Genomic DNA, 277,737 nt, shown 5'->3' with positions numbered 1-277,737 from the left:
GCATCATCCCTTCTCCACAGATAACACCACCACATGTGCTGCTTTTCCAACTCGAATAACATCGCTAAGAGCTTTTTTCTTTCCCCCTTTTTTTTTTCATATGCTAAAAATCCATTCCTCCTCCTCACTGCTAGAATTTATTCTGAAGTTTCTCATCGCATCTTTCCGCTTCCCTGCACAATTTCTGTATTTTCCAGGCTCCGTACTGGATGAAGTGCTGTTGATTTCCAGCTCCCACTTTTCACGTTCTCTGCTCACAGTGGCTGCTCGGGCCAGGACACACGCTCTGGCACTCCCTTCTCTGGCTTTAGACATTCCCCTTGGCCCCACACAGCTTCCAGGAGTCCCGGAAAGATGTAAAAGCGTGTGTGATGCTGTGTTCATGCCTTGCTTTAGCATCCAACCTCCTCTTTTATATATGGACTAGAGCAGGGGTTGCAGCTTTTACTTCAGACTGGCCTGGGTAGCAGCATTTCAGCTGCTTCTTTCCAGGCTGGCAAGCAAGACAGGTAACACACATCTGCAGAGGGGAGATAAGGCAATCGGGCACCTCAAACGCCTGAGATCTTATTAAAGGAGAGCTGGCTGGCACGATCCTATCGCTGCACAGAAATATCTGTGACTCTACCCTCAACTGTAACACAACCAAAACAAATCAAATGAGCAGGGTGGTCAGGTTGGGCTCTCCTACAAGGCAGGATGGGCAGGGAGTGAGGAGAGGCTGCCCCTGCCGTAGCCAGGGCCCTGGAAGAGTAGCCAGGAGATGCAGGTGAGAGGATGCGCCACCACAGAAGACTTGCAAGGGGCAGAGATAGCTCACCCAAAGCAACAAGTGAGCTCCTGGCGCATGGCAAGGTCAGGCTCTTCCAGCAACAGGGCAGGATGCTGCTGCAGGGTGTAAGTGCAGGGACTGAGAGACAGTGTGAAGCCTCCTGTGCTGAAATAGCTCCTGAAAAAGCAAATGCCTGGCAACCAGCTTTAACCTGGCTCACATAAATACCTCTCTCCAGCGACCTTAGTGACCAAGTCACACTGTGCACCCAGGGCTGGCCAGAGCTACTGCTGATGGATAAATCTGTGGCAGCTTGAGCCAATCTGACTGCTAACATGGGCAGCAGAGCCCATCCCTGCTGCCCACCATCCTGGGGAGCACATGGGGAGCCAGAGCAGGGCTGGAATCTATAGAACTGGGTTTTAAAGCCACTGGTCCCACGTTCATTTGGGGACACGGGGAATAGGTACCACCTCCCTGCTCTCTAGCCCGGCTCAGTCCATCCCAGCTCCTCTTGAAGAGCTATCAGTCCAGTGGGTACAGCTGGAGAACTGCACCCAAGCATATTTCCACCCCACACTCTTTTCCCAGGGGCAGCACGGTTGGTTTGCCAAGGCTTGTTCCTACATCTCTGCTCCAGCTCCAGCCACGGCAGAGGGAAGTGGGCACCACAGATGACTGAGAAGCAGCTGCACATGGTCTGATACAGGACTTCTGACCACTCTTTCCAGTATTTGTGGGTGACTATGTGCAGTGGCACAGGTTCCTGAGCTCCCATTGCATTCACCTGAGCTGGCAGCCTGGGAGGAAGACACAGAAAACTCCTGGGAATCATGAATCTTCCTGCACTCAAAGTTACAACTTTAAAAAGCAGTAAATATCCTCCAAGGAGCGTGGTCCCAGAGTGATGCCCAGCAAACCAGACAGAGCAGCTGCACCGAGCCAGGGTTTGCCTTGGCAAAGCCAGGGACAGCACTCAGATTTCCAGCTCATTTCTCTCTGCCCAGGAAGCGTGTCCAGGCACCTGGGACCCCAGCTTATCACAGACGCTATCATGTGCAGCTTGTGGCTCTTGGGAACACACACAAGGCAGGGAGCAGTGCAGGGAGGGACACCTGCCAACAAACCCCGCTCGTACCCGTCACACCTGAGAGGAACCAAGGGGAGAGGACTTGGTGCTGCAGGCTCTTTTCTGCCAGAGCAAAGCTTGCGTTGACCCCACAGTGATTTGGTGGAGGGGTTTCAAGAGGCAGTCAGAGCCCCAGCGAGGCTGGTGTAGCAGGGATAGGTGCAAGCAATATCCCAAGCAGTAATACTGCTCTTCTCATAAGATTAAACTGCACAAAAGCCACAAGAATAATAGCAATAAATTCTCCCCACCCTTCCAAAGGGAGGGCAGCTGTGCAGGAGCCTGCTCCAAGCTCTCCTGGGCAGCAAAAGAGGGTGCAGCCTCTAGGTCTTTTCCATGCCTTCTGCAGAAAGCCGTTCCTCCTCTGCGGCGCATATGATGCTGGCCAACGCTCGGTGAGTGTCACAAGAAAATGCCACAGCCTGGGAACAGCCTGCGGCTCGCAGCCCCGAGCAGCCTTTGCCCGTGTCATCGGGTAGAAGGTGCCTCGGTACCACCTCCTAACCCAGCCACGGGAACAAAAGGGGCCTCATCACCCTCCCTCGCATGGTGTGTGCATGGACGGGGAGGAGGAGAGGTAAGGAGGTGTCTCTGCCCTCCCCTTTGCTCTGGGGGATGGGAGCAAACACATCAAGCCCCCGCAGCCAGGTGTGTGGGCAGAGCGTGACAGCATCGCGCCCGTGGATGGGCTCTGCTCCGAAAGGGAAGCTTTCCAGCAGCACTGGGGAACACGGCTGTGCAGGCTAAGAGAGCAAGGAGAGAGGGCTGCTGGGAGAAGAATAGGCCAAGCACCCCAGCAGAGAGTGGACATGAATGTCAGCAGAAGGACCATCACATCCTGAAACAGCGTGACCAGCAGGGCCAGGGAGGTTATTCTCCCTCTGTACTCGGCACTGGTGAGACCGCTCCTCGAACACTGTGTTCAGTTCTGGGCCCCTCACCACAAGAAGGATGTTGAGGCTCTGGAGCGAGTCCAGAGAAGAGCAATGAAGCTGGTGAAGGGGCTGGAGAACAAGAGGAGCGGCTGAGAGAGCTGGGGGTGTTTAGCCTTGAGAAGAGGAGGCTGAGGGGAGACCTCATTGCTCTCTACAACTACCTGAAAGGAGGTTGTGGAGAGGAGGGAGCTGGGCTCTTCTCCCAAGTGACAGGGGACAAGATGAGAGGGAATGGCCTCAAGCTCCACCAGGGGAGGCTTAGGCTGAACATTAGGAAAAATTTTTTCATGGAAAGGGTTATTAGGCACTGGCAGAGGCTGCCCAGGGAGGGGGTTGAGTCACCTTCCCTGGAGGTGTTTAAGGGATAGGTGGATGAGGTGCTGAGGGACATGGTTTAGTGATTGATGGGAATGGTTGAGCTCGATGATCCGGTGGGTCTTTTCCAACCTGGTGATTCTATGATTCAGGAAAAGAAAGCAGCCAGCACAGGGGGCAAACACACATCTGGGAAAGCATAATGCATTCAAACCAGCCAAAAGTCCACTATGGGTTGGCATTGCAGGAGCTGGTATGTCTGTGTTCCCCCACTGAGTCTGCCAGCACACATACTGCCAGGACAACTCTGAGATAACAAGGTCAATATTGACCAGCCCTGGGAAGAAGCCCTGCAGCCTGAGATAACAGCTTGTGCTTCTCAAGATGGGATGATTACAGAGGGTGAGAGCCTCATTTAAAGCAGCCCTGTGGTTTTCGGACTCCACAACACTTCGTTCAGCTTTAGTTCAGGCATCTTGGCATCCCACCGCAGTGAAAGCAGTGAAGTCTCTTTGGGTAAAGAACATCTTGGAAACCTTCATATGAGGTGGAAGGAGGATGTTACTGCCTATTACCTGCAGCTGAAGATATGCTACCTGACTTATCCAGGGCAAATAATGCTTGTCAAGAACAGCGAACTCATTGAACTGCTGTATTGGTTGGTCAACATTGACAGTGAGCGTATTATGAGAGGGAATCAAAGTGCTGCTGCAGAACTAACATGTAGCAGCTCTGCCCAAACTCTCAGAAGCTGATGGGAAAAGGAAAGAGGTGAAAGTGCTGACAAGCCAGCCTCATCTATAGTAAACAAGAACAAGAGCTGACATATAGCTTAAACAATGTATTAACCAACACAGTGGAGGCATGAAGAAAGCTCAGAGAATCAAGGAAGAAATCTATTTCCCTTAAGATGCATAAACATCCAGAACATGATGTTTTTAGGCTTAATATCACCAGATATGTGACAGGGTTATGAAAGGCAGCAGAATTTGGATGAAATCTTAGAAAGAGGCATACTAAAGGGCCAGGGCTACTTTGTGGAGGACTGGGTCAGGCTATTACCTCAGCAAATCGAGGAGACCATTAAGCTGCACGTACCTCTCAGGCTCTAGTAGACCTGGGGTTCCTCAGACAGGTCCCAGAGCAAGCACCAGCAACCCAGCTGAGTATTTGTATGGGGTTGCTCTGCAAATGTTGGCTCATAATAAATGACCATGCTCTACAAAATCATGTCATTTAAGTGTCCTCAGGAGTCGAAGTGCTTAGCCAGATCAGTGTGAACTTGGCACTAGAAGCTCCTCCTGAAGGCAAGACCCCATGTGACAACACTGACCTTATGAGGAAGAGGAGACATCCAGGCAGGAGCAGCACAGGACCATCACCTCGTGTTGAGATTCTTTCAGCAGTTGCAAGGACACATCAGGAGATTTGGTATCACATGAAGAGACATGGGTCTGGTCTCATAGTCAAAAGGAGAGCAGCATATAGAAGATCCATATTTCAGTGAATTCAGAAGCTGAGGTGGTAACTCTCATTGCATGTCCCTTCTGCCTACCTTCCCATAGTGGTGATTTCTCTTCTTAGGTTAGCAAGTGTCACTAAACATGGAACTCAACCTCTGCAGGCAGATGGCTTTTTGCCTTCTTAGCAGCACGCTAACAGGGAAGTGGTGAGGGACAGATGCTCCTGCCTTCCCACGTTAAGCACAAGCTTCAGCTCCAGGATGGCAGCATCAGCAGCGCTTGCTCACGTCAGCGCTGAAAGCCACTGAAAGCAGCAGGAGGCAATAGTAGAGGTGACCTTGGAGTAGGTGCTGGGAAATGAGCTCCACGTTCATTCCCATGCAGCCACAGCTGACCACTGCTCTCAGCCGTGGCTTTACTGGTGTCAATTCTCCTCTGTGGGTCCGCTGCTGCCCCGATGCCTCAGCCTGTGCCATAAGAGGGGACCAGGGACATTGAGGCATCTAGGAAATGCAGCAGGAGCAGGGAGGCAGGAGAACACGGTTCTGGCTTGGTAATGAGCTTTGCATTGCGCTGCATTAACCCAGACTAAATTATCTTTTACACTGCTATGCTTCAGCTAATAGAATAAATAATATAACCGGCAAGCAGCGGCAGATAACTCCTTTCTTTTGGTAGCTGTCAAGGGAAAACTGACTCTTTTATTTCAGCCCCTATGCAGCTAACATGAGGGCCAGTTTGCAGATAACCCAGGTGCCCCTGGAAGGAAGCTCAGCTGTGTTCATCATGTGTCACAAGCACCAGGACAGCCATCCTGGCTGGGGGGAAAGGAACAGCCCGTGCTCTTAATGGAGCTCATAGCTGGGTAAGGGAAGAAAAGCCTATTTAACGGAGTCCGAGCCTTTTTAACCTACCTTCCTGTGAAAGGAAAAAAAAAAACCCACCTAAATATATCCTAGCAGAATTAGGGCTTTTAACCTGTTTGCTTCCTGCAGCCTATTGTCCAGCACGCCAAGAGCTGTTTCTCTGGAAATGGCAACCATAGTTAATTGCTGTTTGAAGTCTTTCCTCCTACAGAGCAGAGCAGCAGCCTAGGAACGCCTGCTCCCTTCCCTGACAGCTCTCTGCAGAACAGGCTTTCCAAGCCATTAGCAGGCACAGGGCCACATCCTGCTCTCCGGAGCAAACCACAAACGGTTCCTGAGGCAAAGGGAGGGTGCAGCTGAACTTTCCTCATCACTCTCTGCTCACTCACCCTCCCAAACACCACGGGCACAATCTAGAAACAGCCACACCAGCCCAGCCCATGGGGCCAGGGTTGCACCAGCATCCCCCAGCACATCACCAGTGGAGCAGCAAGGGTACCCAGGGCCGTGCATCGCTGTGGAACTGCCTTTTTGCTGCTGTGGAAGGCCAGTTCCCCCAGCTGGAGGGGATCCACGAGGGAAGGCAGTGCAGGGAGCCAGTAAATCCCCCCCTCTCCCAGTGCAGAAGAGCCAGTATGCTGCTTTAACACACAACTCCCAGCATCCTGGGATGCCTACATAACCCTCCCTAAAGAGGGGCAGGGTCTACTCCCCTTCTTACCAGCATGCACGCCAATAAATAGCTATTTCTTCCCAGTTTTCTCCCTAGACAAGCAAGATTTAAACCAGAAGCAGAAAAGTACTTGGGATGGGTGCAAAGGGGAAAGCGCTGGGGACACACGCAGGGACCAGTGCAGCCACAGTGGAGCTCAGGGACCCTCTGGCAGAGGGGCAAGCCAGCAGCACATGCTGCAGATGAGGAGTCAAGACAGCAAGGAAAGAAATGTGAACAGAAGGAAAAACACATCTGATTTAATGGGAAGACGTGTACTTTTGCCTAGGCTAGTGAGAAGCACGGGTTTTCAGAAGGCAGAACAGGCATTTCAGCGACAGCTATTGGTAAAGGTTTCTTTTTTAAGGTAATTGCTACAACTCAAGGAAGGAAAAAAAAAGTCTTATCACCAGGCAAGATGTTTTTCCTTCAAGAAATCCTTGAGGTTTGGCGTTCCCATCAGCTTCCTCACAGGATAGAGCCCTTTATCCAGATAACAGCCAGGGCTGGGGAAACCACTTTCTGGGAAGGCTGGGGAGGAACGTGGCACGGCACTGCCCTCTTTGGGTACAGCCACCCAGGCTCAGCGCTGAGCTGGCTTCAGGTGTGATGTACAGCTGGGTCTTTCCTTTGGGTGCTGCTAAAGAAGAGCAACTTTGTTCCCCACTGCAGCACGGTTGAGGTCGAGATGCCCATGGTAGCAGATACTTGCTCCAGCAGCCTCACCCCTACTACCTGATGGCTGAGCGGTCCTATTCCCTCTCACAACTCCAATCCTATCCAAGTACACAAAGAAGCTGGTGCTTTGCTGAAATGGCTGCTGAAGCTTGGGGCAACTGCACGGGAGCTGCAAAGGACTGGCTCATGTGGTCAAAAGGCTGCCAAGATCAGAAAATCCCAGCACTGCAAGGGGGCAGCAAATTGAGTTCTTGGTATTGCAAGAATTGTGGAAAGCTTTGTGTCCTCTTTCATCTCATTCAAACCGTGGCCACACTCCTGGCATCACGCTTGTCACAGCCACACCCTGGGGCTTCGAGAACACCACATGGTAAGAAGATGAAGGTGCATAAGGTACACCTATATCAACCTCCCCTCCACCCCACATCCTCACAACTCAGCCAGGAGAAGACTTCACATCAGCAAAGGGCAACTTCACAGAAGTGGCACGACTGAGGATCAATGTGCATCCTTCCCCCCCCACCTTGCTCCCACAGGGCTATGGTACACGCTTTGGACTTCTTGTGAGACACAAGGAAACATCACTAAGAGAGTAAGATAAGGACCTTAAAACAAGAGAAGTAGCAGCTGAAAGCCCTGTCCTGCAGGCACATGCACCCTCTGGCTGCTGGGTGAAGACCTGCCAGACCCAGGCTACAATACGAATCATCTGCAAGAGGAGCCATGCTGACCTCCCTGATGGATCCTGCCATGAGATCCTTGCACAAACCACAGGGAAGGCAGAGACCAGGTGTCCAGAGAAGCATCAGAGAGCTAGTGTGTTCAGAAAAGGGACATTTTGAGGAAGCTTTATCAGATCAAGCCAGGTACCTGGAGCCAGAAAACTGGTCACTGATCCAGCTCCTCTGCAGATAACTGTTAACAAAGAACTCTGTTCATTAAATAGTCCTGAGGGACTCTGTGCTAGGATCTACCACAAGGTACAAGAGGTGTGATGCTTCCAGTCAGCTTAGTGAAGCCCAAGCTGGAGAGTAAAGCAGCAGTGGGTCTGAGACACTGGATACTCCAACAACAGCTGGAGCAGAAATACAGCCTCAGCCACAGAGCTGAGCACAGACGGGAAAGGCAAGGTGCTGTAGGTTCACTGTTCCCAGGAGGCAGCGAGAAGGGACTGCATCCAGAAACAGCATCAGAAATACTGCTGAGAGGGAGCAGGAATTTTAGAAACATATGTACCTACAAGCCAGCCTAAAGGCAAGTACAACAAGAGTAAGGAACAGCTTACTGCAGAGCTACAAACTCTGCAGCTATTTTTAGCTCATGTAAAAGACCCCAAATTATAGGCAGGATTGCTGTGAGACTTTGGGAAAGAAATGGATCCAAGCACACTTCCCTCAAGGCCAAGGGAAAGCGCAGTCTCTTTGAAAAAAAATATGAAAGAGGAAATACTCAATTTAGCCAATTTAAGTGGAAAGCAACTCTCCAAACCCCAAATTCACCCCATGGGACACTGTCTCCAACCTCTCGGCTGCCCCAAGCTCTTCACAGCTGCCCAGAGAAGCAGCCCTGTGTTCTCAGATGAGGTTGTCAGCAGGGAGGACAGGCATCTGCCCCTGCTCTGCCAGGAAATTTGCTCAAGAGGCCGTGGGGCTGAAGGCTTGAGTCCTGCTGCCAGCTGCTTGTATCCAGAGTGAATTACAGAGCTATTTTCTTTTTTTTCTCCTGTATGTGGAAAAGACTTGGCAAACTGACTGCAAAAATATAGGGAAGAAAGGACATCCTAAGGCACAGAGGAGACAGGACAGAGAAGAGACCAGTAGGTTGCTTGGTCGCTGAAGATCTTACCATCCTGTGGCCACAAGGAAAGGATGCATTACAGTGGTGGGTGACAGCAATACTGACATGTGCTTTTTCTGAGAGGATAGGGTTTCTCCAGGTAGCTGTGAAGAAGCAAGCAAAAGCTTTCACTGAAAGAATTCCTGTAGGACTGGAGGGAAATGCCCAGGGAGGAAAAAATCCATCCATCTCCCAGCATACCTGTGCACCACCCTGTGGAGCGGCAGATGAGGCAGGTCCACTGCCAGGGCACTACCACCACAGACCAACACCAGGGCTCAGGGATCCAGCCTGGAGAAAACTTATGTGTCTGTATGCAACAACATCCCCACCATTTGAGTTAAACTTCTGGACAGGTAATGCTCCTTCAGCCTTGTTCTACTCTAACCCTTCTCAGCTGCAGGTCAGGTCAGGCTTTCCGAGGCAGAAAGCTGCCTTCCTGTGAGCTGCATTTGGATGGAGACTATTTTTGGGCTCTTTGCTGGCACACACAACACTGCTGTAAGCGATCACCTCCGAGGTTAATTAGATGAGATTCTTCGGCGAGGTCTCTGGAGGAGCAGGATTTCCTTTTCTCTGCATTAAGCCCTTTTATTAACACTCGGATAGATCTCAACATCACGGTGCCCCTGCGACGCTACCCATCACACCGCTGGCAATAACGACGGGTCTATTGCAGGAGATTAGGGGTGAGCTACAGAGAATTGCAAACAGCAGAGAAAGCAATAAGAGCGGAACAAGTTTAGAAATTGTCAGCTAGAGCAGCTACCCCAGAAGTCACAACCGTGCTCGTGCTCACAGCAATCAGCTCAGGGCCACAGGAGCATCACACGATGTTAGAGTCACTGCTGCTGCTCCCAGCAACCTCTCTGGCTTGTACCCCTACAAACTTCACAAGACCAGAGATGCCTCAGACCTCTAAAAGCACCACAAAAAAAAACAAAACCAAAAAAAAAACCAACCAAAACCCAAAAACCAACAGGAAAGTGTTCTCTGTTTAATGCAACATGACTATTTGCTTGCAAAAGTGACTTGGCTTCTCTGTCCCTGAACCTCGCAGGTGTTTGTTTAACAGGCTGCATAAATTGAGGCTAATCACAGCTCCGCCAGCTGCCAAGGAGTCCAACAGCAGGGAGGACGGCCCCGCTTATCTCAAGTGCAAGTTGAGCAAGCTGCTCCCGAGGGTGAGAGCTAATCTATTCAGCCCTAAACGAAGCAGCCGGTCTCTCACGCTTGCAGTCTCACCGGGAAGAAGTGGAGGACAGGGTCTGAATGGGATTAGGCGGGAGGGGAGAGGGGATATTCGAGGTTGTGCCTTGGCTGCTGCCAAGGATATGCCTGGGGAAGGGTCTGCCTTGGCCATCCCTGCGATGCCGAGGGCTGGGCTGGAGGCCAGAAATGTCTTTCTGGGTCTGGTGGGGGAGTGAACGCATCTCCAGCTCTGTATCCCTTCTGATCTCCCAGCACAATGCAGAGGGAGATGGGCACCAGAATTGGCCAGACAGCAAAGCTAACACACTCCCTGCTGCCTTGCCTCCATCTCACTGCAGAGATAATGCCACGGGGAGGGAATGGACAGTGCACGGCATGAGGGAATGAGCTCAACTGATGAATAAACTGTTCGGATCCGGCTCTGTGCACCCTCTGCTCCTCCAAAATGCATAAGGACATGAATTATATATCTAACATGCCAACAAAAGCAATTTATCTAAAATGTGCTTCTGCCACAAACGCAGGCTTCTCCAGCATGCGGGCAGTTTCCAAATAGAGCCATTCCCTAAAAACACAGTGGGGTTTCCTGACTCCACAACACCCTCACTGGCTTCCTTCATCCACAGCTCTTCATGACAGTGGAGGAGAGGGCAGAGACTCAGCATCAGCAGACACCACTGGATGCTTGTGCCTCACCTCAGAGCCCTGGCAGGACAGGACAGGATGGAGTAACATCCATCGCCTGAGGAAGTTCAGATGCCACCTGTAGTCCAGCCACACAGAGCCCGCGACATGGAAAGCAGAGCCATCTGTGCAGTGCACACCTTCCTCTGGAGACAGGGAGGAGAGGGATGTCCTCATTTCCCTCTCCTGTTAAACAAGGAGCAGGAAACCTTGGACATTCTCCTTCCAGTCCACAGTTTGTCCAGCTCCAGTGCTGCACCTGAGGACAAAGATGTGGCTCCAGCATTCACTGCCTCCTGCCACTCTCTGTGCCTGAAGTCAAAGCAGAGTGTTCGGGGACCCTGCCACCTCCTAAAACACTCTCACAGTGAGCCCCAGTGCCTCCAGGCACTGTTCTGGCTCTCTGCAGCATCCCACCCAAGCCAGAACTTAGGCACTGCCTGTGCTGTGCAGCTCCTTCCTCACAACACACACCCCCACAGAAACAAGCTGCTCCCTTTGGACTCGGAAGCCACAGAGAGACCTTCAAGAAAACAAAGAACTTCAGCCCCCTTCCCTCCAGCAAGAAAAGGCTCTTTCCTGCTGCAAAGCCCTTTGCAGCCAGGTTCCCATCACAGGCTGACATGGGCTAACAGCTGTAGCATCGTTTGTTCTCTCTCCTGCTAGCCAGTACCCATGACATCTTCCAGCTCCTCTGCCCTTCCTACAAATGTCCATGAACTGGTGACTCTACTCATTCCCATGCTGTGATTAAAGGCCATTAGCCAGCACAGTATGGGCTTGGGCTTAAATTGCGGGCCTGCACTGGTCAGTGAGCTCTACAGGCATCATCCCTATACTTGAGATTCCCCATGTACCCTCATGTCCAACAGCAGAAAACCAGAAGTGATGGACTTGTACTCTTAGCATGGAGAGCGTCAATGATTCCTGGGCAGCGGCAATCGTCTCTGATCAGACTGACATTCACAACCCCCTGACAAGGCCATGGGGAGGCAGTTGTAAAATAGTAATTGCGTACCCAGCACTCTCTCCTTATCCAAACCCAGACCTCCCACCAGCCTGGTTCCTCAGGGAAGGAGTCCCACCAGGATGGCTCAGCACCATTAGCAAACAGCCCCCTCGCTCCTCTCATTTCAGTTTATTCCACCCTCACACTTGTTATCCTAAGAGCCTGACTCCATTTCAGGGGTTTATTACGCACGTAGCTTAAGCTGCTGAAGAGCACAGTGGTTAGAGGGTTTAAAAGCAACCCTAACAGCGCAGGCACTTATTCCTGCAAAGTGCAATGGTCTTCAAAGGAGCTTTTTCATTAGCTTCCCATGTTTAAAGCTAGGCTCCCTACCTCTGTGTTAAGTAGCAGCAAAACGGTGGCCAGCAATCAGATATTTTACCAGGGAAACTTCATAGAATCACTAGGTTGGAAAGGACACACTGGATCATCGAGTCCAACCATTCCCATCAATCACTAACCCATGTCCCTCAGCACCTCATCCACCTGTCCCTTAAACCCCTCCAGGGAAGGTGACCCAACAACCTCCCTGGGCAGCCTCTGCCAGTGCCCAATGACCTTTCCATGAAATACTTTTTCCCCTCACTTGAACTTGCAGCACATCCCCCTGCCAAGAAACTAGCTCCTGACTAAGGTTACGTCCAGTTTACTCCTGGGTGATTTCAGAGGATCCTGAAGCCTGAAAGCTGCTCTCAGGCCTAGAAGACGTGATAGGGACTGTGGTCAGGGCACGACTGCTCAAGGATCAGGTGAGCCAGGGACTGTGCAGCCCTGCAGAACAGAAATGGCAAAAAGAGGCAAACACCCAGCTCCCCACTCACCTGCGAGACCCTGACATCCAACCTGATCTCCCTGCCAACTCGTCTGCATCGGCAGCCCTTGCTCTTCTGCCACCTGCATGGTCCAGGAGAGTATAGAAAAGCCAAGACCCCTGGCTCTGAGTCATTAAATCCCCTTCCTTGTGGCTGGGTACCCCTTCTTCAGCCCAGCCCACCTGCTGAAGGCAGGGTTATCAAGTTTGTATGACTACAGCACCTCAGCTCCAGGCGGCTTGAGCTGCTCCCTCCTCCCCTTTCGCTTCATGGAAATGCATAATAAGATCTCAGCACGAGCCGAGGAAATTGGCTTCCTTTATCTTGCCAGTGCATTGCCCAGGCTAACCAGGGAAGAATGACAAAAGCAACATCCAGAAAACAATTTTGCTCCAGAGAGGGGAGTTCAGCAGTGAAGAAGTCAGCAGACCCCTTGCCCTTCAGCTTTCCATTTCATTTGCATTTAATTTCTGGAGCCTCTCAGCTCAACATCTGAACACAAGCACTGCAAGGGTCAGACGATGCTCCAGGGCCAGATTCGGGTGCCACAGGTCAGGCATGGAGAGAGATGGCACATTCCTTGGAGGCCCTGCTCACCACATCTCAAGGCATCACCAAATACAGGAGGAAGAGGTCAGGCTTCAGAAACAAAACCACAACCAACTATCCTGGTATGCTCAGCATAGGAAGAAGCAGGTCGTGGTTCTCCGTGGATACCTGGACCAGGATGTTCAAGAGAAACACAAGAGCAGGTGGACATTGATCCAAATTTGCTGGTTTTAGGCACTTGAGAAGCACAGAATCCCCCTCCATTAGCTCACAGAAATTATCCCGGCTCTCCCTACAGCACGGAATTGAGCACAGCATCAGAGGCTCTTCCTGCAAGATCCTCAGTAACAAATGGCCCAGCAGCATGCCAGATGGCTAATAAATCCAGACTTCACACACCACCCGCTCCTGGGAGTGCTGAACACATCCCATGCCTACAAACAGGCATTATAGATCAAGCTCAACTGGAGATGATGGCTGATGGCTAAATCCATTGTGTAGAACAATTGCTTCATTAGCAGCCTGAGCTGGGTACCAGTCAGGGAGATGGGGCCTGCCAGAAGATAAAACAAGGCTATTTTGCAATAATTTGTCCACATCAGGGTCACAGCAGTGCCTCTGGAACTGAATCAAGAAAAGAATCTTACCTTTTAGGGCCCTACACAAACTCACCCTTGGCAGCCCCCAGGTCTGTGCAAACAGCAGGGGATCAGGTCTGTTTTACCCTTTTCAAGTGGTCCTTAGGAAGCATGACAAGGTAAAGCCAGTAGTTTTGACACAGAGAACAAGGTACTTTCATCCATCCCCCAACTTCTTTCCCCAAAGAGCCATCCTTGAGACTCTGCTAAGGATGTTGCTGGTTTAAATGGCAAGAAGCAACCCACTGCTCCAAGGACAGGAGAAAGGGGAGATTCTCCTGCCCCAAAACACAACAGGCTGCTCCTCTCTCCCAGTGCCACAACCTAGCAAAAACAGCCACAGGTTCTCATAAATGGATACAAAATAGGATGGGGGACTAGAGCTCTTGAAGTCTCCCCTGTCTCTGCTTGGACTGTCTCAGAGCACAGTGCTGGAAGGTCAGTTTGCTCCACAGCCCACCTTAACCTGGAAGAGCTGCTGTCTCACAGGTCAATGGCACAGCCTGCTTCAGAAGAATTAGTCACAGGGCTTCAAAGCAAAGCTTTGGTACAGCATCCCTGCAGCTCTGAGCAACAGCCCGTGCTAGAGAGAGAAGAAAGGAAAAACAACCTCGAGCCATCGTGCTGTGAAGATGCCGTCCCCTGTGCTGGCAGTTGGAAGGACGAGCATGCAGTACCTCATTTTCTCTTGACCCCATTGATTTTCTGCAGCTCTACCCCCAGATGTACACAGAGAGGCAGCTCATTCAGCCTTGCAGCAACACTGGTGTGGGATGAGGATACGTGTATCACACTGCAGCAGGAGACCCAAGCCGAAGAGCAGTGATGACAAAAGACAGCGCAGTTGGGTTAATGTAGTCACGAAGACTGGACAGGCATTCCTAGTCCTTAGCCTGTTCCCATGCCCTAGGACAAGAACTGCTTTGAGCAAAAACTAATGTGCCTCGGTCAGTCAAGCTCCTCGATGAGCTCTTGTATCCCTGGGTGGCAGGATCCACCTCAAGCCAGCCCTGCCTGCCTGGCAGCCACGTTCATGGGGTTTTCAAGTTCCCAAATCCTAGGCTGGAAAGCAAACTACAGCAATTAACAGCCCTTGCTGCCATGAATGGGAACACTCTGTAAATGGGTTATAACTGAGAAATAAATAAGTGTTGCATAATCGAGGTTTAGCGTCTTAAATTCCTAAAAATTCTTAGAATTCAACAGAAATAGAAGAAGGAAAGACATTTTCTGGGTTGGAGAGCACTAATCCAGACCTAGCAGTAGGCAGGACACCTGAGGAGACTAGTCCCTGCCTGTTATTAGGTTGCACTGCTCCAGCACCAGGATATGCACATCCTGGGATTAGACTAATTTCTCCAGCCAGCAGAGCAGCAGTACAGCAAATGGCTTTTAAATATCAAACTAGCGCTTGAGTGCTTCTAAGGCAATGTACAACATGCATCAGGGATGGGAAAAAATAATTAGATAGCATTAGTAAAGCCTGGGCCCTAGCACATGAGCCAGAGAACGCTTTGGTGTTCAGCATTTGCAGAGGATGAAGCTCAGTGTTCATCTCCTCCTGATGCCTGCCAGCTCTTTGGCGTGCCCCACCACGATGAGGAGGAGGTACGGACATGCTTTGGTCACCTAAGAGCTCTCAGACCTGCGTGGGGAAATCATTTTGCGGCCAAGCTCCCATAGTGTCACAGATTCCCAGCAGATGATTCCGCTGCCACAGCGCCGGCAGCTCCCTCCCGGCACCAGGCTCTCCCGTGCCAAGTCTGTGCTCCATCCAGCCTCCGAGCAATCTGTCCCCACCGAGGGAGCTATGTGCTGTCCAGATCTTTTCCTTGCCTGGAGCAAGCGTGGACTCATGCCCGATGAGAAGCAAGTCTGAATGCATATTTCTGTGCGATACTGATATTTTGACCTCCTTCAGATCACTCCCATCTGCCCCCCAGACACCCTAGGGTTCCCAGGGGGCTGCATCTCCCAGTCTCATAATGGGAAATCAGGAGACAAGCAGCTGAGACAAGAGTGTTTTCCTCACCTCCAGCTCACAAGAGCTTCTGTCCCCAACAAAAGCATCTTCCACACCTTCAAGTCACTGGAGCTTTACTCCCCAGCCCTCAACTAACACCCCGCAGTGCAGGCTGAGGGGCATGCAGCTCACCTTGTCATCAGTGGCACACAGAACTGGCATTGCTGTGGAGCCAGCGTCCTCCTCCCCACTCCACACACAGGCATCTTGAAGGTTAAACAAGAATCCCCTGTTCCTCTGCCCACATCATTAACACATCCAGGTGAGCAGGCAAACACAGCCCCCTGACACAGAGCATTGTTTTTAATCTCCATTAACTCCTGGGGGGCTGGCATGTAGAAACCTTTAATGAATTTGACATAAATCCTAGCACAGAGCAGCTCCCCTATTTGATGCAAAGCTTAATTTGATTTCTCAGTTGAGTAGCTGAGACATCCTTGATACGCTTCCTTCAGCTCCTTCCAGATAAATCCACCGCATACATTAGCACCAGGAGTCACCTGCCTTTCACTAGCCCTCCCCTCCGCTCCGCTCTAACTTTCACCTGCGCCTCCCATGGCTGCAAAGCAACCCCAGCTCTGGTCTTTGTAAAAGGTTTCTGTATCGTTCACCCTCTTTTAGCAAGGCAAAAGCTGAGGTTAAACAGTGGCAGTAATCAACCCCAGATGATGAAGCAGGCAGAGACCAAGGCAGGCGCTGCCTCCAGGTCTCCCAGCTCAGGTCACCACCAGCCACCTCTGCAGGAGAGCAGGCGGCAGCAACCCCTTCTGCCCCAAGCTGTTGTGTTCCTCCACAGAAACATCTGCATTTCATCAACAAGGCTTGCATTGGCTCTACAGCACTTGAAGAACAGCAGAGCACAATACTTTGAAAACAGGGAGCAAACACTGTGATTGCTATGAAAATATGGGAAGCACAGATGGGAACATGGTGTTTCTTTTCTTTTTTTTTGTTTTTGTTCTTTATTTTTAAAGATCTTCAGACTTTTCTAGCATTCACTGACAGGACATACTGCAACTCTAGTCTATAATCCACAAAGCCTGGGGACCACAGACCTGCCAAACCAGGTTTGCTGTCGGGACAGGAGAAAGACCCACAGCTTCCCAAAGCCTGGTAGACCAATGTCATCCTACACTACAGCTGGGCACAGGCAAAGGTCTTGCCTGACCCTTGAGAGCTCCTATGACCTCTGTCTGGTTTCTGTCTGCTTCAAAACCCACTGGCGAGCCAGCACAAGCAACATCGGCTTGACTGAATTCATTCCCTTCCCAAAGCTCTGAAGCACAACAGTCAATTTCAAAAATCTTACAGCAAACCCTTGGGGATGAAAGATGGATTTGCAGGCATTAAGGCCACAGACCAAGGAGCAGACACCTTTGATTGAGAAATCAATGCTTGGGTTTTATAGCTTTTCACAATAAACAGCAGCAGAGTGGTGCACACACCTCATCCCCCTAGGGCAGGGAAGGAGAAACCAGCAAAGAGCAGAGAAGCGAGACACACTGATGCTTCCCAGAACAGGTTCTGGGGACCTTTAGTCCATGGGGCAAAATATCTTTTCCAGAGAGATTCCTCAGATCATAAACTGATAGGGAAATTGTCCATTTTATGCCTCTTTCAGAGAGGGCTTCATCTCACTGTTCTCCTGCCTCTGCCCTGGGTACATCTTGGGCACCAAGGGGCACCACACGAAGGAGCCCAACACGTCCCACTGCATCCGAAGGGGCTGTGAGGGATGCACATCTCTTTCCCACCAGTCACAACGTGGGCACTAACCTGCTGGTGCTTAGATACTTCGGGGCCAGGCAGAGCTGGGTTGTGTATTGGAAGGTTTATTCCCAGCACACACATCTCTGCCACTGCCCAAGCGCTGGTCACTCCCTGCAAGCTGAGACCTTCAGGGGGCTTGGCCATCTCTCCCACCCAACACAGCGCACGAGAGCTACTGCTGCTCTGCCAAGCAGCCCTAGGAACAAAAGGTTGGCTTAGAAAGGAAAAACAGGAAAAAAAACATCCAGAGGCCGGGATTGATGAAGATGCTGGAGGGAAGGAGCAAGGCATGAAGGGAAGAGGAGGAATGAGCCCTGCACCCAACAGGGGTGTTACAAGCATGAGAGACGTGCTGACAAATTAAGACAGACCGCAAGAACCCCTGATAGTTTTTAAAGCCCTTTCTTTCTCTCAGCTTTCTTCCTTTCCTTTGTATGTTGAAAATTCATCTTCAAAAGCAATCACAATGCCCCCAGAGGGAAAAGTACCACAGCACAACAGAGACTTCTAGGCAGTGTGAATCTGTATTACCCGAGTAGAAAGGCTTTCATCTCAAAATCATTTGTTTCCAGAGCACTTGACCCAAAAGGAAGTCTCCTTTATTTCCATAAAAGTCACTTTCTCCACCAAAGTCCCGCAGCCTCAGAACGGAGCCGTTAGGCAGTGTTCTGTGTTCACCCTGCCTGCTCAGAGCCCTTCTCCCACCTGCAGCTTGGGCAGTGCCCGTGCTGAGCTCCTCAGCAGCCCCTCCTCTGCCCCAGCGAGGGCACAGGCACTGATGGGGCACAGACCAGAGCGGCAGACGATCCCAGAGCTGGGAACTCGAGGAACCTCTGCTCCATGAAGGCTCCTCTGCCCCTGCCAGGCTCCACAAGCCCCTTACGCCTGGAGACGGTGGCAAAGGGAGACCTTTCTCATAGAATAAGGGAATGGTTTGGGTCAGAAGACCTTAAAGACCATCCAGTTCCAACCCCCTGCGACGGGCAGGGACACCTCCCACTGGATCAGGCTGCTCAAAGCCCTGTACACCCTGGCCTTGAACACCTCCAGGGAAGGGGCAGCCACGGCTTCTCTGAGCAACCTTTTCCAGTGCCTCCATTTCTCCCCTTCAGCAAGAACCAAGGCGGCAGTTGGTACCTGACTTGTTTCTCATCAGATGCCCTAAACTAAAAGCAAGCTCCCTTTCACAGAGGGAAGCCACAGACAAGGCTGTACCTGCAGCGCCTGCGTCATTTTGGGCAGCTCAGCTGTGCAAACATTGGAGCCGGAGCTCTGGAAAGCTGCTTCTGCCCAGGGAGCTGTCATGGCTCCATGAGAAGCCAGGTGTGCTCCACACCTCCAGGAGCTCACAGACCACAGGGATGTCCCATTGAGGCACTCACGCCCAAAAGGGAGGGGAAAAGCAGTACTAGCAATTCAGCAGGAGGAAGGAGAAAGGTTGCTTGTTACCAGCAGCATGCAGCTGGTGTGGGCAAGACAAAAGCTCCAGGCTCCCACAGCCCTCTGCACTCTGAGGAAGATGCTACCACGCAGAAGAATCTCTGAACCGAAGTTCCCAACCCAGCTGAGTCCTGCTTATATGCCAGGAGATACTGTCCTGTGGGTGAAAGGATGCGGGACACTGTGTGCTGGAAACACGCATCCCTGCTCTATCCTAAAAGACACTGAATCTTCGATGATCTCGCTTACATGGAACGCAGCCCACTAAAGTTTAGCCCATCAAAGTCACTCTTTCAATGCTGGGGTTTGCAATACTTAATGTATTGCAATACTTAGTGTATTGCAAAGGAGGGCTGGAGAATCTTCCATGCATAGACAGGCTGAGAGAGTTGGGGTTGTTTGGTCTGGAGGAGAGAAGGTTGCAGAGAGACAGCAGCTTCCAGTACTGAAAGGGACTCCAGAAAAGCTGAGGAAGAGCTCTTTGTCAGGGAGTGCAGGGAAAAGATAAGAGGGAATGGTTTTAAACTGAAAGAGGGGAGATTTAGATTAGCTATTAGGAAGAAATATTTTACTGTAAAGGTGGTGAGACTCTGGCACAAGTTGCTCAGAGAAGTCATGGACTCTCCATCCCTGGAGGTGTTCAAGGCCAGGCTGGATGGGACATTGAGCAACCTCATCCAGTGGGAGGTGTCCCTGCCCGTGGCAGCAGGGTTGGAAATAGATAATCTTTAAGGTCCCTTCCAACCCAAACCATTCCATGATTCTACATGCAGCTTAATGGCCCAAACTCAGGTCAGGTAAAGGACAAGAGGACTCTTAGCTCACAAAATTAGACCAAATTTCTACCCCTCCAGCTGGGCAGAAGAATCGAACCCCAGTCCCCAAAGCACTGAAACAGCACGGGGACTCCCAAGGCTGGATGCATGAGTGCACTGATGATTCTGGGGTTTTTAAGCAGCCCTTGGAGCTGTTTTGAGTGCCTATTGTTGAGAACCCTGTTGCTGCTCCTAAGAGCTATTCTGTCCTGAAGAGCAGTGCCCAGCGTACACGTGTACCAGGCTCTGGCTTACTTATTAGGCTCAGCCATCCTGGAGGGAGCATTTTTATCAGGCAGGACTGGCAATAAAGATAACTGCGTCAGTGATGGTTCCTTAAGCTGAATTGCTCACCATGCACTGGGAAGTGATATCCAGCGCAAGATACCTATAAAGCTTTATAGAATAAATACAATATGCTTCAATTTATACAAGCCATCTCTGCAGCAACATTAAAACCCAACAGTACGGCACTAACAGGGAGGAAACAGGAGGAGCAAGGATATCTGAAATGCCTTTCCAGAGATTTCCCATAGCAGGTTCAGAATGAGTCTTTGACTCTGGCCTCATTTTACCCGTGAGGACAGTGCATAGCCCCAGCTCACAACACTGCACAAAGCAGACTAAGTTCAGCTCTTTCAGCTGGCACGGCCATGCAGAAACACAGCTCCCGCTTTCCTTCCTAGTGGGAAGTGGTACAAAGCAGGCAGCTCTGCACCAAGCAACTGGGAACAGATTCCCACTGCATATGAATTAGCAGCAGGTGAAAACGAGCCTGCTGCCTTCCAGGCAGGAGCAGAGACCCTGTGCAGGGTGAGGGAGTTGCACGGGTACAACCCTGTTTTATCTGTCCATCACCAACCCTTTGACTGCAGCTCTAAGCACGATGCTCAGAGAGCGAGGCAATTTCTAAATTTGCTTGCATTGTTACCACCTATTTCAAGTTGGGCTGATTTCTGCATGCCCTTAGCAGCCGTTCTGGGGTAACTATTTTGTGGTTTGAAGCTGTCCATTTCCTTCAGCTGACAATCACCCCCAGCCCCCTTTTCTATACACCCCAAGGAAAAGGCCATGAAAATCTTTAAGAAAAACAACTTTGAAAGCTCTCTGAGATGAAAAGGCAGTTAGACAAATGTTTTTAGGAGAGCACGGGATGCAGGGAGAAGAAAGCTTAAGCTAGACAAACTATAGTGGAAAAATTGATCTATTAAAGTGGTGGATGCTATCAGGGAAGCGAGCAATTTCCTTCAAGCCAGCATAGCCAAATGTATTTCCGCTAAAGCAGATCTGTCTTGACTTCTCCACAGCTTCCCCCTCTACCTGCCTGGCTCCTGGCAGCCCAGCTCGACAGCTCTAATGGTGCGATTCACTTTATTGACCTATTAGCTGCCACCTGCTTGGGATGCAGCCGTGGCAGATTTGCCATTGTGTAAAAGCAGTAGCAGCAAACATAAAACCCTAAATAAATTTTCAGAGGCCGTGGAGCAGTATAATTAATCACAGGGTCTTTCACGAGGCAGCAGGAGGGGGAATGCATAAAGCAAGGCTGGGGGGGGACACAGGACATCAGGGCCCTCTTCTGCTGCTTGTCCTGCCCTACCAGAGATGACGCAGGAGCCAAGTATCAAGAGGTAGGTGCTTGGGGAAAAAAAAGTAGGAGGCCCCAAATTCTACTGAGTTTAGGACATCTTCATGTCAGCATCCGGACAGCAAGGCTCTCCCTTGGCAGCCTGCCCCAAAGCTCATCAGTGGAAACAAATAGGAAAGCTTGGCCCCAAGAGAAACCTCATACCATCTCCAGTTCAGAAAGTCATCAGGGACTCTTGGAGACACTTGGACTCACCCAGATGCCAGAAATGGCAAACTGGGAGCCGGCAGGACCTCTCCAGAGGGAGGGAGGTAAAAGATGCCTTGTTTGAGCCCTCTGCCCCTCCTCTCTTGTATCCTTCCCAATCCAAAGAGAGGGGTCAACATGAAGGTGCCCTCCTGCTTCAGAAAGGCACTACCCTCACCTAGAGAGGCAGAGACAAGAAGTTTTTCTTTCCTATTTTTGAGCAGGAGCCAAACAAGACTAAAGCACAAGACCTAAAGGCTATAGTGGAGCTGAAGTTTCAGCGTTCATCCTGAGCCCTGAGATCAGCCTGACTGAGATGTTCTTCTCTTCTTCCTTCCTTGCTTCAACCTCACTCCCTGCTTTCGGACGGCTGCCATCCCTCCTGCTCTGAGCGGCTGCTGGCTCCGATCAACATCGAAGCACTGCTGAGCAGAAGCCTTCCTCAGAAAGGAAAAAAATATACATATTCCAGCCTTTGAGCTATGCTTTTAGTATTTCATCCTATTGCCAGAAGAAAGTAAATTCTTTATGCCAGCTGGGCTGCAATCTCAACAGCACATCCCTCTGCCTCAGACGGCCCTGGCTGCCAGCCCCTCCAGGCAGATGGTGAATGCAAGGCTCATATCCCCTCCACACGAGCCCTTCTGCTCCTGCATCCCCTCAGCAGCGGTCAGGTGGTGGGTTGGCTGCAGAGGTGGCAGCACGGCAGGGACAAGGCGTTGAGAAGCTGGGCAGCTTGCCTGCAAGCAACAAAATTAAAGATCCAAGATACTGCACAGGAGCTCTGCACTGAGCTCCATGGGGTCACCAAGATGCCTCGACAGACTAACTGTTGTGGAAGAACTTATCTGGTAGAGGTGATAGGCCAACTGATACAGGGTCACACCGAATGACATCTGTCAGTCACCGCCTTCAAGCTCTGTCTCAAAGGCATCCACCACCCCACCCCCATACAAGTTATCCATCAAGCATCATCTTTGTCAAGCCAGTTTTTGTTTTAAATTTAATGCCTGTAAAGTATTTTGGCTTTAAATTATTCTGCAGACTCGCTCAGTTCAGCAGCTCTTCACCGTCTAGACAGAACAATCTTGTTGTCAGTGAAACAGATTCACCCTGACATCCCCGTGGCGTGTAGTGATGCAGTTGCTATTTTGGAGAAAGGAAGAGAGTTAAAAAGCTCTTTCTCTTACAGTTTTGAAATGTGATTCCTGCCCATTCAACATCAAATAAACACCTCAATAAATAATCCCACCGGGTTTGATTTGATCTCTCTCTCTCTGTTAGGAAGAGCATGGATGGAGAAAGGGGAAATGGCTCAGCATCTGTGGGATCTGACATCTCCCAGAGCTGCTTGCCATGTGCCTGCCCTCCAGGAAGGGAGGGAGGGAGGGATTCCCTCTTCTTCTGCTGTGGCTTTTAAACCCACCTGCTTTGTCTTTCTTCTCCAGGCTGCAGATCGAGGGCTGGAATTTGGAGATCTTGTGGTACTCTTCCACAACACCAAGGTCTCTGCTTCCAAACACAGACCTGTCCAACCCCACGTGGTTGCCGATCAAGCCTGGGATGGTTGGCAGGGAGGTGCAGGAGAGTGAGCAATCTGAAAGAGACATTAAAGCAAGCCAAAATAATTTTGCGCATCAGCTTTGCCCCTGTGTCTGCTGGCATGCGAGAGACTACAAATACCTGCTTTGTAACTAAAAAGCACCTCTGCCCCTTGTGAAAAACCTGCACTGAGGCAAAGGTAAAGCAGACTGAGCGTTTGGCAGCACCTCACACCTAGTGGGCCCTGCTGCCTGTGGTACTTGGAGAGGGAAACCAGCCTGACCAAACCCAAAATAATATTCATAGAATCATAGAATCACCAGGTTGGAAAAGACCCACCGGATCATCGAGTCCAACCATTCCTATCAAATACTAAACCAAATACTAAACCAAAGTGACAACTACTACTCAAGGATCTCTTCACATCCCCTCCTGGTAACACAGCCACCTGCCCATCCCCCCTATCCCCCAGCAGGGAGGTGATCTCTGCTTTGTGCGAGGCATCCCTGGCCTGGGCATCACCCCGAGGAAATGCACAGCCCGCAGAACTAAACCCACAAGAAGCTGGCCACGCGCACAATCCTGCAGGAACAGAGTGGCCTCCGTTACATTAATTTGAAAGTCAAAAGCTCAGCCTTCAGGATGCTTCTTGAGGTGGGGATGGAGATTAGTTCAAGGGCACCAACAGGCACATGTACAGGGTGGCAAAGGGCTGTATTACACAGCTGGTTTTATTCCCCAGATGCCTGCAGGCCCCCAGGAGCCGCCCAGCTCAAAGCTGACTGCATCAACACATCTGCATTAACATTTAATGCTAAAGCACCATGCAACAAATCAGCTACCTACATCCCACACAAAGAGAGAGACACTTGCCTCTAAATATTCAAGCAGAAAAGTGCCTCTTTATATTCACACTCAAAAAATGAGATCAGGAAACAAGGAGCTCTTGCTTTTTGCACAGGCACCACTGCCCAGCAGCATAATGGGAAGAGCAATGCAAGAAAGAGTTGCCTCAGGCCACCTCCACAGGCTGCTCTCCCACCCTCCACACCATTAATAACCTCGTGGATTCATGGAGATGTTAACCTGTTCACAGGAGTGATCAGAGATTTCCCCTCGCCCTGGGAACAAGCCGGCTCTGCCTCATCGGAAAATCCTGCCTGCCCACTGGCTGAGCGAGAGCTAGCAAAGCTGCTCCCCCGGGGCAGCCACCACTGTGCCCACCACCATTCAACTAGGAACCATGGTGTGGCAGATGGCCCAGAGAGGCAAAAGCAGTCCAAGATTTCACCATCCAAGAGATGGGCTGTGCAGAATCAGACCAAAGAACTGAGTGCACCAAGGAAAACAGCACGAGGAGACAACAGGAAACAGCATACAGATAGTGGCCCTTCCCTGAGTGCATTTGAGACCATCTCACACAGGATTCTCCATAAGCCTGATGCCCAGAACTGGCTGGAGAGCATCCCACAGCAGCAAGTTCTACTTTGTGTCTCCTTCTTTACCTGATAACGTTACTTTACCAGCCCATTAATTCAGTGAGAAGGGTTCTCTCAGCTCTGAGGGACCAGCATTTGCTCTTTTTGATCAAACCTGTTATCTTGAGCAGCAGTTCTCCATCAATAGAGAACTGAGCCAGCTTCCTTGGAAGGCACCTTCACCCCTCACCCCCTCCACCTGTGCACACACCAGCCCCGTTGATGCCCAGCTGCACAGTAAATGGAGTTACAGCACCAGTGGAGTGCTTTCTGTCCTCCTAGGATGAAGGGTGTTAATGCATGAGCTGAACTGGGGTTGGTGAAGTGCTGAAAAATGATGCATGCAATGCCTCATTATCAAATCCTTAATAGCCCTGAAATTGCTATGGAGGCCTCTGTCAGGTCTCCTGCCCTTGGGTCCTAAGGAGCCATTCCCACCTGCCTCAGCAGCAGGGCCTGGTGTCCTCACCAGAGCTGCTGGCCACCCAAGCAGACAGGGCACCTCTGCGCTTGGAGACACTGTCTCTGCTCTGGATGGTTCCTGAAAGGAACTGCAGTGGGGTGGCTGTGTTGGCTCAGCTCTGCACAGCTCCTCTAAATCAAGTGACGCCAGGATGGACCACTGCCAGCAGCCCTCCAGATTCTACTCCGTTCCTGCCCTCTCCAACAAGAGGCAGGATGTGCCTCAGTTTCCCAGCCTGTATAAAAGAGTTGTAGTACTTCCCAACCTCCTTGGTAAAAATCTTCTGCTCAGAGCTACATTTGGAGGAATAGCTGCCTATACATTTGGGGGAATTCTCAGCCAGTTCAGAGGTGCAGACAGCACTGCCAACTTCACCCAACATCAGGGCTACAGCTCTGCTCAGGCATATTTTCAAGCAGTACAAATCAACACATCATCCTGGATGTCCCTATGCTCTCCCCAGTGGGAGAGGGGTGTGGACACCAGCCACCTGCTCTGGACAGGTCTCCTCCAACAGACACCAAACAGCTCAGTTCTCCATTGATGGAGATGAAGCTCAAGATACAGGTTTGATCAAAGGAGCAGTTGGTGGTTCCCCAGACCTGGGCTAAAACCTTTTCGCTGAATCAATGAACTGGCAAAATACTATTTTGAGGAAAGAAGGAGGCACAAGGCATTAGGAGGCCCTGGGTCAGCACAGAGGCATTTAGCTACCATGGAGCTCATGGCTGCTCCTTTAAGCACTGTGTCTCGGTTCCACTTCTCATGGCATCTGTGCTGAAAGGACTTGATGACTCCCAAGAAACATCAAACCAAGTAGCTTTTAAGAACTACTGAACTGCCTTTTTAAGAGGCAGGGGACATGTGCACCTAATCCAGTCTTAAAACTAATGATTTAATTTACCTTAGGAAAAGCAAGCCAGCATAAATTAATGTCTCCCAGTAGTATAACATAAGCATGTTTTATCTGGAGATTATATTGATTAAATCATCAAGTGCCATAATCTTCCCTTCCTACCTCCGTAAGATGGGGAAAATTAGAAAAAAACAAACCAACTTAAAAATATAGATATAGTCTTGTGAGCCACAGGAGGGAACTGCACATTTATCTCCAAGCACTCTCCTCACTCAGTAAAGCGTGCACATAAGACTCCCCACCCTTGAAGAAGCTGGTGTGGTACTAAGATGTAAAATGAAGCTACGTGTTTAGAATTGAAGAGATGCCAGGAGATGGAGGCTGGAGGCGCTTAGAGGCAGTATGGGAGTTACACTTACAGGGTTTCACTTTGCAAATGTAACTGAAGAAATTAGGTCTGACTTCTTGAGGTTGTATATGTGCTTTCAAGCCATAAGACACCAAGGCCATTAGTCACGAAGGCTGGAAATTCAAGTGGCTTAGATCCACCAAGCAGGGAGACAACGCCTTAGCAGCGGGGGATAACACAGAAGCCCATTTAAAATGTCTTCCTCCCACCTCCCTAATCTCATTTCTCCTTGTTCCTGCCTCTTGTGCTCTACACTGAAACACGGGACTAAACCACCCACCTCGGTGAATCAACAAGACCTGCCTTGACTTTTTCCAACAGAGTTATCACCCGCTGAGAGTGGTTTTTCAGACAAAGCCTATTCCTTTGGGACTCAGCTGCAAACACACTCCTGCAGCTTTCTCCCAGGTAATCATGCATGGGCACTTCACATTTAATGGCTTTGTCTGCTGGCTGCTGGGATTGCGTGTGGAGTGCTCTAGAGCCCTTGGGCAGGGCACTTCAGAAGCACAACACCTTTTATTTAAAGCCAATTCAAAACCACAGTGGTGATTTTGAAAGCTTCCCCAGAGGATGACAAAGGATCTTGTTTAGCTTGTGGCATAAGAGAACAGGTCCAAGACAAAAAAAAACCTATATATTACCTACGACAGCAGAAAGCTCCCTCTGAAAAAGCAAACTCCAAACACTGTTTGTACTGACCCCAACACCAACAAGAGGTCTCCAGCAAGCAATCCATATTTACAAGGCCAAACTTCAACACTGACTCACTCTCCTAGTCCCTTGTTACACAACTTGGCGTTAGTGTTTATGAAATAAGTGGATTTTGTGAAGGAAAGGCGATTAACAGATGTAGTTTCATTTGTTTATTGAAAAGCAGGGGCAAGCAGCAAGCTTCTGCCTGCAGAGCTGAGCATGGGCTGCGGCAACCACAGTCCCGTGCCTCAATTTCCTCCTAAATGGGATAACTATCCACTGTTGTAAAAGCTCAGAAGCCTTCAGAATAGAAACAGCATTATCTAGGAAATTATTTTAATACCGAAATGAAGTTATCGGGAGGAACTCTCACGCAGAAAACCATTTTTCATCTAAACATGCTGTCCCTGCCATGAAAAGATAAACACACGCATGATGTAAAGGAACGCCACTTTCAGGTTCTGTAAGGAGGCATTTTCTCAGCAAAACAGAGGAGAGACTGCATACTGACTTGCAGCCTTGCAGATGTGGAAGCTGCAAGAACTCTCTTGCCTTGCTTTTCATTATCCATCTCCATGCCTTTGTAAACCTGCACGATGATTCACAAAGCAGAGGGTGGTTGTGTTCCTTTCCTTCTACACCTTTCCAATTAAAACTCAGACCCAAGCTCCTTTCTCACCTCGAAGCAAGCCACCTAGTCTCACCATATGAAACGGACTTTCCTAAAACGATTCAGGTAGAGGAATGCGAGTTTGGAACAATTCTTCACATCTTCCTGATGTCATTTTACAGTAGAAATAACTTGTTCTGACCCTTTCCCTCTGCAAGTGTCTCTGCCTTGCCAGGTGTGAACAGCATCTCCCCTCTGGGCTTTGTACCTCTTCAGTTCAATTAACAGGGCCCCCAAAAGGCTGAGAACTTCATTACTTCTAAATGAAACATCTTCAAACACACTAATGCCACTTGTCTTCTGTGGCATCCTTGATCCAGACAAGTCTGACATTTTGACAGCACCTTCACACTCATTTTCCCTGAGCAAACGCACCATTAAACAAAGTTTAATTTTTTGGATAGCTTGAAAATCTCTCTCTCTCTTTAAACAAAGATCTATCCACCGTATGGAACTGCATGTCAAAACACTCAATATAACCAACTTATCTGCCAGAAACAAGCCTGACAATTCCTTGGTACGGATGCTTTTTCTCTCCCCACTGCATCATACACAGAGTCCTCCAAGTCCAGAGGAAGAGGGTCATTTCCACTCATCAATCGATCACCCTCTTCCTGTGAGCACATCTACTCGTGCTTCACCCTCCCTGCTGAGACAGCTGCCTTTAGAAAGGAGGATTTTGAGAATATACATAAAGCATTACAAAAAGACACAGAGGTTACTTTACTTCTCCCCTCACAGCCAGGGCTTGAGGAGTGCAGAGAGAGTGAGTGCTGCCCAGAAACACCACCTTTGCCAGGTCTCCTGCTCTCAAAATAGCAGAGAGCCCTGCAGGCAGTGCTGACCCAAGGAGGATGCTCAGTTCCTCAGCAACATCAGCCATCAGTCATGACATTCTGTTGCTGTTCACTCACAGCAGTGCATCCTTTCCTAAGGAGAAAATTCAGTTGAGGGACTTACTCCTTACTTCAAAACTCTTGCTAGACCAGACCTACAAGTGTCTGTGTGTTTCCAAATACATTTCCCCCTTCCCAAGCTGAGGGCTGATCTTCACAGCAGATCAAAGCCCACAGACATCAGTCAGCTTTTCTTCTTTCCTTTCCCAAACCTTTAGTACTGTGATGCCCTGGAAAGCCCAAGGTGGTGGGCAGAAAGCCCTCAAGTCCTCATCAAGATGGACTGAATTATCTACAGCTAGAGAGTTCCACCTTGGAGAAAGAGATCCTCCTTTTCAGGAAGCTCAGGTCTTCTCTGAGCTGTCTCATACTAATCCCTGCTCTGCCGCTAGCATCTTCACAGACACCATAACGTCATTCCATGCTCAACATCCTGCACGAGCAAATGATTAATTATCCCCAGTGAGCTGCCATCTGTCAGCCGATCACTGACAGATCTGATTAACAGCCCATCCTCGTGTTCTCCACCTACTGCAAAGGAAAACATGCTCCCTTCCAATGGTTTATGCTAACACATTTCTACATCGGATTTGCAACTAGCTTCTCACAGCCAACTACCAAACAGCTGACTAGTGGGAATTCATTATCCAGAAATCATCTGGTCACCAGCTCTGGCTGAGCCTTAGTCCTTCCAGCTGGATGGAGAAGAGACAAGAGGGCAGTATAGAAGATATGTGCAGAGAGGCATAGATGAAGTTCCAACATACTGAAACCCTAAAGCAAAACCTTAAGGAATATTAAATTGCCCTGGAATTCAGAGTAGAAGCTATGCTAAGGAAGGAAATGGGCATTTCTAGCTGAATGACAGCCACAGCTCTCAGTCTCCAGCAGCTCTTTGCAGTCCTGTGCCTCAGCTTCCCTAGCTGAGCAGTCAAGTACATTCTCATTTACTTTTCTCCATAGAAACCTTTGAGATTTACATATCAAAACCACTATAGGGGTAAAACTACTGCCAAGGCAGGCAGCAGCAGGCACCAGATGCCCTTCACGGCACTGACCATGCAGCAAAGCAGGATGCTCCTGCACCGACGCTGGCTTCTCCCACCCATTCTGCTCAGCAGCAGGCAAGATTGCCACAGCAACAAGAGACAGAGAAGAAAAATACTTCTCTGGAACGTATTATGTTTGGTTGCTTTTTAGTGGGTTGAAATAAGAGAGTTCGTTTATAAATATGTCAAGAGCATGTCGGTGTGAAATTGGAAATGAGAGTGGATGGCAGCACTGCGAGCGAAGTACACAGGGCGAGGAGATTCGACACGCAGGTTCACCTGAGTGGGAGACTTGTGGGGCGATGCAGGATGCTCAGTGTCTGAGCAATGGAAACCCTTCCCACTAATGCAAACAGCTTTTTGGTTGCTTGTCTCCACACTGTCACGGGAACTGAGAAGCCCTTGCCTCCAAAACACCCACCAGCACATGCAGGCTCTGCACAGCCAAGCAGCAGCTTTCTGCTTTCCCTCGGGAAGGGCAAGCCCACCATGGGCTGCTCTGCTTCCAGCATTGCCACTGCTCAGTCAGCTAAGCCACCTCATGAGACAGTACATAGGGACAATAAGGTCATACAGGAGACAGAGGTCTTCCTGAAAATTATTTACAAGGCTCATTAAACCAGTGAGCAGTGCAGGAGAAGCACTAACACCAGTAACGACCTCCCAAAAGACCCAAGCATTTAGTTCGAGCGCTAAGTGGACCTCAAGAGCCCAATCGAATGAGCCAGGAGCTGGAGAGGGCAGCTCATCCTGAACAAACACAGGCCACAACAACCCTGCCCTTTGCAGAGCAGCGAGGTTTTCCCCATGCTCCAATGATGATGTCTGGGTTGAGCACCCAGCAAGCGAGCAGGCAGGCACATCTCGCCCTCTCCATCCTTCCCAGCAGCCCATTACAGTCAGCACATCAGCAATTCGATGGACAAACCTCCCCGAGGAAGAACACTGGCAAGCAGGGCAAGAGCTAAATAAGCACTTTCAGATAACAGTATCTGCATTGTTGTGACACTGTTGGTAGCCCCTTTGCTGCACACTCGGCTCACAAGAGCAAATACTGCAACAAGGCACAAATGACAGATGGGGTGACAGGAGCAGGAGATCTCCCTGCCCATCAGAGACACCTTATCTTACAATCCCAGTGATAAACCAAGTACACCGAACCCACCTGGCCACACCCCACATTCTTCATCTGACACACTGAACTGATTCAACAAGGTACTTGGCAATAAAAAGATCCAGAAGCAGTGAAAATGCTTACTATAATAAGTTAATCTTAAAAAAAATGTAGCAATGCCTTGGAATTTAACTAGATCCACAACAATAACATTGGAAGCAGGTGTTGTAACAAGACACAGGTGGTTGGCTGAATGAGAAAGAAGACAACAACCTCTTCTGGGCTCATGCCACTGCTCGGCTGACTGGCTGTGTCCATTAATTAGAGTCCCATTACACAGGTAGGAACCACAAGAAGCACCTTACCGCTCTGTCATTCAGCCCAGGAACATGACAGACAACACCGAGCTGAGGCATAATCGAGATGGAGTACCTGTCAGGCGCTCTGATGGGAAGGGAGAAACCTCTCTGCTCAGAGGTTCTGCAGATTAATACCTTTAGTTACATCAAACAGTAAACAGGAGCTGGCACGTCTTGTGAAGGCTACAGCAGCATTTAAGGTTGCTCACATCCATTACAAGACACGTCTATGGATACATTCCCCAAGGTCTTTAGTGCTCAGGAAGCAGAGGGCAGCCACACGCGGAAGATGCAGTGACAAGCCAGCCCTGGAGCTGCATCCTTCACGCTGCCTTCGGCTCCCAGAGTACTGCAGAGGCAAATTAAACCCTTTGTGGAGAAAGTCAGCCTCACAACAGAGGTGTCAAGCCTTGCTAAGTGCTCCAGAAGGTCCTTCCAGAACAGCTCAGCATTCCCACAAGCAGCACCCCCCTTGCCCAGCCACCCACAGCAGCATTCCCAGGAAATGAAGCTTTGCACCCCAGAATATCTGCTAAACACCCATCTGCACAGTGTCTGGAAGGACCAACGAGCATTCATGGCCCCTCCAAGGGACGAAATCCCCGATGTGGTAGAGCCACTCACTGCATTGCCAGCCCATCATCCCTTCCTGAGGATTTCCATCTTCAGGCCTGGGGACAAACACTATTTTTGTATTTCAGCCAGACTTTCAGAGCTTGCCTCAAAATAGTTGTTTCAATGGAAGAGGAAACCAATCAGTAGTTTTGAGTTCTTCTAGGGGAGAAAGAAGACATCCCTGGGGGCGTTCAAGGCCAGGTTGGACAGGGCTTGGAGCAACCTGATCCAGCGGGAGCTATCCCTGCCCGTGGCAGAGGGGTTTGAACTGGATGGGCTTTAAGGTCCCTTCCAACCCAAACCATTCTATGACTCTATGATGACCAGCAGCCTGAGCATGGGCCAGTAACCATCCCACCAGCTTTGACACGCTATTTCCCTTCCCTGAACTGCAAAGCTTCCTACTTGGTACAAACCAGGACCTAATCAATACTCCAGTGCTGAAGCACCATTACAGAGCACACATCCCTGGGCCCAAGTCTCATTTGTAACTTCTGCTATGTCTTATGGTCTTCAGCAGAGTCATAAAGCAAGGGGTTTAATAATTCGCAATTCCAATGGATGAGATTTTTTCTAATACCACAGAAATCCTTATCAGCATATTTGCCTCCTGTGTTTATACTAATTTTGTACAACTCTATTATATGATTTAGAGCCATTAGCATTCAGTTTCCCCATTACCCGATGCCTCATGATGTATGAGGTTTGGAACGTTGCTTCCTAATCGCATTAGAAACAAATAATCGTGTGACTACTATGCACAGTTAGTAAAATTTAGTTATATGGCCAAAAGAATATTTCTTCCTCATAATGAATAATTCCTCAATATTCTGATGCGATCAGCAGTGACCATCAACTATTTGTTTCAAGAGGAATCAATTATTTGTCAGACATCCATTACCTGCCTGAAAAGAAAACAAACAAAAAATCCTCACCTACCTTTTAATTTGATGAGGCACGCAGACGCGGAGCTACAACCATGTGTCTTGAGCCAACACTCCAAACCCACCAGTGGGTGTGATCTGCTCACTGGGGGACCCTTCAGTCACCCATTCCAAACAGGATTCAAACCATCAAACAGAAATCTGGATTTACCAATGTAAACCTTGATTTGCATCTGTGTATGCTTTCACTAAAAACCATTAGCTTTCCTTAACTGGGATAGCCATTAAAATAGCAGAGATCTGCAGGCAATCATCACCATCAAAAGAATCCTAACCCCATTACAACGAGGAACGTTAGTAAAGGAAAATAAAAAATTGTTCCATCACCATTCTGAGATTTCCTCCTCTCAAGATTTGGAGCAGAACACATGGATGCAAATTTGAACTAAATGAAAAATGACCAAGGTGCCTCAGGCATACGGGGCAACGGGTCTGATGAGATAAATCAGAAGCTGTTTCCAAGGGGTTCGATCTCTCCTTCCAAAGCCCTAGAAATGACTGGCTTTGCTTTAAACATTGCTGCTTCAAATCCAAATGTTCTGCAACTTTCTGTATTGCTGTTCAGCATCTTGTTTCTAGGATGGGAGTTACAACACCCATTCCCAAATTCAGCATATCATTAAAATAGTGGAATTCTTCAATGGAACAAGAACCCAAAACGTGTTTTAATTTAATTTCCTCTGGAAGAGGAAAAGCCTCAGTTATTCACAAGGGGGACAGTGATTTCTTGCAAGGTCTCCAGAAATGTACAAAAAATTGAAAATGATCAGGAATTCTGTTATAAAACCTAATTGTCTCCTTACAAAATTCCAGATAAAGAATATGAGCTATTTCTTTGATTGGCATTCATCCCAGGAAAAATCCTCTCTGAAAGCTTTCAGTGAGTACAATTGCAAAAAGTCACCGGCAGTGGGTTCACTGATCCAGCTTCCCATCTGTCTGAACATCTAATGTGGTGCGGGGGGGGCTTTTTTATCGCCATCAACATAACAGCCCATTTCTCAGGGCAATGAAAAAATGCTTAATGTGAGTCAACAGCCAGCTACAATTCAACTCTCAAAAGAAGTCTATTTTTGGCAGCAACTGGTTCGCTTTTCCTTAAAATCACTATAATCCTTAAGTTTACTTTAAATGCTGTCCAAAACAAGGATTAAATCTTTTCATAACTGCAGCAGAGCCATTTCTGTTCACTGAGGGTTTGAATTCTTCAAAAGACTGACATTAGACACAAACGGCAGACAGAAAACCCAATTTTATCTAAGAATTTAAGCAATTCCGTGTCCATCTCCTTGAGTAAACTTGTCTCTATTTTTCCCAAGCAGTGGTAGAAAATCTTCATTTCTACAGCTGATGTCTATACTCTTGATCTCCACATGCCTCATCCCCCAACAAAACACATTTTGAGCATCCTTTTAGTATCAAAAAGCATACCGCTTCCCTAAGCACACAATAGGACACTGCATTGTCATCATTTCCAGCCTGGTAAATGGCTCAGGTCACTACAGAACAGCCTGCTTGAAAAAAACAGGATACAATATTCATGTGCTTTGTTAGAGGAGACAGATCTATTTTTATGGTGATCAACTAAGGCAATAAAAGCTTCCATTTCATTAAAATATGAACCTAAGGATGAAGTAGCCTTAAAATAAAGTACCTTCAGTGTAGTATTTAAATTGGAGCAAAAAGGGGCTGAGCCCACACTGAGGACTGTCAAAAGCAGGAATTATCGTTCCAAGGCTGACCCAGGAGCACCAGGAAACTGGCAACAGGCAAGGAACTTGGACAAAAGGAAGTTGGACAAACCTCATACATCTGTCTTAAGATCCAAGATTGGTGTGAAAGAGTCAAGCATGAGCTTGAGATCAAATTTCAACAACCTCCACGCTTAAGTGCTGCCCTCAAGTCAGGACCAGTCCACATAAGCCATTGTCCCGGTCAATACAACAGCGCACTCAAGGATCTTCCTTCTCACCCTGCCTGCTCACTGTCCTCGTTTTCTCTTGGTTTGTTTTTCACCACTACACTTGCAGTCCAAGCCTCCCCTCCTGGATCACCTGCACCAACACAAGGTGACTCCTTATAACATTTTCCCAGCACAGCTGTGTCCACAGGGAGGTTACAGGAGAGGGAGATGGTGCAACAGGCCCACAGGTATTTGCTTCCTGAAGACTCTTCAAATTCCAATTACGGTGCAAACTAGAAATGTGTGTCCATCCCACCCCATTCGCCTGCAATAAGACCACAGCTGATGGACAGATAGGCTTTGGCTGCCAGGGCAGCTCCTCCCTCCCTCCTCTGCCAAGAGAGGGGGATGGTGAGCAGATGCGGTTGATTAAGACGTGGTGTTGAAGCTATATAATTGAGCTTATACAATGCACACCTATACCACACCTGGCTCTAGGGAGCTGCTGCATTTCCACACTTTTACCAATACCTTTAAATACCCCAAAGCAGATAGTATCACAGCAACAAAGATCACCTGCTGTTGGCAGGCTGGCAAGGTATCTCCCCAAAACCGAACCAAAGTTCCCAACTATTTCCACAAACAGATATATTGATAAATTATACAGGTAGGAAATAAATCCTGATGTTTATTTAGCACTTTTTATTATAAAAACTATGATGCTCGTTTTCAGGCTCAGTGATAAATCCTGCTTGGTGCATCATCACCTTATTAAAAACCTGTCATACGTGCAGAGAATGCTAAGTCACATTAAGTATGCTGTTAATTTGACAAAATACAGCCTGCTGCTTTCCACCTGACTAACACTGCAGCAACAATGGCACATTTTCAAGGGGTGGGAAACATACACCCTCTGCTTTCCTCACCAAAGCTCCAGATCCAGTTGAAACTCTAAACACAGTAAAAGCAGGCGAGTTTTATCAGCCCCAAAGGCAACACATCAGAAACACAGCCCTAACACTCCACTCCCAATCCATGTACATACATCAGTTACTGGGATGTGACTGCCACCCCACTGCAGTAAGTAAAAGAAACAGAAACAGTCATTTAAAATACTCGATTTATCCAGGTATGAAAGGAAGGCTCGACTGATGCTGAACAAGAAGGCAGTTCAAAAGCAAAAACAAAAAATGCCTCAAGTGACAGATATTGATAAAGGCAGAAATTACAACTTTTTGCCCAGTAATCAAAAGGAGCACAAAGTTCTTCTGCACAGAGGGCAAAGATCTGACAGCATTGCCAGTGCACTGTGAAGTTCATGCCCGTGCAGTCACACGTGGTGTTGGTGGTTTCAGCCATCAGCAAAGGACGGGGAGTAAATAAAGGAATGCCAGAGTCAGATCTTTAAATACCTTGGAAGGGAGTACATCGATATCATTACTTGAGCATTTTCCCTTGTGCTATTGGCAGGCAAGCTTAGAAACATGGTGTTATCTCCAGTAACTAAAATACCCTTCAAAGGGAAACCTTCGCCTGACATTTTAGGGACTGAAGGTTTCGGATGTACCCTAAGAGCATGTCAATACTGCTTCCTACTCTGAGTCAGGCTTCTTTGGAAGATACACCAGATGCAGTATCTTCCATCGGCAGGATTCCAGCACGATCTATTACTCTAAGCACTGGTAAAGAAAGTGAAATTCACCTTTTGCCTCTCTACCTGTATGAACGGTTATACTCACACGTATCACTCACACAGCCTTGCTATCTGCAAAAGTCAGTAAATTAATCTTCTGGTTTACACTCATCCACCTATTTCAGGAAATCGATTTCAGCACACAGATACACTCTTTGCTTGTTCATCGAAAGGTTTTTTTTTAATATCAAGGGAAATGGAAGCTTCTGATTAACCACGTGTGACTGCTTAACTACATTAAAATCAACCGGATTTTTTAAGCTGTTCACACTTCCCTAAAAAAAGGCTCAGTGCTTAAGTCTTTCAACAGTTCATCCAACAAGGCTGATGTTGTGTGCCAGGTATTACAGATACATCTCTTGGCTGCAGCTGAAAGCAGGCAAGGTTAACCTCCTTTTTCCCAAAATCCTGAGCCTTGCACGAAAAACAATCCAAAAAGAATGAATAAAGTCCCATCTTGACAAGCAAAGCTTCTTCCATTGGTCTGATTCAAAATATGTTTGCAACATACGTGTCCCACCTACACACCATGAAACAATGATGAAAAAAGTACGATGTGAAGTCTTCTTAAATAGTCGCTCAAAATGTAAAGAAACCATACAGAAGCTTGATGCAAAATCCAGGAATAGTCCAGGGCAGTGCTTAGGTATCACCAAAGATTTAAGGACTACTGGGGATTATGTGGCCAGCCACAAACTTTCTCAGAAGAGGTCACAACAGCATTCACTGCTGCTAAGAGGAGTGAACAGACTGCCATTCCCCATTAGAGGTTTGTCTATAGGTTAAAAAAAAGAAGGAAAAAGACCAAGGAAGAGCATACAGTCATGCAGCCGATCGTCGGCGGATCACAAAAACACCTCGCTGCAGCTGTCCCAGGTAGATCCTCATCTTTGTGCTGTCACTGGTTTTCCTCACCCAGATCTGCACAAAAGAAAAAAAGGGGCAGGAGAGAAAAGGGAAAATCCACAGTAAGCAACACGCAGACAAGTCACTCCAGGTATTCTTATTGTCAGATCTAATATCTCTGCTACTCAGGGTGTGCAGCTAATTAACCTTAACCCCTCCTCCCTCCTCACAGTGGGCACTGACAACCACAGTAGAAAATGAAATAAGGTTTCTAACTTTAACATCTTAACTTCCTGCTCAAAACAGTCATCAAGAAAAATTACTTGTTCCAAGCATCATCAAGAAAGCAAGTTTCCTTCTGCTAGAGCTCACAAGAGAACTCTAGCCTTAAGCTCTAACTAATCAAGAATAACTCACGCTAGATCCATAGATCATAAAATTATCTACCATGGGATTTGCCCCGACAAGTATTAGTCAAATGAAAAGCTTATTCTGATTTTGTTCAGTGAAGCATTTCTAGCAATGTATTAAAAAAATTGTATCGGAAGATAAAAGGGCCTCTTTTTAAACACCTGCATGGAAGAATTCACTGAATTCGCCAGCATGCAGTAATGTTTCAAAAGACAAATGGCTTCCATGGAGGCAGCACTTGGAATTTAAAAAAATAAAAATCACTTTCAAGAAGTTTAGACCCAAATAGCTGTCCTTTAAAAATAAAATCTGAGCAAAACTCCTCTGCATTTTATCATTCTAATGCATTTAAACATATTCAAATGAATGTTCAGAAAATTAGTTATCCAGCTGTTAGTATGACAGTATTTTAGGACACAATTCTGTTGCCTACTGGTAAGGACTATACAGTTAGCATTAGCATGTGATTGATCTAGAACTGCTTTTACAAATACCATACTAGCTACAGGCCTGGCACAGTAGACTGATTTAACTCCATTACTAGTGGAAGCCTTCAATATAAAATAAATCTAGTATTTGTCTGCATTTGTACTAAAATGTGCCACACAGTTCAGAAAAATGAAAGCATCAAGACACAGACTGAACTTAAAACTGATGTTTTAGACATACAATGGATTTCGCAATCAGAAGATAACATCTATTAATTCTAAAGAACTGAACGAGATGGTGTAAGGGAACAACTAAATCAATCTCTGAATTTCTTTTAGACTTTAAGAGAAAAAAGCTGCTTCCTCTTTTCAACTTCCAACAAACTGAGATTGCTGAATAAACTCATAGGAATAAAATACTTTCCTGCACATATTGAAAAGCTTATTGCTGCCAAAAAGCAAATGATTGCATTGGTTTCATGTGCTTAGCCAATGATTTCCACCGACACAGAATTTCATTGATTTCTAAGGAAATCATATCAAAAGTAATAGAAATATATTCTGTTTAGATCCAAACATATCCCCAGGTGTTGAAGAATTTGGGCCTGGAAAAATATTTTTATTTTTAAGGGGGGGGGTCATCCTAACTCAGACTCTGCATGGGCCTGTAGCCAGTTACAAAATTCAAATCCAGCTCAGGAAAACCAATTTAGACCTTTCCATGAATACAGATGTCTCTGATACACTGTTAAAAGCCAGAAGAAGGCAACTGCATACCACAACATCTCTGATGTTACTTAGCAAAGACTTTTCACTTTGAGCATTAATAGAAATGGTGGTGGCAAGACAAACAAGTCTTGCAAGTATCTTCAGTAAAATTCCTTGGAATGACTTAGCTTCCTTTAGAAATGCCATCAACTTCTGACTCCAGTCTAGAATCAGAGACCTCAGATCTAGGTCTGCCTTCTAGTTTCTAAATCCAAGCAGGACTCAATAAGGTCGCAGTCTGGCAACCACTCTTTTGAATGGGTGCTGAAATCCGAGCTGTGCATGTTGTACTCCTTCTCATTTCAGCATTCTGTTCAGTATTCATCTCCCTTGGCTTTGTCTTATTGCAACAAACCATCACAGGGTAAATGATCATCCTGCCTCCTCCCAGCATCAAAAAAAACCGCAAAAACAAAACCAAAATTCTACAAAACTAAACCTATTTTCTCACTTTAAAGTGGAATCCATGCAATTATAATGAATGGATTGCATTTCCTTCAGGTTTCAGGTAAGATGCTCCCAAAAGATTGAGTTTTAATGTTATAAGTTAACAGTAATAACTTCAGTCAAATTAGCTCTACTACATTTTTTGTGTACGCTACTGTTACTTTATCTAATAACCAACCACTGAGCATAGCAAATGCTTTTCCACAGAGAACAGCTGGGACAGAAAGCACATCCCATATGCAACTCATTTTGTTGAAAACAAAATATTTCCCCTTAGCTGCCAAAACGAGTTAAAGTTACTTTACTGGCTGATTGAAGAGAAGCGCATTCCAGTCCATCATTTCTTTCCTTGAAGCATCTGGAATCTGCAAGCAAGGCACAAACTGCTCCCTTTGTCCAGTTGATGCGCTGCTCAAGCACCAAGCTTATTTGGCAGCAGAATTCCCACTGCTCTTAGGCACGCACCTCTCTTCCCTTGCTTCTTTAAGCCTAAATCACCAGCCACAAGAAACCTCTGAGACAAATGACTTCTACCTCCCAAGCAGGTGACGACTGCTGCCAGCTTACCTCCCAAACCATGGGCTCAGCTTAGCAGGAAGAATTCCCTCCCCTTATAACTACATTTGGTGACAAAGTTTTTCCTCATCCTCTTCTGGATGGAAAAAAAATCCAAGAGGAATTTTTTGTTTAGCATTAATAACTGTACGTTCTTGAAGCGATGGAAGCAGAACCAAAAACTGCAGTGCTAATGAGGTGCAACCTGTCAGTTCTCCCCAGTTTTCCTGCTGCCAAACTATTACTTGCAAAATATAGGGTCATTCTTTAGAAATCCAGAGAGTCTCTTACCACCTCAAGAGATTGCTCAACTCTGACAACTACAGATTTTTTGAAAGTAAAAGATTTTCTCTTAGTCCTTACTCAGCAGCTGTGTCTCTGCCTCTGTTGACCCACAATTTTCCCCACCCCCATGAAAAACAAAGTAGCTCACTACCTCATTGGCACCCACAGAACTGATCACACAGCTGATCTTAGTGTTGTCTTTAGACTCCAGATAAATTGCCTGGCTCTTGTGGTACCTGCAAAAAGAAAAAAGGGAACACATGAAGCCATTAGTTGTCTAAAGACTGAAAAGAAACAGAATAAGCTAGTATTCTGCAAGCATTTAGATAGAGTAAATATGAAGTCTGTCCATCTTTCCACACTATTTTCTCCATCTTCACCCACACAGGAGGTCTGATTCTACACACGCATTTTGCATCTAAATGATGTTTCAGAATGCATGGAGCTCTCTTGATTCACATCCAATTTTGTACGCAGATTACTGAAAACCAGTTTCACATCCGAAAGAGGGAGGGGCAGAGCACCAAGCCATAAAGCAAGAGAACAATGTCAATAAGTCCATATTTCAAGAGTTAATCAAACTAACTTTTCACGCTTCTGACACAGGATGAATTTTAGAAGGCAACTCCATATTCTGCCTGATAAAACGTGGCGGAGCAAATCAGATACACAAAAATCATTCATATTCCCCAACACAAAACTACTAACGCACCAACACGACAAACTGAACTGCAGTCCATATACTGCTTAAAAAGAGACTTCAACTTTCTAATACTGTGTTATTTTGTGAGAGTACCCAAAATGATCAGTGATGGGGATCTGGTTGTGTAAGATCCTGCATTTACCTGCCATAAGGAGGCTGTGTCTAAGTATAACCATTGTTTTCCTCTTTTAGATCACATTTTAGTCATGCCATGTATTTTTCCTAGTTCATTTTGTATAAAACAAAACTAAAAACGTTGAAATTCATAACTGTGAATCGCTTGATTTCACAGTCTTGCCCACTTGTTCTAGTAAGTGCTGTAAAGTGTGCTAAACAAAACTCCCAGTTTGTTTATTCTGCCGAGGAGAGTTCTGTATGTAGAACTAATCATACAGAAACAGATTCTTGGTAATTATCTTAATCAAAAGAATACCAAAATGCTTTAAAGTTATAAAAGCATAGCTGTATTTCCACCTTTACCTTAATCATGACATGCTTCATATTTAACCGAGCAATCCCAAGTTGCAGGTTCCCTCAGCGCCTACTCAGCATGCAACCCCCTGCAGTCTGATTGGCTGACAGCCATTTCTCCAAATACACGGATTTACATAATCTTTACAGTTATTTCTACAATAACCGTACCATAAACATGGAAATCTTCCAATAGTTTATTCCCTAATCTCTTCCTACTACCTCATGTACTTGCAACTCTCACACTGCTTGCCAGTAACAAGAACGATAATGTCAGCTTCCAACCTTCCAACCATCACTAATTACCAAGGGGCTAGGGAAACCCTGATCCCAAAGTCTTTAGATGTTCATGCCCAACCATTTTTCCTCACTAAGGTTAGACAAAAATCTCAGTCCAGCACTGTTCTACCATGCCAGGAGTGCTTAAGCAAGAATTGATGATCGATACAATCAGTGCCCAAGTTTCCAAGTGCAGTAGGTACACTGCAAATAACTAAAGTGATACCTGTGCTTGCACAGAAAATGATATAATTTTTCCACTCAAAGGTGTTTCTTCCACTTTTTAATTAACAGTGAATTCCAAGCAATGACACACACGAAGCTGGTTTCAGCCCTTGGATTTCACATCACAAGTTCCTGTCTGTCAGTAAATGTTACCTGTGCACAGAAAAGGCAAGGTAACACGTTAGGGTCAGCACTTTTTCACTGAAGAGTTGTCTCAGCTGTCTCATACTCCATGCATGTGCACACAGGTCAGGTGAAGGCACGACAGCCTGGTACATCCCAGTTACACAGTCACATCTAAGTCCTTTTCCTGGGTTTATACACCCACAAGAGAACCAAGGGGTAGAACTGAGGAAAACGCTTCTGATGAAAAATGCAATAGAATTCAGGCTGACTTTCAAGTGAAGGAAAGTGCCAAACAATTCTTGCTTTTGCAGTAGGTAAAATACACAATACCGACAAGTGAAGCAAGCAGAAATAATTCCACTTTCTGCTATAAAAACGTTCAGCTAAAAGGCCAAGATGTTCACCTGCATCTCCCTCAGAAGACTGAAAGGAATCACTCTGCAGTATTGCATACAGACAAAGCTAAAAGCAAAAAAGGTTGTTCTACAGTGAACTGTGTTTTGGGATTTGATAGGGGGGCACATGGAGCAAACTGGGAATGAAAAATAAAGCAGTCTAATTCCATATCCATCTGAAACTCCCTAAACAAAATTTCCACTCTGGAGATATGTTTGTGAAATGTCTCTGCAAGACCTTAGGGAGCCCATTATCAGTCTTAAACAATCACTATTTTGAGATAATGGTCCTTCATGGCTGCTGTCAGGAAACAGAGAAAGTAGTCACTCCTGAACTGTCAGTCTTCCTATTTCTGGTGCACACCAGCAGCTACAGCCTTAATACACCTTAGAAAAAAATTACCCACCCACTATAAGGATTTGCTTCATTATTTTAAAATACCAGCTGCTTTGTACAAGTGTGATTACTATCAATCAAAAAACTCTAAGAAGCATTTTTACAGCCAAAAAATGTAAAACACTTATCTTAAAACAGCATAAGAATGAGGATGACAAGAAAGGCATCAGGTGAAATTTCTGACAGTGAGACCCTCATGGCAATCAAATTCAGCAAGATGAAAATATCTATTAGCGTTTTATGACCCAGCTAGACACCTTTCAGAGAGAACTTGTGCTTTTGAAGGATTCATCTGTGCTCCCTCAAGCTCTCCAGGTTTAAATTTGGTGGGAGCTTGGCAGCTTTATTGACAGATTATTCGAAATTCCATCTTTCCCTTCCCTTATGCAAGACTCTACAGCACTCCACATACTTAAAAATTCTTGCAGTTTATTCATCCAAATAGTTCCTAGACAATAACCATTTGGCACACAAAAAAATATGAAAGCAAAAAAACCAACTTCATGAATCTGTTAAATGACAAGCAGCCTGCCCAGTTTGTGTCTGCTTTATGCTTCATGGAAGTTTAAGCTCCAGGCAGCAGCTTTTATCAGAGTTGTATAGACTGAACCCTTGATGAAAGTTCACTGTCAGAATTCTAGCAGAACAAAAAATTGACCAACTCTATAAGATGGCTGTTGGGTAGAAAACAAGCTTCAAATCAAGCATTTTCCATTATAAAATTATGACTTCACCACTTGTTATTTTAAGCCACCAGAACACCAAAGTAGGCTACAAACAAGCACACAACGTGCAAATTGCTTTATGCTCAAGCAGTACTAGATTGCCCCCCTTGATTACTTTTTTGCATGTCTCATGGACCAAGTTGAAGACCTACAAGGATTTCTCTGCAAAACGTAATATTTTCCTTGCTTTTTGTGAGGCTTGCACAGCTGAATGCCCATAAAACTTAACAGAGCTAAACCAAATCAGCGATTCTGAAGTTGCTTCTCCCATGTGGGTTTGATCTTTAAAGGTTATTTGGATTTGTTATTAGAAACATTTTTCATCCTGCTCATCTGGTGAAATGACATTTCTTCTACCACCTTGTGGAACCATAAGCTACAAAACTGAACGTGAGGACTGTGAATATTGCCAACACCAGAGCATCTACAATCACAGAGTCCCAGCTACATCACACTGCATCTGCTGGCGGCTCGCTTATTTAACACGGAGTTTGACAGAAATGGCTCCCAAGTGTCACAATGTGCACAACTGACTGCATGGAAAAGATTGAAGTCTCCCTTTAATTTGAGCCTACAGTTACTCCTGAAAAATCTGTGAGGTCTAAACACTCCAATATTACCTCTGATCCACTGAAGTCACAATGTTTAGCCCTTGGAGGAAGTGGTTAACTTCTGTCCAAAAATGTTCTGTCCCCAAATTCTTTCAAAACTCTCTGCACTCTTGGTCTCTTCACTACACAAGGTCCAGACTAATTAAAACCAGAAATTTACCAGGACTTACCATCTTTTATCATAGTAGAGTTTTCCATCTTCGATACGGGCTTCAAACCGCTGTGCTGGAGACTCTGCTGGTGTAGCTGGGAGGTGTTCAGGAGAGGAAGGAGAGGCTGAGAACAAGAGAGAGACTGTTTAAAGACCAGTATGTGTTCACCAGATAATAGCATAACTGACTGGAGAATTACAATTAATAATGACATATGAAGCAGAAATAATATGCACAGGGTTACAAGCTCAAATTTCCATCAGAAAAATACTTAGGCACATTAGCGCCACCCAGTCTTGAAATAGAGTGCCCAGACACATCTAGAGAACTAAAAGCATAAAACCGTAAGTTCTCAATCCCTCTCTACACCTGACAAGCAGGCAAGCTGCCCAGATCCATCTGAACGTAACAGAAAAACCTCTTTACACAGCCAGATTGTCCCATGCACAAACGTTTCAGCCAAAGATATATACACCTCCCTTCCGACTCCCGTTAAACTTCAGAACAGATGAAAAGACTCCACGTAGCACCCCTTTGCTAGAGTAGCTACAGGAAGAACAGCAATTACACAGACAAAACAATTACACAGTCAAATGACAGTCAGCAATTATACAGTCAAAATGTCTAAAATACAATCCTCTGTTCACAACAGTGTGACCGTTAACAAATACCAATGCAACTGGTAACTCACCTGGTCTCTTGGGTGATTTAAGCTGCATAGAAAGAAAGCAAAGAAGTGTTAGAAATCTAACATGAGCCATTTGAAGTCTGCACTAATAGTTTCAGATAGCCTGCCTTTCCATACTCTAAATGTACCGTTAACTGGCAGAACACATAACCAGAACAGCATGCTATCAACAGCCAATACACAAGATCCACAAACTAAACTTCAAAGCAGTCGGATAATCCCCTAAAACAAATCAAACCATCTAACACACTGTATTTTTGAACATGATCCAATATCTCTCAGGATACACAAAATATAGGAGATAAATCATTAGAGACAGCTTAACAGCTGGCACAAAAACCATGCTCCACTACCATCCCCAAAAGCCTTAATGAGCAGGTTCTATTCTAAGGAGCTAGATAAACGTCAGTGCTTGGCAAGAAGGCAACAGGGTAATCAAATATAAAAAAACTACATATCCACACTGCACCCTACCCAGATTGCTGAAGTATTGTGATAGTGGGGAGGTAAAAAAACCCACAAGATCTAAGCCCACCACCCCACACTAACACCTAAACTAGAGGCAGCTTGTGATCTCGGAAAGACGTGTTAACATCTGTTCAGCAGCGTGGAGGAGGAAAGAAACTCCTAAAGATAGCTCATCGCTTGGTTCAGACAAAAGGTAACATTTTTAGATGACAGTCATTTTAATTAGGTTAATTAAATCTGTTAAAATAAAAGGGAGGAAATATCATCTTGCTAAATCTTTTCTTGTGTTGCTTGCCTGTTGGGATGAAACAGTCCCACACCTCAAAAAGGAACATAAAACAGAGAGCTGTGTTCTCTTCAGAGGAAAGCATTTCCTTTCTGTTTAAAACAAAGAAACACAAATCAAGCAATAATCCCTACCTTATTCAGTGTCCTCAGGTCCTCCATTATTTGCTCATCAGTCAACAAATAATTTAGCTGAGGTATCTAGAATTAAGGTTCACATAAGCTCTTGAAAATCAAGGCTAAAAATTAAAGGTCAATGACATTTCACTTGACTAAATGTAAACCAAAAGGCTTCTGTGAAGTTGCATAAGATTTTAATAAGTGTCACACTTGAGCATTTTTGTCATATGAATTAATAAAAGGCCATCTCCGCAAAGCCTCATACTTAGCAGCAAATAGAGTGCAAAATCATATTAACTTATTCAGACATAAGCATCAATGAGAAACCTTTAGTGCATTGACATTTCCTTCATGGAGGCACCAAGCAGTAGCGTTCACAGTGCGTTTCATCTTCCATTTCTGTAGAGAACAATCTGACAGCTGAAACACAACAGACTTGCTTCAGATTTTGCCCTATGAATCCAAATCCCACCCAAACCTAGGGAAAGGAAACTGCTTTGCAACTCAGTAAGCAGGAACAGAGAGAGGGGGAGGAAGAGGGAAAAGCCCCACAAGAAAACACCTCAGAAAAGAACCAGAAAAGGCACGAAAATGTATCCTTATGTGGATGAGGATAAATAAGAGCCTGTCATTCACCTGAAAACAAACCCAAAATCTCAGAACATAAAAGTGAGTATTTTAGCCTTATTAGAGCTCCGCTGTCATCTTGTGTAGTTTCACAATTGCATCTTCCTACTTCCCTTTCTGACTGCTCTGCTGTCATTTCCACACAAGAAAAACCTCAGTACACAGTGAGAAAATGATATCTGAAGCAGTGGGCCCTGTCTCCAGCTTTAATCTACAGCGTTTCTTCAAAACAGTTGTTAAGTCAGAAGAATTCAAAATATTAAACTAAAGTTAACAATTACTAGGCTGTATTTTAAGGATTTTGTTTCTGATAGACTGTGATCCTCTCCACATTGAGAAAATGCAGGCAGTTTCATACTGTGGCTGCGGTATCACATTCAATTAGGTCACGTTAATAATGAAATTTATTTTGGATGAGATAGGGGCACTAATAAACAGATAAGGTTTTCCCTGAAAAAGTGAACAGAATCTCCAACCAGGAAGAGGTTAATTAAAACTGGAGATGCTTGAGACCATATATGAACTCCAGAAGTTCAAAGTTTGATACTGCCTTCTGAAAATGAATCACTCGGAAGTCATGGGTAAGTTTTTAAAATCTAATTTAAGCAACACAAGTTTGGACTCTAAAATAAGCCTCTACAAAGCAAATATCATCGCCTTCCTTTCCAGGTGAATTTAATAAACACAAAAAAAGTACCTATCATCACAGAGAAGCTAAAAACATATTTCCAGAAGCCAAGGAACATTTTAATTATAAGAAACATGCAACGAGGCAGAAGAGAAGGATTACATATACATGTTTTTCTCTCTCTCATGATACATAAAAACAAGACGGATTTTCATCTTTTCTTATTCAAAGACCAAATCTAGCACTCCTGGATTTTGCTATGCATCTCTCTGAATTAGAGATCTGAAGCCTTTATCAGAAATGGAAAAACTGGTTTGATATGACAATCAATCTTCTGGCAAATGTTTTGTCACACCTTGAAATGAGGAAAGCTTCAGCTCATGTAAAAAGCCATTTATTATCTACGGAATCAAATACTTTGGCATTTATATATAACATTCCTCTTAAGTTTTTCCTTCGTGAAAAAAACTGCCTGAAGAACTCAAACTATTTGCACTGACAAAAAAAAAAAAAAGAAATAAGTTATCTCACAAGATTGTGAAGTTTAAGTTAGGGTACCACATAATCTCCAAAGACTGGTTGTGTTAGCTTGGTTTATCACACATCACACATGATAAACTGTGCTTCAGTATTTCCTAGATTAAAATCTGATCCCAGTACTTCATTTCATTGTCCTTCCTGTACAAAACAACATAGATGAGGGTAGCATACTGGCTTCGAATACAATCACGTCGCAATGACTCTGTAAAAGGATATCAGGGGCAGGTTTCCTCCTCTTGTCTGGGATAGGAACTGGATCATTTGGTCGTCGTCTCAGTTTCCTTGTCATAATGGGCTTCACTTCCATTGAATCTGTAAAGTAATGAAGTTTGAGAGCTGATAAGACCAGAGGGAAAGGAGTAAGAAGCAGCAGCTTTTGACACAAGGCACAAGGAAAATAATCCTTCCTCTTTCATAGAGAAAATTGGATTTCTGTGATAGCTTCCAGCATCCAAGCTGGAATTGCTGACAGTGAATACAGGTTCTCTTTCATACCAGGTCACCACTTGGAAACAGCGTTGCAATGCCATGGCTACAGCTCCCGTGGGCTGGCAGTGGCACAGCTGGCTTGGGGGCGCTTTACAGCTCCTTCAGGTACCAATAACAAACACAAGGATTCAGGGCAAATTTTTTTAATGCTAACACTGTCTGCTTTTGAGCAGATCATTTAAAAGGCAAAGCTCATAGAGCTGTTTCCTAAAAAAACTTGGATAGCTAAGAGCATGTAAAACAACAGCTACAAATCAATTGTTCTCTTTCTTGCTTTCAAGCTAGAAAGAGAGTTTTGTCAAAGGAATACAGATAATTACTATATTCAAGACTGAAGCAAGCTTGCTGGCATAATTTTAAACACAAATAGTATTTAAATTCAGATTACCTAAAAACATTTCAAATTATGATTAATGAAATGAATCTAATAAATAACACCCAGCACAGCAGCAATTGACAGGAAATAAATTGTAGCATATGTACTGGGAAACAGAAAAGTATCTGTTTAAAACTGAAACACTAGTCTCATCACCAAGTAATTATCCAAAATTACAGTTTGTCCAAATGTCTACAGGTAGTCTTAACTGAACTACTTAAGCTCTCACAAATCATTCCCTGATTTATGGAGATATCTTGAATTGGCAAGCAAGAAACCACATCTTAAATGCTAAATACATCATCTCCCCTCTCTATGTGCTGAGAATTATTCACTCATCTTTAAGTACACCTGAATCACATCCTAGGTAGCACTTAAACCTATGAAGCTTCTCGGGCTCCCTCTAGATGCTAAAACCTTGTACAGCTATGCAAGTTCAAAATACACCAAATTACTTCTTTCTTTATCTCAAGGGTGAATAGGATGACTATGATGCATGTCATGGGAGCAAATATTATAAAAGCTTTAAAACAAATATATGAAGTGTTACCCACCAAGTGGTTGCCAAAGGAAACCTTATCTCGAGGATTCACAGCTGAACTTGAAGAAACACTGAACATTAACGGCCCTGCAGACACTAAAACTGTAACTCACTGTGTTGAATGTAGGCCATTTGTCCCATTGGGCAAGACTGATTTACAAGAGCAATAGAGAGAGGTCTGAAGCACTTACTCGGGGCAACATGCAGCCATTTCGAGAAGGCTTTTTCTCCCCTCTAAAAATTAGTTTTAAATGAGTAGTCACAGAACAGGAAACCACAACACTCCCACCACTCACAGACAAGCCTATTCATCAGGTTGCTAACTTGCATCCTTGTATACATGGCACTTCCATAGGTTTTAAAAACCATCCAGTTGACATTGGCTCCAGTATTCTTATTACTGAGCCTCCAGTGCATGTTCTTAACAACAGCCCTTCTAAAGAAATTACTCTGCACTTCCAGCCTGGAAGGAAGGAGAAAAAGGCAGGCTAAGACACACAAAAAAACCAAGAGATCTTTCTCCACAGTTATTTACATGCCTTTTCCTAGAGTTGTATTTGATGAAACAGCTCAATTCCTCAGGGCACGCTACAATGAGAGGGACACATTTCCCTGAAAAGGATTAATCTGGTCCCTAAATTAGACAACTAAATAATTCTTTTTACTCCTCCTCAGGCTCCCTTAACTCCACAAATCCAAATCCTGATGTTAACATCTGTCCCATTGATGGAGAAATTGTATTCCTTCAGACTCCTAGAACACCAGGAAAGGAAAGAACTAGTGGGATCCTGATCCACTAATAAAAATCTGCTTACAAGATCAGTACAGCATTCCAACTTAGTAGTGAACAGACACAGGCATGGGATAACAACAGGAAAGTTAAAGCTAAGGCACAGTTTGTACGATCAGACTAGACTTCATAATTAAAAACCAGCATAGCTCATGCTATACTCCAGACCAGTTTAGCCCTAACATTTCTACCAAGAGCACCAAACAGGTTTTAATTCTCACTTCTTAACGCTAATTAAATTATTAGCTTACATAATTCCTGTGAATACTATGCATGAAAAATATACAAGGTCTAACTCACAGATAGGTCCCAGCGACACAACCAACATTATCTGTTGACAGAGTGAGAGTTCTCTTGAAAAGTGAATTCAATCAGACATTTGGTTCAACATCACAGCAACCCAATCTGTGAAGGAGGCTGGCTACCCCTCTACTTAGCTCCACTGGGTCAAACACTGCAGAGAGCATTGCCCTAGGCACCAAGGGTACCGGCTGGTCTCATGAAAGGTATTTCTCCATTTAATGTCAATTTTCCAGAGTATGGACACTACTGTAGCTCACAAATCTGTTTTTCTGACTTTAAGTAGCACATTTCAAGCTTTGTTTGCATTTCTTGAACTTCTTGACCATCTATTACTTGGAGAAATAAAGGGCACAGTTTACAACCTGGCACCACCAGTCAGGTCAATACGGTGCCATATCTCATTAGGTTTATTGCCATATCATAGGAACTAAAGAAGCCCTTTTCCCTGTAGACAAGGAAGCCTATCCTCTCTGCTGCTTCACTGGTACTATTTTGAATCACCTGTTAGTAATTCAAGTCACTGAATCTTATTATGAACTGCTTTCTCCATTAAAAGACCATCAATTTTTGTTCTACATCTGTTGGCATTTGCAAAGCTTCAAAGCCTTCACACTAGTGGTCGGTACAAACCAGCACTGCTTGATACCTTTTTTTCTATGCAGAAGCAGAGTGGATAAGACAAATGACAGATGCCTATCTTGTTTTACCTCCTGTTAATTCCATGGTCAGCTTTTCATTCTCAATCATTTTCTTTTTCTCTTCCAGTTCTGCAATCAAATTTTCCTTAAGTTCAATCTTCTTATCTTCAAACTCCTTTGCTGCCGCCTTCTTTTCCTTGACATAATTTTTTTCCACCTGATCTGTCTAAGGCAAACCAAAAGAACAAAAAGGTTAAGGAACTAAGGAACCAATGACTCAAGTTAATGATTATACAACAGCTCCTTTGAACTGCTGTATCGATTAGCTTTTCACTTCAAAACTGTAGCCAGTTCTAAACATGACCAATATTCATTATCAACAGAAAAACCATCTAAAAATTACTAAGTAAGCAGTACATATTGGCAAAAGAATTTATTATTTGTTAAAAACATTTTCATGTTGGATACATATCAAGTCTCTAGCAAAAAGCTCTTCAGATTTACAACCAGCACTATCATTTACCACCTTAAATAATGTTTTTAAACAAGCCAAATGCAAACCAGCCCACAGCAGCCCAAGAGCAAACATGCCTTTTAACTCTCTTTTAAGTAGAATGTCCAGAAGCTACTCAAAGTAATACTAACAGCAGACTGTACTACATCTCCAGTGTAATAATGCTAGCTAGAAGAAGAAAATTTTTCTTTAAGCATTCTGGGAAACCAAGCGCAATTCAAGCTGATGAAACAGGAGACTTATACCTCTTCCATCTAGTTAATACATACTTTGATAAATTAAGAGTACTTACTTCCAGCTGAAGGAACAGCTCTGAAAAAAAAGAAAGACTTATTTTATTATCTTCAAAGATGCACTGACTTCTCTAAGTCACTGAGTACTGCAACCAAGAAAGGCAGTGAACTAAACCGTATATGCAGTCATCCAAGCTCTACTCTCACTTCACAGTTTGATGCTAAAAATAAACTAACTGAAAAAATTCCACAAATATACATTGTTAATTGAGGTTTTCTATGGATTGTCAAGCAGACTTACAAAGCTTACACAGCAGTATGCCATATTATTCAACTCAGCTACTATTCCCAGCAGTACTAAGCACTTAGCCCAATATTCTTCCAGTTTAATTACAATCAATTAATACTGGATATATACTTCCCACACAGAAACTTAAAATATGTAGCTGAGTGTACGGCTAGCAAACATTCACAGTTTAAGCCAACTTCATGAATTTCAGCAATGACTGGTTCAGAAATAATCCTGCATCTACTCAACCCTCATGTGTCTCATTTCAGGCTGTTTGTGCCTGAGGAAACAAGCAAGGAAATCGTCATCTATCACTGAAAGTTCAGCTCTAACACACGGCAACAAACAGCTCAAGTCAGACCTATGGATGAGGTGAATGGATTTCTAGGTGTGACACTGCCCTGCTAATGATGTTTGTGCAATTCCTAACAACTTAAGTAGGATGGGCCCTTCTTGTATTTCCTGGAGGACATAAAGCCCAAAACAAAGTTTTGACTCAGGGCAGTAGCAAGAAAAGCAAACCAAGGCACCTGCTCAGCCCTCAAGTCACCATATTTCACCTGCATATTAAGCTTTGGCAATACCTGGAACAGCAAAAACTTCTGTAAAGATCACAGGCTTCAAATAAGTCTCAGAGAAGACTGGAGGAGCAACACTGCACTACTGTGCCTTTTTTAAAAAGCAACAAAATAGAAACCAGAGATGATAATGGCCTAAGAGAAAATAAACCTTTTGTTTGCAATGAGCTCTAGCAATTAAGCATGGAAGCAGCACTACGGGCATAATCAAATACAGGTAAATCTAAACAGTTGCTTTAATATCTACGAATTCTCAAAAAAAAAAAACAAACCCAAACCTCGGCAGGGTAAAGATAAACATGAAAGACCATTCTTCCTGCAGTACTCGGCAGTTGGATTGTTTGTCATAACATTGAAAGTTATCACCATCTGCCCTCCTGTGGAAGAAACACGTTGCTGCAGCACTGGCCACTGCCAGCCAGAAATATCAATTTGCAGTTAGTCTTAATTTTATCAAATCAACCCTGTATTACTAGCTTGAGTGTACAAGAAATTCATCCCGGAAGATGGGATTCCTGTTAACAAGAACGCACTCAAATTCCTCAAGCAAACCCTTTACTATTCCAAGCCCTTTTGAAAGATGCAATTTACACTAGTCAAAGGCAGGAATACATTAGCCACCACACAACTGACACTGCCTCTGCCATATTTCCCAGAAAAATGGCCCAGGCATTATAGGATTCATCCAACTTTTCTAAAGGAAGAACAGCTTCATTTCCTATTTCCACATAACAGCTTCCATAAAAAGCCCTGTTTCGATATCCAAGATAAGAATCTGCTGGAAAGGGAACAAACAAGAAAGAAGGAGGGCAAGCAAATGGGTCTGGTTTCCAATAACACAATGGCTACTCAGAAGAGGTGAGTGCTAGAGATACTTTGAAAATTAACTTGGGTCATTCTTTCTGAAACAGGACACCAGAACAGCACGAACAGACAGCCCACTCAGTGTCACAACGATACAGAACAGCCTCAGCAAGCAAACTCTCTGTATTCCTTGTTCCAGAACACAAAACTGATCTTTGGGAAAGCATGTAGTCCCAACTTTCCATTTGTGCAAACAGAAAGAAGCACCTGGAAGCTTCAGACAAGCTGCACAGAAGAAACCGAAACGGGAGTCTGTAAGTTATGCACAGGGCCAAATACAAACCCATTATTTAACTTGCCTGTTTCTCACCAATGAAGACTAAACCTGCTTACTGATGTTTAGTAAACATCAGCAAACAATGCTGACAAAAAAAAAGGTGAGGGGAAAAAAAAAACAAAAAATCAAGATAGAACATCACACTTCATGCACTCTCAAAAAATCCTGCACCATACCCTTGGAAGCAGAAGAACCCTTTGCTTCAGTAAGTTCCTTTTCTTTAAAGAATTACCATCATTTTTCTTTGACTGTTATGAAAAACATCAATTTAAGTTGTATGCAGCCTACCTGCATTTCGTATCCTTTCTTTGTACTGCTGGTCCAACTTCTTCATTCTTTTCTGATATTCCTGAAGAGTACCTAGTTGAAATAAATTGAGGATTCTCACTGAAATTTTATTTTTTTGAAGTACTTAATTTCCTCAAGAAGCCACACACCACTTGAAACACAAATACCAATATATGAAATCAGAAAACTACAGTTCTAGTTTGTTTATTTTGACAACCACGATCCCCCTTTTTTCCACAAAGCCAACTACTCCTTTTAAGAAATGCTTTAGAACATAGAGACTTAAGTACAAGTGTTTAGAGTGAAAAAGGATGGAAAGTGGCTGACACTTTTCACAGAGCAGCACGGCTAAGAGCCACCATCCTGTGAAGGATGCTACTTGTATCTTTCAAAACCCTCATCCTTCTCCAACCTTTGAAAAGTGTTGAAAATTGTTCACAGAAAAAAACTTCCTCCTTCAAAGCTCACCTTCCTGCAACTGCTGTAATTGCCTCTTCAGAGACGCCAGTTTGTCCTGGTACATCCTTCAAAAACAGAGAGCACATCTTTAGTTTGAGAAAAAAACACCACCTGTTTAGCTAGGTCACAGTGTTTACACAGAACTGAAAACTTCTCAGAACTAAAAATCAAACAAACAACAATCGAAAGAACATTATTCAAGTGAAAGGTCATCATTCTGTCTAAAACTGCTGCCAGCCTGTTGGTTTTACAATGCGCCCAAAACAATTACTTTAGAAACACTTCACCGTAAAGCAGGATTTTATTATTTTTTTTAAATGTCAAAATCAAAAATTACTTCAGATCTACAGATGTCCAAAACTTCACAACAGAATCAATCTGCTACTCTGTCAAGTCTTAGTATTTGTGTATTAGTTCCCTACTTATAAAAGAAGGCATTTCCTCACATAGATCTTGACGTTATTAAAAAACCCAGTGTCTATTTCTGGTGCTGTTGCAAACTTGTGTTTCCTTTCTCACTTATCTGTGGTTTAACACAGGCCAAGTCTTCCTGGATTGTATAAAAAGATGTCTCTCCCAGTAAGCAAGAACACAAAAGACTGCAAATACCCCTAAACATCAAGGGAAACTATGTCAAGGCTCCAAAAATCCTGTTGTCTTGGACAGGACTCGAAACCTATTATTTAATGTATCTTGCATTTTGCTTGGCTTATATAAAACAGATCCTTTACATTATTTGAAGGGTCTGTCCACAGCAAAATTAATTTACAGCAAAACTCAGCTGCTCCCAGAAATTCATACCTATTTCTTTGTTGAAAACTGTTTCGTGTATACTTATAGAACAGACAAAATAGCTGAGGAGAGAAGAAACGTAAGTATATGGACTCATTAGCTGAGTAGGTACTTCAAAACCCCAACCTTGGCCCAAAACACTGTGAAGTTCTATGGAAAAAAAACCCAAATAAACAGAACATTACCTTATTTTTTATTAGAACGGCTTACTTACTGCTCTTTCATTTCTACGAAGTCCTCTTCCTCATGTTTTGCCAGGTCGGTTTCACTGGCATCCTCAGTGTCTAAAGGAAGCAAAAAATGGCTTGTTAAAACTAAAGAATTATTTAAAACAAGCGAGGCATTAAATTATTTTGAAACAAAGAAACTAACAAAACCCCAAACCTCAGGCAACTTAACCTCAAACACCCAAGCAGAGAGGCCTCTGGAGAGCGGAACTCAGAAGGGACATGAACCATCTCATCTCTTTCCTGCCCTGCACCTTAAGCTCTGTGAACCCACTGGTAGTTTGGCAACAGCTCACAAAGTCACATCAAGTTGTTACTTCACCTTAAGGCAGTTGGCAATTTGTTCCCAATTTAAGACAACAGGTTCTATGTTAATGTTCACACATACGAAGGTGGGACAAAAAGAGTCTAAACACTCTCAAAACCAGTTCTCAGACCTCTTCCCATGGATTTGCACATGACCTAATATGCTGTATGGAAAACAATGACTGAAACAGCACCTTAGCCCGAAATGCAAAGAGATAACAAAGGTTCCTGCTGTGATCTGAACTTGACTCTCAATATTTTTACACTTAACAAAGACCAGCACCACCATAAAACCAGCCTCAATTCTAAGAATAGATAATATAAACTATAAACAAATCAAACCAGTATGGAACTACTATTTTTTTTGCTGTGCCTTTTCAGACTTCTATTTATAAGACATGGATAACCAAGAATTAATTACCTTTCCTGCCCAGGGACAGGTGAGTAGCCACAGGCTGGAGCTGCAGTAGGCAGGGTACAGCTGTAAAGCCCAAACCACACTTACATCACCTACATATGGATGGGAGGCACCAGGCTCCTAAATCAAGCCTCGCTTGGATTTTTCTTAACTATGAACAAATGCTTTAAGCTTACATGTATGAAAATAAAATTCACATCAAAGATAAAACGAAATGTTTGAACTGAAACCCTTCAATGCCTAAGTCACCATAAAGGGTTCCACATTCAGTTTGTCTACAGCTACTGAGAGCCCCCCCGGCCAGGACGCTGCCATCCCTTGTAAGGATCTACAGCTTTGGCTTCATGAACGTACCAGATACAACTGAGGACTCTGGCTGACAAACACCCATTCTTCACCTCCCTTATCTGTTATTTTATGGACACAGCACCCCAGAATACTCTGGTTTTACCTCTACTTTCTCTTCTTCATTGCCTTCCTGGTCCTTCTACAATACCCCTCTTTCTTCTTGCATCTTCCTTCACCCCCTCACTTCTGCACACATTTAATTCTACCTTTGCTGCTCCCTTGCCCCCACACACCAAGACTGCCCCACCACCCTTTACACAGCCACCCATCCTCCTCACTGTTCTTCCCTCTCTCCCTGCATCTTCTCCACCTGGGAAACTCCTCAATTCCACTTCTCAATCAGCTTCTCTTTTCTATTTTTCCAGGCAACGCAAGCAAACTAACAGGCTGTTATTTTCTTCCCAATCTCTTGCTGCTCCAGACTGCTTTTCCCAGCCTTTCCTCCACTTCTCCAGCATATCCCTCCCTTCCTCAACCCACCACATTGGCCAGAGCCCCATTAACGCATCCTGAGAGCCCCAGGCATCCCCTCTTCTCCCCACTCTCCCAAGCCAACAAATCCTCCGCCATATCCCTACCCCCTCTCTCCCAGCAAACCAAGTCATCCCCTCACACCCTCCATATCCCAGTCCCTGCTCTCCCAGGCCATCAACCCACCACCACCACCATATCCCAGTCCCTGCTCTCCCAAGGCCACCAAACCCCCCACATCATATCCCAGTCCCTGCTCTCCCAAGGCCACCAAATCCCCCGCATCATATCCTAGTCCCTGCTCTCCCAGGCCATCAACCCACCACCACCACATCCCAGTCCCTGCTCTCCCAGGCCCACCAACCCCCCGCCATCATATCCCAGTCCCTGCTCTCCCAAGGCCACCAACCCCCCCCATCATATCCCAGTCCCTGCTCTCCCAAGGCCACCAAACTCCCCCTGTCATCTCCCAGTCCCTGCTCTCCCAAGGCCACCAAACTCCCCCTGTCATCTCCCAGTCCCTGCTCTCCCAAGGCCACCAAATCCTCCGCATCATAGCCCAGTCCCTGCTCTCCCAGGCCATTAACCCACCACCACCATATCCCAGTCCCTGCTCTCCCAAGGCCACCAAACCCGCCCCCCATCATATCCCAGTCCCTGCTCTCCCAAGGCCACCAAATCCCCCCCATATCCCAGTCCCTGCTCTCCCAAGGCCACCAAACCCCCCCCATAACCCACTCCCCGCTCTCCCAGCACATCAATTCTCCTCCATATCCCACTCCCCGCTCTCCCAGCACACCAAATCCTCCCATATCCCAGTCCCGACTCTTCCAGGCCACCGAAGCCCCCACCCGCCCCGTTTCCTCCCCCTCGCCGCACTACCGACCCTCATCGGAGTCACGGGCCCGAGCGCTGCGCTCGCCGTCCTCTTCCTCGGCACTCTCCAGCTCCTCTTCCTCGTAGTACTCGGGGCCGGGGGCCATGGCGGGGGCGGGCGGCCCGGGCGGCGCGGGGGCCGGCGGCGTGGCGGACACCAGCCCGGCCGCGCTCATAGCGACGGGACGGAGCGGCCCCGGGGCCCGCGCCTCCGCCCGGCAACGGCGCCAGCGGCCACGCTTCCGCTTCCGGTCTCACTTCCGGAGTTCCTCCGGCCGGCAGCGCCGTGGACACCTAAAGCGGTCCTTGAAACGAGAGCGGCGGGTTCGAGTCCTGAAGCCGAGAGCGTCTGAAAGGGTCCTTGCGTGGAGACGGCAGCGCCGTGGACACCTAAAGAGGTCCTTGCGTAGAGACGGCAGCGCGAGGAACCTAAAAGGGTCCTTGGGCAGCGGGTTCGAGTCCTGGCGCTGCCCTCAGCCTGCACCGTGGGTTCGACTCCCGCTGCCCCCCCTCGCCCAGGCTGAGGCTTGTTCTGCGCTCGCTGTGGGCTTTCTCTGGCGAGGCTTACTCTTCAGGGGAAGAGGGGACTCTGCCTTCACCCCTAGAGATTCCTGTTCTCCCTTTTTGCTCAGAGGATGACCCTGTGTGCCATCAAATGCTGGAGGAACAGAGTGCAGGTCTACAGTGATGCAGCTAAGCAGGACCTGGCAGCGGTGGGAATGGGGTTGTTGTGGCATTTGTACTGCTCTTCCCAATTTTATTGTTTGTTCATTAATACAGGAATTGCATCTGGTTCCTCTGTGCTCTCCACAGCAGTTCAGCCATCTCACTTTTGTGCAGGTGAAGCAAGTGCTTCAGCACAGGGACGATGTGGATCTGTTGTAGTGAGCCCAGATAAGGCCACAGAGATGATCCAAGGGCTGGAGCACCCTCTATACAAGGACAGGATGACAAGAGTTGGGGTTGTTCAGCCTGGAGAAGAAAAGGCTGTGGGGAGACCTTCAAGGAGCCTCCCAGTGAAAGGGGCTACAGGAAAACTGTGGAGGAGCCCTTGAACAGGGAGTGCAGGGATAGGACAAAAGAGGAACAGTTTTGAGCTGAAACAGGGGAGATTGAGATGAGTTCTTAGGAAGCAACCTGTTGCTGTGAGGGTGGAGAGGCCCTGGCCCAGGTTGCCCAGGGAAGCTGTGTCTGCACCTTCCCTAGACATGTTCAAGGCCAGGTTGGATGGGGATTGGAGCAACCTGATCCAGTGGGAGGTGTCCCTGCCCACGGCAGTGGGTTTAGAACTGGATGGACTTTAAGATCCCTTCTGAACCAAACTATTCCATGATTCTATGCCAGCAGCACCCACAGAACGAGTGCCCAAATCCGTGGTGAATCCTTCACACCTGCCAGATACAGGCTGTCCTCCTAACTAGACACCTCCACAAAATTAAGGACCAGAACAGAGATCCTGCAGTGAGATTCACATACAGGAAACATTAAACCCAGAATCCCACTCTGTGTAAAACACCTCCCATTGATATTTCAGGCTAAACATCTCATTTAGCCCTTTCCTGCAACTCTAAGTCACCTGGGAAGAACTAATTAGTCTCACTGCCTCCAGCAGAGCCATCCTAAATGCTTACCTTAACAGTTGTGGGGCACATTCCTCAAACGCACAGCTTACTGACTCACTGAGATCCTACAAACATCTCACCACAGGGAGGGAAGCAGAATTGGCTTTATCTGAAGGACCAAACTCAAAGCCACCACAGCGCTTTCCCAAACTCACCAAACCGGGCATTCAGCAGCTGAGAGGAGCACCAGGGCATGCTCTTGGTTCTGAAAAGAATAGTAATAATGCAGCGTATGCATTTTGCTTTCCTGTAGCTCACCCCGGATCTGTTTACCCTGTCAGATGATGTTTAGCTTTGAAGACCCCTGCAAAGTATACTGATGTTTTTTTCCACAAGGAAATATTACCTGTTACAGGAGATAGGGTTGAGACTCGGCTAAAAGTCAATGCTACTGAGAGCTGTTCCCAGGGTTCAGTGTTCCATCTGAGGGCGTTTGGCACACGGAAGGTGTCGTGCCACGGCTGCTTGTCACTGCCACGTAATGCTGGCTGCCAGCGGTTATCAGGATCTGAGAAAACAATCCTTTTGCCTTTCTCCTTACTTGGAGAAGAGGCAGCTGGCAGGGCTGCCTGTGGCCCAGGGTGAACAGGAAAGGGTGTGGTGGCAGCTGCCACATCGCATGAGCTGACCGGGTGCCCAGGCTGCAACCAGTGCCAAGGGGTTTGTCCTCTCCTTGCAGACTTGTACCTGGCTGGAGTTGTTCAAATAACTTTCCCAAAGCTGTACAGTCACAGATTTAGAAGCAGAGGCCTGACTGCCTAAAGCCTTTTCTTGGAACTAACCAGAGCCTAAAGCTAACACCATTTCTCCCTCATAAAGCTTTACAAACACTATTCCCCTGCTTTACTTCCCCATTCCCTGTTTGTATCTCTTCCATCTGCCCACATACTGAGCCCACCAGCTCCCTTGCAAGCCTGGTTCGTGCTGCTATGGTCAGCAAACCAACTGCACGTTTGTCTGAAACACAGCTGCCCTTCCAGGGGGCATTTATCCTGCATTACACCACCTCAGCACCTTCTGTTTGTCTGAAGCCAATTTATGCTTCAGAAGCAGCCCGTCTTTCACACTTCCCACAAAGAATAGGTGCATTTGCTAATAGGAGGGCACACAGGAACCCTTTGAACTGAAGGAGTCGGGTGCAGCTGATGAGTAACTTCACACAGCTGCTGATGCAAAATTTTTTCAGCTCCCTCTGTGCTCACAACTGGAATCTCGCTGCTTGTTCCCTCCATACTAATCCTTCATGTTTAATATTAGCCTTCTGGAGACACCCTCTGCTGTCATCTCTCAGGCATTCAGTGGGAACCCAAGGGAGGAGGTTCAGCTGTAAGGAATGCCATGTTTCCCTTGCAAACGCAGAAACTTAACTGTCTACGCCCCAAAGAGCTATCAGGGAAAGTTTAAACTACACTGTCAATCTATTGTTCTTGGCTTATATTTTCATCAAAGCTGTTTTTCTGGTCACGACTCATTTGTTGTTTTGTATACACTCACTCAGTTTGAAGAGATTTTTGCCTCCTGCTTTGTCCACAGAGCAGCTGACAGAAATCGTGCTCACTACATTTTTCTTTCCGTTTGTAAGAAACAGGGAAAGAAAAAAATAAGGTTACAAAGTTCAGCTTATAAACAGAGATCACAGCAACTCATTTATTGTATGAATTAGATGACTGCAAACAGAAAACCTGTAATATAGTGCCTTGGCCTTTGAAGAACAAAACGCATACAAATACCCTCAGCCTAGAACACATGGCTTTCAGGTTTCCATGCATTTAGTTTCAAAGGGCTGTGTGATGAAGGTCCTAGAAGAAAACCCAGGAGAAGAATAGCTGCCAGAAACAAGTTAGTAGAATGAGGCTGCATAAGGCAGAAGACAAAACTCTGCTCCTTCAGTTTTGTTCAACAGAAAAGTACTATGTAAATATTAAGGGATAAGCCACTGTGGGGCTCTACAGCAATAAAGGAAGGAGCAATTGCCTCCAGATTCAGAGGCTGTAGGGAACCAGAAAGTGAAGCAAAAACAGCATTACAGCACCTTACCCTGCCTCTCTGCTGTGAGCCCTTCCTAATCCAGACCTCTTAACCGCTGCTAAACCTTCTTCCTCTTCTCTGAGGTATTTCCTCCTTCAAGCACATGGCTGTTGAGCCAGACCTTCTCTTTGGTTGGTTAGTAAGAACATCTGCCTGATGTGACCCACCACAGGACACGCAGTTGTTCCCAAGGCTCCCCCACCTCAGCAGGCACTTCCAAGACTCAGAGCTGCCTTTTTACAGAGACTTGGCTCCTAGCACACCTGAGCCCACCGTGAACCCTGACCCATCACCTTGCATCCCTGAATCCACTACAGGCCCTGATCCAGCCCCTCATAACCCTGAGCCCACCATGGGCCCACATCCATCCCTTCGCACTCTGAGTCCACTATGGGCTCCAATCCCAACCCCTAACACCCTGAGCCCACTCTGGGCCCTAATCTATCCCCTTGCACCCCTGAGCCGGCCATGGCCCCGATCCCATCCCCTCGCACCCTGAGTTCAGTATGAGCCCGATCCATCCTGCTGCACTCCTGAGCCTGTCACAGGCCCTGATCCCTCATCCCCTCGCACCCTGAGCTCAGTATGAGCCCGATCCATCCTGTTGCACTCCTGAGCCCGTCACGGGCCCTGATCCCTCATCCCCTCACACCCTGAGCCCACTATGGGCCCGCTAGGGGCCCCGATCCCATCCCCTTGCACACCTGAGCCGGCTACAGGTCCAGACCCATCCCCTTGCACTCCTGAACCCACTACGGCCTCTGATACGTCCCCTTCCACCCTGAGCCCGCTATGGGCCCTGATCCGCCCCCTGAGCCCGCTATAACCCCGTTTCCCCCCCCTCCCCCGGTAACGGCTCCCCCAGCCCCGCTTCCTCCCCTCCCGTCGGGACCGCGCAGGCATCTGAATCAAGCACCGATGCTGCAGGCGGCGCGATCGATGAGGCGCCAGCGCTCTGCTACCAGGCCTGAACCTTTTAGGCTGGGCAGCCGAGCGCCGATGCCCCGCACCCCACCACCCCCACCCTCACTAGCCCCCCTTCCCCCCCCCCCCCCCCGCACCCCCCTCCGCCTCCCCGGCGGCCGCGGCGGGCAGGCCGTGGAGCCGATCACCGAGCGATTGGCCGCGCCTGGCGGGGCAGCCGCAGCGCGGGCGGCGGGGCCGTGGCAGGAAGCGGCGGGGCCGGGCCGGGCTGGCGGGCGCCTCCTGCCCCGCTCCCCTCCCTCCTTCCCTCCCGGGCGCCGCAGACGTGGCCCGCTGCCGCCGGCCGGCACCAGGTGGGCGGCTGCCGCCTCTGACAGGCGGGTCCCGACCCCGGTAGCGGCGGGTCTGGGGCGAAAAAAGCACTTTTTGGTTGCTCTGGCGGGCAGGGGCTCTCGGTGCCGGGAAGGGGAGAGGCAGGGGATGGGGGTGAGTGTGTGTGAGGGCTTGGGGAGAGTAGGGGACGGGGGAGAGGGAGGCTTGGGGACTGGAGGGCGAGGGAAGGGGGAGCAGCTTCCCACCTGCTGGTGTTTTTATGGAGCTGACCCGACTTTTCTCCCCGTGGGAAGTTGGAGCTCCAGGACAGCAGCTGAGGCACCGCACGGGAACCTGTGCGCAGGAGGCGATGCCTCTGTGGGGGTGAGGGGGTGTAGAGAGAGGAGGGAAAGCAGCTGCGTGTCCTTCAGCTGCAAGCTAGAGGCTCAACTCAGATAAACGGTGTTTGTCCACAAAGGTTACCCCTCGGATCTGGTTGTGAGCGAGCGATTTGAGCGGCGTTGGTGTTGGCCTGGTGAAATCGAAGCGAAAAGGGGAGCTCGGTTGCTGTCAGCTTTTTGAAAAGTGTGTCAGGAGTAACTGCGTAGGTCTGGGTTTAGCAGATGTATCTGTCCTTTTAATGACATCAAGAAATGATTTGCTGTAGGTGCTGAATGTCATCTAGCAGTGCTCATACTTGCGTGGGAAGGAGAACGAAGGAGGACACTAGGCAAGTACGAAGCCCTTAGAATTTTGTTTTATAGATATATCTCCTTGTGTCTTGTCTTCCCCTCCTCCCTGAGCATAAGCAGTGTTAATTCCCTAATTCTATGACTGTGATACTTTAGTAGCCACTGAGTAGCCGTGGCAGCTCCCAGGTTTTCCCTGGTCACTTACTCTGGGCAGCACTGAGCAGCTCGGTGCTGGGTTTGCTCTCCGCAGCCAGGGCGTTCTCCTCGGAGCTACGCTCCAGCAGCCGAATGCTGATCGGGTAGGTGTGGGGAGTGCTCGGGCTCTGTGCACGGTCTGGTGGCAGCTGCTGTGTTTGTTTAAAAACAGCCAAACAGGCGATGCTGGTGTGGCCTCTCTGCGTGCTGGAGCCTCCTCGCAGGAGGACGTACCCAGGCCATGGGAGAGCTGTGCTCAGCTCTGCTTTCTGACCAAAAGGATTTCAAATCACATTGCCTACCTCACGGGATAGCAGTTTGGTATTGTGGATTGATGGGGGATGCTCCTCACCTCTCCTGCAGAAGCTCTTCTGCAGCACACAGTGTGATTAAAAGTTAACTGGGGAAGAGCGCAGGACAGGTAGAACGCTGTCGACCGCAATTTACAGTGCTTGTGTTTGGATGAGGGTAAGTGGGCTCTAATTTCTTCTCCAAAGTCTGCTTACATGTTTTCAGCAAATGTTTTCAACAAATGTTTAAAATGCTATAGAGCTTGGAGTGATGAGGCTTGTTTTGCTTGTGGTCATTCGTTCAGTCTATTTTGTACCAGATTTACTAGAGTTCATTTGTTGGTATTTCTAGGTTGATAACGGGTTGCTTGTGGAGAGGAACAGCTCACCATGCTTGTTCCTCTCCGTTTATTCCTTTAAAACTCTGTTACTTCTGGCAGCTATCTAGTTCTGAGTTCTCAGGGAGCAATGTAACAATATTAGGACTGTTTTAAATGCAAATACCTGCTCACAAGCTCTCTTAACACTGAATTTTATACAAATGTCTGACAGCTTGGTTATTTTGTGCGTTTACAGTGAGGCTTCAAACTGTTCATATCTGCGTCAGTGTATCATTTTTTCAAGTTTTGTCAAATCAAGATTTCTTATTTACCCTATAACTCATCATATAACTTCCTTTGGCATCTGATTTGAGGAAAAGTTGAGCTCAGTTGTTTCCATCTTCCCTCCCCAACATGAGGGTTTTCAGATTGCAAACTGATTTGTCTATGTATTACTCATAGTGATTCTTGCATGTACTTCCCATTCACTTTACCTTCATTAATTATCAGTTAGAAAGGCTCTTTGCAAATCAAAACTTTTAAAGACGAGATATTTCTACATATGTGCACTCCAAATATGGATCTTGTATTGACTGGCTTTTGCTGCTGACTTTATTTCTCATCATACACTGCAGGATGAGGTCGTCTTTCAACAGAACTGGGCTCTGTCCCTTCTCAGCTCTCTTCTCTGTAAGAGAAACCTCTGTTTGTGTCTCACTGGCCTGGAGTTAGCAGGGCTGACATGGGAGTTCAGGAAGCCCTGTGGCCAGGGAGCAGAAGGACAGCAGTGGCAGGGAAGTTTGCTGTGCAAAGGGTGGGGTCGGTGAGTTTGGAGCAGAAACACAGGCTGGTAGTTTTCTCCATTTACAGGTTTTTGTTCCAGGTTGTTTGGTAGCCTTGGGAAATGCTTCAGTGTTCAGGTTATGGGAAATGGCAGGAGAGGAGGTGTTCATTAAATACTTTCAATTGTATTTATATGTTGATTTTACTGGGGAAAAACAATGTTAGCATCTGAGCTTAATGCTTTTGAATAGGAAACAGCTCTTCTAAGAGAGAGTTCAGATTCTTTTCATAGAACCTCTCTATGGCTCAGTTGCAGCATTTACAGCAAACTTGAATTTGAATGGAAGTGCAACAATGGTATCAAAAGTGTTCAAGAAGTAAACTTGTACAAAAGTGTATTTCAGCACAGGCCCAGGTGTTTTTATTAGATGTACTTTTACCCAACAGGGAGAAAAATCTAACCAGTAAACCCAAAAGAGTGGTTTATTTTATACTTACTATTTTCAAACTACTTCCTTATTTGAAGGCCATTGATTAAACCGGAATGATTTGATTGCCTTTGGCATAGTGCTGTGTAATAAACATTATGCAATTGCATTGTGCCTGCTTGTTCATTTGTTTTTTCAAGGGTAGCTCAGTGAGCTTTCCGGACAGCAGCTTGTTATCACTCTCTGAAATCATAGTGGTAGGTTTGTTTCAGTGTATCAAGTGAAAGATATTTTAGAAAGCATCAAATGAATAAATCTAGGGTTCCTTAGATAGTTTGAGTAAAAAGAAGGAAATCTGTCTTCCTGTTTTTGCATAGGTAGCACATGTTCTGACTTTTCATTTTGACCTGCTGGCTGTATTGCAGCACACAGAGCATGGTCGTAGCGTGCACCACTTGAAATCATCACTAGTATTACATGCTCGGAACTATAATCTATGTGAACCTCAGCTCCTAATTAATGAGGAGGAAAGTTGAAATAGAAATTAAGGCAAATTAATTGGGTGTGGTCATCTGTCTCCTGTGCTACTGAAGGATGTTGGAAATCTAAGTGCCCTCCTAGGTATTTATGATATTGTGGCAATTCCTGTTCAATCTTTATCAAGTCCCATTTCACTGTGTTAAAAAGCAATGCTTCTAACATGGTGTGTTGTCTTTATTCTGTCAAACTATATTCTGAGTATTTAGATGTTACTTCCTGTTGGAAATGTGTATTTGTAAAGATCGGTAGGTTTTGCTCTCAGATTGAAGAAGCCTGGAGTACTGCTAGCATTTCATTTTCTAAAAGAGGTCATGTAAGTGAATTCAGAGAGATTTTTGAAATTGGGTTGTCTAGGTGGCTTGGGTGAGCTTGTTCTTATTGAGGATGGCAAAGAACAGAAGAATTTGAGCAGTTTGAAAGTTTTCTTGTTTATTTACTCATCCTTGTGTTTGTGTTGTCTTGCAGGACTTTCCCTTTGTGTAAGAAATTGTTAGTTTAATTTGTAAGGGCAGGGAAATTTCAAATTTAATATAGGGAGCTTACAAAACAAGTTTGTCTGAGTTGTTAATGAAGTAAGCACTTATGCCCTTGAACAGGTAATAGCTTGATGTTGATGTAATTACTGTTTTTTCCCCACCCTGAATATTAGGTCAAAATGGACTCTGGTTTATTTCAAATTTAATGAAACCAATAGTTATGTGGGAACATGCGGTTGCATGCCTTCCTGCTTAGCTCCCAAAGACTTTCAAACAGGGACACTCACAGTTTGTTTGACATATTAATTTCAGTCCGTCCTTCTGAACGTAAGTGTAATTAGCCATGGGTGGATATGGGGGTTAGCTGGGCACAGCTAGAGAATATAGCTCGTTTGGGTCAACTGATCTTTGCCTGGTTGTCTTTCAAGTTTTGGAGTGGTGCTTCCTCTCATTTGCACCTCCTCCTGGTGTCACCAATTAAAATACTGGATTACCTGAAAGGCCAGGTAATCCCTCAAAAGAAGGGAAAAAAAACTTGGTGTGTTGTGTTCTCAGGCCTCGGTGACTTTGGTATGGTACAGGCAGCACTCGTACCATGTTACACTGTCTCTGGGGAGAGAGAGGACAGCTGCTTGTACTTCACCTCAGAAGTTCTCACATTAAGAGCAGAGATGTTAACACTAAAGTCTGGATAAAGTCCCATCTAGGAAACTGCATACTGCCTACTACATCTCCCTGTAGTCTGAAATGGGGCTTGTTTTGGGGTTGGTTTGTTGTTTTTTCCCACAAGCTGCTCTCTAGAGTTGCTGGGATGCAGAACGGGACAGGTGTTCTGTTCCTGAGTAACTGCTTTTCAGCACTGGGGGGAATGAATCTTGCATGTAGTGCGTGCATTTTGCGTAGGGTAAGCAGCTTAGGATGAAAGGTGCAATGACTACCAGACCCTATCATCCTTTTATGAGCAGGATGTCTTTATTAGATTGGAATTGATGCACGTGTGCCAAATTCTGTGCTTGGTGAGTCTGCTTCTGGATAGATGTAAGTGGTACGCTCACTTCCTTCATTAACGCGCTTTTGGTTTTCTTTAATTTTAAACAAGCAGTCTGTGATTCCATTGCACAGAATCTGGCATAAGATTGAGCAGATTTATTTAGGGTTGCCCTTGAACATTGCAAGTGTTTAAGCCAGATTTACAAGAATATAGTCACCGATGATTCATGTTGAGATGATGTTTTTCTTCCTTGTAATGGAACATATGGGAATGCGTAGCATATGGTACTGCTGAAAATTGTTAAACGCCGAGCACTGGTTTATTACACAGCAAGAAGAGTTTGGATTTTTAGTCTAACGCTGAGCAGAAAGCTTTGTAAACAGCTCTGGCTGCTGGGTTGTATTGGATGCACCTCTGTGTTGTAGTGGTAAGGTTTCAAAGAATTCCTTTAAATCAAAACAGCGTTCCTTCAAAAGTGGCGTGGAGTGAATGTATGAACTCGCTGGATGTTTCACTGAAGGGGATGGGATTTCTTTCCAAAGGCTGGCTGACGCAGCTGTGCATGCATTGCCTGGCAGCTCGCCCTGACAGCTCACCCAGCCTTTAGCCACCAAGGCAGGTGTTTACCTCTCTGTGGTTCAGGCTCACTCTGTGGGATGACAGCTTAAAAACTGGAGTCCTTTCCGTCTCGTATGGGAAGCAGAGGCACTAAGAATGTGTAAATACATTGTTTTCTTTTTCTTTCAGTCTTACTTGCCCAAAACATCTTCCTGCTGTGTGTTGGGGTTTTCTGTCTCTGCGTGACTCCCAGAGGGTGTTTTTGGCAAGGTGGGTGGAGGAAGAAAGTTACACCTTGGCCCTTCTTGCGCACAGGGGAAAGTGCTGAAGTGCAGTTACAGAGTGCGTAAATTCAGTCATCTGTTTCCTTGTGCTCTCCTGCCTTCCTTAACCATTCTTCTCTGAGGTGATTGTAATCTCTTTAGAGCAGACATCTCTTCTGCTGTGGCTTCACAGGTCTTGCTGCAGTATAACCAAAGGTCACAGGTGCTGTAGGAATGGAGGTAATAATTGGTTCTAAGAGTACATTGATTAAGCTTTTTCAAGAGTGATTTAAGCAATAAGCAGGAACTTTCATTTAAACCTTAGACTGGTGTTTGCATTTGTCTGTTTTTCTAATGAAAAATGACTCAATTTATTTGTACACATTCAAGTTCTGGTTAGAATGGACTTTCGGCCAAATTCAGCACTGCTTTTGCTAGGTCAAAGGAACAGAGTATCTGTAAGAAAGAATATAGCTGCTCTCACAACTTTCCGAATGTTTTGCGTTAAAACCAGATGAGTCTTATTTACTTGTTACTTGGTTTATGACAATCTGCCTGACAGCTCAGGGTTTCTTATGTGTTTCTGCTTATTTTGGCTGGTTCAAATAAAGTTTAAGTATGCCATGTCCTTAAGGGGGAAAAAAGGGAAAAAAAAACCAAAAAACTTTACATCATTAAAACTGATGTTATTTAATAAAAGGAAGTAGTATCTCTCGTTGAGGGAATTAACTAATGACCTCTTGCTGCCATCGCCTTCAGGATCTTAGATCCTCCCTTCGCTTGCCTCATTCTTAGTCATAGATTTGGAAAAGGAAAACAGGCTTTTTTCCCCTCCCAGCTCTTAAGCAATTTCTCAACTTCAGATGAACTGATCATTGACCTAAAGTGTGTGAGTAAACTGAAGTCAAGAAACTACTCCTTTTCCTCTTGCAGAATGTACTACTCTTGTTAAAACTGACCGAGAATGTCAATTAGCTCCAGTTCCTAGTTCTGACCTGCACATAGGATATTTTAAACTAAGTATTAGCCTCAAATGTGCTTTAATTTATAACATTTTTAATCTTAACATTGGTCGTGGTTTCAGTTTTAACTCTAAGCCTCTTTCAAAAGAGAGGAAAAACATTTCTTATCTGTAAAGTATGCAAGTGGCAGAGCAGATAAGATAATTGAGACCTAAATGTGAGCTGGGATGGAAACAGTCTCTGTTAAGAGTCAGGTCTCATCCGCTTTGCCACAGTCAGGCGGTGCTTTAATGCATACTAATGCCATGCGCTTTGTCATCCTGGGGACAGCGAAGGGAATTTTCACTCCACTGCTGCTTTTGCATCAAGAGATGAGAACCTTTAGCTGACGCATTAGAGGCTCGTAGTCAGGAGCCTTATGTTCATTTGGGAACATAGGCAGGAATCTTATATTCATTTGGGGCCCAGACAGCCAAAAATAGGAGGATTTTATGGCTCTCCTGGCTGTAATCATATCTGGCTCCTGGAGTAAAGAGCAGAAATAAAAATCATTCTGACTTGTTCCACTCAGGCAGTTGCTTCTCAAAATTGCTCGTGTACATTTCTGCATGGTGTCTCTCCTCTGTGGAGGATTCCCACGGAAGAGAACAAGCTTTCCTTCTCCAGCTCTTCCTGTAGAGGAAAAGCTCCTGTTATGGTTGTGTTCAGCACTTGGTGGTGGCTCAGGTGAGAGAGGGGTGGTAGTGCAGGTATCTAAAGTCAAAGTGAGTGAGTGACTACTGGCATTACTTCTTACTACACAAATTCTTATCTTTACTTTGTTTATTTTAACTCTGCTTTTGCAGTTTTCAACTGTGTGTTCTAGGGGTGCCTTGCCAGAAAGTATATAATTTCAAATGAAGTTGCACTCTGAGGCAAACATGAGAGGCTTTTTTGTTCAGAAGTCAGTATTGGGCTTAGTTATTTTGCTGCAGGAAATGTAGTCTAGGAATTAGACCTGCTGCAGGTGTTGGAAGCTGTAATCCAGAAGAGGACCTTGTTCTTTGTATGTTCACCACATGGACATGGCATAAGACATACCTGACCTACACATTTAGAGTGGCAGAAATTGCAAGTAAATGTATGATACACAATAGGAGCTGTTCAGATCCTAAAGGCTGGCTGAATATTAACTTGGACAAGTGCTCCAAATTTCAGTTGTTTTGGGGACCTGTTCTGTGTTTTAGGTTCCAGCTCTGTGTTACAAAGCAATTTCTGCCCGTCTGACCATGACCATTTAGTGCCTTATAGTAAAGGAGCAGAAAGTTACTGACTAAGGCTTGTTTATTTTCTTTTTCCTGGCTGCCTTAGTATTTTAGAACAACTTTGTTTATATTTTTGAGCAGTCTTACTGTTTCTTGATATGCTGAGCCCAAAGCAGTGAGAGGTGGTCAGCTGAGATTGTGGCCTGACCTGTTACGTACCTTGTGTTGGATCCAGGCTCTAGGGACATCCTGAGAGGCGGAGGGACAAGAAGCCCGGTGTACTGACATGTGAGCTGGTGACTGGAGCCTCAGGCTACCACTGCAGCTCTGCTAGTGTTTAAGGTCAACTCCTTGCAAATATTTTAGGAAGGCTTATATTCAAATGCTGTTCATAAGACCAGACTAATTTCTTCCTTCATAATGATGGCCTTTTGGCTGATGACAGGGCTGGAATCTGGAAGATCTGGATTCTGTGTGCCACTAGTCAGCTGTGTATCCACAGGGAAGTCGTTTTCTAGCTTTCCGCCTCGGTTTTTTATCTGTATTTAAATGGAGAAAAAAATAGGTGACTAATCCCAGCCTCACAAGGCTCTGAGAGCACAGTTAGTAGCCTCACGCTGTGAGATCTTTGGAAAACACCATAGGAATGTTCAAGGGGGCTTATTATGGCTAAGGCCCTCGCAATGAGAGAACTGGTTAAGCCTGGGTTATTGTTAGACCATTCATTAAGGAGTCCTAATAGCTGAAACTATGATAGGAGCAGTTCCCGGCTTCACCTTCAATTACCCAGGGCAGATAAAGGCTGTGCAGCACTGGAGCGCTGCAGCGATCTGGAGTAGAACTGGAGCATATGCATTAATGTTTGAGTCCGCCTTGAGCGCTTCGTTTCTATTTCACGGCTGGTTTTGCATGCAGGTCATGCTGTAGCCTAAGTGAATTTCGGCAGTTTAACATCATGATGATTACTTATTCTGCCACTACTGAGCCCTTAGCACCTTCTTGCTGGAAGAAATGCTATATATTCAGCTGAATTTTTCCTGTGTATCTGCCTAACTCTTTTAATCTCCCATGTTTTCACTTTGCAAATTGAACAAAACATAAAAAAAGAAGTATTAGGCAACAGAAATTTTAGCACTTAGTGTTACAAGGTGTAAACAAAATATTAAAAGCCTTTTAAGATTTGGCAGTCTTCAAGCTCCGGTGCTGTTTAATTTCTTTATCAATGATATTGACAGCGAGATTGAGTGCACCCTCAGCCAGTTTGCAGATGATACCAAGCAGAGAGGTGTAGTTGCCCCACTGGAAGGGTGGGATGTTATCCAGAGGGACCTGGACAAGCCGGAGAAGTGGGGCTGGGAGAACCTCATGAGGTTCGACAGGGCCAAGTGCAAAGTCCTGCACCTGGGTCAGGGCAATCCCCATTTTTGCTACACAGCGGGGCATGACGTGATTGAGAGCTGCTCTGAGGAGAAGGACTTGGGAGTGCTGGTCAGTGAGAAGCTCAACATGAGCTGGCAGTGTGCACTCACAGCCTGGAAGGCCAACCGTATCCTGGGCTGCATCAAGAGAAGCGTGGCCAGCAGGTTGCGGGAAGTGATTCTGCCTCTCTTTTCCTCTCTTGCGAGACTTCATCTGGAATACTGTGTCCAGTTCTGGAATCCTCAACATGAGAAGGAGATGGAGCTGTTGGAACAGGTCCAGAGGAGGCTACAAGGATGATCCGAGGGCTGGAGCACCTTCCATATGAGGACAGACTGAGAGAATTGGGCTTGCTCAGCCTGGAGAGGAGAAGGCTCCAAGGAGATCTTATAGCGACCTCCCAGTACCTGAAGGGGCTACAAAAAAGCTGGAGAGGGACTATTCGTAAAGGCTTGTGGTGATAGGACAAGGGGGAATGGATATAAACTGGAGAAGGGCAGATTTAGACTAGACATTAGGAAGAATTTCTTCACCACGGAGTGGTGAGGCCCTGGAACCAATTTCCAAGATAACTTGTGGCTGCCCCATCCCTGGAGGTGTTCAAGGCCGGGTTGGATGGTGCCTTGGGCAGCCTGATCTAGTGGGATGTCCCTGCTCATGGCAGGGGGCTTGGAACTAGATGATCTTTAAGGTCCCTCCCAACCCTAACTATTCTATGATTCTATAATTCTAAGCCCAGGGTGTGTTTTGACAGCCTGTGAAACTATTTTTGTGAATGTTTATGTTGTAGTTTCCAAAAATTCATTTGATAGCGTGTTTATAAAGTATCTGCCAGAATTTTATCCCTTCTGGCCATCATTATAATAGGCAAATAAGCAAGAAAAGGAGAACCCCCCTTTTTTTGAAGGACTAAATATCAGATTTTCTCCAAAATAAAATAATCTTGTCAGTCTTTAGCAATGATGTCTTATTAAACTTAATAAAGTCCTTAAAATTCAGCAGTGCCACACTCACATATGTGTAAGTCAAGATACTGCCTTGACAGCCGAGGTCTAAATCCAAACATTTTTTATTTGTTTTTTTGGAGTTTCATCTCTTTGTGATTATATATGTAGGATGTTTTCTGTGTCTTAGCAGATTTGCAGTGTATTGACTGAGAGAAAAATACAAACTGATTGCTGTTGAAACACAGGGCTTGAGGAGGTAGGGATCAGGGGGTTGGGAACAGGAAATTGGTTGTGAGTTTTATGTCACGAGTCTGTAAATTTACATGAATTCTAAGCTGATGTTACTACTGAACTAAACCCAGCTCTTACTCTAGTCTTTCCTCTCTCCCACCAAGGAGTGTTGGCACAAGCGTTTGTGCTACCGGAGTGAGATAGAGCTGCAAAATAAACATATTGGGAAAAAAAATATATCAAACAATCCCCCATATCACTGTTGAGTTTAAGTTAATGATTAAATACTCGAGTTTCACTTTCTGTTTCTTGTGCATTAACTAGGTTTGGCAGCATTTGTGTGGTCTTGGGCTGCGAACTGCAGGAGAATACTTGAATCAGAATTAACACGCCCTCCTTTCACCATGTTTTACCTTATTTATGAAGCGCTTTTTTAGGAAACCCAAATTCAGTGCTTTATATTTATATTCAGTGCTTTGTAAGTGCTGCATTTTTTTAAGAAAGGGGGGTTATGTTCAGATAGGTGATATAAACGAGGAGGGGCTTCTTTGAAAGACTGACTTATTTTGCTGTATGTTAGTTGTTCAGGGGTTTATAGCATATGTAAAAAAGTATCTGTGCCTCAAGAAGTGGGGAACACCTCAAGGAGCACGCTGGCCTTGTCGGCACCGAGAATGTTGCCTGGAAGATGATGATGCATAAGCAAACAGGTGCTGCCAAGCACGAAGTTTTATTTCATACTCAGGTATACGGTGGCTGTTTAAAACGTCAGTTCCTGGCACCTTGTGACGGGAATAATGGGAAAGCAAAAAATTATTTCTTAAGTCCTCTGTGTTTATGAAGCATGAGAAATACTTGCAGTATGTAACCGAGAGCCGAAGATTAGGAAAGGATGTGCCAATACATCTTAATTTTCTTCAAATAAACTCTGTTTCATTGATACAAATCAGAAAATTTTCTGTTCGTTTGCTTTTTTCTTTAGGAAGACCTCTAGTTTAGGTAAGCAGCACAGCACAGGTGAGTGTGTAAAGGGTAAAATGCTTCCATTGAAGGGTTCTGGCAGCACGGACTCCCCATCCAAAGAGCATTTTCAGCTGCTGTCAGTGAAGATGTGGGTAAGAGTCTCAAGGGTGCATGGAGAGGAAGTAGAAGAGCTTTCGTGTTTATGATCTCTACCTTCCCAGTTGTCTTAAAGGAAAAGGACAGCTTAATTTGTGGCATTGTTCATAAATTAAGAACCCCTTCAATGTTGAGCTGAACGCTGAGTGTCTGGCTGGAACTCCCTCTGTATCCCATGCTTTTGTATTCCTGCATCTAGAAAGCTGTGTAGGAGATGGTAAGATTGTGTACATGAAGAGTAATCACTCTCATCTTGGGTGCCTGGCAGAAGGAACTTCCTAGTCAGACTGCTAACATCACAGAACCGCAAGTGTTTGCTGCTGCTATTAGTGGAAGAGGGATGTAGGGCGTCATCGACCTCCCCCAGCTGAGGGCTGAGTTAAGAAAACTGTTGCAGAGCTCTGGTTGTCCTAAGGAAACAGATGTCTGTCCTTCCAGTCACCGGCGCTCTGTCCTGCTTGGGGGCAAGCAGCTAGAAGGAATTTAGGGGCTGGTTTGTCTTGTTTGTTAAAAAATAGGGTATTTTAAAGCAGGCTTTTTGTACTTTAGTGGTTGGTTGCCTGGTGGCTGCAGAGCTGCATGTGCAGGCAATAGGGAAGATTTTGGTTCCTGTTTGGGTCTGTGGCCCGCTCTGCCCAGGCTGCTGTGCCCAAGAAGTCGCATTCCCTCTGGAGCAGGGTTAATATCACCTGGAGCCATCTCCTGGGTTTTCATTGGTTGTCTTGATGTCAGGGCATCGTACCTGTCCTGTGATTTTATTCTGTCTCTTCTCAATGGAAAATCTGTATGCAATGGAGAGGAATTTCCTGCTCATGGATTTGTGTGTGCTGCTTCTGTGAGAGAGGGCAGCTCAGAGAACACACTGTCTTTCTACTGGAAGCTTGCAAGGATTTTGGAAGGTCTTCGCTCTTGTCTGATACTCTGATGCCTAGGACTGCCTTTTGAGTAGGATGTTTGCACAATTGATTTTTACATTATCATAGATGTTCTTTGGGTTTTTTTTTCCCCACTGCCCATTAACGCTATCCTCCATTCTCATGTTATATGTACAAAAAATAATGAAGATCAGACACACTTAAAATGTTGTATTCTCCTTAAAATGTTGCATGTTCGGGGAGGTTGATCCCTGTATTGACGTAGCAGCAAGGTAGATGAATGCGCTGGTGATCTGCAGTGAGATTTGAAACAAAAATTAATAAGACATCTGGGTGGAGGGAGCAAACCGCAGAAATGAAAATTGCTTTTCTATTATATGACCAGTCAAAATATTTTGGCATTAAAAGCAAAATTGAAGTTGAGTAAATTGATTTCTTTTGAACCACATGTGCCAAGAGCTTATTTTATGTAATTACTGGGGCGTGGCTTTAAATTCTGGGCAGGACTTTGTGGCTTGTTACCATCAGGTTTGACTTCTGATGTTGCAATGAAGAAGGAAGTGAGTGTGCGTGTGCTCGGGGCGGGGGAGAGCGAAGCACTTCTGCCTGGCCGCATAAGGTGGGAATTGCAGCTGGCCGGTTATTTTTAGCATCTCTTTCTCTCGTTGTGAATGTGAATCTCTTTTTCTTTTTAATCAGAATATTTGGTAAATGAAGGTGTCAGTTATTGTTCTGAAGAATTTTTTTCATAGCAAAATGTTCTAAAAATAGACCACTTCTTTACCCTAATTTTATTAATGAAAACTTCAAGTCTTTTTAAACCTCCAGAAGTGCAGGACTGGGTGTGATGCATTTCGCAAGTGTCTGTATCTGCTGCTGATTTTTGCAATTGTGCATCCATAGCTGAGCGTATAAGTAGGGCTTGGAAGGAAAGGTGAGACCTTACAGATCAGTACTGAAAGAAGCTACAGGAAAGCTGGGGAGGGGCTCTTGATCAGGGATTGCAGGGATAGGATGAGGGGAAATGGTTTTCAGCTGAAAGAGGGGAGGTTGAGATGAGGTATTAGGAAGAAATGTTTTCCTGTGAGGGTGGTGAGGCCCTGGCCCAGGTTGCCCAGGAAGTCTTGGCTACTCTGTCCCTGGAGGTTTTTCAAGGCCAAGTTGGATGGGGCTTTGAGCAGCCTGATCCATTGTGAGGTGTCCCTGCCTGTGGCAGGGGGTTGGAACTGGCTGGGCTTTAAGGTCCCTTCCAACCCAAACCATTGCATGATCAGGCTCTGTTGCTGGAGAAATACAGAAGACTAATTAAAGGAAAAAAGAGAAAAAAGTAAAAATAGTGGATCTACTTGTGCTCTCTCCTTGTAAAAACATATAACAATGTGGTTGTAAGGACTTTTTCATGGGTAGGAGGGAGAGGCAGAAGATACCATCAATTTCCATCAGTGTGTTTTCCAGTCACTTGCTGTAGTAGTGATTCATTTTTGTTGGGTTGCTCATCCTTGCCTGAAGAGAGACATATAGAATGTTTCCATTTTAAACTCCTCAGCATAATGGATGAATAAACTAACCCTTCCTGTGTTGATTTTTGCCACAGTGGGTGATCTTTCCTTCCTGGGATCATCTGTTCTGCTGCACTTGTCAAAAATATCCCGCATCTGAAAGCTCTTGGTGTGCTATCAGAACACCAGTGGAAGAAAATGTTATAACCGTTTTGCCTTGGGGTTACTGATCTTAAAATGCGCTTGTTAAAAATAACAAGTTTTCTAAACATATACAGCGATGTTTTCCTGGCTCCCTGCCTCTTCTCCCCATACTGGATGCCATTAAAGGCTGCCAAAACTCAGCAGTCCCCGAGTCAAGTGCATAGCCGTGTGCATTTGCTGCAGTATTAATAGTGTTTATTCCAGGCTTTCTTAGAGAAAATTAAAGAAGTTTTTCATAGGTGGAAACCCTTGCCTGCCACAGTAAGTGCCCTGCAAGCAGCAGGAGTAGTGCATACATGCTTCATCTGCACCAGGCAGTATTATTCTTCATCATCCAGTAACAAGGAGAGAGCCTGGGGATCCGGAGTTGTTTCCTCGTCCTTGGCTGGACTGCAGCTGCACACACGGTGGTGTGCCCTGTGTGAGGAGTAGCTGTGAAACGATCAGCTTATCTTGGAAAGGCCAGTAAACAGCACTCAGAGTTTAAGTACAGTCCGTATCTGCTGACCCGTCACAACTGCTCTTCAAACCAACAAGGATCAGAAGAGATGAAGAGCTCTCTGTGTACAAGGGAAGGTAACCTGCTGTAATTTGGGGAGTGAAGGAGCAGAGGTAGGTATGGCTCATGTAGCCTTTAAGTGTGGTGCTGCCACACTGGGGTAACAGGGCATATAGTTTCTGTCCTCATTTACTCTTAAACAATGTGTTTTGAAATTGTTTTGATACTGCTTTAAACTTATTGCTTATTGCTCTCTATAACTACCTGAGAGGAGGTTGTAGAGAGGAGGGTGCTGGCCTCTTCTCCCACGTGACAGGGGACAGGACAAGGGGCAATGGCCTCAAGCTCTGCCAGGGGAGGTTCAGACTGGATATCAGAAAGAAATTTTTTACAGAAAGGGTCATTGGACACTGGCAGAGGCTGCCCAGGGAGGTGGTTGAGTTGCCATCCCTGGAGGTATTTAAGAGATGGGTGGGTGAGGTGCTCAGGGACGTGGTTTAGTGTTTGATAGGAATAGTTGGACTCGATGATCTTGGGGGTCTTTTCCAACCTAGTGATTCTGTAAACTGTCTCATGCAGATTCAGTTTGGCCTTGAGAGTCGGAAGGCTTATAGTCTAGAGCAAGGTTCCATCTGTCAGCAGGACAAGTGTATCCTTGGTTTCAAAACATCTTTCGTGGATCTTGAAGGATCTGGTGCTCTTGCTGTGTTTTTCTTTTCCCAAAGACCATTTCCTTCACGGAATTCCTGTTACGCTCAGTCTGCCTTTGCAAATAGGTTTACAATGGCTCTTCCACATTTTCTGTTTAGGAAGCTGCATTGAAGTCTACAGTGTCTGGTATTAAATAAGAAAGACCTGATGGTGAATGCTTTTAATTACTGGCTGGATAAAGCAGCCCTGGAATGAAGTGTAGGGCTAGGAGGCATCTCCAGGCCAATAGAGGCAGAAGGATATGTGACAGTAGCTAAATCCCTTGTAGCTTTTCCAGAATGTTTATATAGTGATCTGGGCATATTCTGCTGTTTTCAGAACCAGCTTTAAAATTCTATTCGCCTTCTTAAATTGTGTGCCAAATGATGCATTTACTGAATTGAATCAAAGAAGCTCTGGTGGTTAAAATGGCAATCTTGAACCTATCTGTAAGACTGCCAGATTTATCTGCTGAAGGGTGTAGCTTACAGCAGGTAGTTCAGAAGCTCTGCTGTCTGTGTTGGGACTGACCAAAACCCAGATTCCCAACTCCCAAAACTTCCAAAGACAAATGCATGCCAGAGAACAAACGCTATTTTGCAGTGGATTAGGTTTGAATAGTTTCTGAGCATTGGAGCATTTGCTGGCATGTAGGTAATTTTAATTATAATGTATTTTTATTGGTTGGCAAAAATGTGCTTCAGCTGAATTCAGTGCACTTCTCTTTGTGCTGGTCATTCTTATTCCTTGTCCTTAAAGTGCTTGTTCTCTGTGCATTTTGGAAGATAGCACAGCCTTTTGAAGGACACTTTAGTTTCTGTGTAGCCTTTAAAATCTACCAGGTTTGTTTAGTATTTGGTTTGGGTTACCCTTTGAGATTTACAGGGCCTTTTGTGTTTGTTTTGACTGTTAATTTATCTCACTTACTGAGAAAGTCCAGTGTCTTCTGACTGTGGCTTGTAGAATGGGAGGATTAAGATGCTCTCAGAGCCTGTGTTTGAAGTGCTGCAGCGTGAACGTTTAGATTCTTTTTCCCTTAATCTTTGTGTTGAATATATGATTGAAGGGGCTGTAAAATGAGTGCAGGGATAGAAATTAAATAAATGGTTAAATGTCTTAGTCATTCAGACTTGAAATGGCTCTGCTGCTTGTACTTCCCTTGGTACTTCTAGGATATTGGCCCATCTTTGATGACAAAATACTCCTGTAGTTCTGCTCTTGTGTAGCGGTGGAGCTTCCTCTGCTCAGCTCATGTATGAAATTTTAAGCTTGATACTGACCTTTCAGTTACAGATTTGGAAACTGGTTTATGCTCTGCTGACACAAATGGCACTGTTCGTATTTACAGTATAGTCACTGGTTAACAGAGACACATGGCAAGCTGTGGGATGATTGTCAACTGCGTTTTTCTTGACATACCATGGAAATGGTTCTGTCTTCCTGAGTAACACTCATACAGCAATAATGCACGTGAAATGTTTTTTGAAACGCTATTTTAAAATGCCAATGCATATATTCAGCTCATATTCATAACAGAGATAGGAATGATGCGATGCAGAGTTGGTGGTCTTTAAAGTGAAGAAATCGTGCATAGGTACTTCAGGAGTATTTCTAAGAAGCATTTTGGAGCTGTCCATGCTGTACATCTGTATAGCAGGGTTGCTGAATCATACTTGGTGGAAAAGGCCAGTTTAAATCTACTTATTGGCCCAATACCAGCACAAATAAAAATATTTTAATCCTCCCTTTATCCAGACTAGGTGAATGTGGAGCTGCAGTGTAAGATTCCTGATGCCTTTTAGTGTGATTTAGCCTGGAATTATGGGTGTGCACTGTCGTATTGAAAGCAGTTTAATGCTGAACTATTTCTGCATCCTGTAAGGGCACCTCAGAGATGCTCTGCTTCTTGAGCAATGAGCTGAAAATCAGACTGGGGCAACCAGATCACTGCATGGATTCTGCTGGTGTTCTTCAGGTGGACCTTCTGGAGATGCCTGACATTGTGTGCCCAGCAGCCCTTGCTGTTTGGAGATACTGCTGCATCTTCAGCTTTCTTGGGTCTGTAGGCATAGGTTTCCCCATCTAATGCACTTTCCTGTTGCTTCAGGGAACTTGGATTTGTGTTTTTTGGAAAGCAGGAAGGACCTGGAATTTGAATGGATATACATATGTGGAAGTTTTGGTTATAATATTCAGATTCTGCATCTTCATCTCATCTGTGTAGCACTGATTGCAGCTAGAAAGAAGATATTTGGTTTATTTTTTATATTAATGCAGTGAATCTTACTCTGTCAGTGGTTCTCCGTAGCAGCTGTCCTTCCTAGTTCACCCCAATGGGATAAGGTGTTGCTGGTTTGAGGTGGATTAAAGTTCACCCCATCTGTGGGTGAGGATGTAGCATTCAGGTATTCAAAAGTGAGGTGGAATTTCTCTTTTGTCCTACTGGATTTTTATCAAGAGTCCTGGTAACTCAAGAAGGCCATCGTGTACTCTCTGAAGGTGAGACTTCTACTGTTCAGTAATTCTAGGAGCCTGAGGGCTTATCTGGGAGCGTTACTAGTTTGCTGCTCGCACACATATGTTTGAGCTCTCATTATCAGATTAGGAGTCAAAACCAGAAATGTGTCATAGCTGGAAGTACGCAACTGATGCTCCAACATTGTACGAACTGTCATAGAAATCCTGTGTCCTCCCAGCTTCCTTGCAGCTGTATTGATCATGAAATAAAAATGTTGAAATTGGTCAAAACAATATAAAATAGCTTCATGAAAGTTTGACTTGGATCTTGAATTTGTGCCTAGCAAGAAACTCGTCTCTTCATCACCTACTGTAGTAAAAACTAATCCTGGTTTTTTTTCAGGGAAGCTGCATTACTTTGTTGAAAGGTCATATGGTAATTTGACCTGACTTTTAAAAACCATATTGTTCCGACTGACCAACCTCAAACCTGGAACCTGGGTAAATTTACATTTTGCACATCGCAATCCCTCTCTTGTAGAAGGTAGTGATAGACTGTTTGGCGAGTAAGAGGTGAACGTAACCAAGATGCTTTTAAGGTCAAGACTGATTGGGAGTGACTCCTGAGCCCAGTGTAGAGGCAGCTGCTGCTGCTGTAGAAATGTCCTCAGAGAGGTTTTTGTGTGTCAGGCACCTGAGGGGAGGCACAGAATGAACTCTCTCTGCACTGAGGATCTAGCTGCTAGCAGAGTAAGTGCAAAGTGCCTCCATGATAGGGTCTATCTGAGGATGGGGGAATGTTTATAGGGCATCTCTAGTGTCGTATTCTGGAGAGGAGTCAGAAGGTGAGAGGGACTTAGATCTGTCGTAGTTTTAGATAAGACAGAAGATATGGGCAGGAAACTGAGATTCTTTACTGTTTGGAGAGGGACGGATGAGGTAAGAAATGGTACAGTGTATGATGCAGTGCTTGAAAATGCAGGCAACTGCTATGGGGAGTGGAGTTCTGTTGTTTATTTACTTTCCGCCTTCACAATGTCCTTGAATTCATTCAGTTTATTTAAATCGGTTTTTCTTTCTTCCAGTCTCTTCTGTTCTTAATGCGTCTTCACAAAACTTATGCTGCATTCAAATTAAACTGGGGAGTGTTTTCCCAGAACAATTCTTCTAATTGTAATCTCTTATTTGAAATCTGCAGTCACTATGTCAAATAGCATGGGCATTTATTTCTAGGAGTTATTTCTTCTCACTTGCGTGGTGCATACATAGATCACTGCTTCAGTCACTGGCTGCCTTGCTGGTTCCTAGAAAATATACGGGAGTTTCCTACCATGACTCATCTCAGAAGCAGCAGATGCTGCATGCTCTCAAACTGTGTATGGTGGCATCTGCAGCCTCAAAAATACATTGGATGACCTTGGTGATTACCCACTGCTACTGTTTCTTCCTTTTTAATGAGAATACTTAAGTGATATCTTGATAAAGGGTCCTTTCTTCCATTTCTGATCTTTAGCACTACTGTGAAAATCTGTTTCCACTTTGAAACTTCATTTTTACCCTACTGTTACCAAGGAATGGGTCTGGTTTTAGTACTTGGTAGGTCTGGTAGGTCTGAAAGACCTTCCCCATCCCTTTTCCTTCTGTTTTTTGGGGGTTTTTTTGGTTTTTTTTTAACTCTAACCCCAGGGGTTAAAGTAACTGAGCTACCTGCCACTCAAAAGTGATTCAAGCACAAGTCCCTCATCAGAAGTAGATCTGTCACTGGCAGTGGGTCTGTGCTGCTGTGGAGCTTCTGGATAGCTGCAAATATCAGACACAGGACAAGTAAGTCTGGAAGTGATAAGCAATCGCCAGCAGACTTAACTCCAGTGCCTCTGAGGAGTGTGTTATGGCGTAGCTTCACCTTCAGTGTGGTCATGTTGGGTGTGCAGCAGCACAAGGAGGATGGCGTTGAAGATGTCATGGAACTGTGCCCAGCTGAGATCACCACAAGCCTTTATGAATAGTCCCTCTTCAGCTGTCTCGTAGGCTCCTCTCACGTACTGGAAGGTCGCTGTAAGATCTCCTCATTGGCCAGCACCCCCAAGTCCTTCTCCTCAGGACTCCTCATGGTCTTCCCTGCTGAGGCTGACAGGTTGGTAGTTTGCAGGGTCATCTTTTCTGCCCTTTTTATAAATGGGTACAACATTACCCTTCTTCCAGTCACCAGGGACTTCTCCTGACTGCCATGACTTTTCAGATATCATGGAGAGTGGCTTGGCAACCACATCTGCCAATTCCCTCCAGACTCTGGGATGCGTCTGATCTGGTCCCATAGACTTATAAATGTACAGGTTCCTCAGGTGGCCACAGACCTGATCCTCCTCTATAGTTGGAAGGGGTTTATCCCCCTGGTCACTATCTTGCTGTCCCGTGACCCAGGAAGGCTTGCCCTGTCCTGAGGTTTTGGGAGGGTTGGCTTGCTGAGGGTAAAATATAAAGCTTTGGGAAGCAGCTGGGCTGTTAGGATCTAAGGCTCTGTAGTGCTGCCCTTACCCAATTCCTTTGTGCAGTAGAAGCTCTGGTCATCTCATGCTTGGGGAATATTCCCTGAATTTCCTCCCTTGGTTTTCCAGGACACGTGGTATCAGTGATATTCTTGTTCTGTCTTATGAATGCGTTTCAGCGTGGGGCTTGTGTAGTTAGGAGGGTTGCCCATCCTCGTGCTGGAAGCTAGTACGGAGGTGACCAGAAGATCGCTGGATGGCCTTTCTTAGTCATTGGTTCCAGGTGCAGAGTTGTGAGGAGGGCAGCTCTTCTGTTTAAAAACACTAAATGAGCAGTGAGTACTTAATCTTCTTGGGCACACGGTGAAATATCTAAGGAGGGATGGAGTTGCATCATTACATGAGGTTTTCATGGGAAAAGGGCAGGTCCTTTAAGTGTTTTTCCTCCTACCAGTCATGCTGAGTGGTGCCTCCTCGTGATTGCAGAAATGGGCTTTTCCTGTAGTTACGGTAGAGTGAGCAAGTGACAGTTCTCAGTGGAAAACTGCAGTGTTGCATTTGTGACAAGAAGCCAATTTTGCAAAGCGAGACCTAATCAGCGGTTCCCAGCCCATTATCATTGTGGTAAGTGGGGCAGGGAGGGGTGCTTAGTCCCTGCTGGGCCAGGGAAAAGGGGAAGCCTGGAGCTGAACCTCGCTGCTGCATTGCACTTCCTCAGCAGAGCAAGATCAGGAGAAAGCAGTTCCTCTGTTTGGCTTCATGCATGTTTTATAAAGAATTTAAGTACCATGTAGGTTTGCTCTGTAAGGTCTCCATACTCTCTCATGTTCTCTGTGAAAGTTTGTTTCTGACCAAGGAAAGATGCAGTTGTATTCTCTTGACTGTTTCTGCATGCAGCATGATGTCAAATGGTTTGAAGCTTCTGTGTTCAAGTTTGCAAGAGAACTTCTGTGGTTTTTTTTTTTTAGTTCAGCGGAATTTTTTTTTCTCCAAGTTATAGGATGCTGAACTTCCGTTCTTTTAGAAATGCTCACCTCTGGTGTATGTTGTTTGTATACAAATATTTGGTGGTTTTCTCCTGCAGCTGCACTTCTAGAAGTGTTTAATTGTTTCAGTATTGTGAATATTATGGAAAGAAAAATAACAAAATTGTATGTTAATTTGATATGAAAGGGCTGATTGGAAGACTTCAGTGCAGCTTCCCCTGAAGGGTTTCTCTCCTCGGAGGCAACTGCTTTAAAATTGTAAGATAAATGTGTAAAATTCATGTTAGCTCTGGTGATCCTTCTAAGCCCTTCACTCTTGTCGTATTAGATTTAGTTATACATTTCTACTATATATAGATTAGTTAGGAAGACCCAGAAAGGAGTTTTAATTTAGAAGTATCCTCTTCTAATGGGAGGAGTGACTGGAAGCTCCTACGCAGCAGTGACCCTGGTACAGTTGGCTTTCCCAAGTCCCCTGAACTCCTTTAGGTTTCTGTGTTGACGCGACCATCCAGTAAAATACTGAACTGTCATGAATTTATTAGTTAATGCTAGCATCTTTCATTCCTTTAATTAGTGGCAACATGCCCCAGTCTGCAGAAGAGTGTACTTAATTCACAGAGTATCTCAGAAAGCTGTGCTTAACCAGAAGAGAATAATGGGTCATCCAAGCTAACCTGTGAGTGAGAAGCTGTTTGTGATTACCATGTCTAAGCAATGAACATTTGTAATTTGTAGAAAATATAAAATTATCTTTCTGTGTTTCAGTCAGCTTTTAAATTCTTGCCAAATAACTAAATCTGTATAGTAAAAAAGAACTAGAATCATAGAATGGTCTGGGTTGGAGGGGACCTTAAAGATCATCCAGTTCTAACCCCCTTGCTGGGTCAGGTTACTCAGAGCCCCATCCAGCCTTGCCTTGAACACCTCCAGGGATAGAGCATCCATCCATCCACCTTCTGGATAAGGTACAGGATTGGATTCTTTCATAATTTTGCTACTAGTATCCCTTTAGGCTCATTATGCCTGAGATGCTGAATCCATAAAATAGCGCTGTTAATATGTACAAGAGGCAGCAAGAGCTAAAATAGTGCTGGAGCCTCTCAAAAACTGATAATTCCTTGATTTATTCATAAAGCAAGGAGCGTAACTCTTGAAAATTTGATCAGATGCCAGTTCCTTCAGTAGCCACTCGATTCAGAAACCTTTTTATAGCTGTGCTAACATCTCTGAAGACTGTTAGGCTGAATTAATGTTTAAGACTCTTGAACAGAACATGTCATGAAGAGTGGAGCTTTTCTCGGGGAGCGCAGGGAGACTGGCAGGAGTTTTGCTTCAGGGAATGGGAAGGCAGAGGACCTACCAGCAATTGAGTTGAGTAAGTTTGTCTCTTCCCTCACTGAAAAACATCATGTTTGTTTTTTTTAGAGAATTGCTGTTATTTGGTGTGTATTTGACAGGCATTTGTGTAGGATCCTTCAAGTGGACTCTGTTTTAAATATATTAAGGCAGTTCTAGTATAAAAAAAAAACCAGAATGGCCTTGTTCAGAGTATATAACCCCTCAAAAAATTTGTTTCTGTTCTGTGCTGTGGGTATAACTAAGCTGATAAAATGGCCATGGTGGTATACACAGTCCTGCAAAATGTTTAAAATTCTCCCATCTGTAAAATAAAATAATATTTATTGTCTCTCAAAGGTCAAGTGTGGAGACCCTTCCTCTAGGAAAACGAGCATCTTGTACATCAGCCTGTTATGAATCGTGATATGAGTGTTTCCTCATCAACACTGACATTTTCCTACACAAATGCCTTCAGTGCAGTGCAGAACATTATCAAGCAGCAGGAAAGCTTTGTCCTGCGGGCATGTTCAGTGCTTCAGCAGCTGTAGGAAGGTTGGGCGATGCTCTTTATTGCAGGAGATTGTTTTCATGTATAGAGAAGTTGCTGAACAAATGTATCAAAACCCCTCAAACGTCTTTGCTCTGCTTTCTCTCCCCAACATATACTTCCCCAAAGTCTAAATTATTTATAGTATGATATTAAGTGGAAAAGATACTAATCACAAGATAGAAATGGTTGCATAGGTGCTTATGTAAATTTACTTGGGAAAAAAGCATGGGATTATTTCTGAAGAATTTTCCATAATATTGTGAAGGGTGGGCTTTCGTGGTTGTCGTAGTTCCTGGTATCCCATAGGTCCATTTCTTAAGGGAAATTAAACTGTGGATCCATACCCAAACAGGTGAAGATCTGACATCATGAACAGAAAAGAGAATGAACTGTGGGAAAACAGGCATTTTACAATGGGAAAAGGATGTTGGTCTATTTTAATAGAAAGCAGGACTGGAATAGACTGACATAAATGACTGACTTTTTCTGATTTGAGTCCAACAACATTGCCTGCAGGGGACAATACTCTTGGCAAAGGCATTACTAGTGATGAAAGCTTTACTGTAGCAGTTAAGCTTAGTTGTCTCTAGATAAAAACCTCATGTATTATTTAATCTCCATTCAGGCTTTTTTTCTTTGCCTGGTTAAAAAGGTAACAAGTAGGGCATCAAGATCCTATCAGTGAATGAACTTTAGATGTTTTATTCAGCAAAAAGACCATTCTGGTTTCATCAGAGAAGTTCAATGGCTTAATTGCATGCAATTTAAGATTATTTTATGATACTGACATTCCACTGCAGTCTTCAAAGACCGCTTTGTTTATCGTTGCTGCCAAGACAAGGTTTGCAGAAAAACTTAGTGGAGGATTTTGTAATAGAAAATACAGAGTTTAAAGATGCCCAGCTGTACCTGGTGGTCTTCATCTCTTCTTTTATACTTCTTTTTTCCCTGCAAAGACAGCCTTGCTGGAGCAGAGGACAGAAACAAGGGTTGTATAACCAAGTAGTGCTAATTGTAGCTCTTCCAAATAAACAGAGCTGTAAGTGGTCAAGTGCTGGGGTGCTAAATGGCAGTATTTCTATTGGTTTAACTTTAGCCGTGGTCAAATGTAACTGCTTGCCAGTGGGAACCAGTAAATAAGGACCAGTATTGAGCTTTTGCTTGATATTTTGATTAGTGTATTATCCATAATAACCGAGCTTCAGATGATAACTTTCATTCCTAGAACATCCTTGGAATAAGTTTGAGAGCTCCAAGGAGCTTTAGAAAATGTAACTGGAATTTCTCTGCTAGAAGAAAATAAATCTACAAAAGGAAAAAGTGACTTTTCCTTTCCTCGAGTAGTAGAAGCTGTTGTCCTGGGAATTTGCCACAGAAATTATGAAGAAAAAGGCTCTTGATTTATTTCCTATCCTCAGCTTTTAATCAATATCAACATTGTTAGAGTACACTGAAGTAACTTGCCAAATAGAACTATGAAATTTGGCAAGGATACTTTCTTATCAGGGCCAATAAATGTGGCTTAAAGCAGTTTTCATTAGTCATCAAGTTAAGAAGTTTGGAGTCCGATGGTATGAGCAGGTGTACTTTTTTTAAAGGAATTAATTGAGAAGATGATAAAAAGAGGAAGTGTGCTGGATTGCAGTGGGAGTCTGACGGGGATTTATCATCAAAATCTGGACCAAGAAAAGAGAACTCCTGAAGGAATTCTGTAGGGAAATGGTTACAATGTGCTGTAGGAGTGTCTGTGTGATAAACTTCTATCTTATTGCGAAGGTTGCTGAGCTTGATCTTCTCAGAGATGGGGACAAATGCCCACTGAGTGGGCAATAATAAATAATCTGTCTATAAAGGAGATTCTTCTGGTTTTTTTGCTTCAGTGATGGTCTCGGGCAGTCCACGGTTGTCTTCTGACTGGGGTGGAAGCATTCTTCATTTTCCACTGCAATTATCTGAGCTTTTAGTTCCGAGCCTTGCATTTGATACTACAAATGAGTGAATTAATTAACTGGGAAGAGTTGTTTCTATCTTCAGTATAGAAACACATAATGTTTTTGTGTCCATATATATGATTTAGCTGTTGTGTTTTTAAGCTGATATTTGTTACCTTTTGGTAACATTCCTTGCTCTATTCTCGGAGGGGAGAAGAAAGGACAGCCTTGTTCTGTGCCTTTTCCCATTTTCTTTATCCTCTGTGTTAGCTGGCTTTATTTTCACGTTTACATTCATGTTGATGTCTTCCCCTACATCTCATTATTTTGCTTCTCCTTCTGCTTTATTTCTGCTGCCTTTTTCATGTATCTGATGGAGGATGCTATATTTAGGTAACATGATATCTTTGATCCTTAATTTCTGTTGTGATATTAACAGTTCTTCCATGTCCTTCTGTCATTGTATTTATGCATCCCCACACTCCATTTGCCTTTCTGACTGCACGTGTACACTGAGCAGATGTTTTCAGAGAGCTGGCTACAGCAACCCCCAGGTCTTTTTCCTATGTGGTTACAATTAATTTAAAATTCAGGAGTGTGTGAGAGTAGCTGAAAATATTACTACTGCTGTGTGCTACCTTATTTTGTAACAAATGCATATCATCTGCCACTGTTCTACTTCTGACTTCAGTCTGGTCTGAGCCACTCCATCACAGAATCGTACAATCAGAATTGTTAATGTTGGAAAAGACCTTTAAGATCATTGTGTCCAAGCTGGTTGGGTTTGTTTTTAACAGAATTATTTCATCACCTCTGCTATGAATGAAAGTTATCTGCAAGATAAGTGACTGAAACCTATTCCGTGTTGTTAAATTTAATATGTACTAATCTATGTCAGTGCTACTTTTGAGAAGGCATCTAAAGCAAACCACTAATTGCCTATCTTGCTGATGATCCAAAATAGTGAACTATTATTACAGCAAAAATGAAACTCAGTCATATCTTACAGCAGGCTCCAAGTAGTGTCTTTTCCTGTGCAGACTTTACTAAAAAGACTGGAATTTGTTCCTTCTTCACCATTGGATGCACTCCAACATCAGTGCCTCAAGTGTTGTTCTTACAGAAACACAGGTAGTTCTGAATTATTGTGTAGAACATGGTCTTATTTCATTTTCTTTGGTATCCTTTTTATTATATTATCTCATTTCAGTGATGTCTCTGATCTAAGTTTCTCTTATCTATGCCTTCCTGCCCTCAAATGCCTGTGTAGATGTCACTGCAACCCACATCAAGTACCCTATAGCGTTCTCCTAAATTCTGTCACCTTTTACTTTTGTGCAGATGTGCAGTAATCTGTTGTGATGTAGATACTTAGCACGGAAGTTGGGACAGCAGTTAATAACTCTGCCTCAGAATAGCTTTCTTTAATTGGCTAAGTCTTTAGATGTTTCTATCAAGTAGCCTGATGACCAGAGAATTTAATTTAAGCTTTATAATAAGCTTTTTAAATTTAAGCTTGATGGTAATTTGTTACGGATATCCATGATGTCTTTTGCAGCATCAGTTGTAATTTTGAAAATTACAGCAAACAGAAATGCACTCCATGTTGTTGCTAAAAGCTTTTCTCTTTGGTTGGAAGAGCCCTGCTTCTTGCCTTATCCATTATGTTCATAGCACAGCATATTGTACTGCTAATTATCTCATAAAATACTCAGTTGCCGTGGTGATCTACCTTCCCCTTTTCCTGAAAGGACCCAGTAGGTCCTGGGAGACGGAGTCTACTTTCTTTGCCTGCGAGAAGATTAGTCCCATCCCTTATCTTACCCTCATTTCTATCTTGTTTTCCTGAGGACACCAAGTAGGTTTTGTTTGCTGGTAATTTTTTTTCTCTCTGGTTTTAACATTCTGAAATATTAAATTGTAGTACTTCAGAACTCTTCTGAGGATATGCCTGTATGTAAGGATGCAGTATGAAACGTGCATTTTGAATTTCAAGTGGAAAAATTACATCAGAGCATAGATTATTTAAAATGAGAATTAATGTCACTTAAAACTTTATATTGACTCTTGTGACTGCAATGCTACTTAAAAAAAAGAGGGAGTGTGCTCAGGGGATGGGTACCTGCCAGTTTGTGTATTCTAACCCAGGTCACGGTTTCTCTTCTTCACTGCCTCCCTCTGCCAATCTCCCTTTGGGTGGAACCAGAACTGTGTTTGCCTGAAGAAGCCTCCGAGCTGACCTGCAAGCTGGCTCTTCACTGAGCTGAGTTAATCTTCAACATCTGATTTTTATTTTTTTTTTCAGCCTCCAGTTCTAATTTAAAACTGTGTTTAGTTAATGCTGCTAAAAATCTGTATTAAAGTAACATTAAGAGCCTATTCTCACCTGGTAAATCCCAATAAAATAAGTCTTAAGGCTCAAATCACAGACCTGGACCTCTCCATTATCCAGATGTTGAAAGAGTTTAACTCGGGAACTTATAATTTACATGCTTGTCAATGTATTGAGTTTTTTCTCCTTCACCCAAAGTGTGCTCTCTGTTGTGTTTTCCTACCTGGTAAGGAACCATTGCTCATTCCTGATTATACCCTGGCTGCAAACGGATGCCGTTCGCTGCAGGTTTGCTCTCTGTCCTGGCAGCCTGCTCTGCAAGCTGGGGAATACAGGTTTTCTGATATCAGTGATGTCTTTAAGACAATTATTTTATCCTGGTGTCTTATACACTAGCATATTAGCCACGCAGTGATTTTCTTAGCTTGTCAAGTACAGGGAATTAGCAAAAGATGGTAGCGATATATTAATTATAGGCAAACACTGCTGTCTGCTGACAGGGTGACTGCAGTGCTCTGTGAGTGAGCTGCCAAAATCTTCAGTAATTGCCCAGGAACCTCCTCGTGAGCAGAAAATCCATGTGTGTAGGCTTCAGGGTGAGGTACTGAATTCGTTGTGTTTTGATAAACAAGTGGCCTGAAGTTCCTACTTTTCTGGAAGGTCTTAGTGGCTGCAGCTCCAATGGAGATGGTCCGATGGCCTCATTTGAGGGTTTTGCCAGCACAGTCTGGCTGTTAATGCCTGTTTGTGTGGATAGATGTGGAGTGAGGGTGGAGAAAAATGATTTTTAATTTTCACGCGCAGATGATTTTTCAGTGAAATTGCTGCCCCAGCTCTTTCTAATCTGGAAACCCTGATTTTATTTCAGTTGCTGTATTCTTTGGGTGACCTTGAACAAGTTTTGTTTCTCACTTTATCAGCTTCTGTGTTTCGTAAATCATGGACAGTATTGGCCTGAAAAACCTCTGAGGGACAAAGTACAAGGACACTTGTGAAGGGTTCCTGGGTCACAGCAGCCACCCTTGTTTTGTGTCCTCCCTGATGTGTTCTTCTGCCTTGCACAGCTCCATCCCTGCCCTGCACTCCAAGGTTCCACTGGCTGTTCTGAGCCTGCCTGGGACATCAAGTGCATGTGATTGTAAAATGGGATGTTGGACCATTCTATTAAATGTGCTGTGCAAAGCTGGATGCTCTCATGGTGTGTGGTTGTGGATCTTTTACTGTATTTGAGAAGATAAAAAATGTATTTGGTGCTTTCCTGACTCTGTGGCAGCTGCGGCACGTAAACAATGGCTGTAATTGTCAGAAGGATTAAAATAATCCTGAAGAAGAGTTACCATCAAGAGAGGTACCATCATATCTTATATACACTGTGACAGCTGATACAGCATACTTCCAGTTCATAGAATCATAGAATGGTTTGGATTGGAAGGGACCTTAAAGCTCATCCAGTTCCAACCCCTCTGCTATGGGCAGGGACACCTCCCACTGGTTCAGGTTGCTCAAAGCCCCATCCAACCTGGCCTTGAACACCTCCAGGGATGGGGCAGCCATGGCTTTTCAGGATAGCCCGGGCCAAGGTCTCCCCACACTGACAGCAAAACATTTCTTCCTAATATCTCGTCTCAATTTCCTCTGTTTCACCTTAAAACTGTTCCCCCTGGTCCTATCCCTGCATTCCTTGATCAAGAGCCCCTCCCCAGCTTTCCTGGAGTCCCTTTTCAGTACTGGAAGCTGCTCAAAGATCTGCCTGGAGCTTTCTCTTCTCCAGACTGAGCAACCCCAACTCTTGTCATCCTGTCCTCCTACTGGAGGTGCTCCAGCCCTTGGATCATCTCTGTGGCTTCCTCTGAACTTGCTCCCAACAGATCCAGTTCTTTCTTGGTGTTGAATAAAAGCAGCACATGCTCTTCTTTTCTTTACTGATTTTCAGCCATTCAGTGCTCTTTTGATGGAGGATAAACACTCCCTTCTTGTACACAGTTAATGGATGATAATGATGACTTTTGGGACATTAGACATCCATATTTCACTTCTGTGTATGTCTTTTTACTAACTGTAAAAAGTGCATATGCTAGAAAAGAATAAATTTGGAAAGGTAGTGGTTAAGCTATGTAGTATCAATGACTGGTTCTGTCTTGGCTGGTACACAGTAGAATAAGTTTGTCATCTTTTAATAACAGTATTCCCACATGGAATTGATTTTTTTGCGTAATTTTCAGTAAACTTTTTCATCTTTGGTTACACCCCTGACACAGACTGTGACCACCTGAATGAAACAGATGAGGCCATTTTTTAATGCTATTGGGACAGAAAAAAAATCCTGTTGTACATGTGAATGGTTGCCTCTAACTAGGTCAGGAAGAGAGCTGGAGGTACTGGAATCAGAGTCACCAAGGGCAGACAGAGCTGGAATGATAAACGTGAGTAGCCAGAAGGGCTGTTTGCTAAAGGGTTATCTCTGGCTGGCACTAGTGGGGCAGGAAGGAAGGAGATCTATAAAAGGAGAAGTGTGGGGCTGGGAGAGATTCATGGGGCAGAGAAAAGGGAGGTAAGGGGGAAGTGTAACACAGCCAGGGTCGACTGCTTGGGGAAACACAGGGGAGAGCTGCAGCTTTTTCTGCTGCCACGTGAACCAGCAGCAGTACAAGGTCAGGATTCGGAGCCTTTCTCTCTAAACCTGATCACCGGGGAGGATGAACACCATACGCCACAATGAGCAGCGCTCTTTCTTTAGAATTTAGGAGCTCATAATGAAGATCCATGGGTTTTCTTAGAATTGTGAAGAACACACTTCACACTTACCTTCCCCTGCCTCATCAAACAGAAGAAAGAAATCAAGCACAGTATGGTTTGCTCTGATCTATTCTGACCCTCCGTGACTCACCAGAGAATGTCTCTATTTTTATTTTTTTTTTTCCCCTCCGTGGGTGCAGTTTGCCTCTGGTTTTTCACTTTTTGTTAAGTACCTACTGTGTGACTTGCTTTTTGGCCAGTTCTACTGCAGTCTATCTTCCAGAAAATCAGTATCTGAGTTACATTTTCTTGCAAAAGGAGAATAAACAGTTTTTTAAATAGAAACCTACTCATTCAACATCAGCCGGTGTTATGACAAAAGCCCATAGGTATGCTAGCACACTGTTGTGTTATATTTGTTGTCCTGCACATACATAACAAAACTGCTTTTTGTCCCAAATGGTATCACAGGCTTTTTATTCATAAGTATACGTGTTCCTCTGCTAAAACACACCTTTTCCTTGGGTGGCACAAAGTGACCGTTCAATAGTGTAATTAGGCATTAACCTCAGTGAAGTGTGACTGTTCTCTGCAGTGTCTGATGCTCTAAGGGACGAATTGAAGTCATGCCAGCTAAGGAACAATGCAAAAACTTCTTGTAAGTCTCATAGAATTTTTTGATGCTCAGAGTTACAAAAAACACTTCCTGCAACTCTGAAAAACTGAGGCTAAAGTGCAAGTGGAGATCTGCTTGCAGCCTCATTACACCTTCGCTATTTAAGCAATCCAGTGGCTGCTGTGATCGCTTCAGTGCCACTAGGGTTGGTCCTAGTTCTGAATTGTGGCGCAGGTGAGTTGGAGTGGGTCAGCTTCCACTGCAGCATCAGCCTGGCCACTCGGGAGAGTGTTAGGGCTAGATTTATCTGGCTTCTGCCTTTTTTTGATTTTATTATGTGATGGTCATAATATAAACTCATTATCTATAAATAGCTTTAACCCCAGAATGGATACGGCTCTTTGGAATCCATTACATTAATGGGTAGGAAACTCTGAGTGTGCCGGTGTCTCTTCAGACTTTCATAAACAATTTTGATGACTTATTTTTGCCTCTGAGTAGTACGCAGCATAGTACTCATGAATTTATAATTGCCTGGAGTTCACTGTCTTTTAAGCAACGTGATGAAGAGCCTGATAAAAATGCCACAGGAAAAAAGATGATGAAAATAGGGAGGCAATTTCCTCAATTTCATGCCCCATACATGATGTTTTACAGATGTTTTGATGAGAAGATCTGATGGAATTCATATTTCTTAGTATGATGCTATGTGGGCTTATGTATATTAGGATTTAAAATGATTCATATATCTTTCCTCCCTTCCACATGTACTCCTGAATTATTTCAAGGGTGCCATGATGAAATACTATGAAATGTTGCTCAGGGTGAAAAGCTTTTTCCTTTTTTTTTTTAACTACACAAAGTTCATGTCATGACTCAAAGTTTTTAATCTTGTAAAGTAAATCTGCAAAACCCTAATAATGCACTCTAGATTTTAGGATAAAATACAGGTTCTGGTTGAAGAAATATGATAGTGTTAATTATCCTTAAACAAACTAAAGGCATTACATATTTTCATTAAATTCTTTTAAATTTAACTGGAAAATTGTTGGGAAGCATCACCCAGTGCCTCTTGCTGTGAACTTTTGCTTTTTCATTGCACACCTATTGCGAAGAAGGATGCTGTTTGATTTTTTTTAAATAAAGCCCAAGATTTTAATTTGGTTTTACAGGGTTTTGGTTTTTTTAAGTTACATAGTATCTTAGATTTTAAGCTTTGGTTTTGGGTTTTTTTTTTTCCAAATATTCCACCTCCTGATCTTGAGCACACTACAATATTTAGCAAAACAAAGGGACTGTAAAGGGCTTTCCTGGAAGAGATGAGTGTCTGTCTACTATGAAACTCTGTCATACCTTTCATTTCAGTTCATTCCTAAAATGCCACTTGCAGGCAAGACTTGGGAGGTACTGGCTCTTGTTTGCTGCTTCTGATGCCGCTCCCAGTTGCGCCGATCACCTGAGTTTAACTCATTCATAGTTTCCTCACAGTTTTGTCATTGAAACATTGTGTGATTTATGTTTCTTGACACCTTTAAAATTTTCAGAACACTAAAACATCTGCAGGAGGCGAGTGAGAAGTCTTTTAATTTGCTGAATTTTGAGTTATGTGAGTGTTAGGCAGAGGCTGTCGCAGTTGGGGTGATCAACAACACGTAGAAGTTGTGAGCAAAAGGACATCTTTATTGATATTACAAGACTTTTTATACCCTTTCTGGAACTGTGTGTTCATACATGATTGGTTTAGCCAAAGGCCAACAGTTCATAATTGGATGACTCTTTCTCTGTTGTAACTTCATAATTGGATGATTCCACCTGTGGCCTGGCAGCTTCTTAATCTTGTTTACTCGGCTCTTCTTGGCACTTTCCAGCTTCTTCAAGGATACACAGGTATCTGTTCAAGGCCAATGTTAAGCTCACATTCTGATTCCTCGGACCAGCCAAGGTTTCCCACAATAGACCTTTCTGTGTTCCCTGAAAAGTAAGAAAAAAACCCCAAACAAACAAAATCTTCAGGTTTTGCTTTATAGGCAATAACAACGCAGGGCTGCTCCTGGCAGCAGTTCTGAGGCTCTGTTGGGGAACCTGTCTAAAGAGCTGAATTGTGAGCTGGAATACTATGAGACCACGTTGCCTTCAGTTTGTGCTGTGGAGACAGCAGATAATGTTGCAGATATTTGTGGTTCATAGGTAATGAAAATACTAGAGAAAATAACAGAGAATCCAGCGATCATAGGACAAATGCATGCACACCAGATACCCTAAATTCCGACACCACCTTTGGGTTTCAGCAAGCTTGGCCCTTGCTGGTCATAAGCCATGTCACAGGTTAACAGAAAATGGAGGTAACAGTTATTCTGAAAGCAACACCCTCTTCCAAACCTATTGTTCAAAGGCAAAGTGCCATCTTCATGCCCAACCCAAAGCTCACACCTCAAAGAATCATTCCACAAAGAGCAGCAGTATTAGTCTCACTGTAATTTGCTCCATGGCATTTTGAAACGTGTAAAATGGCATGCTTAATTTTCATTTTGCCTTATACATTTTCATCCAATGGTTATTTAACAAAGCAGGAACAGAAAGAGGAGGCAAACAACTGAAATACTTCTGATACACCCCTTTAGGTCAATGTGTCATCCTTAACCTCACAACCTACCTTCAGGCACTGTGTAGCCCTTTTGAAGTATTAAGCCCAACTTAAAAAAGGGGTATCTAAATTTTCTGTAGTATTTTCATTACCTGCTCTGCAAGCTGGGGAGTACAGGATTTCTGATGTCAGTGTTGTCTTTAAGTCAGTGAGCGCAACTGGTACGGTTTCCTTTGGAAGGCTGGCATTTCGCTTGAATTCGTACTTGTTGAAACATTCCCTAGACTACAACTAATTGTTTCCTGACTTGAAGCCCACTGGTTTTGTGTTTGTTGTTTTTTTAAATAAGTTTATAGTCTTATGGTCATGGAGGTGTTGCGAATGGAACAAAGTCTGCTGCAAAACTACTGCTCCCAGTCAGGAAAATAAGTTGCTTCAATGACGGCGTGTATCTAGAATAAGTGAAGGTGTGTATCTAGAATAAGATCTGTGAGTTATTAGTTTAATTCCGTATCCCAGGGGCACTGTGCACAGTGATCGCTTTAGTCAGTGAAGCTCTGATTCAAGGGGTTTTATTAGCATGAATAATCTTAACTACAAATGACCCAACACACACGTGAACCCCAGAGTATTCGGAATCAAAGTATGCATGTGTCAGGATGGTGTTCAGCATCGATTGCTGAGTTGAGTACTTGGCAAAGAAACATTCTTGCAGGTAGTGACAAGCTGTGATTGCATCCATATATTACGCCAGTGTTAATAAAAATGGTCTGTGTGACTGACTTGAATGTTCTGGAAAGTTATTTCTTTGAAAAGCAGGGCAAAAAAGGCAGTGTTTAAGGAACCAGAACGGGTGTCCTTGCTGCTAACGATTGCTGGGCACCCTAGGTGCTTTTCTTCTGGTTACGCTATCCAGTTCTCCAGTCCTGACATCAGCAGAGTGTTTTCAAAGGATCAAAAATATTTCTTTGGTGCTGAAGGTCAGTGGGTGCCTCTCATTTCTATTATGCGCAGATCAGATAGTTTTTCTTCTTAGACTTTTTCAGAAAGGACATGAGGACCTGCTGCTTCTAGATCCAAGTGAAATCTGTTTTGACTATCTTGGAATTGGTGATGAATTTGAGCAAACAAAAGCTGTAGTACAGTTGATTTTTGTATACACTAACAGCAAACTTTTAAGTTTGAATTTATAGACCAGATATCTGTGTGTGGCTGGTTTAAGCATCGAGGTAAATGAAGTGCTAATATGCTAGGAAAAAAACGATGTTACTTCCAATTGCAGTGTGTTAGCTGGAAAAGTGATTCTTGACAATGAAAGAACACAAAACCTGAAAGCAAAGCAACAGAACACAAAGTTTTGTTTTATTTTATTTTAAGGGGATCTTTTTATGTGTGAGGGCTGCAGTGGAACTTGAGTGTGTGTCTACTTCGGCTCAACAGGTTATTTTTTTGGGACAGTTTTTATCAGCTGGCTTTATCTGAGAATTTCTTCCTTAATGTTGTCATCTAAATTTTTGTAGATTTTGTAGAGCCTGAACTGAAGAAAGGGGACTCTGTGTTCATCATTCTTGGAAAAAGAATTCTGGTGTGATATTATTCTCCCAGAAATATTAATCTAAAAATGAATGCATGAGCCATGGCACATTGCTCCTCCTAGGAGTGGAATCCACTGCTGTTCCACCCTGTTTCCTGTAGTTTGTTTTTCTGCTTGAAGTGGAAAACTTTGTCCTTGTTTTGGGATGTAACTTTTTGCGGTCAGGAGCTAAACTTAATTTTATATATTTCCGTACACATTCAAAAAGGTCCAGTAGTGTTGTGAGGCACAATTCATACTGCATTTTACAAGCCACATGCTTGCACTTTATTGGAGTGGTGGAACTAAGATACCTGCAGGGTGCGGGAATGGTGCTGAGGGTGCTGGGCAGCTGCTGGTGGTTTAGCAAACATGACAAAGAAAGGAATAAATATCTTAACTCCTCTGTTACCATGTTCTGTAATGACATCTTCTTAATCAGTTACAGTTAGAGTTCTCAAGTATAGCTGTCGTCTCATACATGGTCGTAGTTTTAGATGCATGGATTTGGAAATGTCTTCCTGCAAGGGTGGTGAGGCCATAGCCCAGGTTGCCCGGAGTAGTGGTGGCTGCTCCATACCTGGAAGTGTCCATGGCCAGGTTGGATGGGGCTTTGAGCACCTTGATCCAGTGGGAGGTGTCCTTGCCCATGGCAGGGGGTTGGAACTGGATGATTTTTGAGGTCCCTTCCAACGCAAACCATTCTATGATTCTAGCCCTTTACAGAACCTCAGAAATGGGGCACAGGCAGTTTTTTTCTCCAAGGCAGGGATTTTCACTCCTAACTGTTGACTGAGAGCTTCCATTTCTGGGGAGGGAGTTAGAGGCATCTCTGAGTAGCCTTACCTGGACAAAATGCTGACCTCAAAGTCTGAAAATCTTGGGTTACTTGTTGCTTCTGTAAGTCACTGTCAGTGTGATTCCAGCTGTTTTCATGTGAGGTCTTCAGAATGTGCAGAGACTCAAATGCTGCTGTAGAAAATAACAGTCCTTCCTATGCAAGACTTACTCATATGGCCTTGCTATATCTATCTGTCCCAATTGCAAAATGACATTTTTACTTAGGGCTAAACTTTAAGTATTGACATTTAGTTTCCCATTTTAAATACTGATGTATCATTGAGTGTTACAGCTGCACAGATTTTGTTTATGGCAGAGAAGTTATTTGACTAGAGATGGATAAATTATTTTATTCCTCAGCTTGTTTTTATTGTTCTAAAGCCAAGTGGATTTTTTCACTTGGCTGAGGAATGCCAGACCTGAAATACTGCATTCTTTGCCCCTGTCTGCAGGCATGTAGTAAATATAGCACCTTTGGGTGAGGCCGATCAGCTTAGAATGAATAATCATTTAATTCATCTGGCTTTTGTCATTAGTTTGTTCTGAGGATTTTTTTGATTTATTTATGTAGCTTTAAACTAAACATTGTAGATCCTTTTTCTGGAGCTCTTCAAATAGCTTTTTGACAGCTCAGTAGTGTTGCCCTGCTCTGAGAAAAACAGACAAAAATATCATTTTTTGGTAATGTTAGCTACTAGCAGCAAGACTTCTGCTCATATATATTTTTTTCCCTAATAAATGAGAAGATGAATTAGCTTGTTTGTCATTAATTCAGGTGTGTGTTAATTTAGATTTTGGCAGTATAGCTATTGCAGTGTGCTTTACTTAAGAAGCATTTTTCCTGTGGATGTAGCTGCATGATAGCCTTTCCTATGAGGGCAGGGTAATTCCCAGGGAGTGAGTGGCTGTCTAGGGAGTTGGGTGACTGCAGGCTGTCACGTCCTGTGAGCATTCTCTACTTGATCTTAGCTGAGGGTTCGATCTCCTTGCCCTCTTTTTGCATCTTTCCAGTGTTCGTTCTCTTTCCAGTGGAATCTGACCATGGCTGACTTGTTAATGCCTAGGACTTTCTTTAAATCTTGAATGTCATCAAATATGGTACACTGAGCTAAATCATAGACTCAGCTTTGCAAGCTTTGTCTTTTTTATAGGCAATCTGAGAGCAGACTTCCATGCTCCTCCATGCCCCAGCAAGCTTAAGAAGTCAAACAACTTGGCATTCCACCTCTTTTCCTGGTTTCCCATCTTATGGCGATACATAACAAACCCAAGGGCTATAGAACACAGGAAGCAAATATCTTCACCTAAAGAGACACTGTTAGCATCTATAGCTAGTACTTCTGTTTTCTGCACTTCCAAATAATGGTCACTGGTCTTTTCTAGATGTACTATTTTTCTGTATTAAACAGAATAAGAGATAAAACTGAAAATGCTTATTCTAACTACTGACATTTGTTTGCAGAATAGGAGAGTGCAGAGAGTCTTGAGGGACGAGAGCACGGGACAATGCTGCTGGAAGGAATCTGAGCCACGGAGCATGCTTTGTGCCACAGTTACCCAGGTAGGCTCCAGCAGAGCGCTTGGCCCACTTCTAACGAACGTCATCTTGCTATACTTGTTGCTCTGTTGCTTATCATCCTGCGCCAAGAAGACACTCTCAGCCCCTGACCAAAATCACACTCTGCTTTCATCATTCTGTCTGGGTGGCACTTGCAGTCTGAAACCTTCTAAAGTCTCTTTTAGTTTTACTTTTATCCTATTGCTAAAGCTCACCTGGTCTCTCTTTAAATCTTACGTTGGTTTACATCGTGAGATAGGCTGAATGTTTTAGCGTACATTTTCAGAAGTCTTTTTCTTTTATGCACAGAGAAGATGTGGTCTCGATGGATGAGGAGCTGAGCTACATTTCTGGAAGTATTTTTGAGACTTGTTCCAAACTGTTAGGAACTGCTCCAGCTGACTCACCTGCAGATCACCTGCTGGGCTTCAGGACTGAGGAGCAGATGGGGAGAGGCATCTGTCATTGCTTTGCACACTAGTGACTAATGAACCAATGCAGATTTTTCAGGATGTTTTGCTAAGAAATGTGAAACTTTCTGATGTTTCCTGGGGTTATTTTTGTGTTTGAGAGTTTTTTTCCCAGAAATAAAATTTCGGGGATTTATATTTAAAATCTTTATTTAAGTGCAGCTCAGTTCTGTGCTGTCTAATTATAGGCATATGCTAAAGAAGGATGTTATGGAGGTAAAGATCTGCCTTACATGATAGAATCTAGGATCTTTCAAAAGCAATTCTGTGACCTGAGAGCCATCACAATCCAGAAGCACTGACTGTCCTATGTCACTGAATAAATAAATAAATAAAAATCATATGATGGTGAAGTGTTTCTGTGGAGTAGAAGCTGACTTTTCTATTTGCACCAGCTGGCAAGTGGGAGTCAGAAACAAAGTAAACAAACAGCCAAGAAAAGTAGGAGGAACAATGATGATAGTCTGAAAACTGACATATTAGGGGAGCAGCATGAAGAATAACAAACTCCTATCACAGGGCGTTTGCATAGCAATAGAATTCTTGTCTTCAAGTGGACTTTACTGTAGCTGCAGCACTTGCTTCCTGTATGAGACAGAGCTGTTGTACTCTGAATACATTCTAATCTCTGTATCTAAATTGGACTAATAATTAAAAGGAATCAGCTGAAGGAAATGATAGTGAGCTCTATTGCTCCTGAAAGTATTTCCTCTTATTTTGCTGGCAGAGAAGCAAGAGCAGAAACACATGTAAAGGAAACAGATTAAAGATGAACTTTTTCCCCAGGTGCTGAATGCTGTCTACAAACAACTTTGTCGATGAAGGAAGAAACTGATTGGGAATTGAAAGCGCGAACTAGTTCATAACACTGTTCAACATGCGCAAAGGGGTGCCAAAGGACCCAGAAATAGCTGACCTATTCTACAAAGATGATCCTGAAGAAATATTTGTGGGTTTGCATGAAATTGGACATGGAAGTTTTGGAGCAGTTTACTTTGTAAGTACAGTTCTTTACCTCCTGTTTGGAAAATGGAACTGTTTTAAGTGACATTTTAGAGATTTTCAGCATTTGGAAAATGGAACTGTTTTAAGTGACATTTTAGAGATTTTCAGCATTTGTAAAACTGAGCATTCTTCAAGCCCTCGGTGCTTTGTGCATTAGCTTTCTCGTAACACGTCTCAAAAACCAAGCATTTCCAGAGCACTCCTGAGCACTTTACTGTTACAGCTGCACTCACAGCAGCAGTTTACTATAGTCTTAATAGTGTGCCCAGCCTTTCAGGTTAGCTATATGATATCTTGTGCTGTCTGATGCTGAAAGTTGAATCTAAACAGCTGGAAATTAATTTGCCAAACTCGTATTTCAAGATCCTCCACTTGATGCTTGTAAATCATTGCAAATTAATAGACCTAGCGAAATAATGATTCAAAATGTTTTTGGAAGTAAAAGCTACTTTGTTAATTAATTGGTATTGGGGCTGCTTGGGTTAAGATACCGCAGAAGTCACAACGGATTACACTCAGGATGACTTCTCTGCTGCTCTGATTGTTTAAGAGTTAGAGATATCTTTGAAAAATCATTCTGTTTCCCTCACCACACCTTGTCCCCTTGTTCATCTTGTACTATAGTAAATGCTTACCTGGCAAAAGCAAAGATGAAGTCCTAAGAGGAATAGATGTTCAAACAGGAAGGATATGTTGCATAAATAGATACAATGAAGAAAATTTAATCTGGAAAGTGAGAAGAATAGTGCTTTTACAGTTAGTGTTAAATAAAGCCAAATCCAAAACACTGTATTTGGAAGTAATTATTATGCAATCTCTATCAGTGAAACTAAAATAAAATTCAGCATGCAAAAATCAAAGGGAAATTAAAGCTGCTTAGTAGCGTGGCTTGCCCCTCCAGAAGATCAAGTTCACCACAACTGAAATTTCTGAATATGAGACATTAATGTATTTAGATAAGTACCCTGACACCTGTAACCCAGAACCTGGCAGGGACTGGTGTGAATTACTTGCAAGTGCTCCAGTTCACTGTTTATAGTTGTGTAAAGTGATGGAAGCATTGATGGAACTGTTAGAACAGGAGAGGGGCCTGATATTTTGTGTCAGATAAGCAGTGCCTGTGATTCTGTGGGATAACATACAATTCCTCAATCTATCATCTGGTAGTAATGATACAGGGATTTCTGCCTTGGGGATTGTCAAAAAAAACTTTGAAGGAACAGGGCTTTCTAAATCATCGTGAAGAATGCAGGAGAGACTTCAGATACATAAAAAGGAGCAGGGCTTGGATTGTTATGTTGTTGCTGCATCTCTGACCTCTTTATTTAAATTGGTTCTGGCACTGCTACAACCAGTCAGCACATTGATCTCTATCTTGTCACTGTTGTTATTGAGGATTAATGTGATTAGTTTTGTATAAACTTCAATTTAAGCTCCATTTTCTGCAAGCTGTTTCGTTTTCAGTGTGCTATTGCCAGGGCTTGGCAAGATAATGTGAAATTTCTTTTCTTGCTTGAAAGAAATGATACATCATGTATCAGAAAGCTAAGACAAAAATGCATCACTTCTCACTGGGTTTTAAAGTTGATGCAAGCTTGACTTGAAATCAGCTAAGTTTATCAACACTTGACTTAAGAAGTTTTCATCCACACCAGCCTACTTACACCCATGTTAGAGATCTGTAAATGTGATAAAGCAGATGAGGGCAGTGTAAAGGAGGTTTTGCAAAGAAAATGTGCTTGTTTCTGACAAACTTTTCACTAAAAATCTGCAAGTATGGCCAAAACCACTGCAGCAAGTGGATATTTGTGTCCAGTGTGCTTGTAGAGGCCTTTCAGTCATTTCAGGCAGGAGGACCCCAAGAGCTTGGTATGACTAGAACTTCACCCACTACTGTGAGAACGTGGCAGCACACTATTAGGCAAAAAATTACAGCTGAAACGAGAGATCAGTGTTCACATAAAGCTAATTGGAATTAATGTAGCAGACAGGAATGCTTGGAGATTTGTTTACAATACCAACATTAACTCATCCATTTGAGTGAAATACTCTTGATCTTTTATGTGCCAAATCAGAATGATGAGTGGTTAGGAAGGGGTTTGCCTTATCCAAAAGTTATTTGGTTTTAGTCGCCTCTAGCTCATTTGAGGAGGAGTCTGAGTGTGTCAACTCCCTTTAGTAATTCCCATGCCATATTGGTTCACCCAACACCATTTTCCTTTGAAGTCTCTGCACGCATCAGGAAATGTCTTTCATTAATACATTGCTTGAAAATGTAGCACTCATCCTCTCAGGCGGTTGAAAGAGGGATTTACCACATTTAGCTTCTGTTGTGTTCTAAGCTTTTAACTGTCAGTAATATTTTGTCGCAAAAATGGTAAATGGTTGGAGGTACAGAGATTTCAACAACTCTAAGACTTAAAACCTTCAAGTTTTCAGTCCTTAACATGCAGAAATGAGGGCAGTGCTAAGCCAGGGAAGTAGAACTTTATCTGAAACAGAGTTTTCAGCCTCTGGTCACCATACCTGTATTGTACAGGCTGCAGAAATGTCGGATTTTTCTGACTGAGTAATATTCATAGTACAACTGAGATCTGGTGTGGCAAAAGGAAGATTGCATTTTTAAATTGAGATCAATTCCAGAGTAAAGCAACTTCTTGCAACTGGAAATTGAAGTAGCTGCTTGAGAGTATCAGTGTTGTATCGGGGTTTGATGAAATTGAAGAGATTTTTGACACACTTCTTTATTTATTTCTCAGATAAACTCGTGGAAAAATATTTTCCAAAGGCTGTTTCTACTGCAATTCCAATAAAGCTGTGTTGCTCTATTTGTTATGTTCTGAGTAGGTGCAATATTGGGCCCTGGTTTGTGTATCAGTAGAAAGGTAGCAAACACAGTAAGGGCCATGGGACGAGTGGTGGATATGGAGAGGTAGATGAAGTCAGGAGAAAGAGTTGGAGTAGTTGTCTGGTAAATCTTATCACAAGGAAGATGTCTCTCAAGTGTAGGAGCTTGCAAAGATGTGATATAAGAGAAAAAAGCCTGCATTTGCCAAAGGCACAGCTCACTCTATGGGGAAGGAAAAAAAAAAAGAAGCTGTTTTCAATCTGTTTCTTTCTCCCTTCTCCAGGCTACAAATTCCCACACTAATGAGGTGGTGGCAGTCAAGAAAATGTCCTACAGTGGAAAGCAAACGAATGAGGTATGATGAATAAAGCAAATTCTGCATGCAGAAGCTATTGCAATCATAATGTAAATCTGAACAGCTAAATTAGCTGGGTATTCCATTTGACACTCACAGCCCAGCTTTTTAATGCTGTAGCTGTTTCTCACTTCCATAGGAAGCATGGAGGTTGGTAGAGGGAAAATGAGTTTATGCAAATTTTGACAAATAGTTCAGTTTAAGGAAGCAAATGGGAATTCAGAATGCTTGTAGGGTGGTTATTTCAGTAATAAGTGCATTAAGAGCATGCAGGCTACTGGAGCCATAACCACAGCTCTCTGAGGTGTCAGCTGAAATGTATAGCTGACTGGAGATGCTTTTCAGGATCTATAACCTAAAATTGCATAGACCTATTCAGAATATCAGTCTCACTTCAACTGTTGCTTGGTAGTTGCTCCCTTTATATCTTAGCACTGCGATGCTTTGTGCTTGGATTGGTTCTATTTACTTGAGTTGGTGGGTTGATAGGTGGTAAAGAGTGTGTGTTTGTAGGAGCAAACTGGGATGCTTTAAACCCATTTTTCCCATGTGCTGAGGTCTTACAAATGTCGCTTGCCTTGTGCTGTGTCGCAGAAGGAAACAAACTGCCTGCTGCCATCTGTAGCACGTAATGTAGGTGGTGGCGTCTGTTTTGGGATAGGAGGCATTGTTGCCGAGTTTGAGACCACTGTTCAGCGAACACAGGGGTAGCAATGCTTTGAGTGAAATATATTGCAGATAAAATAAGGAAAAATTACTACAATCCTCAAGCTATTTACATGAAGACTCCTTCAAGAGGTATTTAACTGACATATTTAACTTCTGTTGTGTACAGTTGTGCTTTTGCAATTATGACGTCTTCACATTGTAAAAGCATTTTATAGGTTGCTTTTCACGCTGCTACAGCATGTGGTGTATGAGCACATGTAAGTGTATGAGAGCAATGTTTTTATACCTTTTTGCTTTATTTTATTAGAAGTGGCAGGATATCATCAAAGAAGTCAAGTTTCTACAGCAGCTGAAGCACCCCAACACCATCGAATACAAGGGCTGTTACCTGAAAGAGCATACGGCATGGGTGAGTGAGTGGTGTGGCGTTTAGAGGCCTTCATGAGCAGAAAAGGTACGGTACAGCAATCTGATATTCAGTACATGCAGTGCCTTTACATGCAGCAGTATTCATCCCATGCTGCCTGTAGTTCGTTTCATCTGAAGTAGCTTCCAGGTGATTTAAAGACAGTAGATATTCAGGACGTTGGAACAAATCGCTGCCTCTCTGAGGCAGGCCTCTGTGTTCATACAGATGAAACAGTTATGGACCATCCTTCACGATATAGCCCACAAACCTCTTAGTGCCTAAGCCTTCATTACAACACTAAAAGGTGTCTTGACATTGCTGGAATGTTTCGAGCATTTTAGTTCATTCATTGCTTATTGCATTCTTGCAAATGAAGGTTTTATTTGCTTCTGCTGTTTCTCAGCCATTCAAGTAGTGACTGTCTGGGGGGGACTCTACCCTATTATTTAAAAATGTGCTTTTCTCTTGCAGTTGGTTATGGAGTACTGCTTAGGATCAGCTTCTGATTTGCTAGAGGGTAAGTTTTATATAGTCTTTGATTTTCTTTTTCTAGTGCCCCTTCTGAGTGTGGTGGGAGGCTGTTTTCTCACAGACTGGTGTTTTCTGAATGGTAGAGGCGGTCTGTCTGTACTACTCCATTCTGTATCTAGAATGCCTGTGTTTGTGATACCAAGGGTAAGCTGAGACTTTCCCAGCAGGCCAGTGCTATGTACAGTTGGCATGCACATTTATATGTTGTAAAACCAAAGTATAAATGTATATAGTTGCATTCCTGTAATTTGCGCCCTCTTGGTGGCTGAAGCAGACTGCCCGTTTTCTGAATATCCATAACAAAATCCTGCAGAGATCACCTTTGTCCTTCTCTTACAGTTTGTAGGAATAGTTACAGGTAATTTTATTGAACAAGGGACTGATATGATCTCAGAATTAGAACAACACCTGCAGAGAAACAGGGATTCTAAGCTGAAGTTTGCAAAAACTAGTACTCTTTGTGGGTTATATCTTTTGCATCTAAGATAGGGTCACCCAGAGTCACATGCTGGCCATATTTAGGGATATATGAAAGGTGCTTTAGGTGCTTTGCAGCACCTATTTGTAGCTGATATTCCTCATTTCCCTGTGTTGCTGTCTGTTGGGGTAAAAATATGGGAAATTTTCCTTGCAGAAGACCAAACAAGTCTTTCAAATGCACTCAGACACATCTCCTGATATTAACTGTTGGCCCTAGCAGAAATGTGAAGAAAAATGTAGTTTCCTCTGATGTGAATGTGCGCACAGGCTGTGTGTGGACTCAGAGCAGCTGATGGCCGTGAGAAACTAGTACAGTGAAGGTGATGTTCACCTCATAGCTGGCAAAACTGGTGGGGTGCCTTCTCTTTGAAAAGACTTCCTCAGGAAAAGATCTTATGTTTCTTTCTTTAATTGTTTCTGTAGTTCACAAGAAGCCACTTCAGGAAGTGGAGATCGCTGCCATCACCCACGGTGCCTTGCAGGGGCTGGCCTACCTGCACTCTCACTGTAAGATTCATAGGTAAGACTGGAGCTCAGAGCTGCTTATGTGTCCGTCTTCTACTTTCTGGAGTCTGAAGGTTCCTTTGCTGTGTTTAAGCAACTTTTGTAAAGGTTATTCTACCAAATTTTCTCTAATGGACATGTCATTACTCCTAATACACTTGGATGTTGACTGACTTGGCAGGGAAGTATCACCTTAAATTTGCCAAATAAAGGGGAGTGGTGGAGCTAGGATGTCTTTAGGACTAGGCATTGTGAGCATTTTTTACATATGAGTAAGTAAAACTTACACTTTCAGAAATTGGTTGATGACACTGTAAGTCAAGGGTAAAACTATCATAGGAGAAATCAGAGCAGACAGGCAAAGCAAGATTTTATAACAAGCTGCTCACGATGCTGGCTCCTAGATCTGTCTTTCTTAAAGTGGTGTTTTTCAGGAGTTTGGATATCTTTTCACTTGCTTGTGAAACAACATATATTCTCATGTTATGGGGTTTTCTTTTGTCTAATTTTGGGTACTACTGATATGTCAGCAACTTGTGAAATGGATGAGAGCCAGATTAACGTACTGAGAGTAGGGAGTCATCAGAATGAAGCAACTTGAGACTAACTTATGGGGTTAGAAGCCTCTCTGTTGTCTAATGGCAAGTTTGAGGCAGAAAATTGGCATATCTGAGGCTGAGACAGTGAGGGGCTTTTAAGGAGACAAGGATTATTTGTCCTTTGTTAGAGTAGCTATTTTGGTTTTATCTACACGTGGTTATTAAATTATATTTAGGTGAAATATTAATTTAAACAGGAATCTAAATTTATGAAATTAAAATAAGTTACTCTTTGAGCAGCTTTTTGCGTGCACGCCCTATTTGAGTATAAATCTACCTGTTTTGAAATATTTTACATGCTTTCAAAGTGCATTGAATTCTTATTTTTAGTAAATTACTCCCTGTATGGACACTCTTGAGAATTAGTTTTTCTCAGTGCTCGTTAGGATTTTCTAACATTGCAGTTAATGTGTTATAAATTTGGCAATTTCATGTAGTGAATACTAGCTGCACTGTGTGAGCATCCCATTCGCATGGTTATTGCAGATCAAGAATAAAGCTGGTTATTTCTTTTTCATACTGGAAAACGTTACTTAGTTGTGGCATGCACTGAGAGGGACTGTAGGGAAAGGCACTGCTGGAAGTATCACACAGGTCTTTCTGATCTCATCAGTGTTCTTCCAAGGGTTGTTCCCTCTTGTAACTTCTGGGATGGGAAGACAAGTCTTCTCTCTCAATTAAGAGGACCAAGAGGTATCTAGTTTTCTGATAGATGTATCTTAAAAGGCATGGCAAGAGTGTGCCGTTACCTGGTTTCAGTGCCGTGCGGAGCACTCTGCTGATGTGCACAACCAGGGAACTGCTCACCCACAGGGAAACACCGTGCTCGCCTCTGCTGCGAGTTCTCATGGCTTTGAGAGAAGTAAAGCAAGTGCTGAATGAGAAGGGATGGAAGCTGGGACAGCTGTGGTATCCCTGCCCCACAGTGAGGAAGGCAAGACAAGGGTGACCTAGAATGGAGGGACATCTTGTGGAGATGCAGGACAAAGCAAGGCTCCGGACTCGCCTCCAGAGCTCCCTGGGCAGCTCTGCTGCCAGTCAGTTCTCATGTCACACTATAGAATGGCAAAGGATGAGATTATTTTCTGTTTAATTGCAGGTACAAGGCCAACCTAAGTAACAGATATGTTTGCTGATACCTAAGGAAGCCACTGAGTCCACTGTGGATTGTTGGACAGTGAAAGTGGCAGAGGAGATGATTGAAAAGAGCACAGCCTGTGCTGTCTTTCATACCTTTGAGGTGTGCGTTCTTGCACATACCAAACATATTTGACACAGTTTCTCACAGCATTCTGCTTAGGAAACTGGCTGCCACTGGCCTGGACAGGCACACACTCTCCTGGGTGGAAAACTGGTTGGATGGCTGGGCCCATAGAGTGGTGGTAAATGGAGTTAATTCCAGCTGGAGGCCAGTCAGTTAATTCCAGCTGGACTTGATGATCCAAGAGGTTTTTTCTAGCCTGGCGATTTTATGATCTTTAGTGCTTGTCCTGCAGCAGAAGTGACAGACATATAGACCCAAAACATGGTAACATGTCTGGACACATTTCTGAGTAGCACATGTGCGCAAAGAAAATCTATAGCACTAGTTTTGAAGTGATACTCTCTCAGGAATGGGGGAATAGAGGTTCTGACTCCAGCTCTGCTGCTGGAATACTGTAAGCAAATTCCTGTCTCTGTGGCTCTCTTTACCCCAGCTTTGCCTATCCTGCATGCTGCCTGTGGAAACAAAGGCATCTCACCAGCATTTGTATACTCTTCCTCTGCAGCAAATACAAGATAGGCTTGCCTCACTTCCCATTTGTCCAATTTAGCTCGGTTTTCAGAGTCAGAGTATTTGAGTGTGTTTGGCAATACAGAGCAACTTCTTTGGTTGGTGGCTTTGGTGTTTAAGGACTTACTGTTGAACACTGGATAAAGAAAGCCGATGCTGATGTGGTTTTTGTATAAAATACATTATATTTTCTGAAGAGATGGCAAAGAGGCATTCCAGACCACATGGCGTATACAGCCTGGCTAACAGCAATCTCTTACACCTACTCCATTTATGTTGAGGGTCTGCTTTTGTGAAAACAAATAGCTTTGCCCATGTGAAGGCATCTGTGGCATATACCTAGTGTGTAATTTTCCCTTTGTTATTGAAGTGCTGCATCAGGGTTTTAAGGAACTTTCAGTATATTAAAAGTCATTTGTGCTTGGGTGAGTTCATTCCTAACTTTGAATAGGATCATTCCCAAGTGTCTTAGAAGGTATGCAAATTGAGTAAACCTTTCTCAGCATTTCAGGGACAGTTGATTTGAAATTAACCTGTTTACTGCTGGAATTTAGAAATTAATGGTGCCAAAGGTGTTGAATGTATCTTATGCCTTTTTTATTACAGTGGCTTCATTGCTGTTAATCTCATAAATGTATGGATTATCTGAGAGATGTAGGAAAGATAAGATTTGAAAGATGGAAAAAACATGCCTGGTATTGTTTAAGGTGTCACAGCTGGCTATTCGGATACACCTCTTCTGGATCTCAGTCTGGGGACTCAATCTTATAACCGTGGCTCATCTCCTCTTTTCTTCCCTCATCCCCAGGCCTTTTTGGGTGCCATCAGATTTCCATTCCAAAAAAGCCATGTATCTGATTTCTCTAGCTTTCCATAATAGTAGATTTGTAAGTATTCTCAGGTTTTTCTTAATGTTTAATTGAGAAAAAGTTAGCGTTTGTAAATATTTAAGTTATTCTACTGTAACCACAAGTACTTTTTTTCTTTTGGTCTTTTAAAGGGATATTAAAGCTGGAAATATTCTTCTAACAGAGCCAGGTCAAGTGAAACTAGCTGACTTTGGGTCTGCCTCTATAGTCTCTCCTGCCAATTCTTTCGTGGGAACGCCTTACTGGTGAGTAAAGCCTGTAGTACCTCAGTCCTTTAATGAGGCTGGTTTCTTCCATTTCCAGTGTTTCACAGTCTTTAAAGAATACCTGGGCTAGAAACTTTATTAAGCAAGCAGTTATCTTGAATTGCCCATGTTTGGCTTTTCAGGAAATGTTTTCTTTCTCAGTGCCCGTGAATAGGGGTAGGCTGTGCAGCACTTTGAAATGGCACCAGTTAATGTTTCAGCTGTTGTAATGCCATTGACTTAAACATTCATAACACTTGCCATAGGTAACAGAACTAAGACAGACACATGGAAAAAGGGGATCCTGTTAATCTCGCCATGCAGCATGGAAGTCACACAGCTACTTAAATTCTGTTTTGAAGAAACTTGCTTAAGGGTCACTTGAGTTGCTTGGCATTCCTAACATAGTGGAGCAGCGTAGCTTTATGCTCCACTTATTTTGTGGCAGAGGCCCCTGGCATTGATGGGAGGTCACCTATTGCCCATTCTCTGAACAAGTCCGTTTGGCAGGAAGCCTGCTTCATCATTGAAGAGCAGAAGTGAAGAGGCTGAATTTCTGCAGGCTTGGCCCTCTGCTTCTTTCCCGCTGCACACATCCTTTTATCTTGGTCTGCTGTATTGCCCCACTGTTCCAGATTTCCCTGTTCCTTTCATAGCTACACTCACAGGCTGCATATATCTGCTGGAAATTTCTCATGGTGTGCCAAAGGAAAAGTCACCATCTCTGGTGAGAGTGAAAGTGATGCCTTTAGGACTCTTCCAGCCCTTGCTGTCTGCCTGCAGGTGCAATGCCTTTGAGATCGGTGTGGGTCTCACATGTGCCAGCATGTTGCACTAACAGCAAGGTGATCAGGTTGGCCTCTTCTTTACTTTCCTTTCTTAAACTGCCTGTTGGAAGAGCTGCTAGTGCAGGCAAGCATTGTTTCATTTCAGCATGGCTTCACTCAGCCCCATGCTGGCTCTTTAGGTTCTGGTCCGTTGCTCTGCTGAAGATAACAAAGCCACCTCATTTTAAGCTGTGTGCTGGGAGTCACAATTAGTAAATCCTAACCTGCATGTTTTGCGCTGTGGTTGGTAGGATGGCACCAGAGGTGATCCTTGCTATGGACGAGGGACAATATGATGGAAAGGTGGATGTCTGGTCTCTCGGGATCACGTGTATTGAGTTAGGTGAGTAAATACTTGGCAGCTGAGCTGAATAATTAACTCTCTGAAATATTTATTAGGAAGTCCTGAAAACAATAGAAGGTTCTTATTCCTCATAAGTGGTTTTGATTTTGGTTTGGGTTTTTTTTTTCATTTAAAAAGCCTGACTTGGAAAGCTCCAACAGTTGAGTTAAATCTTTTACTCACTAGCAAATCAAAAGCAAGCCACTAATGCTGCTGTGCTTTAATGTTAATCTGGTGTGCTCAGTTATTCCCTTAATAACTAGAGGATTCTAGTCTTAAATGAGAAGAAACTGGGGTTTCTAGTCTGTATTTTTCAAGATGGGTTTTGAGAACATATTCCAGCTATTGTGTCAAGGGAACTGATGTACTAAGAATTGTGTCAGAAAAAGCCTGCATTTAATTTTCGATTCATCTTACTTCCCCATTCTCTGAAACAAAAATTTTCTATCTCAGCTGAAAGTTTGTGACATGACTCAATGTGGACAGGTTCTTTATGTGAGAAGAAAAGGGTTTGCACTGCAAAGGGCAAATAATATGCATCTTCACAACCTGCAGATGTAGATGTGGTAGCAGGTATACAAAACAGATGCGTGCACTTTCAAGTTTGAATATTGGCATTGCATGTTCTGAGTAGATTATTCGCAAAGATACTTTTGGTATGGATTATATTTAACAGCAGTAAATCAAGAACTTATTGTAAGGCTGAGCTCATTAAGAATATTATTCATAAACGTTTAATCAGCAGAATTATATATGAGATACTGAAGAGGGGGACCTATAAATGGGAAGAACTGTTGACTCCAACACAGAGATGTAATGATGTAATTGTCTAGTAACCTCCAATGTTGTTTCATGTGCCAGCACTAATGCCTTGCTTGACATTATCTGTATGTTGATACAAAGAAAGCAAAAATCAGAAATTCTAGAATTCTGCTCTTCCACATGGCCACTGATTTTGTGTGTGTGGAGTTCAGACTGGTTATGGCCTCTCAAGGTGTAAATCACAGTGGTAGAATAGATATTATGCTGTGCTACCTGGTCACTGAGTCTTGAAACTAGAATGGCTAGGGAGCTTTTCAATCAAGAACATCAAAGCTGTATTACATAGCTGATGGGTTTGTTTGGTTTTATATTAACCTTTTGAGAAGTATTGAACTTTTTAAAAAACTTTGAGCTTTGCCTTTGCATGATTCCATGTATGAATGTGGGGTCAGGTAGCAGTGGGAGGAAATCTCTTGTTGAGCTCCACTTGGCTTTCTCTGAATGCTTAATGATGTCTTAATTTCTTGTGTACCCAAAAGTAAGTAGTGTTTAGAGAAAAGAAAACGTGGTGGTTTGCGTGCATGCTGCATATTGAGGACAAGTGATTGCTCTGACCTGACACGAACTCAAAAACCCTGGCATCACTGCCTGATTGGCATGAGTGACCTTAGATGGTGGTGAAAAGAAGCCCTTCGCAACTCCTGAGGGGAATCTGCTGCACTCCGGAGTGGTTAGGGGGCTAGTAGGCAGGTGTCCACTTGGAGTAAGGACCAGGAAGAATTTTAGTTACAGCGAGTGAACAACACATCTGGGAAATGGATTTGTCAAACTGTCCTGCTTGCAAGTGACTGCCAGTGACAAATCAAACAGGCAGCCACTCTTTTCCCTGTATACTACTGCAGTGCATCAGAGATCTGCAGGGGTCAATACATGCGTTTCCTAGCCCTGAATGTATGTCTAAGATCAGCTTCTGCTGATTTTGCCATAGCAGCTCAGATGTGAAATGTAGTTAAGGTAAAATTTACTGGAAATTTTTCCTTATAATTTGCATCCTGTTCTCTCTGCTTTTCATGATCCCTTCTTCAGGTGAATAACAACTTTCCTTGAGTGGCTGTCCTGGTCTAACCTAGAATATTGAAATAATTAGCTTAAATGTGGTGAGGACAGTAATAAGCTATTGATTTAGCAGTGATACTCTGCTCATATTTCCATGTCTTTCTCCTTTTCTTTCCAGAATGCCTTATCACACCTTTCTTTTCTCTTTCTAGCTGAAAGGAAGCCTCCACTTTTCAACATGAATGCAATGAGTGCCTTATATCATATAGCCCAGAACGATTCTCCTACATTACAGTCAAATGAATGGTAAGAGTGCTATTAACAGATCTTTTTCTTTCCCCCCACTCTGAAAATGCTCTGCGACAATCTGCGTGGTTAAAGCCTGACAAGAAAAGTGTTTGTTGCAGTGTAGTGATTTGACTGTGCTCTCCAATAATGCTTCTGTGTAGGCAGGCTCAATTTTGACCTTCTGTCACTTTGGCTGTGCTACGATCTAAATGTGTGGAGGTGTTAATTACGGGGCTGTAGATGCTGTAGGAATTAAAATATTCTTAGATGCACTAAGCCAGCCCTAGCTCAGCATCAGCAAAGTTTCCAGCTGCAAAAGATCCCCAAGAGAAGAATTGCTAGCATTGTAGTGCAGCTGAAATGTGGAGAAAGGGAGGGGAGAGTTACATGGAATATAGAGGTATTTGGATGTTTTTTCAGTGAGTGACTTCAAGAGTCATCAGAGCTCTGTGGCCAGTAAATACTCCCCGTGCTACAGGCTTGTTTCAGAAGCTGGGCTTTGATACACAAGTGCTTTGTTATTCTGTGAGAGCAAAGGGGTTTACCATGTTTCCTGCTTACTGTGCCCAAGAGTGAAATGTGGCAGAGTCTGCAGATGGCTTGAAACAGCAGCTCCTGGAGAGGTGGGATGTTCCCCCAGTTACACTGCCAGGCTTTATTTAAGCAGCATAATTATTTCATTGCTAATAATTTTATCAAAACCATTTCAGTTTCCTTATTTCACCGTCTCTGGTCCATTTTTCAAGATTCAAAGAACTCGGTCTCTTACTTTGCACACTAATACTCATCATCTGCAAAATTTGCAATGCAGAGTAGAGACAGCTTGTGAATACAGTGTGAGAATCAGTATTCTTGATTGCAAGCAGTTTGTTTATAGTCACCTGTTTGCTCTCTGTGGCTTTGAGAAGACAGAGGGTAAACAAGGTGCCTTTTCTGCTGCTTTCAAATTCAATGGTACCTAGAAGATTAGTTTTCTTCTTTCTAGTTGTGTTACAAGCTCATATATAGCCTAAAGTCTTATTGAACTCAGCATCATATTGAGGTGCTTTATGAATTCAGTGTTACAAATTGTGGGAAGCTGCTGGAGAACACAGAGCTGTTTCATCAGCTAACTTGACGTTTATGGACTTACCAGTAATTTCATCGTCATCTGTTTTTAAGAAGTTCAAGTAAAATTGAAAATAGTGACTGATACATAGTTCTTGCTTGGTTTTGAGTTTGAGATCAGGGATGATTGTGTGTCCGTGTTTGCTTCAACAGTCTTGAACTGTTGAGAGAACTCGTGGGATCAGCTTAGCTGAACTTTTCCGAATCCTGAGTAATTTCTGTGCCCTAGAACCTAAGAACAAATTAGTCAAGGTTTTTCTTTTGCTTTGCCCTAATAAGTTTGTATATATTCCACATCCTAAGCTGCTTTCTCATTTAGAATTTTTTTTTTTTTGATTTACAGGTCAGACTCCTTTAGGGGATTTGTTGATTACTGCTTACAGAAAATACCTCAGGAAAGGCCATCATCGACAGATCTACTGCGGGTAACGTTTCAAATCTTTTTCAGAAACTGTGGAAAAATCTGTTTGTCTACCAAAATAATTGTAAAGATGGTGGGAAATATTTGTCCTTTTGAAAAAAGATTGTTGGTTTTGCTCTCATCTGAATTAATAAAGTTTTGGGGTCTTGTGAAGAGTGATTTAGATTGTTTAACTTTATTTCCTGACTTTGCCTGTGATATCAGTCACAATTGTCTGTAACGGGATGCTTAAGAATCGAACTAGTAGAGAAAAGAAGAGGTAGGCTGTGTGGTAAAACAGTTGCATTTGTGAGTGCAGAGTTACCTGAGGGAGCAGCCCAGCACCCTGCTCCTCTTACGGCCCAGAGCTCTGCAGAGGTTACTTTTGTGTTTGAGAACTCGCAAGCCTCTTGGGATAGTAGTGTGAGTAGGAGCTTTTTAAGCTGAGGGTAGGACTTGTCAGCAGGATGGGGATAGGAGGATTTGATATTGATGTATTTATTTTTTTAGGGTTTTTTTTCCTAAAATAATGCTGTACATACTTTAACTGGAGGTATTATCAAGGCCAAAGAGGTCTGGAGCTGGTTTAGTTAGTCTGTGCTGCAGAAGTGAATTCCAACCAATAGTTTTCTGTGTAGGTAGGACTTAGGAGTATGTTTTCTACTGCTTGGAAGAAGGAATTTTCACCAGGCTCTCTGCTATCCTGTGCTGTCAGTAGGATGCTCTGAGTTGTGACCATGCTGCACTGGATGGTCTCTGAAAGAGAGGCAGAAATGAGGGAGGACACTGGATGCAACCCTGTTCGCCCTCTAAATGGGGGCAGGAGGAGTGGGAAACTATAACTTTATGTAGCTTGTGTGAAAGCAAAGACCATTTTGGAGCAGTTACCCAGTTTTGTGTAAAGTAATGTAACTGTTAACTGGTTGATGCTCCCTTCTTTCCTCTGCTTACCTTCTCCAGTACAGAAAAAACAATGTTTCTGTTCTGTAACAGGCAATACTTGCTACCAAGTTTATATGCAATTTCAGTAAGATTCAAGGCTTGTAATTTGTTACAGGCTTTCTCTTTGGAAGAGGCAGAAAATCTGAAAAGCCATTTTAAATGCTACTCAAAATCTAGACTTAACCACTCTTCCTAAGATGCGTAGACAATAACAAATCTTTTGCCAAGCTAGTAGTACTTTGAGAATTATACTCCACATGATCAGAGGATTGAACTCTTAATAAAGATTTACAGGCAGTAGCTGATGATTTAAGGGAACATGGATATTGGAGATGGAAAGAAGCTGCGTGACTCATGTTCATCTCGTGGCCAGAGTGGGGTTGTTCTGTCTGGGGCACTCCAAACTGTCCTGTCTCTTTCCTGACAGATGCAGATGAAGTTCAGAAAGGTTATCTTCACCTTTTTTTCTCTAGTAATGCTAATGTCAATGTGATTAATTCTTTATCTGTTCATAACTTTTGAATATTTATCTTTTTGTGATCTTTCTGCCTAATCTCAGTGCAGCTTTTGGTTTTTCTTTATTTTTGTAAATCATGAATCTGGGCCTTTCTGATTCCCTTTCTGGTTGTTTTCTGTGTTTGGGGTTTTTTTGTCTACAAACGGCTGGACAGACATTTCTGACACAAATATGCGTATCGTGAAGCGTTGCTTCAAGTGTGGTTCTGTGGGAGCTGAGAGAGGCTGGCTCTGCACCACAGTGTTACAAGGCCGGGGGGTTGGGTGTGATGTTGTTTTGGCTGCTGTCTTGTTCAGAACTCTCAAGAAATTTATGGATTACAACAACTGTTAATGCCTCCTTGTATAATTACTTAGTAAATGTACTCTGCATCTGTATTTTATTGTGTGTTTCCAGACATTTTGTCAACTCCTTTCTCTACTCATGCAGTGCTGTATTTCTCTCTATGTTTCTGATCTCCACTTTCCAATCACTTCTTTGTCATAGATAGGTTTTGAGCAATTCCTCAATTCATTCACATCTTGTAGTGTGTTTACTTTTTTCTACATTGATGCATCATGCTTAGTTGTTAAGTTGAAAGTAGCACTAAGAGAATAGACCTAGGTTAGCTTCTTTCCCTAATCCAACCACCAAACACAAAAGTTGTTTATATCCCTTTAACAGTTTCAATACTGAACCAAATTAATTACAACTCATTTTGGAAATAACTGCATTGTTTTGGACTATGCTTTGTACAGGTTCATAATTGCCAAAAGAGTGTAGGAGGGGGACCGCTGCTGGGGATGATGTGTGCCAAGGTTTCTCAAAGTTCTGTCAGTGAATCATAAATCAGTTCCAGTTTATTATATCCTCAAGTTTCACTTTACCTGAGAAGCATAGGAACTGCTTATAACTCCACGGGCTTTGTGTCTGGGGAATTCAGGAGCAGCCTTAAGTTAGAAGGTAGGGATGTGTGAAATCCTGTCCAGCCCCTTTTCCATCAGGCATTTTTTATTTTTTTTTTTTCGAGTATTTCCTTTCTTTAATATTGATTAGTGGCCCTGCTACTCCTCTGGTTGCCGTGCGTAGCTGCTGGTGAGAATTGCATGGCATGCTGCTGTTCCACACCAGGTAAACAGGACTCAGTTTTTCCTTAAGCCTCGAGCAGAGGAATTGCTAGCTCCAGTGGGTGTTCTGCTTAATTTCCACAGCAGGTTCGATTGCTGCTCTGTGTCTACCTGACAGCCTTTTCATGCTGATTTTTGTTCTAAGGCTACCATTCAGCCTTTGTTTTATGGCTTCTCTTGTTGCTCTTTCAGCCCAGTGAAATGCATTTTCATGGATGTTTCTGAGCCTCTTGGTTCTTGAAGACAGAAATTGAAACCCTGCACTCTGTGCTAGCTTTGCACTTTCTTCTGGCCTTGCTTTAAGCTTGGGCCATGTAGAATATTTAACCCTCATGCCTTCTCTCTCCAGGTAAAGGCAGACAAACGAGCTTGTTTGTACTTCCTGTTCAGCGCCTGTTGTTTTTTTTCCTGAAATACATCCGTGCTGTGGCACATAACCGGCATTTTGTTCTCTGCTTCTGCTTGCAGCTCCCTGACAATCCTTTGACCAGCTAATAGGTTTATGTTGTGGGTTTCAGAATGATTCATTCATGTGGATTGGCAGCCTTTACTGCTCTCTAGGAACAGTGGAAGTTCATCGAGGGATAGAATTTCACGAGTACCTTAGGTTGGAGTCTGTACAAATGATTGGAGCCAAGATCTTCCTCTTAAAACATGGATATTTGGTCGTTTTCAGAAGAGTCCCCTAGATGTTCCCTTCTGCAGCAGCTCCCCCTAAAGCCTGCTAGGCTATGAGATTGAAGATCTTTTTGGCTTTTAAGAATTTTTCACACATGTATTTGGTAAACAGGGTTAGACAGGTCTTTTGTGGATGCGTTTTCTTAGAGAACTGAGTTTTAGATGAGATATTTAAGATTTAATTCAGTTTCTATTCAATATCCCACATGAAAACAGTCAAATGACTATAATGTAAAGTAAAAACTGAAAAACAAGTAAAAACAACAAACCCCCAAAACTATCTCACTAATATTTTTTCACTTTTAAAATGAAAAGCAAAGTATAAAATATTTTGTTTTCCCTATTATTCTCAGCTTGCAGGACATTCCCAGGAAACTTGAGTTCTGTTGGTCACTCTTCCAGCCAATTTGGAACTTGCTTTTAGATAGATAAACCTCTTCCTCTCTCTGAGTCCATTTTGATTTTGTTGTTTGCTTGTTTGTTTGTTTTTTTCTTGCAATTTGGAGAGAGTAGGCAAAGTATGTCCTTTCAGCCATCATTTCTTAGAGTTGCACAGTACCTGGCAGAGGGGTGTCTACATCTCTTGTGTGCAATTTATGCAATTAGGTAATGCAAGTGAGCAGCCAGAATTGGATTCTCGTTATGCAAGAGCCTTTTGCTTCTGCCCTACAGTTTCCACATGATTGCTTACTGATATTTGAATACTGCCTGGATATGGAGCACATAGTCTTTCCAGTGAAATGAATATTTGTACTGCTAAATAATATACATAAAGGAGACACTGGACATGGAGGATGGATTCAAGTTCAGGATCATTGTTCCAAATACATTACTGCTCTCTAAATATTATCAACAACTAGATAAAAATGGTCACCTTTTTTTCTAATCATAGCTAAGCTGCAGGTTTGCTGTTTACAAAAAAGTAAATGGTGGTTGTCTGCGTTGAGGAGCAGAAATGATTAATTTTACTTCTGTATGAGATGATCTTCGGAACTTTTAGCTACAATTCAAAAATAAACACCATCATTACTAGCAAAAAATGGATGATGAAATGACTGGCCATCCCCATTAGCAAAACTCAAATGCACAACAGTTTGAATTCAGTTACAAAATAAGCCTGTGGCATGTACTGTCCATGTTTGTTTACAAATCATTAAAACAAGATCAGTTCATCCTGTCAACTTTTTTTGTATGTAAGTTTCCTGTTGGAAGGAGGACTAGGTTTCATCTATCAGTTACTCCAGCTACACGGATGTATTAGTTCATGAATTTGAGGAATGGCAGCACATCTAGGTGAGACATGCTTTTCCTTGTCCTGGGGAACCCTGATCTTCCCAGGTGTGGAAGGAGTTGTGAGGCCAAGGCAGCAGATGTGACCCTGAGAACTTCTCAGCAGGTGGGGTCCAGCTGTGGAGGCTCTCTAGCCAAAGGCCATTGTGGCATTTGTGATGCAGAGTAGAGAACCACTTTTTTTCCACCTTTCTCTTTCATTTTTAATGTTTCTAGAAACGTGCAGAAGATGTTTATGCCTTCAGAGCATCTCCCTTGATCGATATTAAGCAACATATCCAACTGTAGTGATCCCGTGTAGAATTTTGGCAAGCGTGTACTCAGACTGTCTAATTCAGTCAAAGGTTGAGTGGGAAAGCTCAAGGCTTTCAGACTCTCCTGCTGGCTGTACAGTTCAGGAGAGCACATCTGATAAATCAGAGAAGAGACTTTAATCATGTACTTAAATTCCATTGAAGAATTTATTAAGTCTACGCTTAAAACCTGCACTTCTAGTACATCCTTAGCAGGAGTTGGTAAGAACCTGGTTTTACTTTATCTCTGTCTGCAAATGCTTTAAGTGTAAATAAACTTCACAGTCTTCTTAGTGGTTTTGCGTACAAATCAGAATAGATAGATGCAGGATAAACCTTTGGATGTAGCTGATGCAGGTAGTCTTGCATAATCAGGATTGATTCTTTGTCTTTTATGCTTTTTCTCCATTTTAAAGCCCTGTGCTTCTGTGAGGTCTGAAGTGGCACTGTCTTGTTCCTTGTATGTGTCAAATGCACGAGCTCAGGAAGGGACGAATGAGTCGTGTTCCCTGGAGAGCTCAGAAAATCTGGACCTTGCTCAAACCATTTCACTTCAGACAGAGAACTGAATCAGGGCTAAAGAGAGCTTGTGGAGGGTCAGGCTGGGTTCTCTCCTTTCCACCTGCTGCCCAGCTTCTCCTGCTGCTGAAGTGCCTGTGCGCACGCATACACGCACATAACCAGCTTCAAGTGGCAAAGTGATTTTGCCTCACTTCTCTGTAATCTACATTTGATTGAGTTCTGTGCTTAAGCAGATCTTCTGCTTCTGAACAAAACATTTTGCAGGCTACGCTTCGATACTCACAGGGCGTAGCACCATCGGTTTGGATATTTGACACAGTGATGAGCACAGTCAGCGTGTTCAATGCCAAGTGTGTCTGGAGTCTTTCATAATGGGTGTTACTAATTATTGTATCTGAACAGACCAATTACTGAATATGAACTGTCATTTCAGGTGTCTCAGAAAAGTCACCATGTCCTTGTTTTTGCATCAAACATATTTGGGTTATGTCTGAAACTGTGTGGTTTATTTCGTTTAATTCAGCATGATTTTGTTCGCCGAGACCGACCACCAAGGGTACTAATAGACCTCATACAAAGGACAAAAGATGCAGTACGTGAATTGGATAACCTGCAGTACCGGAAAATGAAGAAAATCCTTTTCCAAGAGACACGGAATGGCCCACTGACCGAGTCTCAAGAAGAGGAGGAGGTACTTTTATTTTGTTAACTCATTTGCACTATTGCAAATAGTTTTAGGGTGAAATATTGCTGTCCTTAGGGTGCAGACCAAGCACAGCCTAGGTGAGGATACAATCCTTGTTGTTGGAATATTGTCAGCAGAGGTGCAGGGTAGGGTAATGAGTGATGGTAGTTTACTCACTGTTAGGTGTGCATTTATTGGCAACCTAAAATTTGACATTTTCTCAAGTAGTGGCCTTTCTTCTGAAGGCTTTACGGAAGAAAGTCTTTTAGAAGGAGATTGTCTGTGAGACAAAGTAGCTTAGAGCCTGCATGAAAGGGTCTGTTGACAGCCCAAGCTTTTCAGTCTCAGAAGCACAGTCAACACCTCTTGATTAATGTTAATATTTTTTCAATTATGATAACTTTTTTGTAAAGTAACTGGCCAATCATGAGCTGAAAAGCAAATTACCAAATTAGTAAGACTCATTTCTCAAATTCTTTAATAGTGAAGAAAAGATTAAAGACATACAATTTAGCTTCAGTTTAAATCTTAGAATAAACAGCTCGCTCAATCGGTGTATGATAGTTGACACTAACTGTGGCTTAGAGAAGGAAACCAGTCATTTTCTAATTGATGAGATTAAATGGAAATAAATGTCATTTGGTATAGGCACATTGGGTAAATAAATCCATGACTGGTTCTCAACAAAAAAATAGATAGGTGAGTTGATGTTTGTATTCCTTTTTGCTGTGGTACAGCAAGATAATACAAAGTGAGATGCCCAAGCTCAATGTATATTCTGGGAGTTGGTTTTGAGGTTTTTGTGTATGTCAAATGTTCCTTTAAGGCTAAGCTAGAGCTCTGGTTTACTAAATGGGTGAGTCTGGGTGTCAGGGCATAAAGAAGGAGAGGATGGCAGTTAGCACTGCCCCTCACGCTGAAGTTGTTGCACAGAAGGAGCAAGAACAGCAACCACTGTAGTTAGACTACAAGGTGCTTCTGTTCTAACCCTCCAGCGAGCCAACTTCTAAACCTCGAGCTGAGTTGTCGGGATGTTGAGATCAGGGATTTGTCAGATTTTTGCACTGAAACCTTCAAGCTTTGTCTGTCTAAGTGTAAAAAGTTGTTAGGAGAGTCACAGGGTAGGAAAGCGCAAGGGAATGGGTTTCCTACCTGACCGTTCAGCAGATCCAAGTTCAACAGCTAAGTGGGATACGCATGGTAGTAGTTGACTCCAGGATGTATCTGCTGTTCCTCCTGTCCCCACCTCTAAAAAAGGAGGAAGAGAAGAGATTGTATCTCTAGGAATTAACACTCTAATGAAGCTTACACTCTGCATGTGCACAGCATGCTCTTCACTGCCTTTTACCACTGAGCTCGTGTACCACTAAAGAAGGTTGCATTGCTCGTGTGCATCGCTAACTTGACAGTGGAAAGAAAACATAGCACTTGCTTCAGTTACTACTCAACTGGTTAACAGAAGCTGCTCAGTTGTAAAGCCACAAGACAGTTCCTTTATCTACCTTAGACTTCCAATAGTGGAAAAGGAGCATTACAAACCTTGATCACTCATAATACTCCTAATGATTTCCTCATAGCTCTTGCAAGAAAGTTAAGGTCATTTGAAAAGTATTCAAGTCAGGAAGCCAGTGTTAAGGTTGCATATGCAATCTCATCTCTAGCGTTTGTGCATATGCATTCATTAATTACATAGCCATATCCTCATCTCAGATGCTTAATTATGTCTTTTTTTTCCCTGCAACTTTATATAAGCATCCTGGAAGTATTTTCATCCTCATGTACATATATTTTACTATGTAAAATAGCATTGGTTTGTGTTTTGGATCTTAACTGCTCTTACACAGGCACTGAATGATCTGCTGATTGCTTAAAAAATCATCACACAATCAAATACCAATCTGTTAAGTCTGTTAATTTTATTTTTCTGTTGGTTTCCAACAAAATGAAGACCCTGTTCATTGATTTGTGATGTAATTCTCCCCCAAGCTCACTTTGGAGGCCAGGACAAACTGAGTGCTGTAGCAAGCCATTCATTTTGGTGAATCGAGGCTATTTCAGACCAGGAGCTGCAGGATGTTTGGAGTTCTTAGTCCTTGCTTTGAACTCCTTGCAAGCCTCTTCAGTGCCACTACTTAATTACAAAGGACTCCATAAAGTCTTGAAGCCAGTCCAGATTAAGCGCGTACTCTGGCATTACTGTGCTTATGTGAGTATGCAACAAGAAAAAAGGCTGCTGACTTCTGATGTCTGTAGAGTTGAAAATATGCTCTATACGAGGAATATTTATTTACGTGTGTCTAAGTAGATTATAATGGTTTTAATCATTGTAATAATGCAGGCTCTTCTGAGTCAGCTGCTTAAAGGTGAATGAGGAGTTTATCTTGGCTGAAAACACAAGGTGGAAGGTGTTTTTAGCTTAACAGAATGTAATTGCTGACTGCTTGGGACAGAGAGGTTAAAACCTTGACGCCTGTTAAGCACTGTGTGATAGTTATCAAATAATGATCAAATGGGGCATTGCCTTATGTGTTCTCTGATTCACAAAATGTGTTATAGTATGCCCTGACTTGGAACACTTTTAATACAAACTCAGATCGCTCCTTTTAGTGATGAGACTTCCACCAGCAGCCATCCAGTATTCCTGGCTGTCTTCTGTTCAAGCCTAGAGCTGTGACCAGACTTACTGATCTGTGGAGAATGGCTTTGCAGCCTGATGTAGAAAGATTGCAGGGGAAAAGGCAAAAGCTAACTGCCCCCTATGGCGTATTTCATAACCCAAGCAGCCTTGAGAAACATAGTCGCCAAAGTAATGAGCAAAGAGCCTTTAACACTGCAGAGTTACCTTTAAAACAAACTGTGGGCACTGCAGGCACATGCTAGGCAGGGAATCTCCTGCAGAACTTGTAACTGATGCCCCTTGTTTTATAGGACAGTGAGCATGGATCAAACCTGAGTAGGAAGATGGACAGTCTGGGCAGCAACCATTCCATCCCAAGTATGTCTGTGAGCACAGGCAGTCAGAGCAGCAGTGTGAGCAGCATGCAGGAGGTCCTGGATGAGAGCAGCCCTGAACTGGTCATGATGCATAGTGACGAGAGCACAATTAATTCCACTTCCTCCGTTGTTCATAAGAAGGTATGTTCTCTGGTGCTCTCCATAGCTTCCCGCAGTCCCTGCTATTGCTCACGCTGGCTCACCTGTGCAGGGTCCAACGATCAGTGTGCTGTGGTCTTGTGCTGAGCCATCTGCTGAGAGCAGGAGCTGGTGCCGGGCTTGTCAGAATCAAGTTCTGTGTTTTTTCTTTACAAGCTAAACTGCATTTAAACAACCTCTGAAAATAAAAAGAGGCCGCTCATGAAAGGCAGCGCTGTCCCTGTCGAGGCAAGGTTCCGCAGACTTACTGCATGCCTCCTTCCCCAATCCTGCATGTGCACTTCATCTCTGCTTGTAACATCGGTCTGTGTTTCCTTGTGAATGATTGTACTGTGTTATGTAGTATGGTGACAAGTGGTCGTAGCAGCTAAGCTAACTGTTTACCAGTCACAGTGTGTGATTAAAATCTGCTTGCACTTGGATTTCCCTCATGAGAAGTGGAAGTGTGCAGAACTTTGGACCGTTGCCACGAGGTATGTTTTGAGTCAAGTTCCACTCAATGCTTTTCTGCTCTTTTGCTGCATGTTGTGATCTGTTCCCTTTTGTTTTCTTAGTGCTAGATATCAAACTAAGGTTATTTAGCGTTAAGGCAGCATCTAATCTAAGATTTTTTGGCTAAAATAGTTCTGGCTTGGCCTTAGCAGTGTCAGTTGCTAGCAGGCAGTAAAATGTAGGTTGTTCCTGGGATTGCATTTGCAAAGAGCTTCAAAGTGTACATATGCTTTTTGCCAGAGGAAATAAAACATTACAGCAGCGTGAGAAGTATGAGTTTCTCATTTGTAAGGTTACAGTAAAGCCTAGTTTTAACTAACTAAATATTTGTAAGCAATTTTTCCTCTTAAACACGGTGTTTGGGTAATTGAATGTTGAAGTGCTTGAGAAAGGAGGGTCTCAAGATATTTGGTCTTCAACAAAAGATTGTCTTACACTTTTAATGGTACTGGCAGATGAGCTGCATAGATTTCAAGGGTTTACATCTTTCTGAAATACATTTGTGGTAGCGCCTTTGGAGAAGATTTTATCTTCACCTTTCAGAAAAAGACAGTGTTAGGTACAAAATGCCAGCCTGAGGAACCAACCCGCATGAAAAACGGAAAACGGATCTGGGTGATTACAATTGGAAGTGTAAGCTTCAGAAATGTGTATTAGCTTCAATTTCACATTGTTAAGTAGTTATCTTTGCATATTCATTAAAGTAGAAGTTTGAGGGACTGATCTACACTGTGGTCATATGTTGTAATATTATGGACTGCTCAGTGTCATTTCTGTTGATGGAAACAAAATGTGAGTCACTTCCATCAGACATAAGTTGCATTTGTGAAAGAAGAGTGCCTGCTTGTTTTAAGACTAATATTTTGTTTTCTAGTGATTGTATGACACTTCTAAAGTACAAATACGGGAAGGTTTCTGATGCTGTGAATTCAGTCTCTTAGACTTCTGTGTAGCTGTTCTCTTGCGATTAAGACATTCAGTTGAGTAGAGTGAATGAACGTGACTGTGCATGGAAGTTTGTGTTATCCGGTTTGAAAAAACAAGGTCTCTTGCACAATTGTAACTGAAATATTGTAAAAAATAATCAGCTGTAGATCACTTAGCACAGGTGTTTTAAGGTAATTTTGGAAGCACAATACCCAGATCTGCACTGATGGTCTTTACAGAATAGTTAACAATTGGCTGTGATGGCTAATTCTTGAAGGGGAATAGAAACCTTCTCAACTGGCAGATGTTACCTTCCACTATGTGTATACGCAAGGCAAATTCAGACTACGTGTAGCAGGACATATTCCAGTCTGCAAATGTATTGTTTTACTTTAGTACATAAGTTTTTAGTCTCTGTTATTTCTGGGAATGCAGTTGTCAATGGAAAACTTCTTCATGTGTATATTATGCATATATTAATACATGTGGAAAGACTAAAATTCGAACAGGACCCTTCAAGGGTTTTATATACGCCTATGTCCTACTCTGTTTGCAAGTTCTCTATTCTGAAAATACTTCAGTTTGTCTTTGTGCTTGCTTTAACTGCAACTGGTTGTCAAGTGTTGGAATAGGCTGCCCAGGGAAGTGGTGGAATCATCCTTGGAGGTGTTCAAAAGGCATGTAGGTGTAGTATTAAGGGACATAGTTTAGTGGCAGAGTTGGCAGTGTTAGATTTATAGTTGAACTTAACGTTCTTAAAGGTCTTTTCTGATCTAAACGATTCTGTAAGTCACAGTATGATCAGTGTAAGAGTTCTGATTTTCCAACATCAGTCCTTTGAAGACAGTTAATGTAACTGTGCTTTTCCATCCAAGGTCATCTTGCCTATGGATACACATTCTCATGTCCATCTCCTGTTGGGAGCTAATTCAGTTCTTCAGCTGCACAGGTTGGAACTGAGGGGTGAGTGATGGCTCTAATGCAAACCCAGTTCTAGCTGAGAGTGCAAAAAACAAAAGGCAAAATGAGGCAGAGAATTGAACTCCAAGTACACTGGGTTTCAGAGACACATAACCTGAGTTTTAAAAGCGGGTAATATCAGTTAATTAATCTTAAAATGAGGATGAAGATATTGGCTCCCTGAGAATATAGGCATCGGTTGATACATCGTAGGTAGTTTGTCATCTGCTTTGCTCAGCTGCTGGTGTATGTCAGTGTGTGTATACAGGTGGCTTCCCAGAAATATCATTTTGTGGTCCTAAATTAATATGCCAAGTGGTAGGACTGAGAATGCTCCCACATGGTGGTATTTTATTGCCATAAAACTTTATAATATTAAAAAGGTTGTTCCCTTTTAATCTAAACAGAAAGCCAATATGGTATTGTTTTGTTCAACTGCAATACAGAGGTGTTGCTATTAATTCAACCTTAAAATCATTGAATGTGAAACTTGGGCAATAAAAATGTCAGGGAAGTCTTCTGATTAAAGTCTAGTTTACAACAGGAGGATGAAAAGAGGACCCTCTTAGTTGATCATCACAAATTCTTGCCCAGTGCCTGTAATAAGAACATAGTTCTGTAATAAGTGTTGTAACTGGAGTGACTTTCCAAGTCTTTTAAATGAACCTGTACACGTCACCTATCACTGTCGTGATTGAAATGCAGCACTCACGCTGAATCCTGTCAATGGAGAGTGCCCTGGTGTGGCGTGAGAATCATAGAATTACAGAATCATTAATGTTGGAAAAGACCTCTAAGATCAAATCTAACCATCAGCCCAACCCCACTGTGCCTAGAAAACCATGCCCCAAAGTGCCACATATATGTGTTTTTTAACCCCTCCAGGGATGGTGACTCCACCACTTCCCTGGGCAGCCTCTGCCAGTGCTTCACCACTCTCTTCGTAAAGAAATTTTTCCTAATCGCCAATCTAAACCTCCCTTGACACAACTTGAGTTACAGCTGGGGCAAAGCTGACTGTGTTTTCCTACATATCAAGATTTATGATTCATACTTGGAAAATACGTTCTTTTTATGAGGCAGAAAGGATGTTTAAGTAATGACATGCTGCATTTTGGCTTTCGTGCCAGCAGTGAAGACCCCTTGCGTACCTTCTGGAATTGTGTCAAGCAGGTTGATGACATGAAGCCTTTTCATGAAAGACTCTTGATACTTCAACCTCTCTGTAGATGCTCAATGCATTTAGTGCAAAAAACTATCACTGCAGTTAAATCTTATCAGTAAAGGGTCAAGTAGGAATATCTTGAATGTAAAACAAAAGTATCATTAGCAATGTGCTGTTAGTGTTGCTCTTAAAAATGGGTGTTAAGCAGATATTCCTGAAACGTGCTGGTGTTGGGGGCAGGGAGTGATAAAGTCCTTTATTCCATTAGGAGGGTGAAGAGACAGTGTTGTGTGGTATAGATGACATAGACTCCAGAGAGCAAAATTCAGGTTCTTGCTCTGTAGGGTGACCTTGGGCAAGACTCATCAGTTTGAGAGGAATCCATGAGCCTCGTAAGATGCTCAGAGGAGATACCAGTGGTAGCCGTTCAGATACCCAGCTGGAACCCGCTTGAATCAACTTGTGTCTGAACAGATGTTCTGACTGCTTCCCTATGTTTCTGTTTATCCAGAGATTAACTCCCACAAGGACAATATTTTTTTAGGTTATTCATTAATCCATAATATATGTAGGAGTCCTGCCTTTTGGGTTTGTTCATTGGTTTTGAGAGACGTGATCTTTAGTGTCTCTTAAGTAACTGGAAGCTCTGCCAACTCTCTGACCCGGTAATACTCTAGAAATGTTTGAGAGTTCTTATCCTGGCAAATAAAATCAGTAATTTCGAAGCCAACATCCAGCCAGATACCCTATGTGTTGTGATCAGCCTGAAAACTGCTTATGTAGCAGATAATACAGCCAGAAGAATAAATTATTTATTTACTTAAAGATTCTAGATTGACCCTAAAGAGGAGGATTTTAATGGTTTGATGTGAGTTGTGATCCGAGCATGCCTACAGTTGTATTTATAAGGCAAATATTGCAATAAACACAGAAAGCAGATGGAAAGTTAAATATACACGGAAGAGACATTGCTTTAAAAACAGAGCAGTGTTTGAACGGCAGATTTAAGGCTGAGAGACACCCTGACCTAAACTTGGTGATTTTCTGGGGTGCTTTTGATCAGGTTTTATTTATCAGGTAACTTGAGCTGAGGTGCCAGTTTGGGATTTTTGATTCACACAAATCTGGAGCTAAATGCTTGAAACAAAATTTCTTTATTTGTGTCCAAAAGGAGGAGCGATTGCAATGTCTCTTAGCAAGCATCTGGGGGAAGAACATAGAACAAAAGGAGTAGAAATCTGTTTTCTGGCTTTGCAGATAGGTATCTTAGTAGCCATTGGTCACGTTGTCAGAGGAAGGTTGGTGGGCATGTGGCTACTCTTAGATTTATTTGTCATCCTACAGGTCTGTGTTACAGGTCTTTGGGTAGTTTACCTTCTTAGGTTTGGTAACTCTTAATGTCAAGTGATTTTATTTCTGGTACTGTGACAGCTTTTCTGAAAAATGTTTTGCCTATTAAGGTTGCATGGACTTATTTGAGTGTTAATGGTAGTTCCTTGCTTGGTTCAGATGCATCAGATCCCAGATTAAGGGGTGCCAAGGACAACTGCTGAATTTTCTGTTCACTTGAAACGGGTCCTTTTGCTTGCTCAGTTACAAAGGAATCTTCCCTTTCCTTGCTCAGCTCAATATGAAATGGAGAATGTAGTTAATTCACATTCCTGAAGGGCAATTAGATTTTGCTGTGAGCTGTTTCTGTGCACTGAAGTAGCTAGATGTCCCATAAAACAAGACCAGGATGATGCCCTCTTAGAATCCACATCTTAGATAACAGAAGGTAATCTGCAGATCAATTTTCCTATATAAGAAGTAGTTATTATTTCAACTTGTCATTTTAGGTAGGGTTTTGGAGCGTGTTGAAAAATCTGACTATTTTCAAAGTCTTTTTATCAGTGATTTGCTGCTTCTCTGGTTTAAATAGTTCACATTCATCCTGGTATACTAATGTGATGGAGAAAGGGAAGATGGTCCAGGGACTGGGGTATTGCTAGCAGATCTCAGGAACCTTGTTTGTTCACATGTGCGTGGCCATGAGTCACATGCCTCCACCTTAATTCCATAGCTACAGTAGAGGAGTAGTAGCACCTATGTACTTTGGTTTCCCTTCACTCCTCCATGGTTCAGATGAGTAAGTCTTGTGTAGTTCTTTACCACAGGCCACTTTTATTCAGCTTTATTTTGTATGAGGTGCTCCAGTTTTAGCCTGTAACAAAGGAATTCCCTTTGGTAGTTGCTGACTCGCCTCCCCTTGCTCCAGCTTGGGTCGTGTCAGTACATTCCATGAGGCTGTGTTTGTGCAAGCCCCAAAGAGCCAAGTTTATCTCTGCAGAGCTGCTTGTTGGAGACCAAGAGGCCAAGTTCAGCATTATTTCTAGCACTGCCCCTTGCCTGGCCAGGCAGCCGTTTTGCTGGAAGGCTCCAGAGCACGGCAGTGGAAATATCAAACTAAAAGGTGATGTTAGGAGCCAGCCCATCTGCTTTGGGCTGTATGGGGTATCCCTGATTGTATTTCACGGAGTTTTGGATAGGCTCTGCCTGTTGCACGAACATGCACAAGCTGAAAATCTAGGGCCAGCCCAATTGCCAGTCATTGCCCTTTGTAATGCTGCCTTCCCCTCCTAAGACAGAGCAACCAAAGGTCTGGTGTAAGGATAGTCAATATAAACTCAAATGGCAGCTTTTTATTACAGTCTGTAGGGCTTCTATGGAGCATGGTCCTTTTTAACTGTTTCAGCTTGTTCTGTCTCCCTCGAGTGGGTACGGAGGAGCCAGTGCAGGTTGTCTTGACCATAGAGGTCCCATAAAACAAGATCGGGATGACATTCTGCTCTCTAAGAATCCACCTTTTAGGTAGCAGAAAGTAACCCACAGGATAGTTTTCCCCATATAAGAAGTAGTTACAATTTCAACTTGTCATTTTGGTATCTCTCCATGCAAAGGCATGAGAAAGGTGAGCATGAAGTGTAAATGCTCAAAATGAAGGACCTGAGAAAAGAAGGTGTTGGGTTTAAAGCTCTTTAAGTCAATGTGTCATTTGGCCCTTGCTATCAGCACTTCCATATCAGTTTGGCTTTTGCTCGAAATCATTTACAGAATCATATTGAAAGCAGCTGAAAGTGTGTGGGTCCAGACTAGAAGCAGCTAGAAACTGAGGACAGCAGAGAGGAAACAGGTGTCTGTGGAGTGGGAAAGGAAGCCAGTAGGACTGCAGTGTCATGGTGGAGACGCTACTCCCTGTCAGCTGGTCTCACCACAAGGCTTTCTGACCTTACTGGTGTCTGCTCTGGCATGGCAGGGTGGCAAAGCTGCCTGTGCCCACCTGCAATCACCCAGGGCACGGAGACAGCTGCTCTCTGCAAGACTTGGCGTCTCTTATTTGCCTTTTGGCGTAGGCGCTTGCAGCCTTTATTTGCACCCTTGACAGCTGGAAACTTGATGTAATTCAGGAAGGATCTCAGTTTTCCTTTGAGTTTTTTAGGAGCTGAAACTTGAGGACTTGAGTGCTCCTGCCATCGCCCAGGCTGCGGTGGGAGGCAGCGGGACACTCCTGGTGTCCAAAGGCTGCTCCATCCTGAAGGCATAACCTGCAGGTGTGCTGACTCTGGGCAGTCACCGTTCCAATTAGCAAGATTGAGGTGGCATTTTTCGCCAGCCCTTCTGATTAGGGTCTCGTCTCTATATGCTTGATGAGAGCTTGGTTCCGTTGCAGAACTTGCATGCGCCGTTTTGCAGATGCACAGCCGCTCCTCGCGAAGCCTTGCCAGCCAGCGAGAGGGAGGCTGCACCGGGAACCGTTGGTGCTAAAACCTGGGAGCTGTTGCTTTAAAAGGGAAAAAAAAAAAAAAAAATCCTTTGTGGGCTGTGGAGAGAAAGTGCTAGAACTGTGCAGGATCATGACTGGAAAGCAGGATCCCTGAGTGGTCACGGAGGCTTGTCTGGTGTCTCCAGCCTGCCATGGTTTTAGCCAGGATGCTCGTCCTCCACAGCAGATAGCAAACAAGAGACAAAGAAACCCTATTGAGGACGAAGCACTCGGCAAAGGGAATGAGGCAAAATGTTGCTCTTGTGTTAAAAGGGAACAGCGTCTTCTTTGCTAGCCATGGAAATCCCGTTTTTAATGGGATTGCTCGGTTGCAGTGCTTGAACCCGACCTTTCTGAGGAGTCCAATCGCTCTGCATCGCTTTATGCTTTTCAGTCTTTTTTTTTTTCGCACATATGTAATACTGGAGGCTTAAAAAAAAAAAAAAAAAAAAACCCGGAGCCAGGGATTGAGAAGGCATCCCACTAGCGATCAGCTGACACGCCGAACCCGAGCCTGCAATGTGTTGCTTATTCATTTTGTACGGTGGGAGCTGCCGGGGCTAGCAGAGAGCTGAACTATGCCTCTCCAACAGCGGCGCTTGTGCAGACAGAGGGGTGAGAGAGAGGCAGCCGCCGCGGGAAGAGCACAGCCGGACTTTCTCCTTGTTTTTATCCATTTCTGCAGGATCATGTATTTATAAGGGATGAGGTGGGCCACAGGGATCGCAGGCCTGAGGTGCGGCCTACCCAGTCAGTGCAGAATCAGGCCCTCCACTACCGGAACCGAGAGCGCTTTGCCACAATCAAATCAGCATCTTTGGTAAGCAGCCACCCCACCCCACCTCCTCCCCTCTCCCCCTCTCTCCCTCTGCAAAAGGGGTCAGTGATTTCCTATTTTTTTTTTTTTTACTCCCCTCCTCTCCTAATTAATTTTGTGTTGTTGTTGTTGGCATAGCAACGAGATATTGCACCGAAAGATATTTTTGCTCTGTGTGTGTGAGATGCAAAATGTAGAATATATTGAATTTCTGTGCGTATTTCCAGTGTGTGTGAGATCAGCCACCTTGCTGGGTGAAGTTAATATAATCCCAGATTTTTTTTTTTTAATTCCCCCTCCTTTTTTCCACCTTATTAATATGCTGATTTGCATGTGCATAAAGTGTGTATATGTGCTGGTGTGAAATATGCCTAAATGCTATGGAGATGCAGATGGGGTTTGAAACAATGAAATTGCTGCTTCCCGGCTGAGCTGCTGGCTGCTATTTTTTTTTTTTTTTTCATTCATTCATTTATTTCGAGCAACTGTACCGTGACTGCATTTTTCAGCTTGATCTCTGGGAAGGATTGCTGGGTTGCGATAACGGAGAGGGCTTACAGCGGGCTGTGGGCTTACAAAGAGGAGGGGGATGGGATGAATCCATCAAGATTTGTACTATTGCAAATGTGATTGCTGTGGATGCCTTTGTAGTAGGGAAAGGGGTGTGTGCCGGAAGAGTTAGTTGTGTGCCGCCTCCCCCACCTCGCATCCGCACAGCCTGCAGTACCTAGCAATGTTTCTGAGGGAAAGGAATAAAAAATGGCTTTTTAAAGCTAAAATAAATGTAATCTGCAATATTTCAGCCCGATCGTATTAGAGGTCAGATGGACGGGGAGCGTTAGGAGTACCCACAGTTTGGCCATGGCACTCGCTCAGTGCTATGACATCATCCTAGACCAGCCCCAAAATTACACCAGTGAGCCCTCCCCTTCTTGTTTTACCCTGCCTGAACGGTGGGGCTTTTCTTCTATACCACCATTTCTCCATCCCCTGAATAGCTTCCCATTTCTACACGTACAAGAGTGTGTGTGTGTGTGACCACAGCTGAAGGTTGTAAGGGGAGGGAAAAGGCAGCAGCAGTGCCAGGAGCCAGAATTTTTCTGTGTGGTTGCTGCTGTTGAAATCTAAATGCTGTGGCATTCCGACTTCTGGGCAGATTCTTCAGGGGTTACATCCCAGTTCCATTTTTTGCAGGAGTACTTAGGGTAGCCGTACCCTGATTGCTCCCCAGGCCAGTGTCCCCTGCTCCCCTTTCTCGCCCTCCTTCCCCCCCACAGTATAAAGAGTGACCTAGAAATGCGTACGTTAGAGGATTTCATGCAGCACACCTGATACAGGCAGGATCTCTGATCTCTTGGAGACCCTCTGCCCTGTGAATTCTTCCCTTTTCTGTGTGCACACATGTGGTTGCACCCAGTATAGCGCCAACAGTGTCGCCTGCCCTCAGCAAATTCAGGTGGGATCCATTTAGGTTGGCTGGAGGGAAGAAATGATGAATGACTCGCTCTCATACTCCAAACTTACATGCAATTTCATAGATAAGGAGATATATTCATATTCTTTTACTCCCTGGGGAAAGCTGCTGCACCTTCTGTCCTGTCTTCAGCAGTGGAGTCCATAACTCCTGTCTTCATTGAATATGTCATCCCTGGGCTACTTCGGGTGCCTTGAAGGTGTTGCATGGCAAGGCACCCTTGGGAGCTGGTGAAAGACGTTGTTGTGAAGGGTTGGACTGTGAGGTCTTCCTACACATCTAAGCTCTGGGGAAGACCTTATGTCCCAAGGTCACTCCTAAATCCCATGGCAGCATCTTGTAGGGCTGGGACTGTGTCTACAGGAATTCCTTAGTCACTTGGATTTGCTGGATCTCTCTGCTTCAGTGACCAAGTGATGATAAAGATAAAATGAATACTGAGTGGGGAAGATGCTAGGCCTTTTTGACAACTTTTCCTTTTTTGGTTTTCTGTGGAGCATGCTTTGATACAATGTGTGTCTGGGCTCATGCCGGGAGAGCTTAGGGTGAGCAGTACATGCACAGCACAGCGTCTTTTGGAGGAGAAGGAAGTCCCACCAGTGAGCTCAGTGTTAGCCAGCAGGCCTTGGGAAAAGCACATGGTTCTGTGTTACGCAAAAGCTGCTTTGTCCCCACCATACACGCACATACCCCCTTCCCAGCAGACAGGGAAGTTCTCAAAGCACCACCCTGCAACAAGAGATGTTCCCATGTCCTTAGGTGCTGAGGTTATGTGGTGGGGGAGAAGTTTCCCTGTTGTTTCCAACAGAAATGCTTCATTTCTCTTCAGTTAATCTTGTGATGGGCTTTCTCTTTAATAAGCTTCCACTTCCACCTCTTCATGTTCCAAAATGTAAATCTAAGGAGGGAAAAAAAAAGACTGCTCGGTTGCAACCTGTTCCACAGAAGATGAGGAACACCAGCGTACGTGCTTGGGTTTGAAGTGCCGGCATGGCTGGCAGAACGCTTTTTTCAATGCATTTGGTCACTGCTCGATGACTGAATGATGTCAGCAGTGCTGAACACCACTGCTCTTCTGGCCACAGGGAAACTGTCCCCTTGTCTGCTGCTTGAATACCTGTGGAGAGGGCAAGGTCTGCTGTGTAGCTGATATGGGGAAAATGACCTAAGCATGTCTGAAATTCATGGTGTGAAACCAGGAACTGAGACTTTATTCATCTCTCCATGTTAGTTTATTCCTTCAACAGCATCTTGAGAAAATTAATCCTGTAAGAATGGGTGCTCAGGATCCCTCAGTGCTAAAAACTGAGCAAACTACCATGCTTAGAGGGTTCCCTACATCATTCTTCTGACCATTGGTTGATTTCTCAGCAGCTGGGCGCCACGTCCTGGGCACAGAAGGGTTGTACAGTTGAGAGCATCAGGTGGCCCGTATTGCAGAGAATCAGAATAAGAGGGTTCTGATCCCAAATTCAATAATGTGGGCTGATAGTTGGGTGTAAAAACTTCTGCTTGTGGGATATGCTGACTATGTTATAGAGGAAGAGCACCAAGTCTCGGCCATGCATGTTGTTTCACAGCTCCTCCTGCCAGGGGAGTCCAGGGTCTTGTGCCCTCAGGTCCTCGTCATTCACCCCTACATCAGGATATGGTAGCTGGAGGAAAGACTGGCATTTCTTAAAGGATTCTCTCTACTTGAAGGCTGGATTTCTTTCCAAAAGCAAGCTCAAGTAGTTTGAGCGACTCCAGGGGTTACAGACAGGCAAACTACATCAGACAGCTCTACACTTCAGATGTCCCAGTGATTTTAAGTTTGATGCCCCTGCTCCATTGCTCTGCAAAAGTCTCAAATGAACAATAAGGAAACTGCACAGGCTTCCAGTTAAAATAGTGAAATGGGCTAACCACAAAGAAATGGGTTATGAATACAGTTTTCTAGTCTTTCAATGATTCTTTGATATTACTCAAGTTAAAAAAAATAATGAAAAAATGTGCAGAAGCAGTTAGGAAAGCTGAAGGAGATTACTTTGGTTATAATTAAAGCAACAGCTTTAATAGTCACTCTTTCCTGGACCACCTTTCTCTTTGGTCATTGTGTCAACCAACCGCCCTTCTGCCCTTTTATTTCTTTGTGATATTCTTGTGGCAACAATAACTGTCACTCACTTGGGACAGGATGGAAAATACACTGCCTCTTTCTGCTGTTGCAGTGGAAGTTTGTCTGAAATGGAGATTGGGTACCTACTATGTTTCCATGTTATTTTGCAGATCATCAGTGATCTGTAAGTTAGAACTAGAAATCTAAGCCTTGAAGCTCAGAAAGCTGTGTTTAAAAAGAAGAGTAGGGGTTCTATGTGTTGATAAGACTACAGTTATCAACGTTTTCAAGTAAAAGGGTTTTTTTAAGTATGTGCAGAGATGCATCATTCTGTGTTTCTGGATATCTTTCAAGCTGGACCCATTAACTCCCCACCACCTCATGCATTTCCTCAAGAGCTGCTTTTGCGGTCCTCAAGTGAAATGATCTCATGGTTACTATCTAATCTTTGAATGAAGTTTTGTGAGCTCTATCAAAGGCCTGGGCATTCTCTTTGAAATCCAAATGCCAGCAAAAGAATTACGTGATCTCATCCTGGGTCTGCAAAACCAAACCAAACACATGAGCAGACTTCTCTAGATGTCACCAGGTGCATTTACGTGATGGCTCTGTTTTACATGACTCTCTTACGCAGAAGCAGTGATATTTTATTCCCTTGGTGGACTCATGGACTCATCTTGCTGCTGCCTTTATAGATAGTTGCTCTAAATAAACTGAACTTGTTCTTTCTTGTTTCAAAGTTCTTCCCTTGCTGTGAGAGGCTGCAGGCAGGGTCTGTCTCAGAACTCTGCCTTGTCCAGCAAGAGGAGCTCAGTATTTTGTTTGATTATCGAGAGGTGAGAATGACTGCCCTTTGGGAGAGTGTTTAGTGTCTTGGTTAAACAGTGTAGGAAAAGGAGCTCTAAAGAGCTGCCTGTTTGGAGGAGAACCCTCCTTACGTAAAGCAAAAATCTTGGAGGGGTGAAAGAAAGTTTGGATTTTTATGGCAAGTGAACTGCCTGTGGGAGTAGGTTGGAAAAAGCATCTCTCTTCTCAGTTCTGCATGTGCCAAAGATACAGTGAGATAAGAAACTGAGAAAATGTCATACCTTAATAAAAGCTGGTCTGTTTTATACAGGTTTTGTGGTTCTGCTGATGACCTGATTGACTGTTGCATGCTGCAGGTAGAGCTTCAGGGAAATGCGGGTTTTTGCTTTAGAGGATCCTGATATTTTCTGGGTATCGTAGAGTCACAGAATGGTTTGGGTTGGAAGGGACCTTAAAGATCATCCAGTTCCACCCTCCTGCCATGGACAGTGACATCTCCCACTGGATCAGGTTGCTCCAAGCCTCGTCCAACCTGACCTTGAACACCTCTAGCGATGTGGAGAACAAATTTTGCAATGATCACTTTGGTTGCCATCTTTTTTCCCATCATAATCTACGTGATGATGTTTGTGAAATGCTTTGTGAAGTTCCAAGTGCCTTTGTCTAAGAACACCAGAAAAGTTATTGCTGGAACCTCCCCAAATTCTCTGTCTGAAATGGTCGCTCAAGCTGTTTGCTCGTTAGGGGCTTCATTTTTAAGACTTTTTTAAGGGGCTTCATTCATTCACGTGTTGACATTCTTCACTGGGACTGAACTGCTCGTATTCAGTAACTAATGGTAATTTCTTGCAATTTCATCCATGCTCAGAGATCACCATTTAGAGACCTTGTCTTGAAAGCTGGAGTTCTGAAGAGCGTTGGTCTCAATTAGAGATTACGGTGATAAATTAAGTCTTTATCAGGATCACACAGACGTTAAATCTACAAAATGCCCACCAAGTCTATTTTTCTTCTCTCTTGTCTTCAGCAAAGAAATACTTTTTACTTTTTCTCTGACTTTTTGATATCTCATCTTCTGCTGTGACCAGAAGGTTTTATCCGCTAGTGTTATAATTAGGAGTTGCATCCTATTGTTTGGGATAAATATCCCAGACCTAATGTGAAATCTTTCAGAGATGGAATTCTTGACCTGATAAAGACAAGCTGGAAGTGGGGTGCAGGGGAGCAGCAATAAAACATGTATAAAAGTTTAATGATTTTTGCTGTAAATGAAACAAGTGCACGTTCCAAATCTCATGAGAGGTTCAACCAAAGGGGAGACTGGCAAAGTTGCCGGTAGGTTCTTAGATCCACTTTTTCTTATGTTCTCACTGTTTGGCTTGTTCTGCCAACTTCTTGGAACGGAGTGTGCCGTGCAGAACGTCCCACTGCTCACAAGAAGGCTGGGCCTTAAAAATAGCACATCCAGGCAGATCTTACACTGCTGCGTGGTAGTAACCGTCTCTCTGTGCCTCTGCAAGTCCCTGACCAAGTCTGTTCTCTTCAAGTCGTATGTCGTTTCATGTAGTAAATGGCATATGTGAAACGTTAGGGTTGTGCCTGTCTCTTATAATTAACTTGGGTGATTTCTCAAAAGAACTTTCATTACCTGGAAGCTTCTGTCAGAGATTTTATTCTAGCCAAAATGTGCAAGTTCCTACCAGTGCTTACCAACTTCTACAAAGTGTGGCTTTCATTGTTATACTTCAAAGAAAACCCAACAACTTAAACTGTAGCAATACGCAGGGCTAATATTGCGTGTGTGCCTCCATAGTCGTGTTCCTGGTACCTGGCTCAAGTGTGCTTCATTACCTCGTCTCAAGCTGCTCTGTTACACCAGTTGTTGAGGTGTAAGTAGGTATTGAATCCAGTCAACTTTGAAATAACATTCCAAAATTCTTTGGACAAGGAGGATGTGATTTGTGCATCATCACTTACCTCATGGTTGATGTTTGACTTCATTAACGTGGTAAACCCACCATCATCACCTCCTGGTGATGGAGTCCGACACAGCACTGTAGTCAGGCTATTTCTTTTTCTTTGCAATTAGATGATTAGTTTTCTCCCTGGGGTTGTCTTTGGAAGGGATGGGGAGGGAAACAGAGGCTTCAGTACCATCATCCTTGGTGTATTATTTCTCTTTGAGGACTCTGGCTGTAGTTTTCTTGGTTGGTAACTATCTTCTGTAAATTGTTCATGTTTTTCAAGGTGATGACTTTGGAAGGCTCTTCCTAACCCCCTCTTCATAGCCCTCCCAAGAGCTGGTAGTCACTCAAGCTGAGATGGTGCGTTCTCTGCCTTGAGTGACAGATCCGTTGTGGTGTTAAACTTGTGTGTTGATTTTGGAGCTCATACTCGACCACTACTGCCTGTCAGTCCTGAAGCACAGGGCTGCCAGCAAGTGGGCTTGCTTTGCTGCTCAGTAAAGCAGCTGCTCATCTTCTGTTGAAGTCGAGCCTTCTCAGGTTTGTAAGTGCATCCCATCTGACGTCTGATCTCACTTTGAAGATCTCCGAAAAATAGCCTTTAAAGGACAGCAGTGCTGTGGTGGGTGCCAGTTCTTTCTCTTGACTGGTACGGAGAAATTGATCGGGAAGTCTGGGCTCTTGCACACTGTTGGTCCATAAAGCTTCACCATCAAAGCGCTGAGCACTTTGCTTCACATTTGGTAGGTGTGAAAGGGAGAGGTCCCCTTGTATAGAATCAATGTGCATGTACTAAGGGCTTCAGCTGTTGGCTTCCAGGGCTATCAAGTAAAATACCAGCAGATCTTTATATATGACATTCCTGGGACTGTATTAAAAAAAAAAGTCTCCAACCCTTTTTCCTTTTGCAGTGGAAGCATTACCATTTGCATTTTCTTCTGAAAATTTTTGGCACATCTTACTGGAGTTTTTTTCCTCCTTTCAAATGGATGCACTTAGGCATGAAAATAAATGTGGAACTTGTGAGCATGTTTCAGCTGAGCAGGGTTTAAAATCTGTTTAGACCATCTGATCGATCTTGTTAAGAGCACACAGTTCCAGAACAGTGTTCCCTTGTTAGAAAACTTTCAATTCCGATAGGGAATGAGCTCAGTCTGCCATCCTCGTGATTTTGAAGAAGAAATTTTGAAGGAGGCTACTCATTGCAGGAAAACAGGTACTGAGGGACTGATTTGGAATTGTGGTGACTTGAGGAAGAAGGAAAAGATGGGCGAGTTGGGGGAAGTTCTTTAAAATGGATGCCATCTTCTGAGTCCATGTCATGCTTGGGTTTTGAGTCCGGTGGCTGAAGAAGGTTGTCTATCATCCGCCTTGTTTCCAACACTCCACCAGTGCCTCCTGGAGTGATTAGTAACCTGCTGTTTCCTTTATTCCTGACGTGACATTTTTCTGCTGTGTTACTGAAAACACATAAATTCTCGTTAAAGATGGGGGGTGGGAATCAGGAGAGAGAAAGCTTGTGGCCTGGTTGGTGATGTTAAACCACAGCACCTTCTGAAACCTCAAGAGCATTCCTTGAAAGCTGATCTTGGAAAAGTATGGCAAAGCAGGGTCTGGTTTACAGGTAAGCAGCTAATACAGAGACAGCTTGTCTGTGAAGAAGGCCATGTAGAACTTCTTCCTCTTCTCCTGACATCAGGTTACAAGACAGATCCATGAGCATGAGCAGGAGAACGAGTTGCGGGAACAGATGTCAGGATATAAGCGGATGCGGCGCCAGCACCAGAAGCAGCTGATCGCCCTGGAAAACAAGTTGAAGGCCGAGATGGACGAGCACCGCCTCAAGCTGCAGAAGGAGGTGGAGACACATGCCAACAACTCGTCCATTGAGCTGGAGAAGCTGGCCAAGAAGCAAGTAGCTGTGATGGAGAAGGAGGTGAGTAGAGTTGTAGGCTCTCAAGCTGCACAGGAAGATTGGAGGGGGAGATACGTACCAGATCATGGAATCACAGGATGGTTTGGGTTGGAAGAGACCTTAAAGATCACCCAGTTCCAACCCACTGCCATGGGCAGGAACACTTCCCACTGGATCGAGTTGCTCCAAGCCCCATCCAACCTGGCCTTGGACACCTCCAGAGACTGGGGCATCCACAACTTCTCTGGGTAACCTGTGCCAGTGCCTCACCACCCTCCCACTAAACACTCTTCCTAATCTCTCATCTAAATCTCCCCTCTTTCAGCTTAAAACCATTCCCCTTTGTCCCATCCCTGAAATCCCTGATAAAGACCTCCTTCCCAGCTTTCCTGTAGGCGAGATCTCTAGGCGACGGCTGAGGAGGTACTTAAAACCCATGTTCTTAATTGTGCTGTATGGTTACTGTCTGGAGCTGCCCTGGCCAGCTTGGTGAAACAGTTTCTCAGCTGCACGTCGCCCTTCTGGATGACGAGCACTCCGATGGTTGGTGTCCACCAGTACTGTAGCTATTGACAGACAGCTAACAGAGACTGAGAAACTTTGCAGAGACCTTGGAGGGGTCTTCTGTGTCATGGCTGAGGGAATGACAGCGCTTGCTGCTGGTACTCAGTTTGTTTAAAAGTCAACGTGTCCATCCATATGGTAACCTGGTGGGGTTTTACCCTCTGGGGTGGTTTTGGTGGAGAGGAAAAAGCATGAGGAGACTCCTAAATGTGTGTAGGCAGTACAGGGGTTTTGTGCAAGCAGCTTTCATTTGGCTGGGTACTCATGGCTTTGTTTATCACTGTGATGGGAGAACGACACATCAAAAAACACACAGCGGTTGACTGATTTGTGCTGGATTTGATACCTGCTCCCTCACCCTTTGGTTTTGGCTTTTTTCCCTCTCTGTGCCTTGCAGGCAAAGGCAGCTGCAGCAGATGAAAAGAAATTCCAGCAACAGATTTTGGCTCAGCAAAAGAAAGACCTGGCGACCTTTTTAGAAAGTCAGAAGAAACAATACAAGCTTTGCAAGGAAAAGATTAAAGAGGCAAGAAACCATCATTTTCAGGGCTGAAGGGATGTGGAATGAACATGACCTAGACTTGTGTTCTGATAAACCAGGGCCAGCCCAAGGTTTTAAGGGGTGCTGCCATGCCCAGAAGCAAATTCAGATTCTCTGCAAGTGAACTTTCAGGAACTGGCCACATCTGGCAGCATTTCTAGAATAATCTGCAAGGGTGCTAAAGGCACCTTCACAAATTGTTGTAGAGCAGAATCTCTGAAACCAAGGGGTGATGAGGGAAAATGGGACTTCACAGAGAATTCTTCCCCTTTTTCCATTTTTTTTTTTTTTTTTTGCTTAAGCTGTAAATAATGGGAACAGCCATTTAGGTGTCCCTTGAGTGAAAGCCTTGTGATCACTTATATGAGTTTGAAAAAGAAGTAACTTAGCTTATAGCTTATCTGGCACAGTCCCTTTCCTGGACAGCCAGATCCTCCCCTGCAGTGATGTGTTACTGTCTTCTTGTTGCTGCACTATTTAGCCCCCAAGATGATTGTGTTTCATTGCCACTTCTTCCTCCTCCTCTTGGCGGGTCATGGTACAGCTGTAGAGGCTGCAGGGCTGGGCATGGCCTGGTGATGAGCCTGATTCTGCTGGTACCTGGGGGTGTAATTGGGATTTTGATGTCCTTCCATGAATTTGACTGACAGAGGAGTAGCCAGGGACTGAAGATCCTCTAAGTCCTGCATGCCTGTGATCCTAAGGGAAGTCTTATTTTTCACCCTGTCTACTTGCAGGAAATGAATGAGGACCACAGCACACCGAAGAAAGAGAAGCAAGAGCGGATATCCAAACATAAAGAGAACCTGCAGCACACACAGGCTGAAGAGGAGGCGCATCTTCTCAGCCAGCAGAGACTCTACTACGACAAAAACTGCCGTTTCTTCAAGAGAAGAACAATGATCAAGAGGCATGAGATGGAGCAGCAGAACATTCGGGAAGTAAGGCACTTTTCACTTCCTTTCCTAAGCGTTTAATTGTTTTAGCTTCCTGTCTGTAAACCAGTTTGATTGGCATTGGATCTTCATGTTTCCAGTTGCTAAACAGAACTGAGAAAAATGTAGGAAGTGTCTTTTGGGAAATGGTTCTCCACACAGATGTGTTTGCTTTTGTTAAATGAAGAGGGGTAGCACAGTTGACTTGCAGACAGAAACATCATGTGGGCCACCCACTCTGAGTCAAACGTTTTGCCTGAGCTGTGGTTACCTAGCATGGCATTTTAACAGGAAATGCTCCTCTGAGCTCCTGCATTGAAGCTCTTAAGAGAGACCTAATTTTCAGAAGGACCTATGTGTTGATTTCCTGAAAACCACGTCCCTACTAAGTAGCTCAGGTTCCCTGGATCAGTCAGCTGAAGGAAATAACACTTGAAGAATGCTTTTCTCGGTGTTCTAAGTAACTGCAGAGGTTCTTTTCATACAAATGGGAATGTTTATGGGAAGTGGAGTGTCTCTGGCTGTTCATGCCATGTGAGTTGAGCTCACGTATGGAATGGGCACAAGGAAAGGGCACAGGCAAGCTGTCCTGTCCTGCCCTAAGAGAAAGGCACAAGTGGCACAGCTCACTGGGCTGATGTGCTGTCCGAGGGCACTACCTGCCTCTGTGCAAGTGGGAGATGATTCAGCCCAGCAGTAGATTTCGTTTTTTATCTTGGCTGTCAAGGTGCAAGTTTTGCTTAAATGCAAATGCACACAACATACTTACAGCAAAGAAGGCAGAGAGGGGACCTGGCCCTGTTTCCTTCCCCGTGCTTCCAGCTTAAACCCATGACAGTTGAAAAAACCTAAGGGGCTGAGGTGCCCATGTGCAGATGTTGAGAATTACAATACAGAAGCAACAACTCGGAGTATTTAGATTTCTTTTGCTTCTGCTTCAGAAGCTCATTAGACTGAGCCAAGACAAGGATCTGCGTGTGCATAGTGCGAGCAGCCCTGCTGCACCTGCCTTAGTCCAGCCTGAAGCAGAGCGCTGAGTTTGTAACCCTGAGAGCTGAAAGGAGATGTGCCAGCAGCCCATCTGTGAAGGGCACCAAAATCAGCAAGGGGTACAGCTCTGATTGTGGCCTGGTGGAGCAGGACTCAGCTCTGTGCCAATACCTTGTTGCTGATACCTCCAGACAGAAATGTTAGTGCTAGTCAGGGAGAGAATCCAGTATTTCACTCTTCCTTGGTTTGTAACTCAGTGAAGGTTTTTCTAGACTGCAGGGCACCATGTGCCGGAGCTCCTGTGTGCACATAGCAAAATCATGTGCAGCTTGGGCTGTATCCTCGTTTTACAAAGCATCCAGGGTCAAAACCCACCTGTACGCAGTGGAAGAATAACTTCTTTTTCTTCTCTGGTGTGATGTGTCAGAGCTGTTTGCCTCTGCTTCGGCTGCTCTGGTGTTAGTGCTGCGTGAGAAACCTCTCTCCCAGGGTCTGGCAAGGTCGCAGGGTAATTAAAAACAGACGACTAGGAGTCCCTAGTACCAGCAGCCACCCCAGCTCTGAGCGCCCCGGGCCGTGTTCCTTCAATCCTGTGGGATTCCCAGCAGTCGCAGAGGGCTGGCGTGTGGTTCCAGTGCCACCTACTGGAGACTCCCTGGGTGACCCTGGGTCTCCTGATGAGCAGGTCACAGGGGGATGGAGGGATGGATGCTCTGTGGCCGCTCTGTTAGCATTCCTGTCATTCCCATCATGCTCCTGGGTTTGTGTTTCCTTGGGGCACGTGGAAGTCCTTGATGTCATCTAGAGGAGGGACCGGGCCACCTGGTGTCACAAACTCAACTACCCCATCTCAGGGCAAAGGGAATCACTCCTCAGCTTTTGTCTTGTGCTCTGCCTTCTTCTCGTGCAGGAGTTAAACAAGAAGCGGACCCAGAAGGAAATGGAGCACGCCATGCTGATCCGGCATGACGAGTCGACGCGCGAGCTGGAGTACAGGCAGCTGCACACGCTGCAGAAGCTGCGAATGGACCTGATCCGGCTGCAGCACCAGACTGAGCTTGAGAATCAGCTGGAATACAACAAGCGGCGAGAGCGGGAGCTGCACAGGAAGCATTTCATGGAGCTCCGGCAGCAACCAAAGAACTTGAAGGTGCCGGGCACTTTCCTTCCTCTTCTTCCAACCCCTGTGCTGCCAGGAAGGCTGGGCTGTGTGCTTGCAGCCTCCTCTGCAGCATCCATGCTGCAGAGCCACCATTCTCCACCAGCAGCACGTGCTCTCCCATGCACTCCTGTCCCTTGCACAGGGCTGCTCTGGTACCAGAAAGTTGCGGGCTGATATAAAACCCTCTGAGCTCTGCTATAAGTGCTGTGCTAATGAGGCCGCTGGGTGAAAACAGGCAAGTCCTTAGCAAAGTGTTGCTGAAGGTGCTTCTTATGAGCTGTGCTTTCTGCAGGCCCTGCTGGTGCCAGCCTATAAACCCTGATACAGAAAGGGAGCGATGCTCCCTCGCTTTCAAAGCCAGCAGAGCGAGCACAAGGGTGCGCTGAGCACTCTGCTCTGTCCCAGTTCGGTTGCAAGGTGATTGGAAACCTCTGAGCTGCTTGCAGTGGGAGATTTCTGTTTCTCTTCCAAGTGTCCAGAGAAGTACGTTGCTTTTATTCGCTCTGTCACGCCCTCGCTAGTTCTCAGTCTGCAGTCTCTGTGGAGTGTGTGGTTGTGGAGCGGGAGGCAGCCTGGAGAGGCCTTGGTGAGGTAGGAGAACGGGAGACCTTGGAAAAGCAAAGGCTTTTTGGGAGGCAGGCGATAGGGGACAGACTGGGTGACCTGCGGGAAGCAGGGGTGGGAGGTGGAGATGCTCTGGGCTCGGTGGATCCTCTTCCTGGCACTGCTCATTCGTTGCTGTGCGTGTGGAGCTCACCCTGCCCACCCGGCTGCAGGGGCAGGAGGCAGCGCAGGGGAGCTGTGGTTACCTCTCATCACCCACCCGCTTGGATGTACCATAACCTCTCCGTTTCCAGAGCTCTTCGTGCTCTTCACATCGTTCCTTCCTTGGCAGGCTATGGAAATGCAGATCAAAAAGCAGTTCCAGGACACATGCAAAGTGCAAACTAAGCAGTACAAAGCACTGAAGAATCACCAGCTGGAAGTAACTCCAAAGAGTGAGCACAAGACAATTTTGAAGAGTCTGAAGGATGAGCAGACGAGGAAGCTCGCCATCCTGGCAGAGCAGTATGAGCAGAGCATCAACGAGATGATGGCCTCACAAGCGGTAGGTGCAGCCTCCAGCCCCTGCTGTCCCTGGGCAGGGGTCCCAGACCGAGGGGCGTGGAGGGTCGGGTGTGCTCGGGCCCTGCAGCGCCTGTGTCTGTCCTGCCCCCATGCTGGATGGCAAGCGATAGAATCACAGAATCACTAAGGCTGGAAAAGATCTTTAAGCTCATGCAGTCCAACTGCCAGCCCAACACCACCGTGATGACTAAACCATGTCCCAGAGTGCCATGGTCACACAGTTTTTGAACCCCTCCAGGAATAAAGACTCCATCACTTCCCTGGGGGCAGCCTCTGCCAGGGCTTCACCGCTCTTTCAGTGAAGATATTTTTCCCCCTATCCAATCTAAACCTCACCTGGAGCAACTTAAGGTTCTTTCACTCTTTCCTCTCGTCCTGTCACTTGTTACTTGGTTGAAGAGACCAACACCAGCTCACCACAACCTCCTTTCAGAGAGCTGTAGAGCACAATGAGGTCTCTCCTCAGCTTCCTCTTCTTCAGGCTAAACAACCTCAGGTCCCTCAGCCGCTCCTGATTAAGATGAGCTGTGTGATCATTAACTTTTTAAAACAATGTATGGGATGGCACTTTCCCTCTCGTACCAAGCATTGTCCTTTCCCTGGGGGTTTAGAACTGGATCCTCTCTCAGGCTCTGCCTCCGTGTGAGCGAGGATGCCACTATTTGATAGGAACGGTTGGACTCGATGATCCGGTGGGTCTCTTCCAACCTGGTTATTCTATGGTTCTATGATTCTGTGATTCTATTCATGAAGCCTTTTCCACTTTCCTGTTCTGCCACCACCATTAGAATCTCCCTGTCTTTGAGAGGGAAGAGCGGGTGTGTCACTAGTGTCAGAGCAGGGAAATTACCAGTGGAGATTTGAATAATGTTTTCCCGATGATCTTACAGCTACGGCTGGATGAGGCCCAAGAAGCAGAATGCCAAGCCCTGAGACTGCAACTCCAGCAGGAGATGGAGCTGCTCAACGCGTACCAGAGCAAAATAAAGATGCAGACAGAAGCACAGCATGAAAGGGAACTCCAGAAGCTGGAGCAACGGGTGTCGCTGCGCAGGGCGCATCTGGAACAAAAGGTAGGGTCGGGTGGGCTGCGGGGGAGTACGGGCTTCCACGGGTGGATCCCGCTCGGCACGGCACGGCGGGAGCTGCCAGAGCCGGGGTCATCCGGCTGCTGACGGTGCTTCTTTCAGATCGAAGAGGAGCTAGCCGCCCTCCAGAAGGAACGCAGCGAGAGGATCAAGTTTCTGTTGGAAAGGCAGGAGCGAGAGATTGAAACGTTTGACATGGAGAGTTTGCGGATGGGCTTTGGGAATTTGGTCGCATTAGAGTATCCCAAGGAGGACTATAGATGAGATTCAATTCCTTTTGCCATTTAAAAACAAAACAAAACAACAAAAAGCAAACAGAGTAATGGTAACCAACTTGCAGACCCAACATTCCCCATGTGACCGGGCGTGCTCTCTCTCTTGCTGTCTCTCTTACTGACATCGTGTCGGACTAGTGCCTGTATATTCTTACTCCATCAGGGGCCCCTTTCCCCCTGTGTCAGTCCCGGTGCAGGACAGCTCCTGGCGGTCTTTTCCATAGTTTGTCACAGTATCGATGTCTCTGTGCAATGATTAAAAATGTTTCAGTAAAAACTTTGGAGACAATTTTAATGGAGAAAACAAAACAAAAAAAAAACAAAAAAAAAGAAAACCCACAAGTGGATGTATGTTGCTTTTGAGCAATCACTCATTTTACCACCAATCGATGAAAGTACAAGCAAAAAATAACAATAATAATGGATAGCTACAAACCCAGGGGGAGAGAGACTCAATCCGCAGCCTTACCTGACCTAGCTGCTGCATAATGTTATTTTATTGTTTATTTTTTTGGTATTTATTCATCAGGAATAATTAAATAATAAAAAAATTTTATTAAAGATTGAAAAAAAATTTGATACATTTTACAGAAAAAAGGAAAAAAAAAACCTTAATTGTGCTGTACATATCAGTGGTGACATATTATGACTTTTTTTGGGGTGGGAGGGGCGGGCGCAGAGCCGGTGATTTTTAGAAGAACCGTGCTGGGCGAGGCGGGGCCGCGGCCTCGGCCCTCGGCACAATTCTTGATTGTATCATAATCATTTTCTGCTGTCGCAGAGGATGTGAATACACTTAAATGAGCCCACGGGATCCCAGTAGCACAAATTGGGCTTCGTCAAATCGTGTATTTTGTGTATAGAAGGAATTTAAGGAGAGCTTTTACTTATTTTCATATTGTATTTTAACTGTTTCTCTGATCAAAAAATTTTTTTACTTCTTTCCCCCCTTTCCTGCTGCCCCCGCCCACTCTCCGGTTCCGTACTTGGAGTCCAACACCGTCTGTCGGATCATCCCCAGCCCCTTTTTTTTTGGTTTAGTTTCTTTTTTTCTGTTCCTCCCCCAAGTCCACCCCCAACCCCATGATCTTGGTCATGAATATTGCATTATTCACACTTTCAAACTGTGTATTTTCTTACAATAAAAAGATAAAAAAAAAAGGCTTTACTTCTTTTGCATGCACTTTAAAAAAAAAAGAAAAACAAAACTACTTAAAAAATTAAAAAAAAAAAAACAACAAAACAAGAAAAACATTTTTCAGGTTCCAAGGAAGAGCATGAGTAACTGTCAGAGCTTTTAATTATATTTGTAAATAAAAGTGTTCATCACACCGCCTGGCTGTCTCATTGTGGGAAGAGCTGCCCCCTTCCACCCCCCTCTCCACGGGAAACGTTCCCTTCGCCTGGGGCTGGAGAAGCTTCAGGCTCCGCTCCAGCTCTGGCCTTCCCCACAGTGGAGGTTTTTAGGTTAATGGGTTTGGCTTATTTCTCATGTCCCCTTTCCAGGCTGAGAAGTCCCGAGGTGGCTCAGCCCTTGCTGAGCGCAGTGAAGGTGAATGCGTCTCCCCCCCTTATGCTGGTGGAGCTCAGCCTTGAGCCGCAGGGGATGTTTTCCTGAAAAACCATCCCTCCTGGTTTTGTGTTCTGATGGCTGGGTCGAAACTTGCTGTTGGAGGATCAGGAAAACAGCCCCAACCTTGCCGTGTAAGGTCAGTGAAGGCAAGGGTGCCTCTTGCAGGAGCCGATGAGGTGCGGGGTCTGGCTGTGGGTGGAGGGAAGGCCTCCAGGGGCACTGCAGGTGTGGGGAGATCCCACAGGACACAAGGAGGCTGCCAAGCGCAGGCCCTGCACTCCCCGAGCCCCCAGGGAGGCTGCTGGAAGGGTGGGAGGCTCCTTACCTGCACCCCCAGCACCAGCCTGCGGAGATGAGGCTGCCCCTCCAGCTGCAAGGAACAGCGTGATGGTGATAGGAGGTTCTCAGGGAATAAGCGGCTGCTGCCGAGTGACAGGAGCTTCAGAGACACCGCGGAACAAGATGCATCCCCTCCAAATTCCTACTGCCAGCACACCATTGGCCAGGAACCTCCCCTAGGAAGGCAAGCGGCAGCACAGGGAGAGCAAATCCAAACTAGCAGCAGGTACTTGTTGGACAACTGCTTTGGGCTGTTCCATCCACACAGCGGAAGGAAAGGGACGGGATGATGCCACGCTGTTCCGTAAGCATTCCCCTCATCCTCCAAGAAGAAAACCACACCATCTACTTGGGAAGCTTTTAATTGCACTGTGAGCCAAAAGCACATTAACATCAGGTCACAACAGAACTCAAACAAAACAAAGTAGTCTCAGCTTTAAGTTGGAACAGAACAGAAGGAAGTGCTAGACACCAGCTTCCCTGCCTCCTCCCAGCTCCACCTTAATGACTTCGGTGGCTCAGCGCAGGGAACGGGAGGCACTACGGTCAGGGGTGAAAAGAAGGGGAAAAAAAGGGGGTTTTGCATGCACTTTAAAAAAAAAAAACAACTGAAAAATCAAAAAAGGGGTGAGTTTGCCTGCCACCACCTCCCCTCTCCCAGAAAGGGAAGACCACACAGCCAGCACCACCCCGGCAGTGGCTCTGCACCCACGACACTCGGCACAATTCCCTTTCAGTGCAGTGGAGACGCTGAAGTGACACCAATCAGCAAAGGCTTTGGTCTCCCTCCAGCACAGGGCTGGACCACAGGGACACAGATGCAGACTCAGGACAGGGACGTGGTTACGGTACCAGCAGTCGGCGCGGGAGCAGTTGGGTTCAATGCAAAACTACAAGAAGATGCTCTGAGCAGCCTAGTGCTGCACAGAGCTCCTTCGGTCCCCGCGCCCTACTTCCCCGAGAGCTGCTCGTAGAGCTTCGGCACGTAGTCATCCCACTCTGCCTGGTAGCAAGTGCCAGCCACCGGCACCCCCAGCTCGTACTTGCTGCGGAAAGCTGCCACCTTGAACTTGCCTCGTTTGTCACCAGAGCGATTGGAGAGGATGGGCTCATTGCAGGTCAGCTGCTTCGGCTGCTCGTACACCAGCCACACGTAGCGGTGCAGCCCTGCGGGCGGAGAGAGCATCACAAGTGCCATCACCTGCAATTCCTCAGTTTAAGGTTCGCTCTGGAGTGACCCCAGGAGCACAGGGAAAGATGCCTGCGTTCTCCAGGACCAAACGGCAAAGTCTGCTGGAGCTAAAGGAGCTCAGAGAAGATGCCTGACAGCTTGTGTTGTGCCTGGGCTTGTGCTCCCTTTACCTGGTAATGCTGCAGCACAGCCTGTCCCCAGGACAATGTAATCCCCAGCCCTGCAGGCCACGGCCACAAGCCACAGCACAGCACGCGCTTTGCCCAGGCCCGCAGTGCATGCCAAGCAGGCAGCCAGCTTCTGCCAACCTCCTCCCATCCCCTGCACCTGATCCACCCAGCACCGCTGTGCTCGGAGCACGGAGCTGCTGCAGCCAGGGACCAACCTGTTCCTTTGGGAGGTCCAGAGCCGACGTAATCTGACAGCACGGTCCCACTCCCCACATCGTTGCCTTTCATGTTGGTCACCAGGAAGTGATGCCATTCCCTGAAAGGAGAAGGCAAAAGACAATCAGACTGCAATGCAACCCCAGTTAAGACCCTGCATTACTCCAACCTACTGCTTTTCCATAAAGAGAAACTGAACTCTGTAAGTGGAGCCAACAGCTGCCACACTCGTGGTTTGGTAAACCAGTACTAGAGCAGGTTCTGCCTCCTGCAAAAGCAGAGCCTGTTGGAACCTGCTCTGTCATGCAGCCTTGTGGCTCTGGGTTTCCCAGAGTCTGGCGCTTGAAAGTGTATATTACACATGCTTCTGAGCCCGATTTCAGAAAGCTGAGCTGGTCCCAGGTTTAAGACCACACTGCAGCACAAATAGAACTAATTCCAACTCACACACGTGCCAAATGAGGATAAGCACTAGATACTGTGCTTCTCCAAGCTCCAAAAGGCCTTTGAAGTTGCCTGGCTAAAGCAGCCACTCCTCCCCATGCTGTCCCTGGCTCAAGGAGAGATGCAAGGACACTTTCTATCCCAAGCCCTTGACCCCCTGCTCGGGCAGAGCACATTCCCGACCTCCTTCTGCGCCTCCTCTCAGACCCAGAGGGCCGCTCCATTTTCCCTAGACAAGCCGCGGAGGTGCCCGCCCCCATCACCTGAACTTCGGGTCCTTCCTGCTGGGAGCATCGGGGTCTGTGAGAACCAGGGTGTAGAGCTTCTGGGGGTCGCAGCCATCCCACTCGATGCTGGTGGGGCGGCGCTGGACCTGGAGGGACGACGACAGCGTCAGGACGAGCAGCCCCGCTGCTGCCCCCCACCCCCCCCACCCCTCCTGCTCCGCGATGTGTCACCCACCTGCGTGGGCGTGAGCACCTTGCCCAGCTCGTCTATCTCCACGGAGCCGTACTTGACGCGCAGCGGCTGCGCGGGCTTCTGCTCCACCTCGGTGAGGCTCAGCGGGCCCCCCCACTGCCCCAGGTCCACCGGCATGGCTGCTGCTGCTGCCTCCGCACCGCTCCCGGGGAACCAGGGGCCCCAGCTCCGCTACCATTGGCTGAGACACCCCACTCCCATTGGCCCAGCTCCGCTACCATTGGCCAGAAGGCCCCCAGCTCCGCTCCCACTGGCCGAGGAGTCCCAACTCCGCTCCCATTGGCTGAGATCCCACACACCCATTGGCCGAGGAGCCCCAGCCCCGCTCCCATTAGCCGAGGAGCCCCAGCTCCGCTCCCGTTAACCGAGGTGGGGCTGAGCGGAGGCCCGGAGGCATCAGGGAGCCCAACCCCAGCCTTCTCCCCGTGTGTGTGAGGGCGTTGTCCGAACGCCTCTTGAGCGCTGTCAGGCTGTGACAGCTTCCCCAGGGAGCTGTTCCAGTACTCCATCACCCTCTGGGGAAGAACCTAATGTCCAACCTGACCCTCCCCTGGCTCATCCTCCTGCCACTCCCTCGTGTCCAGAGAGAAGAGCTCAGCACCTGCTCCTTCTCCTCCCTTTGAGAAGGAGCTTCAGGGCGCGATGAGGTCCCCCCTCAGTCTCTCGGCTCCTATCAGAAACCGCATGGCCAGCAGGACCAGGGCAGTGATTCTCCCCTTGCACTCAGAATCACTAGGTTGGAGAAGACCCACAGGATCATCGAGTCCAACCATTCCTATCGACCGCTAAACCATGCCCCTCAGCACCTCATCCACCGGTCCCTTAAACATGTCCAGGGAATCACAGAATCATAGAATCATAGAATAACCAGGTTGGAAGAGACCCACTGGGTCATCGAGTCCAACCATTCCTATCAATCACTAAACCATTCCCCTTAGCACCTCATCCACCCATGCCTTAAACACCTCCAGGGAAGGTGACTCAACCACCTCCCTGGGCAGCCTGTTCCAGTGCCCAATGACCCTTTCTGTGAAGAATTTTTTCCTAATGTCCAGCCTAAACCTCCCCTCGTGGAGCTTGAGGCCATTCCCTCTCGTCTTGTCCCCTGTCACTTGGGAGAAGAGCCCAGCTCCCTCCTCTCCACAACCTCCTTTCAGGTAGTTGTAGAGAGCAATGAGGTCTCCCCTCAGCCTCCTCTTCTCCAGGATAAACAACCCCAGCTCTCTCAGCCTCTCTCTCAGGGAGCTCTCTCTCTCAGGGAAGGTGACTCCACCACCTCCCTGGGCAGCCTGTTCCAGTGCTCAATGACCACTCAGCCCTGGTGAGGCTGCACCTTCAGTCCTGGGTTCAATTTTGGGCCCCTCACTATAAGAAAGATATTGAGGGGCTGGAGTGCATCCAGAGAAGAGTAACGAAGCTGGTGAAGGGGCTGGAGAAGAAGGGTTATGATCAGCGGCTGAGGGAACTGGGGTTATTTAGTCTGGAGAAGAGAAGGCCGAGGGGAGACCTCATCGCTGTCTGCAGCTAAACCTAGAAGGAGGCTGCACAGCTGTGGATGCTGGTCTCTTCTCCCAAGTGACAAGTAATAGGATGAGAGGGAATGCCCTCAAGCTGCATCAGGGGACGTTTAGATAGGATATTAGGAAAAAATTCTTAATAGAAAGGGTTCTCAGGCACTGTCAGAGGCTGCCCAGGGAGGTGTTTAAAAGGCAGATACATTAGGTGCCTGGGAACATGATTTAGTAGTGGACAAGTACAGTTGGAGCTGATGATCTCAAAGGTCTTTTCCAACCTAACGTCACATACGAGGACAGGCTGAGAGAGTTAGGGTTGTTCAGCCTGGTGAAGGAACAGATTATTTGGTTTAATTGTTGTGGTTTTATAACTAAAATATAGGTTTAGCTTCAATAACTTTTAACTAGCCTGTGCCTGGGTACTTACGCTTACATAAGGAATTTTAACAAGGCTGCAGTTAGAAAGAATGGAAAAGAATGTGACTGTATCTAAGCCAGATAACAGGGACTAGTGCAATGATAAGAGAAAGAAGTACCAGCCAAGACCAGATGCAACCTTGAAGAGCTGCCCAAGGACTCTAAGAACATGTGCAAGGAGAGTTGAAAAGTTCATCTGTGAGGAAGATCTGGGTATAAACTGGAGAGGGGCAGATTTAGACTAGACATAAGGAAGAATTTCTCCACCGTGAGTGCAGTGAGACACTGGCCCAGGTTGCCCAGGCAAGCTGTGGCTGCCCCGTCCCTGGAGGTGTTCAAGGCCAGGTTCGATGGTGCCTTGGGCAGCCTGATCCAGTGGGAGGTGTCCCTGCCCATGGCAGGGGTGGAACGGGATGGGGTTTGAGGTCCCTTCCAGTTCAAACCATTCAATGATTTGCTGCCATTTCGGTGTCGCAGCCAGGGGACGTTCTGTCTTTCCAAAAAAACCAGCCTCTTGGGTGAGCTGAGCTCTACGTTAGCATTAATCAAAAGCACTGTGCTTTTTCTAACTGGAACTTCTTGGATCGAGCTTTGCTCTCCGCAAACACCGCCCCCGCTGCCTTAAAGGCTCCCGCCCACAGGCAGGGAAACCAGCCCCGGGCTGCCCAAGATGGCGGCGGGGGGAAGGGTCCGTGCCCCCAATATGGCGGCGGGGTCGGGGGGCGCCCAAGATGGCGGGGGCTCGGAGACCACCAAGATGGCGGACGTGCAAGATGGCAGCCCTGACGCGGCGGGCGCTGCTGCGGGGCCCCCTTCACGGGCCCCGGCGAGGGTCTGCCCGCCCGCCAGCTCGCCGGGGCGGAGGCGAGGAGGAGGCGGCACCGCCTCCCCGCGGCGGGAGGGTGCGGCGGCGGGCGCGCGGCGATGCGGCTCCCCGGCGGGACGCAGCCAGCCAGCTTCTTACTCGCCCTCTGCATCTGGAGGCTCGTGCCGCGCCGCGACGCCGCAGGTAGCGCGGCTGGGGGGGCTCCTGGAGGGGCTGAGGAGCTCCTGGGGGGGCTCCTAGAGGGGTTGGGGGGCTCCTGGAGGGGCTCAGGGATTCTTGGAGGAGCTCAGGGGAGCTCCTGGAGGGGCTGAAGGGCTCCTGGAAGGGCTCTTAGAGGGCTCAGGGATTCCTGGAGGGGCTCAGGGATTCCTGGAGGGGCTCAGGGGGGCTCCTGGAGGGGCTGAGGGGCTCCTGGAGGGGCTGGGGGTCTCCGTTGGGGGGCTGGGGGACTCCTGGAGGGGCTGGGGAGCTCCTGAAGGGCTCCTGGAGGGACTCAGGGATCCCTGGAGGAGCTCAGGGGGGTTCCTGAGGGATCTCCTGAGGGGTTCTGCTGGGGGGGGTCAGGGGGCTTCTGGGGGGACTTCTGCAGTTCTGAGGGGCTCCTTTGGGTTCTGAGGGTCTCCTGCAGCCCCTTGAGCCCACAGTAGCTCCAGGTGCTGTCTAGCAGGGAAAAGGTAAACTGGGAAAGGTAAATGAGGATATCAAGTTGTGTCACCTTTCTTCCTTCATGGAAGCCGCTCTTCAGATGGGTTTTGTCTCTGGTTTTGGTCCCTTGAGCGGGGCAGGTGGTCCAGCAACATCTTGGGTCAGCATGGACCTTTCTGTGACCCAGCGTTGCTGATGCTCCAAACCTGCTTTTGTCTGGCTTCTTCAGGTGTTGCCCTCCCTCCTCTCCTGCACACAAACAGCCTGTCCTTGCCTTCCTGCTGAGCCGTCTAAGCTCTGTCCCTTTTCCTGATGGGATGCCTGCACTCAGCATCATGAGCTCCCAAATCATGGAATCACAGAATGGTTTGGATGGGGAGGGAACATGAAAGTCACCCAGTCCAAAGCCCCATCCAACCTGACTTTGAACACCTCCAGGGATGGAGCAGCCATGACTTTTTTGGGCAAAATGTGCCAGTGTTTCACCACCCTCGGCGTGAAAAATTTCTTCATAATATCTAGTTTAAACTTCTCTTTTAGTTTAAAACCATTACTCCTTGTCCTATTGCTACAAGCTCTCCTAAAAGGTTTTTCCCCTTCTTTCTTATAACCCCCGTTTGAGTACTGAAAGGCTGCCATCAGGTCTCCTCGAAATCCAGTGGAACAACCCCAAGTCTCTCGGCCTTTCTTCACAGGGGAGGTGTTCCAGGCCCTTGATCCTTTTAGTGGCCTCCTCTGCACCCGCTCCAATAGGCCCGTGTTCCTCTTGTGCTGAGGGCTCCAGAGCTGGGTGCAGTATTCCAAGTGTGGTCTCACCAGAGCAGGGCAGAGCAGAGGGGCAGAATCGCCTCCTTCGATCTCCATCTCAGAGATCCTTTGACAGGAGCCCCACTGACAAGCACCCCAGAGTGCTGATACCTATCAGGTTGTGCTGACCCAAGAGGGCTTTGCTGGTTTCCTAGGTCCTTAATGCTGTCCCTTCTGTTTTGCAGGAACAGAGGAGGTTGTTTTTGGGAAGGTTGGAGGAACCATCCTCCTTTTGTGCCGAAATGTCTCCAAAGAAGCAACCGAAGTGGTCTGGTTTCAAGGGGATCCGCACTCTTTCCCTCCACTCTTCTCCTCAAGGGTCACCTTTCCTCCGGATGCCCGTTTCTCCCTGGTTGACAACAGCTCTCTGCGCATCACGGGGCTGCGTGCGCAGGATGAAGGCAACTACACTTGCAAGGAAGTGCTGAACAAGACAGACCATGAGCACAGGGTTAGGCTCTTGGTAGCCAGTAAGTCTGTCCTCCATCTATGGATTTCCTCCCCTGGGTCTCACAGGTCCCTGAATTCATCTAAATCCAAATGGTTCCTGGGCAAGGATCAGTTTTGTGTGATGCACAGGATGGGGTGCCAGCTGCTCAGTCCTCACCATTTCACTTCCTCCTGCTTTGGTGATGATAAACTCATTTTTGAACAGGTCCTTCGTATCCTCTAGCTGTTCCCGGGTGGCCCTTGCCTTGGAATGTGGCTGACTTGAGCCTTCATAAATCTGAGTCGGGGCTGCTACTCACTGCCTTTTTTCTCTTGATTGCAATACCTGTTTGAAATAGATATGCTGTGCCATTCCTTGTTGTCACCCTTTTGGTGTGAGGATGGAGGGTTCTCGGCTGATGAGTTGTCTGTGCTGAGTCCTGCAGTGCAACTTCCTGATTTTGATGGAAATGGCACGTTCCTCAAGTTTACTGCCAAGGAGCACTGTCCTGGGAGCATGTCTGTTGTTAAAGAACAGGCCATTCTTTCAGCTTTTTCTCATGTGTCTTTTCATGCTCACTCACATTTCCATCCCTCGTTCGTTCTCTTAGAAATCTCCACAGCCCAGGTGGAAGATCAGTCTGGAGAGTGTGCAAGTAGATGACTTTGCACACTACTGGCATAGGTTCTTCCTGCTTCTGCTGGGGAATCATTATCTTGCCCAGGCATTCCCTCTCTTCTGTGAGAACAGCCCTGCATGGATGACCAGAGAATGCGGGTCCTGTGGCAGATTCCACTCTTGTTCCCTTCACCATCTCTGATCAGATGTGACATGGGTTCTGGCCCCTCAGATCTGGGCTGCGACCTGCTGTCCTTTGTGTCAGCCAAGCCCGTGTTATAAGGTTGAGAAGAAGGAAGGGCTGCTTTTAGTTTGCCTTTTTTGGTGACTCTGCCCTGTTGGGCTTTACCTTTCCTGCTGGCCTTTCCATCAGCACCTGTGTGAGGCCTGTTTTCTGTTTGCATTCAGGGTGTTCCTTCCTCCTCAGTGATTGGTGAAGGGTGCGTGTTGTAAAAGTTGTTTTGTAGAGATTGAATCTCTGAAAGTTCACAGGAATAAAAATTACCTTCTTGGGGCAAGGAATATGCAGATGAGGTTTAGAAGGTTACGGAACGTTGGAGTGAAGGAATTGAACCTCAGGCTGCTTCAGAGAATATCTCTATAGGCATGGGGCTTTGAAGGGGAAGCCTTAATCTGGAGCATTGGTGAAAAACAGTCGTGAGCAAAAGATATCTGTGGCATGCCAGGTGTTGGTGCTGCACTCTGAACTTCATTTATTAGCGTGGAATTAGTCAATTAATTTCCAAAGGTTACAAAGGCCATATGGGACAGCAGTTAGCCCTTAAATAACTGAGAGAGGTATTTCTGTTAGTGGCTTAGATCAGCAGAATAAGCATCAACAAAGGCCAGAACTTGGGGCTTCTCAGCCTCAGACTGGAGGCACGGGGCCTGATTTTTCATATACATGCTTGCTGGAGCAGCTTAGCCTGGGCTGGGGTGAACCTCTCAGACACAGACGTGGCACCTCCGTAAAGGAGTGACCCAGGATCTGTCAGCTTCATGTGGGAGTTCCCAGCTGACAGTCTTCAACTCACCTCGTGGGTTGTACCAAAAAGTTCTCTTTTTACTTAAAACTGCATTTAAAAAATCCACAAGCAGAAGAGTAAACATTCTAGCAGCGCAACAAGGTGCAGCCATGCCTTCACCCACTGTTATGTGTTTGTTTTGGATGGGAAGCACACGGTGTGAATTGCACACCTCCAAGGGATTCCTTATTGCTCTATTGTGAAGCCTCATCTGGAGTAGTGTGTCCAGTTCTGGAATCCTCAACATAAGAAGGAGATGGAGCTGTTGGAACGGGTCCAGGGGAGGCTACAAGGATGATCTGAGGGCTGGAGCACCTTCCATATGAGGACAGGCTGGGAGAGTTGGGCTTTTTCAGCCTGGAGAAGAGAAGGCTCTGAGGAGATCTTATAGCGACCTCCCAGTACCTGAAAGGGGCCTACAGGAAAGCTGGAGAAGGACTGCTTGTAAAGGCTTGTGGTGATAGGACGAGGGGGAGCAGGTATAAACTGGAGAAGGGCAGATTTAGACTAGACGTTAGGAAGAATTCCTTCACTGTGAGAGTGGTGAGGCCCTGGAACCCGTTGCCAAGGGAAGTTGTGGATTCCCCATCCCTAGAGCTATTCAAGGCCATGTTGGATGGGCCTTGGGCAGCCTGATCTAGTGAGATGTCCCTGCCCATGGCTGGGGGTTGGAACTAGATGATCTTTAAGGTCCATCCCAACCCAAACTATTCTATGATTCTTAGTGCTGTAGAGAATTTCTTGCCAGAGCTGGATGGTTTCAAAGATCATGTGAGATGCATGTATATGGTTCTTGGAAAGCCAAGCCCTGAGAAAGTATGTTCTTGTAGCTCACAGGGGATTTGCCATGATATATGTTTTTTTAACTCGTGTTATTTGAAAGTCACTTGAATAAATGCTTTGCAAAATAAACATCAGGCATTCCTCTGACACTTCTTGTGTGGCGTTTATGTTGTCAGTGTCTGATCTCTCAGTGGGGTCTTGTTCAGCGTTGGATTAGGCCAGCCCGCTCGAGGGGCGCAGTGTGTTAATTCTGCCTGTATCAGAGTCCAGAATCCCTATGGCTGTTAAAGGAATGCCTGTGCATCCATGTACATGGGCGTGTGTGTGAAACCAGCTGAGGGGAGAGAGGCAGGGACTCATCTGTGTGAAACGTGAGCCCTGCTCTGCCCAAACGGATTGCTCTTGGCTTTCTGTTGGCTTCTGACCTGCTCCTGCCATCGTGTTGTTGTTTCTGTATTTGAGTAACAAATGTAGTTGTGGTGGCTAAGGAACAGCCCTGGCGTGAAGCCAGCAGTGAGTTACCCTGCCGATGTTCTTTGTTGGAGTTTGTCCCCACTGCTTGCAGCGTAGTGTGGACACAGAGCACAGTGCGTGGCTGAGTAATATGCTCTGGCCGCACAAAGCAGTAACAGCGGTGCTGGGAAAGAGCAGAGCACGTTTTGTTTGGCTTCAGTGGCACACGTCTGTGGCCTTAACCCTTGTGAGCTGGAGGCACCAGGGCTTCCTGTGGGCAAAACATCTGCTGTGTTTTGAGGTGCTTTTCTCATCTCCATTGGTCAAAGTTGTAGCAATAATTTGTTTCCTCCCTGTGCATCAGTCCTCAGTCCCAACTCTTTCAGCCTTTCTTCACAGGGGAGGTGTTCCAGGCCCTTGATCCTTTTAGTGGCCTCCTCTGCACCCACTCCAATAGGCCCGTGTTCCTCTTGTGCTGAGGGCTCCAGAGCTGGGTGCAGTATTCCAAGTGTGGTCTCACCAGAGCAGGGCAGAGCAGAGGGGCAGAATCGCCTCCTTCGATCTCCATCTCAGAGATCCTTTGACAGGAGCCCCACTGACAAGCACCCCAGAGTGCTGATACCTATCAGGTTGTGCTGACCCAAGAGGGCTTTGCTGGTTTCCTAGGTCCTTAATGCTGTCCCTTCTGTTTTGCAGGAACAGAGGAGGTTGTTTTTGGGAAGGTTGGAGGAACCATCCTCCTTTTGTGCCGAAATGTCTCCAAAGAAGCAACCGAAGTGGTCTGGTTTCAAGGGGATCCGCACTCTTTCCCTCCACTCTTCTCCTCAAGGGTCACCTTCCCTCCGGATGCCCGTTTCTCCCTGGTTGACAACAGCTCTCTGCGCATCACGGGGCTGCGTGCGCAGGATGAAGGCAACTACACTTGCAAGGAAGTGCTGAACAAGACAGACCATGAGCACAGGGTCAGGCTCTTGGTAGCCAGTAAGTCTGTCCTCCATCTATGGATTTCCTCCCCTGGGTCTCACAGATCCCTGGATTCATCTGGTCCTGGTGGAAAAATAGAGTGAAAACTGGCAAGGAGGCCTTGTTGGGCAAAATCTGCCAGGAGGCTGATAGTGCTCAGTTGCACGTTTGCTCACAAAGAGAGCAACATGAGTCCAAATAGTTCTTAGGCAAAAGCCCTAGTGCTTTACACATTCCCTCAGGAAATCTGAGTACTTGTATCAGTGACAGGGAGAGGCAGAACTTTGTTCTCATTTGGTGTCACCTCCATGTAGCTGTGGCTTGAGGACCAAAGGCAATGTGGAGTTTTATTCACCTGCTGTGTGTTTTGGTGCTTTTCTCATCTCCATCAGAAAAAGTTGTAGCAATGATATGTTTCCTCCCTGTGCATCAGTCCCTCAAGGCTCTGCTGTGGTTGCTGCAATGCTTTTGCAGGACAGCCTCCTGCTTGGTCCCTGTGGACTGGCCTTCAGTGCTGTGCTTCCCTGAGGCTGTGGGATAATGGTCAGGGAAAAGATAGGCAGGGAAACCAGGAAGGCTTTCAAGGGGAATGATGGCAAGCGTGAGCACTTGCAGGGATTCCAGCCCTGTGGTGCCAAGAACTGTGACTTGGAAATGTTTCTGACCTTGTGTTGTTCTTGCCGACAGATCCACCGCGCTCATCCCCACGGTGCTGGGCTGAGAGTTCTTCGTCGGGGCTGATGCTGCAGCTGTTTTGCAGCTGGCCTGGGGGCTACCCCCACCCCACCCTGCACTGGAGGGAAGAGGGGCACGATATGGAGAACTCCAGCTGGGTCATCAGCTCCACAAGCTCCTCGGACACACACGTGGAAACACTGAACAGCTCCCACCTCTCTCACCGCAAAGTGTTTAAGTGTGTTGGGAGCCACGTCGTGGAGGAGGAGGAACCTTCCTGCACTGTGGAGATAAGTGAGCTGACTTGCATACCTTATTGACTATTAATGAGCCTGCTAATGGTGGGGCAGGCAGGTACAGTGATCATTTCTTGCCCTCCTGGGCACTAAGGCAGTGGCCAGACAAGCCAGGCCTGCAGGCGCTTGCTGCAGGGAGATGCTAGCACAGCAGCATGGGAGGGCTTGGCTTGTGTGGAGGTCCTGCAGCTGAGATCCATTGTGGTATAGTTGCAGGTGGGTTGTGTTTTGGGAACCTCTTCAAGCGCCAAAGAGGTTTCCCCACACTGAGCTTTTCACCTGTGTGAAAGTGAGAAGTGGTTTTAAGCACTGTGCTCAGCTTGAGATTAAGTTTACCAGGGCTAGGTTTACAGCAGAAGGGTTGCGTGTGTACCCAGGTCCCCTTTGAGTATCTAAGTGATCTGAATAAAGCAGCTTTGGAAAACCTGAGCTGTGTTTATCCTCCAAGGGTTGTCAGGGCTACGCAAGAGCTCTGCTGACCCCAAGGGAAATGCCTGGCTGCCTTCCTCCTCTCTGCCATCTTGCTGCTGGCTATGCTCTGACCGTTTTACTTTGGACATATAAAGAGAGGTGTCAAAAGAAGGGACTGAGCAATGTGGTTGTTGCTGAGATTGCTCCATAGAAAGCGGCTGAAGGCTCCTGTGTGAGCTGAATGCCAGCCCCCTATGCTCAAGTCCCAGACTCCTGTCTGACTTCCTCCTGTTAATGATTATTCAACAGCCAGATGGCTGGTTGCTTGTTAAGTTCGACTCCATTGCTTCCTTGACTCTTATGTTTTGCTTTTTTTTTTTTTTTTCCCCCTTGGGCTGTTCAGAACTCCCTTCACTGGAATCGGAGCCCCCCAAGACCTGTCTTGTGGGTGACAATGTGACCCTGACATGCCGTGTGACTGAGGGCACCCCGGCAGCGCAGCTCACCTGGCTGCGGGGCATCACCCAGCCGGAGGTGGAGATCCAACCCGGAGGGAGATACCTCATTGTCCAGGAGGGCAACGTGTCCCGGCTCACCATCCGCAACTGCTCCCAGGGCACCGACGGGGGCTGTTACGTCTGCAAGGCGCAGAACCCTGTGGGGCTGAGGGAGTTGTTTGTCTGCCTGACTGTAAAAGGTGAGTGGGGCTGCCTGGGATTGCTGCAGCAGGGATTGCAGAGGAGTTGGGGACACGGCTCTGGGGACTCTATTTGCTGCTAAAACCCTCTTTGTCTGTTGACGCCTTCCATCTTCTTGTGGCAAGCATAGGTGGGTGAACGGCTACCTTCATCCCAGAGTGAAAAGGCCTGATGCCCCTTGCCTTGACATCATGCGCCCAGAGATGCATCCTTGGTCCCTCCTGGGGGCTGTGAGCACAGAGGGGCACCCCTGATAGCCAAGCTGCTCAAGGTGCAATGGGCAGGGCTTGATTTGCTTTCACTAAATGCACAAGGGCACAAAAATAGGGGCTTTGCTGTGGTGCTTTCCATATCGGTGAACGCACGAGTGCCTGAAACTCACCCCTTGACCTCCTGTGTCTCCTTTTCTTTCCACAGAGCCGGTGAACATTGTCGGGGTCGTGGGTGCAGTGGTGGTCCTGTCCCTGCTGGTTATTCTCACCGTCACTGGGGTCGTCTTGTACTACAATCCCCTCCTGTGCCTGAGAGGTAGGAGCTTGCCTCTGCACGAGCCAGGGAGGGAGTTATTCCTACTGAAGGGAGCCTGATTTTTTCTGGTGTGCCGTGACAATCACCCCAACTCTTGGGCCTCTTCCTGCTCCAGGTCAAAACCCTGAGAGCCCTGGAGGTAGATGGGTTGGAAACACAAGGCCTTTCACCAGCTGAGTGCTTCAGGCACTTCCCCTTGCCTTCTCCAGGGAGCTGTACTGTGAGGAGCGTTCACCCCTTTCCTTGTGACCTTTGTGGTGCCCTTGTTGTACATGTAAGCAGGTCACTTTTATGTTCCTGCCTCTCCATGTGGTTGCCAGAAATCATCCTGCTGCAGGCAGAGTTGGCTGGGGCTGTGCAAGCAAGCCAGCAGTGCCCTGCCCAAGGGATGCTCTGCGGGTGGTTTCTAACGCTGTCCTTTCCCTTCTCTCCCATTCAGGTGCTGCATTCAGGTGAGTGTGGATTTTCCTCAGCCCAGTCGTGCCTCACTACTTCGCTCCAAGGGCATCCACTTCAGAGGCAGGAGCTGTCTCCAGAGTGAAGCTGTTCTTCCCCGCAGGAAGGGGACAGTGGGGATGAGTGAGCCTTGGCATGGGTGTGGGAGCAGGAGCATAAGGCAAGAGGAGGACACTTGGAATTAGAGCAGGAGTAGTATTGCTTAGGGATGCACGGGAATGGTGCTGGCACGGCAGCCGTTAGCGTAGGAGCAGACTGCTCGGGAGAGCTGCTCCGTGGTGCAGGTGAGCCGGAAGACTTGGAGAGTAAATAGAAATATTGCTCTGTGTGGGTGTTTGCACGTGTCTTCCTGCTCAAGGTGGATGTCTGGTAGCTTCCTGGGATTCAAATGCACCAGATTTTTTTCTCTGCTTCCTGCTTTCGTCCCTCCTGGACCCAACTGCCTTCCCTCGCCCCTGTTGGTTCTGTTCCCACAGCTGTGGTGCTGCGCAATAGGAAGACACTTTTCCGAGGGCCTTCGTTTCATCATCTCTTTGGGAGGGGAGAATCACTCTGCTCGGGAGGGGCTCATGCAGTTTGGTACGTGGATATTCATGAAGTGGTTGGAGGACTTTGGAAGACAAGTGGGAAGCAGTGCAGGACAACATAGGTGGTGTTGCTGCTAGCAGGGTCTGACACCAACCATTCTTTGAATGCAATTAGTGTGTGTCTGGAGAGTCCATCAGAATCAGTCGTTGTGTAAAGGGTTGTCAGAGGCAGGGAAGACACAGGCTGGAGGGAAGGGTCAAGATGAGCTGTCCACAGCCTTTCAGCCTACTTCTGCTTGCTCGGCTGTTCACAGGAATCAAGACTTGGGAGACATCTTAGTGCTGGTGGACTCAGAAGATGACGATGAGGGGAAGGGGGAAGAGGAGTCCTTGAGCAGCTCCAAGGAGGAAGCGATGGCATTGGTCAATGGGAACAGCATCCAGGCTGCCTACCTTAACTGCCTTACGGAAGGTGAGCCCTGGCACCTGCCTGTCAGCTGAGTTATGGGGCGGGAGCCGCCTGTGTGGCTGCTAAGATGTGTCTCTTCCAGGAGCAGCTGCCAGGGACGGAGGAATTGCTGTTTTCTGGTTTATTAGCTCTTGCTGAGATGCTGCTGCTCTGTTCCCTGCGTAGGTGACGATGAGGAGCAGCATGGCGGGGGCTCTCTGCTGGAATCGAGGAGAGAAGAGACACCAGGCACATAATTCCCATCCCTTCCTGCAGAAGCGCGGAGCTTCAGCTGGATGCTCAGCGTCAAGCACGTCCTGGTTGCTGTGTGGCTGAGCGCGGGCCGTCGGTGTCCTGCAGTGGGCTGGTTCCATCAGCATCCCCACTTTTTCTCCACTCGCCCCTTCCCCAGTTTTCACTCCACTCTTCCCCAGCCATGTTCCTCCTTCCTCTCTTCATATTCTGTCTCAGGTGTCCTTTTTTAACAAAGCACAGACAGAGCTTGGGAAGTGAGTGCCGGTATCCTACTCATCTCAATGCCTGAATGGACTCAAATAACAGCACAGAATTCCTGCCAAGTCACTACAAGCAGTGCTGGGGCTACAGGGACTGGGATGGCGAAAGTCACCACGGGGCTGCAGGGTTCCCAGGATAACAAAAGGAACAACTGGTGCATGGGCAGGACGTGGGTGATGCTGAATTGAGGGAAGCTGAGTAATTGTTTTCTTTGTTATAAATATTCTTTCCCAAGACTTTCTGAAATGTTGCTCCATATCTAAGTCAAGAGGGAATCTGTTCCTAGCAGTGTGGTTTTGAGGAGATGCCTTGTTGAGGTGGAAGACACGGAGGGGGCTTGTACAGGGAGGGGATGAGCAGAGCAGGATCTGCGTGGTGAGGATCGGGGCAGCCGTGGAGGAGAACTAGGGTGAGAAATGGAGGGGCCAGAGCGTGCAGGAGGGGATGGAGGAATGGGTCGAGTCTGGGCATCCTGTGAGGGCAGAGGCAGGGATTGAAAAGGCACACCAAGAGCAATGGAAATGGGAGCAGGGAGGGATCTGAGAGGAAGAGGATCGACACAAAGGCACGGGAATGGTCAAACAGCGTGGGTGGAATGGGGTTGGAGGGGAGCAGAGGGATCCAGGGGAGAGGAATAAACAGCGTATGGGAGAGTGTGTGGAGGGTGCGGACACATGGGAGCCAAGTGTGTGTGGAAGGTAACGGGTGTGAGCACACACACGGGGGAATGAAGCGGGGCTGATGGCTCATGAGGGAGGAAGGAGACACTCCTGGGGCACATGGAGAGGAGCAGCATCTACATCGTGGGGTCTGAGCCATCCCTGAGATAGAGGTATGGACAGTGTGAGCTGGAGGAGAGCTGAGGAGGTATGGGGGGAAACTAAGCAGGGGTTGGGGTCTGGCTGTGTGTCGTGGTCTCTCAAGGGACGTGAAGCCTGGATGGAGGCTTCCGAGGGGCTGGAGTGCCTGGGGAAAGATGGAATGTGGTGGGAGGCTGTGAGTGGGATAACCTGCAAGCTGTTCCCGAGGAGCCTTAGTGTAGTCCGTGTGCCCAGCACCGCGCTCCCACAGGCCACGCTCGGAGCCATGCCGGGAAAATCCCAGGGAGCTGTGGGAGCCTCCGGCTGCCCCTGGCAACGGTGTTGTGCTGCTGCCATCTCGGCTGTCCCACGTCCCAGCTCCTCCACAACAGTCCCTCGGTGAGAGATGGCCTTCCACCTGGAGGAGGATTTGCGCACGGCTTTCCGGGACAAGCTACAGCTGCAGTGGGTGAGATCCCCCCATTGTCCCTGCGGGATGGGCAGCTGCACGAACCATGCTGGGTCCTGCTGGGTGGAGGCGAGCAGGGTCTCAGCAGCGGGTCCAGTGCATCCCCAAGGGATTTACTTTCCTCTTCCTGGGTTCTCGTGGGGCCGGTGCCAGGGTGGGCGTCACTGGGTGGGTGCTGTGTCCATGGGATGACAGAGTGGGCGTCCCTGGGGCCATGCTGGGTATCCAGGGTGCAGATGCCAGAGTGGGTGTCCCTAGGTGGTTGCTGGGTCCCCAGGGTGCCAGGGTGGGTGTCCCTGGGTTGGTGCTGGGTCCCTGGGCAGGGGGCTGTGGTGCATCCCTAGCCGGGGCACCCAGGAAGGAGAAGGCACCCTGGCAATTATCCAGGCTCCATCTCTGCTTGTGTCCCATCCCAGGGGTACCAGGACACTTGGGTGCCACCTGCTGCCCATCGCGCTCCTGGGTGGCTGTCACAGGGATGTCCCCGGGGAGCAGAGCTCCTGCTGCCACCCATGGGAACGGGGAACTGCAGAGGAACTGTCTTTCTGGGCAGCGACGGTCCCTACAAGGTCCTGCTCATGGCACAGCGGTGGGTGTCCCCACTCTGTGCCACTCGCCACAGGTCGGTGCCAGCCTGGGATGCCACCACGCTGCTGCCCTCCACGAGTTTGCTGCTGAAGAGACGGGAGGTAGCAGAGCTGGAGCGGGCGCTGCAGAGCCAGCGGGAGGTGAGTGTGGCCCCCCAGCCCCAGCGTTCTTTGAGCTCCAGCAGACAGAGAAGTAAACAGATCCAGCACTGGGATTAGGGATGGATGTGTGTTTTATTAAGCACTGAGATACTCACTAAAACTTGCTATCTGAGAGAGAATAGTCCTAACTTTCTTCACATTCATGGGTAGAAGTACTTATAAGCCTAAGAGTAAAAAGAATAATGGTAGGGCAGATAACACGATGGCAATTAAGGCGATTGGCAGTGTCACACGGTCTGGTGTCACCGCACTGGTGAGAGCCTCCACTGCCTCTGCTCAGAAATCAGCTTTTATAAGGTCCCTTTACCTACACACAATCATTAACTGTGATCCAACACCAACAAAAGAACCCCACAGAGCAGTCAAACCCGTGCTTCTCAGTGTTTCGTGGAGCAGAGCTCTTTCTCGGCAAAGTATCTGGGGGGGATAGGTCACCAAAAGGAGCAGCCGGGGGGGCGCGTTCCCAGCCCTTTGGGGGCTGGCACCCTGTCCCCCGGGCACTGCGGTGTGGGGTGATGCTCTCAGCACCTGGCGATCCCACAGGAGTTCGGGCAGAGGATGGAGCGCCTGGCGCAGCGCCGGCAGCAGCTTGCTCAGCGGAAAGAGCAGCTCCAGGACGTCATCCTCAAATTCGATGCCTTCCTCAAGGTGCTGAGGAGGGGGCCGGGGCTAAGCTGGCTCTTGGGGCCCTGCTCACCCCATCCCCACTGCGCAGGCTTTGGCGGCGAGGCAGGAGCGGGCGCTGCGGAGGGCAGAGAAGGCACGGGCACAGGCGGCAGAGCAGGATGCTGAGGTTTTGCGCCTGCACCAGGAGCTCACGGGGCTGCTGCGGCACAGAGAACGCCTGGCCCAGCGCCTGCAGAGCCTCCACTGCTTTGGCGAGTACCTGCAGGCTGTGCTGGCCAGGACGGGGCAGGTGAGCAGGACATCCCCATCCTGCAGTGCCACCATGCACGTCCCCAAACTCCAGCCCCATCCCATCCCAGCAGCTTCTGCAGCCTCTCAGCCCCATCTCACTCCCAGTTCCAGGATGTCCCAGCCATGCTGGCCCATTTTGGGGCACTCGCAGGGGCACGGGCGCTCCTGGCACAACAGGTAGAAGCCAGGCAGGAGCAGCTGAGCCAGGAACAGGCACGGCTCCAGCGGTACCAGGAGGAGGTCAGCAGCGAGCTCCTACGCACCAGCGCTGAGCTGGCCCAGCTCCGTGCCCAGCTGGAGGCTGCACGCCAGGACGTGATCCAGGAGGTAAGAGGGGACGCGGGGAGCCCCAGGACCCCTCGGCAGCAGTAGAGGGGAGATCACAGAATCACCAGGTTGGAAAAGACCCACCGGATCATCGAGTCCAACCATTCCTATCAAACACTAAACCATGTCCCTCAGCACCTCATCCATGCCCAACGCAGTGGTGGTGGGAAGCCAGGCTGCACCCTCTGGCTGAGTTGGAGGTCCCTGCACACCCAGAAAGCATCATCAGCATCTGTGCATGGGACACACGCAGCCAAATGTCCCAGTCCCCCTTTCCCACACCGGGCCAGTTGCAGGGAACGTGGGGCAGTGGCTGGGGGGGGCCAGGGATCTCTTTTGCTTTGTACCCAGGAGTCCCACTGGGCCCACATCCAGAGCACGGCCACCCAGAAGACCCTGCTGCTGGGGCAGATCAAGCTGGCGGTGCTAAACCTCTTCCAGCTCGCCACCACGCGGCTCAAGGTCCCTGCAGATGCAGCCCTGGAGGACACCGAGGCCCAGCTGGACACGGTCAGCACAGCCCTTTCCCCTGGGCAGCGGGGCTGAGGGGCAGACGGGGACATTGATGTCCCCGGATGGCGGTGGCATCAAGGTGCTCATCTCTGCAGGTGCTGCTCTGCATGCAGGACCTGGCTGCCATCTGTGCCGAGCTGCACCCTGGGCAGCCAGGGCTGTGTCCCCCACACTTGCCTGCTGCCACCAGCCACGGGGGTGCAAAGGTGAATCCAAGCGAGGAATAACTCCTGGGGACAACTGCCTGCTCCTGGGGCTGGGGAGAGGCTGCTGTGGAGGAAAGCGAGAGCTTGTGCTTATGTTCCAGCTTATGCTGGGATCTCCAAAGGCATCTCCTGTCAAATATAAGCCAACTGTTGGTCTGCAGCACTCGTTTGTTTTAGGATTGTGTTTGGGGTGGCCCAAGGTGGGAGGAACTGCTGCTGGCACGATGCTCAAGGCAAGGACAGAGGAGTCAGGATGTAAAACCACTCGAGTATTTAATGTCCCCTTCCCAGCACCCAGGCGTGGGGGAAGCCGCTGGGGCACAGTCCCTTTTGCTACACCCTCTTCCGTAGCTTGCCCTTCTTGACAGCTCCCACTCGGCGCCCGAAGGCCATCTGCCGCAGCTCCTGCACCCGCTGCCGGTTCCGGGCCTTGAGGCGCTTCAGCCCCCCGCTCTGCAGGAAGCGCTGCTTGGCCGCCTTCTTGCGCTGCTTCAGGATCTGCTGCTTGTTCTTCAGCTCTGAGCGCACCTTGCCCCGGGCCGGGGGCTGCGCAGGCCCTGCGGGAAGGACGTAGCCAAGCTCAGCTCCGTGATCAAAGGGAGGGGTCGGGCGGATGAAGCAGGTCCCCATCGCTTGCTCCAGGTACTCACCGTGCCCACGCCTGTGCTTCCCTCTGAACTGCTCCCCACTTCGTTCGCCTTCCTCATCCGCGTCCCGCTCATCAACCTTGTATTTCTGTTTCCATTTTTCATAGCTGGGCCGGGGTGGGTTAAGGAAACGTACAGCGACTCCCCAGCAGGGACTCTGAGCAGCGTCCCTCCCCAGCCACTGCCCGGGCAGGGTGTAGATCCCCAGGAGCAGGACACGATGCTGCGTGGCTGTTGGTGGCTGAAGGCCTGCTGCCCTTGGCCTCCAACCCTCACCACAGCACAGCCAGGCAGCAGCGCACATGGGCAGGATACATGTTGTTCTTGTAGGAGCTGCTGATGTAGCGCCCGCTCTCTGTCCGCACCTTCTTCTTGTCCTCCTGGCCTGTCTGACCCACAAAGCGCTTCTTCTTGCGGTCCCTGTGAGAGAGGGGAGGGCGGTGGGATCCCAGCTGATTTTCCTCCCCCAGCCCATGGACAGACCCCACTCACCACTTCAGCAGCTGCTTGTTCTTGTTGAGGTTATGGTTTTCGTCACCCATGAGATCCAGGACGGCTCCAGCCGCTTGCTGCTCGAAGGCGCTGCCTTCGCCACCCACGCTCAGCCTGCCAAGGGAGGGTAATGAGAGCAGTCCCCGCGCTGCGGAGAGGCAGGATGATGGCAGGACACCCCGCCAGGACTCACCCTCTCTCGCTCTCGAAGTCCTTGGGCCGGTATGGGATGTAGAAGTCCTCATCCCGCTGTGTTGGCTGCCGGGCCTTTTTCCTGGCACCATCTTCTCCCGCTTTGCCCCGTTTTCGCTTCTGGCCCACCACGTTGGAGAACACATCCTGGAAGGGGGCGGTGGATGGGACGGAGGAGCTGTGTCCCCCACCAGTTGCTGCACTGGCCTCTGAGCCCTGGCACAGCCTGGGGGCCCCGGTCCTGCCCACACCAGGCCAAGGGTCTCACAGCAGCTCCGGCAGCTGCAGCACATTCCACCCTGCCCCATTACCTGGAGATTTTCCTCTCCTCCCTCTCCTTCTCCTTCTCCTCCTCCTTCCTTAGGCCCAGAGGGTGCTGGGCACAGCCCTTGCCCTTTGAGCACCGCTGCTCGCTTCTCCTGCTGCCCACGCTGGTACTTCTCGATGAGGGCGTGGTCATGACGCCGCTTTGAGCGCATCACGCTGCTGGCCAGTGTCCGGGACGTGGCATTGATCTCGAAGATTGTCTGTTCCCGAGGCAGAAACAGGAGCCCCAGTGAGCTGCAGGGCTGGCTGCACGGACATTCCCTCCCCACCCCAACTAGGCATCTTGTGTCCAAGGATGGGTCTCAGCTCACCGCCTTCGACTTGTAGCTTTTAATGCTGTCCACGAACTTCAGCCTCTCCAATTCCGTGTCTTCAAAGCGAGCACCTGGGGAATGGGGACACAGATTGGGGCACACATCAGGGCACAGATCATCTCCTTGGCAGGGGAACAGGGTCCCCTCCCCGGGCGTTCCTCAGGCACTCACTGAAGAGCGGGTGGATGCCCAGCTGGGACACGTCCAGGTCCTTTGCCCTCTTGATGGACTCGGCCGAGGGCCCTGGCCGGGATCGCAGGTACTGCTTGTGGGCGTTGTCGGCGACACGGCGCAGGCTCCGCAGCTCCAGCGAGCCCTCGTGGTCCGTCAGGAGCAGGCACTCCTCGTCATCCACCAGGCTCTGCGGGACACGGCCCAGGACCCCACCAGCATCTGCAGCCCAGGGGACACCGTGTCACCTCACTGGAATCCACTCTGGGATTGTTGCAGCGGACAAAGCAGCAACCCAGGATTAAAGAAAGCAGAGCTAACAAAGCCATAAAGAGCTTGGTGGTGTTAAACCAGCATCCCTGCTACACAGGGAGTGTTGGAGCCCCCAGCTCCCACTTTCTCCAGCTGCATCCTTGTAACGAGAGCTTATCATCCCTCTGCACAAACGCTAACCACAAGACCATGACCTCCAGCACTGGTCAAGGATAAAATCCCAGCAGCCACATGTCTAGAGTCCCAGCTTGGACGTGCAGCCACCCTGATGCCTGCACCCAGGTCTGCCTTACCAGCAGGCATCTCCTGGGCACCAGCGAGGACGAGTGGGCGCCCCAGGAAGAGGTGGAGATCAAAGACGTAGGGCATCTCATCGGGAGCCACCAGGGAGTAGGCAGTGCCGCTGCGGCCAGCGCGGGCCACACGACCTGGTACAAGGAGGAGGAGAGTGAGAAACCAGCGTGAGCCAAGCCTGCACCCACCCAGGCAGGGAACCATGGGTGTCCCGGGGAGCCCACACATGTGACGTTCACCAGGTGGGCAGGGCCGGGAAGGGGCTGTGGGTCGCTGGGGAAGGCAGCAAGGGGGAGCCTGAAGAGCCCTCGTACTCCACCTGGGAGCTCAAGAACACTCCTACTCCTGGCCTGTCTCCTCCACACACTGTCCTCTTGCCCCAAAGACATCACCGCCAAGTCAGCGGCATCAGTGCTAGCCCAGCAGGCCAGGGGAATGGGAAAACAGGGCACAAAGGACAGCCCACTCACACCCTCCCTACCACCCTGAGGGACCCTCACGTGGTGCGCTGGCACTCACCAACACGATGCAGGAACAGCTTGCCCTTGGCAGGGAAGCTGTAGTTGATGACGTTGTCCAGCATGGGGATGTCGAGCCCGCGGGCGGCCACATCAGTGACCAGCAGCACCGGGCACTTGCCCTGAGAGAACTTGGCGATGTTGATCTTGCGGGCGGTCTGGTCCAGCGAGCTGTAGATGTGTGTGCAGCGGATGCCCTGGGCTGTCAGCAGCTGGGGAGGGGAGACGAGAGATCAGATCCCGCCTGGATGTGCACCCTCAGCTACGAGGAAAGGCCCCCACCCAGCTCCCAGGGCCCTGAGACCCCACGGTGCTCCCCTTCTCTCTCTGAAGGGTAGGTGGCTGTGGCACCTCCACGATCACACAAGCTGGGATTTTCCCTTCAACTCATCAAAAGAGAGGCAGAGGGAGACGTCCACAGATGCAGAACCCATGAGGGTCTGGAAAGGGGTTCAAGGCACAGCCTGCGCTTTAACGGTGGTACATGCTGAGCACCCCTAAATGCTGCTTGCCTCCTTGAGATACTCTGTGTGGTGCTTGGTGGCCACAAAGACAACCGTCTGGTCCTGGGGCTTCACCACGCTCCGGAGCAGATGGAGAAGCACGGCCGGTTTGTCGTCCCCTCGCACGTGGAAGAACGCCAGCTGCAAAGAGAAGGCAGAGCTCAGCCCGTCCACAGCCCCACACCAGATGCTGTCACCTCTCCTGTCTCCTCTTGGTAAGCTTGGAGCCACGGCAGGGGGGCTTGCAGAGGGTGCAAAGCACATCTTGAGCCCCCACCCAGCCCCTCTCACCTTGAGCTGCTCGCTGAGCTTGGACTCCACATCCAGTCGGATTAGCATAGGTTCGGTGAGACCTGTGGGATATGGGTCTTGTGTGAGATGTGCCCTGGGACCAGCCCTGCCCCTCAGCTTGGGGACACCCACCTGTCCCAGCCTGTCCCAGCTCGGTTTTGCTGTGGGAACATGCTGTGTTCCCATTCCCAGTCCCCCCCAGGTCCAGTCACCCTCCGCCCCACACTCCTCACCGGCCCGGGCAAACTCGACAAGCAGCTTGGGCAGCGTGGCCGAGAAGAGGACGGTCTGGTGGCAGTCCGGGAGCCGGGCAATGATCTCCTGGAGCTGCTCGGCGAAGCCCATCTCAAAAAGCCTGTAAGGAAGGGGACAGGGGACATGGCAGCACCAATTTGGTCCCTTCGTGCCCAGCCCTGTCACTTCCCAGGGCACCTCCCTCCCGCCGCTGCTCGCCCCATGGTCAGAGATGTCATGAGCGCCGGGGACTCCGAGCCCTGCTGACCTGTCAGCCTCGTCAAACACCACATATTCCACGGTGTGCAGCTTCAGCTTCATCTCCACTGCCACGTGCACCAGGCGCCCGGGGGTGGCGATGATTCTGCAGGGACAGAGCTGGTGTTGGGACTGGGTCAGGGACAACGGCATCCCCCACGCCATCCCATGTGCAGGTCCTAAATCCAACCCAAAGAAGACCCAACAGAGAACCCCTTGTCCCTCATGGGGAACACAGGAATCATAGAATCACCAGGTTGGAAAAGACCCATCGGATCAAGTCCAACCATTCCTACCAATCACTAAACCATGTCCCTCAGCACCTCATCCACCTGTCCCTTAAACACCTCCAGGGAAGGTGACTCAACCACCTCCCTGGGCAGCCTCTGCCAGCGTCCAATGACCCTTTCCATGATTTTTTTTTTCCCTAATGCTCAGCCTAAACCTCCCCTGGCAGAGTTTGAGGCCATTCCCTCTCATCCTGTCCCTTGTCATTTGGGAGAAGAGCCCAGCTCCCTCCTCTCCACAACCTCCTTTCAGGTAGTTGGAGAGAGCAATGAGGTCTCCCCTCAGCCTCCTCTTCTCCAGGCTAAACACCCCCAGCTCTCTCAGCCGCTCCTCTTGTTCTCCAGCCCCTTCACCAGCTTCGTTGCTCTTCTCTGGACTCGCTCCAGAGCCCCAACATCCTTCTTCTTGTGGTGAGGGGCCCAGAACTGAACACAGGATTTGAGATGCGGTCTCACCAGTGCCGAGTACAGAGGGAGAAGAACCTCCCTGGACCTGCTGGCCACGTCGTTTCTGATCCAAGCCAAGATGCCATTGGCCTTCTTGGCCACCTGGGCCACTGCTGGCTCATGTTCTGTCAGCTGTCAACCAACACCCCCAGGTTCTTCTCCCAGGGAGCACCAGGACACATCCATCAGGAACACTGATTGTAACTGATGTCCCCGAGATGGTGGGAGGCCAACTCCCCACCAGGTCCCCAACTCACATGTCAGGATTCTCATGCAGGGCAGCGAACTGGTCCTCCATCCTACAAGAGCAGGGAAAGGCCGGGTTGGCTCTGGGCAGCACAGCCCTTCGCCAGGTCTTGGGGAGGCTTTAAGGAAGGAGAGACTGGTGGGGATATGGGGACATCTTACTTGTCTCCTCCCAGGATCAGGGCTGTCTTCAAGCCTGTGAACTTGCCCAGCTGCGAGGTAAGAAACACACATCAAGGGGTGTTAAAACCAAGCCCCTTGCCTCCACTGTCCCTACTGTCCCCCTCATTGTCCCCTGTACCTCCTTGGTGAACTTCAGGGTCTGCAAGGCCAGCTCACGGGTGGGTGAGAGGATGAGAGCACGTGCTCCAGCCTGGTTGGGTGCTTTCAGCCGCTCAAACATGGGGATGAGGAAGCAGGCTGTCTTCCCGCTGCCCGTCCGCGCCATCGCCACCACATCCCGGCCACGCAGGATGGCTGGGATGGTCTGCAAGACACCACCCCACCATCACTGTCACTGTCCCACTGCCACCACGCCAGGTGGGGGTCCAGCTACCTCCTGCGCTCACCTTCCTCTGTATGGGTGTGGGAACCTTGTAGCCCTTCTTCATGATGCCCTTGAATACAGGGTAGCTGAGACCTGTGGGGATGGGAACATGGACAGGTGAGGGGACACGAGCAGGAGGAGACAGTCCCCATCTCAGGACATCTGTCCCCTGCCCTACACGCACCCATGGACTGGAAGCCACCAGATTTCTTCTTCTTCTGGTTCTGGGCCTGCACCATGGCCCTTGTGTCCAGCTCAGCATCAGCACCATCGTCCTCCTCTGCGGTGGGGAAGGCAGGCAGCGAGGGCGCACGAACCTGGGGACAGCAATGGGGACACGGCTATGGCGACGGGCATCCCAGCAGTGCTGGGGAACTGTGACTCCGCACAGCCAGCCTGGGAGGGACGCTGGCCCTGGGGACAGAAGCACATGGGGATCATGGGAACTGGGGATGCTGGTTTTGTGGCCAGCGGCTCACGGGGAGTGGTCCTAAGGATGCCAGCACTGAGTGCAGTGGAGACACCAGCACTGGGTACTGGTGACACCAGTAACCAAAGACATGGGGACGTGGCCTCAGCACCGAGGACACAGGCCCATGGGGAGCATGGGGACGGGGCACACGGGTCCCGAGAACACCAGGTACCGGGGGCACAGGGACTGCGGGCAGCCGTACCGAGGACATGGGACACGGGCCCTGGGAGTACTGGTATCGAGGACTGGGGCACGTGGGGACAGCGGGCACTGGGGACACTGGTACTGTGGACACGGGCATGTGGGAACCGTGCACAGCGGTACCGAGGACACGGGCACGTGGTGGGCACCGGGCGCACTGCTACCGAGGACCGGGGCCCTGGGGACCGGGCAGCGGGGACACTGGGCACCCGGACACGGCGCTGGGCCCCGCTCCCCCTCTCTCACCCCCGGTACCGGCGCGGCTCGGGGCGGGCGGCGGGCGCGCGGCGCCATGACGGCCGGAAGCGGAAGCGGCACCGGAAGCGGAAGGCGGCGGTGGGGGCGGGAACTAGAAGGGGGCGGGGCCGCGCGGGGCCATGAGGGCGGCGGCTGCCGGGGCCCGGCCGGGCACCGGGCGCAGGTGAGCGGCGGCACCGGGACCCGCCCCCCCGCTCCCTTCCTTCCCTCCCGCGTAACCGACCCGTTCCTCTGTCCCCGCTGCCCCGCGCAGGCGGAGGAGGGCCGCCCCGTCCTTCTGCGACGAGAGCCTCTTCGGAGCCAAGCGCGACGGAGCCCCGTACCTGAGCAGGGGAGAGGTGGTCAGGCTCCATTGCCTGCTCTGGAGCCCGCCGCCTGCCCCCCAGAACCAGCCCACCCGCTGCCCCCAAACCCAGTCCAACCAGCCCACCCGCTCCCCCCAAACCCAGTCCAGCCAGTCCACCCGCTCCCCCCAAACCCAGTCCAGCCAGTCCACCCGCTCTCCCCAAACCCAGTCCAACCAGCCCACCCGCTCCCCCCAGTCCCATACCAGCTGTTCCCCCCAATACCAGTCCACCCGCTCCCCGCAAACGCAGTCCAACCAGCTCACTCGCTCCCCCAAAACCCAGTCCAACCAGCCCAGCCACTGCTCCCAAACCCAGCCCACCAGCTCCCCCAAAACCCATACCAGCTGCTCCCCCAAATACCATCCCAGCTGTTTCTCCCAAACCCAGTCTAACCAGCCCACCCGCTCCCCCAAAACCCAGTCCAGCCAGCCCACTCACTCCCCCCAGAATCAGCCCAGCCATTTCTCCCAACCCCAGCTCACCCGCTGCTCCCAAAACCAGCTCAGTTGCTCCCCCCAATACCAGCCCACCCATTCCTCTCAAACCAAATCCAACCAGCCCACCTGCTTCCCCCAAACCCAGTCCAACCAGCCCAGCCATTATCCCCGAAATCAACTTGCCCCCTCCCCACAAAACCAGCCCAACTGTTCCCCCCAGAACCAGCCCAGCTGCTCCCCCAGCTCCAAGGAGCGGCCCCTGAGAGCCATCCTCTTGTCTCCAGCAACAGCCGGCTTTGAGGCAGGCTGTGAGGACAAGTCCTATGTTTGGAAGCATCTAGGGAGCAATTTGGGTTGCGAAAGCTGGGGTGCTCCTTACAGAGGACGTTCCCAGTCTCTCAGCCGGCTGAACACCCCTTCCAGCCGGCTCTGCAGTGCTCCAGCCAACTTTGAGGCAGAAAGGTGTAGAAAGCAGAGCTCTCCAGCAGCCCCTCTGACGAGGGGTCGGTCACAAATAGTGTCCAGACCTCCTCTGGCCATGAACGCCAAGGCAGTGGGTGGCTGCAAGACCAGGCCTCCCTGGAAGTGAAGCCAAATGTTCCTCGGGACGTAAATACAGCCTTGACCTCCGCAAGGTGAGGCCTGACCTGGTGAGTGAATCTGTGAGGACCCTGGGGCTTCGGCAGCCACAAACGAAGGATCGGGCTACTCCACTTGCGAGGATGAGCTGGGATCCAAGGGTGACTGGAACACTGCAGAGGGACAGCCTTGGTGGCAACAGCAGCTGTCATTGACTGTCCAGTGGTTTTCAGATGAGAAACAGTAATAAGGCAGGTTCTGTCTGTCCTGGAAGTCCAGCCAGGAAGTCAGAACAGCAGGAAATGGATCCACCTACAATATAGGTCCAGGGCCCATCCAGGAGAAAGGCACAGGTACACCCATGGCAGAACTCATGGGGACAGACAGGGCTGAGCACTCTGCTGACCATTTCTGGGGAGGGAGGAGGAGTTCTTTGTCCTGCCTGTCACATATGATTACGAGATCACTCTGGCTTGACAGGGCTGCAAGAGCTCTCCATCCCAACCTGCTGCTTGAGGCAGGCGAGCTGTGGGCTCAGGGAAGGTTGCTCTGGGCTTTATCCAGTTGAGTTGTGGAAACCGTCAAGGCCAAAGGCCGCAACACCTCTCTGGCACCCACTGCTCAGCTGTCCTTGAGGGGGAAAAATTTCCCTTCCAGCCAGATCCTTTCATGTTTTGGTTTCTGTCTGTTCTCCCATCCTGCTGTGCACCTGAGCACAAAGCTTGGCTCAAACTTCACAGTCACCTCCTCTCCATAGGTACTGGGAAGCTTCTCCAAGTCCTTCCGAAACCTCCAGGCTGAACTAGCCCCATTCCCTCAGCCTCTCCACATGGGACATGTGCTCCAGCCCTGACCATCTTGGTGACTTTCTCCTGACCTTGCTCCAGTTCATCCATGCTTCCTTTGGCAAGGAAAGAGAAGGGAGGATGAGCAGAGAGGTGAGGAATGGCATCATCCTGTGTCCTGCGGGCAGTCGGATGTCCCTGAGCTGGATGGGGTTTATGACTGAGAAGGAACTGCCACAGGAATTTTAGCAGGTTCTGGTGATGAGGATGTGTGAGTAGCCACCTTATCCCATGGTTTGTACTCAGGTGCTATTGCAGCAACACCACACTCATTGCCAAATAAACAATCCAAGGCAAATCTGGGCCTCATGTTTGTTCTGTGGGATGATGCTGTGGGATCCGGGTACAGATAGTGTCTCCCAAAACTGTCTGACCCAAACAACTCCTCTTCGATTTCCATTTCTGAGGTGGGAGAAAGTGATTTGGACTTGAGGAATACAGGCAGGGAGGCAGATAAAGGGCATGGGCTGGGTTTTCAGCCAGCGTCGCTGCTTCCCTGGGAAGGGAGGGTGCAGTGAGGAGCCACTGAGGTCATGGAATCACTGGGAGTCTGGCAATTCCCTCCCATGCAAACAGAAACATTCTATCAGGCTCACTCAAGGGCAAATGGAATCAGGTTAAGGGCATCATCCTGCCCCCTGAAATTATTTGATTGCCACCTTGAGCAGTGGCAGGATTGGGCCTCGACCTACTCCAGCACGTGACGGGCTCTGAAACTAGGAAGGCCAGCCAGGAGGGACACTCCTGGTCCAATCCTGCTGGCAACAAAGGTTATTCTTGCTTTTGAAAGGCAACAGAGCTCAATCTAAAGTGGTGAGACGTGTTGTCATGCCACTGCTGTGATGTTCTCTGTGACAGCTGGCTCTGGCAGCTGTGGGCCACTGCTGTCTCAGTTAATGCTTGTAACCAGGGAGAGCTGAGCCCCAGGGGAGCAGGCAGCCTTAATGGGAGGGCAGAATGGAGGACAGAGGGTGGATTTTGTGCTTATTTCTTGGCCTTCTTGCCTTCTCCCTTTTTCTTTGTCTTGGATGTGAAGAGTGTCTGGAACAAGCAGCTTTTCTGGATGTGGGTGGCAGCACCGGTCGTTGCTGTCTGCTTCACGTTCTACTCACTCTTCACCTGCCGTGTTCAGCGCTTCCTCTCCGTCTGGGGACAGTAGGTAAGCACAGCGTGTTTCTCCTTTAGAGCCAAACTTTGGTGCAGACAGCGTGAAGTGCCTCTCACTCAGCCTGGCAAGACAGCAGCCACCAATTGCTGCAAGCGTGAGGGCCTTCAGCAGGTTTTCCCTGCATATCCCCACAGAGGGATCCTTTTCCCTTTCCCAATCCAGGTAGAATTGCCTCTGGCTGCTGAACTGAGCCTTCCCAAAGGGACCAAAAAGGAAATAGAGGCGCCAGGTCCAGATACAGCCTCTGTCCACTGCTGTGGACCCTGACTGAGGCAGACACCTGCTTCTCTGCACCTCCTGGGCCACCGCTCTGTGGTTTGGATGGGGCTGAGCCGAGGGCTTTGCTGAGAAGCAGATTGTATTGTGGTGCTGCATCCCAGCTAACAAGACTGCAAGCTGTTGGGAGACTGGGAAGAGCGAGGACGTGTCTGCCTGCAGAAAGCCGGGGACAGGTAGTTCTGATTGCATTTGACGATGACTTATTCCTTGCTCACGGCACTTGTGAGCATGCAGAGAAAGAAGAGGGTTAGGAGAGCCAGCAGTTCTGGGGTCAGTGTCATGGGAGTAAGATTAACTTGACGTTATTAAAAACCTGAGAAGGTAGGATTCTTATGGCTAGTACCAGGCTTTCGGGTTGCTCCCTACACTCTGGATTGCAGCAGTCCCGCCGCTCTTCACCGGAGTAACAAATATAAGGACATGAAAACAGTTAGGTCCTTCTTGGAGGAGGTCTTGTGGGGTGCTGACATGAATCAGAGCCTGTTCAGCTTAATTTGGATGTTGGCACAGTGACGTGGGAGCTGTTAGGCCTGGGAGGGAAACTGAAGTGTGATTTGGACACTAGATGGAGACAAGAGGGTTGAGGATGACAGGAAAGAGAACCCTGTTCCCTAGCAGCAGGTGGATGAGTCAGATCCAGTGAGTTGAGTCATCAGCAAACTGGGGTAACTGGCCTGGAATCTAAGCGGCAGGGAACTGCTGAACCCAAAAGCAGGACACAAAGTACAAGACTCAAGTGCTTGAAAGATAAAGCCTTTTGAAATGGAGAGGGATTTTATCTGAAAAACAAGTTGACAGTAGCTTGTGTGGCCAGGGGAGGCCACTTCACCCCCACTGCTGTGTTCAGGCTCCAAGAAATTGGTGGGGAAAACCAGAGCCCATTGCATCAGCCTGTCCCACAGTGGCCCAGGGTGTCACTGAGGGCATCCAAGAGGTGAGAGCTGGCACTTCCTTGCTATTTACACAAGGACAATGGTAATTAAAATATAAATGGGTTGCTTGGATTTCATACCATGGTTCTTGCTTTCATTAGATGCTTTGCTACTGCTCTGCCCTCTTGTTATACCAGAGCTGGGCAGTTCAGTAAGTGAGAGCAAAAGATGCTCTGTTCTTTCTGTAGCAGGCTGACCCGTGCGTGGAGCAAACACCAAGTCTGAATAAAGTGAGGCAAGGGAAATGTCCAGTTGTTCCCTAGCTCCAGATTCAACCCATCTGATGTCGCTGATGCTCTGCTCAGGCGAGAGGCCTGAATCACAGCTGGGACCCCTGCCTTCTGCTGCTCTTGTTTCTCTTTTTTCTGTCTGCTCAGCACTGCAATAAATCACACTCCACCTTTGACTCAACTCTGACTCCTCACCATGTGTCTCTCAGCAAACTACCAGCCAATGTGGGAACTGCTTAGCTTCCAAAATCAGCTGCGCCCAGTCCTTGGTGCTACAAACAAATATAAAAGATGGTTTTATGTTTGGCAGTGTTAATTTTTGCCCTGCTTAGCCCATCCCAGCTCCTTTGATTCTCAACAAATGCCTTGCCCAATCTGCAGTAGCTGCTACTCTGCGTTCTGGCTAGTGCTGCCACCTCTCCAAATAGGCACAGAGCTTTGCAGAGGAGGTTTCGGAGCTGAGTCAGTGGCTGGGTAGAACAGGCAGTCCTGTGAGTAAGCTGATTGCTTGGTGTTGCGGTTGTGTTGCTATAGGGCTGCTTTCCACTGAAATTAGTGGAGCTTTGTGATGGAGCAGGTACACTCTCAAAAACAGTGTACCTGCTAGCAGGAGGCATGCAGTTGCCTGAAGCAGGTAGCAGCCTGACCTGACTGCTCTACGACAGGTTTAATCTCCTCCTGCAGCACCTCTCTGAGAGCCAGTGATGATTCTCAGTGCTCCAATACAAATGTATGAGTTGTGTCCTTGTGTGCCCAGTGTCCTGCTGTAGCTCAGCGTGCTTGTTCCAGGAAGCCCACAGCTTCCATTTCTCCTTCCCGCTTGGTCTGCAGATCTTGAAGTGTTTTGTCCAGCTCTTGCAAGCTGTTTTTGAGACCTCTTATCACATGGTGCTCCTTGTAAATCCAGTCCTGGAGGATGACCCAAAGAAAGAAATACCAGTGAGGAGCGGAGGGCGTCAGGTGGGCAGCAGAAAATCTTGTTTGCAAAGATGTCAGTAATTTAAGGCTGGACGCCTCTGCTCTGGCAGCAAGGGGGATGCTCCAGCTGGACAGAGGCCTTACCCACCAGTTTTTGATGCTGACAGGAGTCGTGGCGGTGGTGAAACCGACCTGTCAGGCCGGGTTGGGCTCAGAGGGAGCGGCCTGGGAACCTGATTCTGGGTTGCCTGGGAGAGAAACGCTCGGCCTGGCCCGGTGGAACAGATTTATTAATTATAGACCGGGCTGCTCCCTTCCAGGTTGGGAATTCATACATCTCTCTGGGGTCCCGCCTGCGCTGTGTTTCACCGCAGGGGCCCGCGGGGCCGGGTCCGCCCGCGTCCTCGTTGCTAGGAGACTGCGCCGGGGGCGGGGCCTCAGCGCAGCCAATGGCAGCGCGCTCTGCCCCCTCAAGCCCCGCCCCTTCCTTCCCGAGCCTGTCCAACCCTCGACCAATCAGCATCCTCGCTTCCCTTGATGGGCAGCGCCGCTGCCCAATGAGAAACGGGGAGAGCGGGAGGGGGCGGGAATAATCCGGCTCCTCGGGCGGAGGGCGGGGCCGCGCGCGGGGATTGGCCCATGAGGCGAGGCGGGGCGGGGCCGCGCGCGCCGGGGAGCGGAGTCGCAGTCGCCGCGGGAGCCGGTGCGGGGGCACCGAGGGCACCGCGGGCCTAGGCGGGGCGGAGGGAGTCGAGGGGGCTCGAGGGGGTGTGCTGGGCTCGGGAAGGGGGTGGTGAGGCCGGGGAGTGCGGGCCGGGGGCGGCGGGGCCCGCGCAGAGCAGTGACAGCCCCGTGTCGCGGTCCCTCTCTCCCTCTAGGCCGCAGGAGCAGCCCGGGCTCGGCCGTGTTGCCCGCTGAGAATCCGCCACCGGCCTGCGGAGAGGGAAACCGGTTGCAGAGCGTCCTGTACCGCTGCCCAGAGCCCGCCTGGTTTTCCTTTTCCACCACCCTTCAAAGAAATCCATGGCTCGGTGGCAGTGACATCACCCAGTGCAAAACCCTGCGGGGACTTCATGTGTGCAGACCCAAACCGGCCTCTCCGTCTCCCTCTTTCCCCTCCCCACCTGAAATCGAGGCGTCTTGGCGTGAGAGGGGACAGAGCCATGTGTGCTGGTGACACTTAGCATCATGCTGGCTCTGGATGCCTTGCGCCTGCCTGCTGCTTCTTGTTCGGAGAGGTCAGGAGTTGCTCAAGAAGCACTTTCCTTTGCTTCCCCGCTGTCCTGCAAGCCGAGCGCTGACTGGAAGAGGCAGCCCAGACCTGACTGTTTGAATTTGGCTTGGGCATAAGCGCTGCCATTGAATCTAGCGCCCTGCACTGCTTTTGAAAGTAAATACCTAGCTCTTTTTCTGAACTGTGGTCTCTGGAGATGGGTGCACACTCCTTTATACTCATATCTCTAGAAGGCACCCCTGATGGAAGACTTTCTGAGGAGAGTTTTTGACAGAAGCATTCTACAAGTGGAACTGAAAGAGGCGTTATTTAAAGTTCTTGGAGTCAAAGCCTCTACAGGGACGGCATGGCTGTGAGCATGGATGATGATGTTCCCCTCATCCTCACCCTGGATGATGGTGGAAGCAGCACCTCAGCCCCTCTAGATGACCTGGATCGGGAGGAGCTGCCTAATGAAAGTAAGATTGCGTTGTCGTTGTTTCCTGCCCGCTGCAATGGCCTCACTTGTTTTTCCCTTTGCAGTCACCGCTCTTTGTTGTGCTTGCCAGGATCCAAAACTCTCAGAGCAGGCATTCGGTGTCTTGGTGTCTGCCTGAGAAAATCAGATCAGGAAGTTGCTTATCATGTTCCTTGTTTACTCACAGCACCCATGTGACAGACACTGGATGAATGGGTCCTGCCAATGCTGTTTCCAACACACATTTTGTGTAGTTCCCATGTTATAATCTGTGACCTCGTTGTCCTTAAGCCCTACTCTCCTCTGCACCTTGGCCCGAGTGTCTCTTTTCCTTGGCAGTGTCTGCCGTGCCGTACTGCTGGCCCAAGCTGTCGGGTGCAGCAGCTGCAATTATCTCATGCAGTGTTGTCCTGGCACCACAAAGCATCTTGTCCTTTGCAAGTGGTGTTTTGTTTTGCCTATTTCTAGTTTACATTCTGATTTTTGCAGTAAGTAATACACTTTGATAAATCCTTTTAATATCTTTATTGTATTCTTATTGAAGAACCTGGTGTACTTTATATTCATTCTCCTCTCAACCCCAGCTAAGTGGGACAGAGCGAGCCTGTGAGCACTGAGAGAGGGGAAAACAAAAGCTGCCATCATTTAGAAGCCGTGCTTTCTCCTTGGTACATCTTCGTTAAAGTCATTGACCCGCAGTAGGTGGGGTGGGAACAGTAGATGTGTTTGAGCATGGTCAGTGGGGTTTTGTGTTACGTTATTCCTCACTCAATGTACTTGGGCAGTTTTGTTCAATGCATCTCTCTGCCTTCCAGCTGACATTGCAGGTGTACACAGAGGCAGTGTGATCCTGTTCAGGCCCTTGCTGCCCCAAACTTAGTGTTTGTTACAGATAAATCATTTTCTGGCCTGGCATCCCTTTCGTCTACATTATTCCTCTACCCCATGCTGCCCCAATTTGATTTCTCTCTTGCAATCTATGGCTTCCCTTAATTTTCTTCTTCTGTGACTTCCTGGCCCAGCAGGTAGTTTCTGCAATCAAGGTTCCTCCTTGTCCTCCTCTCCCACCCCTGCAACACATCCCAGACTAAATTGCCCAGTTGATTTTCTCTCAGCTCTGCTGCATCGTTGCTTTGTCACATCTGTTCTGTTGCATCTGTTTGTCTTTTAAAGTTTAGCTCTCTACTTTTAAGTTAAATAGAATACTTCCTTTGTCCGGTGCTGTATTTATTGGCTTTCTTGTGACTAATTTTAATCACTCTTCTTTCATCTTTTTCTTCCACTCTCTTCCCATCCCTTTAAAGAATAAGTCATATGGGGTTTATCACTTAGTAAAGCCAAGACGATTGTGTTAAAGCAGAAGTGTGAGAATAAATGTATTAATAAATAAAAATATTCCACAATCTGCTTCCCATGAAATACAGGGAAATTGTTTAGGGACCAATTTTATGCTTCTTAAAAGATCGCTGTGTGGTATTTGAGAATTCATTGCCGGGAATTCTTCAAATGAAGCGTCTCTTGGTATTACAGAACCATTATTTTGCCATGTGTTTAAGTTGAATTTGCTGTAAAAATATAAACCTTATTCTCTGCAAGCGTTACTGAATGATATGGAGCCTTCTGAAGTCAGTGGGCACTGCGAGAGCGGGAGGAAAGATTAGAAGAGGAAGGCTGGCATAAACAACTTGAAAGGCATGTTTATCTCTGAGAAGCGGGAAGCTTAAACTAGTGGGTGAGCAGACTAATGCCATCGCTTGCAAAAGTAAGCTTGTTTAAAAAACAGAATGTATAGTCCAGCTTCCCTCTGAGCCTGCGAAGGAAGTCCACTGTGAAATGCAGAAAAGTTGTGTCTCACAGAGGCTGTGAGGAATTCAAATGGTTCCTCCTTGCTCTGCCTCCACTTCTTTGCTGAGAACTGAAATGACTTTAACAGACTGTAGAATTTCACATGTTTATTTAAAGGTTTGTCTTTTTCAGGGAAAAGTAGTATGTGAAAAGTCCTTTCAGGAGAGGGAAAGGCTGCCAGGGTGATGATGAGGACGTGGGGCCAGGGAAAGTCAGGAGGCTGTTTCTTTCTGGTTTTGCCTTACTCACACCTAAAATTTCAGAATATTCAGCCAGAATTTGAGTTATAGCTCGCTTGTTACTGTGCCTGACCATCGACTCAGAGGGATTTGATGGCAGCTAAAACACAATGCTTTTATTGATGTGTGTACCAAGACTCCGCTTGGGACCATTCGCAGTGAAGGACTCTTCATCCTCTTCCCAGGTGACACTGAGGGAAGGACAAAGTGGGTGTCACTGCCCTTAATGCTAAATCTTGCGTCAATGGTTGATGAGAATTAAATTGTGTTCTGGTTCTTTGTTGCTGTGCCATGAACCTCTCTAAATTGCAATCTGTATTCCAGTTTTGCAACCATCTTTCAGCAAGTGCTGTGTGTCTGCGTGGTTTCAGCATATCAATGCTCATGTTTGTTAAGGAACTTGTGCTTTTTTTAAAGAAACCTTGATCTATGGTGTAGCTTTGTTACAAATTGGTTCCTTGGGTAAATGAATTTGTAGTTTTGCACTCCTGGTGTTGATTCCCTGGAATGCAGACAAGTTACTGGGTTGAAATGAGCAGTTACTGGGTTTTCTGAAATCAGGTCTGTTGCAGATGTGAAAAGAAAGGACTCGAGTGCAAGAGTATATTGCTTCCTGAGTCTTACAGACGAGTCCTCTTCTGGGTAAGCAAATGCCTTCGGATTAGCATAAAAGACAGCTAAATGAGAAAGCTGTGTGGAAAATTACATTCTTAAAGAAAATGTCTGGCTGCAAAAATTAATCTCCCTAATCGTACATCTCTTAAGCACTTAATGGGAGACAATACTTGCGCGAGGAGGAATATTAAAACACTGCCTTCCTTGGCTTGTGCTCGGATGCACGGCTCCCAGGGAGCTCCTGCTTACAGCCACAGTGAAAGGTCAGGATCCTGCACAGTTGAGGGGAACATCCAGGAAAAACGTGGTCACTGTGGTGTTGTGGTTTTCTGACTATGATGTGAAGGGCTGTGGTGCAGGGGGATTTTTCTTTCAGGCTACAACAGCTGAAGGAGATGCGAGAGAAGCACTTTTGTCACTGCAATCCATGCTAATTAATATGATGCTGCCCTTCCCTAGCACATCTTATCTGAAAATCTCCGAGAGCTGTGCACCCTGTAATTAAGTTTTCCAGCACCTGTCTGAGGTGAATGACTAATACTAATGGAATTCCTGTAGAAGGAAAAAATGATGATGCAATCCTTGCGTGACTTTCCCCCAAATCATGTACTGAAAACAGCGAGAAGCAGCCAGGGTTTAGTGATTTCCCATCCCTCACCTGAACTCCTGGGAAGCATTTGAACTGGGTTCTTGAAGTATCTCAAAGTGCGAGGTATGTTTTTCACCTACAAAGGCAGCGTGGATAGCCTTGAAACTCTAGGACAGTGTCTCTCCTTGAGCTGATGGGAGCTAGAAGCAATAAATGAGTTCACATGGGTTTGTCCTGTATTAGATCAGATAAAAGTTCTCCTTTGCCTCCTGCATGGAAATTGCTGTAGCCTCAAGTGGGATTCCAGTGTGTTAAGAGCAGAAAGTACAGTGCAAAGTATTGTACAGGAAACAATATGATTTTATGTGTCTATTTCTCCCACACAATGGGCAGTGGGTTATGGCAAGTGGAAGAAGTAATCTTTAAACTCTGGGGTTTTTTTTTACAAGAAATCAACTGCATCTGATGTTGAGATAAAAATGATTTTTTCTGGGGGGAGCAGCTCCGTGCTGTGCAGGAGAAGGTGGCCCAAGGTGTGTAAAGAAAATGATGTTTCTGTTGGTGAAGGGGCTACCCAGGGTGTGCTTGATGAGGAATGTGGCTGTGGCCAAGTAGAGCACTGGTTGGGCTGCTAGAGCTGTGTGTGGTGTCTACTCCACTTCCCGGGGCTGCGGAAGGGAGGGCTGCTTCCCTGGCCTTGCTTCTGCACATCAGCCTGGTTCCCTGATGAAATGGCTTTTGGCAAAGCCATTCTTTTTGTTATTGGCTGATGGAAACTCATGTGGTGTTTCTGAACACAGGGTTTAATTACAGCGCCAGTGGATGTTGTATACAACAAACATGTCTTTTTGAAAAAGAACTCATTTACTAATCCACAGGTAGACATGTGGTTTTGGGGACGGCCCAGAATTGGGTTCTTTTGAGACATATGAGCTGCCTGAATTTTAAAGTGTTTAGTAATCAGTGAAACCTGAAGCAGCGTAACTCTCTCCTGTGTTGGGTCTGGTTCCAGAATGTGTTTGTATCAGCAGGGAGAACACGTGCGCCTGTCCCCATAGTCCACAGCTTCAGCTCCTCTGGTCAACGAGTCCCCACTCTTCAAACATCGCTGTTGCCTTATTCGTACTGATGCTTGCTTTAGCGTCATCTGTGGATGAAAGAGATTTCCAGGTGTAAAACAAATGTGAGTGTTCTGGTGAGCCAAGGGAGCAACTGGAGAATAAACACTGACCTTTGGGGAAACACTGTAACCACAGTCTCTTGGCTGTGCTCCTTGAGGAGCTCTTTCATTTGCTCTGAAAGCATTCTAGCTTTGCTACCTTTGAAGGCAAGTAGGTGTTTTAAGTGCCAGCAACCTAGTAGATTTAATAAATTCTTCAGGATCTGTAGTTTTTGATCCTTGTATGAAAGTAAAGATTTTGAAGGTGGTTGTTTGGACTTGGGCACTAATTATGAAATGCTGTAGCTGCTTGGTGTAAAGAAACAGGGGACGAGAGTACAAGCAAACACTTGCAGTAGACCTGGCAGATCCCAAGATCTCTGCAAGCCAGGCTCTTAACCAGCCTTTTGGATAATCTGGTGGCTTTCTTGGATGCTATGCAGGATATTTTCTCACGTCATGGCTGCTAGTTCTACTGATTTGCTTTTAATTAGTTCCAGTAGCAGTGCTTCCACTGCTGCCTTTAGAGGTGAAGCATGGCCAGAGCACAGGACTGGGATCTCATTTTTGGAAGCAATCTGGTTCTGCTGCTCCTCCTTGTACCTGGGGTAAGTCAGTTAACGTCACTGTGGTTAACGTCGCTCGTCTGCAGAGCGCAGATTACTCCTTTCCTGGAAATGGACAGGTAGGCTTCATTGCTTTGTTATGAAGAGGTGCTGGTTTGCATTGCTGTGCATGATATGTTTTTCTTCCTATGTAATTTATAGAGAGAGGGTTTTTTTTCTGGAGCACAAGTGGTAGCTGAGTGCTGGGTTGTTGTTTATGCCTCTGAAAGTCTCATTTCTCTGACCTAACAGCCTTGCATTTTGCAAGCGACTTCTGCCAGTGCTTCTCTAATCCTTTCCTGGCCTAGATGACTTATAATGAATGTTTTAAGCAAGCAAAGCGAAGCAAAACTGCCTCTGAGATGAGTGAGGGGTGAAAACTTTGGAAAGGGGAATATGTACCTAAAACATAAGGAGATTATTGTTTTCTCCTTCAGTACAATTGGTTTCCCTGGGTAATAAGCTCTGTAGACTCAGAGAAAGGAAGTAAATACTGCTTTTTAGGAGATGTTGGGTATCTTTATGGTATTAGAAATAGTGGAAAATGTGTTTCTGCTTTTAAGTTCCAAACACATCATCTGCTGGAATCTCATTTATCCTGAGAATTCAGGTTTGAAGGCAGGACCAACCGTCTCAGCTGTGCTTAAATACTTGCCATAATGAGAGAGTAGAGCCAGTACCTTTGATTCCAAAGAAACAGCACTGTGTTGCCCAGAACTCACAAAAGCATTTGTATCAAGACATTCTCAACGTGACTCTGTAAATGTGGCACCTATAGAATGAAAACCACGAGCAGAGTGAAGTACCAGGCGGTATTGCGGGCTGCAGTTATGGTGTGTATTTTTTTCCAAGCCTGCCTTGTTTTCTTAGCCCTGCAGGAGATCGGTTTGCACAATGCACGCATTGTGTGTTTCACAGTAGGATGCTTTGTCAAACAGAATCCCTGCACTGTTGACTCTTTCGCTCAGTAAAAGAAAAAAATCCTAGTGATTTTGTCTTGAATGCCTCACGCTGTTCAAATCTGAGCGAGTCAAAGCGTATACAAGGTAAAGAAGACTTGGGTTAGTGTTCCATTATCCTGGGGTCAAATGGTTCTTTCTCCTTTGTCATCTCCTGGAGCACTAGGGGTGGGTATCGTCTTTCATGCATGCTCACTGTAAATTAGGGAGGATGCTGCAGAGGGGGTTGAGGAGTCTGGAAGATTCTTCTCACTCCTTTCATGAAGATGGGAGTAATGAACTTGCTGCTTTGTGGGAGGGAGCCTGTTCTCTTTGTGCAGCTCTTCTTTAGAACGCAGATCGCATCTTCTTGGTGTGAAAGCAGAAGAGCAGGCTAGGCTGAGTGTTCTCTCGCCCAGCTGATTGCTGTAGTTGGGAGATGCAGGGGTAGAGCCCATGCTATGGCTTCGGAGGGCTCTGCTTTTTGAACAGGTGGTCCTGGAACTATAAAAGATGTTAAGGAGTTTGAAAGTGTTCAAGCTGCAATTTTAAATTGACAGCTTTCCAGCTCTAACCGGTCACTCCTCAGCCACCGCAGCTGACTTGGGAACATTTGGCTCAGGAAGCGGAACAACAGTTGGAAACAAATAGCGATTAGTTTTTCATGGCTTCCCAGGGAACGCATCAGTTTGTTCGTTTTCCCCCTCATTTTTGTGATTCCTGTGGATTTTTAAGGCACTGTAGATGCAGGATGTTCAGTTTAGCCAAGCTTGCTTACTGGCAGATTAAAATGAGCAAAGGCTGAGCACGCTGAGTTCACTCATCATAACCAATATGATGCTTCTCAGAACTTCCTTTGCCCTTGGTATCTTCACCGAGGAATCCTGCCTGCTGCCGTCAGCCCCCCTGCGTTGAAATCCCATTTTACCCATTTGAATGCTGTAAGAAGTGCTGTATAAACTAAACAGGAGCATCTGTGAAGTGGTTAGAGTTGTTGTTGATTGCCTTTTCCTTATTGCCTTCAGGGGATTTAAGCTTGAATTTGCTGGAAGTAGAATTTATGAGCCAGAACGCTCCATTTCTGATCCTTAAGCTGGGAAAAGTGCAGTGAATTTGATAGGTCTTTCGCTTGCCTCCAATGTCTCTGGCTTTTGATCTGGACCTCGCAGGGCTCTCCCTGTGTCTTTAGCGTAATTGCTTTTTGCATGTTGAGAAGATGCCTGATTTTTACACAACTGCTCTCTTTATGGAGAGCTGTAGGAGCAGCTTTAGGAGTTCATCCATCTGCTTCTAGTGAGCGGCTCAGCAGCAAGCTTGTGCACCTGTACCGCTGCTTTTCTCATCTGGGGGAGAGGGAGGCAGGAAAGGTGTTTGTGCTGATCCTCCACCGTGTTGTGTCGCTGATGAAAGATCCTGAGGGTGACAAGAGGAGGCTGCTGTGATTTGAATCATAGCGTGGGGGTTTGAAGCTTGTATCCAATGCTGCTTTTATAATCATGATCTGGTGGGGTCTGTTTGGAACAAAAGGTTTTTCTTCTTACTTGGGGGAATAAAATTCAGGATGTATTTCTGTGCACAACGAAGTTAAAGCTGTTGATTCTATGGGGCCAGACACTAGCTCGTCTCTTGCATTTCCTATTTGACTGCCTAGCTCATGCATGTGTGTATATATCGTCACCTGGGAATGCTTGATTGTCTGTATTTATTCCAACTGTAACTGTTTTTCTGAGAACTCTTTCACTGCCCTCAATGGATTTAGGAAAGTTTATTGCACAGAAGTAATGTAGCCTGGTAAAGGATTTCACTAGAATGCACAAATATATTCCTGCCCTTAGTTAACTAAATGAAGAAATGCCTGTAGAATTAAGAGTATGTGATCGATTCTGCAAGTGGGAGCACTAGAAGCTCCCCAGGGTCAAATTGTGCTGGTGAGTGGGCTGTGTCATTTACAGTGTCATCAGCTGCAGGAGGAGAGAAGGGATGCCATCCTCTCCAGCTAGTGCTTTCCCAGCCACTAGCTGTGGCTGTGGAGCTCCAAAGAAAGAGGATACGAGCAGAAGTTTTCACTAGTATGGTATTTCCATGGTCTGTCCCCTTTTTCCTGTGTCATGGTCACTCTGGATGGAGCAGATCCACATCCAGTGAGAGGAGCAAGGCCTGTGGTGTAATCCTTGCAAGTACAGTGTTCTACAGCACAAACCAGAGATGTCCAGTGGGGGAGTGGTGAGTCACTGCAGGAATAGGATAAAGCTGCTGTTTGTTGCCCAATCACTTGTTTTTCAGGTTGAGGAAAGATCACTGTTTCTGCAGGGTGCTGAGCAGACCAGAAGTGCTGGAGATGCAGCTGAAGGGAGGAATGTTCGCTGAGACTGCTTTGCTCTTTGGCTCTTCCTTGAAACCTGCAAGCAGTACTAAATGCTCTGCTTTCCCTAAACCGCTGGCAGGTGAAAACAAGCAGCCTCTTTGCTCCTGCCTGAATTAAGTAAATGCTTGCAAGCGACTTAGTAAGGAGAATTTTGGCATTGGGATAGGCAGTGGAAGTGGCCAAGGAAAAGCCCCTTCCTTTCGAATACGAGGCTGATGCCAGGACCTTATCTGTAGTGGCTGCAAAGGGGAAGACTTCAAAACATTGGAAATTATTCATATGCTTTGAGAGAGCACAAATGTGTGCAAACAAGAAGCTAATGGAAGCTTTAGACTTCTTGGAGAGGCAGCAAGAAGTCACAGTACAAGAGGTCTGCGCTGGCTCACGTGAAAGCAGCTGCACTGCGAGATAGGAAACGAAGAAATAGAGACTGGGAGCGGAGGGAAATAACGAAGAGAAATGTGGTCAGCAGAGTTAAAGGTGCTCTAAAGGATTGGAGAATAAAAAGATGCATTAAGAGATACCAAACTGTTAGGAATTCAAGGTTGAACACTGGCCAGTAATGCCATAGGGAAGCTCAAGAAATATGGTATGTATTCTGTATTTGTGAAAAGCCAGATGACCTGGTCATCATATGATCTATTCTTCCATTCCCACAGTAAATAAAGGAGAGATTAAACAGTTCATTCTGAAGGTAGGCATTTAAAAAATCATCAGAGGACATTTTATTTTTCCTTAAAGCTGCAACCAAGGCAGTCTGAATATTGCTGGGATAGTGACTTCCTTCCAGCCCCAAAATATGTTTTGCACCAGGCGGGAGATTGTAGGGCCAGCCAGCCAAACGAAGGTTCCAGGTAAAATAATGGGAAACCGACAGTAGCTCTAAAATCTGGATTTTAAGGACTTTTTTCATGTCAGTCAGTGCAGATTTATGAAAAATCAAGGGCCATATGAACCTGAAGTCACGCGTGGACGTATTTTGTGAGATTACAAGACAGAGTGGCAGTGTTTTGAGAAGGTATTTGTTTTGGCACTCATGCAGCATTTTGATTGAGGAAATGAACAATATGAATCAACACTGTGTAGCTAATGGCTCTGCAGACTGGCTGGTGGAGGGGTCTCAAAATCCAACTGGATATTGAGAGTGGTTAGTGAAGAGGTGCCTTATTAGCAGAGACTATCACAGGGGTTAGATTATATCCCTGTGCCAGGTGCAAGCTTCCTCTCCAATCTAGAAGAGGGAAAAATGTGATTTCTGATCAAGTTAGGAGATGTCATGGATTGAGGGCGTAGTGGAGGTGAGGAGGGGAGCAAAACCATTAGGACTGCTGGGTAGGGTGGGTGTGGGCAAGCCGTGTGTGTGTTATTAAGACTTGCCATAGTGATGTGCATTGACAAGGGTGGAGATGGCTGCATGGTGAGCAGAGAGGCTGAGCCTGGCTTCATGGGCACCCGAACTGAACGTGGGACGCTTGCTCAGTGAGATGGTGGGTGCATTCCTCAGTCCTTCCAATAACAGTAATGATTAGGTAGGTAGATGATGTTGCCATCCATGCCTGCTCAAGAGTCATCAGTGTGTTCATGTTCAGTGTGTTTGTAGAGCCCTTGCTCCAGCTCATCCAAGATCCAAGAGGCCTGAAGGTGCCTTTGGTAATGGTAACAGTGGAACTACCATTGGTTGGAGCACGTGTTTGACAACAAGGAACAACATTTGGAACCACTGTAAGAGTCAGAGAGGATTCTGCAGTGCTGGAACACTTTTGAAGTCAAAATTATCCATTCTCTAAAGATAGGGATCTGTATGAGGAATGTAGGACCTGAAATAAGAACCAGTTGAGGGAAAGCCCTCTGGCAGGTGGTTTGCAGGTGTCAGTCTAATGGTTTAAGTCCTTCCTTCCTTTCTTCCCAGCCATTAATGCGGTTTCTACCAGTAGCAGTTTCCACCAATGTGCAGAAGTCTTTTTGTTTTTTTCTCAACAGAGAGCAGTTATGCAGCGCTGGAGGTTGAGCTTGTCCTGGTTCACTTACACGCATCTTCCTCTGAAGCTGGCATCTTCGCTTTCCTGGCTGAGATGCAGTGATGAGGCAGAGGAGATGTGGCAGTGTTGGATTTCAAAAGAATCTGTGTGTTCTTGATCTTGTTCTAACACCACAAAACGCAATTACGTACCTCTTACTATGGTACAACTATAAGCAGCTTTTCTTAGTCTCAGTCAGTCATGCTAAGGCATTAGAGATTTGCCATGATATTGTTATTTAACTTAATTTATCTCATTTTCTTGCTATCCCTTTCTCTTTAGGGCAGAAGGGTCAATATGGCACATACTTTATTACTTTCTAGCCCATTCTAGTCCTGCCTCAGTGCTGGGTGGCCATGGAGATTTACTGCCCAAAGTAATACTGATATCTCACAGAAGAGAAGTGCTTCCTCTCTGCTTCCCACTGCTAGCTTTGCGACTTCCCTGGAGAGCCGCTGGCAGCTGGAACTGGCAGTCGGACCTGGCAGCACTCTGCTTTCCTTAAAAAGGCCAGATTGCAGCTTAATCAAACATCTTTCCAAATTGCAGCAGGAAAATCCAAAGGCTCTGCTTTAGAGAATTGAAACGAGGAATGTGCTCTTAAAATGCTGACTGAAGCAGATCTTTAACATGTTAAAACCATGAGGCGCTGGTTTCCCTTTTTGGAACAAAAAGAGGAAATTCCTTCATGTAACAGGATGTGTTAAAGAAATGCTGTATATGAAGGATTTTGATATTGTGTCTTTCCCTTTCTGTTACTTCCTCAAATATCATGAATTAGAAATGTGTGTGTGTGTGTTTCATGTCTGGCCTCTCATGAGCTGTAGCCTTAGGCAGAGCTTGTCTCTTTTTTCCTTTTTTTGGTTGGGTTCAGCAAAAACTTTATTATTTCCAATTGGTTTTTCCATTCAAAATGAGTTGTTTCATAGAGCACCTCAATGGCTCGGATATTTAATTCCAGTTACAGAATAATTTTATCTCTGTGTCTGTAAAGCTTTTGTTGCTGTGATGCGATCGGACTGACAAGATTATAGAATGTGTTACTTGCTAAAAAGATGGGTGGTGTAAGGCTGTGGATGATCCTTCTGTTGTGGTTTTGACTTCTCCCATTTGTGGTATCAAGTTTCATTTGCTATTTCAGAAATAAAGTATATGTGACCGGCAGCAATTTGGCTTCACACACAAATAAGATTCTTAATTATATTTTCCTAACACAACCTTTCCTTTTATGCAAGTTTTACTGATTAAAAATGCTTTGTGACTTTCAGCTGTGTTAAGAAGCTGGGACTCCTGTGTTACGTGGTTGCAGGAGTGCCTGGTGTCGTCTCTCCTTATGGCATTTCATGGACTTTCTCATGCAGGAGGATTCAGTCACACAACTGTCAGAAAGCAGCTTTGTGGAAGAGGGCTTTGGCATGTGGTGGTTTGCACAAGCTGCGGGAAGATGATGCAGCTGAGGAGCTGGAGCCAGTGGGGCAGGTAACGTTATTCTCGCAGGATGCAGCGCTGTGAGTCGAGGAGCAGTCCTCCTCTGCTTCTTTGCTGACTGCTGCAGCAGCTTTTGAGCTGCGTGGTCTGATGGACGAGCGAGGCTTCTAGAGGTTAGGGCAAAGTGGCCTCTCTGAAGGTGACAAAACATCCATCAGTTCATCTTCAGCCACTGAAGCTTCTCACTGTCCAAATTGTGAGTCACAAACATCCCGAAAGGGAGAGAGCTCTGAAAATTGTCCAGCAATCAAACATTTTCTGGTCAAAACTTCCCGCATAGGATTGCAAGAGGAAAAATCAATCAAGTCCCAGAGTGTCTCAGGGTTGAGATGACATGATAGCAGGTGTCTGAGAGACAAGGCAGTGAACTGCACAGATGGGGATCTCCAACCAGCTGGTCTTGGCTGGTGTAGATAGGTAAAATTATCCTCATCCCTGTTTACTCTGAAGCTTTTTTTTTTACCCCCTTCTTCCTTACTAGTGTCTCTCTTTGTCCCCAGCAGGGTGGTGCAGGAAGTAAATGTCCGAGTCACAGCTCATCCCCGATTTCAAATGGTTAACGAGCCGCAAAGCAAATGATTGACTAAATACTGGCTCTGACCCACTTGGAGCAAGAGCTAGCTGGAGACATGGCTTCTGCTGAGCCAAAACAATTTCCTTCCAAGGGTTAGCTCTTCTGCTGTTGTGTTTAGCTTGTGCATCAGGGTTTTTACATGTGTGCAGTGCAGATGTTAGCAAGGATGCAGTGGTCCTCTAATTAAACAGTGCAAGGCTTACATTGTTTTCAATATAAGAAGACAGGCAGCACAACTGATAAGAGGTGATAATATATAAAAAGTGGCCTACCATGCTGAGGGACATCTGCTCATAGTTCATGTGGATTCCGTTCCCTGTAGTGTGGTGGATGATAGCTTGAAGTGAGCTCGTGTTGATGCTGTAGGAACTAACCGCATCCTCAAAGGAAGAGGAGGATGGCAGACTTGAGGCGCCTCAAGCCTCTAATGGGAAGTGGCAACATCCGTGTTTTTAAAAAACTTATCTGTGTTAAATGGAAAGTTGAAGTGACTTTTATTTGTTGAGCCTCACAGCAAGCACGTGTGGTAAGACAAAGAGCCCTGAGGCCTTTGCATATGTTTCAGCTATGCTATCATCTCTAGGGAAGAGCATGACTCAGTTACACTGGCTTGAAATATTCAGCACTATGTTATTTCTCTTGCAGCAGAAGGGCCTGGCACTGCACTCTGTTGGAGATGCCCTGGTTTTCCTAGGCAACAAACGGATAGTAAATTGTTTAGACTTCCTCACGGCTGTGAAATTCCTTCCCATAATGTCCCTGAAAACAGGATGGGTGCTAGGATATTTTGGACTGCAAAGAGCAGCCCTGCGATGCTCCCGTTGGCTCAGCACTGCACTGGCAGTCAGGCGCTAACAGCAGTGATTTCACTCTCTGTTTCTCTCACCTCTGAGATGTGTGGCCAACTGCCAAACCAGCTGTGCTTTCCAGGCGGCTTTTCTTCTCCCGGGTAGGTGAGTCTGGCCTTGAAGAGACAAATGCACACATGTTCATGCCTCAGCAGTTGAAAAAAAAAAAGGAGCAATTTCTTATCATCTGCATTGGAGCAGGGAGAGAAAATAAATCCTCTGGAGGTGAAGTTACATGGCGTGTAAGCACTCGGAAGAGAAAATGCCAGCGGTGCTGGTGCAACTCCAACATACTTGACACTTCAGGATCCTGCTGTTTCCTGGCCAAAGCTACTTCTGGGTTTTGCCTGGATTGCATTGTACTGCTAAACTCTTGTCTTTGGGACCAGAGGTGTCTGTATAGCTTGTGCTGGAGAAGGGTTGCCATCTACTTTGTTTCATGTATAGGAATGGTTGGACTCGATGATCCGGTGGGTCTCTTCCAACCTGGTTATTCTATGATTCTATGATTCTATGTCTTTTCATGGAATTGCATCTTCTGTGGTGGGTGCTCCATGTGGCTCAGCTGATGAGGGCTTTCTGGAAGAGAGAGGCACTTCTGGTTGTCTTCAAAAGATAAATGCTGTCCTCCTGCAGCTTTGTTCATCCTCACTGCAGCCTCAGGGAGTGGAGCCACTCAGGGAGCTGGCAGCTTTAGCCAGCATGGGGATCCTACCCTGATACAAGGTCAGGAGGTACAGGAACCCCATGGGCAGCTCTGATGCTTCTGGGATCTCCTTTCTTCCACGGGCACGTGTTCAGTGTTGCTAGATGTCTGGTTGTGTGTCATATAAACTGAAAGCTTGAGGTTTGTGACTAGTTGAGTTTGGGCAATTAGTTACAAGTACCGTCAAGGTGGGTGGTGTACAAAACAGAGGTAGTGTGGTGCTAAGGAATGAAGCAAAGCCTGAAAAGAAACAACTTCAGTTAGATGGTGCAGCAGTCATTGTGATGAGGGACTACAACTGAGTGAATCGCAGGCAGCTTTGTACCCTTTTCACTGCTGGCAAAGGGATCGGAGCCTGCCAGCGAGGCCCTCGTGCTGCTTAAGTCAGGTTGCACGTCTCTGGGGACTCTAGCAGCAAACTTGTGAAATGTTTGTTCAGCTCCATGAAGTCATGTTGGCCTGGAGAGCCTGCAAGTGTGTCCAGCTCCAATAGGAAAAGATGCTGCTCCTGTGAAAAAAAAACTAGCAGGCAGATGTGTTCCCTACCAGGGTTCATGCCTCTTCCCAAAGAAGAAATAATGACTTTTGAGGTAGAGGTGAATGCAGGACAGCAGTTCTTACACACAAGATTGCAAGAAGGAAGGAAAGGACAAAGCTGTTACCAGATTAAATTGAATTAAGAAGGAATCTGATGGTTAGTAGACAATTTGGCCTTCTTTTTCCCTGTCTTCTTCCTCTGTGACCCAGTGGCTGGTGCACTGCTGAGTGGTTTATCAGCTGGCACATCTCTAATTGTCTGAGGTTGTTACTGGAGCTGCCCAACACAGCTTTGCCTTTCCTTACTGCGGGAGGTAACGCCTTGCTTACTTTTCTCTCTTGCTGCTCTGTTTGGTGCATCTACTTGCAGGAACCTTGCAGGGCAATGTAAATGAAGATATGTCCTATCTCTGATGTCACGCATCCTTGGCATTTCTTTTTTCCCTTATCAAGAGAAATGTCACTTGCACATGCAACTCGTTAGACAAATAACTTAAATATTGCTGCCTTACATTGACTGCGCGTGTGGTACGTAAACAGCGTGAATGATGGATTTGGCTGTAAGGGTATTATTGCTGAATTATGAACTTATCCTACCTTTCCTATCACAGGAATATTTGCTAAAACAGCATTATTTGGGCAGCATGGAGACTAGCAGCTTCATCAGGATGTTCCTCAGTCTTTTCGGAGAAAGCCCTGGTAAATGCAGTAAAGGTGGATGGCTTTGGAATCAGCCAAGGAGCTAATAACAGGCATCTTGAGCTGTTTCAGCGTAGCACAATAAGAAGTGTGTGCTATCTAGAAAGCTGAACATCTGGCGCACAGGCTAATGAGAGATCTGAGAGCCACCCTGTAGGGTTTGTTTGTAACTCTTGGAATTCGTAGGAGATCACTAGTTTGTTGGATTTTTTTTACATTATTATTTATTAAACCAAATGCTGACACCAAATATCAAACGATGAAAGTCCGAACTGACTTCAGTTTGACATAAAATAGCCTGGCTGGGAATGGGGAGTTATCTCTGGTTCCTGTGAATGTTTTCTGTCCCTTATTCCCCTCTTGCCCTGCCGTTGAGATCCCTCGTAGCCACATGAGCTCCTCCGAATGAGAGGAGTGAGTTTGCACTCTCAGCCAACAGAGAGTTTTTCCTTCCCCTAAGCAGGGAATTTGTTTTGCTAGGGGAGGGGTTTGGGCTCTGGAAAGTTTATACTCCTTCTCTTTCTTTCTTTCTTTTTTTTTTTTTTTTTCTTGTTTTTATTGTAATGATGACATATGGAAACTATTTACACAGGAGCATGCTCTGCTGCACTGAATGGAAATGCTGGAGTCCCGGCAGTATCGTTCCGGATGCCTTGTGTAAGCAGCCAGCTGGTTTTGCTTTTTCTTTTTTTCTCTTTTCTTTTTTTTTATCCCCTCCCTCTCTCCCTTTTCAGGGAACGTCTGGGATAAGTTACACAAGTGTGGAAGGAAGCTTTGCCATCTGTGAACAGCTCAGTTCGTTTACTTTGTCATGGCCCTTGTACTGTGAACTTCACAAATATCTGTTTTCTTTTTTTTGCGGGGAGGGGGGAAGACTCCTTGCTGTGAAGAGTCAGCACTTTGACTCTGTTCCCATTAGTCATTCCTGTTCACTGGTGAGCGGATTCTGCTCTGTGCCAAAATAAGAGAGCATGGCACATGAAGCTTTGCTTTACATGCTTAAAAGCTCTTTGTCTCACAGCTAAGCCTCCCGACAACTTGCTCTTAGAAACATCCTGCCTCTAAGACAGCAATCGGGAAACGATTTAACTGAAGTCTGAGCCACCTTCCTCAGAGGGGAGGGGAGAACACGTTTAGTTCTGCAGAGAGCAGAAGAAAATCTTTTCTGCGTAGCTTTCCCTTGAGGAAGCTGTGAAATTGAGGATCGGCTTTCGGAAGGGAGGGTGGGAGGAACTTCAGATCATACTTGTCTCCCTCTCCCCAACTCCAAACACAAGCGTGCCCGCTTCCCGACACGGCGACTACCATGCGGTGGAGAGAGCTGCCTGCCATCTACTTTGAGGATTACGGGAGTCCTGTGGAGAGATCCTCCTATCTCATTGAGCTCGATACTAATGGTAAACGCCGTCGGGGATGTTCTGCAGCACGAGCGGAGCGGAGGTTGCATTAGTCTGTGTCATTGTTATCATGGGAGCAGCTGAGGAAATTAGCTAGCTGGAGGGCTGCCAAACAAACAGTCAGAGGGTTGCTTTTCAAATTTATTATTATTTTTATTATTATTTATTACCCAGATGATGCTGTTGCCTTAGGGATGCTAGATCAACCTTCTGGTACCTGATGGGGAAGGAGCTGGTCCACAAAATGCAGCTCCGCACCGGAACACTTCACCAGTACATTTTCTGTTGTCTGTGCCTAGAAAGATGTTGGCTGGTTTAGACAGGAGGAAAACATCTTGGTTTCTAGAGTCTCTTCTTTGTATCTAATTTGCGTATTTGAGCACTGGTTTGCATTCACCACCTTGATCTCAATGGGACATCTCTTCTATTACAGCTGTGAGTCCTCTGTGTGAAATCATGGAATGGTTTGGGTTGGAAGGGACCTTTAAAAGTCATCTAATCCAACCCTCTTGCAATGAGCAGGGACATCTTCAACTAGGTCTGGTTGCTCAGTGCAACCTGAGAAATGCAGAAAGAGGTCCTGGGTTTCTGGCTGGGGGCTGGAGGCCACTTTATGCTCTACATCTACTCTGTCTCAGTTAAATGCCCCACGGAGGGGAGGGCAGGTAGGACAGGGCTGCACTGTGCTTCATTGGACAGCAAATGATCTGTGAGGATGGGAATGAAGACTGGAAAATGTTTGTCTCGTGGGCAATAAAGAGCTTCAGCAGTGAGTCCAGGTTCTGATGAAGAGGTGCTCCTTCTGCAGCTCTGTTAAGCAGTAAATGCAGAAAGGCTCTTGCTATAAGGGAGTCTGTCTCTTTGAAACACAAAGACATTAAAAGCTTTGTAAATAATAGCATTTAAGAACTTTTTAGAGCTCACAATATAACACTTATGATTTTGGTGTATTGTTGGCATCTTTTAGTTAAAAAGCAAACAAATACAGAAGACTGCCATTCTGGGTCTCTGGATAAATAAAAAGCTCCATCACTCAGTTTTTTTCACGAACTGTGCTCATTCAAGGTGTAGAAAGGGACATGGGGGAGGAATCTGCCTCATTCAAACAGACATCCAGATTTTGAATGATATTTCAGGGTACAGGGGAAGCGGGGAAGAGAAATAGGCTTGATAGTGCAGGATTCTCAGCAATATGAGTATGCAGTCAGGAGAATCTTCACAAATCCCAGATAAACGTTGTCTTGATTGATTTGAGGGTGGAAAAAGCAGCTGTGGCTCTGCATTGGTGAAGGAGTTTCTGATCTTTCAGGAGCCCCCAGTGCCATTTCTCTTAATGGGTGCAGTTTATGATGTTGACTCCCCTCACTCCTGAAAGATTGATTCAGTAATTGAATGAGGATTATTTCATCATAGCAAAGAGGTGCAGCAAATCTTCAGCATGCTGTTGTAGAGGAAAAGAACTTCATTGTAATTCTTTCCCACTCTCAGATAACTTCTTGTAACACTGTTTTCCACAGTCTCTCCTGCCCCTGAATGTGACCAGGCAGTGTTCCTTTAGCAAGCCTGCTTTGATTTTGGGGGTTGGACATCCTTGGAGACTCCTAGCTGCCTGTTTATGGTTTATGACTGCTGATAGTACGCTATGAACATGACAGCATGGATCTCCTGAGCCAGGAGACCTGCTTCTTGTATCAAATTGGCTGCTGTCTCTTTGATGATCTTCTAGGAGCATTCCTGTGTTGAAATGCAGATTTTTGAGTGTGACTCCTAAAAGCTTCTATATGGGAAAACTCAATTTGTCTGTGTACAAGCTGTGGGTTTCCCAGATACTCTGCCACCTCTGGATGCTTGTCTCTGGTCCCAGTGCCTGGCTTGTTTGCATGCCTCCTGATCAATCTCAGCTTGTTTAATTGTAAATCAATTACTCTCTTCTTGTACCGATACAGATGGAGGTAGCTATGACGTTATTAATGACGCATCCAGCCCTGCTGCAGGGGACTGCTGTGCACAGCAAAGCTCTGCCCGACACAACTGGGAAATGAACTACCAAGAGGCAGCGATCTACCTCCAGGTGAGCCCTGCTCTTTGCTGTGTGGTGTGAAAAATGGACTGCTGAACCTGTGGTAGCTCCCGATTATGAGAAACAAAGACCTTCCGTTTTGAGATTTAAAAAGTTGGTGCTTTGCAAAGGAATCTACTCAAAAAAGTGGGGAGATGGTAGGCTCTGGCAAGTCATTTGGGAGCAACTGAACAAGCCACCCATCCTCTCTCATTTCTCCCAGTGTCAAGGACTGGAGTAGCCAAGGGATTAAACACAGATTCAGTTCTGCCACCTTGCTGTGGAGATTTGTGTAATGTGTCATGGATTGTCATTCTATCTCTTTAGTTCATAGAATGGTTTGGGTTGGAAGGGACATTAATGGGGGTTCCATAGGCAGGGACACCTCCCACTGGATCAGGGTCCTCCAAGCCCCATCCAACCTGACCTTGAACACCTCCAGGGATGGGGCAGCCACCACCTCTCTGGGCAGCCTCAGCCAGGGCCTCCCCACCCTCACAGCAAAACATTTCTTCCTAAGATCTCATCTCAATCTCCCCTGTTTCAGATGAAAATCATTCCCTTTTGTCCTGTCCCTGCACTCCTTGATCAAGAGTCCCTCCCCAGCTTTCCTGTAGCCCCTTTCAGTACTGGAAGCTGCTCTAAGGTCTCCCCAGAGTTTTCTCTTCTCTAGGCTGAACAAGCCCTGCTCTCAGCCTGTCCTCATATGGGAGGTGCTTCTGCCCCCTGATCATCTTCATGGCCTCCTTTGGACTCAGTCCAACAGATCCATGTCCTTCCTGTGTTGAGGACTCCAGAACTGAACACAAGGCTCCAGGTGGGGTCTCACCAGACCACTTTAGAGGGGGAGAATCCCCTCTTTTGACCTGCTGGTCGTTCTTCTTTGCTCCAGGGTGAATGGTCTGCGCTGTCCTGGAGACATCTGGTGTTCTGGAAGTGCAGGTCCTAATCCAGCCTTAGACACATATTGGCAGGTGGCTCTGGCTTGTTTGTTCAGCATAAGTCAAGCCCTGCACATCATGTAAGACATGAGAGAAGGTAGAGATCTTGATTTCTAGAGGAAGAAAGCTAATATTAGGGTCAGCCCAGGCACGAAATTTAAAAAGAAAAAACAGTAAACAAACTAACAATCCCCTCCATACTCCAGTTACAGGAAACACCGTTGTTAAACCAATGAAGTTACAGTATTTTTAAGGTACAGGCTGGTGTGGTGAATTAGCTACCAAAACTGGTCTCCTCCCAGAGCTGGCCAGTCTGAAATCATGCTGGTTCCCTTATTGTCCTTCCTTCCTCCTTCTCCTCGTTCCCTTTCAAAGGGTCTGCATTGCACCTTGAGGTGCTTTGGACCTGGTTAGGTTTACTGCTTAAGCCACTGCAAGGTGAGTGAAACCATTTGTTCCTCCCTGCTCCTAGACCACAGGACTGAGAAGTATTGCTTCTCTGGCACTTTAAAATGGACTAGGCTGGGACCTTGGTAATCTTCAGTTTTGTTGTATGCTAGAGCAGCACAACAATACAATGGTAGCCTGAGCCCCTCATGGGCTTTTGTTTAAACTCGTGATTATTGGAGATGCTCTGCAAAGGGTCATTGAGCTGCCGCAGTGTCTGATGGTGATGTACGCAGCAGGCTTCGCCCTTCCGACGCGGATTATTCTTGCTGCTGCCTTGACCAATGACTATAATGACAATGTCCTTGAAATGAAGTAGGCGTAACTGAAAGAGCATGCAGATTGTTTATTTGAATCAGTAGCTGCAGGCAAGAATTTCTTATCTGAACAAGACTTTGCTGTCCAGCAATGTTCTGAATTGCTTGGCTACCAAGAGGCAGGATTTAGACTATTTTTCATTCCACAAGTGTGTTTTGTCAGGCGTGAATAAGAATGCCCTGCTGATCTCAGCTAGTGCTGTCTTTGAGGGGAGGGGGCTGCGTTTTATGGAGCTTGCTGCTGGGTTTTGTCCTGCTTGCAGTCTGGCTCACTGACCCGGCAGCGTTTGTTCTTAAACAGAATTTGAGTTTGCCTGTGAGATGGGTAAACGAGAAATATTTGAAACCCTCTTCTGAATTAGTCTCAAGAATGCTTCACTCCTTAAAGGAGATCCATGACTTTGTTATCAATTTGCAATCACAGTTATTCTGCTTGGATAGTAATAGCTTACTGTCCTTACAGCAATCGCTTACCTGAAAAGATGCTAATTTAAAAAGAAACAACTTCCTGTGCATCTGTGTGTCCCAGCTGGGTAAAAAATGATCTCTTATGACAGTTGCCAAGAGGCAGCGAGTTGCCTGTGAGTGACTAAAGCTCGCTTGCTTACACCATTGACTCAAGAAAGAGAAGAAGCTTTTGGGTGGTTCTGCATGAAAACCCTCCAAATTCTTCCCAAACTAAGTTTTGTCCTAGAGGTAAAAATAGCAATGATGTAGCTGTTTAAAAATCAGTTGTAGGCAAACTGTTAAGATGGAGTATCTGACCTTTTCATCTTAATTAAGCTTTCTACTTAAGAGGGAATGACAAATCAGCATAGGCACTTGTTAATTTTTTGTGGAGTCTATCTTCTCACATTCCTGAAGCAGAAAACACTGCGTGTGCTCCAGTGTTTTCTTGCAGGCATTTTTTAAGGCCAAGATAAGGAGGAGCAACTGTCAGCCAGGCCCTGGAGCTTATCTGTGTGTTTTCGTGTTCTGTCCTGGAGAAGTTTAATCAAATAAGTCTGTACACGTGTGGAAGTGGTTGCAAGTAAATAAGTGCTGTGTTTATGTTGGGATGTTGACTAAAGTTTCTCTGCCTACCTTTATGAACTTTTTCAGCGCTCTTCCTCATTTTGAAAAGGCTCAAGGGTTTTTGAAGCAGGAGTTTTGTAGATATTAATGAGTTTCATTACTGAAATATGCTTATGAACAGAAGGAGATGTCCTCTGTGTGTGGAGTTCATTCCTCAATAAACGGATCAATGTCAGGCTGTAAAGTGGGAATAGTCTGTTGGGAATTGTATCTAATCCTTATAAAAACCTGTGTTCTTCATGTGGAAAGCTCTGTTATAGTACCAAGAGTTACTAATGCCGCTGTCTTCTTTATTCCTGCTGCCTTAGGAAGGAGAAAACAATGATAAGTTCTTCACTCACCCCAAAAATGCCAAAGCACTTGCTGCCTACCTCTTTGCACACAATCACCTTTTCTACCTAATGGAGCTGAGCACAGCACTGCTTCTCCTGTTGCTGTCTCTCTGCGAGGCACCTGCTGTTCCTATGCTCCGTCTTGGCATCTTTGTAAGTACTTTGGGGCAAAATGAAGAAGTTGGCCTGTTTTGCAGGGATGGGTAAGAGGAAAAAGAAGGCTAAACACTGACAAGAAGGTAGCGGTAGTAGGCAAAAATCCACCTAGCTTGTTCTGTTGTCAAATGGGTTGACAGCAGATACACCAGCCAGCAAAGCATCCTTTTTTCATCTGGTGTGTACTGACCATGAGGAAAGTGACACTTCTTTCATATTAGAAATTTCTCGAGTTCTTGAATTTTGTAACTGTATGAGAAGTGTATGGGCTTTACTTTTTCTTGAGACAACTCAAGAACCTGTGTGCTTTGATGGGTTGGTTTTAAAGTCATTGACCCCAGCACCACCACTGGTACCAGAAAGCAAACAGATCTCAGCTTGGGACAGGCTGCTAAACCTCCTCCTGTCCTCTCCTCCCAGTATTGTGATGACTGTTAATGGCACCCTAGGACCATGCTGGGGTGCAGAGTCAGGTGTGACAACCTTTAAGTCAAAGTGTTGCTCAAAATGAGTCAGGGCTGTGGAACTCAGCCCTGGGTTTTGAGCTGTGGCTAAAGCTGAGGCTGTAAGAAAACACTGTCATTGTCTATGAGGTGCATTTTGCATCTTCTGATGGAGAAGGTGTCCTTCAGCACTGCCAAAAGCTGTGTTCTGCTCCAGAGGTTGATCAGAACCCTGTCTGTAGTTGTCCAGAACATCTGCTTTAAGAGAAAAAACTGCTCTGTGTTAAATTCTCTCTGCCCAGCAGCTCTTCCTGCATTTCGCTAAAAAAATGCAGTCTCAAACATTTTTGAGAGGTTTTTGCTTGAGTTGCTGGTGTCTTACCCTTTTGTTTCGAAAGTATTAATATGTTTTATTGATGTTTTATTCAAGTCCAAAAGGGATATGGATTTCAAGGGCATTGTGGGCTGGTACTGACTATAGGAGAATTCTACAGGCTTTAATAAAAGCACAAAACAATAAAAATAGAAACTTTTAAAACCGGAGTGTTATTCTAGCTTTAAGAGTGGCCTTAGGTTTGCCTGCAGGTCACAGTGCTTCGTTTGGACTGTTGTAAAACCCACATGCTTCTTGAAAAAGGAATGGCAGAAATGCAGCCTCCAATGTGTTGCTGTTTATAATCAGAAGTGCTGTGTTGAGCTTTGTTGTGTTGTAACAGGTCCATGCAACCCTGGAGCTGTTTGCATTAATTGTGGTAGTCTTTGAACTCTCGATGAAGATGAGATGGCTGGGCTTCCAAACCTTTATCAGGCACAAAAGGACTATGGTGAAGGTAAGTTTTCAGTCTGGCTGTCACTATTTCTCCTTCAGTGTCTTCAGGAACCAAAGAACTGGATGAATATTGGTCTGCACTGTAGCAGGGATGACATAGCCATGTGTCCCCGCTGCCAAATGATTCATGTGAGATCTCTAAGCTCTCAGTGACACCTCCCATCCTTAAAGTGTCCAAATAAATGGGTGGTCAGTGAGAGCTTTGCCTTTCCCAAAAGGAGACTGCAGCTGTGCGTCTCATTAAACTCCTTTTTTTGCAGACTTGCGTGCTCTTTGTACAGTTCATAGAAGCAATCGTGGTGTTGGTGCGCCAAACCTCACATGTCCGGATAACGAGAGCTCTGCGTTGTATCTTCCTGGTGGACTGCCGTTACTGCGGTGCCGTCAGAAGGTGAGTGGGTTTTCTGCTGTTGTGGAAAAATGCTCTGGTCATGCAGGCATCTCATGAAAATCGGTGTCTTGTGTGGGCATTTCCAATTTCGGAGGTCTTTTCTGATTCCAGCTGAGGTGTACCCAGTGTCCTGCCAACAAAGGGAAATCTCATAGGTAGCAGCTTTGGATGTGTTCATAGTACGTAGTGTTTGTGTGTCTTATCCTCAGCTGCATAAGCTGCCTCAGAGAGCACAACATGTGAGTGTGGCTGTCTTGTTTCTGGCTCCTAGGCTTGCCTTTTAGCTGCACAATGAATCATAGAGTGAGGCTTAGGTCTAGAGAAGGAAAGTTAGCAGGATGACCTTAGTATTGTTAGCGGTATCTGAGAGCCAACTGCAAAGGAGAGATTAGGTAACTTGGAAACGATCTTAATTTACTGAGTTTTCTACTTGTAATCCTTGGTGGGAGTGAGAACAAGGTTGTTGAGTATAGTGTGGTATTTTTTTAGCTTTCTCTGCCAATCTGGAGGAGAAAACATGCACGTTCTAGTTCATGAATGTTTTCTCATTTTTCAGAAATCTGCGACAGATCTTCCAGTCACTCCCACCATTTATTGACATTCTTCTCCTCCTGCTTTTCTTCATGGTGATTTTTGCCATCCTAGGTGAGTTGTATTTAAGAAAAACAAAATGATGCTCTTAACCTGTTATTGTCCAAAAGCAACACAACCTACATGAATATAAAGCTGATCAGATCTGGAGTCCTGCCAGGATCTTCCATTTATCCCATTTCATATTCAGTCATCTGGAAGGCAGAATGCAAGATGAAAAAAATCTAGGAGCTGGGTGTTTGAGACAAAGAGGTCCTTTTGACCTCTTTCAGAGGATAGTCTGTGGGGGGTGTTTGTGGTTTCCCAGTCTAAGCTCCCACAAATGCATGTGTCTGCAATGTACCTCAGACTATCTTCAGAATGTTTACTTTCTGAAAGGACTGGTGAAATACCAGTGATGTGAATTGGCAAATGGGGATGGAGAAGGCCTTCCAGATAATCCCTCTTCGTGGTGTCGCAGGGGGCTTACTCTTAGTGTGGCCTTCTCTTTAGGGACAGAGTCTCACCACTCTGCTGCTTGACAATAAACAGTTTATTTTTGTTTGCTCTTTCTCCCTTTCTCTCCTCCACCTCCTCTGCTGCTTCTCTAGGTTTTTACTTGTTTTCTCCTAACCACTCCGATCCGGTGAGTATCGCTGATTCTTTGAACCGAAGCTTGCGTCCCAGCTTAAGAATCAAACGTTACTATGTAGATGTAGCTTGTTCCTGGGTGGTGGCCTGGGAGGCCAAATACTCTTAGAGCTGGTGAGAAGCTGCTTGGCAGTGTTACCCTGATTTACCCGTGCTGGGAAGGAAGATGGTTCAGAGAACTTCCTCAAAGACAGGATGTCCCAAAGGGAGCATTCCTGTAGTTGTTCCTTGTTCTTGGTGTTTTAATTCAGTCAAATGAGCCACCTGCCACTGTCCCAAGGGGAGGAAGCTGGGTGAAAGCTCAGCCACCTTGGGCTGTGGTTCCTGGAGTCCAGCAGCCACAAGTTCCTGCTTCTGCCAAGTCTGTAGCTTACAGGGAGTAACTACTACAAAAATGTATAGATGAGCTTTAAATTGCTTTAGCTTTCCATCTGTTACGATCTAACTCTCTGGAACCTTTAGAAAGGACCAGTGCTAAAGTATCCTTTCCTTAGGAGGTACCAGGGAATTGTAGGAGTGCCTGTAGTCAAGCGGATGGGTGGGTTGGTTGGTTCTTTGAATGAAATGTCACTGTGAAATTCTGCTTGCATGTTGTCATGGGAGTTTTTTCTTTCAGTACTTCAATACCTTAGAGAACAGCCTCGTGAATCTCTTCGTGCTTTTGACCACTTCAAAGTAAGTTCATGCATTCCTAGCTCAGTCAAACCTTTTGTACCCAAAGAAGTCTAGCAGAGCCAAGAGTTTATTTGCAGAAATGCTCTCTCTCCAAATGTGACCCTTTTCTTCTGCATGAGAGAGATATTTCCTGGGCCAACCTGAGTGGCAAGAACTGGTGCTTCATTTTGGTTTAGGACACCATGAGCTCAGATGTAGAATTATCTCTGAGTGACTTGGACTACTACATCACTGTGAGGGCAATTAGGGGAGAAATGGCTTTATTAGGGCTGGGTCCAAGAAGGGAAAGCTTCTGTTTGTTCTCCTTTGTTAGCTGACAGTTTGTTGTTGTGAAGTAACTTCCTATTTCTCTGCTTTATTTCACCTCTGTACTAGCAAAGAAGAATAACAGCAGTGGGTAAATACTGATCTGCTGTCAGGGAGAGATCTGAGGATTAGGAAATTAGCAAAGGATGGAATAAATCTTAGGTTGTAACACCCTTGCACCAAGGCTGCATTGCTGTTGTTGCTAATTACTAAAGCACAACCCATAGCCACCTTACAAATCTCCTTTGTCCATTTGGTTTTCAGGAAGTGCAAAGAATGTGCTTTTCCTATTTATTTTTTCTGTCATGTCACGTTCTGGCTGCTCGTTGCTGGGCACAAACACCTGTGGCACGAGTGACCACGTGCTTTGCAGATACATGCAGATCTTTGGATGTGTTTTTACACATACCCGTATCCTGTGCCTCTCACCTTTGTAGCGGAAAGTGCAGTGTGAGCTATTTGGTGCTTAAAATTGTGTCTCTTTTGGATGCAGTTTCCCTGATGTGATGATGCCATCTTATGCCCGGAACCCCTGGTCCTGTGTCTTCTTCATCGTGTATCTTTCTATTGAGCTGTACTTCATTATGAACTTGGTGAGTCCCCTGATGAAGCCCTTGACTTCTCTCTGTCTGACTTTGGAGCTTATTGCCTGGCAGATTCTTCTTGTAATGATCTGAGACCCTTTGTCAGAATGCTTCTAGAAAAAGCAGCTTTGCTATAGAGTCTTTTAATGTTTAACCACAATGAATTGAACTAAATCACAGAAAACAGAATGATGTGAGTGTCTTTCAACTTCTCTCACATTAATATCATGCTTGGAGTGACGTACTCAGTTGCATGAAATTTATTGTCCTTTCTGTCTTAATTATTTATCACAAAATGGCATTTTATTATCTGGGCTTGCCTGAAATACTTTGTAAATCAGTTTGAAGGGGATGGAATTACGAAGTGTGGCAAGACTTGAAGAATGCTGGTGACTGCAATATGAGAGCATGGCTGCTATGCTGGCTTGGCTTCTTGCAGCATCTAGGACAGGGCCAAGGTTGGCTCAGAGGAGGAGAGGTATAGTGGAAAAGGGGTTACCAAAGTTGTTGAGAAATTCTTCAACCCCTGGTGAGTGATTTGGTGCTTGTGGTGGACTTATATTTCATTGCCGCCAGTACAGATGGAGAGTTAGCTTTGAGATGTGTTTGCCAAAGCTCCTGTGAAAGGGTAAGGCTGGAGAGGAGCCCTCAAAGTCTGCTTTCCAGGGAGAGATCAGGGCATTTAATTAAACCCTTAGGTACTGTTTTCTGTTGGCATGTGTGGAGTTTTGCCTTAGCTCTTAAAACCACTAGCAAATGTTAGGAGGCCAGAAACATCTGATGCTCTTCCAAAAAATGGATCAGTGTGTGTCACTGGACCCGGGTAACTGCAGAGTATGAGGATTAAAATGTGCCTTTCTCTCCTGTGTTGTCTCTGCAGCTTCTCGCTGTTGTGTTCGACACTTTCAATGACATTGAGAAGAAGAAGTTTAAGTCGTTGCTGTTGCACAAGCGCACAGCCATACAGCATGCCTACCGCTTGCTGATCACCAGACAGGTACTGGGCTCTGAAAGGCAGCTAAGAACAGCCTGGGGATGGCACGAGGGGAGGTCAGCAATGTTTTAAGAATGCCAGTGGTCTCGAGTGTTTAAAGAGCATGTTCCAGAAAAGATAATTTATGTCAGTTGACTGTAATCCTACTGACCAAGGGCTACTGTTTTTTCAATTTATGACCCTTCTTTGTCTGTTTCTGGTGAAAAACCAAAGTAGTCTGAATTTCAGCCTCATGTGAGGTTACGGAAATAGCTTGATAAAATGTGCGAAGGTTGTTCTGGAGTGCATGCAGTCATTGATTTCTCTCCGATTCAATGTGGGCTGCTTGAGGACTTGCTTCTCAGGCACCTACACTTAGAGGAGGGGTGAGTTATACATGTAAAGGTACAGAACAGTTAGTAGATGAGTAGAAGGTGCAGGAACAGAAGTAATTCACCTACAAACAACCCTTTACAGGACAGAACATTTAGGTGAGGGGGTTGATTTCTTGCTTAACTTGTGGAGCAACAAGAGAAATAAGGCTCAAAAATAACTAACCCACTTCTAGTAGGTCATGTTTAGGGCACATAGCCAGTCTTAAAAATGTGCTAGTTATGGGATCTGTCTACTAATTTCCTGAGAAGAACAGTTGAACTCTGTTTCTTGGAGTGTCTGGTTAGACAGTTTTCACGTGATAGGGCGACAGGGAACAGCTCTGCATTTGCTGGAGGGACTGATTGCCAGGAGAGCTTTCTGATTGTGTAGTGATAGGATGAGGGGGGTGGCTTTAAATTGGAAGGGGGAAGGTTTAGATTAGACATTAGGAAGAAATTCATCATGATGAGGATGGGGAGGCACTAGCACAGGTTGCCCAGAGAAGTGGTGGTGGCAGCCCCATTTTTGGAGGCGTTCAAGGCCAGGTTGGATGGGGCTTGGAGCAACTTGATCCAGTAGGAGGTGTCCCAGCCGTCATTCTATGATCTCAGTGCCCTGGAATAAGCTCAGTATGTTAAAATAACAACTTAGGGTACTTTTGGAGCTTAGCTATAATTGCATCTTACAATAACGTAGAGCTCTTGCTTAAAATAAATCCAAACTGAGAATTAAATGTGCTAGCTTCTGTGTGCTTCTGCCTGATGTCACTGCCGATGACAACATTCCCTTGTTTCTAGAGGCCATCTGGAATTTCCTTCAAGCACTTCGAGGGGCTGTTGCGGTTTTACAAGCCTCGGATGTGCGCCAGGGAGCGATATCTCACTTTCAAAGCACTGAATCAAAGCCATACTCCTTTAATCAGGTAGGATGGTCTTACTGCTGTACCCAGAAGCTCTCAGAAGCTAGGCTGTGCTTTGGAGAGAATGGCTGGGTTTGTGGAAAGAAGCTTGTCTGGGATGTGGGAATAGAGTTATGTGACTGCGAAGATTAGTCTGGGAAGCAGGGAGCTTGGAGGGGTGGGTACCCTGCCAGTGGAGGATTTTCTGCAGAGGTGATGGAGTTCCTGTGTGCCCTCTTGTGGATACAGCGCTCTGCTGGCAGTCACCAGGCAGCCTGTTTCCTACCTCCCCTGCCAGAACAGAGGAGCGAGAAATTGAGGAACAGCATTAAAGCCTGCAAGGAGCATTTCTTCACACAGTGCAGCCTCGCAGCTTATCAAGTTTTTGTTGGTTTGGGTTTTTTTCCAGCAGTTGGCTGTGTCCCCCAGGGTTTTGTTAATTAAAATCTGGTTCTGCTGGTGGTTTCGGGACTGTCATCCTCTGCGTTATGAGGCAGAGAATTACCATTCTGGCGGGGTGGGTACAGCTACTCCAGCCAGCATGGAAGTAGAGGGAATTAGAGCAGGAGACCTTCTCTTCCTTTTCCTTTGTTCTGGCCACAGATAGGCCTGGTGTGAGTCTGCCATGAAGCTGGTGCCGATGCTTCTCCTTAAAGTCAAGTGCCACAGAGAAGTATTGAAAATGACACAGGGAGAAAGACTGAGCTCTTAAATTTAGACGCCTAGTGACACCAGTAAGAGTCTGAGAAGTTCAGCATCCTTACTTTCAGGGACCTAAAAGCTCTTACAGGCCTGACCCTGAGCACCTAGACAGGCACTTATGTTTTATGAGTTTCTTTGCTTTCATCTCCTGCTTCAAATTTCATTGTTACCTTGAAAAGATGTTAGAAAAGGACTGTATGAGTAATTAAGACAGTTCAAGACCTCTTCATAAAGAGCAGTACAATCTCCATCCCTTGGAGTTTGCTGTCTGAGCCTCAGGTCTTTCCTCTCAGTGGTAAAACTGGAGTTTGGTACAGTCAGACTTCCCTTTAAGGGCTGCAGCCTTACAGAAAGAAGGTGCTTTGCACCCTGTTCTGGTGATTGTCAGTCAGTAACCTTTGGCCAGACTGGGAAAAGGTCAGTGTGGAGTTATATCGACTGTGGCTGCAGTTCTAATGAGGAGTTAATAACTTCCAGGGACTCTCTGCTGATGAAGCCTGACAAGGACAATTAAGGATCTAATCAACTCCAAGGCTTTGATCAGATGCTTCTTTCTGTTTTGCAGTCTAAAGGATTTTTACAATTTCTATGAAGTTGTTGGCTTAAAATGGAAGGTAAGTGTTGGGTGGAGAAGGGGATAAGTGTGTGTGGGAGGGAGAGCAAAGGAGGCCAGTGATTAAAGAGAAGGTGGGTAAGAAACAGAGGCAAAAGCAGATGGTGGGGATAAGGTGGGTCTCCATGACTGCACACTTTTTCTATGGCTGTAGCATTGACTGCTTCTGATCATGGCTGTTCTGCTTCCAGGCAAAACGAAATCGTGAGCACTGGTTTGATGACCTTCCACGGACAGCATTCCTTATTTTTAAAGGTAACAGGCTGTGGTTTCATGGCAGCATGTGTTCAACTAAGAGGAAGAATATTTCTTTACAAGTACAGGGCCTTCGTAAGGGACTCTTTTTGTTTTATGTGCCTGGTAACCAGACAAGGGAAGGCCTACTAACCAACACTGTGTATTCAGAGCATCCAAGGCCAGAGCCTTGTATTCAGAGTCTCCAAGGAAGATTCCTGTCATGTAAATATTCCCTGTGCTCTGACCCAAACCCTGGCTTCCTCAAAATAAGAACCTTCTTGGCAGAAGCTCTGTAGCAAGCAGACGCTGAGGTCACAGAGGGCTGTATTCCTTTTTCAGCACAGGGGTTTAGGTGGGGATTTATGATTGCTGAATCTAGTAGAGTTTATGGGTTTTCCCCATATCCCAGGCCGTGGAGTGGGATTTGTGTTTTCACAAAAACTGCTAGGCTTCTTAGTCCCAAGATGTGATTGCAGCACTCATACAAGCCAAGTGCAGCTGCTCAGGAAGGGGAAAGGGGTCTGAAATACCTATCAGTCAAATCTGCCTTGCAAATGTGATTTATCTCCTATGCCCCAAGTTTCCTGACTGAATGTAGCCATTCAGAAATAAGAATGTACCTGCAATTCTTTTTCAGTAGTCTATGCTAATGGGAAGCAGTTAACAGTGTCTTAATCCAATCACGCTGCTGCCATAGAAGTCCTACCTATCTCTGCTGATCCACTCAACCCTCCTTGACAGTGTGAGCGTTGTTCTAAACACGGACAGTGCTTCAGCAGCTGTGTTTAGCTCTGTCCACTCCACAAAACTAGTATACAGTGGAAAAAAGGGCATCTAGGGCGTTAAAGATAGTGAGTTCATTGCTGCTAACATTTTAGAGGAAATTTGAACTTGGTCCCAAGAAGTAAAAGTTAATAATCCGCTAATCTGTTTAGCTTCTGTGCTGGGAATTGGTATCAAAAATGTTTCTGAGGAGATAGAGAAATCTCTATGAGGTATGGAAGGTCAGATAAAGATTTGTTTTTGTCATACTTTTCTTCATGCAGGCATCAACATCCTCGTGAACTCCCGTGTGTTCCAATACACCATGTGTAAGTAGCAGTAGTGAGGTGTTTCTGCTGAGCTCCCCTAGCAGAGTCTGGTACACTGTGTCTGTCAGCATTTGCAAAGGCTGAGCATAGTGGGGTCTGGCTTTTGGTCTGAGCCACGGCTGGTGGTCAAATTGTGCAGTTATGGCAGAGAGGGAGGGAACTGCATCCTTGCACCAACCACTGCGGCAGCCTGGACTCAGCTTTCACTATGTCGAGTCTTCTCAAGGGGCTCATTGGTTTGCTACTTCATAATGCACTTGTGGGTCTGATTCTGTAGGAACTGTTGCATTTAGATAGGTTGGTGGTTAGCTTTCACAAGCCTTGGGGTTTTTATCTTGCAGCTGAAGAGTGCTGGATAAGGAACTGCCTTGCCAGTCAACCGCCTTCTTTTTGCATTTGAGAAGTTGCAATCATCCTCGTTGCTGGAGGGATTGCTTGGCAACTGTACTGCCTGTGAGAATGATTCTGTGCTCCTTTTCTTTAGAGGAGAAAGAGCGATTGCTCCTGGTGCCACTTGCTATGTTCTGAACGATCTGTTCCTACTCAGTAATTCAGATTTTGAATGTTGGGGGAAAAGTTTTTTGTAAATTGGGATGCTAAACTAGAAGGGGGTCTGGTGAGGAGATCTGACTGAAAAGGAGAAGTCTTGTACCTTCAGTTCTCCAGATCTGAATGTGGGGGAACAGCAATAGATGCAAGGCAAGGGGGCTTTGTCCTGCACTGTTGGGGACCCAGTGGATCTTGAGGTCTTGTTGCAAAATTAGGAGGAAGCTGAAATATGCAGGTACTAATGTGGCAGAATATAAGATAATTATGAGTAAAAATGATTGAGCATGATTCAGACCATTGTTTTTAGTTTTGTTTCCTTCTGAAGATAAAGGTACTGCATTTGTTAAAGGCCTGGGGAAAGTCAGGTAGGAAACTGTTCAAAGCTACGAGTTCAGTTTGTTCACTGAATTGGAAACAATGACCCTGCCACTTGTCCTGTGTTGTGCTCTTTTTGTTAGCTTAGGCAATCAGTGTCCTCTGGTCCATGAGTAGTTTTGCTATGGGTTCTTTCTTTGTTTTCCAGATACTGTGGTGGCTGTGAATGGAATTTGGATTCTTGTTGAAACCTTTATGCTGCAAGGTAGGAAACATCACAGCTTGTTTCTTGACTATGATTCTAGGGGACTGAAAAAAGGGAAGGCTAGAAAAAGTTCTTCTTGTGTCTTGCAGGAGGGAATTTCTTCTCCAGAAATGTCCCGTGGAGCTACATAGTCTTCCTCACAAGTAAGCTGATGCCTCCCAGCGGAGCTATGTTTCATAAGGAGGTGGGAGGGGAATAGACAGCTCTCTGTTTAGTTTGGAGTTAGAGTTTAGGCAGGTGTACAGGCTCTGTCTAGAACAGTGCTGTGTCTGACAAGGATTGTCAGCATCCACACAAACTCATGTGAGCGCTGCTGCACTGTTACACACCTCCCTGCACCAGTGCAGACTGGAGAGCCTCTTGCCTCTGGCACAGCTCTCTGCAAAAGCTGCTGTATTACTCCTAAAGCTGGTTTCAGCCTTGAGAGCAGAATAGCCTGATGTGTTAGGCACAGTGTGCAGAGTGATAAACTCCTCCGAACCTGTAATAACTCTGTGTAGAGTAGCTCACATTGCTTTGTGCTCCACTGACTGTTCCAGGAGGCATTGCCAGCTCTGATCTGATTGCAGCTGTGAGCTGGCTCTTGCTGCACAATGCAAAGCAGTCCTGGTGGAGTACAGAACATAGGGGCATGTTGAGGAGCAGTCTGAGAGGACTAGATGAACAAGTTGACAAGCTGAGTTTTCTAGCTGAACATCGTTCTCTCCGTGCACATGTGCCTTAGTCTTCTTTTTCAGCCCAAGTTTGAGTAATTGCATCTTCATTGTGCTGTCATTAAACTCTTCACTGATATGAACTCACTTCCCTTCTCCTGCCAGTGTCTCTTGCTAAAGGAGAAGCAAGTTGTAGATCTATTGAATCAAAATATTGTGTAAAACTGCAGCAGCAGGTTCTTTGGAGAATCTAGGAGAGGCTGCTAACCTCTCATTTTACTGCTGGGTAGCTTTAGTACTTCCCTGGCTATTAGCCTTTAAAATATTTGTTATGAAATTTTGAAGACAGAAGGACTCTACAACAATGCTTCTTTTCATGAGGATGTTGTCATACAGCTTTTTCATAACCCTCCTTGGAATCTGTAAGGAATTATTTTTGTTTTACAGTCTATGGCGTGGAGCTGCTCTTGAAGACCACTGGGCTGGGGCCTGTTGAGTACTTGTCTTCAGGCTGGAATCTGTAAGTGGACACTGATGTTTTTGAGACAGGTGGTATAAATGATTGGGTTAGAAAGACTGACTTCTGCAGTGAGTTTTTAGGCTTGTAAACAGAGCTAGCAGCAGAGTATTATAATGCTTCTACCTTGGCCTTGTGCATCTTATTAGGCTGGAGCAGCACCAAGTACCTCTTCTCTGCTGAAACGCTACTGATAAATCATTGCTTATACTTTATTTTACTTTTTCTCTTTCCAGCTTTGACTTCTCAGTCACCCTGTTTGCATTTCTGGGACTCATAGCACTGGCGTTTAACATGGAGCCGTTCTACTTCATTGTGGTCTTGCGGCCTCTTCAGCTGCTGAGGTGAGACAGGAAGACTGGGTAGAGAGAGCAGGTGGGGAAGAAAACAGCCAGGCTTGTTTTCCATCAATCCAGTTGGGGACCGAGCTCCTTACTAGGAAAGGGCAAGGATCGCTCTGTGGGTACATGACCATGGCAAACAGGAATTGCGTGGGGTAATGAGATTATCCAGAGTTATCAAAATGAATGATAACAAAAACTTGGGATGGGATACGAAACCCTGTGCTTTGGAGCTTAAGCTGATCTCTAATAGAGATCAAGGGATTTACTGGGGGCAGATTATCCTGTGTCTGCCTTCACGGGGCTCTTACACCTTCTCTAAATTGTCTGATGCTATTCAGAGAAAAGCTCTTCTGTCAGGGCGAGACAGGCTGAGGCAGTTTAATAATTTCCATTGAATTACCAGAAATTACAGTTTTCAGAGGATGCTGGTTTCTAGGGTGAAGTACAACCCTGCTCAAACTCTATTTCTCACTTCAAGTAAGACCACGGCCTGTAACCTCTCTGCAGCTCAGTGAGATGAGTCTGATTAACCCTCTTGTTTTGAGGCTGTGATGGAGGTACATTCACCTTCACAGAATGCTTTGAGAGCCAGAGAGGGATGGCATTTGAGGCAAAATGTTTTGTTAAAAACAAGATAATGGAATTTAGCTTTTTGGTGAGGATTTAAAGAACACTTTATGACACTCAAGGGGGGGAAAACAATAATGCTTTCTCTGTTGCTCCCCTGCCAAAGCTTGTGTTTGGCAGCTGTGTTTCCCTGTAAAGGCTGATGGAGCTGCCAAACCTTAAATTAGCAGGCACAATGTAGTTTTCTTTCATCAATTTTTGTTGGGTCATAGAGGAAACACGGTAAAGCTTGTGTCTGAGGGAAAGAGTAATGAATCCTGACCCTGTACGCAGGACTGGTTCAGTTTTTCTTTTAAAATAGCTGTTTATGCATCATGCTGTGTAAGAAGGCATAGGCTTTTCCTTCAGAATCCTCAGTCCTGTAAACATCAGTTGAATGTGTCAGGACAGCGGGACATTGCTAGGTGAGCGGAGACTGCTCAAGCAAGAGCAGATCCTGTGAGTTTGCCATCAAAAAACCTTACTGTGCATTGGCCTGGGGGGACAGAGAACTGTGGTGCTCTGTTTAACTGTTCCTGATGCCACTAGGAAAGCCGCAGTGTGTAGGTAACTGCTGACTTCTCCTTTCAGGCTGTTTAAATTGAAGAAACGCTACAGGAATGTCCTGGACACTATGTTTGAGTTGTTCCCCCGGATGGCCAGGTACTGACTTCTTCTCTTTGGGGGATGGGAGGGAAAGGAGAGGGAAGGTTCAGTATCTGGGGCTGGGGTCAGGATAGGGACCTGTCAAACCTCCTAAGGTGTTTATGCTCCAGTCTGTCAATTTATTCTTTGATGTGCTGTGGTGGGGTGTTAATTTCCAGTTTCTTGGAGCAGGGTGTGATAACCAACACTCTAGCACCCTGTTTTTGTGTTAGGGGGATAACTAAGAGTTGATGCATGTTTAATTATTCTCCCCCATTCCAGCCTTTGGTGAGACGGGAGGCCCATTTGGGAGGAACATTGACATGAATATAGTCAGCTGCACGTGTTCCCCGGTCCTTAGTACAGCCACTCAAGAGTGTAATTGTGAAATGGTAGGGAGAAGAAGCTTGAGGTTTGAGTGGGGCATCCTCACACTTTATTCCCTTGATGGAGGTCTGAAGAAAGCGTGTTAGCTAGAGAGCCCTGCTCTTGGCACAGTCCCTGCATCCAAGGACGTGAAGAGGGCAGACACAGTGTGTGTCATTCTTTATTAAAGAAACTGGAGTGACATTTGTTTACCAGAAAAAAAGACAGACTGGGAGAGAATCCAGGCCACTCTTTAGTTTCTCTCTTCAGTGGGTGGCAAACTCCTTGTCCAAGGACTTCTTGAATGAGAGTAGGCAAAGAACTGCAGAGCCACAGTGGCAGGAAGGGTGGTCTGGGGCTTTCAATGCTGCTTCCCATCCATTGGAAATTCTGTCCAGAGCAACCAATGTGTGGCTCTGTGTTTCCCTGCCTTAGCAAGTCTTCAGTAGCACAGTACTCTCTTCTGTTTTTTGCTTCCAGCCTGGGTTTAACCCTGCTGATCTTCTACTATTGCTTTGCCATTGTTGGCATGGAGTTCTTTGCTGGTGTTGTCTACCCGAACTGCTGCAAGTGAGTACCACAAATCTGTCCCCCTCTGCAGTGGTTTTGGTGCACAGCCAGCAGCAATGAGCTCTGGCAGCTCTGTTTCCACATAGAGAAGGGACCAGAGTATGGGTCTGAATAGGGTTTTGCATCCAAGACAAAACACTGGGAAAATCTAGGGAGACACTTTACTCTTCTAGGTAAGATTGGTTAAAATGGCTTTTGCATTGCATCTGGAAAGGGAGAGACTTCTGTGGTGGGGTTAGTGAGCTCTAACATGCCTCAGACAGCTGCACTGAGAGGACTTCTTCATGGTGCGGTGGCTGGAAACTCTTGTAACAGCTGCTCTAGAGCAAAGCTGAGATTTTTATCTTGGTAGCACCAGCGTTGCTCTGCTAGATTTGTTACATACTTGGGCCTCATTTTGAACAAGGTAAATTCTCCTGATCTTGGAAGCTAAGCTGTCCTGTGCCCTTTTCATCTTAAATGATTGCATACTACTGGGAAATGCCAAGCTTTAAGGGTGTGAGTCTAACTCAAACACTCAGTTTCTCTGCTGTAATATTTGCCGAGTGATTAGAAAGACTCCGTGTGGTCCCTGGGCTTGTGCTGAGCTGTGAAGGACAGAGGCTTCCTTTGAGAGAAAAAGGCAAATGTTGGTCATGAGGTAGAAACTGCCACCCTGCTCACCACATTTAAGTGATTTTGGTAGTTATAACCCTTGAGATTTTCCTTGCACTTCCACTTCTCTTCTCATTCTTTGTCTCGGTTTCTCCAACCAGCACAAGCACAGTTGCAGATTCCTACCGCTGGGTGAATCATACGGTTGGCAATAAAACAGTTGTGGAAGAAGGTTATTACTATCTCAACAACTTTGACAACATTTTGAACAGCTTTGGTAAGGGCAGTGTTGTCTGTAGCAAAGAATATTCTTTAGTGTCTGTGTTCTGCAGAGCTCAGTGCAGGACTGTAATGCTTATATTAGCCTGGGATTCTCCCAGAGAGTCCTACTAATGCACCTTAAACGCTCAGCATCCTGCTTTTTCTGTCTGGAGAACTCCAGCTGACTAATTGTGCCTTAACTGTTTTGCAAGGTAAGCAAACATCTCTTAAAAGCCAGTAGATCTGTTCTGACTGGTGGTCAGACCAGATGTCCAGAGATGTTTAAGGAGGACTTTAAGTCACTGTCCACTGCCCTTCTAAAGAACCAATAGTGATGCTAATACATTTCTTTACACCCACTGATTAAGAATAATTTGAATATGTTGATTACTCTCCCATGATTTTTCTCAATGTGTGAGCAGAAGTGCTTATCTTTTGGGAGATTTCAGAGGTCTCCATGCTCTCTGGTGAAAAGAGTCAGGTCTGGTTCTGATTCTTTTTAAGAAATATAGATTAAGCCATGTTCCTGGTTCTGTGAGTCTAATCCCCTTTGTCTGAAGTAATTGTAGTGACAAGGGTCTGGAGATTTGGTGGTTGTACTGAAACTTAGGTGTCCTAAGTCAGTCTTCCCTGTCAAGTACTTTGTCTAAGGATCACTATAAAGTAGGTCAGGTTGGATAAAGCCATTATCTATGTTTTTATCCCACAGTTACGCTGTTTGAGCTGACAGTTGTCAATGACTGGTACATCATCATGGTAAGTGAACCTCAACTATGTGTGTTTAGACAGCGCAGGCTCTTGCTCGTTGAGCTGGATCTTCCATGCCACCACTTTCTTCCCCTGGTGCTTGGAGATGGGCCCAATGTCGTCACATGTCGTCCGTGGGTGGACGAGGTGCTAAGGGGAATGGTTTAGTCTTTGATAGGAATGGTTGGACTCTATGATCCGGTGGGTCTCTTCCAACCTGGTTATTCTATGATTCTATGATCTTGTTGCCAGACATCTTTTGCTCCTGATTGCTGGGTATCGTTTGACCTCTGGCATGATGCTGGGCATGTTTTCCTGTGAATCTTGACCAGCCCTGAGGCCAGGATTCACAGTCTGGACAAGTGAAGTCTCTCTGCATTCCAAGCTGTGTTCTCATATCAGCAATGGTACAGACAGCCACAAGGCTTTAAATGTTCTGTGTGTTTGCATAGGGGAACCTCTCTTTTTAGATTAAGATGCAGATTAGCTGCAAGGACCAGCTGGGGTATAGAGCATTTCAGGCTGTCCCTCGGGCTAACTGTGGAGATGTGATAAAGAGAGAGTTTTTGCTGCTTTATGTCAAGCAGTTAACAGCAGACTCTTCCTTCCTTTGTGCACTACTGACTTCTTCTCTCTCCTCTCTAGGAAGGGGTGACATCCCAAACCACTCACTGGAGTCGTCTTTACTTCATGATCTTCTATATTGTGACCATGGTAGGTTTTTGGACATGCTTTGTGCATCAGATAATGTGGATGAAGAGGGGAGACAGCTTTTACTATGTTTTAGAGGGAACTTCCATCCCTAAGTGAGGACAATTTTGCTATTCTGTGTAAACATCTTCCAGAAACAGATGTGAGTCCGCATCACTTGCAGATAGTTGAATTTATGGGCACTGATGAAACTAAAGGCACTGATAAATCTAAGCCTGGAGTAAAGGACTGTAGCAGCACAGTTTTGTTCTGTCCCTTTTGTGACTGACTGACACTCGAGTAGTCTCGAGTTTATTCTCAGGTATATGTATGACAGGCATCCCCTCTACCATGGAGGAGCTGGGGAACACGGAGCTAAAGCACAGACCAGATGTTCAGCTTCCTGTTGAATTGGGCTAGAAGAATCCCTCAGCAGCAACCTCCTGATCTCTTCTGTTCATATCCTCTCTCAGGTGGTGATGACTATCATTGTGGCTTTTATTCTGGATGCTTTCGTCTTCCGCATGAACTACACTCGGAAGAACCAAGATTCAGAAGGTGAGAACTGAGCACTGTTTGACCTACAATGCTGTGTCTTCTCTCCCTGGTGCCTTATGTCTCTAGGAGTGAATAGGATTGGCCAGCGAAGACCAGATTTTTTTTTAAATAACCTAACTTCCTAAGCTGATTTGTATGCTTTTATGTGATGTTTCTATCTGGCCTTTCTTCTCTGCCCCTCATCTTTCCCTCAGCACTCCCCAAAAAGTGTCTCTGTGCGTGTATTTTTTTATATGTGTGTGTGCACGTAAATACTTTAACTACTTGGGTCATTTCAACCAAATTATTTGAAGATAGGAAGTCCACATGCATTTTACTAAAGAAATCTAGGAAACTTTACAGCAACAATGTAGTAAAACTTGACAGGGACTTTACAGGGAGGGAGGACAATTTTTCTTTTAAACTAAATTTCCCTTCCTTGCTAATAAACTCTCTAGCACCACAATGTGCCTCCAAGTGGCTTCCCCAGCTTTCAGGTTCAAAATGCTTTATCCAGGTGGTTTGCCAGCACTTTTTGCCATGACAGGGAGGACAACAGACACTGCCTATCCAGTTCTTTCCACATCTCCCAGTTGTACTTAGACTGATGACTACTACATGCTGGGTTTGGACAAACCTTTCTGTACCCTTCAGGAGTGACAGTAACAAGCCTGTCCGTCCCCTCACCCCTCTGAGTCATGTGTTTTACTCACTGTCCTTTGTCTCCTGGGCTGGGCATGTGATGCTGCATGTAACTTCATGACCTGCTAATTCAGGGGCCATAAACACGTTAATCTCTTATAGTCCTTCTCCTGCTATTCGTTCAGGTGATCTACACCTAGAATTTTTTATTCATTCACTCTGCAAAGTAATCTTAATCATTAATTGTTCATTTCTGCGGGAAGGAGGTACAGCTACTGCACTCTCCAACATGTAATGCCAGAAAATCTTGCCTTCAGAAAAGTGAAGACCCCAGCCACAGGAGTAGCTTTCATCAGTCTCTGGTCTTTCTTAGGTGCCAGGAGTCCCAAATGTGTGCTGCAAGCCTGTAGAAGCCAGGTGGTGGTAGTTACAGAAACGCTTTTCATCAGCATCCCTCCTGCACCCAGTTTGAAGGGTACAGTGAAAGCCATTTGCTAGCACTGAGCTCCCAAGCTGTGTTAGGCTGTTAAAGGTCAAAGGCAGCAATTCCTGTGTGTTTATTTGCTCTGCTGGTTAATTTATGGGCAAGCAAAAGCTACAAGACTCTTTTTTAAAAGATATTGAGGATCCTCATGTTTTTAAAAGCTGAAATGCTTCCTTGCCTTACACACTAGTTAACTTCTTCCCTGCCTTGTCATGGGACAAGGACAGACACATTCTAGTCACAAAAGATTGCACAGACTGTGCCTGACACCTGGTCAGGTGTGCTCTTAAGCTTTGCCTGTCAGAATTATCATAGTGGATGGTGGGGAGGATGGTGCCAGGAGGAGGACCTGGGAGTATTGGTTGACAGCCAACTGAACATGAGCCAGCAGTGGCCCAGGTGGCCAAGAAGGCCAATGGCATCTTGGCTTGGATCAGAAATGGTGTGACCAGCAGGTCCAGGGAGGTTCTTCTCCCTCTGTACTCGGCACTGGTGAGACCGCTCCTCGAATCCTGTGTTCAGTTCTGGGCCCTTCACCACAAGAAGGATGTTGAGGCTCTGGAGCGAGTCCAGAGAAGAGCAACAAAGCTGGTGAGGGGGCTGGAGAACAAGTCTTAGGAGGAACAGCTGAGAGAGCTGGGGGTGTTTATCCTGGAGAAGAGGAGGCTGAGGGGAGACCTTATTGCTCTCTACAACTACCTGAAAGGAGGTTGTAGAGAGGAGGGAGCTGGCCTCTTCTCCCAAGTGACAGGAGACAGGACGAGAGGCAATGGCCTCTAGCTCCACCAGGAGAGGTTCAGGCTGGACATAAGGAAAAAATTCTTCACTGAAAGGGTCATTAGGCAATGGAACGGTCTGCCCAGGGAGGTGGTTGACTCGCCTTCCCTGGAGGTTTTTAAGGTGTGGGTGGATGAGGTACTGAGGGGCATGGTTTAGAGATTGGTGGGAATGGTTGGACTCGATGATCCAGTGGGTCTCTTCCAACCTGGTGATTCTATGAAATGTTCCTCTTGGAGACTTTTTTCCCCCCTTTCTTTTTCTTGCCTCTCCAGAAGACAACGGCATTGTGCTGGAGAAGGAGATCTCCAGGGAGGAAGTGGTTGGCATAATAGAACTGTACAAGCGGAGTTCAGCTGCTGCTGAAACTGCTCAGCTGCAGAAGATCGTTTTGCAGATGGACAAATATGGGGTAAGAGGAAGCGCTGAGTGCAAGTTCTCAGCTCCAGGAGAGGGAGGCGTTTTGTGGCCACAAATGTCTTTATGTTGTCTTAAGAGAGAAGCTGCATGTGTCTTAGTGATGAGAGCTGAGCTGCTGCAAAGACTCTGCAGCACTGGCATGAAGTTTTGCTGCTCTAGAAAAGCAGCATATGAATTTCCTGGGTACTTGGAATAGGCTTGACAGAGACTCATTGCTATAACCCAAACTTCTCTTAGAACTGCTCTGTCCTGGCATTGGATGGAAAAAGCAGACAATTCTTCTCCAAGGAAGCCACTGTCTTGTAATTCTCCTGCCTCTCTATCTTACTGCCATTGTATGCTTAAGCTTGTACAGTCCTGAATCATTACACAGCAATACAATGGTATCGATTCCACCCTAGGCTTCCTTTCCCCATGGCTGTGCTTACATTTTCATTCCAAAACAGGATGGACAATTGGAAAAGCAAGCTAACCTGGATAACTGCTCTTGCCTCAGAACTGTTGTCTCATGCATCTGGGAAGAGCTTAAGTGGTTGATTTAATAATAGCCATGATATTCTTGTTTCACCACTACAAAGTGCAGGTGCTACAGTCTATTAGGCGACTTTTATTTGCTTTGGTGGCTTGGTCGTTAAAGGCTGAGCTTGTGTTCACACAGATGGTGATACTGATCAGAGGCAGTTTTCAAGACAATAAACCAGAGGAGGATGCTGCCCTCAGCCTTGCAAGGGAGTCCAGAATGATGATGCCAGACATGAGATTTCTTTAACTTCTCAATCTTGTTCATATAACACAGAAATGCAGATTTGAAGTGTCTGCTTACACGATTTAAGAAGTCCAGGCCCATGGTGTGGTCTGGACAAGTGGAACCTAGATTTTTTTCTTAGATAAGATGTTATTTGGAAGCTTGGGTTTGAGCCTTGTTCCAGGCGCTGTTGTTATGTTTGTCTGACTAAACTAAGCATCACTGACACATGCTTCCATCTGAGTTGCAGCTCCCTCTGTAGCCTTTGGGGATCTGCTCAGTGTGACTTGTCTCATCCTGCAGTAGATGCCTGTATGTTTAGGTGATGTGCACCCTGAAATGCCTTTCTCTCATGACAACAGAAGGAGCCCAAGACAGGCTGAGCTCCTCAAGTTGATGATGGGTGTCCACATGAAGTTTGCCTGAAATCCCAGGGATGGATCCTGTGAACTGCTCGGTGACCAACAAATGTCTTTTTTGTCTTTTCCTCCCTCAATTCTTTAGCAAATGTCAACACTGTTTCTGGGACGCAGATCAAGGACCAAGAGTGATTTGAGTATGAAGATGTATGAGGAGGAGATACAGGTATGTGGGCCTGAGTTGGAAATACCACCAAGTCTGTGGTGAGCAGAACATTGCTTGGAATAACAAACCATCCTTTTAAACACTGGACAGCTTCTTCCTGCAAGACTCAGGCAGGCAGCTGTGTGCTCTGTGATGAAGTGTACTTTAGGGTCATGCATTCTGGCACTTGGGGACTTTCTTAAACCACAGAATACCTCAGAGCCTCCTGAGTAGGTCCAGGTGCCTGGCTGCACAGGTTTGTTGGCAGGGTCGCAGTAACCACTCTGTGTGTAGGTATTCCAGCTCGCTGAGCTTACCTGGGTGGCTAAGAGCACATGCGTACTGTGTTCCTGGACTTGGCTGCTGAATGCTAATTTGTTAAGCCATTGGAATGTGATTGTGTTTGAGCTTGGGCGTGTCTGTCTGACACTGAAATCAAGTGTGCTTGCAGGCAGAATGCTGCTTGGTTGAGAGCAGTGCAGCCTAGTTTTCCTTCCAAACAGCAGACTAAGAAAGATGGGAAATGTTTAAATGAACTGATTCTCTACATTTGTTAGGGCATTCCCACTACTACCCTTTGTGGTCAGGAGCCTTATGCCATGGATTTGGTTACTGGCGTGCCTGCCAGACATTAACCTCTAGGTTGAACATCATGAACTAATGTAATGATTAGTACTGAAAGGATTAATCTCATAACTATTTGAACTTGCCCTTTGTCCCTTGGCAAGCTAGCGTGGGGATGAGTCTTCAGTCCCCTGACAAAAATAAACATGTTATTTGCTGTGAAGCTGGGTGGGAAGCTGAAAATCTGCTGAGAAGCTCCCCACTCCAATTCAGGTATATCACACACTGTAATACCCTGGGTGCTGCCTGGGATCGGGAGCTCTTCTGTAAACCTCAAACACCCCTGTGACATCAACACCAGAGTCCTGGACATTCAGGAGGGACATCCTGAGGCAGGGGCATTTCCTTGCCCAGGCTCTGTCATTCAGGGTCCTGCTGGGGGCCCTGTGAGGCTGGTGTGGGGCAGAGCGTGATACTGATGCGTTTCATCTCCATTTGCAGGAATGGTATGAGGAGCATTCCAGAAAAGAGGAGACTCAGACACCATTGCAAGAGCCTGCATCTGCTTCCAACAGCTCTCTGAAGCCCCTGAGCCTCAGACAACGCTCCCAGACTGTCAGTTAGGTCTAGCTTATGCAAGCCGCCTTCTATGCAATAACCTAGAATATTACTTTCCAGCATATATATTGGGATGATGTATATAGATCTGTTCAGTGTACTGTTCAGCTTCAGGGTTCAAATCTCTTTCCCTAGGCAGCCAATTACTGAAGAAAGAGGTCCAGGGGTCTCTGTGCAAGGCTGCTGCACCCAGACTGAGCACAGTGCCTGTGGTCAGCACAGAGCGAACGTCTCGAATGGAATAGAGACCTTCTCCCTCTGAGCTGCTTCCCAGGCTCGACCCTGCTGATTGTCTTGGAACTAACAGACCTTGGGGAAAGGGATTTATACTCCATTAACAGCAGGAGATGCGCTGAAGCCACCTGCTCAGTATTAAAACTTTTGCCCTATTTTGAAGATCCCTTTTGCTGAAAGGGTACCATTAAGCTAGTAGTAAAAGATCAGGGAGTGAGTTTTTGTTTCTTCTCCACCCTCCTTATCCAAAGAAAGGGAAGGTGATGTGAAACTTCAGCACTTTCAGAAGAGCAGTCTACCTTTCCCCTCCTTTTTGGCACACCTAGAAGCACTCCCTGTAGCGGATCTGGCTCCGATTATTGAATTTAGCTGTCCCTGAGCAGTTCTGTGGCAGCTGGAACCAGAACTGTGGGCCAGCAGCTCATTGGATTATGACTATATTATGATTATAAGGCAGGAGTTTGGGGAGACAAACTCTCTCTCCACTATAGCTACCCAATATCTGCATCTCTGCGGGTCTGATGGCGCTGCCCAGGACTGGGAATCACCTCTGTGAACCCTAAAGCTCCCCTCTCCTTTCAGAGAGAGGAGGATTTTGTGGGGCAACTCTGGCTGTTGACCTCTGTCTGCCACTTGGCTGCCTGCTCTGTCAATGGCAAATCTCTGGCTGGTCCTTAGAAGAACAGAAAGATGAAGTGGAAGGATTTGCAGCTTCAAGGCTGACTTATTTCTGCCTGGCTCTGGGTTGAGGAGAGTTTATGGGCATGGAGCAGTACTGCTGGTTAGTCCTTAGCCAGGTCATTGCTTTGTTCACACAGGTGAGTGAGTCGCAGCGCAGTGTTGCTCCTCCCTTGCTCTCACCCTTGCTGAAGTGTTCCTCAGGTCAGCAAACACTGGCTGAGTCGGATCTTAGGAAGATTACTGAAGAGCTTTACTGTTCCCCTGAAGTTTGGATGCAGGAGGAATGTGGAAGAGGATGATTCTTCTCACCTGCCTGCTTTTCTGCAGCTGGCAAGGAGGTTGCCAGACCTGGTAGATGAGGAGTGGGAAAGAAGCCGGGGGAAAAGAATTCCTTCCCAGCTCTGCCATATTTATTCTGTGATCGTGGCAGGTTGCATCATCGCTGTGTTTCATTGCCCACAACGTGATGAGAACTTGTCTCTGTAAGTTTTACCCCTGTCAGCACAGAAAGTGCTGAGGGCTGGAAGTACCTCTCAGCTGGGAGGCTCCCCTCCTCTCTTGCTGTTTGATCTTTTCTCAGGTTCAGATTAAGAGCAGAGCTTGCTGGGGAGGCTTCTTCTTGGTAGCCTCACCATGGGGCACAAGGACAGCCTGAGAGGACTGACCCTACCTGGGCAGCTCAGGAGCATTTCCTGGGTGGGTGAGACTTTCAAAAGTTGGCAGGACAGAGCTGGCTCTGAAAATCTCTCCCTGTGTAGCGTGGTGAGAGCATTTGGGCTGTGGGCTGGAAAGACCTAGTGAGCAGCTTTCCAGGCAGCACAAACACCAGCGTCTGCTCTCAACCCTTGCCAAATTCCCTGGGTGCCTCAGGGCAACTCTTTGTTTCATTTCTGGGTACTGCAGGTATGAAACTACTTCTGAGCTGAACCGTGAAGGACCTTAAAGGGCTGTTTTCCAAACCATAAATTCGACCACAAATTAATGAGCAGTGCAGTTGTTGCTCTTGCAGTTGCTCTGCATGGAGTCGCAGCCTGGGAGATTTATCCTGATTAGTCCTGGGGCTGGAGATGTTGTTTATTCTGCTTTTAACTTGTGGGCAGGATGAACAAGCATTGTGAAGGTTAGGGGAGGAAAAATGTGGCTGTGTTTCAATTCCATGTTCCCCTACAGCCTGTGACTTTTTTGGGGGGTGTTTTCTAGGTGTGAAAGGAGCTGCAGCTTTAAGGTATGGGGAGGGACACTAACCTGCTTAACATGCAATAACTGGGCTTTTGTGTCACAGAGACAGGAATGCTTGGACTGGGGCTCAGCCCTCAGAAACTGCTTCCGTGGTTTCGTGCTGAGGTGTCGATCTGCCCCCCCTCCCCGTACACGCTGTATTAATTATTTTTGTAAACAAGGAGCGTTGTAGAAGTTTACTTCTTCCAGAAACTTTGTCTGGAAGGAAATGAAGTTTGAGTACGGGGCATCCCCTTTATTTATCCTCCTCTCCCCCACCTGACACACAGACTAACGACAGAGACAATCATTTTGTAGGGAGCAAGGGAGGAAGCACTGCAGGATTTTGTATGCTGGTGTTTTGTTTATAAAATGATTTTATGGACATGTCTGTAAAATGTTCTCTAGATTTTTTGAAGCACACTAATAAAAAGCATCCTCAGCTTTGTAAAGGCAGCGGCTTCCTTTCCTCCTTCCCTTGTTATTCCAAATGCAGGGCTTGGCCACAGCTGAAGCCTTTCCCCACTGTTTGAAGAGGAGCAGTGCCCACCCTCCCTCTCCAGTGCTTGCGTGGACATATTCTGCATGCATACCTTGCCAAGCTGCTCTGAATTCCTGCTCCTGGACATTGCAAAGCCCAGCTTCCTTCCTGCCCTCCTACCTACCAGTTTTTTTTTTTCCTAAACCTTACAATAATGCTTTCAAACTTAGGTATTTTTTAACGCTACCCCAATCAATATTTCAGGTTAGAAGGCTTTTTTGACCCTATACCTCTGTATTGGCACATTGGCTGTGGTTTTGGTTCCTTTAGCCCTGCTGTGTGTGAGCAAGTGGGTCTGATCTTCTAACTTGTGAGCAGGTTCAGAGCAGAGCCAATATCTGCAGGCACAAGGAGTGTTATTTTTTGTGAAAGCCCATATCTGGTTAGAAAAAGGAGAAACGATCCTGGCCTGGGAGGCTGCTGGCACTCCGAGAAGGGAGCAGGAACCAGGTCTGGCAGTTGTGCTGCTTGCAAAACAGCCCTTTGCTCCCCATGGGGCAGCAATGTGGTTATCTGGCTGTAACAGCATTTGCTTTCTAGCCTGTGTCACGCAGACTCTCTGAGCGGGGACAGAAGCACCAGCTCACCCTCTCCGCCTCCTCAGGGACCGCAGGCCGCCTCGCTGGTGTCCCAATCCCCGGGAGCTGAGTAATGCCCCTCGCAGCCCGTGCTGACCCCGTGCCGGGACGCCCGTGACGCTGCAGTTCCCAACCACACAACTAAAAGCCCGAGTCAGGCGCATGTGACTGCTGTTGAGAAACCCACTGCTGCTGAACCTGGAGGAAACCACTCGGCTGCGCCGCTGGCGAAAACCGCCCTGTGTGACCGAGGGCGTCCGCTTAGTGTCAGCCCCCAAGGTCCCTCTGAGCTGCTGGCTCAGCTCTGCTGTTCCCTCTCCCCTCCGAAGGCTGAGGACAGGCTGTTACACTAGCCCAGAGCAGGAGAAAACACCCACACAGCAAACAACACAAGTGGAAGTTGGGTTTGTGTGTGGGTTTTTAATTGCAATTCTCTTTTACAGCGCCCAAACCCCAACCTGCCAGAGGCTAATGCTGTGTGTGGAAACCTCCCAGCCATGTCCATCCTCCAAGGAGGAGAAAAGTAGGATCTGAAACTCAGGTTGAAAAACAGCTTAAAAAAGCAGGGGAAACCAGCCTCCCTTGGTTTGTTGGTTTTGGTTTTTTTCCCTCCAGCTTTGCTTGCACTAAAAGCAAGCACTGCCCTGGAGCTTTGTCTCACCTTAACCCCATCTCGCTTTGCCTCGCTGCTGTTTAAATCCACAGTGTGAACACATCCTGTCCTTTGCAGCAAACAAACGTGTGCTCAGCCCTCCACTGAGTTACCCCGTGTAGCATCACTGCCCCAGTCCCAGAGCAGCCAGGAGGGAGAGTAAAGCAGTTGAAGAGGTAAAACCTCTCCTATTGTGACCCTGGGCTGGAGCTGCCCTCTCCTCTGCCACCAGCACCGGAGGAAGCTGAGATCTTCATCTCACCTCCTGCTCAGGGCCACCTTGAGTTAAACAAGATTAAACAGAGCAGGGAGAGAATGTAGCTAATGACTAACAGCTCCTTTTCCTTCCTGAATGCATCTCTGGAAAGCCAAGGCCAAGGGCTGGGCTGGTAGGTGATGCCTCCAGCACGGAGCAGCACAGTTGGGGTCAAGGTGTGCCCTTATTCCCGTGGCAGGGACAGGGAGAGGGGAGAGTGAGGCCACAGTCCAGTAGGAAGGCAGAGTGGGAGTCAGGGATGGATGTGCAAACCCCTCCCCGGGCTGGTCAGGCGGCGGAGAGATGGATCACCCTGAACTCAGTCAGCAGGGCCACGCAGAGGAAAGCCAGGTAGTAGAGGATGAGGCAGATGCCGTATGCCTTGCCAAGCTGGAAGCACTGTGCCGGCACCGACACGAAGGAGAAGACCAAGCTCAGCCCCAGGGCCCCGGCGAGGATCCAAACGAGGAGGCTGTCAGGCTCCAGCTGCCAAAGAGACGGGGAGGGGTGTGGAGTGACTGGGGGGGTCCTGCTGCCAGCCTGCCCCGAGCCACTGCAGCCTCACCTTCACCACCAGCTGGCTGCTGCTCATCTGCAGCAGGCAGCCCAGTCCCACGCCAACCAGGATGTCTGGGGCACGTTCAGGATGGAGATGCAGCACAGGGGACCTCGGAGGAGTGACGGAGCCAGCCACATCCCTCCCACCCCAAGGAGGGGGACAGCACCAGCCCTTGTCCCTCCCTGCACCCCAGGGCTGATGCCCAGCACAAGCGGTGCCTGTTTGTGGCAAACACAACCTGAAGCACTGGAGGAAGAGAGGGTTCAGCCTGGGCTGGGGACCACGCAAAGCCTCCTGGAGGGTGGCACAGCCTTTTTCCCCTCCTTCCCTTTGGGAGATCCCAAATCTGCGGGACTTCAGCACCAAACCCCATCCCCCTGGGGCTTGGATGGCAGTTGGGATGCAGGAAAGCTGCTGGCTCCATCCCTGAAACTCCTGCAGTTCCCAAATATTGCACCAGTCCCCCTGTGCTACACAGGCACCAGGGAGGTTGCTAACATCCTAGGGACTCTGGGATGGATCCTGCACTGCTCAGGGTCCCCCAGGAGCAGGGGCTCTCTCAGGGCTGCAGCCAGGGAAACTAAGGCAGCCCCTGCCCCAAGTACCACCCTCACCTCCCATCAACACTCAAAGGATACTGAAGATGATGCCCCCGAAGCAGGCAGAGAAGGCCATGCGGGGATAGCCCTGCCGTGCCATGGTGAGGTCGGAGAAGGTGTCTGCAAAGGGAGAAGGGAAGACCTTGAGGGATGCCAGGAGGACCTGGGGTGGCCCTGAGGTGCGGCAGAGCTCTTACCACCGATGCTGTTGCCCCAGGCCAGCAGCGTCAAGCCCAGCACGGTGTTGCTCAGCTGGAAAATGATGCCCAGGGTCCGGAGGATGTTCACCAGCTCTGTGGCCGCAGCATTGATCCACATGGCACTGGCCAAAAACCCGAGGAAGGCAAATACCTGCCAGGAGGAGAGGTAAGATGATCCCTAGGTACATCCCATGGGACCCTGCACACTTCCAGCCAGCTGTGTCCATCCTGGGGACCGGGAAGGAGCTCCTGGCTCCTGCTCTGTCCCCAGTGGGTGCTTAGGGCTGAGGGACGCCTTACGCAGTGATATTTGGGTGGCTCCTCATTGCTTGTAGTGATGAAGACGATGATGGCCAGCACAGAGCCAACCACTGTGACCAGTGCCCAGACTGGGAAGACGCCCTGGATCTGGTACAGCCCATCTGCATGCGGTGGAGACAGAGGGGGCATCAGAGTGGCCCCCCAGGCACCACGTGGGCTGGAGCAGGATCTGTGGTGTGTGGTATAACCTTGCCCCCAAAATCCACCTTTACCCTAAGCTCTCCTCGCACTGCTCCCCTCTGTGCCTCAGTTTCCCCAGACAGCCCAAGCCCTGCTCTGTTTTTCCCTCCAGACCTGGATGGGGCCCAAAACCCACCCCTGGAGGGAGGATGGAGCCATCCAGCTGCAAACCAGGCCCCTGGCTTGGCTCTTCACTGGCCCATCATCCCCTCCCTAGACAGAGCACCAGCTCCAAGGGGCTCCTGCTGTCCCCAGGGCTTTGGTGGCCATCTCGGTCCAGTCCCCTCCTGGCTGGGCGTCCGGGGGTGCCCTAGGCTCTTACAGGCGCCTGATTTCAGGGTGAGGATGCAGACCAGGGGGCTGGTGAGGATGTGCAAGCAGTTGAGGGGTCTCTTCCAGTTCAGGTCCTCTCTGTCGGGGTCCACGACGGGAACGGTGAGCAGCAGCACCAGCTCCACGGGCACCTGGGAGGAGCAGCTGTGAACAGGGATAGGGCACCCCCAAAACAGGGAGATAGATGCCCCATGACCTGTCCCCCACCCACCTGCCCTTGTCCCCCTGTCTCCAGGGTGACGCAGCCCTGGCTGCTGGCAGGGAGGGGGAAGCCCCACACAGGGGGGATTCCTCCTGGTTCCCGTCTCCCCATACTCACCCTGAAGACCTTGAAGAGCCGCCAGTACCAGGGCTTCCTCCTCCACTTGCGGTGGTCCAGGGGGCTGAGGGAGGTGGCAAGGATGCGCAGGGAGGACTCCCGGGAGGGGAGCAGGGGTCGGTACTCCTCACCTGCAAGGAGCCGCAGCGTCTGAGTGGGATGGGGTGTCCCCAGGCCCCCCTGGCCTATCCAGACCTTGAGGACAGAGTGGAGCAAGCCCCAAGCACACAGTGGGTGACGTACCATAGTCTGCGCTGTTCGTGCCCGAGGACTCCCGCTCTTCAGTGTCTGTCGGCATCTCTGCACGGAGAGGACTGGGTGTTGGAGAGAGACCCTGGGACAGCAGGGTTCTCAGCACAGCTGGGTGGCCCTTACCTGGCTCCCAGGATCCGGGGGGGGCCAGCCCTTCGCCTCGCTGCCGCCGATGAATCCAAGTGCAGAGCACCACGGTGAAGACGTAGAAAACGTACAGCCCCAGGTAACCTGGGAGCGGGGAGCAAGGAGGGTTACAGCACCCCCCGGCTGCTCCCACCAACCCTCAGCCCCTCGTGGTGCTCACCCAGAGCCTCTCCCAGTGTGATCCTGCCAAAGTAGAGGACCATGAAGGTGAGGAAGACGGCCACCATGTAGAAGATGACATCCCTGAGGAAGGGCCTGGAGGCAGCCGTGAAGGGCTTGACGAGGGCGATGCCCCCAGCCACCACCGTGGTCACGAACACGCCAGCGCCTGCCAACACAACAGGTCCATCTCAGCAGGGATCACCCCGCAGCCCCGCGATGTCCCCTCCGCTTGTCACCACCCCTGAGCCAGCAGCCCCCAGTGGGGATCTCCTACCGAAGACAGCCCCGATGGCCAGCCCCGCCGTCCGTGGGTTGGAGAAGGCAACCACAGCACTGAAGACATCCGGTGCTCCGTTGCCAAACGCCAGGAAGGTGACACCATGGAGAGAGGACGTCAAGGGAAAGACCTGCTGGCCTCCTCTCCACAGGGACACGGGGAACCTACCCGTCCCGGTCACTACAGGACTCACTCCTGGTGCCAGCACCCCACCACTGTCTCCAGCTCACGCTCCAGATCAGTTCTCACCAGCATGGTGCCGAGGGTTCGCAGAAACATCCCCATCCCTGCACGCCCTCCCAGTCGAGGTCCCCCATGACCCAAGGATACTGCCACGTTGTGAGACAGCTTCAGGTTGGTGGAGATGGCTGATAAGTTGGGGCAGAAGCTGGAAAGGCAGAGGAGACGGGTGATAGCGCTGCTTAGGGAGCACAAAGCTCCCCGCTCACCCACCCCAGGGATCCATCTCCTCCTCCACGGGGCTACTCACAACTTCTCTGCTGTCACACCGAGGATGATGAACAGGTACAGGAGCCAGAGAGCCTGCGGGATCAGGGATGGCACAGAGGGGTCAGTGGGGTCACCAACCCCATCTCCCAGCTGCATCGCCCCTGCTCCCATCCTTACATAGAGGGTGACGGCCACGGGGAGCAGCCGGGGGGGAAAGACGCAGAAGACCCCCTCCAGGTAGTCAAGGAAGCCACCCTCCAGTCGGCAGTCGGGGTTGCTCCGGATGAAGTGGCACCACTCGGAACTGTTGTGTTTCCGCACCTCCCAGCACTGCGGGACAGAGCGTGGGGTGCTCAGCCAAGCACACTGCGTCCTATCCCCCCAAAGCATCTGCTTCCCTCCATGCTGCCATGGGGCACCCCGTAGGCAATGCTGCCCCTCTGCTGCGTGGCTTTCAGTGGGTCATGGTCATCCCTGCCTCAGTTTCCCCATCTGTGCTACAGGTGTGTGGGACAAGGGCTGTGCCACGGCCAGTAGGGGTGGGAGCCCTTGTCCCTGTCCATCCCCAGCAGCACATGGCCCCACACCACCCCCCACCCAACCCTGGCCACGGGAAGGTACCGGAGAAAACCACTGGGGGAGGAAACCCTAGTGAGATCCCAACTGTGATGTCGGGGACAGGGGAAGCAGGGATGGGATGGGATGGGATGGGATGGGATGGGATGGGATGAGGATGGGATGGGATGAGGATGGGATGGGATGAGGATGGGATGGGATGAGGATGGGGATGAGGATGGGATGGGGATGAGGATGGGATGGGGATGAGGATGGGATGGGGATGGGATCCCACCACCCTGGCTGCACCCACATCCCTTCCACCACCCCTCAAACCTCACTTCCAGCCCCCGAAACTCACGTCCAGGCCCTGGCTGGGGCTCAGAGCATCCCTCCCGGGAGGAAGCGTGCGTCCCATGTCCAGCGGCAGTGGGATCCCCGCTGGTCTCACCCCGCTGTCCCCCACCAGCACCTCGGCCAGGCTGAGCCCCACAGCGCCCTGTCCCATGCTGGGGGGGCACCTAGTGCTGCCAGCAGCGCCTGGGGAGGGGGAGCAGGGGGGGCAGCTCCCGGGTCCCCATCCCACAGCTCCCCCCCGGGGGGGAGGGGAATAAAAAATAATTAATTAAAAATAATTAATTGAAAATAATTAATTAAAACAATTAATCAAAAATGATTAATTAAAAATGATTAAGTAAAATAATTAATTAAAATAATTAATTAAAATAATAAAAAAAAGAAATTTAAAAATAATTAATTAAAATAATTGATTGCAAATAAAGAGTATTATAAAAGGCAGGCTGAAAAACACGCTGCCACGCCACGTCCTTGCCTGGGGGGGGGGGGGTTGTCTCAGCCCCGGGGACCCCCAGGCTCCTGCAGAGCAGAAGGAGGGCGGTGGGTAGCCAAGGACAGGGGGTCACGGGGAGACCCCGATGTGCAGGGAGGGTGCTGGGGCCGCCCCGGAGCCCTCGGGCCCCGCGGTGCCTGCGCTGCTCCCCGCCGCTCCCCGCCCCGGCCAGGGGCCGCCCCCTCGCGCTTAAAGCGACAGCGGCGCCGCCGGCCCCGGGGGGGGATGAGGTGGGAGGGAGGGCAGGGGGGATCCGGAGGGAGCGGAACGGGCTGGGAGACCAGCGGCAGGAGGTTCAACGAGGCCAAGCGCCGGGTCCTGCTCTTGGGGCACAACAACCCTGAGCAGCTCCAGACTGGGAGAAGCCTGGCTGGAAACTGCCTGGAGGAGGGAGACCTGGGGGTGTTGGGTGACAGCGACTGAACATGAGCCAGCAGGGGCCCAGGTGGCCAAGAAGGCCAATGGCATCTTGGCTTGGATCAGAAACGGCGTGACCAGCAGGTCCAGGGAGGTTCTTCTCCCTCTGTACTCGGCACTGGTGAGACCGCTCCTCGAATCCTGTGTTCAGTTCTGGGCCCCTCACCACAAGAAGGATGTTGAGGCTCTGGAGCGAGTCCAGAGAAGAGCAACGAAGCTGGTGAGGGGGCTGGAGAACAGGCCTTATGAGGAACGTCTGAGAGATCTGGGGGTGTTTAGCCTGGAGAAGAGGAGGCTGAGGGGAGACCTCATTGCTCTCTACAACTACCTGAAAGGAGGTTGTGGAGAGGAGGGAGCTGGCCTCTTCTCCCAAGTGACAGGGGACAGGATGAGAGGGAATGGCCTCAAGCTCCACCAGGGGAGGTTCAGGCTGGACGTTAGGAAAAAAAATTTTCACAGAAAGGGTCATTGGACACTGGCAGAGGCTGCCCAGGGAGGAGCTTGAGTCCCCTTCCCTGGAGGGGGTTAAGGCACGGGTGGACGAGGCGCTGAGGGACATGGTTTAGTGATTGATGGGAATGGTTGGACTTGATGATCTGATGGGTCTTTTCCAACCTGGTGATTCTATGATTCTATGGTTTAGTGATGGGTAGGAATGGCTGGACTCGATCCAGTGGGTTCTTTCCAACCTAGTGATTCTGCCGGGACGTTTCAGGCACTGGGTAGTACTGGAAAATTAACTAGCAGCAACTGGTGGGGCGTGCTCGCCGTGCCACGTGCCTGTGTGAGCGATGCCTTTGGGGTGCTGCCTGCCCAGGATAACCCCAGGCGCATGTGACCTTTCCCTGCCCCGCAGCTGATCCGATAAAGGGAATTACTGGTTCCTCCCTGCTGGGGCATGGTGCCCACCAGCACCCCCACCCCAGTGGCTCCCGGCCGAGCCTCAGGGCTCACTGGGCAACACTGTGCGGTTTGGGGGTGAAGCTCTGTCCCTTATAGGTGCTACTGGCCACTCTGCTATGGCATGACACGAGTGCGCCAGGCCTCAGACAGGCAGTGGCAGCCGTTCAGGGGTACAACCAAGAGGGTGGCTGGGGAGGGCAGGCTGGGAGGGGGCTGGAGCTGGGCCAGGGGACGTTCTGCATCCCACGGCGTCTTCACCACCGTGAGTGGGGGCTGTCCGAGCCCTCTGCCCCTGCCTCACCAAGACACCCTGTGCCTCGGGGGACTTTGCCTGCTGGGGAGGGCAGTGAACGTGCAGGATTGCACAAGGCTGCGCCTGTGGGGGCTTGTGGGTTGGGGACCACCGCCTAGCTTGTCACCCCTGGCCCAAAACCCCAGGTGAGGGTCGGCACAGCCCGCTCCACTGTCAGACACCCAGTGATGGGGGTGCACGGGTGGGGTTGGAGCCCACGGGGGACACGCGGAGTCCCCACAGCGAGGGCTCCGCGTCTGCCTCTCATTGGTGGGGTATGTCTGGGGGGGGTGAGGAGGTGGGGGAGCGCGGGGCTGAGCCGGGGGGCTGCAAAGGGGGAGGACGAGGGGGGCCAAAGGCTACGACACCCCCCACCCCGCCCGCAAAGCCGGCAGGGGGCGTGGTCACATCAGGCCACGCCCCCAAAACAACACCCCCTTTCATTGGCCCGGGCCGCTCTGACCCCACCCACACCCCTCAAGCCACGCCCACGCCACCTCCCATTGGCCCGTCCCCTTCCTGCCCCGCCCACAGCCGCCATCCCGCCTCTCCCATTGGCCAGTCCCCCTCTGGCCCCGCCCCCGCCCCGCCCCCTCCCCGCCCCCGCCCCCTGGCGCCGCGGCGCGGGGCAGCCATGGCGGCGCTGCGGGCCCTGCTCGTGGCCGCTGTGGCCGCCGTGGCCGGGGCAGCCGCCGCCCCGCCGCCCCGCAACGTGTCGGTGCTGCTGGAGCCCGGCTCGGGCCGGCTGCGCCTCCTGCCCGGCCGCCACCCCGACGCCGTCGCCTGGGCCAGCCTCGACGACCTCATCCCCACCGTCGGGTACGGGCGGGGTGGCTGGGGGGGGGCGCCCGGCCCGCCCCTCACCGCCTCTCGCCCGGCACCTCTTCCATCCCTTGGCCATTTGCCACCCGTGACCCCTTCCCTCCCGTGTCCCCTTCCCCCCGTGATCATTTCCCCCCATGACCCCTTCCCTTCTGTGATCTCTTTCCCGCCATGGCCCCTTCCCACCCGTGTCCCCTTCCCCCCGTGATCATTTCCATCCATGAACCCTTCCCTCCTGTGATATCTTTCCCCCCATGACCTCTTCCCTCCCGTGTCCTCTTCCCTCCCGTGTCTCCTTCCCACCCGTGTCCCCTTCCCCCTGTGATCATTTCCATCCATGACCCCTTCCCTCCCGTGACCTCTTCCCACCCATAACCTCTTGCCTCCTGTGACTTCTTCCCTCTCATGACCATTTCTGTCCAGGACCCCTTCCCTCCCGTGATCATTTCCATCCATGACCCCTTCTCTCCTGTGATATCTTTCCCCCCATGACCCCTTCCCTCCCATGTCCCCTTCCCTCCCGTGATCTCTTTCCCCCTGTGATCATTTTCATCCATGACCCCTTCCCTCCCGTGTCTCCTTCCCACCCGTGTCCCCTTCCCCCGTGATCATTTCCATCCATGACCCCTTCCCTCCCGTGTCTCCTTCCCACCCGTGTCCCCTTCCCCCGTGATCATTTCCATCCATGACCCCTTCCCTCCCATGTCTTCTTCCCTCCTGTGTCCCCTTCCCTCCCGTGATCATTTCCATCCATGACCCCTTCCCTCCTGTGACCTCTTCCCACCGATGACCTCTTGCCTCCTGTGACTTCTTCCCTCTCATGACCATTTCCATCCATGACCCCTTCCCTCCCATGACCCCTTCCCTCCCGTGACCCCTTCCCACCTGTGACTGCTTCCTACCTGTGTCCACTGTCCCCCCAGCTGGGCCTTCCTGGAGGTGACCACCAATGCCTCGTACAATGACAGCCTGCAAGCCTATGCCGCTGGGCTCGCCGAGGCCGCCGTCTCTGAGCAGGTATGGGGTGACCCCTCCAAAATCAGGGTCCTGAGGGGCACGGCACAGTCTTTTCCCCTCTCCCTGTGCTTTCCCTGGCTGATGATGCCAACACCGTGTCCCTCAGCTGATGTACATGCACTGGATGAACACCATGGTGGGCTACTGCGGCCCCTTCAAGTATGAGAGCGAGTACTGCGAGAAGCTGCGGAGCTACCTCGAAGCCAACCTGGCCTGGATGGAGGAGCAGATGGAGAAGCAGGAGAACCCCGAGTACTGGCACCAGGTGAGGATGGGGTACCCCCACACAGGGTGAACCCCCCTTACTAATTAACAGCCCTGGGCTAATTGGGGCTTTAAGCAAGAAGAGGGGATGGGCACTGAGTTGAGGGTCTTGGCTGGGCTCCAGGCAGGATGACGGGGAGCTCGCTCCTGTGGATTCTTGTCCCCTGGGCGAGCAGAGGCAACTCATGACTGTCCCCCCGTGGGACCCTCATGTGGCGCTGTTGGGGTGCACAGGGGTGGCTCGGCCCCCTCCAGCCACTGGTGCTGAGTCATGGCCCCATGCCTGCCCCCACGACTCCTCCTGGGGATCCACTGGATCTGCTGCATATCCCGGAGGAAGGTGGCAGTCCATCCCCTCAAATCCCTAGCTGCTCTTCTCCACAGGAGCCAAAGGCCAGCTCTGTCCCTGTCCCTGCAGGTGCGCCTGGCTCTGCTGCAGCTGAAGGGGCTGGAGGACAGCTACAACGGGCGCCTGGACTTCCCTGGTGGCAGGTTCACCCTGGCACCCTTCGGCTTCCTGTGAGCTCCTTCTCGGAGGTGATGGGGGGTGGTCACCCCAAAGGTCAGGGTGATGCTGGGGGGTGCCATGAGGATGATTCCTGGGTATCCAAGGATACCCAGTTCTGCTTTTAGTCCCCCTTGCTGACCTTCTCCAGGCACTCAGCCTCTGCTGCTGGGGCAGGATGGAGCCAAGGCAGGTTCTCCTCCTCCCTGACACCATGGGGTGGGTGGTGGGTGCCCCCCCAGCCTGCTGCTGGCCCCTGCCTCTGTTTCCCCACTGCTGTGCTCACCCTTCCCTCCCTACTTAGGCTGTCAAGGCACTCCTGGCATTAGCGCCTGCCCTGGGGTGGGATGGAGAAACACCCTCTGGCCTGGACAGACAAACAGAGCTCTGAGACAGCTCAGCTCCTGTTCCCCACCTGATACCCCCTTGCCCCCAGCCTGCTGCAGTTGGGGGGTGACTTGGAGGACCTGGAATCTGCCCTGAACCGCTCCTCCTCGCACCGCGTCCTGGGCTCGGGCTCCTGCTCTGCCCTGCTCAAGCTGCTGCCGGGCCATCGGGATCTCCTGGTGGCCCACGACACCTGGACCTCCTACCAGTCCATGCTGCGCATCATCAAGAAGTACACACTGCCCTTCCGCGCCTCGGCCAGCGGTGCGTGGGCTGGGCTGGGGGGGGGAGCTGCATCTGACACCCCCCTTCTGATACCTCCCTGCTTTTGCATCGCCCCCCTCTAGGCAGTTCGCAGATCCCTGGGAGCGTCCAGGTGTTTTCCTCCTACCCTGGCACCATCTTCTCCGGGGATGACTTCTACATCCTCAGCAGTGGGTTGGTGAGTGGGGGGGTTCTGGTCCTGGGGGACCCCTCCCTGGCTCCACTGCTCTCTCTATCGCCCCCCTTCCCATAGGTAACGCTGGAAACCACCATCGGGAATAACAACCCGGCACGGTGGAAGTACCTGGACCCACGGGGCAGCGTCCTGGAGTGGCTGAGGAACATCGTGGCCAACCGCCTGGCTCGCAGCGGTCCCGAGTGGGCTGCTGTCTTCCGACAGTTCAACAGCGGCACGTGAGCAGGGCAGGATGGGATGTGGGAAGTTGTCCTGGAGCAGGGTGGGATTGGATGGAGGGATGCTTCCCTGGGCAGCAGGGGTGTCCCTGGGGATTGTCCAGCTGCTGGAGGGATGCTTTCCCCCTTCTCCATGCCAGGTACAACAACCAGTGGATGGTGGTGGACTACAAGGCCTTCACACCAGGGAAAGCAAGCCCACAGCAGGGTGTGCTGACTGTGCTGGAGCAGATCCCGTGAGTGCCCCTATTCCTTCTTGAGCTGAGTCACAGCAGAAGCCTTTCCTCTCCCACCCACATGGATCTGGGAAAGCACCAAGTGTCCTGTCCCATTCCATCCCTGTTTTGAAGGGTGGGAGGTGGGTGGTGGGTGGTGGGTGGTGGGTGGTGGGGATGCAAATACAGGCAGGAGCTACCTGCGCTCCCAGTCTGCAGCTCAAGGCTCTTGGGGGATGCTTGTATGCAGGCAGTGGTTGTCTGGCACCCCTGGCTGGGGTGAGATCCCAGCATCAGGGACTCTCACCAGGACTGCCCCCCTTTCCCAGTGTGTCCGCCGGCTGGATTTCATAATCTGCTCTGACCAATGTTCTTCCTCTTGGCACAGGGGCTTGGTGGTGACGGCCGATCAGACAGAGCTGCTCTACCAGCAAGGCTACTGGGCCAGCTACAATGTGCCGTGAGCTCCATCCAGCCCTGTCCCACATGTCCCATGAAGGAGGGCAGCCGATGCTGGCCTTGTTCCTGCTTTCCTTGGGTGCTGACTTGCTGGGTCCTGTTGCTCTGCACTCAGGTACTTTGAGGAGATTTTCAACGCCAGCGGGAACCTGGAGCTGGTGAAGAAGTACGGCGACTGGTTCACCTATGACAAGAACCCACGTGCCCAGATCTTCCGCCGGAACCAGACGCTGGTCCATGACTTGGACTCCATGGTCCGCCTGATGAGGTGTGTGCTGGGGGCCCTCAAACCTCAGTGTCCCCCATGCCTCCTCTAGGGATCTGCAGCCCTCAGGCTGACCTTTTCATTATTATGACCTTTTCATTATTCATTATTATGGTTGGACTCGATGATCCAGTGGGTCTTTTCTAACCTGGTGATTCTATAGATTCCCTGCCTTAACCATGACTCTCTCAACTACTTTGCAGATACAACAACTACCTGAAGGACCCGCTATCGCGGTGTGGGAGCTGTGACCCTGCCCCGAATGCAGAGAACACCATCTCTGCCCGCTCTGACCTCAACCCCGCCAACGGCACCTACCCCTTCCCTGCCCTGCGCCAGCGCTGCCATGGTGGCACCGACATGAAGGTGGGGGAGCTGGAGGGTCCCCTCTTTGAGGGTGCTCCCCCTGGGCTGCGTTGTCCTTCCTCGTGTTGACTTGCACCCCTATTTTTTTATCCCCCCAGGTCACCTCGTCAGGCATGGCCCCCACCTTCAGGCTGGTGGCTGCCAGCGGTCCCACCTGGGACGACGTGCCCGCCTTCCGCTGGAGCGCGTCCCCCTGCAGCGCCCAGCTCCACATGGGCCACCCTGACCTCTGGACCTTCCCCCCCATCAAGGTCCACTGGGACTGAGCCTGGGTTGAACCCGTCCGTGTGTCCGTCCATGCGATCTGTCCTATGTGGACATAGGACAGCGCTCCCAGCTCTGCCCTGTCCCCAGGGGAATGGCTTTGGGTCTCTTATCCCCCTGGCTCTTTCTGCTTCTGCCTCTCGCTGCCGCATCCCCGTGATGCCAGCTGTGCTGCGCAAGGGGCCGTGCTCTCTCCCTGGCACAGGGCTGGAGTCTGGTTTGGGGGGGTCCTCTTCCCAGAAAATGGGGGGTCCTGCGAGGCTGGGGCTCGCCCGTGGGGCGGAGAGGAGGGGAGTGACCTGGTTTGGCTGTGACAAATAAAAGTGATGTGTGTGCAGGGGTGGTGGCGGCTCTGCTTTGCGCTCTGCTGAGGTTCTCTGGTGTGTGGGGATGGGTTCTTTGGTATGAGGGTTGGGCTCACGAAGTGTTTTCCCCACAAATTAACGGGGTGCTCCCTGGTTCTTCACTGCCTCCCGATGCCAGTGGGAGGGTGTGCAGCCAGCCAGGCCCTGCTTTTTTGAGGGTGCAGGCTGCTTTGGTTTCTCTGCTGCTGCATCAGGCTGCGTGCCCTGTCTGGGTCAGAGCTGCTGAAATGGGGGGAGCGCAGGCTGTGGGATGGAGCAGGGAGGTCCCACCACTCACCCCCTAGGATGGGGTGACCATCCTTTTCCCTTTTGTCTTCCCCTCCTCTGCCACCTGTGTTTCCCCCAGCCCCAAAACCCCGTTGCAAAATCCTCTTACTGCAGCTCCCTTGATCTGCTCTGCCTCGTTAGGAATAACGAGGTCATTACTGGGGGATTAATGAGCTGGTGCTCGGCAGCACTTTGAAGGCACCAGGTTCCCACTGGAATAGGGGGCCCTGTGGCTCCCCAGGGGCTGCAGGAGCTGGGTTACAGCAGGGTCAGGGCTGTTGTCACCCCAAAATCTGTGATAGGTGCCCTGGACAATGTGAGGTGTCCAAAACCCGCTGTGCTGGCTGCTGGGGTGGTTGCAGGTAAGGTGGGGGTGGTAGAGGCTGTGCCCATGTCCCTGTGGTGTTGGGGCCTCCTGGAGCGAGGGTTGCTCTTAGTGGGGCCCTGTGCCTCAGTTTCCCCAGGTAGGAGAAGGTCACTGCCACCAAGTGACAGGGCAGCAAGGAAGGACAGGTATATCGATGCTGAAGGTCAGTCACGCTGGAAACCCAACAGCAGCTGTGTTGCTGTTCCTTTTCTTTTTTTTAAGCGGAAAAACAAACAGAAGTGGCTAAGTATCGTGCCAGCTCAGAGGCTGCCCAGAGAACAGGACCCAGGGGCAGCCCGGCATCGCCTTCCCCAGCGGCGCTGGAGCTTGCCTTTCTCCCCCTACCTTGATACCCCGTTGAAGAAATCCTCCTCATCCCCTGCCTTTTCAGTCCTCCGCATCCCAAAAGCAGCGGGGCTCAGTGCAGAGGTGCCTGCACTGTGCCTTTGTGCTGACCCTGCGCCGTTCACTCTGAAGCCTAACGATGGCACGAGCACCAGGGGGTGGGTTGGTTCATTGCCAAAGCGCAGCTCCGTCAAGGATAGGGCTGCCCTGGGCTCCAGCTCCTGCTTGGTGCCCGTCACCAGTGGTGCTCTTAGGGGGACGGTTTGAGTCAGGGGAATGAAATCTTGTATTCCCGGGTCTATTTCTCTGCTGTCTAACCTGACAGGGGCAGTGGGGGGGATCCCAGTGCACCCCATTACGCTGTCATGCGCATGCCAGCTTGTGTGCAGTGCCCCCCCCACCCCTTGGGGTCCCTCTGGATCCACAACGGAGGAGGAGGACGGGACTAACCTTGTGCCAAAGCGGCCTCTGCTTTCAGATGCCTCCAGAGAAATCCTCTGCGGCTGCGGGGCGAGGAGCCAGGACCAGACCTTCCTCCAGATCCCACTCTCCTCCTCCTCCCCTGCTTAGGGACAGAGCCAGCCCCTCGAGGCAGAGGTACAGTGCGTACTGGGGGGCCCTTTACCCTGGGAGGTGTCGCCGGGGTGGGGTGACAAGCCGGGGGTGGGTCTGGGGTCCCCTGGGTGCTGCTGGACCTCGGGGCTCAGCCATCTCTGGTTGCTTCCATCCAGGCAGCCCCTCCGCTGGGGTTGTTCATGGGGCACCTGCACAAGCTTCATGGGGACCCCAGACCCCCCTGCCTGTGGGGTGCCCGGCTTGGCCAGCTGGAGGTGGGAGGGGGGTCATTCTGGGGGGCTTAAACAGCTGGCAGGACTGAGACCCCGTGGGGACGTGTGGCTTGGAGGGGACCCTGGGGCTGCCAGCGGGTAGGGGAGCTCCGCTAGGGGATGCAATGGCTCATTTGGAGGTGGTGGGGGTGTCTCAGCTGTCTGCTAGGAATTTGAGGTGCACAGGCTACACCGGGTCAAACAGACAAAGTCCTCAAATCTGCCAGGATGCGTTTCTGGCTGGATCCAAGAAAAAGCAAAGCTTGTATCCACTTGATGAGGGGCAAACCCTTGGGGTCCCCGAAGAAATTTGGGAGCTGCCTCTCCTCCCTGTGTCCTGGGCGCCCACATCCCATCTCCTGGGCATGCGAGGGCCGCTGGGATTTGGCCGCCGTGGCCGCACGTGGCAGTGCCTGCTGAGAACGAACCCCGGCACCGTGCCCGGGCCACGGCTGGATGCTTCGGGCACAAATCCAGCCCTGCAGTTGGAAAAACCCACCTGGTGCTGAGCAAACAGCCAGGACCAGGGCAATGTTTAACCCCTGCCCCTTGCCCCGCTGCACTGCTGGGCACGGGGACAAGGGGACGCTGGCATTGCCTCTCTCTCCTCCGTCCCCCAGTCTTGGCTGCAGCTGAGGGGAAGGAGCTGGGGACACCCTCCGAGGCCCCAGGGACACCAGGTAATCTCTGTGGGGTGACAGAGGGGGACACTGGGGGCTTGGGGACCAGGAGGATGGAGGGCAGGTGAACCGGCTTGTCCTGGGACCAGGACTCAGTGTGGCTGCACCACAGAGCTGGGAGGGGATGCTGGGGACAGTCTCGTCCCTCCCAAAGGGCTCCTGTGCCCCATACCGAGCCCAGGGTGGGCAGTAGGGCTGCAGGGTGGAACCCGTGCGGAGCAGCTGGGGCCTTCACAACCTCTCCCTAGCAGAGCATCCATCTCCAGGGCCATGGCAGCCCAGCCTAGCAGGGACGAGAAGCCCTTCCACATCATCTCGCCCGTCCTGGAGAGCTTGCCCCTGTCCAAGGCAGCAGGCACCAAGGTCTACATGAAGCTAGAAAACGTGCAGCCCACGGGCTCCTTCAAGATCCGGGGCATTGGCCACCTCTGCCAGCAGGTGAGCGTGGGCAGGGTGCTCCCACACCCTCACAGAGGGGCATGGTGGGGAGACCAGGCTTCTCTTCTTCTCTCCTCCCTTTTAGGCTGCCAAGAAGGGCTGTCGCCACTTTGTGTGCTCCTCAGGTAACGGGGCCCCAAGTTGGAACTGTGGGATCCATGGGGAGGAATCTCATGAACAATATGGGGAGCGCAGGGCGAGGCAAGCCCTGCCTGACCCCCCGCTTTCTGCAGGGGGGAACGCAGGTCTGGCAGCAGCATACGCAGCCAAGAAGCTGGGGCTGCCGGTCACCGTTGTGGTCCCCAGCACCACCGGCCCCACCACCGTGCGCAAGCTGGAGGAGCTGGGGGCACAGGTGGAGGTCTCTGGCCAGGTAAGAGCCTCCTAAAACTGGGGTCTGAGGGGACCCAGAGGGGGCTGAGCCTGGGATCTGCCTGCTCTGCCATGCCAGGGATGTACATGGCAAACGCCATCCTGAGGTGTCCTCATGCATCACCTGCACCTCACTGTTGCAGCAGGGTCACCCCGGGGACCCCCACCTCAGCCCAGTGCCCTGGGTGGGTTTTGGATGTCACCTGGACCCACGGTGACAAGGGACCCATCTCTGGGCTGCAAGGGCTGGATGTGACCCTGCTGAGCCCCTGTTGCCCCCCACCAGGTGTGGGATGAAGCCAACACGAGAGCCCTGGAGCTGGCACGGACCGAGGGCTGGGTCAGCATCCATCCCTTCGACCACCCCTTGGTGTGGTGAGTGCTGCCAGGGCTCAGCTCCTGCCCCTGGTCCCCATCCCTAAGGACCGAGCTGCATCCTCCTTGCCCCGCTTCATCCTACAGGCAGGGTCATGCCAGCCTGGTCTGGGAGCTGAAGGACTCGCTGGACACAAAACCAGATGCCATCCTGCTGGCTGTGGGGGGCGGGGGGCTGCTGGCGGGCGTCGTGGCTGGCCTGCACCAGGTGGGCTGGCAGGACGTCCCCATCGTCGCCGCCGAGACCCGGGGAGCTCACAGCTTCCACGTGGCGCTGGCAGCCGGACGGCTCGTCTCGCTGCCCGACATCACCAGGTGAGCAGCCTTGGTCAGAGCGGCCGTGCGTGCGATGAGTTGGCAGCCCAGCTCACAGGATGGATGGTCCCACGACCGCTCTGACCACCTCCATCCCCTTGTGTCCCAGTGTGGCCAAGTGCCTGGGAGCCAAGACGGTGGCTGCACGGGCGCTGGAGTGCGCCCAGGAGTGCCAGGTCATCTCCCAGGTGGTGGAGGACACGGAAGCTGTGCGAGCTGTGGAGCAGTTCTTGGGTGAGCAGGGGCGACAGGGACACCACCAGGTCCTGGGATGAATTGGAGCCTGGAGGTCGGTGGGTGGGTGGCTCAGGGTGTCCTCCCGGCTCTTGCCCCCGCAGATGATGAGCGGATGCTGGTGCAGCCGGCGTGCGGTGCCGCCCTGGCTTTGCTCTACACGGGGCGGCTGCAGCGGCTGCAGCGCGAGGGGCGGCTGCGGACCCCGCTGGGCTCCGTGGTGGTGGTGGTTTGTGGGGGCAGCAGCATCCAGGTGGCCCAGCTGCAGGCCCTGAAGAGCCAGCTGGGGCTGGAGTGACCCCCACCCGGAGGAGGGGGACACCACGGAATGCTGCTGGCACCCGCTGCTTGCTTTCCTTCCAAAATAACCAAATTAAAGCCCCACTACCTGGTAGAAACAGTGCCGGATTCCTCCTGCATCCTCTGCCCCAGCACCCGTATAGGGATGGGGAAACTGAGGCACACGGGGTGGATGAGACCGGGGCTCACACTGCAGGCAGGGATGGAGTCAGGGCCCTGCCTGTGCACCCCCCGCCTGTCCAAAAGCAGGATTGGGGTGCACACATCCCACTCTGCCCCTTGGACATGTCGGGAACCCTCCTTCACGTCCCCCAACCTTCGGTCCCCCCTCCCCTCTCTCCCCTGTTCCTCTCCAGGCTGTTTGGACTGCAGTTCCCCGCCTCAATTAGCAAGCGCTCCTTCTCTGACTAATTACTTTGCTACTGTCTTTATGCATTATTATTCTAATGATTATTAATTATTACAATATTCTCCTATTCCTGCTGCGCTGTCTGCGGTCAGAAGAGAACAACACACACAGACCCGCTCGTTATGGTGATTTATTGGTGGAGCTCCCCAGTTGTGTTTAACACCCACAGGCTTCAGGGTGCACTGACACGGGGCTGTGGGTGTGTGTACCCTGTCCTGGAGCCTTGTGATCCCTCTTTTCCCCCCATCCCACTCTTTTTCCCATTCCCCCCTTGTTCTCCAGGCTTTCCTGCTCTCCCCCATTCCCACCCTCTAGTGCTGTGTTTGCTTTTAGCCCTTTGGTATTGCACCCCCCAGGGTTTTTTTGCATCCCCCCAGTGCCACTTCTCCCTCCTCCGTCCTCTCATCCCTAGGAACATGGGCTCCCCAGCCCCAAATCCTCCCTGGTTTCCCAACTAAGCCCATGCCCCAAGCACCACCTGGTGATATTAGGAAGGGAGATAAGCCCTTTCCTGCCTCAAAAACCCTTCTCAGCCTCCTCCTTCTGCCCTTCAGAGCAGAGAGGACTCAGCCCCAGGACCACCTCTGTCTCTGGATCACAGGCATCCCCCTTTCCTCTGGCCAAGCACCTGCCCTGGGACCCAACTGCCAACCCCATGGAAACACCCTCCCTGCCTTTGGCCCTTTTCCCCTCTCGCTGGTACATCCCCCTGGCCAGTCCAGCCTCCCCAAACGCTTCTCGGAGGCCAAAACCCCATAAATCAAAACTCCGCTGCTCCATCGTGGGCAGTATCTTATGTAAAAAGTTGTTTCCAGGGAGCACCGAAGGCTGGAGAATCCTATTACGAGGCACACTATTAATTATAAGGAGTCAGCCCAACCTACTCCAGCGATTTTTTATCCCAGGTCCAAAACCTGATTACTTTCCACCTTCTGCAGACCTTCTCTTTCTGAAAAAAAAAAAAATAGGGAAAAAGGTCAGAAAAAAAAATAGCCTTGATGTTTGCCCAACAGCTTTTGAAAAGGAGTTTATTCCTAGGACTGATGCTGGGGCCTGGGGACAGCTGGGAGCTGGCAGTGGTGCTTCCCAGCATGGTCCCATGGGGTTTATTGCTGGAGGTGACTCCCCAGTCACCCCAACAAGGAGCTTTTCCTCCTCCTTGTCTTGACAAGGGAGTGCTCAGGCTTTGGGTGCCAGCTGAGAGGGAGTGGGCTTTGGGATTAATGGAATGCTTCAGGTTGGAGGAGACCTTTACAGGTCATCAAGTCCGACCCCTCTGCAGGAGCGGGAGTGTATTTAACCAGATCAGGTGTCCTTACAGGGATGTGGGGGTACAGGGTGTCTGGGGGTAGGCATGGTCCCAGCTGGTGGGTGATCACCCACAGTCACCTTGCAGCAGGTGTGAACCCTGGGTGCTGGTGCCTTCTTGGGACTCCTAGGAATAAGGGACCTTGACCTTGGCTGTGACGGGGACTCCAGTCTCCGTTGTGATGCTGCAACCTTCTCCTCATTGCGATGGGGACCTCAAACCAGCTCTGGTAAAGAGCTGGGGTAACCAACAGGCTGAACCCAGCTGCTCCTGCAAGGCCAACTCCGTGTCCCATGGCCTGGATCTGGCCACTGGGCTTTCTCCAGCCATCAGGTCCCTCCTGTCGGTGCTGAGCCAAGGGTGGGTGTTTGCTGGGATGGGCAACCCCTGGCTGGTGACTTAGAGGAAGGTTTGGCTCTGTTCTCTCGTGCCAGCGAGTCCTTTCTTGAGGGACTGCTCCCCCTGAGCCCCAGCCTCTTGCACAGAGCCCTCCAGACCCCTGCGTGGGATGTGGCAGCTCGGAGTATGCCAGCATCACCCAAAATTCTTCCTGCAGCTTGTCCCCATCCTGGGGACAGGGTGTCCCAGCAGCCTGCAAACAGCACTCAGGTGTATTTGGTTTAATAACAATAAGAGCAGCCAGTATTCACCCAGTGAACGACCTTGTGCTCTATTTTATAATGCTCAAGACGATGCTGGGAGGGAGTCATTTAACACCACCTTCTCCCTTCCTTATAAGAAGAACACGTTACCTGATAACACCACCAACCTGGAAGAGGTGGAGTGGAATAGAGCAGCTGGCTGCTCTCCTGCCTCAGTTTCTCCACCTGTTAAAAAGGGAGGTGTTTTGCTTTGTGAGTGGGGGGAGTTTAGTGTTTTTGTGATGGCCCTGGCTCCTGGCTGAGGGATCTCTTGGGGCTCGGCTCGTTTGCCACCCTGTTATTAACGCCAGTAATGGTATAGGAAGGATAAATTCCACCACTTGGCTGAACAGAGAAAATATGCAGAGAAGTGGCTGGCTTTTCATAAATCATCGTGCTCCGTGCTACAAGCAAGCCAGGACTTAAAATTCAGGTCAGGAGAGAGGGACTCTCGTAAGCCAGCGAGGGAAGGTAATTTATTCTGTTTATATCTTTTTACTGCAAGACAAGGTGTGTGTGGGGAAACTGCCATGATTTTGCATTTTAAATATTAGTTCAGGGCTGCAGCCTGCCTTGGACTTTATTTATTTGTGTATCTCAGAAAATGAGGGGTAGGGCTGGGGGCGTTCATAGGAAATACCCCCCCACCTGCCCACCCTCAGTGCCCTCAGATGGGGCTAAAAATGCTGAGGATGTTCAGTCCCCCCTTCACCCCCCCCACCCCCCCCTTTAAGGTGTCCCCCTAGCAGCATCCATGGGGATGCTCTGCCAGCGGGGCTGCCTCTGGGGTACCCCGGGGAGGGGTCTGGGGGGTCCACAGCAAGAAATGATGTACAATCTGCTGGGGGGAAGGTGTTGAGCTGGGAAACGTGCCCCTCCACCCCTCCCCTGCTGGAGATCTGGAGTAAGGAGGGGGATGGAGGGGGAGCTGGGGTACCAGGTGGGTGATGCAGGGCTGTGCACAGTAGCCACCCAGCAGGGATGGCTCCCCTTGACCCCGCCTGGGGTTGGGGGACAGGGGGGGATGGGATGGGGACAGGGGGAATGGAGACAGGGCAGCCCTGCCAGCACCTCTCGTGGTCTTGTCTTAAAAAAAAAAAAGTTAATAAAATGAAAGGGACCAGGTGACCGAACAGTAGGTAACTAAAAGGTTTTTTATTCACATTGAACAACAAGAGCCATTCACACTAACAGCCTCTGCAAGAGGCAGCGGGGACAGGAAACCCACGACGCTTTCAGAAAACAAGTTTTATTTCTTTCCTTTTCCATTCTCCTTCTTTTTTTTTCCCCCCCTCTATCCTTTTGCCCCCCTCCCCGGTGCCACCCCCTCCCTGCCTTCAAAATAGAAAAATTCGGAGCCTCCGATGACTAAAGTACAATAAATAATCAGTAAACACAAAAACATACTTTATTTGTTTCTCCTTTATACAAAATAAAGAAACTAGAAGCAAAAACTATAATACATCCTTAAACGTTGGGGTGGGACTCGGCGTCGAGGCTCGGGTTTAATTTCTGCTGTCGTGGTGCTTAGGTTGGTTTTGTTGTGGGGTTGATGTTGTTTATTGTTTTGTTGTTGTTGTCTTTTTTTATTATTATTTAGGTTTTTTTCCTGTTTCTGCCTCTGTCTGGTGGCTTTTCCACCGTGTGGGAGCCCAGTCTCAGCCAGTCAGTGGGGTCTCCCTGGGCCTGACCCCCTGCACCCCCCTGCTCCCCATCACCGAAAACCGGCTCCAAACCCACCTTCTCCTTGGGGATAAAACGGGAACAAAAACAAGAGCAGGGGAGGAGGGGTGGGGGTGTTATTCCTGCTGTTCCCCGTTTCCCCCCCACCGTGATGTGGTAAGGGATAATTAAAAAGGATGCTAATCAGCAGGAGGGAGCCCTGCTGCAGCCCCCCCCTTTTCCCCAGGTGCTGCCGGGGCGATGGGACCTGTGTCCAGGTGAGTTCAGCTTTGGTCCGAGAGGCAGTGGTCCTGCCGCCGGCGGGGGGGTCTTCGGGGCTGGGCACCTTTCATCACCCCCCCCCCTCGGTGCTGGGGGGAAGGTGCCGAGCGAGGGAGGTAGCAGGGTGGCCCCAAAGTCCTGGGTGTGTGTTGGGGTGGCTCTGCAGTGACCAGGGGGGCGCAGGGATGCGTTTTGGCATCGGAGAGGGGGCTTTATCCGGCGAGAGGGATGCGATGCTCTGAGGAGGGGGGGACACGCGTGGGCTGGGGGAATGTGGGGGTGCTTTTCTTCCCCCCGCGCCTCTCCGCACGCACACGCGTGCCCGCGCCAGGCCTACCACACCGCCGCCTCGCTGAGCTCCGGGTTGGGGTGCGAGAGAGCCCCGCTGTAGCCGCTATTGCTGGACATGGAGAAGGGGGGGCTGGGCCCCCCGCTGAAGACCTCTCCCGGGATGGGGTGCAGCGAACCGGTCATCCCCGGCTCGGGGCTGGGGGTGTCGGGGTGCGAGATCATATCCGTGTACCTTTGGTTTTCTGAGGAGTGGTGTCCGCTTAGGGGGGGCTCCAAGGGTCCCAGGGGTGTGGAGCCAGGTCCTGAGTTCTGAAGGTAGCTGGAGTCGGCTGGCGACTGGGCTTGGGAGGGTGGCCCGTGGGGGAAAAAGTCATAATTGCCTCCCGGTCCGTAGTAGTCACCTTGGTAATCTGCGAGGGAGGGGAGAGATGGATGGAGCTGGTTCCTCACAGCCCTAAACCTCCCCAAATCCCACTGTGCTCCACACCCAGCCCTGCTGCCCCCTCCAAAGGGCTCTGGACCAAAGTGCCCGCAGCAAATTTGAGGTCAGGGAGAGAAATAAGCTTGTCCTAAAGGTTGCAATGTTTGTCACCTGCTCTCTGCCTCGCCTGGAGGGAGGGAATCATAGAATCACCAGGTTGGAAGAGACCCACCGGATTATCGAGTCCAACCATTCCTATCAAACACTAAACCAAAGAAGGGATATGGAAGGAGAAGGACCCCCAGGCTGGGGTGGCTTGGGGGAGGAGGATGGATGCAATTTAATTCTTAATTGGTGGGGGGAAATTGTATGTATATATATAAATAAAGGGAATTAGGGAAATTATATTTATAAAGGGAATGGGGGAAAATCTGCATAAAGGAAATGGGGAAAAATGTATATAAAAAGGGAAATATATATATACAATGAGAAATATGTATATAAAATAGGGAAAATATATACAATGGGTGAAGATATGTGTATAATAGGGGGAATATATGTATGTTTGGCAGCCTGGAAGGGATCTAGAAATTAACTTCAGGGCATCAAGGGGGGCCTGGAAAGCCCCTGGTCAGGAGGAGGCTTTAAAAATGCAGTTTCTGGGGGGCTTGCATGGGTAGGGGGGAGAGTGGAGGCGGCGCCCATCCCGTCCCATCGGGGCAGTGGGTCTGGGCGCCCATCCATATGCTGCGGGACCAGGAGGTGATTGGAACAAATGGGGCCTGAAAGGGGCACAAAAGCCCCGCAGCTGGGGCTTTGTTCGAGGGTGAGGGGCCCTGAATCAGTGCCCGGCGGGGGGGTGAGAGTGGTGTGTGCGTGGACGTGTCTGCACGGTTTCGCACAGGGATGCGCAGCTGGGATGCAGTGTGCACACGCATGGGGGTTTGTGGATGTCTGAGTGAGTGTGCACACTTGTCAGGGTTTGTGGGTGTCTGCATGAGTGTGCACACGCGTGGGGGCTTGTGGATGTCTGCATGGGTGTGCACGTGCATCAGGGTTTGTGGATGTCTGTGTGGGGGTTTGTGGATGTCTGCGTGGGTGTGCACAGGCGTGGTTACACATGACTGTCCCTGTGGGGGTGTGCAAGCACGTGGATGTGAGTGCACAGATGTACCTGCACGGATGTGAGCACGCCTGTGCACGTGTGTATGAGCACCTGGGGCTGGTGTGTGGTGTGCACACGTGTTGGGGAGCGTGGCTGTGCCTGCACGGGTGTGCACACACGTGGGTGCACACGGCTATCCATGCATGGGCACGAACATCTGTGGGTGCACTTGGCTGTCCTCGCATAGGTGTGCGCGTGTATGGATGCACGTGGGCACCCACGGGTGTCTCTGCAGGGACGTGCACACGCGTGGATGTGCATGATGTGCTCAGGGTTGGATATGCGTGGGCGTCTCTGCACGGCTGTGCACACACACGGTTATCCCTGTGTGGGTGTGAGAGTGTGTGGACACATCCATGTGTGCGTGGATGCTCATTCTTGGGCTGGTGTGTGTATTTGCACGCGTGTGGGTGCGCAGACTGTCTCTGCGTAGGTGCGCACAGGCAAGGGTGCACCTGGCTGTCCCTGCGTGGACGTGCACACGTGTGGAAGCGCGTGGTTGTCCGTGCGTCAGTGTGCACACACATGTGCCTTGTGAGTGAGTGCCCCTCACCATCCCCTCAGGGCCCCAGGTGACAGGGAGCAAAGAAGGAAGGAGGAAAAAACCCAGAGAGAAGCCGGACGGAGGAAGAACAAAGGGAAAGAGGAAGGAGGAGGGAAGGATAAAGGAGGGGGGATAGGGCAGGGCCCCCTCACCTCCGTAGTACGTGTAGGGCGTCGAACCGAGCATCTCGGACTCGTCGAGGCGGCCGCCGAGGGGCCTCATCCTGCGGGGGCTGCGGAAGAAGGCGTGCCGGCGCGCTCCCAGCGCGCTCAGCTGCTTCATCCGGCGCTCCTTGGACCGACGGTTCTGGAACCAGACCTGCAGATGGGCCGGCATCAGCACCCTCTCACCCCAAGACTGTCCGGGGAAAGGGATGCAAATCTTGTGTCTGCCCCTGGAAGGGACAGGTTTTCCCACCGCTGAGTGGTTTTTAATAACCCTTTCCTCTTGCCAAAGGAGCACAGGGGCCGGGGACACACACAGAATAATGCGGTTTATTAAAATCCCAGCTCTAGGGCTGCATCCCCGTGTGCACGTCCTCAGCCCATCGGTCCCTAAAGGGAGAGGGCAGCCAGAGGATGTGGGAAGAAGATTTTTCCCATATAGGGGGGCAAAGAAGGGAGGAAAAGGGGGAAAGAAACTCTGGGTCATGGCAGAAGCAGGCAGAAAGTGGGGAGCGGGGAGATGAGCACCTGCTGTGCTGGGCAGGGAGAGGGAAGAAAAGCCAGCTGGTGAGGACGGAGAGAAAAGAGAAAGGGAATACATGGTGTCCGTCTCATCCGAACTGCACGGCCTCAGCCCATGCACACCTCTCCTCCAGCCTGGTGGGGTGTCTGGATTATTGCCCCCTCCCACCTCGTGTTCCCCGGGGACGGGGCAGCTCGGGGGAATGAATATATCACACTCCTCCAGGGACTTCTCCTGCTCCACTCTGCTGGGAGCCGGGAATCACAGCCCCACTGCCGGCAAAGCCAGAGAGTCCTCCCCTATTAATGCCTCTATTAAAGCCCATTAATCCCTACATTTCCGCAGGGATTTTCTTCATGGGGGCAGTGCAGTAAGAAAGTGCCGGGCTGCCTGCAGAGCGCAATGGCTTCTCCTTGCTTTCACGAGACCGGAGCATCCATCTCCTGCGCATGCCAGGGAATCCTGCTCCGCCAAGCCACTGGAGGAGGCCATATGGCTCACGTTTTGGGGCTGGTTTTCATCTTTTCCCATGGGGTAAGTGAATAAAGCACAGGGTGGAGGATCCTCGCTAACCCCTGTGAGCATGGGATGGGTGCAGGTTTGGGGCTGGGGTGATGCTGGCAGGGGATGGATGGGGTTTGCTTATTCCCACTTCCCCAGCTCGTGGGGCCACCCTCAGCATCCCAGCACCTGGGAGAGACCGTCACGGCCTTGAACCATTTGGGGGTCCCACCAGCACCCCTTCTCCTTTCCTCCCCGTGCGGGTCCTTTCCCTATCCCTGCTCTTTGCAAGAGGAAATGGCCTGTGAAGCTCTGATGTTACAGGAACCTCAGTTTGCGGCAGGAATGATGTCACCGGCCAGACCCGTGACATCACACTGCTTTGTTGGGGCAGGGGGTGGGCTGGGGCTGCCCTACCTGGATGACTCTCATGTTGAGGCCGGTCTCCTGGGCCAGCTGCTCTCGGATGTGGCGAGTGGGTTTGGGGGTGGCAGCGAAGGCAGCTTTGAGGGTCTCCAGCTGCTTGGCTTTAATGGTGGTGCGGGGCCCCCTCCGCTTGGTGCCCGAGTTCTGCTCCTCGTTCTCATTGTTGGTGGTCTCCTTGTCGGAGGAGGTCGAGTTGTCTGTCTCCTTGGTGTCGTCCTGCATGGGGTCCTGGAGATCCGGGGACAAACTCCTGTCTGTACATGAGGACACTGTAAAGGAGACCCAGAGAGGAAAGGAGGGGGGGCGAATGACTTAGGGGAGAGATCAACCCCCCTCTCCCCTGCCTTCCCTGGCCCACCCAGCCCCCCGCTGCTTTCCAGGAGAGGAGTTGGGGGGTGTTGGAGAGCAGCAAGGGGTGCAGATCCTCTCTGCCCCCCGCCAGTACCCCTAAAGCATCGCCCCTCAACATCATGCAGAGCTCCGGGCAATCGCCAACGGATCTGTCCCTGTGCACTGATGGGGGGAGCTGGAGATGGGGTGACTCCCCAGGCCCCACCGCAGCCCCTCGTGCTCCCCCTCTCCCCCCCTGCAACTTCCACAGCGGGAAGCGGATTGTGGCATCGGGGAAAAATACGCAACCGGTCGCTGTCAGGGTTCGGGGGTCACTGCCTGAAGCCTGGCTCACCCCCCCCCTGCACCCCGCCCCCCCCCATCTCGGGGTCCCTGATGCCAGCACCACCACCCCCCAAGGCCAAGCTCTACTCGCCTCGCTCACAGCAGCGGCCCCACTGACTGGCGTGGCAGGATCCGGCCCCGGGTGCTGGACGGAGAGAGAGCCCACGGAAGGGGGTGAGCACAGGCGCCTGGCAGGGCTGGGACAGCAGGAGGGGGCCTGATCCTGCTGTCCTGACGCAGAGACAGCTTCCAAGGAAGTCAAATGGGAGCTTTGCCTCTGGGTGAAAGGAGGCGAAGGATCAGGCCCGCGGCGGGGGGGGGACCGGGCACTCGCAGGGGGGGCTGTGGGGCTGTTGGGGGGGGGATGTCCTGGTTCCCCACCCCCCTTCATCCCCGCTGCCGTAGGGGCAGGAGCCGTAGGGATGGAGAGCGATGCTGCGGGGCTGCTCATCCCACGCGTGTGTCCGCATCCCGCGTGGGGCGGGGGGTTACCGAGCTTTACACCCTTTTCCAAGGTTTTCACCCCAAATCCCTCCCCATGGGGGGGGTGTGTGTGTGTCAGGCTGGCTGCGGGGGGGGCAGCCCATCACCCCCAAAACGAAATCTCCTTGCCGGTGCGGCGGGAGGTACCGGGAGCATCCATCCCCGGGCTTTCCCGGGAGATGCTGCGGGCTGAGCCGCTCGTACCTGAGTTGAGGCTTCCTTCCTTCAAACTGGGAGAGTTCAAATAATCCTCTTTGCAAACAAATTTGTTTTCGTCTATGATATAGAGTTCCTCGCCCGTGGAGAGCTGCTTGTTGCAGACCATGCAGGTGAAACAGTTCAGGTGAAAGACTTTATTCCGGGCTTTTCGGACGAGGTCGCTGGGGGAGATGCCTTGGGAGCAGCCGGCGCATTTGGTACCAAACCTCCTGGAAAAGGGGAAAAAAAACGAGAGCTGGGAGCCGTTTATACCGATTCCCGCCCCTCCTCAAAAATCCCACCGCGGGAGCCCGATCCTCCAGCATCTTTCGCTGGGAGGTTGAAGTGATGCGCGACCCTTTGGGGTGAGGAGGGTGGGGAGCCTTCATCCCTACTCATCCCGAGCTCGGGTTTGGGGTGTCTCCACCCGGGATGAGCATCCTCGACAGGATTTGCCTCCAGAAGGGCTGGAGGGAAGGGGAGGGCGGCGGGGGTTCCTCTCAGCGCTCCGCGGGAGCCGATTTCGTTTACACCGGTGCCTCCCGGGCTCGGATCCACCCGGCGCCGGCTTGAAAATCCAGGGAGAAAACGGGTAAATCGCGGTCAGAGCGACGGGAAAATAAAAATTTTAAAAAATTAAAAAAAAAAAAAAAGAGGAGCGGCGGTGGTGGGGGCACCGTGTACCCAAAATAACAACGGGAGGAGAAGGGAGCATCCCTGGGTCTCCAGCCCGGCGCCGGCACCGTCCCGCTCTCCCGAGGGTGGATTTTTCCTGGTTGGAAGCAGCTCTTTGGAAATCTCCGTGTTTCCTTCTTTCCGCTGGAAGCAGAGCGTATTTTTTTTTTTTCACCCTAGGATTCGTTTTTAAAAATTATTTTTTCCAGGGAATCCGAATCGGCTGGAAACGAGAAAAAAAAACCAAACCAAGAACAACAAAAAAACCCCCACCAAAACAAAACCTTACATCCCAAATCCAAACCAAACAAATAGGAAGGAAGAGGGAAAAAAATGAAAAAAAAAAAAAGAATAATCGTACAAAACAAAACAAAAAAAGTCAAAACCCACACAAACACAAAAAAATGCCCCCAAAAGCGGGGAGCGGGGGCTACTACTGCCAGGTTCCCGGGGGAGCCGGGAGCTGCCAGGCCCTGGGGTGCCCAGGCAGGGTCCCCCTTTTTCCCCTGCGGCGGTGTCACACACAACTTCAGAGTCCCTGGCTGCTTCCCCGTGACGTTGATGTAGTGAGGGCATTAGGAGTCATAAGTCATCGTCCCCCCCCTTCCCATCCCGGCCCCTAATTTCCCCCTCGGCACCTTATCGCAGTCATTAGGGGCGTTTAAGGAGCTGCGGAGAGCTGGAGGAGGGGGAAGTTTTGGCTACTGTCTTCCCCGGGGCCTGTGGTCCCAAGAGGGGGGCGAGCAGCGCCAGGCCGGGGGTCACAGGGAGTGGGGGGGGGACACAAGGACACAGGGAGATTTGAAAAGAGGCGGGGGCACAGCCTCGTTGCTCCCTCCTACAGCAGGACCCCAGCCTGGAGCGGTGGGGCAGGCAGAGAGGGATGCTCAGGGATGCTGAAGGATGCTGAGGGATGCTCAGGGATGCAGGGAGCCCCCCAAGCTCCCCCTAAAGCGGCCGCGGTGTGAATCCGCGGGGTTGGAAGCGGGAGGGGGGGCCGGCGCTCACCTGAAAAAGTCATTTTTGCAGTAGAGTTTGCCTTCCCTGGAGAAGCATTTCTCGGTGAGGTTGCACTTGCACTCGCAGCACTGGACGCATTTGATGTGCCATGCCCTGTCCAAGACGTTCAGTAGGAAGCGGTCCAAGATCGGCCTCTCGCAGCCCGCACAATGCACCATCATAACCTCCGCCGGGCGATGGGAGACGCGCAAACGAGAAGTCAAAGCCCCGCGGCGGCTCAAAACCGCAGGAAAAAAAATTAAAAGGAAAAAAAATTTAAAAAAAATAAAAAAAAATTAAAAATTAAAAAAAAGAAAAATAAAAAATTAAAAAATAAAAATAAACAAATAAATAAATTTTAAAAATAGAAAAATTTACAAAAAATAATAGTTAAAAAAATTAGTTGAGAGAATAAGGGGAAATTCAGATGATGCGACTGTCAAGTTCTTCCCCCTCTTCTCTCCGGAGCCTCGACGGCGGGAGGGGAAAAAACGATGCCCCCCTCCCCGAAAAAAAAAGGGAAAAAAATCCAAACCACCCCCGAGAAAGAAGAAGAAGAAGAAGAAGGTGAAGAAGGAGAATCCCCTCCCCGGTCCGAGACGCAGCGCGGGTCCCTGCGGAGCTCGGCGGGCTCTGCGGCAGCGGGAGCGGCGGGAGGGGTGCATGAACCCCCCCCCCTTGCAGCCGGCAGCCCCGGGGCCTCGCTCTGCTCCGCCGCCGCCGCTCCGCCACTCTCATGCTGTCCCCATCGCCAGCTTTGTCCCCCGCCTTTAGTAATTCGCGCATCCTTATTCAGATTTCCTGACGTCGGGGCCCGCGTCGCCCCGGCCGCGGCCAATGGGAGCGCGGTCCCCATGGCAACCTCTTAATTTATAGCAGATCTAAATTGGCTCCAGCCTTGTGCTTGGCACAGAGGGGAAAAAAACAACGCGCCTCTATTGTTGAGGGTGGTTTGTACCTGTGCTGCCAAGTGAGTATGCACCTGGCTGGGGGGCCGGGGGGAGGAAACACTGAAAAAAAAAAAAAAAATCCAACCCCCCTATTTTCCCACAACTTCTGCTTTTATTTTAATTTATTTCTTTTTAAACGATGCTTAGGGAGGGTTTGAGGGAGTCCTGAGTTGGGCTAGGGTGTGAATCGCTTAGTTTTTGGGTGGTTTAATTATGTTTGGAGGGGGCAAAACTTTTTTTTTTTTTGGAAGAGCAACAAGAGGTGGGGGGCGCTTGTAAGGGGGGTGCTGGATGCTCGGCGTGGTGGGATGAAAAGTTCCCCCACAGCAGCTCGTTCCGCGAACTGGGGACCCCCCCCAGTCCCCCCCCCAAGCCTTTGTCCCACGGGGTTGTCGCCCCCCCGCCCCCTCCCCGCTCCACCCCAGGGGCAAAGCGGGGTTCGGGGGGGCTGCTGGGCTCCCCCCCTCTAGGACACTGTTTTTTTTTCTCTTTAATTCCAGGTGCGGAGAAGCTGTAAATCGCCGGGAGAGGACGGAGGGCAGAATTGGACCCTGCGCTCAGGGGTTATGGGGCTGGAGGGGGGGTGGTTCCTGCGTTTCCCTGGGATTTAGGAAAGGGATGGGGCTGCCCTGGGGTCCGGTTGTGAGAGGAGTAAGAGGAGAGCGGCAGGTCAGGTGAAGGCCAGCCCTCCCTTCCCCTTCCCCACCCGTTTCCCCAGCCGAAATATCTAAATTTATTATTTTTTAAAATTTAAAAAAAAATTTTTTTTGGGGTAGAAGGGCTCAACCAAAGCCTTTCCATCCCCGCAGCCGCGGAGCATCCCGCATCCCCCTTCCCGCTCCGCACTGAACCGCGGAAACGTTCCCGATAGCAGCTAAAAAGAAAAAAATAAAAAAAACCCAACCCCGCTGCAGCACAAGGGCATCTGTGGGGAAATGCAGAGGATTTTGTGGGTACCTCTGGATAGGGATGCTCGTGGGGAGAGGGAGGATCGAAGTAAGAAAATACAGAGAGAAGAGATGATGAGAAAAGCGAGAGAGAGAAAAGGAGAGGAAAAAAAAGAAAGAACACAGAAAAGAGAAAAGGGGAAAAAAGAAACAGGGAAAGCAAAAAGAAAAGAGAGAGAAAGGGGAGGAAAAAGAGAGAGTGAGGAAAAATAAATAAGCGGAAACAAAAAAAAAGGAAAGAAGGGAGAGAGAGAAGGAAAAACAAAAGAAGAAACTAAGTATAAAGGAAGAAAGAGGGAATAAAGGGACGAAAGAAAAAATAAACAGAAGACAAAAAGAAGACGGGAGGAAGAAACAAAAATAAGGAAGAGTTAAAACGAAGCGAGGAAAGACAGAACGAAAAAGAAAGAGCGGCGAGAATGGAAATAAAAAGAAAGCGAGAAAGAAAAGCGTCAGAGCGAGGAGCACGAAAGAAGAGGGAAAGGAAAGAAAACAAAGACTTGGGGGGGGAGAGAAAAGTGAAAGAGAGAAATAAAAAAGGCAATAAATTAAAAAGGACAGAAATGGGCACGAAAGGCGAAGGAAGAAAGAGAAAAAAGGGAGCGGAGCCGCCTCTGCCCAAGTTTGCTGCCTTTGCCGTGAATTTCGGAGCCGCGGAGCTGCGGGAGAACGAGGGGAAATTACCGGGGAGGGTGTGGGGGAAGCACGGAGGGGGCTGGGGGCCCCGGGGCCGAGAGGAACCGAGCGCGGTGTGTGCGGGAGCAAATGTGCGCGCACACGGCAGCTCGGGCCCATCTGCGCGCACACGCGGCTCCCACGACACCCCCCCCCCCCTCCCGGAACGGGCTCATCGGGATAACCCTGTTCGGAACCCCCCTACCCCCCTCTACACCCGGTACCCGCATCCCCCCCCGCCCCCTGTCCTCCCCGCTCCCTTTTTCGTTTGAAAGTAAAAGAATAAAGAAAGCGAAGGGGAAGCTGAGTAAGAAAAAAAAAATTAAAAAAAAATAAAAAACACCTCCAGCAACACCCCCCACCCCGCGCAGCCACATTCCCCTATGGTAACAGATGGTAATTCAAGCCCCATAATACCCACCTATATGTAACTAATAAACCTATTGTGTTTTAACAGGGTGATGCACGGGGAAGCAGCGTCGCCTACACGAGATGTTGGTGGAATTTACTATATTAAAACAAAAAAAAAAAAATCCCCTTTCAAAAATAAAGTGTATCAACTTACAACACAGCAGACGGCAGAGGGATAAGTGAAACAGACAAAAGACAAACAAGATAATAATCTGTTTCCAATCAGTTAAGCCCTGTAGAATTTGTAATACGCGGTTTGCATATTCCCCCTGTGTTTTGTAATTAATTATCTATCTGTTAGGACGCTCCGACGACGACTTTGTTGATATTTTCAACTGTTTTTGGTTGTAGGAGGAGGGAAGCAGAGCGGAGGGGACCCGGCTCTGCCCGGTGCGGGGAACCCGAGCCCCAGCGCGGTGGGAGGCGGAGGTTCCGCGCTGCTCCGCGGGGCTGCTGCCTGCGGGAAGGGGGTGAGGCTGCTCCTCCCCGCGTTCCCCTCCTTTCCCTCGGTCAAAGAGGGGGGGACGGTGCAGATTTTAACATTAAACAAACCCAGCAAGCATCTCCTCGCCGGGCCATAGGCGTTTCTGAGTGAGTGCGTTACAAATTGTAAATTTAAATAGCTCACAGGATTCATTACCTCCCGCGTCTGATTTCACCCAGCCGTGAAAAATTGTCCTGGTGTACCACTGAGAAAGGGTTTGCTGCAAAGAACCACAGCCTAATCACCAGCTTTCTCTCTCCAACAAAAGTGTAATTATTTTGTTTTGGGTGTAAATATAACCCACGGTACAAAAAAAAAAAAAAAAAGAGAGAGGAAAAAAAAAAGAGATAAACCTCCAGCAGCGTCTGAATGCATTACATGGGCGTTTAAAAAGATCCGTCCTAAATTAATACCAAGGTTAAAAGGGGAAGGCAGCTGGGACGTGGAAATTTCCGTTTTACGGGGGGCGAGGTGCGTGTTCGCAAAAGATGCGGCCCCCGCGGTGCCACCCGGACCCCCTCCCCGCAAAAAGGGGGCTCCGAAGGGTCCCTGTCCCCGTGCTGGGGAGAGGGGATGTCCCAGCATATTTGCTCCCCGGCGGGTGTTTCTATAAAATCGGGATTTTGAAAGAAAACAAACAACCAACACCCCCAACCCCACCGCATCCCAAATTCAAACGAAGAACCAGAGGATTATCACTTTTTTTTTTAATCCTTCTTTTCTTATTTTTAACGAATTTATTGTCTCCCGCGTTTCGAGCTTCTGCACGGGGTTTTGGAGAAAGAAAATGCACAAAACGAAAGGCGATGCCGGCGGCAAAGGTGAAGCCTTGGGAGAGGCGGAAAGGCTGCGGGCTGGGAAAAAGGGAAAAAACCCAAAACAAACTAGCAAAAGAAAAAAGGAAAAATAAAATCAGAAACCAAATCGAAATGAAAACACACACAAGAAAAAAAAAAGAAAAACAACCAGGCGAGGGGCAGAGCGAGCCACCCGTCGGTGCGAGACAGGGATCGGGATCAGGCTCGGGACCAGGATCGCAGCCCCAGCCCGGGCTGGGGATACCGGAGCCCCGGATCTCGCCCTCCCGTGTTTCGTGGGGTGCTCCCAGGGCCAGCACCCACCGAGACGCCTCTTCTCCCACCTCCCCGCTCTCTTTCACCCTTTTCCCGGCCGTGATTTCCCGGCACCGCTTCCCGGTGCCCTTCCCACAGCCTTTTTAATCTTTTTTTTTTTTTTTTTCCAATGGGTGGTGGTAATTGGCGAAGCTTTAATTACCAACCCCCCCGCCCTCCACGTCCCTTCCAGCTCCGGCCCGATCCCGGGGCCCTTTCCCAGCGCCTCGACGGCTCCCGGGGGGCTCCCCCACCCCCAATTCTTTCTCCTTGGGGCAAACCCACCCCCAGCTCTCGGTCCCCGTGGGGTCCGGTCCCCACGATACCGAGTGCCGGGGCGGGGTGGGGGGGCAAAGCCTGTGTTGCAATAAACGACCAGGGGAGAGAGCCAAGCCTAGAGCTTCTGAAACTTCTTGACTCGAGGGGGATGCGGTAAAGAACTCGCTCCCAATTTCCTCGGGTTGATCCCCGGCCCGCTCCAACCTCCCGTCGAAGCCACCGCCCCCCCGGAGGGGCCGCTCGGGCCGTTCCCACCCTCTCCCCCCCCCCCCCCCCCACCTCTTTCTCGCTAATGAGCGTGTGTGTTGACACGGCGAGGCGATGCCCCCGTTTGCCTTTGTTTGGGAGGTGTGAAAGAGGGAATCTGCATGAGAAAAGCCGGCGGCAACCGCGGAGCTCCGCATAGCAGCGCTGGGACCGAGCGAGCCGGTGCGTGGGGAGCAGGAACCCCCGGGGAGGGGGCTCGGCGGGGGGGGAAAGGAGGGATTGAGGGGGGCAGGCGTGGAGCTGGGGGTCGCGGTGCTGTTAGCAAGCCGAGAGAGGGGAAGGGAGCTCTCCCCGGTGCTCCCGTCGGGGGTCTGGGCTAAGCGGGGCGCTGGGAGGGGTTTTACCCACCAAGCAACCCTCGCACACGGGACCCCCAAAGCTGGCGGGTTTTGCATCCCCCCCAACCTTGAATTTTATTGGGAAACAGGGAGGGGGGAGCACACAGCCCGCACCTGCCAGCGGGATGAGGGAGCCGGCTTGCAGCGCCCTGGCGATGGGCACCGTGGGGTGACCCGGGGAAGGGGGGGGGACACACACAGGGGTGGGCTGAGCGCGCCCCAAAACCACGAGGAGCCCCGGGGGCCACCAAGGGCGGCGGAGGGGGGGACGGTTTGCCGGGGGTGGGGAGCGGAGCGAGGTACTGCTCTCTCTCGCCCACGCTCCGGGACGGGTCCCACACGGGGGGAGCCGCCGGGACCCCCGAGCCCTGGCTTGCCCTGGCACCCCGTGTCCCCAGCCCCCCGTGTCCCCCCGGCCCCCCCCCCGCCCTTGTTCCCTCCGTGTCCCCCGGTGTCCCCGGGCGCTTCCCGCGGAGCAGCGGCGCTCTCCAGGGTGCTGAACGGCGGCCCCCGCGGGCTCCGGGGCACGGCTGCTCCCCTCCGCTCCTCCCCTCCTTTATTTCGTTTGTTCTCTCTCTCACTCGCTCTTCCTCTCCCTGTTTTTCTGCTTTTTTTTGTCCTCCGTTTTCCTTCTCTTCTTTACCTCCCCCTTTCCTTTCCTTTCCTTTCCTTTCCTTTCCTTTCCTTTCCTTTCCTTTCCTTTCCTTTCCTTTCCTTTCCTTTCCTTTCCTTTCCTTTCCTTTCCTTTCCTTTCCTTTCCTTTCCTTTCCTTTCCTTTCCTTTCCTTTCCTTTCCTTTCCTTTCCTTTCCTTTCCTTTCCTTTCCTTTCCTTTCCTTTCCCCTCTCCTCTCATTCCACACACATTCAATACCAATCTCTCCATCTCTCTCTGTTTTTCCCTCCTTCTCCATTTCTCTCCCTCACACAGAAAGATGCATTTGCCAGAAGGACTGGACATTTTGCAAACACGATGATATAATTAACAGACACTCATCGAAGCCCCCCACCTCCCCAGTGCTGTGCAAACATTAACTACTTCATTCCGACGGGATTCAGGATGCGCTGCCCGGGGTCACCGCCAGCTCCAGTCACCCTCCCTGCCAGGATCTCAGCCTCTTTTTTTTTTCACTTTTACAGCATCTGTGGTTAAATCCAAAACCCAGACTGTGGGTGCTTGCCCTCCCCGGGATGTAACGGTGCGGGGGGACCCAGGCTGCTGAGAAAAAGAAGTGGCAAACCCCGAGTGCCACCGAAAGGCAACACCCAGACACATCCCATCCCTTCTCTTACCCAAATGCTTCTGTCCTGGTGCCCATACCCACCCTGCACCGTCCCACTGGGACAACAAACCATTGGGACTGCCTGCATGAGGACCCAGAGAGGGGCTTGCCTGGCTTCTCCAGCCCTGACACACTGGTGAGGGGCCCGGGGTCTGCTCCTGCCTGCCTGTACGGCTCTTTGTCTGTCTCATCCTCTCCTGTGCACACACGTTCCCTTTCCCTGTGTCCACCGCTCCTCCTGCATGCACGCTCCCTCCTGTTCCTTCGTGCATGTCCACATACCTCAGTCACACGCACACATTTCCCTGCACACATCCAAACCCTTTCCCCCTACACCTCTGTGGCTCAGAAAAACAACCCTTCGACACGTTATGTGCACGCACCAGCCAGCCTTAACACACACACAAAACCAGCCCTCACACATGCACGTTTTCCCTGCAACACCCATCTCAGTGGCCCTGCCTTCTCTGACGTACCCAGGCTCCATGGGAGCTGATACTATCCTTTAGCCCCATCTTTTTATACCAAGAAATGTGGTTTTCCTCTCCTTGGAGGCCAGAAGAGAGAGCCCTTCCTGCCATTGCCTTGGGGCCAGGAGTGGGGCTGAGTATTTGGCCTAGGCCACTCCAACACCCACTTCACTACCTGGGTGAGAAGATAGGGGTAGGAGGATGTCACGCTGGGTAGGGATCTGAAAATACCTCCATCGCCTCCGGGAAGGGGGAGACTGCATGTGGGACCTCTCTAATCTCATCAGCTGCCTAATGTGCAGTGCTGGTGAGTGTGCTTGGATTGTCACTGTCACCTGGGCACACGACCATGTTGCTTGCTCTTTCTTGCCTTCTCTACTCCTCTGTTCTCACCAGAAATACACAACTTGCCTCTCTTCACCATGACCAGCACCACAAAAGCAGCCCTCCTGCTCTGGTCAAAGGAGTCTCCTATTGTTATATGGATATCTTTGGCTTCCCAAGAGCCAGAAAATCATCTTACAGACAGGTAGGGCTGTGAAGTGAGGTGTTCAAAGAAGAATGGAGTTCTTAGGGGCTTGAGAAACAGTGGGGTTCTTCCCATTTTCCTTTAAATGCTTCTTTATTTTGTTTTTTTTTTTTTCTTTTTCTTTTGGGGCAGGGCAAAAACCAGTGTGAGGGAACACAGGTGTAGCTATTCCACTGGAGGTGACTTCTCACAGCTGGAGGTGGGTATGGGGGTGGAGAGGGTCAGCCTTGGAAGGGCTCTTCACCTCAGCCAGTGTGTGGGATCCAGCCCTGAAGATGCGCTGCAGGGCAGAGGTGCTCCCAAGGAGACCTCCACCAACCCAGGCCTTATTGCAGGTAAGTCCTGAATCAGGATTACGCACCATATCTGCAGCGATGGCCTTAATCCTTGCAGAACCTGGGTGTTGATAAAGTCTCCTTGTCCCCATCACTTCAGATTAGTGAAGGCAATAATGAGCATTCAAACAAATGAGGGCTTGCTGAGTGGTGCGCTGCTTTATTGTGTTACTGTAACCCAATAGTATCTTGGGCAGCTTCCCATTTGGGCTCGTGTAGCTTGACAAGTGAATTTGGGTCAGGGAACATAGATGAGGCTGATGCAGGCTTGCTTGTCAGGAGAAGATGAGGTATCTATGTGTGTATGTATAAATATGAAGGTATTGCACATGTAGGTGAACACATCTACACACTCACAAACTATACAGGTTAAGCTTGGCGTGCAAACCCTGGCACCCCGCACCCTGCTCACGCAACTTGGGGTGCTCCTTATCCACCTGCACATCCACACACGCTCATGCGTGGCTTGTGGTGCAGAGGTGTGAGTGTGTTTCTCCTGTGCCCCCGCAATCCCAGCCCAAGGCAGCAATTAAAGAGGCCACTTTCTCTTTGCAGAATCTGAACCTGATTCTGCACTTGAAAGCTGGAGGGGGATTAAATCCAGCAGAGGCAAGCTCAGGTCTTTGGCTCACAAATGCTTTGTGCAACTTCTTTGGACTTCAGCAGGGACTGCAGGTACAGAGCTGAGAGCAGCACCTGGCCCTGGTTCTTAATTTCTTTGCCCTGGTGCGTGAGAGGAGATTAACAGAGAGAGCAGAAGGCTACACCTCTGAACTCTTTGGTCACTCCTCATACAGCATCTTTCTTTGTTTTCCCTCGCATCCACATCTCTATCCCTGTGGAAACCAGGCTTTGGCTGGCTGCAAACTGCACACACCCATCCTGCATTGGGCCTGGTACCATTTATTTTCTTTTTTTTTTTTTTTTCCCCCTGCAGAAACATAAGGGATAAACACAATAATTTCAAAGAAGTGAAAGCTTCCCGCTGGAGAAGCCAACAGGGACCTGCCGTGAAGTCCTGGTACGGTGTGTCACTGACACTGATTCAATCTGACACCTGGGTGTCTCCAAAGCCATCACATTGTGTGCTGCAAATGTATATTAACATTAGTATGCATTGGCACAATATGGATCCATTATTCCAAATGCTTATGAGAACTAGGTGCTGCATAGGAGCAGCTGCTGCTTTTTAAGCCTCAGAGCATCAATAGATTCATAGATTTTAGGGCCAGAAGGGACCCTGACGATCGTGTAGTCTGACCTCCCAAGGAGTGCGAGCCATAGAGACTCGCCTGGTAATTTCTGCATCCTGCCTCGCGACTTGTGGTTAAGCAGCAGCCTCCCCTGTGGAAAGCAGCCGGCTTGGGGATCGCTAGTGACAGAGAAGTTGCTTTCTCTCTATATATATACTTATATTCCCTTGTTTTAGAACTCTCATTGTTAATCATAAGAGGGCATTTTTTTTAATTTCAAGGCTCAGCTTGTGCAGATCCAGGATCCCACCACTTGGTTCTCTTGGGTTTTCCCTTCTCCCACTTCTCCTGTACCAGAAAAATGCTGTGTCTACATAGGAGAAGAGAAGAAAATCAGTGTCCTGGAATGTTACCTAAAAGAGGATTTGTGGTACTTACGGGTGGAAATGGTATCTGGCAAAGGTTCAAATTTTGGGTGATTCCCTGACTGAAAGTGTTTGGTTTTTAGTCTTTGTTTAAAAAACAAACAAAAAGTCCTGTATAAATGCATTTTGCAGTGAAACGCTGATGCTGTAGAAAGGCTTTGATTGATATTACATCTCTTGCTCCCAGAAAATGAAAGAAAAAAAGAGAATGAAAATTCCCTATATCAATAAAAAAAAAAATAAAATGAGCTGAAAGCCCAATATTATGGTCACAAAAATTCTTGAAATAAACACCTCCTGGATGACAGCTGAAGATGGGTAATGATCATCCAAACCACCTCATCCCCAGATCACTGACAAAAACTCACTGGTAAATGCCCTGGGATTGGATGCAGAGTTTGCCTTCACACAGGGGTTTGTCCCTTTGGTCCCCTGCTTTTTCCTCTTCATTTTGGGGGTAGGAACTCTGCCCCCATCACCTTCCCATCCTGACACGGTCAGATTAGTGGCTGCAAGCACAATGTCAGGCTGTCTGCATGAGTCCCAGCTGAAACACACAGACTCCCTGGTCTGACTGGAAATTGCTGTGAGCGTGCATCCAACCTTACACTCAACTCTTAAAACAGAACTACTTGAAGAAGGTTGTTTTCCAGCAATATCAGTTTGCATTTGCTGCTGAGCATGTGGGAAAGGATTAACAAATGGGATTGTTTGCAAAACATTATCCAACAGGAAAAAAGGCTTAATTTGATTATCTTTGTCCCTCATAAGCTGTCTTGAGTTGATGCACTATGAGTGAAAGTCACCTGGTAGCCATGGGAGAAGAGACATCCTCACCCTGAGGCTTTAGGAATCTGGAACATGGAAGGATGCAGCAGAGGACGGAGCCCACAGGGATGAGGCAACTTCATCTGATTGTATTGGACTGGGACAGGGAGCAGGTGTGGGGAGCTGAGGAATGGACTGGTGGTTACATGCTGAGGGACCTCTCCTGTTCCCTTGTTTGGGTTAGCTCCGAGTCCTTCCCCATGCAGGTCTGCTTCAAGATGAAAAGTTTCACTTCTGCATTCCCAGGGGAATGTCTTGGCTGACCCCAGGAGATTTTTGTCTCCTTTCTGAGCTTATGTGATGCCTTTGATAGGATTTCCTATGTGAAATAGCTAGGAGAGCAACATGAAACTAAACACCCTTTCATATCCTCAAATTAAGGTGATAGAAGTAAGATTTAAGACAGACTATACTTCTTGCAATAAGTTATCTGTGGAACTCCTCACTGCAGGAGTTTAATGGATTAAGAGGAAACTGGACAAGCTCATAGGAGAGAAACCGCTGGACGTTAAGAACACTGAACCCACAGCTGGCTCTGGTTGTCTCCAAGAGCATCTCAGGGAACCGTTATATAGGCTTGTCCTACTCTACTGTTCTTCCCCAGATGATGGCTCCTTGTCCCTCTTCAGGACAGCAGTCTGAGACAGGTCCTTGCCTTGGTTGAATTGTGGCTGTTCCTTTGTTCCTGTGTTTGTTTTTCTCCAGATCTGTATTTTTTCAAGATCTGAGAAAGTCAGGAACAATTGCTTTCCTGGAAAGGATGTCTCCAGCATGTCTCTTCCTATCCCACTTTGAATTAATAGCTTCTTTCTTGGCTGCTAAGCTGAATCTTGGTGTGCCTTTTCTGTTCCATTGCTCGGCTAATGTCACAGCAGACATATCCCTCACCTCTCATAATCTCTGACAATGACGAGTGGAAATGAAAAAAAGATTATTTAGTGTAATTTTTTCCCCTTCTACTAGAGGTTTCATAGAGGAAACACTTTCAAAGAAGAGGGATGAATCACACAACTACAGAAATTAGAGATGGAAAAGACCTTTTAGGTCAGACAGTCCATTTCCTTGTGAATGCAGAAAAGCTTCTGAGTACAGTTAGACCTTTCAAGGATTGTTGTCCAGTCTAAACCAACTTTAGCAAGAAAGGTTCAACTTATGTCCACTCTGAGACAGCTGTAGCTGGAAGAGGGGTGGTTTTCAGCTGAGTGTGATTTGAATGCTCCTTCTAAGGGAGACATGGATCACTGCTGAGGTTTCCCAAGGAGATGTGTGTGGAGCATCTGGGTGATCTTTGGTAGTTCACTGGCACCTTCCCCATTCCAGGAGCAAAGTCATGGGTGAACACATGGTTCAGGTCACAGGCACGTGAGAGCATTGGGCTATGGTGGTATTGCTGTGGGGTGATGAACAGCAGATCATGGCTGGGACGGGTTGGAAGCCCAAGGGCCAAGCTGGATGGCCATGGGGTCACCTTGGGCACATGTTGGCAGCTCTGTTCCTCAGTTTCCCTTTGCCCTTTGGGCTGGATGGGCTCTCTGCCTCTCAGGGCTCTGTGCGTTGAGCTGGCACAATTCATGCTATGAATGCCAAATAAACCATTCTCATCCTAGGCCTGGAATTCAGTATCCAAGGCCACCTGCCCAGCCGTGGAAAACCTTCCCGGAGGTCAAGCTACAATTAACTGACGATGCAGATGGGAGAAAAAAAAAAAGAAAAAAGAAAAAGCTATGCTCAGATTTTTCATCTTGGAGTCACTTTGCACACAGACTCAGGGCTGAGGTGCTCTCTGTCCATCTTCATGTGCTTCCAACCTCCACCAATGTGTGAGCAATGGGGGGACACCTGTACACAAACATTGGCAAAGAGCTATACAGGTCCTACAGAAAACTGTTTTCCTCTTCCCAAAGAAGGAAGAAGGGAACAGAAAAAGTGGGGAAGGGAAAGCGAGGTAAATTCATAAAGATGTCAATGTTCAAAGAAAGCTCCGGTTCAAGGATTTGCTGTTGAATACAGGCATTTGGCCACCTGAACTTTCCCCCAGTGACTCTGCAAATCCTTATAGTTACTTTTTCGGGGGTCGTTTTTCAAAAGACATAATGTCGCTGAGCCTGGGATGCCGGCAAGAAAGGCTTTTCTAATTAACCCAGGAGGGAGAGCATCCCTCTCGCCTGCTCTGACCCTGCGCTGTTAGGGATGGAGCAGGATTGCCAGAGCTCACCTAGAAACGGTGCCTTAATCCCCCTCCCCAAAATCCCCGACCCCTGATCTGCACAGAGACAACCAGTTTAAAGAGACGATGTCACGATGTGCCACCTCCTTCTCTTAAGTGGTCACCTGCCAGCTTCAGCCGAAGGTGTAATTACCATCCTCGAGGCCTGATCCATCTTATTCCCCTTGAAGTCGATGAGGAAACCTCCCAGACTCTGCTGGAAGCGGTATTAAGATTCCTCTCCCCCCACCTCGCCTCTTTCCCCAGGATTTATCTCCTCGCGAGGATGGAGGATCCACCCAGTTGAGGCTGGACCGGCTGGGGATGGAGGGGTCTGGGGGGAGGCATTGCCCTGGGGAGCCGGGGGGAGGGAGGGAGAGAAAGAAGAGCAAACACAGGTCCATTAATCCGCAGTTAGTCTGCCTTTTTTGTTAGGAAGATGAACTTGATGAGTTAATTAAGCCACAGCCTGTAAAACCAGTTTATTTGCATAGCAAACTCCCGGGCCAGTGTGCTGTGAGCGGGCATAGACTTGCAGACAATTCCAGGGAAATTACAGCCTCATTAATATGCTAATCTGGCTGCAGGCCTGGAACGAGTTTTGGGTTTGAGGGGCTTGGAGGGGGGGGGGATGTCGGAGGGAGGGGGGGTTGCTTAGCAACCCTTTCCTCCAGGTAACCCTTCTCTTGCTTGCCCTTGATATCCCCCAAGGATTGCCAGGGAGGGAGGGGGGGGCTCTGCTGTCACGCAAGAGTGAGCAAAGTGAAAGGCAAACACGGGGGGCTGGAGAGCTGGGGAGCATCTCTCCTCTTGCACAGCATCCTGGCTTCCCCCGACTCCTCTCCCCAAATCAGGGGATTGAGGGGATCCTTGCAGATGCGCAGTCACTCTATAAAGATTCCAGTATTGCATGGATGCCGGGGCAAGCAGCCGCTTGCCCCGGCATCCATGCAATACTGGAATCTTTATGCTCACAGCCAGCAAGCGTGTGTTGCGTGCAACATGCGTGTGCGCGTTTAAGACCCAAATGCTGGGTCCTGCTCTTGGGGCACAACAACCCTGTGCAGCTACAGACTAGGAGAAGCCTGGCTGGAAAGCTGCCTGGAGGAGAAGGACCTGGAGGTGTTGGTTGACCAGCTGACCATGAGCCAGCAGTGGCCCAGGTGGCCAAGAAGGCCAATGGCAACTTGGCTTGGATCAGAAACGGCGTGACCAGCAGGTCCAGGGAGGTTATTCTCCCCCTGTACTCGGCACTGGTGAGACCGCTCCTCGAATCCTGTGTTCAGTTCTGGGCCCCTCACCACAAGAAGGATGTTGAGGCTCTGGAGCGAGTCCAGAGAAGAGCAACGAAGCTGGTCAGATCCATCCAAGACCTCTTCCTCTAGACTATTCCTAAAGTGAGACAAGAGTCAACTGGAGTTAAAAACTTTAGAGATGTGGGCTCAGCTCCCTTGCTCCACCTCCAAGCTTCTCTATCCAGATGAATCTAGTAGGATTCATTCATTGCAGCAGGAATGAACTAAACAGCTTTGAGGCTGGGAAGCCTTTGCTGACCAAACCTGGGTCTTACTTAACAGAGACTGAAAGCTGGGGTGAAGGAGGCTCTCCTTTCTCCCTAGTTTTGCCTTGTGATACTTGGAAACACCCATCATTACTTGTTCATCAGCCCAAATATTCTTATTTGAAGTATGAACAAGTATGCCAGGCAACAAGTTTTTGCATCACATGCTTCCCTGCCAAAAAGCATCTCTGACTTCTCTGGAGGAGTCCAATTCCCTCGATCACTGCTGGAGACACCGATATGCGAAGGAAGCTGCTGCCTTCCTACCCTGGGAGTCCCAGTCTCCAGGGCTATCCATCCGTTAACCTTCATGAGCTCAAATATTTATTATTCCTATTACCCTGAAATGTGCTAAAAAGATGAAAAAAGGAATTAATGTGCCAGATCTTGCATCCACCTTTTAGCTTATTACAGTGCTAAAGCAGTATTAACATTTACAGTATATGAGCTCTGCTTTGCTTGTGCCTCAGGCCAGGGGATTTAAGCCAGTGCCGAAGTTAATAGCAAGCGCTGGTTAGAAAAAGCCCATTATGTCATAAAGTTGGAATTTCACTTGGGCAGTGGCCACTGGCTCTTTCCAATCGGGATGCAATACCACCCTTTCAAGCCATTTCTGCTCTGTCATCTGCTCCAGTTCGCTCTTCTTCTCACATTCAAACAAAAACAGAATGGGGGAAAATGGGTGTTATTCTTCTCAGGGCTGGTGAATTGAGGTGCATCATGTTTGCCAGAAGGTAATTGGTTCAAACTCTGGCCAAGAAGCCCTGTTTCCTCCTAGAGCAATGCTAGGAGGTGTGATGCAACTAGAGGTGTTTCTGGACTATGTTCCACCCGCTATGCTGGAGATGCTGGGCTCCTGGATATCTCCTCCTTTACAGGCTTGAACATCTTGATTCATCACGTGTTCCACCCAAGGTTAACTTTATGAGCATCCTCTGTCTCCCACTGTGAAGGATCCACCTCTAGAAGTGTGTGAGGAGTCCTGGGATGCCGTGTGCTGCTGTGCCCCAGCCTCTGCTCTGGGGATGGCAGAAGGAAACTCTGCAAGCCATGTAGACATGCCTACAGCTGTTCCTCACAGCTCTGCTTTGAGGAGACACTGTGCTCTCCTTGAACCCCACCAGCCCCGTCACTAGGCATGGTTGGGGAACATCGTGTTGGTGGCTGGGTAGGTGTGTTCCCACCTGATCCATACCCCCCTACCCTCTCCCCATGCACCATTGAGACTCGCTTGGCTCTGCTGTTGCCAGGAACTGCCACAGACAAATTGCCTGGGCTTCAGTCTAACCGAAAGGGTCAAAGCCCACCCGAGATACAGTGCTTTTTTTCACACCAAATAACACCCCTTAAGTGCACTAGGATGGTGGGCAAGCATCCAGGCCAAGGAATAAGAATGTTTCTGCTTTGGTGCACCCACACCATTGAAACAAAGCTCCCAGCCCTGAAGGCTGCCAAGTGGCAGGTGGACATTATTAGGCCTTAATTGCACCAATCAGCCTCGCCTGGAACATCCACCCACACCCTCTGCCCTAGGTGGGAAGTTTATTTAAGCTCAGACATGGGTCTTTGTTTTCTTCTTAAGCTTTGCTGTAGGTGTACCTGCAGTGAGCTCTCTTAGCGTGGACATAAACCCATGGGCTGACTTCCCAACTTGGACCTACCCCATCACAATTGACCTGCCTGGTGATCACTGGCTGTGCCACTGGACTCAACTTTGACTTCAAACCTGCTTCTTTACCATGGTTTTGTTGCTGACAGGGACTTGTGGCTGACCCCAACTACCATCCTAGGGCTCACCTTGCTCAGAGAGGATGAGATGGGGAATGCTGTGCCATGACAATGAGACACCCTCAGCTCAGACGCTGGGGAAAGTGCTACATGGAGCCTCTGCCAAGAAGAGCCCTTTGCTGATGGGAGTGTGAGTTTAGCACAATTGACTTTATCTTTACTGTATTTGAGGCTCAGCTGATTTTCTTCCATGCACAGCGTTAAGATTATTGCTGCTTTTACAATTCATTGCTCTCCCTATGTTGCCATGCACGGGGCAGCTGTTTAAGTGAGCCTGTTGAGAAGGAGGTTTTATAGAGGAGAGGGTTTCATCATTTAGGAAATCAAATATTACTTCTAGATCTCCTCATCCTTGATGCATGCAACTCAGCAGCCGCAAGCTGAGGGAACTGTGTCCAGCAGGCTGAGTGACACATTCACAGCACTGTGTACTGAAGAGGTAGATTTCTGGAGGGTTTGCTATCAGCTTTTTGAGCAGACAGCTGGTTTTGGACATGAGGAGGCATGGGGAGGTGGGAAGGCAGTGGGGTGGTACTGGGGGAGTGAATCACATCAGCACAACAGGGCTCACACTAACCCAAGCAGCCCCTATGTCTCCTTCTATCCTGGCACCTATTTGTCTTCTGCACTTTCAACTCTGGTGATGACAAATCCTTTGTAGCAGTCCCTAGTGCTGGCATCTAGCAGAGGACCCTGGTGATTGCTCGAGACCTAAGGTAGGTTGCTGAAATCTCTATGCAAGGTGCCAGCACCACACCAAGTCCACTGTGATCTAGGAATTGCACAGAGCTCTTGGACCTGGGGATCGATGTTCCTTTTCCAAATGACGAATACAGGTCTTAGCTTTATGGGCTCTCTCCTCTCTGTCTGTTTCCTAGTGGAGCCACTCAGACTGTCAAAATAGAGCTGAGCCTTATTTGAAATTCAGAAGGCACCGTCAGCCCATGTCATTGGCAGGGAATAAATAAACACCTCCTTTGAACGAGTCAGGAGTGATGCGTTGCTGGGCTCATTCAAGGTCATACCCATAAACATGTGGTGGAGGCAGGAAGTAAATTTAAACTGGATCAAATCTCAGCCCTCGCTTTCACGCAGGACAAAAATCCCCCCTTGCTACAGAAATACCCAGCAAACATGAGCCAGAGCCTGGGGAGACGGCACTGCTGGGTGCCTGGCCTGTCTCTACTCGTGTCCTCGATGAGGGACTGAATGGGACTGTCTGGGGATGTGTGGGACGAGCCCACATGTCACTGGGCAGAGAGGTTTCTGAGGGTCTGGTGTGGTAGCATGGTGTGTGACATTCAGCAAGGGAGGATTTTCTAGTGATGGATCCTGGTCCTGAGGTTGCCTCAGCACCATTGGTACCCAGCACGCTACAATTGACTGAAGGATTTTGGTTTATCTGCATCTGGGACAAAACTTCCCTAGGTAAGAACCTCCATTTCTGGCACGGCAGATCAAACCCAGCTAGTCCTGCAGGTGTGACCAGCCACTTGGCCATGCCAAACCTGCCTTTTCTAGGCACTTTGCAGACCTGTGCACTGCTCCTAGGACACTCCTCTCACCCTCTTGAGTGTAAGGCTATTCCAGGGCTATGTTAGTCCCCACACTCTGTTTCTCTATGCTTAACCTATGAGAGAAGTAACCGAAGACGGAGAAGCCAACAAACCCCCTATTCTTGCCCTGGCAAGAGCCCCTTCCTCCCTTCTGAGGCTCAGACCCTAAGTCCAAGGCTGCTCAGCTCTGTCTCAGCAGCACTTCTCACCCTTTGACGAATCCTGGCATTTGCAAAGTTATTATACCTCATTATGAATTGGATTTTAATCTACTGTAAATAGTCCTACCATTATAGTGTCATAAGAAGCAATTAGCCCCCCTGCTTGCTTCTATGCATGAGGGGAAAGCTTTAATATCACGGAACTGTGAGGGCTTGATGGGGCTTCAGCCTACATAACATACATGCAGGCAGAGGCTTCGCTCTCGGGGCATTAACCTGTTCAGTTCATACCACAGATGTCCCTCCTGTGTCCTCAGGAGGTCTCCAAAGTGAACATCTCCTGAGCTCCAGGCTTGGTTTCAGCTTGGGATCTCTGCCTCTTGTTGGGTGTGCTCTGCAGCACTGCTGGAAATCTTCTTCCGGAGAATGGATGGATGTGGTTCAAGCAGATGATAAATCGTGGTTTCCTCGCCTTGCCCTTAACCCAGTCACAAAGGGGATTATCATCCACAGG

At 48.0% G+C, this 277,737-nt stretch overlaps 12 protein-coding genes and 2 long non-coding RNA genes across 24 annotated transcripts in view; 8 read left to right on the top strand and 6 right to left on the bottom strand.

Moving 5' to 3' along the window:
• Window positions 1–4,912, bottom strand: part of LOC138728182 (uncharacterized) — a 6,430-nt gene extending 1,518 nt beyond the window's left edge. Inside the window, exons 1-2 of the long non-coding RNA XR_011338681.1 lie at window positions 4,707–4,912; window positions 4,485–4,610 (exon numbers count right to left, since the gene is read on the bottom strand). This is a non-coding gene — a long non-coding RNA (uncharacterized lncRNA). The remainder of the gene's footprint in view (window positions 1–4,484; window positions 4,611–4,706) is intronic.
• Window positions 4,913–35,055: 30,143 nt separating this feature from the next.
• SUDS3 (SDS3 homolog, SIN3A corepressor complex component) lies at window positions 35,056–57,696 on the bottom strand. Its single transcript, XM_069871294.1, has 12 exons — window positions 57,447–57,696; window positions 55,005–55,074; window positions 54,008–54,063; window positions 53,540–53,611; window positions 51,303–51,322; window positions 50,566–50,722; window positions 47,576–47,671; window positions 45,580–45,641; window positions 44,695–44,716; window positions 44,022–44,127; window positions 40,071–40,155; window positions 35,056–37,100 (listed from the first exon to the last, which is right to left on the bottom strand). Exons 1-12 carry the CDS (start codon window positions 57,610–57,612, stop codon window positions 37,002–37,004), a joined length of 1,011 nt encoding a protein of 336 aa, XP_069727395.1. The 5' UTR covers window positions 57,613–57,696; the 3' UTR covers window positions 35,056–37,001.
• Window positions 57,697–62,218: 4,522 nt separating this feature from the next.
• On the top strand, window positions 62,219–147,942 carry TAOK3 (TAO kinase 3). 3 transcript variants are annotated; one of them, XM_069871275.1, is made up of 22 exons: window positions 62,219–62,363; window positions 62,990–63,052; window positions 99,442–99,540; window positions 100,794–101,004; window positions 104,144–104,215; window positions 105,192–105,293; window positions 105,765–105,810; window positions 106,728–106,824; window positions 110,182–110,295; window positions 111,374–111,465; window positions 113,496–113,589; window positions 115,022–115,103; window positions 120,950–121,117; window positions 124,040–124,246; window positions 132,296–132,430; window positions 140,470–140,706; window positions 141,647–141,775; window positions 142,528–142,731; window positions 144,626–144,865; window positions 145,773–145,985; window positions 146,896–147,078; window positions 147,196–147,942. In XM_069871275.1, exons 4-22 carry the CDS (start codon window positions 100,885–100,887, stop codon window positions 147,355–147,357), a joined length of 2,697 nt encoding a protein of 898 aa, XP_069727376.1. In that variant the 5' UTR covers window positions 62,219–62,363; window positions 62,990–63,052; window positions 99,442–99,540; window positions 100,794–100,884; the 3' UTR covers window positions 147,358–147,942. The 3 variants fall into 3 exon arrangements, with proteins under 3 accessions (XP_069727376.1, XP_069727373.1, XP_069727377.1); XM_069871272.1 differs by having other exon boundaries at window positions 62,990–63,056; XM_069871276.1 differs by lacking the exon at window positions 124,040–124,246 and having other exon boundaries at window positions 62,990–63,056.
• A 1,684-nt stretch (window positions 147,943–149,626) lies between these two features.
• PEBP1 (phosphatidylethanolamine binding protein 1) lies at window positions 149,627–151,927 on the bottom strand. The gene is made up of 4 exons (XM_069871298.1): window positions 151,765–151,927; window positions 151,566–151,675; window positions 150,858–150,958; window positions 149,627–150,447 (listed from the first exon to the last, which is right to left on the bottom strand). The coding sequence occupies exons 1-4, from the start codon at window positions 151,897–151,899 to the stop codon at window positions 150,230–150,232; spliced, it is 564 nt and encodes a 187-aa protein (XP_069727399.1). The 5' UTR covers window positions 151,900–151,927; the 3' UTR covers window positions 149,627–150,229.
• Window positions 151,928–154,572: 2,645 nt separating this feature from the next.
• Window positions 154,573–165,144, top strand: VSIG10 (V-set and immunoglobulin domain containing 10). 4 transcript variants are annotated; one of them, XR_011338679.1, is made up of 9 exons: window positions 154,573–154,722; window positions 156,177–156,461; window positions 159,997–160,281; window positions 160,951–161,232; window positions 162,049–162,342; window positions 162,761–162,871; window positions 163,311–163,323; window positions 163,804–163,906; window positions 164,169–164,297. XR_011338679.1 is itself a non-coding variant. In XM_069871287.1 (9 exons), the coding sequence occupies exons 1-9, from the start codon at window positions 154,638–154,640 to the stop codon at window positions 164,557–164,559; spliced, it is 1,584 nt and encodes a 527-aa protein (XP_069727388.1). In that variant the 5' UTR covers window positions 154,573–154,637; the 3' UTR covers window positions 164,560–165,144. The 4 variants fall into 4 exon arrangements, 3 of the variants coding, with proteins under 3 accessions (XP_069727388.1, XP_069727390.1, XP_069727389.1); XM_069871287.1 differs by lacking the exon at window positions 163,804–163,906 and adding an exon at window positions 164,489–165,144 and having other exon boundaries at window positions 164,169–164,326; XM_069871289.1 differs by lacking the exon at window positions 164,169–164,297 and having other exon boundaries at window positions 163,804–164,020.
• A 775-nt stretch (window positions 165,145–165,919) lies between these two features.
• Window positions 165,920–168,955, top strand: CFAP73 (cilia and flagella associated protein 73). 3 transcript variants are annotated; one of them, XM_069871292.1, is made up of 7 exons: window positions 165,920–166,083; window positions 166,710–166,815; window positions 167,380–167,484; window positions 167,552–167,752; window positions 167,860–168,081; window positions 168,433–168,591; window positions 168,690–168,955. In XM_069871292.1, the coding sequence occupies exons 1-7, from the start codon at window positions 166,025–166,027 to the stop codon at window positions 168,819–168,821; spliced, it is 984 nt and encodes a 327-aa protein (XP_069727393.1). In that variant the 5' UTR covers window positions 165,920–166,024; the 3' UTR covers window positions 168,822–168,955. The 3 variants fall into 3 exon arrangements, with proteins under 3 accessions (XP_069727393.1, XP_069727392.1, XP_069727394.1); XM_069871291.1 differs by lacking the exon at window positions 165,920–166,083 and having other exon boundaries at window positions 166,515–166,815; XM_069871293.1 differs by lacking the exons at window positions 165,920–166,083; window positions 167,380–167,484 and having other exon boundaries at window positions 166,515–166,815.
• Window positions 168,956–169,056: 101 nt separating this feature from the next.
• DDX54 (DEAD-box helicase 54) lies at window positions 169,057–175,835 on the bottom strand. The gene is made up of 20 exons (XM_069871277.1): window positions 175,761–175,835; window positions 175,026–175,158; window positions 174,864–174,934; window positions 174,596–174,781; window positions 174,457–174,506; window positions 174,306–174,347; window positions 173,325–173,420; window positions 173,056–173,177; window positions 172,823–172,884; window positions 172,541–172,672; window positions 172,030–172,240; window positions 171,510–171,644; window positions 170,944–171,165; window positions 170,770–170,843; window positions 170,443–170,658; window positions 170,133–170,278; window positions 169,940–170,053; window positions 169,763–169,867; window positions 169,451–169,554; window positions 169,057–169,357 (listed from the first exon to the last, which is right to left on the bottom strand). The coding sequence occupies exons 1-20, from the start codon at window positions 175,806–175,808 to the stop codon at window positions 169,134–169,136; spliced, it is 2,493 nt and encodes an 830-aa protein (XP_069727378.1). The 5' UTR covers window positions 175,809–175,835; the 3' UTR covers window positions 169,057–169,133.
• A 48-nt stretch (window positions 175,836–175,883) lies between these two features.
• Window positions 175,884–178,302, top strand: RITA1 (RBPJ interacting and tubulin associated 1). Of its 2 annotated transcripts, none has more exons than XR_011338680.1 (3): window positions 175,884–175,935; window positions 176,026–177,488; window positions 177,893–178,298. XR_011338680.1 is itself a non-coding variant. In XM_069871290.1 (3 exons), exons 1-2 carry the CDS (start codon window positions 175,892–175,894, stop codon window positions 177,143–177,145), a joined length of 1,164 nt encoding a protein of 387 aa, XP_069727391.1. In that variant the 5' UTR covers window positions 175,884–175,891; the 3' UTR covers window positions 177,146–177,191; window positions 177,893–178,302. The 2 variants fall into 2 exon arrangements, 1 of the variants encoding a protein (XP_069727391.1); XM_069871290.1 differs by having other exon boundaries at window positions 176,026–177,191; window positions 177,893–178,302.
• A 474-nt stretch (window positions 178,303–178,776) lies between these two features.
• LOC138728184 (uncharacterized) lies at window positions 178,777–181,176 on the top strand. The gene is made up of 3 exons (XR_011338682.1): window positions 178,777–179,139; window positions 179,311–179,600; window positions 180,548–181,176. It is a non-coding gene; the product is annotated as an uncharacterized lncRNA (long non-coding RNA).
• A 1,552-nt stretch (window positions 181,177–182,728) lies between these two features.
• Window positions 182,729–229,540, top strand: TPCN1 (two pore segment channel 1). 3 transcript variants are annotated; one of them, XM_069871278.1, is made up of 27 exons: window positions 182,729–183,199; window positions 201,767–201,891; window positions 204,967–205,143; window positions 206,306–206,419; window positions 206,679–206,809; window positions 207,366–207,454; window positions 207,991–208,025; window positions 208,647–208,705; window positions 209,505–209,604; window positions 210,476–210,592; window positions 211,741–211,865; window positions 213,109–213,157; window positions 213,348–213,411; window positions 214,440–214,484; window positions 215,557–215,613; window positions 215,703–215,756; window positions 216,714–216,786; window positions 217,020–217,127; window positions 218,325–218,396; window positions 219,225–219,314; window positions 220,070–220,185; window positions 220,879–220,925; window positions 221,562–221,630; window positions 222,080–222,164; window positions 224,322–224,458; window positions 225,716–225,796; window positions 226,841–229,540. In XM_069871278.1, the coding sequence occupies exons 1-27, from the start codon at window positions 183,088–183,090 to the stop codon at window positions 226,961–226,963; spliced, it is 2,454 nt and encodes an 817-aa protein (XP_069727379.1). In that variant the 5' UTR covers window positions 182,729–183,087; the 3' UTR covers window positions 226,964–229,540. The 3 variants fall into 3 exon arrangements, with proteins under 3 accessions (XP_069727379.1, XP_069727381.1, XP_069727380.1); XM_069871279.1 differs by lacking the exon at window positions 182,729–183,199 and adding an exon at window positions 199,637–199,820; XM_069871280.1 differs by lacking the exon at window positions 204,967–205,143.
• Window positions 229,541–230,596: 1,056 nt separating this feature from the next.
• On the bottom strand, window positions 230,597–236,129 carry SLC8B1 (solute carrier family 8 member B1). Its single transcript, XM_069871301.1, has 15 exons — window positions 235,833–236,129; window positions 235,094–235,246; window positions 234,957–235,009; window positions 234,797–234,854; window positions 234,464–234,596; window positions 234,188–234,355; window positions 234,004–234,111; window positions 233,872–233,928; window positions 233,629–233,759; window positions 233,299–233,440; window positions 232,776–232,897; window positions 232,473–232,626; window positions 232,315–232,395; window positions 231,683–231,747; window positions 230,597–231,603 (listed from the first exon to the last, which is right to left on the bottom strand). The coding sequence occupies exons 1-15, from the start codon at window positions 235,977–235,979 to the stop codon at window positions 231,406–231,408; spliced, it is 1,770 nt and encodes a 589-aa protein (XP_069727402.1). The 5' UTR covers window positions 235,980–236,129; the 3' UTR covers window positions 230,597–231,405.
• Window positions 236,130–238,554: 2,425 nt separating this feature from the next.
• On the top strand, window positions 238,555–243,519 carry PLBD2 (phospholipase B domain containing 2). Its single transcript, XM_069871286.1, has 12 exons — window positions 238,555–238,752; window positions 239,679–239,772; window positions 239,879–240,037; window positions 240,455–240,555; window positions 240,978–241,192; window positions 241,276–241,370; window positions 241,446–241,606; window positions 241,747–241,842; window positions 242,210–242,281; window positions 242,396–242,548; window positions 242,749–242,911; window positions 243,010–243,519. Exons 1-12 carry the CDS (start codon window positions 238,568–238,570, stop codon window positions 243,175–243,177), a joined length of 1,662 nt encoding a protein of 553 aa, XP_069727387.1. The 5' UTR covers window positions 238,555–238,567; the 3' UTR covers window positions 243,178–243,519.
• Window positions 243,520–246,244: 2,725 nt separating this feature from the next.
• Window positions 246,245–248,555, top strand: SDSL (serine dehydratase like). Its single transcript, XM_069870705.1, has 7 exons — window positions 246,245–246,464; window positions 246,550–246,589; window positions 246,698–246,837; window positions 247,123–247,211; window positions 247,299–247,526; window positions 247,636–247,760; window positions 247,865–248,555. Exons 1-7 carry the CDS (start codon window positions 246,297–246,299, stop codon window positions 248,056–248,058), a joined length of 984 nt encoding a protein of 327 aa, XP_069726806.1. The 5' UTR covers window positions 246,245–246,296; the 3' UTR covers window positions 248,059–248,555.
• Window positions 248,556–252,696: 4,141 nt separating this feature from the next.
• LHX5 (LIM homeobox 5) lies at window positions 252,697–259,607 on the bottom strand. Its single transcript, XM_069871038.1, has 6 exons — window positions 259,438–259,607; window positions 257,752–257,984; window positions 256,895–256,904; window positions 256,390–256,648; window positions 254,937–255,102; window positions 252,697–253,064 (listed from the first exon to the last, which is right to left on the bottom strand). The coding sequence occupies exons 1-6, from the start codon at window positions 259,605–259,607 to the stop codon at window positions 252,697–252,699; spliced, it is 1,206 nt and encodes a 401-aa protein (XP_069727139.1).
• Window positions 259,608–277,737: the final 18,130 nt, after the last annotated feature.

Source organism: Phaenicophaeus curvirostris, chromosome 17 (assembly GCF_032191515.1).
Source record: "Phaenicophaeus curvirostris isolate KB17595 chromosome 17, BPBGC_Pcur_1.0, whole genome shotgun sequence".
Classification (NCBI taxonomy): domain Eukaryota; kingdom Metazoa; phylum Chordata; class Aves; order Cuculiformes; family Cuculidae; genus Phaenicophaeus; species Phaenicophaeus curvirostris.
The sequence above is the reverse complement of the archived record's forward strand: the minus strand, read 5'-3'. Positions and strand labels throughout refer to the sequence as shown.

Coding starts and splice junctions, on each gene's coding strand:
- SUDS3 (XM_069871294.1), bottom strand. CDS start 57,612: ATGAGCGCGGCCGGGCTGGTGTCCGCCACGCCGCCGGCCCCCGCGCCG. Junction 55,075..57,446: donor GGCCCGTGACTCCGATGAGG/GTCGGTAGTGCG, acceptor TGCTTCCTTTAG/ACACTGAGGATGCCAGTGAA. Junction 40,156..44,021: donor CTCTACTATGATAAAAGATG/GTAAGTCCTGGT, acceptor TTCTTTTTGCAG/GTACCACAAGAGCCAGGCAA.
- TAOK3 (XM_069871275.1), top strand. CDS start 100,885: ATGCGCAAAGGGGTGCCAAAGGACCCAGAAATAGCTGACCTATTCTAC. Junction 141,776..142,527: donor GCAAGGAAAAGATTAAAGAG/GCAAGAAACCAT, acceptor GTCTACTTGCAG/GAAATGAATGAGGACCACAG. Junction 147,079..147,195: donor GGGCGCATCTGGAACAAAAG/GTAGGGTCGGGT, acceptor TGCTTCTTTCAG/ATCGAAGAGGAGCTAGCCGC.
- PEBP1 (XM_069871298.1), bottom strand. CDS start 151,899: ATGCCGGTGGACCTGGGGCAGTGGGGGGGCCCGCTGAGCCTCACCGAG. Junction 150,959..151,565: donor AGGAAGGACCCGAAGTTCAG/GTGATGGGGGCG, acceptor TTCTCCTTTCAG/GGAATGGCATCACTTCCTGG. Junction 150,448..150,857: donor TGGACCTCCCAAAGGAACAG/GTTGGTCCCTGG, acceptor CTCCGCCCGCAG/GGCTGCACCGCTACGTGTGG.
- VSIG10 (XM_069871287.1), top strand. CDS start 154,638: ATGCGGCTCCCCGGCGGGACGCAGCCAGCCAGCTTCTTACTCGCCCTC. Junction 160,282..160,950: donor GGTCAGGCTCTTGGTAGCCA/GTAAGTCTGTCC, acceptor TCTTGCCGACAG/ATCCACCGCGCTCATCCCCA. Junction 164,327..164,488: donor CCTTAACTGCCTTACGGAAG/GTGAGCCCTGGC, acceptor TTCCCTGCGTAG/GTGACGATGAGGAGCAGCAT.
- CFAP73 (XM_069871291.1), top strand. CDS start 166,600: ATGGGAACGGGGAACTGCAGAGGAACTGTCTTTCTGGGCAGCGACGGT. Junction 167,753..167,859: donor TGCTGGCCAGGACGGGGCAG/GTGAGCAGGACA, acceptor TCTCACTCCCAG/TTCCAGGATGTCCCAGCCAT. Junction 168,592..168,689: donor CCGAGGCCCAGCTGGACACG/GTCAGCACAGCC, acceptor TCATCTCTGCAG/GTGCTGCTCTGCATGCAGGA.
- DDX54 (XM_069871277.1), bottom strand. CDS start 175,808: ATGGCGCCGCGCGCCCGCCGCCCGCCCCGAGCCGCGCCGGTACCGGGG. Junction 170,844..170,943: donor GGGCATCCACCCGCTCTTCA/GTGAGTGCCTGA, acceptor CCCATTCCCCAG/GTGCTCGCTTTGAAGACACG. Junction 170,279..170,442: donor GAGGAGAGGAAAATCTCCAG/GTAATGGGGCAG, acceptor GCCCCCTTCCAG/GATGTGTTCTCCAACGTGGT.
- RITA1 (XM_069871290.1), top strand. CDS start 175,892: ATGAGGGCGGCGGCTGCCGGGGCCCGGCCGGGCACCGGGCGCAG. Junction 175,936..176,025: donor CGGCCGGGCACCGGGCGCAG/GTGAGCGGCGGC, acceptor TGCCCCGCGCAG/GCGGAGGAGGGCCGCCCCGT.
- TPCN1 (XM_069871278.1), top strand. CDS start 183,088: ATGGCTGTGAGCATGGATGATGATGTTCCCCTCATCCTCACCCTGGAT. Junction 208,026..208,646: donor CTCCTAACCACTCCGATCCG/GTGAGTATCGCT, acceptor TTTTTCTTTCAG/TACTTCAATACCTTAGAGAA. Junction 211,866..213,108: donor AGCCATACTCCTTTAATCAG/GTAGGATGGTCT, acceptor TCTGTTTTGCAG/TCTAAAGGATTTTTACAATT.
- SLC8B1 (XM_069871301.1), bottom strand. CDS start 235,979: ATGGGACAGGGCGCTGTGGGGCTCAGCCTGGCCGAGGTGCTGGTGGGG. Junction 234,855..234,956: donor GGTGTGACAGCAGAGAAGTT/GTGAGTAGCCCC, acceptor CTGCCTTTCCAG/CTTCTGCCCCAACTTATCAG. Junction 231,604..231,682: donor GCAGCCAGCTGGTGGTGAAG/GTGAGGCTGCAG, acceptor TCTCTTTGGCAG/CTGGAGCCTGACAGCCTCCT.
- PLBD2 (XM_069871286.1), top strand. CDS start 238,568: ATGGCGGCGCTGCGGGCCCTGCTCGTGGCCGCTGTGGCCGCCGTGGCC. Junction 239,773..239,878: donor AGGCCGCCGTCTCTGAGCAG/GTATGGGGTGAC, acceptor CGTGTCCCTCAG/CTGATGTACATGCACTGGAT. Junction 240,556..240,977: donor CTGGCACCCTTCGGCTTCCT/GTGAGCTCCTTC, acceptor CCTTGCCCCCAG/CCTGCTGCAGTTGGGGGGTG.
- SDSL (XM_069870705.1), top strand. CDS start 246,297: ATGGCAGCCCAGCCTAGCAGGGACGAGAAGCCCTTCCACATCATCTCG. Junction 246,465..246,549: donor TTGGCCACCTCTGCCAGCAG/GTGAGCGTGGGC, acceptor CCTCCCTTTTAG/GCTGCCAAGAAGGGCTGTCG. Junction 247,527..247,635: donor TCGCTGCCCGACATCACCAG/GTGAGCAGCCTT, acceptor CTTGTGTCCCAG/TGTGGCCAAGTGCCTGGGAG.
- LHX5 (XM_069871038.1), bottom strand. CDS start 259,607: ATGGTGCATTGTGCGGGCTGCGAGAGGCCGATCTTGGACCGCTTCCTA. Junction 257,985..259,437: donor TGCAAAAATGACTTTTTCAG/GTGAGCGCCGGC, acceptor CCCCTTTTCCAG/GAGGTTTGGTACCAAATGCG. Junction 255,103..256,389: donor TCAACATGAGAGTCATCCAG/GTAGGGCAGCCC, acceptor GCCCATCTGCAG/GTCTGGTTCCAGAACCGTCG.